The sequence below is a fragment of the Hemibagrus wyckioides genome, linkage group LG17 (genome assembly GCF_019097595.1).
Source record: "Hemibagrus wyckioides isolate EC202008001 linkage group LG17, SWU_Hwy_1.0, whole genome shotgun sequence".
Lineage (NCBI taxonomy): Eukaryota > Metazoa > Chordata > Actinopteri > Siluriformes > Bagridae > Hemibagrus > Hemibagrus wyckioides.
This window is the reverse complement of record NC_080726.1, coordinates 15,252,767-15,485,372: the sequence shown is the minus strand read 5'-3', so window position 1 is coordinate 15,485,372 and position 232,606 is coordinate 15,252,767. Positions and strand designations below refer to the sequence as shown.

Below are 232,606 nucleotides of genomic sequence, written 5' to 3'. Positions count from 1 at the left end.
GATACCAGATCCCCAGGAGAACAAACTCTCCTTATCAAAAGAATGGCACAGAGGAGGGGTGTGAGGGAGTAAGGAGGCACAGTGCCAGTGGACACGCAGACCCCAGAATGAAGCCAGGCACACAGCCTGAAACAACTTCACATTCCAACCCTCTGTTTACTGTAAACACTGATGGGCTGAGGGCTGAGGGACATAGGAGGTAATTTATAACTGCACAGTGCCAGCCTGGACAGTCAGAACCCCCAGCTGACATTACATTACAGCTCTGTGTGCGAACACTACGCATATGACACTCACAGGAAGCATGCATGCTGAGCAGGAAGAGAGAATCCGTCAGTGTCAGAAGAAAGAAAACCTCATTTCAACAATAAGGAGTGAAAGACAGAATGAAGACTCTTCAGTTCCTAGCTTGAGACTCTGTGTAACTGTTATAAGATTTCCATCCTGCAGTGACGTGGAGTTTTCATGTTAAGCTCAGGCTGTAAAATGTCTCGCAAGATGAGTTGGAGAAGCCAGGCCGGGAGGTCTCGACCTGCGTAATGGTGCACTTATCCATGCAGGCTTGTTATTGTATCTAAAGCTGCAGGGCTTTTTTTCCCACCCTTACCTTGCTTCTTATCAGATGCGGTATGGAGGCAAGGAGGAACTGATCCCAGCTGCCTGTGTGGAACTAAATGAACTCAGAGAGGCCCCTCTGAAGAGCGTCATCACATAGACCTAGCAGGACCTCACAGGTTTGGACTAGAAAGAGCATGCTTATCAGATCAGATCACTTAGCAGTGATAACTCACTCAGGTATTGCTACATTATGGAATACTGAAAGACAAATAAGGAGGAAGTGACCGCAAAAAAAAATAAAAATAAAACATGACATAACATTTCCTTGAGTAATGTAATGTCACAGGATTGAGCAACATGAAGACGGTTTGGTTTGTTAGTCCAGAGTCAAGTTACTGAACTCTACACCCCACATGGCTCTTACAGACTCATAATAAATCCCTAATATAAATGTTCTTGGATTGGATTTCCATATGATGAAGCAAAAACCTGGCTGTATTTCTATTACATGTACTGGAACAGCACAGCATCTTTCTAATAGCTGGACATGTCAGTAAATTCAATAAAATTATGACTATTATTACTAAGCAGTTAAAAATAGTTCCAGGGATTGACAAATCATGTGCTTGACCAGTCTCTTTTTTGTGGCTGCCCATTAACCTAATTAACTGGACTAAATATAGTAGCTTACATAATGCAATAAAGTATGGTGAGCTATTCGGCTTGTTAAGTGCATTAATGCAGACACAAACAAGTACATAAATTCCTGCGTAGCGGATTACTCAGCCTTATCATTATCCTTTTCTAAGAAGATGTCTGAGGGAGCACACAGTGTGCTGGTGTCTATGTTTTTTTTTTTCTTGCATATTTAACCACAAGCTGACTGCACTAGCTGACTCTAACAGAAAAGCTATATGAGAGCGTAATGCTGCACTTTTTTTCGTCTCTGTTTCCACACACTTGTCTGTTCTTGATTCAGAAAAGGCAGTATCTGTTCATTCTAATTAATCTAACTGAAAGCAGATACTAAATGTGTGGTGTAGAAGGCAGTGGGATTCAGAAAGAGCAATGCATGCTGATTTGTTTAATACAAACTTCATCCCAAAAGCAAATTTTCCTTATTCGGCTTGTTGAACAAAATAGTGCTGATGTCCTATTGAACCCACTTGTATTCTGGGCGAGTATGACTAAAAATAAGAATAGCCCAGACATGCAGTCTTCTTGTCCTATGCACTTTTTAAACACTGGATGCTACAGCTAGGAAGCCAGCTAGGAAGTCCTCATGGGAAAAAATCTAAACTGGTTGATTATTGGTATAATAATACTTTATACATTAAAGATTTAGTACAGGTCACTAGACTGGTTTTTGTAGGATACCTAGAGTTAGCTAGCATCTAACAGAATGGTAACACTAGCTGATGTAATGCACCCAATAAAAAATGTATTTCTGTATGTCTAAAATTTCACTGTGTTTTATTTTTAAACACTTTTAGCCATATTATGTTTCATCCATCCATCCGTCCATTTGTGTACTGCTTATCCTACACAGATATGCAGGGATCATGGGGTCTATCCCGGGGGACTCAGGGCACAAGGCAGGCGGCACCATGGACCAGGGTGCCAACCCATCATGGGGCGCAATCACACACACACACACACACACACACACACATACACACATACACATATTCACACACTATAGACAATTAAGAGATGCCAATAATCCTGCAACACACATCTATGGATTGTGGAGGAAACCAGAAGCACACACAGGACATGCAAACTCTGCACACAGGGTGGAGGAGGGAATCAAATCCCCCAACCCTGAAGTTACCCACTAAGCTGCTGTGCCCCCAGTATTGTATTTTCTCATTTGTAAACATGTACATTTAAAGGGGTTTATATATCATAGATCAAGATATGTTTTTGGCATGTTGCCCCTCCCTGACTGTGTTAGTCAATTAAAGTGTTTTTTAAAGTGTGTTAGTCAATTAAAGTGTTTTTTTTTTTTTTACTGAAATTACTCATGGTTCCCTTATTAATAATAAATACATGGAGTATTTTTGGAAATACTGCAACTGTTAGCACAAACACTTCCATCCTTTATAGACTGTAATTTAACTTTTGGTGTAATCGAGCCCTTTACACCATCTGTAAGAGATCAAGTGAAGCATGGTGTGTATGGTAGTAGTAAACATTAATGAGGGCAGTTGAAAGTCCACATATTGCGTCACAGCACTTTTACACATATACATAGAAAACCAGACAGTAAACCACTCTCCATACTCTACAGCTACACTATATACACACACTGATAATAGCCTCTACACACTCTCAAAGAGACATACAAACATACATTTTTTGAGTACTCCCTTGTTTACACTGAGAAAAATATTTATCACACCATTTGCCTGAGAGATGATGCTCTTTTTCTTGTGGTACATAGAGGGGCAAAGTAAAGGAATGTGGTTAAAGATGTAAGCCCTGGTGGCTTTCATCCAGAAGAGTCGACGACAACCCGCTGATCCTTTTAAAACACTACTCTGCTTATTTCCCTGCATGCTGATCGTTGCCGCTTTCCTGCATAGCAATTACATCAGCGTTTCCATGGAAACCTTGACATCCAAACACGTCCATAAGAATAACAACCGGTTGATGATGTCATTGTCACCTCAAAGTCGTAACGTAATGAGATACATATGGTGCCAAGAGACAGAGAGGTGAGAGAGGGAGTAAGAGGAGGGTTTAGAGAGACGGACGAGACTACGATAAAAGTGATTTGGACACGTTTTTTAAATATTCCTGGCAGAATGAGTGATGTGTGACCACAGGCAGCCTTTGACAGGCAGAGGCAGGAGGTGATTTATGAGGCAGGAGAGGCTCTGCTCATGCAGCAGGTCTGAAATGCAGGGGGTTGTGTAAAAAAAATCTTACATACACACTACATGCACACAGTCAGCATTAGTCATTACACACTTGACTAGTGAAAGACAGACACACCAGTGAACACATCTTATATATCGCATTAATCAGCTGGCTGATCTTTCTGAAAGTCCCTCACTGGGGTTGCACACAGGGGTCCGCTAGAAGAGGTGACCTTTTTGCTGAAATAAGATAGAGAGAGAAGAGAAGAGGGGAATGAGGGAGAATGGGGGAAAGAGACAGAGATCAGAGGAATGCATACTCTCAGCCTAGATGACCTCTTGAGAGGACTGGCTCCAAATAATTACAGTCCTTCTCTTCTGCTTCCAATTGGGGGTATAAGCAGACACTGCGCTGTCCTTCTACACACACTGGGCTCCTAGTTTACTCTAATGAACCCAAACACACACAGTCACACATAGAAATTGAAGTAACCCCTGTTTATTTCCACCATATAAGATTTTGCGATTTTGTTTGTATATCTGTACATGTTTAGTATTCATATCTGTTTATGTATTTACATTAAAAGGTCTGGCCTAAACTGGAATAAGTTTTTTTATTACATGAACCCTACCACTAAATCCAGAGGTTGAAATGCCAACACTGTATCTGACAGTTCATCACAACTCAAAACCGGTTTTCAGCTAGAGTTTTTTATTTTTTTGGGCAAGATCATGATATGTCCTCTCACATTTAATTGGGCCTATTTCCCCAAAATATAAACAAATTAGTAGCCTAATTTAAACCTTTTTACCCAAAGGCAAAAAATGGAATTTGTTGTTTTTTTGGTGGTGCCTGTGTATTGAATTTCTTCATCATGTCACATGGTGCTTAATGCCTTATATGAAAGTAGACACTCAGTGCTTTTTGTACTGTCTTTTATAAGTATTTCTGTTTTTAATTAGCCTACGAGGGGGAAATATATTCATAGTAAAGTTCCAAAAAAACAAAAGCATTTAGTTAGTTAATTTCTTCAAAGTAAATAGTAATATCAAACCTATTTCTGCTCTTTTAAATGCCCCAAGGATGTGTTCATAAGCATCTAAATTTAATTTAATATAAATAAAAAAAGGTGTTATCTTCAACCACTAAAATCCTCTGTAAAATTATCCCAACAGAGATAAAAACTTCTCACACTGAAAGCCAACAGTGCCCTGAATAAATTTCTATCAGACTTGTGGCAACAAAATAATTCATTTGTTTATCCATTCCGGTCCATTTCCATTCGGTTTGGACAGAAACCCTGGTGTATTGTACAATTTTTTCATTCATTCATTCATTCATTCATTCATTCATTCATTCATCCTCAGTCATTTATTTAAACTGGATAGAGTTGTGGTGGGTCTGGAGAATGTCTGGGAACACTGGGCACATGTCAGGGTATCATGTGCTCGCACATTCACACACTCATTTGCACCTAGGGGCAGTTAAATTAACCTAGCCAAGCCACTTTTTTAGGGATGTTTTTGGGAGATCTGAGGAAATTGATGAGATACAGTGAGAAAATCCAACTGCCCCACTGTGCCACCCCACCAGATTGTTAATTAATTAATTAATAGTTTAAAAAGCTCAAACTTTTATCAAAGGTTTGCATCGTCCTTTCTCAATGTCATAAATATTCATCAATAAGCTGCATGATCACCATTACCCTTTAACGGCATATTTGTGTGTTCTCAAATTATAGTTCCTTCGAGTTGCAGTAGTCTACTACAACAATGTCATACACAGCCTTTATCAGATCAGATTGATTGCGCCATGCTAAAACATCTTTTCTGTTGATTCTGCTTTATGTAACATCTTGGAGTAAGTTTTCATTTTGTCCATAAATTTTAAAATAAGTCCTTTTTTAAGTGTTCTCCCAGACACACAAAGGTACAGATTTTTGGACTCAATTGTGCACAAGCAGCATGTTGAAAGAGTGTATGACTGTGTAGAAACTATTATCTAAATTACAAGGAAGACAACACCTAACTGGCACGGGAAATTGTACTAATGTTCATTCAGACTGCATACAGGAAAGCGAGGGAACTGTATCATCACATAAGGAAAAGCAAGCATGCATACACCAGGCACCAGATCTGCCTCTTTCACAGCGTTTCAAACAGAAGCTTGAGTATTCAGCCTTTTCCTGAGAAGCAGGAACCATCAGTCATTTGGTAGTTTAGACTAATAGCGATATGTCGATGATGACACGTTCTCAGGGAAGCAGTGTGTGTGCACTGATGTCATAGTTGCAACTTAAGCCAAAAGATGTCTCTATCATATCCTTCAGTCGTTCCCACAATCTGACTGTCATGTTCTGAAACCCGACTAAATCCCTCCAGCACTGAAAGTCTCGCTCAGCATGACATCATCCTCTCCCTTAAGCTTGTGGTGGATGAGATTGACCAGCCTCAGGCAGAAACACACATACTCACACACACACACACACGTTCTATAAACCATCAGGGCTATTAACACAAACAGTGAAACCTCAGTAATGACTACAGTATGACTTCTTGCATGACTGACCTGAAATTTGTCAGGTTTGTCAACAAGTGTTTTTGGCATATAGGCATATGTGACATCTAAACCCCTTTAATTCTTGGCAGCAAACGTCAGATTATACACCGCAAGAGAGAGCCTGTTAGACATCTAGTAATGATGAGGATATTAGACATGTTTGCAAAGTTTGCAGCCAGGTACCGACTTCATAAAATACCAAACTGGTGCTTTTGCATGATTCACTTTCTCCAAGTAGTTTCAGCAGGTGAAAATGTTCACTTTCTCACCAAGCTTAATAAAACCTTCACAGCCAAAACAAAGGCTTGTGTAAGAGAGCTGCCTGCTGTAAAAGTTTCATGTGGTGTGTGATATTTACTAGCATGAGGCCTGGTTTGGGAAACACAGGGATTTCTGCAGGTGAATTAAACTAGCTGTGTTTGTAAGAACACACACACACACACACACACACACAAAACAAAACAAAACACAATGCAGTGCAGTTAAATGCTTTTTATGACTATCTGGTGACATAAAAACAGAATTTATATAAACCAGAATTCACTTCCAAACATCCAAGTGTTCTCACCGCCATGGCCTGGGTTCAATTCCTGGGCAGGGAACCAACCGAGCCACAGGGGTTAACTCTCAGTGCTGGTCCCAAGCCTGGATAAAATGGGAGGGTTGCATCAGGAAGGGCATCCAGTGTAAAACCTGTGCCAAAATCAAAACATGCGGATCGGATGATCTGCTGTGGCGACTCAAAACAACAACAAGCGTACAAGTAGAAACACAAAAATATAGATATATATATAAGAAAGAAAAGCTATATGGCAGAATAATAGATTGACTATATTTGGAATAAATTGCAGATATGTACCTTTGTGTGTGTGAAAGTTCAGAATTTGTTTTTGTGCTCCTATACTGCAGTTCACTGAGTACATTTTAGGAGCGACAAATTACCACGCTTCTTCCTCCAGTTAACACATGTACACTTGTACATCATCACGTCCGACAGTGCACCTGTAGCAGAAGCGTTAGAGGTACGTGCGATGAGTAATTGTAAACTGTAGCCTGTCACTGTACACACACACCGTTACTGACGGCTGTGCATGTGCTCACCTGTTGAAGGGAACAGTGCCAGGTGTTGTTGAGCACTCTGACACCTGTAGTTGAGTGAGAGTGCTCTCTTGGGCACCTCTCAAATGAGCTCATCCACACCAGCTCTCAGATTCGTCTCTGTTTGGAAAAACAACATTACTGCCAAAATTCTTTGAAAGAATTATATGCTAACAATGAGAAATGAAGTGAGCACTTTTGATGCACCTCAGTCATCCAGTCACCTGAGGTAAAAGTCACTTTTGGCATTTAACCATGAACAGGTTGTCTGTTTGATTAAGCACCGTTCACTCTAACATCAGTTATGAAATTACTGCAGATTAAGTCAACTGGTTGTGTTATTATGGCTAAAAAATATTTTTTATTAGGTTATTTAACATTTTAACACCGATCTGTCCGGAGTTCAAGCTGAACTGATTAGAGATTTCACTGCAGCGTGTAACAACTTGATGGAATTGAGAGAAAAGCACACTTACCTACAGGAACAAGAATTTGGAGAATTTTTAGGCAGATTTGCTGTGGTTACTGATGTATTTGTTAAATCCTCTAGAGAATTACTGAAATAAAAATATTTCTAGATATTTGTTTTTCCAGACATATGAACATGCAGTGAATCCAAAAGTCTGAGACCACAAGTAAAATGCTTTTGTTTGGAATTACTTTGGAAGGTTTTCACTATACATGATATTTTCTGTAACAACTTTGGAAAAGCAGAATGCCCATTTTGCTTTAAAGAGAATGTGCAGCTCACACAGAAACCTGATCATTGACCATAGAAATGGTCAATATTACAAATTAGTTAAGATTTCATAAGTGGCCTAACAACAAATTGTGGCACATGCACCTTTTTTTTTACTGATGTGTGTGTGAGGCATAATGTAGAACCAGATGTAGAATTTAGTAGTTAGTATTCCTCTAAAAAATGCATATTGACCATTATGTAGTTTAGCAACAGATGCATGGCAGGAAAAACAGGACAACATCAGTCTCAGCCCAACTGTGATTTCATTCTAGGGTCTTTCCACCTGAGTATTCTTTTTGTGCTGTGAGATACAACACCATCTGCCCAGCTTGTACGCCAGGTATGATATCATTCCTGAAACAGCTACACGCTTGTTTAAACCTAGTTAATGTAATTCATTTATTCATGTATGAACACGGGCCCATCCAGATTTTTGTTTTTATTCTGATGTGCCAGCAACATTAGAGGCTGGGGTGATTTTTTTTGCATCAAATAAGAAGGAATTCCTTTAGCATGGATGCTAGGTAAGTACATTTGTGTATTTGCAAATTCTATGATAAGAAAAATCAACTTAACTAAGTAACTTTTAACCATGTTACTCATGTTTGGAAGTGTCAGTAAATAAACCTCCTAAAAGTGAGTTGCCTGAGATAATGTAATCATTTTGAAACGGTTCAATACATGTTTACTTCACTTAATTAGTGTTGGAAAATGATTTTAATAAATATACAGAGATACAAAAGTACAGATTTTATGTTAAAATATTGTGCAATACTATATATTATATTACCTACTGTATACTATCAATGCACTTACTGTATAAGAGCAGCAGTGTAGGATATCTGATATTTTCCTTGTTAATCTTTATGTTTTAATAAAATCATGTTTTCTCTCATATTCATAACCAGAAAACATTACAGTGTAAAGGTAATGACACTTTAAACACCTTGATTTGACAAAGACTATGGCATCCTGTTCTTCTCAACTAAATTATTAGCTATTTTAGCATGCTTCAATTCACGTATAAATATTTCCAAATAGCTAGTGGACAGAACTGACTGATTTTATTTACAAATGGAATCAAGGCAACTGAAATATTGAAATGTTTGTAATATATAATGTTTTAAAGCAATTATAAGGCAAAAAAAAAAAAACACATACCCAACACCAAATATCTGTTGCTCATGTTTCATGTTGTTGCTAATGCTTTCACTAAGCTGCTAACTCATTTTACCTGGTTGAGATGCTAACTAACTGAACCACTTAGGCTAGCTTGACATGATTTACTACTGATGGGGGCTACTTTAGGATATTTTGATGTAACTGAAACTCCAGTTGTAGCAATAGTTGGCATTAGAATAGGCACGTTAAATCTGATTACCCCAGGGTTAGGGTTAGTCTGCCATCTTCTTTACCACATGCTATACAAACTTGTATTTGCAAACAAAATGTCATCTGCATACTCTAATGCACTACCACCCCCCACAATTACCCAACATTAGTCCCTCCATTTCACCCTTTTGGCTCGATCACTGCATGTGGATGGCTGGGCTGTGGTCAGGAAGGCCTGGTGGGTGTCTGTCACTATTAATGATAAGAACAGAGGAAAAGACAGTCAGGCTGAGAGCCTGCTGGAGATTATCAATATGGGGGGAAGAGAAGAGCTATGGACAAAGTGTTGGTCGAAAGTTTCCTTCTGCCCAGCTATGTTGTCACTCTAAAAGAACATGCTAACAGTTTTAATCTACCACATTTGTAGAGTATTTCCAGTACTGATAGATTTTCCAAATTAATGCAGTGTTCATGTTTAATCAAACCAAATCTGTGGCTTTTTCCTTTGTTACTTTTTTATGTTAGTAACCCTCAGGTCTCAGTTGCTTACTGATCCAAAGGCTGCAGTTAGTCATCCATTATAAGCAATTATAATCAAGTAAACAAGTTTTCTATTTTTTTTCTCAGTACAGGGAATTATGCCTAAATTAGTGTCTTTGGTAAGACACATGCACACACTGGAGATATGGTACATAGAGATTATGCTGAAAAAGTGACAACACATTCCTTTAATGTATGGCTAAGTTTATTGACTACAACTTTATCAGCAAAGCAGGAAACTACCTTAGGTCATTATGGTTTAGACAAATATAGCAAAAGGGAAACAGCTCAGGACCCAGCAGGGAGACATTGTGTCTTAGCCAATTACCTCTGTGTCCACACCCTACACTCCCTCTGTAATGATTAGCAGTAGGTCTGAGATCCAGGGCTGGGCCGCTCTCACCCCAGGCCATAGAACAGGAGGATCAATGGACACAGTGCACCACTGTGAAAAGAATGCATCCTGAGTGTATATAAACCAGTAGAGCATGTGAGATTTATGGACATAGGAGCAGAAGTAATGAGCAACTGGCCCTGCCTCTGGGCCTCTAAACTGTGATTCTGTACTCAGTTCTGTGGATACTCATTTACACCACTCCTTATTGTGAGCAAAAAGGAAGAGTGAAGGACTTGGTGATGTCATTGTTCAAGGACAGTATCATTCTCGCTTCAAAACAAAAATGTCAGAGGATAAGAACAAGCTTTTCGATTTTAGAGAGAAAGATTAGAACTGTGTACGAAACCCAGACCGAAATAAATAAAGAATCAAATGTCAACAACAGCTTGAAATAGAATCCGAGAAAGAGTGTAAAAAGGTGAAAAGGCAAAAAGTCATCGAAAACCTAATGCAGAGTGTGAGTGAGAGAAAGAAAGAAGTGCTGGCCCCTCAGAGGCCTGATAAAACGTAGTGTGCATGACTTCACTTCCCAGCAGTGAGGCCTGAGGGCGTACGGGGGAGACAGAAGGCCTGCACAGTTTTCCATCCCAGTTCACTGTTTTACCGGCTGGGAATTTTTTCATGTGACCCTTCTTGAGGAATACAACAAAAGGAGGGGCCTGATCTTGACCTTTGACTCCTCAGCTGGTTCTCTCTCTCGTCCTCTCTTGCTCTCACTCTCAAAAATAGCTAAAGTCTACTATTTTTTCAGCAAGTCATATGGTTCATATTACCTGTCTAAACTCAGGATTCCTGGTAAGCATGAGTCATGTTGTCTACTCATCTTTTAAGAGGTCAGACATTGATCCCCCTTATGGATAAATCTCAGTTGGAGGGATCTGTTGAATTAGAGTTGTGAAAGAGGGTGGGTTCATTTCAGAGTTCCTAATTTGCAGTCTAATCTTTCATCAGGTCAATAACAGCTGAGTGTAAGATTGCTGTACTTAAATTACACTGCAGAGCAACAGGGACCTCTGTGGAAGTCTGAGCAATCAACCATTCACCTTTCATTGCTATGTGTCTAGAGTTTTTAAACATTTGAGAGAAAATAAAAAATCTGGAACCATTTTTGGCAGGCTTCATACCCCTGACTCATGCATGAACGTAGACATATCCATGTCTTTCACTTGCCATTATTTTTTACTTAACTTTTTTTTTATTTCAACAAGTTTTTTTGTGTTACTGCTACATCTCACATCTGTGCTGGATTTGAATAGAAATGCCATTGATGCAATGTGTATATATACAATATGATTATTGCATACAAACTGAACCTGCTAAAACTGAATATTTCCTGAAACCCTTAACAGACATTTAGATCTTTAATGCATCACCTGAGGAGAATTTGTTTCATTCATTTATTCTTCTGCACTCGCTTTTTCCTGTTTAAGGTCGTAGTGAATCCAAAGCCTACGATGGGAACACTAGACATTCTGGTGGGAATACTGGATGAGGTGCTGGTCATTCACACCTAGCAGTGATTTAGCATAAGCAATCCAACTATTGGCATGTTTTGGGAGGTGGAAGAAAGATCCAGAGGAAACCATGAGAACACTGGGAGAACATGTGAAACTCCACCCAGACAGAAACCTGAGCTCAGAACCAAACTGGAGACCCTGGAGCTGTGATGATGTGAATGTTCCCAATATACTTATTTGAATATAACATGTTTATATATGATTGTCTTTTTAATGTATAATAAAGCAGCGACCCCTACCTAAAATTCAGAAATCTGGATTTTGCATTCTCTTTTTTAAGTAATAAGCTATATATAGATATAAATTATGCACTAATAGCACTTACTGACATACTGTAAATGTCATATGAATCAGATTTCATCACATGAATTCCACATTCAATGTGTTAACATAATACACTGTCTGTGAGAACATACTGGTTTCTTGCACCTATTTATACATTTTATTACCAGAGTAGTTCAGTGGGTTTAGCCCTAATGGTTCTTCTCTTCTTTGCCCTTCTTAAGTGGAACATTAATAAAACTGTGCCCAGAGGTCTGGCTGCCTTCAGCCATATTTAGAAGTACATCCCATCCCGAAAGTGTGTCCTCAGAGTTCCTCAAAGATACTGAGAAGACACACTGTGTATCTGTGAGCTATTTCATGGGCCAAAAACAACCTTCCCATGGTAACAGCTGGTCTCTGCAGTGGCTGACCACAATAACAGAGTGAAAAGACAGTGAGGGGATTGGGGGTGGAGTGTTTGTGTGTGTGTGTGTGTGTGTGTGTGTCAGTGCTGTGAAAAACCATTGATGGATTACACAAAGAAACAGACCTTGAGGTTTTTCCATGCTCAGGACATTAGACTCGAGAGTGCAAGATGAGCACATGGACTCACTGCAATGCTCAAACAAGAGAGGCAATTTCATCTTAGACCCAAGCAGGTATTAACATTGGGACAAGATGACTGCAAGGAGTAAACACAAGTAGACACACAATCACAAAAGCATATGATGTGTTAAGGGCAGAGCAGTGAAGGAGAGGTAATGAGGTTAGTGAGGTCAAATTAGGTCTAAACCATTGCAAATGTTTATGGGATACAATGGCTTGTGATTATATAAATGGCTCACTTACTACAAATGGTGAACAAATGCTTTCAGCAAAGTATTAGGTCATCTGGTAAAGGCAAAGAAAACATAATTATTGTGCACGCCCAACCACAAGCCCAACTATTTGTGCCTGGATCCGACCAGCATCTCCGATCTCTCCGCCATAATGAAATGTGATCTAATACCTTAAGCATACGCTCATTTCCACAGTCAATATCCAATGCTAAATTTCCTGCTGGGTCCAAGAAAAGCTTTAGCTACCCATTACGATACACTAATTCAGTCATTAGTGATTTTCCCAGAACTTACCACATGTCAGTGGGCTTACAGGTGCATGTGCTGGCAGTGCGCCCTAGACTGCCCGGCTTTGGAAACAAAACAATCTCTCCCTGGCCACACGTTGACTTTTATTACAGACTCCCTTCTGCTCCCAGTGTGAGCCAGGCCTGTTTGTTTTTCCTCCCCATCTGTAATTAAGTCAGAGCCACATGCTCTCTCACTGAGAAAGAGATGAGCTGAAGACCACAGACTCTTTAGTGCAGCCGGCTTCAGGAACACACTAACACCACTCAAGGGGGTTGATTTAAGCGGAGCTGGCCTTTCCAGGGTCTTAACTCCAAACAAAACAGTCTATTATGGACTTGTTCTAAAAATGTCAATTGACTAAATGGAAACTGACGGACGCAATGGCAGGATGAGAGCCTCGCTGATGTAATGCAAACTTTTCAGTTTTCCATCCTTAAGCTGTATTTGAGCTGTTCCCAGAGGAGCCCTTTCCACTTTAGCCATTTCAGCGTTGTGGTGTGTGGCCAGTTGCTGACCCTTCGCTGTTCCAACTGCTGACCCCCCAGGCATGTTTGTTTCCACAGATCTTTTCGTCTGAGGCGTTCATCTGCAGTTCATTGTACGTTTTCATTCCACGACTGGCTATTCACTTTCAGTAACCAATGTTAAAGTGCAATGGTAAGAATCCAGTACATACTAGAGAGTATGACTATCAGTATTAGCAGGAAACAACTGATGTCAGTGAAGATAAGTGATTGATAGTTTAGTGAACTGATATCAGATATGTTGGAGAAGGGAAATGTGCCGAGAGGCACTGAGGAACAGCTGTCATTCCTAACTGAAGTGTTTATAGTGTGGTAGCTAACAGGGTATCAGGGGCGCAACACGACTACTTCATATGCAGAGGTGAGGATTTAGCCAAGCATATGCCAGGATACCTCAAAGGTCTTCAAGCTGGCCATTGGAGTCAAGTTACAGCCAAAATGAAGAAAGAAGAGCAACATGTCCTAATCATCTCAAACATTTTCATTTCATTTAAAAGCTCTGGATCTTACTAACATGAAAAATCATAAGTCATTCAAATAGCACTTTATTCCACTCTGATATTTAAAGATTCTCTCTAACAATTTTGTGATTTTAAAATATTGAGCCTCAATAAAATCAAAGCAGATAAATCTATTCAACATGAAATGAACTCATGAGTAGACAATACAGTATCTTTCACGTATAATTATTGTTATTTTTATTATTAATGAACCATGGTGAAAACAATGGAAGTTCCAACAGCAGTTTCATTTGAGAAACAATAGGTGAATTTACTTAAAAACATCATCCTGGCAACAGTCTTTCAATTAGCTTCAGTGGACTTTGTTATTCCTCACATGTGGCTCCATTAGTGATTGTAAATACTCTCATAAACCATGAGATCAGACAACTTTACAACAACTTCTTAGCTTTTCCAGAGATGTAGCAGGTTCCACAGGGGAGGTGGAAGGAGAGGGAGGAGGAAGAGGTAGAGAGAGGGATATGGTGTTGTCTGTCTCCATGGAGTGGAGCTATAACTTCTTTGGCATGGGCCCTCAGAACCTCTGCACACAGGAGACACTATGTAAACATACAATGTAAACAGACACATGGCAAACATCTGCTCTTATGCCTCCACACACACACACACACACACTGGTTTTACTATTTGTGTGGTCGGCCCAGGAAAATCCTCATACACTGTTTTTTTCATTTAAGTAGTCAGTTTATGACAGTAAATAATTCCTATTTTCATGACAGTAATTTAAACTGATTTAGTACCTTAGAAACTTAGTGTAGATAATAGCTTTATGTTTTCAAATGTATTTTTGTAAGCACCAGGCACGTATCCTCATGTGTAGTCTCATAGAAATTATCACTCTTATGTATCCTTGTCATTACAGGGACATTTAGTACTCATATAATTAATAATGCAGCTAATACACTTGAACGTAACTCTAACCTTAACCCCAATAACCAGGAAGAAGTCTTTCTATAAGAAGAACCTTTATATAATAATATACATAATATTTTTATATAAAAATACAGCTCTGGAAAAAATAAGAGAGCACTGCAAAATAATTAGTTTTATTATGTTTTTTTTTCTTACAGGTACATGTATTTTTTGTGAACTGCTGACAATATTTCTCCTAAATTCAAAATATAACTATTGTTATTTAGAGTGTATGTTTAAAGGAAATGACATCACATCAAAATAACCCAAGATCATGCAGTATTTGCAGAGCTTTAATAACTTAAATAAAACAAAATGCAAATAATTTATAAACAAATTGTGTTAATGCTTTGGCTAAATAACATTAAGAAATCAGTATTTGGTGGAATAACCCCGATTTGCATGTGTTTTGGCTCCATGATCTCAACCAGTTTCTCACATTGCTGTTGGGGAACTTTATACCACTCTTTTTGCAAAAAAGCAAACAGCTCAGCTTTGCTTGATGGTTTGTGACCATCCATCTTCCTCTTGATGACATATATACACACACACACAACATTAAGAAAGTTTTACTCACCTTGCGTCTTTCTGCTGTGAAAGACAAAAAAAAATACATCACATTTTTCACATCACATTTCTTTCTACTACAATACCTACTGCAATAAACATTTCTAATTCACTTATCTCATTCTATTTGATCAGTACAATGAACAATTATTTTTTTTCTTATAATAAGACTTTTTGAATCACCAGAGACAGTAAGACATTCAGAGTATACAACTCTAAATTTCAGAAATAGTCTAGAATAGGAGTCCTCAAAAATATCTCAGTAGTTAATGGATCCCCATTAGCACAGATTTATTTCACTGTTAAAAAAATTAAGCACGGGATGAAGATAAACCAAACTTAAGCAGCTTACGCAGTAAGAGATGTATGAGATCCACATGCTTGAGGCCCTATCCAGGTATCAGTGAGAAGTCTTCAGTTTTCTTATAGTCTTTTATGAGGGTTTTATTTGGGCTTATATGCATTAGTTTATGTAAGTATATGCATGCATTTAGTGTGTACATATGCATACTTATAAATATATTCATATATAATCCAATGTAGCCTCTTTATCATTTTTTTCTCTACTATTTTTTGCCTTAACTTATGTTTGTCAGTATAATTGTTATATAAATAATCAACAGATGTAGTGATTTTGGATCATTTATATCTTGAATGTTCTGTATGTGTTACAGGTCCTACCATTTTAAAATAATAGATATTTTTTAGAGACACTACTGGCCGCTACAGCACATGTAATGATTCTGACACAGATAAAGACTTTTAATTTAATTTAATTTAATTTTATTGCATTTGTTTTTAAAATTTATTTACTTTTTTTAAAAAATTTAATTTAATTTAATTTAATTTAATTTAATTTAATTTAATTTAATTTAATTTAATTTAATTTAATTTAATTTAATTTAATTTTGTTTTGTTTCAGCCCTCAAAATGAAAGCATTTTAGATGTGCTCTTTACACTACATTTTTGGACATTACACAAATGATTTAAATCTGTACAAATAATATTTATTGGGAGCTAGTGCTACTGCTTTTTCCTCCCATTATAAAGTATAATTAGAATCCATTTGACATTATATACAGCCACCCGAGGATAGATCGGATAAGCGGTACAGACAATGAAATGAAAATGATATACAGCCATAATATCTGTGATAGTGGTGCATTGTGATTTCCACCACTATGCCAAAATCATGTAGACACACATTCAAACCATATTTATATACTAATATAAACAACAACAAGAACAACAACAAACTGATTAATGTAATATGATTTCAGAAAAAAAAATTCTTACCCTTAACAAACTGGGGCACCAGCCATATGAGAATTCCTATCATGACAATTATGAATCCAAACACTGCAAGGTACCATAGTGTAGAGTCTGGCTCTAAACAGTGAGAAAAAGGAAAAATACACAAAGATAAACAGTATATCCAAATGTGATATTTAAACGTTTTACAACTTTTCTGCCATCTAGTGGTAAACATTTGGTAGTGGCAGTAGAATTTTAGGGGGTTTCCAATAGGGCAAGGTCCAATTTGTTTACCAATTTTGGTGAGTGTAACTGAGTCTACCTGTGACAATGAGCGTGAAGCTCTTGCGGATCGGTGTGCGCAGAGACTGATGTTGCACCCGGCATGTGTACTTGTACCCAGAATCCTCAAGGTCAGGACTGAGCAGGAAGAAGGCTGTGAGCGAGTATGTGCCATCCTGACTGTGGCGGTGGCTGGAGTACAGAACGTTCTTCATAACCTCAGGCAGGAGGCCTGATCCCACCGACTCTCGCAGCCAGTCAATGGTCACATCGAGGGGGTAGTAGCCCTGAGCATCACACACCACCTTCTGATCCTGACCCAGGGTTAAAGACAAGGTTGTGCCGACGTTCACTGTTACACGTGGTGATTCTGTTGGGACGTAACAGACAGCAACAATAACAGACAATTACAATAACAATTTATATAATGGTCATGTTTTAAATTGTGTAGCAACCTACAAAAATCTTGCATGGTGAAATTTTCTACTATGTAAATCCAGAGATTTTTTTCTTCTGACTGATTATACCACACCGAATGTTTATAAGTCTTAAACTGGCTCCTAACATAACATGATCTTTATAGAAAGATTACAAGACAAGGTTATAAAGTAAATAAAATCAGTATATGTTGTTACACTGTAAGGACAAAAGTATTTGTACACATGACAATCACCCCATAAGTGCCTATTCCTAAACCATAGCATTTACATGGAGCTGATCTTTATAACAGCCTCCACTCTTCTGAGAAAGCTTTCCACTAGATTTTGGAGTATGACTCTGAGAAATCTGTATTCATCAAGATGCAAGAGCATTGGGTGCAGTCAGTGTTCCAGTTCTAGGAGGTCTAGGGTGAAGTCGGTGTTCCAGATCATCCCAAATATGTTTACTGGGGTTGAAGGTGGAGCTCAAGACACCCAAGTGCTTCCACAGTGACCTTGGTAAACCATGCCATGGGGTCATGCCATTGTCATACCCTTAATTCTAGTAAAGCAAATTCTTCATGCTACAGCATACAAAGACATTCTAGACAATTGTGTTATTCCAATTTTGTGGAAACAGCTTGAGGAAGGCACACATATGGGCGTGATGGTCATAGTGTATGTCAAAGGCTGTTTTGCAAATTTGGCTAAAATCAGCATTTGATCTCATATAATTTGGTTCATAAGCCTTAGGTCACTAGTACAAAGCCTTCTGCTGATCTATAATTGCCCCCTTCCAGATTTATAACAATTACTTCAACACTCTATTATTCTATTGCTTTGAAAAACCATGTTTGAGCTTCTCACCTTGAATGTTGAGGGAAATGTCACTGTTGAAGTGGAGTGGTGGGATGAACACAGAGCAGGTGTATGTGCCCTCGCTAGTCTGCTTTGTGAGTGGGATTTTCAGAGAGGCATCTCCTGTTGCAAGAGTTTTCACAGACACTCCGCTGCCTTCATGCTTGCCTGTGCGGCTCGTGTAGCTGAAGAGTTTGTGGCGCTCGCCATGCCGTTGCAGCACCCAGTCCACGGTCACACTTGCCTGCTTGTGGTCCACAGCGAACTGACAGTGCAGGGTCTGCTCCTTCATGAGGCCCACATGAATGACAGGTGTGCGTGTCAGGACAATCATCGTAGCTGTTTAAAAAGGGAAGAGGGAATTGCTATCAGGACGTAACAGAGAAAGATCATATCCTGAAAAAGCCGTGCTAATCATAAATACCTGAAGTGGTCAGAAGCTCTCTGTCTCCAATTTCAATCTTCTGAATGCCTTCCTGTGCAGGTGTGTGTCTGAGAAAGGTGGTGAGGTGAAACAAGCTCTGACGATGGCGGAGATTACATATGAACCAGACATCATGTTCCTGTGCACCAAAACCTGGCCAGCGCATTACAGTCCCTTTAGTGTTATATCTCTGGATCTCACATTCCAGCGAGTCCGCACCACCTTCCATATAATGCCTCATATCCACCTTTGATGCTGCATAAACATATAGAAAATACACGTTCAGATAAGTTTGGGTAGATCATACAGGATATTCCATCTTTGATCCAGTAAAATGGTTTTTCGCTAATTATATACTCACTTGTGACAAGGAAGGTGATAGCATTGGAGTTTACAGCACTGTCTCCTGAATTCCCAAACTGCAGTCCTGCACCTCGATGGTGGTACTTGATTTCTTTAACCCCCTCATCATTTATTTTTTCCGTCTCATCCAGAAACTGACACAGCAACCACTGGACATCATTGAATGCCTGAGCACCATATACACCTGCTTACAAACAAAATGTCACAAAATGTCACTGTAGGTTCCAGGTGGAGATCAAAGTTTACTTGGGTTTAGCATAGCTGAAACCAGAACAACACATGAGATGCTCTGATCCAGTCGTCTAGCCATCACAATTTGTCCTTTGTCAAATTCGTTAAAATTCTTACGCTTGCCCATTTTTCCTCCTTCTAACACATCAACTTTGAGGACAAAATGTTCACTTGCTGCCTCTAATATATCCCACCCACTAACAGGTGCCATGATGAGGAGATAATCAGTGTTATTCACTTCACCTCTCACTGCTCATCATGTTATGCCTGATCGGTGTAAATGACAATAGCAGTCTTGTTAATAAATCGTCTAAAACAGAATGTCAGCAGTATCATGTCTAGCTCACAGCCAAAGTATAATCTCAAACATAGAGCTGAAATGTTAAGCCCCGCCCACTCACACAAATCAGTATTACTGTTAAACTAGTTTTTCCTCAGTTAAAACTAGAAATTCAGTTTCTAGATAATCTGCATACACGGCATTTTACACGAGCATTTCTATCACAATTTAGAAGAGTATTACAGAGGAACTTCTCAAAATGTTAATTATAGCATTAACAAAATAATACAATGGCATTGTCGGGATGAAATGATAAATCAGTAACATTCCAACAAGTTGTGCCTTCAATGCTTTCTCGGAAAAGAGTGATCACAAGGAAATTAATATTATCATTTCATTTTAATCGCCTTGAATCAGAAGTAACTCATGAGCTAGACTTGAATTGAGTATTTCCTGGTTAGGGGTATGTACATTAACACGTAATCATATTAATACATCATATTAACTATAAAGACAAAAAAAAATAAGACCAGACATTAAAGCAGCTCACCTGAAAACACCAGAACAAGAAAAAATCCACTAAAAGCAGTAATCATTATAGACCCAGTTTCAAAGACGTGCATCCAGAGCTCCAACAAACCGCCATGCAAATAAACCGCTTTCACTTTCGCTTCCAAATAAATGCAAGTAACACCTGATCCTATCCCAAGTCACGCGCTGCGCACCACATGTCTCCTTCTGGCTTAATCAGGACCTGAGCAACATCCAGATTTATTTCTATTTATGACTTTCCCAAAAAACTCACTGGAGCACACTGCTTTCTAAAACACAAGGAAGCAAATCGGCTACGAATTAGCCAGGACTATATAGAAACTCCATAAACGCACAGGGGCGCTATTTACACAGAGCCATACGGATATGTCGCATTCAGTCGGTCTTCTCTTCATGTCGTTGATGCGGAAGTGTGTACATAAGCGTCTGCTTTTGAGTGTTCAGTCCGCATGTAGCGGTATATAACACATTGTATCACAGATCCATCTCATCAACACAAAGTCAGTATCGCAGTGTTTTATTTACAGATAATCTGCAAGGAATAAACACGCGGACTTCTTGGTCTGATTTTGTTTACATAGTTCCAAGCAGAGCAATTATGGACCAAGGTAATACACTATTAAACTCTATTAATATCTCTATCTGTATTCATGCACATTCTGTTCACTTTTAATCTGTGATTTCTTTTATGTGTACTTATGATGCTGCACAATTAATCGTATTTTTAGGTTTATGCTTGATCCGCAATTTGTATAATAAGCATGATAGATCCGTGTGTGACTAAGTTCGTTTATTAATTCATTCATTCATTCATTCATTCATTCATACATACATACACTATAATGGCAAAGGTTTTGGGACACGTCTCCAAATCATAAACCTTAGTTCCAGTGAAAGGATCTCTTAATGCTTCAGCATACCAAGCTATTTTGGACAATTTCATGCTCCCAACTTTGTAGCAGCAGTTTGAGGATGACCCCTTCCTGTTCTAACATGACCATAAAGACATGGATGAGTGAGTTTGGTGTGGAGGAACATGACTGGCCTGCACCTCAACCTGATAAGAACACCTTTGGGATGAATTAGAGCGGAGACTGCGAGCCAAGTTAAAACTGGGACGTCTGCCTTTCCATGCACATGAATGTATTATGGAGTTAGCCCACACTTTGCAGCTATAATAGCTTCAAATCTTCTGGGAAGGCTTTCCACAAGGTTTAGGAGTGTGTTTATGGGAATTTTTGACCATTTCTCTAGAAGTGCATTTGTGAGGTCAGGCATTGATGTTGGATGTGAAGGCCAGGCTCGCAGTCTCCGCTCTAATTCATCCCAAAAATGTTCAGGTTGAGGTCGGGGGACTCTGAAGTTCCTCCACACCAAACTCACTCATCCATGTCTTTATGGACCTTGCTTTGTGCACTGGTGAACAGTGATGTTGGAACAGGAAGGGGTCATCCCCAAACTGTTCCCACAAAATTGGGAGCATGAAATTGTCCAAAATGTCTTGGTATGCTGAAGCATTAAGAGTTCCTTTCACTGGCCTGACAGCTGAATTCAGTGATTTGGAGGGGTGTCCTAAAACCTTTGGCAATATAGTGTACATACATGCATGCATACATACATACATACATGCATACATGCATAGTTAGCTAGTTTGGTAGTAATTACATAAACATTTTATGCTGTTCAGAATCAGTAGATATATAGTCTTTCCTTGTTTATATACACAAAGTAAAAGATAACCATTTATTTTCTAATTTTACTGAATAATTAGAATAAATAATTCATTATAATCATTATATATCATCATTATTATAATCATTATATTTTGTAAATTAAAAAAAAAGTTATAAAATTGCTGCTGTAAAGCATAAAATGACCTTCATACAAAAAACCATGTATGCTAAAAAGTGATGGCAGAAACCATTTTAACAGCTACGTTATAATGTTGTCTGTTTTGCCTTCAGAGTCCTGGCTGTCCTGTGAGAAGTCTGCTGTCTTGCAGGGTGGATTTCTACTGGCAAATCAGTTATGCCAGCCAGAGCCTCTGTCTGCTTTGAGAAAAGAGGACTGGAAGCACATTGGACGCTCGATTGTTCAGGCAGTCACTGAAGTATGTGGACAGTTGTGTGTAACCAAACAAGAGAGGCTTCACTGGAGAAAGAGGATTCTGTGTATTCTATGGAGTAAAATTTTGGAGAATGAGAAAGGGGAGGATCTTGATATCAGTTGGAGGGAAAATCCATTATTTGCCTTTCAGAATAGCCTTCCTAATATTAACCATACATTAATGTTTGAACTGATCAAATCCATGGGCTTCTTCAGGATCTATGTTGAGTTGCTCCAGTGCTTTGAATCAGTTCAGCAGTGCACAGAGCTGGAGAAATTAGTCAAACATGTTACAAGGGACACTACAGAAGCTGATGTGATATTTTTGCTGGAAGTGTGGTGGGAGCTGTTGAAAGGAAGGAACGAAACCGAGGACAACCTTGACCAAATCTTTACTGCCCGGTTTGTCCATTTCACACAGACTCTTCCTGACTGCTCACCCCAAGCTTCAAAACGATTTAAACCAGACCCAGATGTGGAGGTGTCCAACACAAGCATGATGTCCATCTTATTCCAAGGACTGAAGGACATAAAGGATGCAGTAACATCATCTGAGATATGTTATTTTGCTCTCTCCAACTGCCTAGACATGCTGTACACCTACTATCTGTTGAACGATGCAACAGTCCTACCAGCTGAAGTCAAACTCCAAAACATTTCCCGCTCAGTGAGCATGCAAAAGAGAAATAATCCTTCAGAAGATGTTGATCTTATTCAGGCCATACGTGAGTCTCACAGAGATCTTGCAGCTATACTCACTCCTGCTCAGAGCAAGCCATATGGAATTACATTAAACCAAGCCACAGAGACAATACTTGAAGTAATGCGTGTATGGGAAAACAATCGGTTATTGAAGATGCCCACTAATGACCCGAGTGCTTTAGCAATCCGTCTCAAGGAGAGCCTGGGCAGAGTTCTTAAGTCTTTGGAAGTCCATTCTGGGAACCTGGGGGAAAATGGACAGACTGTAAATAGTTTGAAAAGAACTTTGGAAGATTTGCTTGCATCCACATCTTTTAATGTACCTGAAAGTCCATCAAATGAAATAGCAAGTGTTGCCATAACGATCATTGACAGCAGTCTGAAGGGTTTTGAGGAGCTCCCTAAACTTTTTGCCTCCAAACTGAGCCAGATTTTCAGTGACACAGAGTGGTTAAACTGCATTGAGAGAAACAAAAGTGCATTTCAGAAAAAAGACCTTGTCATGGCCTTAGTCTCTTGTCTCATCTCCAAATGCCAAAGCAATGCTGATGTAAAACACTGCAAAAAGCTTAAGGATATTATTGTGGAAATATTTTCCCAGCTGCCTTTACCAGATAAGAATTCAAATCTTTCTGAAATTCTTACTTTATCAAAGAAAGGTTTGCATGGCTGCCTTCCCAATGCTGTAACAGTAGGCTATGATGAGGAGCTCAATCTGGCATTTAATTGCATTATTCAGGGTGAAGCAAAAAGCAGCTTGAGTTCAGCTGTTAATGCTGTGGCTCGTGTGGCCTTCCAGAACCCTGAGGCCACCATGCACCGATGCTGCCACATGGCTGTGGTGAACCTTGGTGCTCATACCCTCCTTGCTCAGATTCTCCAGCAGCTTTCTGGATTTATGAGCACATCAATGGACACGATTGGGACAAGAAACAAAGAACACAACTTGTTATGCAGATGTCTGCAAGATACTATGTGGAACAAACTTTCTTCACCACAAGAGGAAGAACAGTTTCTTTGTTTCCTGTCAATGTTAATGGCGTCCAAAATTACTGGTCAAACGGGAGAAGAACTAAGCTTCCTCCTGCCAGTGGATATTGTACATGCTTTTGTCTTGCCTTACCTTTCCTTTGTAAGTCCCCAACCCTGCAGACTTGAAGTGTGCCTTCGACTTTTCCAGTCAGCATTGGCCTGTATATCCACAGATGATGACACTCACTGGATAATGAACTGCTCCCCATTTGCTCTCCTATACTGTCTTGCTCAGCTTTTGAATAATGGCAGTAAGTGCTGGGAGCAACAATTAGAAAGTGATATTGTTTTATCTCTTGAATCCAAAGAGCTGTTGATCTCCATTTTGACCACAATGGGCAAGGCAGTTGGCAAGGAAGTGGCTCTAGCTCCTAGTACTTGGTCCAGAGCACTTTCTTGGCTTTATTCGAAAGTGGAAGAACTTGACTGGACTGTCCGCATTCACCTAAAACAAGTGTGGGGAGAGCATTTCAAATATGAAGTGCCAAGCTCCCTTCTGGCTGTATCTGAGCTTTCTGAGCAGGAGTGGTCTGGATTGGTATTGCCTCATTATGGGCAAGGCACTGGCCTTTTGGCCTGGATTGAATGTTGTTGTCTCTCAGATCACATTCAGGAAATAATGCTGGACTCTCTGTGTCTAAACTTGCTCAACCCAGAGGAAGTAAACATGTTCAGTAAAGGTCTGTTGGTTGCAGTGTCTCAGGTTCTCCCCTGGTGCACAGTTAGCGAATGGCAGCGACTATTAAAAGTCTTGAATGAACTCCTCCAGTCAGATAAGCTTCATGTACCATACTCCCTGGAATATGTGGACTTTCTTCCATTGCTTGATCTTCGTTCTTTTGCTCATGACCTGCAGGTGTCTGTGTTCCTGCTGCGTATGTTTCAGCTGCTTTGTGGCTCCAGCTGTGAAGGATGGTTACCTCCTCAAGGCTGGGCACATGTAGGCCTGCTATGTGCTTCTGCCATGAGGGGCATCATAGACTCTGTGAAGAACAAAGTGCCACTCCAATCCACGACCACTTCCCCTAAAAGCCCCGTAATGACTAGTGGAAATCTCAGTCAAGAGGTCCTGTTTGTGCTGACTCAGTTGTTCTGCCATGTGCTCCACATGCAGGTGATGATTCCTGGACAGCCGGAGCCTTTGTTTCTGTGTGCACTGGACATTCTGTCTCACTATGAAGCTGTACTGTCTGCATACCCCAAAAGTTGCACTACCCTACAGGTATCAAATACACGCCACTTCCTGACTACTATTTCAGACAATCTACAGTGTACAGACATGAGAGCTGTCCTGCATCAGAAGATTGCTCAGCTGTGAGAATAAAATGGCAACTTAATGTTATTGATTGATTTACAAATAAATCTCTTTAGACTCTTTCATTTGTTCTCACAATAAAATACTATTAGCACAGAATTCCCTTGTTTCTTGTGCCATGACTTGGGAGATGATATAAACAAATCTTTAAAACATTTTAGATAAATCCTGAATGTTGTGTGAAATTTTGTCACCATATTCGCTAGACATAGTATTTGACAGCAGCACCCTTAACAGTCAGAACCCATAACAATCACACTATTGTACAAAAGTACAAATGACAATTGACATGAAAATGCCAGAGGATATTGTAACTTTATTTTATTGTAAAATGATATTCTGGTGAATTTTAACCTTGTCTAAGATTAAAAGGCTCTATCTGAAATGAACTGATAAATTTCCAAGGCTCAGTGGTTAAGACATTGGCATACTGGAATCCCAGGAATTCCATGCTGCCACTGCAGGGCCCTTAATCAAGGCCCTTAACGTCCAACTACTCAGTTGCATAAAAGAGATAAAAGTAAGTTGCTCTGGATAAAGGTGTCTGCCAAAAGCTGTAAATGGATACACACAAGTTACACAATAAAACTATGAAATTGATTTCTAGTTTTCTAAACAATAAAGAGTCTCGTTTTCAATAAAAGCTACATCTTCTGCCCTGATTTGCTATACTCGAGCAATAATATTCATTTATGGGTCCTGGAAAGGAATGTGCCTCTCCTAAATGACTTTTTAAGTCATTTGGGACACTTATTTTATTGAATTTAGTCCCTAAAAATACTAAGTTAGCAAAGACACACGGGTAGTGCTGGGTGGTCACATGGTTGTTCTTGTGGACACTGTAGGTGAAAAACATAATTCATTCCAAATACAAGGACTTCTACTTGTATATTTAACAGTTTAGAATGAAGACCATTTGAAATGATGTAACTTAAAACTTGACTCACAGTCACCTTTGCACACTGAAAGGGTAAAATGAATAAATAGGACAATTTAAAATGTTATGCATCTTATGTGCCATCAGTACACAAATTTGTCAAAGCTTAATTAACTTTATTAGTTTCTAAGTTGTCAATGCAGACAGTTATTTTTCCTTCCTGTATAATGTCTTCATAGTCATTGAGTTCTAGCTATAAATACAATACAATAATTACTTGCACATCTTATGGTATGAGTTCGTTAGTCTAATGGATGCCACTGAAGGGTGTGACGTTTAACAACTTGTTCGATGCCCCACCCTGTCACTTACAAAACAAATGAAAAAGAATGTAATTCAAAATATACTTAACTTTATAATTAAAGTCACACTTGGCAAATACAACCTCTGTCATGCAACTGTAGACATGGAGCTGATCTGCTGCCTTATAAGCCTGGGAATTTCATTGGCAGATGTTCATTGTCATGTGGGTTTATTATTAGAAGTATGAGAGTTTAAGCATGCACCATGATCACATTCATGTTTTTTTTAATAAGCATGTCAAATGTGCTGATGGATTTTACTCCATACAAAACGTTTAGATCATTCCTGAATTATGATAGTCTGACCAAGTAGATTCAGCTCTTGTATATAGTACTCTACACAGAATTTACGAAAGTCTCCAAACCATTATATAGCTATCTATTTGAAAATATCGTCCGGAGATTATTTCATGCCAGGCCACACAACTTCTCGCTCACTTCCCAGAGCTTCTTAGCCACTGCATCATCCTTAGCCTTGGCCTGAACTTCCTTTAATCCACAGTTGGAGAAATATCGACCACTCAGGCCTTCAATGCCCTCTTGGAGTGCACAGTATAGAGTAGTCTGGGCACCTGACTCCACATCTTTGAAGAACAGGGCTCCTATAAATTTCAACAACTTCTTCACCCCTGGCTGAACATTGCGAGCCAACTCTGAATTGATAGAACCTGCAGAGCATAAGGTAGGACAGATTTAATTCAAGGAAATTATTAAAAATAACTACATAAAATAGCAGGAGATTTGTAAATACTGTCAGATTCCTTATCACTAGACTATAATAAAAAGAGGAATGCTGACCTGGGTGGAGGCTGTAGCACGTGACCTGAGTTCCCTGAAGTCTCTTTGCAAGTTCATGTGTAAACAGCACATTGCATAGCTTACTGTTGCTATATATCCTGAAGACATTCATTAAAGAGTTGCCTTTTCCAAATTCCTTGTGAGCACTAAGGAGGTTAAAGTCAAGGTTTCCAAACTCATGACACATTGACGATACAGTAACAATCCTGCTTGGCCCACACTCTTTGAGTCTGTCCAGTAAGAGATTGGTCAGGAGGAAGTGACCAATATGATTGACTCCAAACATCAACCCAAGACCATCCTCTGTGGTGCCCTGCATATAAACTCCTACAAAAAAACCCAGATATGAGCATTAAGAAAATAGGCTGTGGAGGAAATAATTAAGGCATGTATTCAAACCCCAGCTGATATTCACATGATGTCAAAATTTGGCTGCTAGAGTCCTTACTCATACAAAGATCAAATACAAGCTTCTAAGGCCTCACCGCATCCTATCCTATACCACTTTTTTTTTACCACCAGTATTTCAGGTCCAATAATTACTGATCTGCTGGTGGTGCATAAGATCAGAGACAGGCAAACCTTTTACTACCATGGCACCTAAATTTTGTAATACCACCCAGCAAGAGCTTCATGACTGTTCTGATTTCTCCCAAGAGCTATTTCAAACCTTTAATTATAACGTGACCTTTTATAAACATGGCTGCTGTATGGTGTGGTACAAAACTCAACCAAACCTGCATTGTTGATAAGAATGTCCAGTCTTTTCTCCGTTTTGAGGAAAGTTTCAGCAAAAGAGCGAACAGACTTCTGATTTGCCAGATCCAGCTGCATAAACACCACATTATTGCTTCGGCTCTCCTGAAAAGAAATTTTTATAATGCAATAACTTTAGGGGGAGTACTATGGTCAAACAAATGAAACGTCCAGTTTAAACGTTTAGTCGTTGAAACCCTGACATACACATCCTACCTAACTGCAACATGATGTTACACATCTTAACATTGCACCACAGTGCATTTAGACATAAATAGAGGAGTAAACGTAGATTTTCTCACTCTTTTGACGATAGCCACAGCTACTTCAGCACGTACAACATTGCGACAGGCCAAAATAACACGAGCTCCTCTCCGGGCCAAATCTACAGCTGTTTCTCTTCCAATCCCTGTGTTACTGCCTGCAGAGCCAACAATCCAGGTGATGATGTTATAGAAATACATTTATATAGGTCATGTTAAGTGAAGAGGACAAGACATTGATCTCAGAAGGTTACACAGGAATCCAATACAAATAACAAGACAGAATATATAAAAAATGAAAGGGTAAGGAAGAAAAAGAACATAAAAAGCAAAGCTGTGCAAATACACAGATAAATAATAAATCAATGCAGATATAAATACAATGCATATGCACCTATTTACAGTATTGCTATTAGTGCATGAGTAATAATTTTATCTTTAATCTATAAAAAGTAGTTTAAGCAGTATACTGTACTGTATTGTTGCTCACTTCCTCTTTCTACTCTCATCTAATTCATGTTTAAAGCGCAGTTTCCAATTCAATTTCTTAGTCCACACAGTTTCAGGATCTCCCTGCTTCACAACAACTTATATAAAAATAAATAAAGAGCGATAGAAAGGTTACTATTATCATGCAAAAGTTGTGCTTTCTACACGACCATTCAGCAATGGATGATCAGAGCTGTTTCTAATCATCACGTGCACGCACGCGAACCTAGATGGTGTCCAGTATCACAGAAGAATAAAATCACTCTTCTTAAAATATTACTGGATTTTATTTACCCCTCCGTGAAATACCCCAAACGTGAAAATAGCCTGAACCCTTTCCTTATTTCCGGTACACACAGCAAAACATCAACACAGGTATCAGCGGTCATCAGGATAGTTATGTCCTCGAGACCAAACAAAGTGAGATTTAAGGCAAACCAGGAAGCACAGCACCGACACACACACACACTTACCGGTAATCACGACTGTTTTGCCGTGAAGCTCTTTCTTGCTCTTACATCTCTTTCCTGAAACAAATTTCCGAAGTAAAATAAAAATGCCTGCGAGAACTCCGACCAGCAGCAAAAGCTCCGACATGACTACTATGATTCACACTCTTCCGGTCTGAGGTCAGCTTTAAACCACAACAAAACTGGACCAACGAGTTGAGCTGCTATAGACAACTGAAATGTGTGGCTTGATCAGGCATCCAGACCGACAGCTTTTATTCAGAGTTTAGAGAGAGACAAAATCTCTCTCTCTCGCTCTGTCTCTCTCTCTCTCTCTCTCTCGCTCTGTCTCTCTCTCTCTCTTTTAATTGAATAAGCTCCAGTTTATGGTTGTTTCACAAATGAGTGGGGTCAGTTGTGAGCTTGGTCACTTTTCTGAGTAAAATATTCCCAGTTATGACATACAGTAGGTACAGCTGTGTGTTAACTATTCATAATAATCAAATTTGTTAACACTGATAGTATGAAAATTCCACAATAATTACAATGTACCTTAATACACAGATCAGGCATAACATTATGAGCAGTGAGAGGTGACGTGAATAACACTGATGATTATTAACACTGAATACCCCCTGTTAGTGGGCGGTTTATATTAGAGGCAGCAAGTGAACAATTTGACCTCAAAGTTGATGTGTTAGAAGCAGGAAAAATAAGGATTTGAGCGAGTTTGACGAAGGGCCAAATTGTGATGGCTAGACGACTGGATCAGAGCATCTCCAAAACTGCAGCTCTTGTGGTGTGTCTGCAGTGGGCAGTATCTATCACAAGTGGGCCAAGGAAGGAACAGTGGAGAACCGGCGGCAGGGTCATGGGCGATCAAGGATCACTTGGGGAGCGAACGCTGGCCCGTGTAAGCCGATCCATCAGACTTGCTACTGTTGCTCAAACTGCTGAAGAAGTTAATGCTGGTTCTTATAGAAAGATGTCAGAATACACAGTGCAGGACAGATCAGGGCTGTTTTGGCAGCAAAAGGGGGGCCAACACAATATTAGGCAGGTAGTCATAATGTTATGCCTGATTGGTATAGAATACCATATCCCTTTTTGTACTTTAAATACATTTAGTATATATAGATTATTTCATTTATTTTTCATTTATCTTTATTTTTCTTGTAATCTGAAGCAGTGTCTGGCAAAAGAATTTCCTTCAGGATTAATAAAGTTCTAACTTATATACACTCATTGTCCACTTTTATTAGGAACACATCAGATGCAGATACATGTCGAGAGATTCAAGTTATGTCCACATCAAACATCAGAATGAAGTAAAAGTGTGATCTCTGTGGCTTTGTAATTGTGGCATGGATGCCGGTTTGACTATAGACTTCCTGGCAGCTCAGATGTTTGATCTGAACATTAACTGAAGCTCTTGACCCATATCTGCATGATTTCATGCATAATGCTGCTGCCACATGATTGACTCTTGAATAACTGCATAAATGAGCAGGTGTTCCTATTAAAGTTTATAAACATTTGTAATATCTCAATTCATTTAAATTGTGGAGTTTTTGAAAGTTATTTTATCATGTACTGATATGTACAGTAGTTGTTCCAGTGTTTGCAGCAGATCAAGCATTTCTAAAATATATTCAAGTGGGTACATAAATGCTGGGAAGAGCATATCTCACAGATTTGTCAAACACAAATATAATAACTGATATACTATTCATTTTTTGAAAGTGTAGTCTCCTATCTTTCTCCTCTGCTTTCTAGAAATCAGATTAGCCGTCTCTATTCCTTTATGTTTCCAGTGTATGTAATAAACTGCCTTCCCTTTTATAAAACACTAGTATCCAGACAGCAACAGCATAGTTGTCAGCATAAGCAAGTCTCTTTTAGGTTTATTTTGTTTCCTATTGCATTATGTTCTGGTCATAATACATGAGTCTGGAATGATTATATTCGGCATTAAAAATATTTCTATATAATATGAGGAAGTAATGTAAGTTGTAATTAAAATAGCCAGTATAATCAGCCTGTAGTATCATAATATTTGTTTTATTGTATTCTTTTCCTTCTACTCACCCAATAAAGACATAGGAGATGATGTAAACCCAACCCACACAAAGTTATTTGTTTTTTATTACATGTACTGTAGATATTTTTAAACTTCAGCTGGGTTTATACCGCAGGCAAATGACTAATACAGTAGTTATATATGAGTATGTATAAGCTGAAAGCGTTGCCCCACCAGTATGAGATGCAGGATTTATTTGTGACATATACATTAGAACACAGTGCATTTTTTCTTTACATATCCCAGTTTAGGATGTCAGCCATGATGCAGGAGCCCTGGAGCAGAGAGAGTTAAGAACATTGGCAGCTTGGTGGTGCTGGGGCTTGAACCCTGACTTTCTGATCAACAACTCAGTTTTTATAAATAAACCAAATGCAAGCTCCAAGACTTGGCAGAGATGTAGGCTTATATCTTTCTGAATATAGCCAACATTGCAAAGCGTTTTAAAACAGAAGGCATTGATATAGTAAGCTTGTTTTCTGCTCCTCAGCTTTTCTGAATAAAATTATATGCAGAATGCAGATCAGGTTTTGTGAACCTGCACATGTGCTTCACCTATTCTCATGCTGAAGGTACTTGTGCGAGATAATGGTACTTCTGTCACAGAATTAAGGTCCTGTAATCATTGCAGGACTGTAGTTCCCTGTCCTTTTGTTTCAAAACATATCCATCCGTCCGTCCGTCCGTCCAGCAGCAAGATCCAGCATTCTCATTAGAAAGCTAACTCAGAAAATGTTAGCCAAGAGTTAACTCTCAGTGTCGGTCCCAAGCCTGGATAAAATGGGAGGGTTGCGTCAAGAAGGGCATCTGGCATAAAACCTGTGCCAAAATCGAAACATGTGAACCAAATGATCCACTGTGGCGACCCCAAACAGGGAGCATCTGAAAGAAGAACTCAGTAATAATATTAATATTTGGCATGAAGAAGTATTACATTGGAATTGCAGTTATAATGATCTAATTTTGCACATTTGTACATTTGACATGTACACTATGTCTGTTTTGTTTATTTAAAAGGGCTTATTAGAAAAGAAAAAGCTGCTGTTTTGTGTAGGTCATGCTGATGGCTATGTATTTGTAAGGTAATGAGTTTGAGCATCTTTAGTATAGTTATTTTAGATGGCAAGCTTAAGTGAAATCCTTTATAGAAAAATGTAAAAATCACCTTTCATAAAGATTCCTGGGATCCATGTTGGCTAATAGTCAAAGTCTCAGAAGAGGTAAAGTATCAGATGGCATTGTGCCACTTGTACATAAAATACATTCTGCATCTATTATAGTATATACACTATGGTGGAAACAGTGTTGGTTAAAATACCTTTTAGGTGAACAATTATTATTTTTTGAAGAATAGAGCAAATCATTGTGAAAGTTAAAATGTGATAAATTGTGATACTGTCAACTGAAGCAGATACCATGAAAATGAGGATAATTATATGAAGGACAGCTCCTTGTTACTCCATGCATGAATGTTTTTGAATATCTTATGTAATTTGTTTATTGGTGATTAATATTTGGTGTCATTTTACCACCTGAAAAAATCCAAATCAGAATTGATGATGGTATTTAGTGAACTAAGAATGTATTCAAAGGCAACAAACTTGTCCTCTCAGTGACTTTCAAATGCATTAGAAACACAAGAGGACACCGATATATAAAACATGCACAAATTTATTTGACAAAAGTATGTGTGTGTGTGTAAAGTGTGTGTGTGTGTGTGTGTGTGTGTGTGAGAGACAGACATACAATAATCAATGTGATCGTTTATTTTTTTCCCCCAAAATAACATTTGTGTACCATAATCAGATTGACTGATCTATTGTCACATTCATAAATGGAAAACTGCGAAACTCTCTGCGATTATGAAGACGACTAGTACACTTAAATGAATCATAGTAACAAATAAATTAAAAACTCATTATAGAGAGACATCAACTGATTGATGACAGTAGGTGCATGTCGAAGTCTAGGCTGCAATCTATACAGAAATGCAACTTGTGTATGCAGCAGTCTTTGTGGCAGTCTGAAATTTGAGAAAAATGCCAAAAAGACACAAGTATGTAATATCTAATTTAATATCTAATTTATCTAAGTGTTTTTATTTTTAAAAAAAATGAGAAGATGGGTAATTGTTCTGTCCTTATATCATGGTTTAATATTAATAGAATAGAATGGAATGGTCAGCTAAAGTAAAACAGACGTAGTTCAGCACATTTAAATGCAAAGTGTTTCGTTCCACGACTGTACGTGTGGAGTATCTCCCATGCTGTACCCATGTGGCCTATGTTTGTGCCTTTTCTTCTCATTTCATGTGACTAAATCATTGAAAGAAACCTGCCTAAGCTGCAGCCTAGACTTTGGGATGCAGCTAGTCTTTCATTTTGGTAGATTTATCTCCAGCTCTTTGCTCCACAACTGGATAAAACCTGTAAAAGCACTGCTGCTAGACCACTGATATTGAATCTCTACAAAAATAAGATCATATTCTCCACACTCTCTGCAGTACATGTGGAAATTCTTTGACAAACAGGATATTTACACCTGACCAGAAGAGGAAAGGTGGGGACGAGAAGGGCGAGATGAGGATAAGAGGAGGTCAGAAAGCAGGCGAAAGGTGCTGGGGAACCTCCACAAGGCAAAGAAAGGCTTAAGGTCCTCAGTGTGGACATAAGCAGTATGTCTAAATGGAGACTTCATACTCTCTTGTGTCCTGTAGAGCATAAAAAATACACATTTCAATTCAGAGCAGGACAAATAAAATGGATATTTTGTAAAAAATATTCAGGTTCTCAAATTGGGGGTTCAGGAACTTTCTGGGGTTCTGGGAACCATAGACAGAAGGGTTTTTTTTCATATAGCGGTGAAAATAACAGCCCACTATTATCAAACATTATATATATATATACAGTATCTTACACTGAGTTCAACTGATCATTTGAATAAAATCAATTTAATCCAAAGCCCTTTAAAATGTAGGCCTATAAATATTCACCTTAGGAGTTCAAAATAAATAGGCTCCAATACAAAATAAGGTAAATTATTATTGTAGTATGTATAACATAAACTAATATGCCTAATATTTGTTTAGTTGGATTATGTTTCATAAATCTGTACTGGATGTAATTCTACAGTTTTAAAGGGCTCCCAGCAAGGACTGCAATATATATATTTTTTTGAGAACCCTGCATAGGGAAAATGTCGCTGTAAGTGTAATTACAGTATGGAGTTGAAAAAGAAAGTACAAAACAAATTCAAAGCAGATGGAAACGCAAACACAAGAGTGAGATGGAAAAAACAAAACACCCATCACACCTATGGTTCCGACCTGCTTTGCTCCAAACAGTGCTATTCCACCGATCAACTCTCCTTACAGGCTTTCTCATTACAACAGTATCCTATAGGGAAGAAGCGCTGGTGTCTGGGCGCAATGATCACTCTCTGTTCAAACATGAAACCATCAAAAGAAAGGCAATGCAGAGGTCATGAAAAGCTGATGAAATATTTCAAATAATGCAGTGAAAGAGAAACTATGGTGTTGGAAAAATGTCAGTGTATCAACGTCTGGACGGAAATAACAAAAAACATAAAAGGTGTGAAACAAATCCCTGGCTGTGTTCGCGATAAGTTCATGCTAGGTGAGTGCACAGCTGAAACCATCAGGGCGTTTCTACGTTAGATCTGATGTTTTGTTTGCGCAAACACCTCCTAGTCCGAACCAAGTAGAGGACAGCTCAGAAATAAAAATAGTACACACATGAGGGAGCTCATCTCCAAAGGCAGTGTTTCCATTCACACCCGATGGAGGTGCTAATGAGTCTGTCTCTGCTTCTTACTGACCCACTTAACGTGAACACGCAAACACACACAAACTGACTGGACCCCTGGGCTACAGATGGGCTACAGATTTCACAGCACTACATCGAAGTGCATCATGTGGCCCTAAATCACAGTAGTGATGTGTCAGAAAACAAACATTACAAACAGATGGTGTGAATTGAAGCCAGTCTGTGACACAAGCAGCTCATAAGAAATAGTTAATGGGACTGACTACGTGCTGTCAGATGTGCTCACCTCACTGTTCTTCTGGGGCACATAGAAAGGGAGAGAGGAGAGACAGAGATTTAGAGTGTTAGAGCTTTAGAAATAGAAAGTGCCAGGAGGACTGTGAGAGGGGAACGAGGACAATAGGGTGATGATTACAGGGTGAACAAATTACCTTCAGAATAATGCCTTTGCTAAAACACACATCAGTGGAATGTATTTTAAATGAATGTCATAATGTTTTAAACATGAAGCTTGACAGGGTTGCATGACACATTTCTAAAGGTGCGGATTTTCATTTCAAATCCCAACGCTCCTAAAGCTAATTAGATTTGGCACATGAGCCTGCAATAAGGTAACACAGATGGTGTTTACAAATCATAATTTTAAGATCATAATTTCATTCCAGATGTACAATCATAGTCATGAACAGCTGATTGCAACTTTGTCATGGAAACTAAACAACCACAGGAACTACACATTAGTGAAGGAGGGTTGGATTGAGAATTGTCGGGTACTGAAAAATGAAAGAGACCACTGAGCTGATGTGATGTGTGTACTTACTGCTGTCTCGTAGATGGGGTTTTCAAAGGCTGTCTCGCCTCTGATCTGGTCATACTGTGGCGATGCAGACATGGGCAATCGAAACGTCTTCCCTTGCACCCTGGAAACAGAGCGACAGCAAAGACTATATCTAACATTCATCTACAGGAAAGTGAAATGATGAGAGAACAGCTTTCTATCCAAGCTTACCTCGAAATATAGAAGTATATGGACACGACGATTAACATAATTATAGCTACAGGGATGAAGATGGCAAAAACCACATTGGCTCCTTCCATGCTGAAGTCTGTTCTGGCAACTAGACAGAAATATTAACTGTTAGTGTAGTAATAAAGTGCACTATGTATGTAGCAGTGTAAGTTTTCAATGTTTATCAAACCAAACCTTTATCAAATAAATCCTTATCTAAAGTTGATGTTATGCTCTTTGTGATATGATGGTACTTTTGACACCAGAGATTATTTGAGTGAGACCTCTGTTCAAAATATGAATAAGGCAGTATACAATGCTCACACTGATAGCTGCACTACATAAGACCAGGGCCTTACACTGAGTCTTACATTGATACATGCAGATAAGATGCGATGCTCCATTAGTGATGGAGAAACATGCATGCTTGGTAGCTGGTGCAACCTGAAACAGTATATACACTACTCACAAAAAGTTAAGGATATTTGGCTTTTGGGTGAAATTTACAGAAAATGTAAAAAGTTCACGCTACAGTGATATCATATCATGAAAGTAGGGCATTTAAGTAGAAGCATGCAATGGTGATTTCCTCATCTCAAACAATTCATTAAAACAAAAGCCAACAACAGTGGTGGGTATACCACAACAAAAAATGTCAGTGTCTCAATAATTTGTCATGTGCCCTTGACCACCAATTACAGCTTGACAACGACGTCTCATGCTGTTCATGAGTCGACTTATTATCTGCTGAGGCATGGCATTCCACTCTTCTTGAAGGGCGGCCCTCAGGTCATTGGGGTTCTGGGGTGCAGGGTTACGAGCCTCTACATTGCCAGTATGGCATCTGAGTGGACTTCAGGTTGAACAAAAAAGTGGACACTGGTCTGGAGAAAGCCAAACATACACATTCTCTTTCTCTCCTTTTTGGCTGAGTTCCACGCAGAAGTTGAAAGCGGTTGACCTTTCTGCCACCGAACTCATTGTGAGCTCAGTCATAGTGAAATTGGATTAAAAAAAATGTGTTTGAAAGCACTGTGGCAAATTTTCCCTGAACAGTTTAAAACTGGCCTAAGGCAGAAAAAAGTTACAGTTCTTACCATCAAGCCTGCGCTCATTTACATACTCCAGTACTGCTGCTAAAAGCAAAGGAGGGAATTTATTTTAGCATTGGAATAGGCAAAATAACAAAAAATAAACAAACACTTATTGAACTACTAAGGGTTCAAACTGTAAGACTTTCCATCAGTGTAAGAACAGTGGCATCTGCTTTATGATGAGCTGACCTTTGCACACCGGAGGCGGTTGACTCCACTTTGATGGGTGACTGGGGACACAGCGAATATTCGCCTCTCCAATGAGCTTGTATCCAGTCCGGCAGGAGAAGTGCAATACCTCTCCGGGTTGGTAGAACTGCTTCTCTGATATCTGGACACCAAATGCTGGGATTCCAGGGTTCCTACAGGCTTCATATGTATCAGCTAAAGAACAGAAAATGAATACACACACACACAACCTGAGTGTTTACCAACTGGTCTATCAACTTTACATTCATTTTTTATTTAATTAATGGATTTTCTAAATATTTCATTTTTATAGCTTACACTGGAATATTTATACAGCTGCTGATTGTAGTCAGCTAAACAATGGCAAATTATTGAATTGTTGATTAATCACAAGAGGAAAGTTAAATGATTGCTAATGATTTTGATTAGCTCATCACACAGTGTGTGTATGTATGTATGTGTGTGTGTGTGTGTGTGTGTGTGTGTGTGTGCGCGTGCGTGTGTGTGGACATTAAGAAAATCAAGATTGCCAAAAGGGGGTGCTGTCTTGCAACACATGACTTTAACTCACACAAAACACTCAAGAATGCCTTAAAGGAGAAACCAGGACATCTTTTGCAGATGTCTTGCCAATTAGCAAACAAGCTACGTGCAGTGTCATCAAGACGTAAATCTAGGTTGGGATATGAGGTAGGTGGTACGATTTTCTTTTATTGTAATGAAATTTCAGTCTGCATTTTAAAATGGATGCTTCATACATCTCTATTCTCTCCTTGTTTTTGAAAAAAAAAGAAAAGAAGGAACTGTTCAGCACTGGATATTCCCAGCATCCCCAGGGCAATATCACATGCATATCTCAGACTGTCTTACATATAGGAAGCTCCTGCCATGTTCACAGAGCATCTGACACACATTATGCAAGAAAGTAGCAGTCTGTGGAAGCCTATAGCTTTGCCATGGTGCTGGATGTCAGAGACTGTATGCATTATTATATGTGCTCCCCATAATAGCATATTTACATAAGCCACAAAAAAAACATGTATTTTTTCTATGAATGTACTTTGTGATGCAATAACTGCGACATCATCAGAAAGCGTCAAAGGATACCATTGAGCTGCTTTGATGTCTTTAAGGCAATCTTTTGCTTCCTGATCTGCCTCACATCAGAATACCATTTGTTTTGCATTATAAAGCATTTAACAGTTTAAGACGCCTAACTAATAGAGGTCAGCAGGGCATTAATAACCACAAAGCCTCACCACTAAATATTGCTATCATGCCTGACCACCATAGGCTTCAGACTACCTCTAGAGACTTTTTTTACGGGAATCCCTCTAAAGCAGTTCATTGTTTTTTATACATTTATTCTAGGGTTGCCAGGTTTCTCTCAAAAACTCAAAAAACACCATAACCCAAAAATCCAGACAATGGAAAGGCCAACATATCTTTCTTTTCACAGGCTTTAAGTAGGGAAAATACAAGGTGCACACACATTTTTGATGTACGGAAAGTATCCACTCCATTATCCCTCTTCACCTTTCCCAATATTTGCAATTGCTTACAGTCTTACAATAGAAATGGTTCTGTACAGCACAGACATTCTATCTACATTTCTACTTTGTTTATGGAAATGTATTCAATTCAGGTAGGCTAGATCTATTAGATAGATTAGATTTAATAATTAATATGGCAGCTGTGGAGTATTTTAAGGTTTTCTAATTTGGCAAGAAAAGCTTGACCCATTGCTCCTCCTTGACTGAAGGAGTGTTCAGTGAGTAAGTATGAGGCAGTATATAATAATTCCTTCCCAAATGTGTGTGTGTGTGTTTCCTTCCTTTTCTGCCATTTGTTGCAGTTCCTATTTTTGATCATTACAGCCAATAAACTCTATGATGCCTTTCCCTACAATTGTGCATCATCTACAGAGATGAATGAATTACTGCAAATCAATGAAACACTGTTAAATACTCAAAGGAGGTCATTAGCATTTAATTGGAATTTAAAATGGATAGACATTTGTTGAATAGCAGGGGTCTGTCTACGAATAGGCCGCTGCTGGTACTAATAATCACCACAGCCTCCTAACTATTACAGTCCATCCAACCACTTTACATGTAATTCATTTTAGTAGCTCTTGTCATAGGCTGCTGTACTTTGTGTCATAAACAACAAGAGTCCAATCTGTTCCCCCATCCCTCATGTGGATATGCAGTAACAGAAACGTAATCAAACAGCCACTAATGAGAATGTCACAGAGCAGTTCTGGAATATCAATCTCCTAATGAAACAACTGGACAAGCTTATTACAGCTAATGAATCATGCTTAGTTCTGAGGAATGAAAATGATACTCACGGATGCATCTGGGTGGTTTCTCACTCCACTTGGGTCCTGTGGAATCGCGCTTGTAACAGGAAAGGAGACTGTTTCCAGACAGAGAGTAGCCCTTGTTGCAGATGTACTGCACTGTGGAGCCTACAATCAGTCGAGGACCTGACATCACCCTGTGGCTGTGCTCTACCATACCAGGGTCTGGGCATGACAGCACTGTGGAAACACACAATTAAAATACAGAATGGTTTGCTGCCTTTTTCTTCATTCATATGTTCATCTTCAGTAAGTGATTTTTCAAGGTCAGGGTCACGGTGGATCCGGAGCCTCTGCCGAGAACAATGGGCACAAGACAGGAACACACATTGAATTGAAACGAATCTATTACACACACGCACACACCATTTTTTAAAAGGTCACCATTTAGAGTAGCCAGTCCACTTATCAGCACATATCTGGAAGTGAAGAAAAGGTATCTGGAGTATCTAAAGGAAACCCGTGTAAAAATTAAACAACATTTAAAATAACAAATTGTGTAACATCTGCTATAACTATCGCTATAAAACATTGCTCTGTTGCACAATCCCTTCTACATCACCAAAATAATCACACATTGTGTATTACACTCTGTTGAGTACATTAGATTGATTATAATTTCCTTGTTGGTTTGTTATAATGTTTTTTTCCTGTTTCTACCGTGAGCCTTTAAAGGTTTACTGCACTTTTAGTGATAGTAGAATACTGAGTAAATTTAGACACTTGGACAGTGTATGACCTTATCATCTAGTTTATTCAGCTACACAGTGGCTGCCATACTGTTTCTGAACCAGCCAACACTGTAGCACAGGCAGGACACATTTGTGGACCCTGTCTGTCCCCTGTGCTCACCATGAGTCTCTATGTGCAAATGTTTTATACAATAAAACCTGATGATGTTTTATATAAATTGTCGCCAATTAGATTCCCTCAAATGCCCTGCAAGACTCAGGTTTACCAATAGATGGCATTAAAGTATCATTACTCTGGTTAAAAAAACAAAAACAAAATCCTTTTATCAGGACAAATTATGAAAAACTTTTATAATTAGAGAGCAAATTTGGGAAACCTTAAAACTACATTGTATTAAAAAAGCCGACAGAGGTTTACATTTATTCAAACCATAATCCATCCATCCATCCATCCATTCATATTTTGTAACCACTTTATCCTTGACATGTTTGGTTGTGGATCCAGAGCATATCCCAGATATGAGTGTGACAGGGACACACCCTGATTGAAGCTGCAGCCCATATTGCAGGAGACTATCCACACACATTTACACACTCATTCACACCGTAGGACAATTTAGTGTAGCTGTGTTGGTTGTGAGGTGGGAGGAAACCAAAGATCCCAGAGGTAATCCTTGTGGAGATGAGGAAAAATTCTAAATTAGAAATCAGACACATGCCCAAGCTTGAACACATAACTGCGGGAGTTACGAAGGAGTAATACCTGCAGCACCACAAAACATTTCAACTGTAATAGTTTTTATTATTACTGTGATTTATTGAATGTTTATGTATTTTCGTCTCCAAACCACACCGTGATCAGTCACAGAACACAAGTTCAGTAAACTGATAATGGTTTTAAATTTAAAGTTACTTTTATCAGTCCAGAGCTCTGAAAAATTGCCATCCTGTTTACTCTGGCTACTCTTTTCAGATTATTCCACAAGGTGCTTCTATAAGGACAAGCCAAAATTACTGTATATAGCAAGAACATGCACACCTGGATTTGTTCCCACCCAGGCAGCCAGCCAGAGACACACCTTGATCTGCCTTTGTATTGGGGAAGGACAGTCATCACAAGTAACAGAAGGAGAGCCTGTGTCCTCTAGTCTAGAACACAAAATAATAATAAACCCACACACTAGCCCAGCTGCAGCACACAAACCAATTTCTTTTCCTGGCAGGACAGCATCAGGTGACAGGATGCTGAGAGCTCTGCATCTCTCCCACTCCTGCTGCTGCTTCTTTTGTGCTTCCAGAGCAGGACAGAAAACAGCGGGTGCATGTGGAGAGAATAGGACAAAAGCCCGAGCTGCTATCGCTGTCTGCATGTTGACTCATTCTGCAAGTCCACAAATGATGCAACATGGAATAGGGCAGAAGTTCGATCTTGATGTCAGTGCACCAATGACATCTGCTACAACAAAAGGCGAGATGTGCAGCTGTCCTGAATGCATCATTCTTTGATAACAAAACGGGGCCTAAAGGGGACCCCTGAGGATTACCAGAGCACAGGCAATGCTTGCAAAATCCTGATGTGTTTGGCCAAGGGATGACAAATTAAAACCAGACAGTGAAAATCCAAGTCATTATCCATCAGTCTCTTCCTCCCTCTACTGTAAAGTTCAATGCGGCAAACTGAATCTAAAGGTGACATTTAGTTGCTGTCCAGAGCATCAGTCTTGATTAGTGGCCTTTCTGTAATGGTTCAAGAGCAGTACAAAAAAGAATTGTAGGCACAAAAGGTTTTGATCTTATTCAGAGACAGAAACTGCAATGTCTGAATATCTTTATTTATCTGTTTAGTGCTCCAGATATTTGTGTCTGTATTTGGATTTAAACCCAAAGCTGGTGTGGCTTAAACTGTACGTTTAAAAGAAAAGCATATGCATGAGACTGTTTTTTTATTTAATTCCAATTGTGTAAATACAGTGGAATCTACGGTGGCCAAGAAGTGCAAAACAAAATAACAAATCGGAAAACAAAATAACACATAAAAGAAATAAGGTTAGATACACAATTTCACTTGCAAACTATACCTAGGTCCATGTACTTTTTGGTATTTGAATCCGCAAACAAAATAACAAATCAGAAAACAAAATAACAAATCAGAAAACAAAATAACAAATTTGAAAACACAATAACAAATCTGTGACAAAATTTAGACAAAATAGAAAAGGTAGGAAGGTCCGTGTACTTTTTGGTATTTGAAGTTTCTTTTTATAAACAGAAACAAAAAAAAACGAAAATGAAATAGTTGTTTAATTGTGATGAAAATGTCAGACATATTTTTAAAATCAGACTTGATTTTCATGTGAATTAATTTGTAATTAATTATTTATTTTTTTAATTAAAAAAAGTCACTATTCCTTCAATGCCTTCAAGGTCATGTGACCCTGTGACCCCAAACTAATACCAAAATAATCTACTTGGAAACCCCCACAAGGTACACCTGTTGTTATCCCAAAATATGTCTTCACTGTTTTTTATTAAAAATTTATTTATTTATTTACTAATTTATTTACTAATTTATTTATTTAATTAATTAATTAATTAATTTTATTTATTTTATTTATTTATTTATTATTTATTTGAAGAAAAAGTCTTAATGAAATTAAAATTAAAATGTAAATCAACAAAGACATTTCTTGGGATACAAAGAGGTGTAGCTTGAGGGGGTTTCCAATTAGATTATTTTGGTATTAGTTTTGGTGTCACAGGGTCATATGACCTAGAAGCTACTGAAGAAATAGCAACTTAATGAAATTAATATTAAAATAAAAATAGGTGAAGACATATCTTGGGATACAAACAGGTGTACCTTGTGGGGGTTTCAAAGTAGATTATTTTGGTACCGGTTTTAGACAAAGAAAATGCAGCTGTTTTTCCGTTCCTACGCTATAGAACTTTCTTTATTTAAAGTATAAATGAGAAAAGAAAATGAAGTCTAATTTTAAAAAGGTGTCTGACATTCACATGATTAAAAAATGATTTCATTTTCGTTTTTTTGTTTCTGTTTATAAAAAAAAAACTTCAAATACCAAAAAGTACACGGACCTACCTACCTTTTCCATTTTGTCTAAATTGTCATGTTTTCGGATGTGTTATTTTGCTTTCCAAATTATTTTGTTTGCGGATTTGTTATTTTGCTTTCCAATTTGTTATTTTGTTTTCCAATTTGTTATTTTGCTTTCCAAATTGTTATTTTGTTTGCGGATTTGTTATTTTGCTTTCCAAATTGTTATTTTGTTTGCGGATTTATTATTTTGTTTTCCAATTTGTTATTTTGCTTTCCAAATTGTTATTTTGTTTGCGGATTTGTTATTTTGCTTTCCAAATTGTTATTTTGTTTGCGGATTTATTATTTTGTTTTCCAATTTGTTATTTTGCTTTCCAAATTGTTATTTTGTTTGCGGATTTGTTATTTTGCTTTCCAAATTGTTATTTTGTTTGCGGATTTGTTATTTTGCTTTCCAAATTGTTATTTTGTTTGCGGATTTGTTATTTTGCTTTCCAAATTGTTATTTTGTTTGCGGATTTGTTATTTTGCTTTCCAAATTGTTATTTTGTTTGCGGATTTGTTATTTTGCTTTCCAAATTGTTATTTTGTTTGCGGATTTGTTATTTTGTTTTCCAATTTGTTATTTTGTTTGCAGATTTGTTATTTTGTTTTCTGATTTGTTATTTTGTTTTCCAATTTGTTATTTTGTTTTCCAATTTGTTATTTTGCTTTCCAAATTGTTATTTTGTTTGCGGATTTGTTATTTTGTTTTCCAATTTGTTATTTTGTTTGCAGATTTGTTATTTTGTTTTCTGATTTGTTATTTTGTTTTCTGATTTGTTATTTTGCTTTCCAAATTATTTTGTTTGTGGATTTGTTATTTTGTTTTCCAATTTGTTATTTTGTTTGCAGATTTGTTATTTTGTTTTCTGATTTGTTATTTTGTTTTCGGATTTGTTATTTTGTTTGCGGATTTGTTATTTTGTTTTCGGATTTGTTATTTTGTTTGCAGATTTGTTATTTTGTTTTCTGATTTGTTATTTTGCTTTCCAAATTATTTTGTTTGCGGATTTGTTATTTTGTTTTCCAATTTGTTATTTTGTTTGCAGATTTGTTATTTTGCTTTCCAAATTGTTATTTTGTTTGCGGATTTGTTATTTTGTTTTCCAATTTGTTATTTTGTTTGCAGATTTGTTATTTTGTTTTCTGATTTGTTATTTTGTTTTCTGATTTGTTATTTTGCTTTCCAAATTATTTTGTTTGCGGATTTGTTATTTTGTTTTCCAATTTGTTATTTTGTTTGCAGATTTGTTATTTTGTTTTCTGATTTGTTATTTTGTTTGCGGATTTGTTATTTTGTTTTCGGATTTGTTATTTTGTTTGCGGATTTGTTATTTTGTTTTCTGATTTGTTATTTTGTTTTCGGATTTGTTATTTTGTTTTCGGATTTGTTATTTTGTTTGCGGATTTGTTATTTTGTTTTCTGATTTGTTATTTTGTTTTCGGATTTGTTATTTTGTTTGCGGATTTGTTATTTTGTTTTCTGATTTGTTATTTTGTTTTGCACTTCTCGGCCACTACAGGAATCATTACAAATCTTTACCTTAAGAACTGAAATTTTGCAAGCAATTTGCATTGGCATAGGAAGCATTTTCAGCATCCTTTTTATGTATGTGTGCATGATGTACCTCTCTCACAGGTAGGCAGGTCTCCACTCCATGTCAAGTCCCACTGGCACATGAGCATTTCGGTGCCCACCACTTCGAAGCCTGGGTAACACTGATAGTTTACTACTGTACCATGCACCAGCTCAGGGTGAGAAGTCGTCTTCCAGCCATTAGTGATCTCAGGAAGCTCTGGACACGTGTCGTTACGAGGAACCTCTGCAAAGAGAGAGAGAGTGAGTGAGAGAGATTATACAGCCCTCACTCATCCGGCATCAGACTGGCTTAACTGTTTGAAAGGGGACTGAGAGACAGCTGCCAGGTGATTTGCTAGTGCCCACTTTGATCATGGTGAATCTGGTGAGGGCATGTGGCTAATGAGTACAAACGTGTCATAATTGTTTGCATCGCTGCCAGGCCAAATGGCCAAATCCCATACACCTGCAAGAGCTGGCAAACGTTAACGCGTAGGGTGTGATGGGACTGCAAAACTCTTCATTCTAGTCCTCCTCCTTCTGTATGCTGCAACCCACTCACTCCCTTTTTGCATGGAATTCATTATATCTTATCAGATCTCATTTTATATTTTGGCACCAGCGAAAGCTGATGGAATGGTAGCCCATTCTCCATCCCAGGAGGAAAAGCGCTAGACTTAAAAGATTCTTTCTTCCTGTCTCTTTCCCTAGTCCACATGGGTCTTACCCAATGTGCTGCAATAATAAATTAGTAAGCCTGAGTGGAGGAATGAGATGTGTTTCGACTAAAGCCCTAATCAACAAAGAGTTTTTTTGTTTTCTCTTTTATTGTCACATCCAACTGTATTTCAAAAAGCTCAATGACATGGATGCAGTGCTCTTTACTTCTAATTAGTGTTGTAACAGATACACAAGAATAAATAAAAAATTTTTTTTAACAGGTTATACAGTCAAGTCCATAACATTTGGCACTTCCGAGGGAACTGTCAAAATGAGTGTATAAAATAAACCTTGTGATTAATGTTTTTCTACTCAAACTGGAAAAAACTACTTGCAGTACCTTTCCTTGAACAAAAATCAATCTCATGAGAACGAGATAATGACCCCAACACACAGGTCTGAATCAATACAGAAATGGATGCAAGACATAAAATCAATGTGTTGCAATGGTCAACTCATATCTAGATTTGACCCACGCTAAACACATGCGATGTGTGGAGAAAAGAGCAGCAGACAGGTGAAAAATATAACAACATAATTCACCTTAAAATGCGATGCATAGAAGTGGGTCAACGATCCACTGCAGCCAGAAAGCGGCTCATAGCAGTGAAGTCTTCCCCGAATATTAATTGCATTTTTAATCATATTAATATTAATACTTTCGAAAACAGCATTTTACATGAGAAGATGCACTTCTTAGGACAATGCACATCTACAGATGTACAGTATATTCTGTAGTGCTATAAAATAAAATGATATAATGCTCAAAAAGTCATGAAATTCACGTTCAAGTGTGCTTGTAGCTCTGGAGTTTATTGTATGTCATTAGAACAAACATTTTAACTGACATAGCGTAACAACACATTTCCGTGCTCTCTTACCGAAAAAGTGCACCACAAAACCATTGTTGTAGCCGTAAACATTAGTGGCGGGATCAGACTGAAACTGGATGGTGACGTCAGCTGTAGATGTGTAGAGCTTGAAACGTGGTCGTGAGCCACTGTACTGACCCAGTGCCTTAGCAGTCAGGTCGTCTCCATCATAGAATGTCAGCAGGTCATTCGTTCCCATGTGGAGGCTGCAGGCAACAAAACACATATTTAGTGAATCTCGGAGGTTTACCCCAGCTTTTTTGCAGCATTCAGGAGCTGTTTGTTTCCATCACCACCTCTGAGACACAAAAGCTTATACCTTTATACCATTGCTCACTGTTTTTATAAGTTCTAATAGAAGGTAAACTATATACAGTTGAGGCCATATTCTTGCAGAATCTGTTAAGTGTTAATCATTTTTTCCAAAAAAATTGAGAGGGATCATAAAAATTGCATTTAGTTTTTTATTTAGTACTGATGGGAATGAGCTATTTCACATAACAAATGTTATGTGTAAATAATATAATAGTAGTAGAAGTAGCAGTGGCAGCAGCAGTAATAGTAGTAGTAGAAGAAGTAGCAGTAGTAGTAGTAATAGTAATAGTAGTAGGTGGAGTAGAAGTAGGAGTAGAAACAATTTGACAATTTGACAAAGAGGAGGAGAAGGAGAAATAATAGTAGCAGTAGTAGTATTAGTAGTAGAAGCAGTAATAGTAGTAGGAAGAGGAGAAGGAGGAGGAATAGTAGCAGTAGTAGTAGTAATAGAAGTAGTAATAATAGTAGTAGGAGGAGGAGGAGGAGGAGAAGGCCGAGCAGGAGGAGGAGGAATAGTACCAGTAGTGGCAGTAATAATAGTAGAAGCAGTAGTAGGAGGAGGAGGAATACTAGCAGTAGCAGGAGAAGGAGGAGACGAAGGAATAGTAGCAGTAGTAGTAATACTAGCCGTAGTAGGAGGAGTAATAGTAGCAGCAGTAGTAGTAGTAGGAGGAGGAGGAGGAATAGTAGCAGCAGAAGTAGTGGAGGAGGATGAGGAGAAGGAATAGCAGTAGTAGTAGTGGTAGTAATACTAGCAGTAGTAGGAGGAGGAGGAGGAGGAATACTAGCAGTAGCAGGAGGAGGAGAAGGAATAGTAGCAGTAGTAGTAGTAATACTAGCCATAGTAGTAGTAGTAGGAGGAGGAGGAGTAATAGTAGCAGCAGTAGTAGTAGGAGGAGTAGGATGAGGAGGAATAGTAGCAGTAGTAGTAGTAGGAGTTGTGGTAGTAATACTAGCAGTAGTAGTAGGAGGAGGAGGAATAGTAGCAGTAGTAGCAGTAATAGTAGTAGTAGTAGGAGGTGGAGGAGGAGTATGAGGAGTTGTATACACATTTAAGTATTATGAATTTTTTTTAAACATAGTAATACCAGTATTTAACCCTAACTCTTTGCCTTTTTCAGCACCTGTACTGCTTGCTATCTTTGGCACTGAAACAGGGAACAGGACAGAGAGCTAATGAATTGACGGCAGGAGAGAGAACTCTTAGTTATACCCTTATGTACCAGCTCTGTCCTCCCTAATCTTTAGAAATAGCTGGAAAATCAATTTCTTCCAGCACACCAGACACTGTTAGACCGTACTGTAACTCAGTTGTAGCAATCTCATGGGGAGAAGCAGCATGACAAAAGAGTGATTTCACCTGTCACTTCCCTGTGTTGCTTTAGTAAGACTTCAGCAGCTACGGAGACAGGCTGAGTTCAATTACCTCAGCAATTATTCATGCTGTAGCATCTGAAGGTACTGTATTCGACACTACAATTTCAAACACCTTATCTAATATCCAACACCGGCTCCCTGTCAATTCTTCTTAGAAGCTCAGAATGGAGAAGGCCAAATTGAGTGAAGCAGGATGAATAGTCCGGGGAACATATGACCTTCTGAACAATCTGAAATTCAATCGAAAATGCTGAAGCCTTAACAAGAGTGATCTCTCTCTTTTGGGTTCGACAGATATAAAAAACAGATATGGACAGCCTTGATAAATTAAATCCTTACATCTACTAGCCCTTTAGGGAAGTACATAAAAATCTTCAATAATGTAATGTTCACCATGTATTCTTTTTAGTTTTGATTTGCGTTGTGTATATACCGAAAGATATCACATCGGCGACTCTGGCAGGCCAGCAAATAGTATGCAGTCCAACAGTGAAGTGACACATGCACTCAGGCTTGTTCCTAATTAATCACAAGTGGCCGGTGATGGAACTCATTACACAGGAGAGAGAAATAATTAATCATCTTTGGTCTACCGTGGCGGCAAACAAAAAAGCAGTGTTGCAGAATGGAGACAGGATGTTCGACGTGTGCAAAAGTCGAATGCAGACACACGTCTGCACATGCACTTATGCGCTCACACACACACACACACACTCTATTCACACAAGTTTTTTCGATGCGCTTGCATTGTTGCATTCTGCACCATCTTGCTTTTTTCTGCTGTAACACTGTGTCTCATTTTGCGGTACAGCCCCTCACCTGCTCTCATGACTAGAAAGCGAAAAAAAATTCCTGTCTCGGCTTATATTGGATTTGTTGAGATAAAGTGAAACAAGGGTTTTGCGTAGCTGCGTGTTGTATCTGCCGAGAAAATCGATCATGTTTTCTATTTGCTAGGAGTAATTTCATTTTGTTTAATCAAAAAACAGGCTCAGCTTGACTTGGCCCACAGCACAGCTGCCACCTCACGCCTTCAGAATACATTAAACTTGCATGCAGGCTTTTTTTTTTTTTTTTTAAAGAAACCTTAAAGCTAGACAACATGGCCTGATATTTTCAGCCTACATGCCTCGAAAATGCCAATTCAGCTTACTGTTTCCACCTCTCAAACACAACAACAATATAAATGTGTTAGAGTTTGAATAATACTTGCAAAGACTGGTTGTATTTAATTTGTTTGCCAGAGGCAGGAACCTGATTCAGCATGAGTTGAAGAGCTTTGGGTAAAAGCAATGATGAGAGATAGGTCATCTGTCACAGACACTAAGCTGAACCATTCTTTTACACCACATCCTGTGTTTCATTCAGACTAAGCTACTCAGATGATTGCTTTGTTCAAAATAAAGAAACTTATGATACAGAGTAGATTTAAAAACCTTATCTGAGAAGCAAAAACAGCGAGTTTCATAATACTTATACATTATCCTGTAGACCATGCACAGGCCATGTGCATATAACGTATAGGATGTGAGGATACAGGGATATTAGTTTAGTGGCGCTTAAAGTCAGTCACAGTCAGTCCACTTGTAATAATGAAAGCACATACCATTACAGGTAACCTCTGGACCATGTGTTTAATCTAGACTTAATTCTACACTAGCAAGATTGGATGAGATGAGGGGGGAAAAAGCAAGCATGATTAAATGTCAGTGAATGTGCTGGACAGCATTGGCACTACTAAATGTTAGACAAACAGAAGATGCTGAACTTTAATTTGAACTGTCAACATTATCAGAAAGTCTTAAATGGATAAATAAAGGACAGAAATTGCTTTCGTTCTTTTCAATTAGGAAAGTAAATATTAGCCAAAAGCTGAAAAGCTGGCGGTCTGAGATTTAGCACAAACCCCCACAGCCTTAACACACAATACATGATATCGGAGCCAGAGTGAGGAAGGGAGAGGGACAGAGAGAGAGAGAGAGAGAGAGAACAGACAGAAGAAAATGTGTGATGGAGGCTCATCCTTATCCTGGTCCTGATTTATGATAACATATTTCATCTGCTCAAACAGTAGATGACAAGCCAACAAATAAAAGTGAATCCTCTTTTATACAAAATCTAAATCCAGATCAGTTCATATCATGTACACAACGCCTCCAGCAGGGGGCTCTCTCAGCCACCGGAGCTACCCGAGAGCACGATGTCTGTAATCCTCTCCACTACGGCAAGCTTGTCCAGCTTTGTGTCTGTGCCAGGGCAGTAGTGCCAGCTGTCACTTGTGTTGCCCACCTACCCACTACACAGTCTGCCCCAATCTCACAGCTCAGGAAACCACTTCAGAGCTTCAGGGCCCTTCTCAGCTAATGATTTAATCAGACCTTGGTACACCTCAGTGTCCTTGTGTAAGAGCGAGTGCAGGATGGGTTGATGAATTATTACAGGGGAGAGGGAGCTTGCTCATTCTTAAAGATCTGTAATGAGCCTCTGGCAGGAGCTGGAGCTCCAGAACATGAAGGGAAGCTGGACTACAGCAGGGGCAAGCTGGCAAAAGGCTAGGAGAGTTCACCTCAGAAGTGGATTTGTTATGTTGTTATGAATCTTCCCTGATACATCATTAGTGCATATTTTGCTCTTCTCAGCTAAACAGTTGTTCTGGATGTCCTCCTTGCTCATTTTGTTTCCATTTATACTTGTCATGTGGTGTGACAGTAGAAGCAGTTTGACTAATTGAGTTTTCTGAGGTGGGGAGGAAAGAGAGTGCCACCATGAAGTCTTGCTCCTCCCACTTTTTTGTCCAAACCTGTCACAAAAACATGGAGTAGCACATCGTCTGTGAAGAGAAATACATAAAAAGGCCGACTTGGCTGGCTGTTGAAAAGGCGTGAGTTAAAACAGGAGGCACTGCATTGACTGCATAAATAGACAGGCCATATTTTTATCATCAGCTCTAGCAACAGATGGAGAAGCCCTGAGTGTTCAAGCTATCGTCCGTCCCACATTCTCCACCCCCAACCACCAAATGAACGGGAAATTAATTATGCTGGCAGCTTCTCCTGCAAAACATCCAGGATGTCATTTATTACACAGCTAAACAATGTAAGTGGTGCAAAAAAAAAAACAAAAAAAACAACACACAAGCAGGAGGAAACATGCAAATGAATGAATCTTAATTAAGGCATACTAAATTACTGAATGCATGAATAATCTATCAGAGGCTGACACAGCAGGGTTTTGTGTTGTGTAGCCTCACCTGACTGAGCAATCACACTCGACATTCGCTCTCCTGCTCCACATAATTGATTCCGTATTCGTTTAAAAAAAAAAAAACACCCAATTTAATAATTGGCTTTCTGTGGAGTCTATTATTAACCTTTGTCTGCTGCCGCCTGTTGATATGCAAACTATTTCCTCGATCACCATATTTTTTTCCTTGTAAGTGATAAGAACACAAGCTATGACATCTGATGCTTATGTAGAATTTGCAAGGAAAACCATTTGGACATATTTCCTAGTGCTGAGACGGTTTACTTGAAATATACTTAATGAGGAGTGCTGTTGAGGAGACATGGCAAAAATATATCACAGTGATTGAAGACATTTTCATTGTACACAGTTTGTATCATGATACATAATTCTGCTGGGATTTTGCTAACAAAGTGCCAGCAACAACAACAACAACCACAAGAAGAAGTATCACTGTAGCCTCAGAAATTTTAGAGAAAAAGAGGAAAAATGGAACAAACAGAAGTTAAGATTTTAATTTCTAGTGACATTTTTAGTATTTTTTTCTAAAAGTATATAAAAGTAGAAGTATATCATAATGTATATAATATATCACAGCAATGATGTCAAATTATATATACAGCCTTCACTGGATGTTAGTAAACCAGTAGACCATTCACTACATTTAAACCTTGGAACAATTTAGACTAACAAGCTGCTCATGAACTTCTCAGTCTGGGATTTTTGAGAATTTGTACCATTGATCCTTTTGAGGGAATGGTCATATTCCAGGAGAAAGATTTTCTCAGGATCTGATGGTGTAAGGACAACACTAAATATTTACAATAAGTAAGTAAAGTTCAACCGCTGTTAAACCTCCATTATAGTGTTCTTCATTTATTTTTTCTCAGAGGGCAACAGGTTGAAATATTTGTCTATATTTACTCCAAATCTGACCTGAGAGAAGATATTTCAACTCTGTGCAAGCAAACTTGCAAACAAACTACTCTCAATCAGGCATATCTTTATAACCTGCCTAACTGCAGTTAATGAACTGAGTATTTTATTTTTTATTTTTGAGCTAGCACTTTATGAGCAGTAATAAATATTTGTATTTGATACACTTTTAATAAGGTCTCGCATCAGTGAGAAATGAAACTAGGCAGCAGTGTTATGCAGAAGTAGGATAAAAAAAATCTCAAAGAGTCTGTTCAAGGTCTTAAAATTAGCCCCCTTGACACCTCCATCTTTGAGCTTGCCAAAGGCTGTATTGTACTCATTTCACTTTGTAAGTAAAGTCAGTGAGCTGGGACTGAACTGGTCAGTTGGGATCAGATGAAGCTATGCAATAGCAGTGCAATCTGAGAAGCACACTGTCTCAGTTACAGGAACAAAAGACCCTGCCATCAAATGTCTAAAAAAAACTGAAGTGAAAATATGTGAAGGCATCTGATATGATCCACACTATATCTGTTCATGCTTCAGTCTGGAAAAAGAATAAAGCAGATGTTACATGATTATTAGACCACATTATATCACACTGTTGAATTCTTGAATCTGATTGGTTAGAAGGTGTTGATTCATTTCCTTTAACAGCAGATCTAACAATTGCTCTACCATTGTACAGCTAAGAGACAAAAAAACCATATGGTGAGTCATAAACAGTTTGTAATTGTTATGTTTTCTGCAAGTGAAAGGCTTCAGGATAAAAGGCTTTAGATTTTGTGTATTCTTTGTAACATGATAAGATGCATTATGTTCAAAACTAAGTTTTGTAGTTGCATATAATGTAATGTAAGTGATAACAGGAATTAACATGTCTCACAGAAACACCCCAAAACAATGGATAAAGGGTGGGATGTAATTCTTTAATAAATTTAAAAAATGTTAAAAATAAATAAATTAAAAAAAAGTTGGAAATTGCTTTGGTATAAAAGGAATAAAACCCTACAAGATGTGTGTTATAGGAATATAAACACATTCTGAATGATAACCCAGATCTGCCGTTACTTCTGTCAGCTTGTGACAGCAAGGAATTAGTGTCTATAATGAACTCAGAAACTACACTGACCTAATAGTTCCTCATGAGCCCTTGGTTGCTGTTGTAGAAAGGACGTTATTTACATTTACTGTACATTATTTATTATCCAGTGTCACCCAAATGAAGATGGGTTCCCTTCTGAGCCTGGTTCCTCTCAAGGTTTCTTCCTCAGGGAGTTTTTCCTTGTCACCGCCGCCACAGGCTTGCTCATTAGGGATAAAATGATAAAAGTTTTTTCCTTTCTCTGTTTCTATACCTCTGTAAAGCTGCTTTGAGACAATGTCCATTGTTAAAAGCGCTATACAATAAAAAATGAATAGAATTAAAAAAAATAACCCTCCCCTTTACATCATGCTGCATCATACCAACCTGCTGTTAATTATTTTCCTATAACAACAATATCGTTTTATGTCATGCATACAGTCTGGGGATGATTATGACTCATGATCTATATAACTCTAAAACTGCGCTCGAGCCATAGTGCTTCCCAGCCTTTAAAGGACAAGTAGAATTATTCTGGAAAAGTAAACGAGTCCCTGCAGGGACACAGATAGAAAGCCTCAGGTAAAAGATCTATAATACTGATCCAGTGTCTGAAATGAAGAAATCAGAAAGCAAGAACGAAAGCCGAAGCAGCGTTAGTAATGCCTTCTGGGCAGAGAAGGGAAAGCTGTTAAAAGGGCTCCTGCAGAGACAATCACTAAGTGAACTTGTCCTAAAAGTTCATTGATTAGCACAGACTGAATATCTGTGAGCAACAAAGAAGGAGCTCTCACACATGATACGAGCCTCAGACTGCAAAATGTTCAACGCTCTGCAGCACAAAATTATACCACTACTATACTCTTAGAAAAAAGGGGTTCCTTACAAGGCTCTCACTATAGTTAACTATAATTCTAGATTACTAAAGATATTCTACTCTAAACTACTCTTCTCTGAAAGGCAACTTCTCTGTCGTAGGCTCGCAGAATAAAATAAACAATCACACAGTTGCCTTTTAACTGTTCTTAGCCATTAATTGATTAATTGGCTATAAATAATACACTCTGATTCAACATGATTATGTTTTTTTTTCCACAGTGGAGTTTCACATCACAGTTTTGACTGACAGACTCAGAACAGACGAGCTACGTGTTGAACTGTTATAAGGCGGAGCATAAACGTCTTGCTTCCTATTTCCTACAGATGCAGCGATGGTTCATGCTTAAAAAACTGGAGTCACTGAACTATAGGCAGTTTTTATATAATAATCTGTTTGGCTGTGTTTTGACTGCTCAGTTCTATCTGCTGAAATACATGAGCGGTCTGCTAGTTAATGACCCCTGCTCTCGAGAGACAAAGCAAAGAAATATTTTGTTGTTCTAGACGAATGTTTTTTTTCCTGTAAAACGCATAGGATTTACAACAGCTTTTACTGAACACATTATCAACAAGCTGGACTCTGAATGTTCCACATTGTTTACCTTATTATTTGCAATATTAGGTTTGCACTGCTTTTAAATGAACTATTAAGCCCTCATTTAGAATGAAAATGTTTTTTAAAAGTAAAACAACACCAAGAACAGACTGTACAATGGATATGGCTCACCAGGACCATACATTATAAACCAAACCATACAAGTAATTTACCGTGGCTGCTTTCTTGGTGGTTTTCACAATGGCAGATTAGTCTGAAACAGGGTTTGGTTTGGATGAAAACTTGGCCATGAAAAATCTGTGATATGGACCATGAAGCGCACAATGGTACCAAATCCGAGACTAAATACAGGACCTGGTATGAGTGTAACGTCCAGATGCCCCCGCCCTGTGCGGGGCTTGAACCTGGACCTCCATGGTGCTGTGTGCACCGGCACGCCATGGAGATAGACCCATACGCAGGATTCAACTGAAGTGCTGCGTTATTAACATAAACACGAGACAGGGGAAGACTAACTTAAACACTGAACATGGCACTAATAACATGAAACAATAGCCGACAAAGACAGGTACAAAAGGATCCCTATTTATAGGGCACAACATTAGGGCTAATGGAGAACAGGTGATACGGCGGGAACGAGAACAATAGGATAGGCGTGGCACAAGATACACACAATAAAGCAGGCTCCATAGAGTCACCTGCCAGCCCCCTCTCCAGGCCTGGCAAGTAACTGTCCAGCAGTTCCTGACAGTGAGTTTAGTTTCACTGGAACTGTGCCTCGATTCCTGTGAAAGTGAACGCAACTAGTACTCAAGTCCGAACTTTTATAGGAAGTAGGAAGTAAAGTATCCTAAATGATAACATCATTAGTCTCCACAACACGTGTAGCATGAGTGACAGAGGAATGCTGTAGGAGACAGAAGAGGTGAGACGCCTTACTGCGTGTAATAGCAAGAAAATTAACAACAACAAAAAAGAAAATGGTGCATCATGTTGTGTTCTCCATGCATGTTTGTGTTGAGGTAAAGTAAACACAAATGCACCAGGGATCAATAGAAATAAAGTCTGAAACCAGACCAACTCTGTGATGTATTACTATATTATCCATATCTATTAAATATGCTATGCAATAAATCCTCACTCTGTTTTAAGATCTTATATATAAACATCTGATAATTTAAGACTGAAGCTTTGAAATCCGAAAACACAGGAAGCATAAACTAAAATAGCAACATTATAATGCAACATTTTAACACTGTTATTCAAAATGTTAGTGACTTCATACACCTCCAGCTAATCTAGGGTGAGTCACGGTCCAGGGATCAGGGGAAAGCTAAATCTTATAGGAACTACAAGCCTCCTGGCATTTTTACTGTTCTGCTACACACGCACACACACACACACACACACACACACACAAATCTTAACCTTAAATTATTTACGGCTGTTGCCCTGCATAAAAAAATACACTGTATAATGTACATACTGTATATAAATCAGTTATCTGAATCACACTAAATGTTAAAGGAGTCATATGTAGTAAAATGAAAATGAAGATCTGTTGAATCGTGTATGAATTGTGACTGAGGCTGGGGTCAGTGCTAATTTCAGAGCTGGATAAATGTTAACAGAATGTAGAAATTAGACAGATCTATTACATGCCAACATTCTAATATTATAACTCAGCTTTTAAGGTATGCTTGAAATGACATGAAGAGTACAAGACAAAATGATAAATGACAGCTTTAGTGTGAAAACCACAGCACGTTGCTATAATAATACCTTGAAGGCAAATGCAGAGAGAATGAGGATGAGGAGGAGTTTCTTTCCGCAGGCCATACAGATCTTCAACCAGGACAATACTGCACTCGCCTACTCAACCCCACACTACCTCCTTTTTTCTTTACACACAATAGTCACACTGTTCTACCAGCGATCTGCATTCATATATACATTATTAGATTTTTCCACATACATTTCTTCTCTTTCCCCATGTGTATAGTAAATTTTATCTTTATTGTCATTTTATTGAAATTCTACTCCTAGTATATTGTTATTCTTTATTTTATTCTTTTTTATATACTTTTTTTTAGGATAAAGGATTTCACTACATGTTGTACTGTATGAGTTTCCTTTCCAGGTATAAACCAGCCAACTCTGGGTCAAAAAAGAAACTTCAGCAGTAAGAATGAAATGATTTATTTACGCACACTTGGATGTCCAGCATGATCCGCTTGTCCTCCTCCACATGGATACCCCAGATGCAGTCCTGGCCTTTATCATACGCTTCAGGCCAGTTTGGAGACAGCACCACTCCAGCTGAATCAGTGATCTCCCCACTACACACCGCTGAAATAACACACACACACACACTTTAATTACTCACACATACACCCACATACTGCAAAAGGACATATATCTTCAAAAAAACCCACAAAGAAAATGAAATGTAAAAAAAACCCACATTTTAACGGCTGTTACTGCAAAGGTTAAGGCATTTAAAATTCATCCCGCAATGTCAAGGGTGAGTCTGGGTCCAGGAGCTGGGGGATTAATGTGAGGTGCATCCAGAAGATACTTCCAATAAATTCACCCTTAAACAGACTCAGAAACAGCATGACCTCCAGGTTTTTTTCTTCTTCTATCTTGCCCGCCGTTGGCGTAAAACCGTGCAGAAGCATAATATTTTGAAACAGTAAAGTGGTTGTCTTGACCTGCTGCTGCAGCCTTTTGTGATTAAATCCCTTAAACCCAATTTCCATTGTGAGCTTTGAGCAATGCAACCAAGCATGGGGATCAGATAAGATTGCAGCATTGTGTGTTTGGGCTTTCTGTTTACAATATTTTTTTTTGCCAAATCTCTAACTCTCTATCTCTAGACTCTGGCATTCATGGATAAATTCTGCTGCATTAGAATCAAGTCTGTAGCCAAGTGCACTGGAGGCTTGAACCAGGTGAAATGCACTGAAATAGGTTTCACATTTACAGTGCTGAAAGGATCTGTTCCACTCATTACTGTACGTAACCAGCTTACTTATTGAGTCCAGAACCAATTGCTTATTATTGTGAGCACCATAGCGTCAAATCTAAAGGTGTATGAGAGACACCGACACACACACACACATACTACACAGACCTCGGCAGGCAGGCTCAGTCTCGTTCCACTGTGGGTTTTTGGGGTCCATGCACTCGATGATAACTGAGCCTTGCTCCAGCGTGTATCCGGAATTGCAGCTGAACTCTACCACTGCACCCACGGCATAGGTGTTGTCACTGCTGGTGAAGTTGCCGTACTTGACGAAAGGCTCATAACAATGGCCTGGTGCGAAAGCTGCAAACACATAGCAAGAGAAAACACTTCAGTGCTGACAAATAAATACGGAACATTCTGACATAAAAATTTCCACAATAGAGCGCTTTCAAACTTATTAACTGAATCCAAATCTATATTTTTACATTCAAACAGTACCACATTAAAGTAAAAAATGTTAGCTCTAGCATGTGTAGAACTGAAACCACACTTTTCATTCATTAGACAAAAATAAAGCAACAGACAACTCCAATCCAAATATCCAGAACACACACACTTCTGCAGCAATACAGCTCTGTCCTTCAGCTCAGTTTGCTTTACTTCCTGCATTTGCCTCAGTTTAGGGTGGAATAAATTTGTCAACATAATCAGACCATGCTAAATTTCACTTTTGCATCAAGACCATCTGAGCGAGGTGGTGACGGTTCCAAGTGATCAGTTGTTTTGATCTAAAATTGAGTTCTCGTCTGCCTACAAGAAAGCACAGCAATGGGGATATGCACCGGCTTTCGATTCGAATGGACTAAATCCTGCATATGTTAAAGCACTTTAAGTTTCAGAGCCTGTTCCAAGGTCTTCAATTGCCCTTAGAAAGCAGACTACTAATCACTCTTACCACCAGTTGCTTCTGACAAGCAATATAGCTGTGCCTCATAAATAAAGCGATATTAACAAGCTCACATGAGCCCGCTTGATTTGTTACCGGTGTATTTTCTCATACAGGAATGTGGAGCAGGAAATTAAATGAGCAATTTTTAGAATCCAGACTAGCCTTGATATGCCTCCTGGTAGTGTCTCATTCACTGGCATGCTGGAATAGATCATTCCTCACGCTGTGGGCCTGGCAGGATGTTTTGAATTCAGCTCGACTCGACTCTATAGCACACACAGGTGATTCTGCAAATTACAGCACCATGGTTCAATCTCCGCAGCCTCCACTCTGTCCACATGCATTATTCAGCCTCTGACATCAACAACACGAATGGAATGGATTCATTTTCATCAACTGCTGATAGTTCCTTCCATATTACCAAACTATCAGACTGCCATCATTTAAACTTTCTGTACAGGTCGCTGATATTGGACATGGAAATATGTAGATTGGTTGCTTCCTCTAAACATTACTTGTTGAAATTCTCCCTTAACCACAAATATGCTGGCTGTCCAAATTTTGGTTGGTTGTATTAATCTGTACATTAATTCGCACACAACTCTCACACAACAAAAAATGGAATTTGAGCCTGTTTTGTGGTATCCATGTTCAGCATTGAATTTCTTTTGTCTTGACACACTCCACAGTGTTAGCTAATAGCTTATATGAAAGTAGACACTCTATATTTCTATTTTTTACCTAGCCTACTAGGGGCAATATTTTCACAGAAAAAGTTTAATACAAGCAAACAAACAAAAAATAAATGGTTTGTTTTCTTTCACATAAATGTTTCTGTCTTCAAAATAAATGTTGATATCAAACCCATTTATGCCCCAAGTGCTTAAATATAAGCATCTAAAATTTGTAGGCATTAACTTCAACCACTGTAATTTTGTGTAAGATTATCCCAACAAAGGTAAAAATATCTCACACTGAAAAACAACAGTGTCCAGATTAATATCAGACTTGTGTCGATAAAATAATTCATTTGTTTATACTGATTAAAAATGTCTGATAAGTCGATTGCCATGGTGCTGGTAAAAAGGGTTGACTCTCAGATTTGGGAAATCATACTGAGGGTGCTAAATGACTATTTGCATTGACACCTCCCTGTAATTTGCACCTTTAGGTAGAAATGCCCCAAATTGCACATTCATTTATGGCAGATATGCAAAACAGACAATTTTGTTCAGCTGATGGACCTCCACATTCCTCCACAGATGCTGTTAGTAAACCAGTTTGCAGTTTATTTCACACGTCATCATGTTTGTGCATTCTAAACATATGCATATGCATATTTAACTCACTCAGAGCATTGTGTAATAAAATCTTACATGGATTTGTCCAAAAGTTGTGTAAATAAATGTAACTGTAAGGCATAAAACTAATCTAAATCAGTTACTGGAAATGGATGCTAAATGTCTTACTGATACGTCAATCGTGTTACATGAGAAAGTAAAACATGTCTAGAAGGACCGCTATTTGTGGCCGGCTGATTTTATTTATTCAGTATTTTTATGACTTGGCATTGTTAAAGGTCGCTGCCGAAGTGCATCAGCCAACCGGTGAGAGTGTAATATGATTGTGTTGTGGAAAACAAGATTAAGCTGTTCTGATTGGATGATTGAATGATTCAGGTACTACGATGTGCAGCGTGATAAAAGCAGCTGTACAAATTCAATGAATAAAATGGCTGTAAACACCACTTTCAGCCAAAATCTGGCTATAATGACCATGAGATTTTGCATTTGGCTGCTTTATTTGATTTGCATCTCATTTTCGCTAATGTAGACAGCGTTTCAATAAAAAAAAAAAAAAAAACATTTGCTGTCTTTAAGGACAGACGAGAGAGAACTGGATCTAGTGCAGTGCCAAGAAGATGCTTTTGGAGTGTTAACGCTTGGCCAGTTTCTTAAAGAAAGAATAAAATTACAGGAAAGGATGAAAGATTGAAGTAGCTTGTTCTACAGAACCGTGTCTTCAGGGTCGTCAAGCTAAAGTGCCTAAAGAGACCCTCAAGAGAATGCAGCCAGCTGAAATAAAGCACCGAACAGCAATCAGCTGACTTTTTCAGCCGGGGCAATTACTGCTTCTATTCTAGAAGCTCAAAAGTTTCAAAAAAGTCTGGCCCTACTGAGCACAGTCCTGTATTGTTCAGTCTGAATAGGCTGGCAGTAGCACAGACATCATGATGAGCCTTTGTTATCCAGGAACAAGGTCATATCCTTACCTTCATATCTGATTGCGGCTCCTGTGTTGGTGCCTGAACCGTCGGTGGTGAACTCAATAAAAAGGTATCTAGAAGTGCTGACGATGCCCTCGTTGGGTAAATATTCCACTTCATAAGAATCATAGAGTGTCGTGGAGTCAATGTTGTTCCCGTTTTTGATGAGTAACCTGCAGACAGAGCACACAGCTGATAGAGCGCTTTCTCTGAAACCAAATCGAACAGCAAGGCAGTCTATTCTGCATCATTCTGAGTTTGTCTTGTGGCTGCTGTCTACTTATCATCCTGACTAACTGAGCAGGTGACCTTATTAAAAGTTTATTTATTTAATAGAAAAGATTGAAGAATAAAATTTAATCCACTTAGAGAATCCTCAGACCAGCCTTCAACTGCTGCTACTGCATTACATCAGTGAATTTGATAATATTTTATTATTTACAAACACACACACACACACACACCTCCTCACAGATCCTTGTCCTATAAAGGAGGAGCTAGTGTTCTGAAAAGGCTTGTTCTACTGCCAGTGGTAGAAGATGTAAGGGATAAATTGTATGTTACGTTAGAGCCTAAGTTCATAAAAAAAAAAAGGGTAAGAGCTGAATCTTGAGTGGGCGAGATGATTCACTAACCTGTCATCATCCTCGGCAAGCGCCACCTTCTCAAAGTGAACATGTAGCCGCTGTCCTTCTGGAGCTTCCAGCACCCAGTGGCATGTCAGATTGTTGCTGTAGTTACTGGGGAAACCAGGAGACACGATGCGGCCGAGTGTGGCGTTCTTTATCAGTCCACCGCAGGCTGCTGTTGAAGGGTTTCGAAAGTTACATACTTGATTAATCAAAAATTGTATGGCTGCCTCGAGGGAAACCCTTTAATTTAACAATTCTGACATTCTCTAATATTTCGAAAAGATTTCCTGAGTGATACAAACAGTTAAAGTTGTAGCATTTTAATTTCAGGTTACTTCTAAAAAGAAAAAGGCTGAAAACTGCATTAAAAAAATCCAATCCAATTTCAGTGAAATACACTTTAAAGGCTCAAAGATGTGGCTCCAGATCCACCATGACCCTGCTCTGAATAAAGAGATTACTGAAGAATGAATGAATAAATAAATGAACTTGACTATGTCTATCCTTATACCCGGCTTTATTCATAGCTCACAGTCATTTTTGCAGCCTCTTTATCTACCTAAAGCACCCTTTGCAGAAAGCCAGGACAATTGTAGAACAGTTTTTAATTAAAAATGTTGAAGTATTTTAGGTGGCTCAATTTTGGTAAACCACATGTTTTTTTACTGTTTTCTACGACTCGTGGGTTCAACGTGTTACCCAGACCGCCACATGACTAGCTTACTAACATCAAAACACACCTTTAAACAGCCTGTTCACTGACATACCATGAAGAAATGAAACAAAATTGCAAGACCTGACAGACCAGTGATAGCTCTTTGTAGAAGCAGTAATGATGGTTGGAGAGGGTGTGTGTCACAGCCAATCAGATGAATGTTAGCCAGGCAGGCAGAGCTTGATTAAAGCAGAACTTGAGCATCGCTCCCTGGATGCTTGCTGATCAGTAATCAAGCCAGCTGTGCCACGGTAACATTCAGCACCACCACAGCATTCACCTTAAATGCCACATTCGAGCTCCTTCCCTTTGATCAATAGTGGAAATGAGAAACTTCAGAGCTGTAGCTGCATCTGAGCTGTTCATACAGTCGATGTTGCACCTCCAAACAACTAAATGAGATCCAGCATCAAAACAGGACGCCTTTAGGTAAACCGACCGGTTTAGAATCGAAGAGAGACGAAAAGAAAACTTTCTGTAGCTTTGGAGTTTTCTTTCAAAGACAGATTCTTTATACAGCCTTGTTATTCAGGCGGTTGCCTCGAAGCAAGACAGAGTTGTTAATATTCACCCCTTGCAGGCGCAAGTGGTTAATACAATTACAACCAAAATCAATGATCAAACTCTAATTAACATTAGAGGACAAGGTAGTGAAAGCAAAAGGAGCTGCTCTTCAATCAAGTAAATTACACCTGTGTGGGCAAAATATTTACACTCAGGGCTGAGTGCTGCTGGATGTTAGGGAAAGCACTGAGGGCATTGTATCCGCATGAGCTGAGGTCTTGTGGGTGTTTTGCGGAGAGCCACAAATGGAGACTATAATTGCTACTGAGCACTCACAAGATTGCTCCACAGTGGTGGAAATAAGCATGCACAACAAGACAGCTGTTGAATTGACTGACAGTCCATCTCAGTTAAAAGAAAGGGCTGTTTGAGAAGATAAGGATGTTTATGGTGAAGTGACTATTATATGGTACAGCTTTAGGTTACAAGGCAGATATTTTCAAGGCAGAAATAAATCAGGACCTTGGTATTACAAGGTTTTATCCTAAACTTGAATTTTGGATGAGCACAACATAGGTGGACTTGACCAGTCAGGATCCACATCCTGTTTACACTCTGAATGAGTAGATCAAACTTAGAATGATGGGTTGAAGCGATAGATATTCTACATTTGCTTCATGAAAGATAATTACAGACAAATATTGTACTAACGTTCAGTGTGGTTTTACAATGTATATAAACATTCTGGCACAGCTGCTAGCTAGATGTAATATTCTTACTAAATGGAAACTTCCAATGTAACCAGTGACTTAGCCGAATGTCTCATTCATCCATTTTCTGTCCTACAGAGTCACAGAGAACTTGAAGACTATCTCAGAGGAATTGGATCACAAAGTAGACAAGGTGTCAGCTCATCACAGGCCACAATCACACACACTGCGGACAATTTAGAGATGCAAATCAGCCTAGAGGGAAATCAGCCTGCATGTAGGGTGGAGGCTAGACTTGAACCCTCATCCCCAGACATGCGAGGCAAACTTGATAGCCCCTAAACTACTACAAGCTATGCTTAATAAATGGAACTCTCCAGTGTAACCAGTGACTTGCTTCCTGAGACACATGAAGCTAGCCACCACATCTTTTCATCACAAGCAGCATGCCACATTAGGAGGAAATCTACCCTTTTCCACATACATGAGCTCCCGGACACACATGATTGGCCCTTGCGTATGCACATTGCCACTCTTTGCTCGCTGGCACAGATGGCTGTGACAGCATCTGGGTTTGAGCTTGTGATCTCAGAAAGGTATAGTGAACGCTTTTCTGTTGTGGCAATCGTGAGCCCTATTGATAACAAATTTAAGTGTAAAGTGACCTTGCTGTTTCTCACTCACCGAGACACCTGGGTTCTTTTCCATTCCAGTGTGGAGTTGTAGCATTGAGGCATGTGAGGGTTGAGGGGCCCTGAAGCTGGTAGCCAGTAAAGCAGTAGAAATAAGCTTCTCCACCTGCGTGCAGACTGCTGACCGTTACATCACCGTAGGCTGGCCGCTCAGGGAAATTACAGCTCAGGACAAACGCTGCAGAGAGAACACAGCCAGATCCTTTTAACATTTTAAAGGACTTTGTGCATTTTCTGTAAACACGTCAATCATTAAAATCTTGTTATGGTCTTGCTAAGTCAAAAATCTTTCCAAAATGAAAATTGACCCTGGAAGTCTAATTTAAGTATACAGAACCATGAAGTCAAAGAAAAAACACAGAATGCTGTTTGAAATAATTTCATATTTCTTTGGTACTTTTCTGCAATACATTGTTGTGAAATAAGTCAGTATATTGAGTGGCATGTAAATAACATATCACACATATCTACAAGATGGACTCATTTCTAGCAGAAATGCTTTATGGGACTTTATAATTCCAAGGTTTTAGAATATGAACTATGATGTAGGCTGAAAGTCAAAACTCAATAGCTGAATTGTCCACCACACTCGACCTTGCTCTTTGTTTCCCAGTCAGACACTCATCTCTTTTGTGCATCCTATTTCTCTGTCCTCCAGCCTAGCAAAATGATCCTCCTCTCTCTCTCTCTCTCTCTCTCTCTCTCTCTCTCTCTCTCTCTCTCTCTCTCTCTCCATGAACAAGTGTACCCAGGAAGATAAATACACCCAAATGTTAAGCAATATGTCTCTTCACAGACTAGACATGCTGGGATGCAAGCAGGCAACCCATTAGGCTCCGACGATGATGGATTAGACATGCACTGTCCATAATGGAATAAATGGAGCAATAAAAATAGTGAACACATTCACACTGAACACATAGGTCACAGTACACACACCTAAAACTCTCTGCAATGATGCTAATGGAAAATTGAACAGAGATGAGTGTTTTCTAGTGTGGTTATGGCCATTTTAGATTTTACAAAAGATACTAGGGAAATATATTTCATGAAGTTTTTACATGCAAAGTTGGGAAGTTTGTCTAACTCGCTCCTCACTCACTTACAGCTTAGAATGCCCCCCCCTCTCTCTCCATTAAAAAGTCTCCAGGTACACTAGCACACTAAAATGAAAGACTTAAATGGCAGCAGTAGCTCTGACTGGAGCTACATATGAAAGCAGGTCAAAATTATTAGTTATTCTTAGGCTCACAGAGGGAGCTTTTATGAGTAAGCGCCCAACTTTTTCTTTTTTTTTTCTCCGTCTCAGCCCACATCCCAGTGGACACTGAATTCAGGCTACTCTGGCAGTGACCATTTAACTAACAACTGATTCACATACTTGAATTGTCTGCCTCCTTTCTTTTTACATGGATCTTTCTAGAAATTTCTACTCTGAACATAATTTATTGCTACTGGCTTTATTGTTAGCTGGGAAAATTTGCAGCGGAGATCGGCTATCGATTTTGCTGTTGTGAGATTCACCTAAGCCTTGGGCTGGAAGATATTTAGAGGCTAAAATAGGTCAATAAATCCGACCTTTGACCTGGCTCTGTCATTATCAACCATTTTCCTGGTCTCCAGCTGTAGCTTCTTATACATTAAGTAGGAAGAGATACAGATGCAGTGACTTTTACACTGTGTATTGCAGTCAGTCCTCAGGGATGATCGCAGACTTGCCTCCATCTGTCAGTGCACCCAACACCACACTTTAATTACATTTCAGGATGGTGAGTAAGAGGTAAAAGTGTTGAGTGGTGTTACAGTGCCAGCTCTGTAGCAATGTTATCTTCTCATAGAGGAAATGTATCTTACAAGGAAAGCTGCAGTGACATACTCTATCTCACAAATGTGCCCTGTCTCCGTTTGCTATTCATTGTATGCTTGAGATTGCTCTATAAGAATATCGAACACATGTATTTATATGCTATAACACATAACACCTTATGAAGCCAAAGGTCTGAATAAATCCTACATCATGTATAAGTATAAAAAGTACTTACAGCTATGTGCATAAAACTTTACAAAGCACGAGTACAGCATGTAACCTTGTGATGTAAGGTTCAGAATATTAATTCATTCATTCTTTTCTGTTTACTTAATTTATTCATTTAGCAGATGCTTGTATCCAAAGCAACTTACAAACAAAAAGTACAGTCAAAGTAAGCAGAGGACAATACAAGTCATGCTATCATACAGGATTTTTAATTGAGTGATACAGGGGCAAAGTGCACAGGGTAGAGGTGTAAGTGAATTTTTCTTGTCTTTTTTTTAAATAGTGGAGACAAGTTAGGGGTTAGTTAAATGTTCCCAGAAGAGGTGGGGCTTTAACCCTTTTTTGTTGGTAGTGATAGATTTTGCTGTGATTTTGCTGAGGTTGGAAATTCCTTGTGTTGGTGGGGTGGGGAAGAGTCCGGATCCCCATCCCTCTAGCGTTCCTCAAAAATGTCCCTGTCAAATACTACTGAATGTTATTGTTGACTCAAGTCTTGTTGAAGACTGATGAGCCTCCTAAGAAAGTCTTGGTTTGATAAATCACTGCAATTCTTTTCCTCTACCGAGCTGTTACAGAAGGCTCTGGAGGGGTGGTGTTCTTCAACATCTAAGAAAAAGTCTAACACTGAATACCAGAGACCAAGAACAAAAAACAAGCAAAACACCATGTGGATGTTGTGTAGAAAACAATTCATATCCCAAAGATAGGCTCATCATATTTCAAACCGACTATTTGAGAATAATTTGAGAAAATACACAGCCTTCTTATATAGTCTCTTTCTCTCATATGCTCTTAAAGAGCCTCGCTAGCACTGCTGGGGCATGTGGTGAGGGGGCTGTTCTCCTGCTGGCTAACTAATCGAAGTGCCGAGAGGGGGAGTGCTCTTCTTGCAGAGTCAATGAGGCATTCTAGCACCACCCCAGCCATCCATCCAATTTCTGCTTTATTACTGGCGTATCAGCACAGCGGGGCTGCGTTGTTATAGCATTATCATCTTGCTGCTTCCGTTTCAATTAGACTAATACCGAGGGGCCACTGGAGGCTGACTTTACGAGCTCCGTCTTAAATCATACACGATGCCTCGCAAGAGGGTGGCCTTGCAGCTTTATTGACCATAAAGACCAATTGTTGTGGTGCAGAGATTAGCTGGCAACCAGTTGGACTGCAACAGATGCAATGCTAATGTCCCACATTAGATTCTCTGAAGCAGAGGCTATATGCAGGATAGAAAGAACATGTGATCATGGCCAATTGTGGGTTATAGCTAATGGCCTGCAGGGAGATGGCTGTGTTTCCACGTGTATAATATAGACTTAACAGCAATATTCAACACATAGTACATACAAGTTAGGAGCTTGACTACCTCTTGGGCTTGACAAGTCTCAGCCCAAAACAACAAATAAATTTTCTACAGCTTCTGACACTATGCATTTCGAGCGTAAACACAGAAATTGCCTGGAGAGTACAGAAAGTTCCCGGTCTGCTGGGAAATCGAGGTGAATTCTAAGTCAATTCTGAATGGTAGTGTTGTATGATGTACAACAGAGTAAGTAAGGCTGATCAGGACACTTGAGGTATTCAAATTAAAATAATATTTGTCACGTACACAACCATACACATTACTGTGTGAAATGGCAATTTCTTGCTATATCCACCCATGATATTGGATGCTATTTTATATGCAGATGATTGTATGTTATCAGACCCATTCAGGGCAGATGTGTGTTCATGGACGAAGAATTCATTAGAAGTACACAGGATGAGGAGGTCAGTAACCAGACAATAATCAGGCAAGACTGATAGTAGCCCAAGCTCAGGACTGGATTGTGAAGTGACAGCAGGAAGCATTGCTGCCTCACAGCTCCTGTTCCACAGGTTCCATAGCCCATTGTTCAAGCTATGGTCTGTCCAAACTCCCTCCAGGTTCCCAGGTTTCTTCCTAACTAACTAAAAATATATCAATAGGTTTTTTATACCCATTTGCCCCTAGGTACGACTGAGAGGGCAGATATGTGTGTTCATGGTGCCCAGTGATGGTCTGTCTTATTTCCACTATTCCTGAGATAGACTAATTACTAATGAGTGAATGACAAGATTTTAGAATATTATTCATTTTAAGTGAAAATTCACTATTTTGAGTGAGCAATTAATGAAATTATGCCAGTTGTTTAGATAAATGAATTTCAGAAAGACATGCCCATGGTCTGAAAGATTATCTGATAAAGCTCAAATATCAAAGTAATTATAGTGCTTAATTTTATCTATATAAAGTTTGGTCATTGTGATAAGTGCTGCCTCTTATTAAGATGCTCTTAAGATGAAAATGTCTTCTCCAGTCACCTCTGTGCAAGATGGAAAAAAAAAAACACACAAGACATTACAGGAATGAATTAATTGATTTAATGCTTGTGTGTTTACTGTTGCACAGAAATGTCATTTCCCAGTTTTTCTGTGTATTTACAGATTACATTTATATTTAACCATGACATATTGTGAGACAACAAACTGTCAGACATGCTGGACTGGAATTCTGTTGCTCAGTTGAGCTGATACAGAATAATCAACTTACATTCAAGGACACAATCATACGATAATGTATTAGTATTGGCAAATTCTGCCACCTCATTCAAACCCTCTGTAGTGTCTAAGTCCATAGTTATGTCTGACGTCTGAATATCAATGTCTGCATTTTTGGTATTAATTTTGGTGTGGTGGTAGCTCAAGTGATTAAGGCTCTGGGTTGTTGCTTGAAAGATTTGGGTTTAAACTGCCCCAAGATGCAACCATTGGGCCCCTGAGCAAGGCCCCTCAACCCCCCTACTCCATAAGAGCTGCATCATGGCTGAGTCTGCGCTCTGACCCCAACCCTCCAAGGATGGGATATGCAAAGAAAAAATTTCACTGTGCTATAATGGATATGTGTCAAATAAAGGCTTAACTTAACTTCTCATTATACATACTTAACTCTGTATAGTTGAAATAAATACCGCGCATATTTTCGGCTTAATTTTTTTCTTTAAATCACAGGATATTTAGTTGTCTTACACTACATTAGTTGTTATTAAAATAACTAATCTGTTTCATCAGAATTTCATTACATTTCATTTCTATAAAAGAAAAGTAAAATGTAATCCTTTGCAAGCCCTAATGCTGCACACTGCATGTTTGCCATTATGCTGTGCAGGCTCACTGAAGTGCACTGTCCACTTGCTATCTGTAGATTTGGCCCTGCTGGATTTCTGATAAGCAGAAGTCATCACTGCTGGCTCATTCTGACAAGATGTCTGCAGCAAGTGGAACCATTCCCCTGTTAAATGTCTTGGTTTCTGGTGACTTGGACATGTTCATGCTCCAAAAAATTTGAAGGCCTCTGATAAGCAGGCACTTTTCCCGATTCCGAGTCAGTTTCTGATTTGTGTATGTGTGTGTGTGTGTGTGTGTCAGAGGACAGGATGTGCTATGATGACAGGTTTATATCTATGGGCATCTTCTCTGAGGAGGTATAGCGTGCCATCCCACTAACAGAGATGAATGGTCTATTAAGACTCCTGTATATTACATGACCTGATTAAATATACATCCTCATTTGGGTGAGCTATCAATTATGGAGCGTGAGGGGATTCACTAATGCCGCTTCAGCTCAGGAGATCTCATTGAGGCTGATTGAGTGTGATGGGTTTCGTCTGAGAGGACAATGATGAGTGGGAAATCTCTCTCAACTCAAGACAGCCTTTCATGCCACCTCACATTAACCTCAGTCACTGAGAATTGTGCTACGTGGGAGACTGCCCAGAGCCATGGTACAGAACACAGGCTGAGAGACACTACAGTGCATTAGGAGGCGTATTATCAAGGTGAGCTCCTAGGATTTCTGAGATCATTTTTGCATTTTGACTTTTTATATCTATAAATGTTAATACTCTTCATTAACAAAATTATTTAGTTAGTTAATATGGAAGAATTTCCAACAGGAGTTTTAAGGTATATTTGGAATTATTAACATTAATTAACTACAGAATTATTCTGTTCATTTCTGTCATATTAGAAGAAACACATAGTTATCACTATTATGATTAACTAGATGATGATCCAACATGACACATTTCAAATTAAATGCAAGTAAAATTATGAAGCGTAAGGAAATGTAGAAGATAACCTTATTTCTGTCTCATTTGGACTGGATTAGTTTTACAATTTAGTGGGTAGTAATGTAAATGTTACTGCTCTATCTCTGGGATTGTACTCCTGTGTGAATCTGTCCCATGCAAAGACAACATTGTCTTATACCTACTATAAAATTACCTGTTGAAACCCAAGCAATATAAAAACTGTCCAAAATGACATGTTGGTAAAAATGTGCTTATATCCTCTGAGAAAAGAGGCTGTGCACTTTATCTTCTGTGTAAAGACACTCCAGGAAGTGCTGTTTTTCTCGCCTCTCCTCCTAACACCAAGCTGAAAGCGAGAATTGGTTGAGTTTAAATTACAGAAGGATTGATTATAGCTGTTACAGGCTGATACAGGGTGTGCAATTATAGAAAATTGATCAGTTTCGAGTTGGTGTAATGGTGATGTGTAGTAAACAGATGTTACTACACAACTACCGTAGCAATTTGCCAACAACTGCATATTTTTTACTGATTAAAGAATGTAATCATTTTTATCAATATATATTTAAGGTTAATGCTGTGGAACATGCTTCTGTTATAACCTATGATTTAACAGATAAACACCTACCTCACTAGCTTTTTCTCTTTTTTTTCTTGAGGCAATAAGAAAGAAAATGCAGGGCAGTCAAACACCTAAGGAAACAGCTTTACCTCTGCCTGCAACACAGCACTCTTTGTGTCAATAAACATAAAAAGGTTCCTGATAGAAAGCACTTTAATATAAACTGGCTGCCATTATTGTCAGAGAAATCAACACCTTCTGACCAATTTGTGATTGATGATTCAAGAGTGTGTGACCACAACCACAAGCCCTGCAACAAGTGGTGGGAATAAAGGTCAAAACAAACACTTTGCAATAATACGAGGTGTAAAGAAACAAGATAATTCAATTTCTTACAACCATGTGTACATTCTGAGGACACTGCGGTCTCTAGGATTTGCATAGTGATTGGTTTTCCTGTATGAATTAATATTTTGTTTGTCCAGATGGCTTCTAGAAACGATTTAAAAGACATAGAGAAATGTCTGGACATCTTTCTCTAGCCATATGAACTAGTACATTAGGTTCTATTGAAAAAGTGCAATCATAAACATCTCAATCACAAACAATCAGAAACATTGGATGGACATTTCCTAGCACTTATATGTAGCTTCCGAATCCATTTACAGCACTGAAGGACACATCCACTGTACTGCAGACTGTGAAACAGAGTGGCAAAAATCCAAACGCTTATAAAATACCATACCATTGAAAAGGGTTTGACTTGAAGAAACAGAGAAATTCCACACTGTCAGATTTCAGTGTTTACTTCTGAAAAGATAAATATGCACTAGAGGTGTAATGATACAACATATATATGTAGCTCACTGTATCATTCAATACAAGGCTTTGGATCTTTGGTGTTTGGAACAAATCAAAGTAGCTATTCGTCATAAAATACAACCTATATTACATGAGATGCTTATTCAACTCTATTCATGTAAAAAAAAAAAAAAGGTCTGGTGTATGGCAGCACTTTTGCCTTTGCTTTTAAGGTACACTTGAAGGACACTGTGTCACATTTAAGCAACCTTCACATTCACATCTGAATGGATCATGTAATCATTCATTATTAACACAGTGCTTGTGCTGGTCATTTGGAACAGTTCTAACATACAGAATATTAGCATAACATGATGCTATAATGCAAAACATGCTTCTATGATTTAACAGATAAGCACCTCCCTTACTAGCTATTTTTCTCTCTTCTTTCTTGAGGCAATAAGAAAAAAAAAATATGCAGGGCAGTCAAACACCTAAAGAAACAGCTTTAACGTCAATTTCATTACAGAAAGCACCAAAATATAAACCTGCTGCTTACTGTCAGAGAAATCAACACCTTCTGACCAGCTGTAATTGATGATTCAAGACTGTGTGACCACAACAACAAGCCCTGCAACAAGTGGTGAGAATAAAACAGAATTCATAACCTATGATGGAGGTCAGTTAGAAATCGTACATCAACTCTAACTTGTTCCCATGGAAATTACACCAACCCACACCTTTTCCATTCGCAAGTGTCAAAACACGAGGACAATAAAAAAATCCTTCGCTTCATTAAACATGCTGCTTGCTGTCACTTTTTTCTTTTCATGGGATTGCTGAACTATAATTCAAGTCATCTAAACGTTTCGCTCCAGCACACCTCCATAAATCAGTGACAGCAAATATAATTTCATCAAAGCAAATAAGCTGGCAGCGGTGTGCCACTGTTAACCATCGTTCAGCTCTGTTTTTCATACAGTCCTGCTAATGATCTGAGGGTGAAGAGAGGGGTCAATAAATGACAAAACAATAGAGTGCCACAGCATGGCCTAGCATCCCTGCAGAACAAGAACCATTAACAAGACACAGGAAAAAATAACAACATGAGCAGTTCAACTCGCCTCAGCTCTGAATAACACAAAATGACTCAAATGGACAGGTGGATGTGTGGGCTTTCTTTTTCTGCCAATGTGATGTCTAAACTGAGGCAGTTAGAGATGAGGTGTTCTTGGACTGCAGATAGCTTGTTGCTGTCTCTCTGATGCTGAAAAGCAAAGTCCAGTCCATGTGATAACACAGCCCCTTCCCTGACCACTTACTACAGACCCTATAATTTACAGCTCCAAATGAGTTGCTAGGTCCTATTTATACTTCTGCGTCTCAGTATGTCTGCAGCCACATCCTGGAGTCGTGTGTGGATGCTTTTCAGAGTTGTCCTTCTTTCAAATAATGGCATTGCATGCTCTAGGGAGCAGTGTGACATGTAACAAAATCACAATGTACAGAAAAGAGGTAGTAGCTTAACTGTAGTAGGGGGAATGGAAATAAAGGACTGGAAGTGAACAAGCAATGTTTTTTTGAGAATAATTTGTGGCAACATTGCTCTTACACACATATGTCTTTCACTGGCTGTTTTTCCTTTAACAAAAAAGGGGAATGCTTACATTTTTAATTGTGTTCAGAAATAAAAGAACATCGGCACAAACTGATATGAGCTCTACTTAATAATTAGCATTGCTCTAAGTGTCTGTTTGTTATTTTTTTCCAATTGAGTAGAGCATGAATTGTCCTATTGCTGTCTTTTGGCTCGCATATTTGTGTTAATGTTCAGCTAAAGGAACATGACACAATGCAAAAATAGTTTGTGCCAGAAGCAAATTCCATTTTTTGGGGGGGAGATTACATTGTCCTTCCTCATTCAAGTTAACTGTTTTGTTTTTCACCAGACAAAATTGTTCACATTCGTGATGAACTCCTCTTGACTTACAATCTGTCTGATTCTTGCATTCATTAAAACACAGTAGAGCTCAGTGTTTAAAAGACTAATATCATCATTAGGAAATATTACTGGCGAGTAGAAACAGGAATAACTGCTGGAATAGTAAAGAATAAACATATATGGTTCCGGTTTTAAAGGCATACAGCTCACAGATACCTCACCCAGGTACCTCTAGATCCACTTACCCATAATCCCTTTCTTTGCATTGCAACATGTATACACAAATATTTCAGCACTCAAGTCATTATTGGATATTGTCTATACAGAAGCCAATAGATTTTTAAAACTCCTTGCTATTAATTTTTCTGAACTGGTGTCAAACACCACCTTCTCCTCATTACCACAGCCACCCTGACAGATTGTCTCTTTGTACTGGATAAGCAGGTGGTCGTCTCTGTCACTTGTTCACTGTAAATGCTCCCGATCTCTCCCGCAAATCCCACCAGTTTAATTATGGCCGCTTTAATTATGTTCATGCGGCTCCACATTTATTAGAAACCGATGTGCTCAGAAATTAACGGAGGAAAAAAAAATCAACACTGCACACTCTGTCAAAGGAAGGAAATTATGAAAATGGTAATGACCTATTAATAATCCATTTGCATTAATAGCTTAGATACATAGTGCACAGTACCTTGTAATAGGATTCCAACAAGTCTGTGTTTGGTAAAAAGGCCATTTATTCATCTTATACTAGCGATTAGTCTTATTTAATTGAAACCAAACAGGCTTCTCTAAGAATGAATACACTGTAAATCTTGTGTGTAGATTTACATAAAAAGACAAAGTATAGTGGGATATCTTACATTTAAGGCCGTAAATATCTGCAATGTGTTTTTTTGCCCTTTATTTTGGTGACTATTTTAGGCGAACACAAAACTTCTTTAAGTTTAAGTCTATATGCTAGTAAAAAACTTTGATTAGCTAAGGCACTGAAATTTGGTCTTTTAGGTCATATAATAGTTGAGGTGTTTCAGTTGTTAAGGCTTCGTGATGATGAGAAGGTGATGAGTTCAAATCCAGCCAAGCTGCCATAGTTGAGTCCTTGAGCAAGACCCTTGACCCTTCATCTGCTCAGTTGTAGCCTGTATCAGATTGCTTTGGATAAGAGCTTTTTTTTTACTTTTGGATATTTTAATAGTGCATGTTTTAGTTTATATTATAATTATATCTAAAAAGTATTTACAGTAAATGCACTTAGCCCCCAGCAGGTTACTGTTAAGGTTATAGATCTGTGTAGGTTATAGATTTACAGTGTATTACTGAAACTAAGAGTGATTAGAGTGAGTATCACTACTTAAAGTACAGAAATTATTTGTAAATATAATACTATAACACATTTGACAGTAAACTTTACAGTGTAGGTTGTTTAGACTTATTTAGATTAATGTCACAAACAGCCAAATCTCCCAGAATCTGTAATAACATCCGTTTCTAACTACAACCTCTCCAGTTCACCACAAATCTCCCTTATTTCACCAGGTACACACTTCACCTCTCAGTATAAAGGAACTTTAATTCTCTCAGTTCATGGCTTGTTTATGACACTTTGTCTCTCATTAGTAATCCTTGGTATTTTTGTATTCTGGTTTTATTGCATGTGCATGATTTTCCCCCTTACCCTTTGGTATTTGCGCTCTGGTTTACCACGGTTTCCTAGTCATTTACTCTCTGCTTGTTATAGGTTTTTTTAACCTTTATTTTCCTTCACCAGCCCCTTTGTCTCATGCAAATTTAGCTAATAAAACATGTTGTTTATATTAACCTGCAGTAATTTCCTCTAGTCTCGTCAAAACATGACAATTAACGTCTGTGCTTCTGTGTTATAGTAAAACATGTGCTTTTAAACGACTGCTACAAATGACCATGAGGTGAGTATGAGGTTGTAGCCTCGATCTTGTGGTCTCGGAGACATATATTAAAACTGAAGACTGATCTTGGGCTTTTTTCCCCAAGATCGTGGGGGTTGTAGTAGGTTGTGTAAGGAAAGGATTCAGTTGTTGAAAACAAAACTGTATGTCTGGTTTTGGATATAAGTCAGAGACTGTGTTTCCTGGATAGTGGAAGGACTTTGAGATAGCTTCAGATATCCTGGCAGTGTCCCAGTGTGCCCCTCTTACTTCACTTAAACTCCAAACAACGTTCCTCCTGACTCATTACTGTCTCTCCACCTTGCCTTACATTAGCACAGTAGAGTAATGTATCTGTACATCACAGTGATAGGAATTTTACCCTCGGTATTATAGGCAATACTACTCACTATACTGGGATGTGGATCCATTAAAAAAATTCTGCCATTTTGTGCAACATAAACAACTGAGAGGGTTATTGCATTCAGTAATGGTGCACAGTGATGTTCCGAATTCAATGGAATATTTTGAGCTGTAGATCAATTCTCATGGAAGAGCTGCAGAGAGGCAATTACTGAGAAAGCACAGTGAACTTTTGAACAGTACCATATGTTCCTGGAGATAGGATTCACACGCCGAACCCAATGTCAAACATTGTTCACAATTGGTCACAAAGGAATCTGCAATGCAGGGACTATTTTACTCTGAAAAAAATATCCATCAGTCTCAAAAGTCTCTGTGTATGTGACAAGGTTGTGTTTCTACAGGACTCCCTCATGAAGCATTTTATGCCTCTTCAACCCTAGCACAGAATCATATGACCTCATCATTAAACACATCTGCTAACATACACCCTGGGCCACAACCACTCATTAACGTAATTATAGTGGTTCTGCATCATTACTGTCACTCATGCTTCTGATGGAGCAGTCTGCTGCTGTCAGTAGGAAACAATAATGGACATAACCTTGGCAACCCTTTGGACTGCAGTGAAAATGGGTAGTTTATATGAAGTTACAGTTAAACACTTGTTTGCTAAGAAATACAATACTAATCATACTGATGTAGCTCAAGCTACGGTTTTAAAATTGTATTTCAAGCAATGCTTTCGGAAACATTCTTTATCTTGAAGTTTGTCTGAGAATCATGATTTTTTTTTTTTTAAATATTTTTATATAAAGGCAAATTAAATGAAGCAAACTATTCCAAGATCTGGGAGACCACTTCCAGAATCAGATGCCAGTCTCCCAGGGATATGCCCTTTCTCAACAACAGGCAGGTGCTGCAGCATTGGCAAGTGAGAGGGTAGGCCCTTCTGGAGAGTTCTCATGCAAGGTGGAAATTTCTATTTGACCTTGTGGTGTCTGGAGATTTATATATTCAACCAATTGTTGCAAAATAGACCGGCATGTGCTGGTTTCTCAGGACCAGTAAGAAGAGTTTGAGTGCGGCTCCAGAGTGGCATTTGAAACAGAAAAGCATTTGTTCAATCGCCCATAGATTATGAATTCCTATCTCGATGATGCCACAGCCGTGTGTGGCCATGAGCCCAAGAATTGGCTAAAACCCAAAGTTGGCTGTGGCGGCATTCTCTCTCTCCCTTATCAATTACAACAATCACTGTGAGCTGATGCAATAGGACAGGGGTAGATAGGACTACGTTACACCACCCCCATGACTGTCTGAGCACCAGTTTGAAATCTGCTGGCCTCAAAGATTCCGCCCTCCCTGGTTGATGTGATGGGGAGAGATGCCTGATGGGTGGGAAAAGGGAGAAAAAGAGAGTGTGAGTGTTAGATAGAGAATTCTAGCTGATTTGTTCTGCTCTCTGCTCAACCCCGAGTGATTGATTTGTGGCAGGTGGCAGGTGACTATCTTTCTCATCCCTTTCTGCAGAAAAGCCTTGTGCCTTCAGCAAGTAACAGCTCAGGCTCCTCTCACTGAGACAAGGACATGTCATGCATGTTTATGATTAGCAGGCAGTTTAGTTTTAGGTGCAGTTTAGGCTCCAACACCTGGTTGAGATCTGGTTCAAATCTGCCAGGCACATGTGTTAATATCAGCAGCAATGCAGCATAGTCAGCACAGGAGGCATCTGAACCGGAGATTTATAGCAAGTGTTCATCCTCAGCTTCTAGGGAGCCTAAAGATTGTCTGCATGAATACAAATCCTGCAGCATGGCTCGTTAGTCACTCAAGCTGTGCATACTGGAAACAAGCTAACTCTGTCTCTATCCAGTCTCATTTATATGAAATTTATGCATAATTGATGTTTGTGTGATCAATATAAATCAATATATCTGTTTCTGTTATAATGGCTAAATTTACTACTACTTGTTAATTACTACGAACTAGCGTATATTTAGGTTTCGACCTGATGTGCCAAAAATTCTTTATTTGTCAGATTTTATGTTAACATTTATATAAAGAAAAAAATTTGACCCGATAAAGGCACACGATATAGCCTTTAAACTAGCAAAATGCTTACATGATTAAAAAAAGCAGCATGTTCAGCACTTAAGAAATGCCTCGACTAAAGGAATACATTTTGCAAATGAACTCATGGTTTAGTATCATGGGAATTACTTTCTCTCACATTTTGAAAGAATTAAATATCCTTAAAATGAAGCAGTTTTCTGATGCCTAAAAATGATTTCAACATTATTATCCTCCACAGCCACCCCCTCCTGTAATTCCCTAGAGGCCAATTAGAATCGCTTTGTATGTCGTTCCTCTACAGGCCACAAATTGTTCCTGCTTTTTGAAGAAAGGGTTAAGAGTTTCATTTGTGCATGAATCGATCGAAAATCTCAGCCAACAGAGTTGTGGAGGAGCATCTTCAAAATATCCTGGCCTCTTTTTGTGTGAATTGCAGGAAGTGATGTGTCCAAGACAATAAAAAATGTGTACAAGGCAGCACTGGATGTTGGAAAGTATTTGTTGCTTTTATGTCAAACGGAAGCATTCAGAATTCGAGGCATGCTTGTAGTTTTTGTGTTCAGGCTGGATTCATACTGCGTTCATGCTATATTCCTGAAAGCTGTTTGGTGAATTAGAGGCAGGAGAGCTACCTCTTTTTGTTGTACAGTCTCAAAGGAAACAGGTGGAGACTAAGAGCTTTACTCCACTGTTTTATATGAGCTCTCCTCACTGCACTCTGTGTCAGGGGAGAGTAATAAATAACTAAGGGGAGGACCTTGGAGATTTATGGCTGGACTGTCATCACTGTGAATGACAGGCATTGGACCCTGAAGAACCAGGACTGTGGTTTGGAAAGCAAAGCCAGGAATTTAATCTAATCTGAGCTCCAGGTACAATGGACATAGAACAGTCTGTACACCCTGTTTCCACCATCATTGTGAAATTACAACGTATAAACATTGATTGAAATAGGAAAAATGAGTTGCATAGTTGCATAATTTTGTACACCCACAAACTAAAATTATTTCTGAAGCACATTTTGATTTTATTACACCACCCAGTCTTTTTGGGTAAGAGTCTATCAGCATGGCACATCTTTTCTTGCAAAGACATTCTAGATGCATTAAATTGTAAGAGTATCTCACATGCACAGCCTGCTTCAGGTCACAGATTCGTTAGCTGGATTCAGGTCTGGATTGTGGCATCCTAAACACTGATCTTCTTTTGGTTAAAACCATTCCTTTGTTGATTTATATGTATGCTCTGGGTCATTGTGTTGCTGAACGTTGAAATGCCTTTTCATCTTCAACGTACTAGCAGACACCTGAAGGTTTCCCTCTAAAATTGACTGGCTTTTGTATCTATTCATGATCCCCTCCATCTTGATAAAAGCCCCAGTTCTGACTGAAGAAAAGCAGCCTTAAAGCATGATGCTGCCACCATCATGCTGCACTGTGGGAGAGGTATTCTTTTGCTGAAGGGCTTTTTTTTTAAAAAAAAAAACCAAACATCCTTTTGGAATTATAACATTATTATACCTGTTGCATTTTTTTTGTCTTATCCTTTTATAAATTTTGCAGGAATGTTGTGATCTTGAATCAATGTGGTGCACCATTTTCTCTATCTTCTGCCTGTACTGTACATCTAATCTGATCAATACCTTTCAGCAAGTAAGATATCATACATGCTTTGTGAGTTGTTTATGGACCATGACCTCAGCAGTTGGATGAAACCAAGAAGAAAACAGAAAGAATTTATGATAACAATTTATGATAAGCTGTATGATAATTACTTTTGAAACATGAGATTGAATGTGATTGGTTCATTCTGAAAACAGGCACATTCTTAATTATAAAGTTATTATATCCTTTTATTTTTCCTGTTTTTCCCTAATATGCTTGATTGTTTTTCACATTGTTCTGATTTTTAAAAAGAGAGATCTGTCTTGGTTTCCTTTTTAACATAAAAAACCCTGCCATTTTAACACTGGTGGTGTGACGTTCAGTATCCACTGTAGCTTATAATGTTCATAAACTACTTCACAGTCCAGAGACAGACTTGCAGAAACCTACTGCAGGTGCAGCTCACAGGAACACCTTCAATCTAATGGCTGCCAGGCTAAAATAATAAGTCCAAGTACTAATCATCATTACATCACTGGAAAGTGAATGAAAGACTCTTATTCTTTTCTCCAAACATTTAACTGATCTCTTTCCTAAAATGGCTAATCTAAAGGGAGCTCCAGATAGGTGTCGATAGTGTGCTAAGAATCTATTTGCATGCAATTACTGCACTTTATGAATGAACAACTTATAGAAAATGTTTTTTCATCACAGCAAATACACCATCAATCTGTGTGGGATTTAATTATAGAGGTAGTAGGCAGTGCTGCCTGTATGGAATACATGTGAGAGAGGTGTACACCAGCTCTACAAACCTCCGAGACATGCTCCAAGAGACAATATGCCTCTGAGGATTGCCAAAAAATATTAAGCTATTAAAAGCTGACACAGAAAAATGCTTTGCATTTTGTAAAGCCAGGTGTCCTTGTTGAGCAAGTTAAGTAGCCTTTATTTGTCACATCAATTACTGCACAGTGAATTTCTTTCTTTATATAGCCCATCCTTGGAGAGTTAGGGACAGAACCATGAAACAGGGCCCTTGAGGTGGGGGTTGGGGGTTGTGTTCGGGGGACTTGGCAACTTGGTAGTGCTGAGGCTTAAACCCTGATCTTCCAATAAACAACCGAGAGTCTTTACCACTTGAGCTACCATTGCCGCAAGTACATGACATACACAATAAATGATATATGAACACAACAGGCAGATACATGTGTCTGTCTCTGTATTGTGACTTTTAGCTTTAATAATTAACATTTGTAGCACAGTGTTCAGATTTGGTCATTACTTACATCGAGATCAGTGGACTGGAACTAAATATATTCTAAATAGCTTTAGATAAAGACCAGAAACGCTACATAAATAATGATGGATTAGAGAGAGAGAGAGAGAGAGAGAGAGAATGAGAGAGAGAGAGATCACTGACTTTCAGACCATACAATCATAAAATGAAATGAGTGAGGATGGGGTGGTTTAGCTTCATTATTGGCTCTTTTAGTGTTATGAGGCAGATGATCGGTAAAATTAATGTTGCAGAAATGATCCAGCCTGAGTGTGAGCTAAACTTGCCAAGGAGATGAAATGCATCCTGCCCATCATAACTCTTTAACAACTCTAAATGTTGACACTCTGCTAAATATCAGAGCAGCTTCCATATTCTTTCATTCTGATTGCCCTCCACAGACATCATGTATTTATATAGAGAGGCCTATTCAAGACACCTCCTGCTTTAATTCTGAGCTCTGATTACTGTGACTGTGTGATGATGACATGGTGACATGTTCTTGCGCCTGCATGGGTTTCCTTAAGGTTCCATCGGCAGACAAAAAACATGCCAGTAGGTAGATTGGTTATAAGTTTCCCCTAGGATCAAATGTGTGTGTGTGTGTGTGTGTGTGTCACATTCAGTCATATTCAGTGTTTTTCAGCGTTTGCGGGTTAAGCTCTGGGTCCAGGTTAAAGAGGTTACTGAAAATCATTGAATCAAATCAAAGCAATATCTGTTCCAGGGCTGAATAAGTAAGTCAAGGAGAAAAAGAGGCCAACATCTGAATCTGATCTAATCCTAAAAATAACGGACTGAGAAGATCAAACACAATTTGAAACCATTTAGAAATGCTCTCGAGTTCAATAGATATCTCTCACCACTATAGCTGATGCAGCTTATTTCAGCTGATTTGCTGTTGCCCATTTTCTTGAACGCATAAAGTTCTTTATCAGTGTGTGCTGCTCGTCAGAAAGATTACACCCAACTGAAGCAGCCGGGGTCGTTTCTGATAACTCAAAGTCATGGCTCCAGAATTAGGGATCAGGATTCATTAGGCTGCAGATCTCCCTGACAATGTGCTTGTGCAGAAGGAAATTAATTATCCAGGTGGTTAGAAGAAGTGTATCGACATGTAATCAAATCTGTCTCCTCCTTCATGCTTATCTAATAAAAAACGTTCACACATTATCCTACTGAACAAGGTGACCTTAAAGGAAGACAATTGAATTTCTGCCCATCTGTCTTATACATGCTTGAAATCATTATCAGAGAGACAGAGAAAAAAAAATGATCCAAAAAAAATCTAGTTTTATATAATTAAGTAGCAAGTTCTCGATGGCTTTATCTGGACAAATCTGGAAGTTAAAGCTTTATAAACCTATGCTACATGCATCTGGTGGGGAAAATTTGATCGTTTAATGAAACGCTTTCATTTCCTCTCTACTGGATTAGTACAAATCCACATGCTATTTGTCACAGAGATACTGTAAGAGTGGTATAAAGTAAAAGACAATATTTCAACAAGTAAAACCAGAAAGGGTTTTGTTGTGTCCATGTTCAACATTGACTTTCCTTGTCATGTCACGCTCCACAGTGTTTAATGGCTCATGTGAAAGAAGAATTTAGGAATTTAAGAATTTGTAGTTTATCAGTATTTCAGTTTTAATTCAGCCTACTAGAGGCAATGTAATTACAGAAAAGTACTTCATATTTATTATCTACTGCCAGTTTGCACATGTGTACTGTGATGTAAATACTAATGTAAATATGGGTACACAACTGTGTGTGTGTGCATGTTGTATCTTGTAACTGACTAAGCTGTTATAACACAAAAATTTCCCTCATAGGATCAGTAAAGTATATCTATCTATCTAAAAGTAAAAAAAAAAAGGTTTCTGCTCTCTGAGATGTTGCCTTCTAAAAATTGAAAGGCATCAGCATCAATCACTAAAATTCTATGTATCTTTCAGACTTGAGACAACAAAATAATTCATTTGTTTACACGGATAAGTCGATTTCCATTTGATTTGGAATGAAATTCCAGTGTAGTGGTAAAAAGGCTTAAGCTTGAGAATCTCTTTACTGTTTTCTGTCACATTTAGCACTGATTTGCATTACCTTATACAGCAGAGCAGCTATAAACTTTTATTCTATTAATAGTGTGGCATAAAATACTTTGTAAAAACCTTTGAGAACCCGCCCAAACTGTAGCTTCTTCCACTGTTTGTTAGTTCACATCGGAAAACGTTACATTTATATTCATTGGTCGTTTTCAGTGCTTCAGTTTCTATATATAGATTCAGCTCAAATTAAGAGATTTATTCAGTGATGCCGTGAAATGCATGTATCTGTATGACGTAAGAAGAGGAAACTGTCACTGTTGCCCTGACTACACTAGAGACCGATATTTTCACAGCTCTCATCACCATGTACGGATGCAAAATATATTATGTTCCATCATCAGCATGAAGCCTTGAATACCTAATATTTTGCTTGGAAAATCTTAAAAAAATATTACATTTGGGTATTTTTATCTGCAGGTGCAAAAGTACATGCAGATTCTTTTGCATTAGTGGGATGTACTTGTGCTTGAAAATAATGTAAGAAAACATTTGTACACACAAAAAGCAGATATTAAATTCCTCTCTCTGCTATTTGACAAAAATAAAAATCAATTATAATGATTAGGTTTTACAAAATTACAAATGACAAAAGTATCAGAGTTAAAAATGGCTCATAATAGATATTTACTGTACATTTCCACTTCTAATGCACCACAAAGATATCATACTGCATGCACAGTCTATCATATCTGGTACATTGTCTCATTGCAGGTTTTAGCTTCAGCTTACTCTCCCCTATAAGAGTCAGACATCGAGGATAGCTATAATATAGAACTCATTTTAATTAATGTTTCCTTATACATTGTCGCACATCACATCATTTAGATAATGGTTCTTCCGTCTGCTGCATGCTCGGTTTATTATATTGTATAAATGAACCTCTTTATTTGGGATCTCAGTAAATCAGGGTGTAAATGTTTTGCTGTATGATTGAAGCATCTACACAAACCTCAGATGTTTCTGGTGACTGTTTTTCTGAGTGCTTAGACTAATGCTAATTATAGTGAGATTTATCCATGTTACCTCAGCAGTATTTTTTGGTATATTGCACTCATTGTGTGAAACAATATAATTCCAAATTCTGTGGTCCAGGTCAGTATCTACAATTCATTGACATGTATTAGACAGATTCCTTCTTAAATCACAAAGAATCAGTGTTTGAGCGACTCAGCTCCTACCAAACAAAACGATTTCGAGTTCAGTTCTGAGCACTTTTAACACTAGACATTATCCCGAAGAAGCTTTATGTAGGTAGATATACTAGAACAGGGAAATCACAGAAACCTAAAGTTAAGACCTTTTGCTCTTCTACACAACATGCATGGCAAACATTTGTGTTTAACTCCTACACTTCATTTAGGTCAACGTGTTAAAACCACTGCTTTATATGTACATTATATAGAGAGGAAAACACAGGGGATTTAAGTTCAATAGTCAAAGCTGATGTGGGTGGAAAGAGAGAGAAAAAGCAGTGAGAATGATAAGCTTAGACATATAAAATGTCTTCTAAATCTTCTATTTGATCACTGGCTTTTTCTATATATATGTTTAAATGGCATAAAGCACAGAATGATAGATAAGGGTCACAGCAGCTCTTTGACCATAAAACATTTTCTCAGTATTTATAGTAATAAAGAAAGTAATTCGGTGGAATAAATTCATCAGCAGGTTGCAGTGGAATCGGGGCCAATCCAAGAAACACACAGTGCGGGGTGCGAGTGCATCCTTTACGGGACACCGGTTAATTTCATGGCATGGTTTTGGGAGGAACACACAGTATTGAACCAATAGCTGTAAAATATTACTCATAAGAAGCCCAGGAAGGCCATGCCTTATTTCTTTTTTTCTTCTGATCTCAAGGTAAAAGTTATCTGTGTTATCTGTCAAAATCCATTACTAGGCATACCTACTATCTTATGTTTGTCAGTGAGTTCAGAAACTTCAGAATGTTAGTAAGTGACTCATAAATGTGCAACTATAACCCCAGTGAACATTATAGTGATCCCGAACAGGCGCTCAGTTTCACTGCCAGTCAATTTGAGCCGTTAGGTCGTCTCTACGGTTAGACAGATAGGCAGATCGATAGATAGATAGATGTACTTTATTGATCCCAAAGGAGAAATTATAGTCAAACACCACACAGTCAACTGAGCTCAAGCTTAAACCCTTAGGGGGTTTCAGCCACAGGGCCGTGAGGCTATTACTCTACTGCTTTACCAGCTAATTTCTGTTAAAGCGTGTGCTAAATTATAGCATGTGCTGTAAGTCCAATAATGTAGAGAAAATTTATCTTAAGAACACAAGGAAGAAAAATAAAAGACCATTCCAGACTACTGTAAATTTGTTCCACCATGGCATGAAATATGAAAAGCCAATTTCAATTCTCATCAAAGCTCTGGAAGCATAATATGTTTTAAATGCCTGTTTAGCTTTCATTTAATGTTGGCTGATTTAAATTCAATTTGTTTTCAGGCAGATTTTTATTGCTAATAAAAAGCTAATAATTCAAGCAACCTCATTATTGCTGAATAATCCAATTTGCCTGCAGGGCTGATTTTTGAGCATTTTTGAGAAAACTGAAAATAATTTCTATTTAATAATGAAGTGTTGATAAAGCTGGTTTTCTTACAGGGAAATCCCTATTCATTCATCCATTCATTCATTCACTGATCATCAATACATGTCATTTTTATCAGTGCACAATGTTTTCTATTATATCTGTTAATTTGAAAAATTTATTTGTAAAACATACAAAAAATGTATGAGCAAATTAACAGATAATGCATAAGCAAGTATTGCAATAGTAAACACACCACATGAAGCCATATTGTGTTTAACATCTTCATAGGAAAAAAAACAGCAGGAAGAAACCTACAGAGTGTGGAAATGTTCCTGCCCAGAGCAGATTCTGAGAAACAACCACCAAACCCACTTATACTGGATAAACTAATCCCAGACACAATTCCCACAGACCCTAATGCAATCCACAAACTGTCTATACAATGTACTGCATAATATAAAAAAAACATCATTTCAGCTTTCACTTTATTTTTCACTGTACTCCCTGTAAACTTTTGCTTTGTTGCCTGAAAGTCTTATCAGAGCATCTAGTCGACTCATATGAGGAGACAGGTTCATCTCACAGAGCTATACCACAAGCAGAGAAAGAAATAAAATCTGTACTGCTCTGATCAACTTCACCGCTGGATAACTTGTTGCCATCAGAGAGCCACTTCACAAGTCTCAGAGTTAACACCAGAAGAAATAGAGACTGCTAGGTACAGAATATTGAATCTGATTGTAGATTCCAGGTCCTAGATCAAGCAGAGGGTTTGAACGTGTGTATTTATTCTTTTTATTTTATTTTTTCATCATTATGTCATTTGCTGGTGTGAATGAATCTGTGTGTATGGTGGCCTGCAATGGATGGGTTCCCATCCAGGGTTTGTTCTCACATCATTCCCAGGTTTTCTGATATGGCCTCTGGATCCAGTGTGATCCTGACCAGGCTCAGAGCTACTGTAAGTGAGCGAGTGCTTAAAATAATTAAGCTGTTCAATCAGAATGAGGGTGGTGATGATTTGTTGATCAGAAGCTCAGGGTTCAAGCCCCGGCACTGCCAAGCTGCCCCTGTTGGGCGTTTGAGCAAGGCCCCACCCTCCCTACTGCATCATGGCTGTCCCTGCGCTCTGACCCCACCCTCCAAGGATGGGTATATGCCAGAAAAGAATTTATGAATGTATATGTAACAAATAAAGTCTACTTAACAGAAGTTTATGCTAGGAGGTTATGTAAATAAGGAATATTGAAAAAGAAATGAATAGAACAGTGTCAGAGATTTTTAGAGGCGACAGACACAAGCACAGGCTTTTATAGTGCAGTGTATGAACATGTAAGTACACAAAACCGCAAAACATACAGACTAATGGATAAAATTATTCTGAGCAAAGTAACAAACCCACACAACATCTACAGAAGCATGACATGAGGCACACTTTAACAAGAACTTAAGTAGGACCTGATTGGTGGAAACACAGAACAGGTGTGAGTGCTCAGTTAGACATGTAACAAGGTGGTGTGACATGCAGGGGCTGATGGGTAATGTAGTCCCAATTGCAGCATAACCAAGACAAACAGCTCACAGAGCACTGCAGGTGAGAAAGTAGTGCACTAAGGGGATTCTGGGAGGCAGTGATCTACAATTTTTTTTCTAGTGCATATATAGATTTTATGTGGCATTCCACCTTGTCGGCATGTGTCATTAATTTATAATCACAAATATAGCAACAGAGGGCAAACACGAAAAATTCACCCAACCAAAAAATCAAAAAGTTTCCATTAAATTATACATGTTTCCGGCCCAAACATAGCATTCGGTCAAAGAAAGAAGGAAGAAAAAAACGGATTTAGGAAATAAATCAGACCTTATGTGTGAGAGACGTCAAAGCTATTAGCCGCCTAATTGCTATAGCAACTAATGAATTAATGCACTGATGGGTACTTAAAGCTCATGATGATGCTCAATACTCAAATAATTCTAGATAGACATCAGTATTGAAGCACATTTTAATTTGCTGAATCTCTCTACACTGGTTTAAGTGCTCCCAGTGAAGTAAGGAGAATCTTTATTTCACATAACATTTGAGCTGGCAGTAAACTCTGGAGCATTGTTGTTCATTATTATTTGTCGAACAATCAGTCAGGTCCTAAAATCACTTCTCTCTCCTTCTGAACCCAGTCCATCAATCCTGCCTTGTTTGTATTTAACCTTTAATGATACCCGATAGGAGGGGTGATGGCGCACTTTTATTGTCATGTGAATTATTGAGTGGCCTTAATCTTTAATGTGCTTGCCTCCTGATGCAGGCTGCTATTTAGAGGAGCTCTCATCTGTCAGATCATGCAGGTTTCTGCCAAACATGCAGGTGTGGAGGACAGATGGGGCGTCCAGTGGAGTGCCAGGTGCGAGACTATGGATGGACCTGCGAAGCATCATTAACGCTATATAGCAGGGGGCCAAACAATGCCCTCATCATCCTTCCTATATAGTCTGTGTAAATATAACACTGAGGCTGGAGTTTCCATTCTCATACAGATATATAATCTTTCAGCAGCAGCGCCCAGTTTCTAAAGAAAATGACAAGTAGTCATTCCAGCTACATCTCTAAATTTCAAACAAACATCAGATGATTGTTCTGTGAACTTACTGTTCATGAGACCCTCTTTTATAGCGGCTTGTTGCTTAGGGTTTTTTTTCAGCACAGTATGATGGGAAATGTAATTACTGCTGCAATATTAGTTATTCTCACCTGTGCAGCTCTACCCAGCATGCTTGTTGGAGCATATGAGAAGGACGGGTGGTAATTGGATGTTTGGTATCAAATCATTATAGACGGAGCACGGCAAAGCCTTTGGATGATTGCTGTGAGCTTAATAAAAGCATGAAAACCTTCCCTGTTAAGCTGGGCAGGATACACTCTCTGGGAAATACACACAGTTGATTACAATCCCCCTACCCTCCTCCCCAAACACACACACACACACACAAACATACACACACACACACACACATACACACACAGAAGGAGAGGGGGAAAAAGACACAGAGACAGAAAATGAGGAAAATGGTTCTCTTATCCAACAGCCATGTTAGCAGCCTGTGAAATTGTATTACCCCACTGCTAACCTGCCACAGTTCATTAGTTCACAGAAACAAAAGGGATTTGTCTGTGCACAAAGTAATTTTCTTTTTTTCAGCACCTCTGCAAAATGAGAAACAAAACTTGGCAATGTAGCGAGAGCTCAATAACCTTTTTCCTGATCTGTCACATATCTCTGTTAAAGGACTATTAGCAGGGAATATCATCTGAGCCCTACTCCAGTGTAATTATATGGCAGCCTATTGACAGCAGTTGTCATTTTCAGGCTAACATAAGCATATTATACTGACAAGTGATAACAAGAAGTATTTTCCCCCTCGTTGCACAGAGAGCCTCTCGTAATGGAAAGTAATGATTGAGAGCCCCTTTCTCCCAGACACGTAATCGCGCTCACCAATCTAATCAGCAAGCGTACACTCATAAGCAGGTTTTGTCTCAAGCTCTGGCTGGGCACAGTGCCAGTCTCTCTCTCTCTCTCTCTCTCTCTCTCACACACACACACACACACACACATACACACACACATATATATATATACAAGGCACTTACCTTGGTAGAGTAAGAGGAAGGAGCTGTGGCAGGGTCTCCGGCTGTGGAAGTGGACGGAGATCTGGTTGCTGTAGCTGCGCACCACCAAGCCCTTCATCAGGATGGACTCATTAGCCAGCACTGACGGCTCACGGCCTCCCAGATCCTCAAACCTCACGGAGTCCCCTTCAGCCAAACTCACATTCATCACCTAAATGAGAGGAAGATAAAGAGAGGGTGTGAATATGACACACTTCAGCATAACCAATCTGATCTGTTGTAGCTGTTTAGACTGTAATTAGATGTGGAAATTCTGGAGAAAAAAATCAGCATCTTTTTCTCACATTCACAACAACATTTAGATTTTTTTATAGTCCTTTCTCCACACTTATCCTGTCACTGGTTTGTTATGTGAATGTGTTCACCTGGTTTGTGTTGCTCCTTGATTAGTTTATCTATGTACAAACTATTATGTTATTGTTGAAAAGTCTTATCTTTAAATCATTATACTCAATTTGAGTTTTTTCAGTTGTGTGGCATTGTACTATTATTAACAAGACCATTGTCTTGTTTTCATTCTTTATGTCTGTTTTCTGACACCTGTTCTGTACTCTTCTGGACAATTCCTGAATAGTCTGCAATAAATAACACTATGCTCTAGTGAGACTATGCTTATCTATGTCATTTAGTCATTATGTTAGTTACTTAGTATACATATGTTACTTATAGTGTCTAGAGAATGTAAATTCATGAATCATGAACACATTTTTCTTGTTTTTTTTTTGGATCAGCATCATGAATTCCAAAAAATGTCCATTATTGTTGTGCACAAACTTTTCTACAGTGTGTAAATACACTATGTTGCCAAAAGTATTCGCTCACCTGCCTTGACTCGCATATGAACTTAAGTGACATCCCATTCTTAATCCATAGGGTTCAATATGACGTCGGTCCACCCTTTGCAGCTATAACAGCTTCAACTCTTCTGGGAAGGCTGTCCACAAGGTTTAGGAGTGTGTTTATGGGAATTTTTGACCATTCTTCCAGAAGCGCATTTGTGAGGTCACACACTGATGTTGGACGAGAAGGCCTGGCTCTCAGTCTCCGCTCTAATTCATCCCAAAGGTGTTCTGTCGGGTTGAGGTCAGGACTCTGTGCAGGCCAATCAAGTTCATCCACACCAGACTCTGTCATCCATGTCTTTATGGACCTTGCTTTGTGCACTGGTGCACAGTCATGTTGGAAGAGGAAGGGGCCAGCTCCAAACTGTTCCCACAATGTTGGGAGCATGGAATTGTCCAAAATGTCTTGGTATGCTGAAGCATTCAGAGTTCCTTTCACTGGAACTAAGGGGCCAAGCCCAGCTCCTGAAAAACAACCCCACACCATAATCCCCCCTCCACCAAACTTTACACTTGGCACAATGCAGTCAGACAAGTACCGTTCTCCTGGCAACCGCCAAACCCAGACTCGTCCATCAGATTGCCAGATGGAGAAGCGCGATTCGTCACTCCAGAGAACGCGTCTCCACTGCTCTAGAGTCCAGTGGCGGCGTGCTTTACACCACTGCATCCGATGCTTTGCATTGCACTTGGTGATGTATGGCTTGGATGCAGCTGCTCGGCCATGGAAACCCATTCCATGAAGCTCTCTGCGCGTTGTTCTTGAGCTAATCTGAAGGCCACATGAAGTTTGGAGGTCTGTAGCGATTGACTGCAGAAAGTTGGCGACCTCTTCGCACTATGCGCCTCAGCATCCGCTGACCCCGCTCCGTCAGTTTACGTGGCCTACCACTTCGTGGCTGAGTTGCTGTCGTTCCCAAACACTTCCACGTTCTTATAATACAGCTGACAGTTGACTGTGGAATATTTAGGAGCGAGGAAATTTCACGACTGGATTTGTTGCACAGGTGGCATCCTATCACAGTTCCACGCTGGAATTCACTGAGCTCCTGAGAGCGACCCATTCTTTCACAAATGTTTGTAAAAACAGTCTGCACGCCTAGGTGCTTGATTTTATACACCTGTGGCCATGGAAGTGATTGGAACACCTGATTCTGATTATTTGGATGGGTGAGCGAATACTTTTGGCAATATAGTGTACTTCAAGATTCCATTGACAGCTCAATATCACAATCATTTCTTGTATGCACTGACAAAGCCGCAATATTTTTGTTTACCGTTGCTGTTTTTGATGCTGGGGAAAAAATATTTTTTACCTCAAACACCACTGGTCATACTGCAACCCCAGCTGGAGCAAAGAAGTGCATTCGGCGTTGTTATATATTTGTCGTTGAACATGTTACTCTGAGTAACACTAGCAATGTCTGCAGTCACTAAAAATAATCTGCTCTCAGTACCTCAGTATCTCTTCTGTATTTTTCTAGCCTCTAAAATCTACAGGCTACATTAAGCTCCGTTTTGGTGTCTGCTGTTAATTGAAGCCATTACTTTTATGAATATGCAAATATGCCATGATCAGAAGTCTCCCATTGGCTGAAAGCATAAAAAACCTGTTAATGTGACATTTTTATGTGACATTTTAAAGATCCCAAAGACCTTTTATAAATTAGCGGTGGCTAGCTTTGCATGAAAATTTCCCTGCCTTTTCTCCTGCAGTGTCTCTCCATCTGTCCTCCATTCCACAGTACTGTTAAACACCTCTTTTTTTCTCTTTTATAATATGCATGTATAAATTTGGGGTTTAACATCTGTGCCATAGGGGTCCTAAAACTGGGGTTCTATGCATGGTTTTTGAAAACAGTCACAAGTTCAGGAAACTTCGCCATGATTTCTGACACACCACAACCATATTGTGGCTACAACGAGCCGGATTGTGTACTTTAGCACACAGCAAACCCATAAGATTGCTCTCCCACACATCATTATAGCAGACAACCCAGACAACGCCTTCAGCAGATTCAATGCCATGGACTGAGACAGAGTGTCAGTGGCATGTTTGTTGCATTCCTGTTGCATCTTTATCCACTGTTGGGCCACATCTCTGCCAAACCTGCCCATTAATTACCCAGGAATACCGAGCGACTGACAATCACCTGTCTGCCACAGCCAGCATGCGCATCCTCGCACGTCTTCTCCTTCACACAGTAAACAACCTTGTGAGTCAGTGTCCCAGCTGGGGAAGTTTTGTGTTGTGCAGCACAAAAAATGTGTATCATTGAGGTTAAGTCTTCCAAACAAACCTGGCCTGATGAATTCAGCTGTGTGAGTGAAACATAGCAGAGTTTATATACGCTGACCAAGAAGGCCTCACATGGCCTCTACTCTCCAAACGTAATGAGAATCAGATTCAGCTAAATGGAAATGACCCAGAGTGCGAGTCAAACCTCATTCGAATACCGGGACAAGTTAATGAAGCCTGACACATACGAGCACATGCATCACGCTCAGGTTAGAGATGTGTAATTAATTCTGATAGGAATACACCTCTGCTGCGCCTTTGTTACAGAGACGACATCAGACTGTTCATCTTTAGCATTAAAGTCAGAAAGATTACATGCTAAACTGGCACTGAGTAAAATTCATAAATGTATATGTTACAGGTTAATTAAACACTGCAATCTGAGGTTTATTATGGTTAATAAAAGCAAAACATAGCACGATGTCAGCTCCGTTAACATCAACAGGTACTCAAGAATTTATTCACACTTAATAAAGTCTTAGTGTGGTCTATAAAACATGTGCATTACAAAGTAATCACATTACACTAAAAGCCTTGGCATAATGAAATATATCCAAAATACCGCATGCACTAATCCAATTTGAGTTGACATTTGGCCCAACTGCCTTCCCCACATGGATAATCCATTGTATAAACCCGACTTGTCAGACAGACGCAGATGCTGGCATGCAAACATGTGGTTATAAAGGCATGCCAGGTCAGGGCTGATGAAAACGTCCATTTCCTTTAGTGCCAAACACAGCTAACAGGATTAGAAGGAGGGAAATCTAATCTCGAATCAATTATTCCTGCTCGTACGGTCTGTCCACAGGGAATCAGCCAGCATGACGTGAAACAGGGGAATGGAGAGTTATTGATGTGCCGTATTGCTTATATTCAGGGACTTTTCAGATTTGTCATGCTTACTTTATAATTAAACTTATATATAAATAAGTAACAAAAAACATTTTAGTTTCTAAACTGTTCTATATATATATAGAACCATTTAGAAGGGTTTATTGAAAAGAAGTGTTAGATGGTTATTCAATTCTATTCTATTTGTATAGCTTTTTACAATGGACATTGTCTCAAAGCAGCTTTACAGAACATAAGAAATATAGTACAAAAAGTGCAAAATTAATGTTAGACAAAAAGTTCAAGATTAATCTTAGACTTATATTTAAATTTAAATGTATCTGTATTAATCCCTAGACCTAGACGGTTAATATATTATTATTATTATTATTATTATTATTATTATTATTATTATTATTATTATTATTATATTAGAGAAGAAAATACAAACACAGTATAAATTTATTTCAACAAAAATAACATTGTGTTATGAAAAAATTGTATATGTACTATTTAAAAAATGTATGTAATAAACTAGGGTTAGTTTTCATAAATATGTCATTTATAAACATCTCTTTTTCTTCTTCTTTTTTTTTTTTACACATTTACTGATTTTTACATTTACATTTCTGGCATTTGGCAGATTTGTCCTCAACGCCTTACATTTTTATCTTATTTTATAAAACTGAGCATTTGAGAGTAAAGGGCCTTGCTCAAGGGCCCAGCAGTGGCAGCTTGGTGGACCTGGGACTTAAAATCACCACCTTCCTATCAGTAGTCCAACACCTTCACCACTAAGCTACCACATCCTCAGGCAACTTCACCCTACACTTTGAATTATAGAAATATTTTAATATAAAAAGGTTCTTTGTTCCCCAATAATTTTTATTTATTTATTTTGGTACATGTACTTCTGCTCCCATTTTTTCTACTTCACTCTGTTAAGGGTTCACACAGTGGATATTTGTTGCTCATATTTCTGTAATGAGCGATACTTAAAAAAATGCTCTCAACCATATTCTTAACCATATATACCATGGGTTGTTAGCAAACCAACTTGTATCCAACAAAAATTGCCCTGCAAATGTTACAACTAAATAAACATTTTAGAGAAAAATAACCAAATAATAATAAGAAATGTATTTTGATATTCATATATGTTTGCGGCTTATCCAGTGCAGATTGTGCTAAAATATATATTCATGACTACAGTTCAGAAGATGTTCAGAAAAATGGTGTTAAGAAAGCATGGAAAAAAAAAGAAAAAAAAGGAAAAAAAGAAACTTGCTGGAAGATGCAGCAATGTGTTCAAAAATAAATAGACTGTTCAATTTCATAACAGCGACTGGTGGCTGGGATGATGGAGGTGAGCAGCAGTGAGAAAGCAGGCGCTCTGTGACATAACCAAGCCAAAGCTAGCTTTCTGAAATGGGAAGTGCAACCTGACAAAATCTAATTCGGGGTCCTGTATTAAAGCCATTTAGCAGCAGAAAAATCGATTAGTATGGCGCTGAGAAAGAAAGAAATGCAAACCATGCAGCCATAATATTTTTACATAATAGGTATAAGTACTTACTGTCCACTTTATTAGAAACATCTATTCCCCTGATCATTTATGCAAGGATCACCACAGTACTTAGAGACTACATAGATTTTTTTTTTGTTTGTCCTGCACACTAGCAGGGTCCGCTGTTTTTGTAGAGGATCAATCGACCCGCGCGATTTGGCACAGGTTTTACGCCGGATGCCCTTCCTGTCACAACCCTCCCATTTTGATCCAGGCTTGGGACTGGCACTGAGAGTCAACTCTTCAGCGGCTGGGGTGGCACCCTGCCTGGGAATCAAACCCGGGCCGCGGCAATGAGAGCGCGGGATCCTGCCGCTGGACCACCAGGAGGCCAGAGTCTACATGGAATGATGCAAAAAAATATATATCCAGTGAGTGAAAGACCTACAGATGGGAAAACTTTGACTTTGACTTTGACCCTTGATTTGAGAGATCAGAAAAAAATGATACAAGCCCAAACTAACACCATTAACCACTCATTACAAAGGTGGTGATCAGAAAAGCATATCAGAGCACACAACATGATAAACCTGGGGCAGATGGGTTACAACAGTAGACAACTGCAGAAAGTTGAGAGGTTTCACTCCAAGAACAAGAATCAGAGGATGTAGCAGGCACATGCTCACTAAAACAGGACAGCTGAAGATTAAAAAAGACCAGATGACTTCCAGTTTCAGTGAATCTGTGCATCTGCATTATACAGTGTGGTTACTAATAACAATCATTATATTTTATAATATATGATTATTTCAATCATTATAGCTTAAAAAGATATTTATAGTTACCATTAAATGTTATAATGGGTCACAGGGAAGAAGAAGAAGAAGAAGAAGAAGAAGAAAACGGTAGAGTCAAATCTGTTTAAGGTTTAAATGACATTCATAACTATTGCCACAGAGTCATCAAGCAAAACTGTGACACTCTTGTGTCTTTCTTCTCTAAGCCTAAATTGGCAGCTTTGGAACAGCAGGCATGACTATAGAGTCATAAATTAAAGCGTAAAAGAAATAAAGTGGATTGCGTGCTAGTTTCTGAGCAGTGTGATCTGAGAGAATAATCAACAGGAGGTCTTGCGGTTGCACCGTGGCTCACATGGAGCTCTCTGATCGAGCAAATGTTTCAGAAAGCATTTGTGCAAGTTGTGTTAATGTACAGCAAATGTTCAGTTTGGCTATGTCTGTATCTGTTCGCTCATCAGATGATTCTTATATAAAACACAGGCTCAAGGATATATGGTTAAATTTGAAAGGCAGTCATCATGAATATACAACCAGAGGATACTGTAAGGCTCACCTCTCTTTATCAAACACACACACACACATGCTGCTGAATATATCAGTGCGCTGACTGCAGGAGGATGGTTAATTAATCTGGAGATGCATGCTGTGTCACATTAACATTAACACATTAGCAGAAAGCCCTGGAGCAAAGAGCGATGAGACTACAAAAAGAGCTTTGTGATCCTGACTTCCTCCCACTGGAGAGTTGACACTTACCCACTCCTTCCCCTATCACCTCATGATAAATAAACTACAGTTGTTCAACACAAGATAATAAACCAACATGGGAAATCTACAGGGACAGACATCCGGAGACAAGAGGAGAGAGCAACAGAAATAGAGAAGAAAGGCAGAGAGCAGTGGAGAGAGACAGAGAGAGAAAGTAGGAAAAAATAATAGCAGAAGCAACATGGGAACAAAATTGGTCAAAGATGTCAAGCAGAAGTCTTTCCAGCAGGAAGGACACTAAATAGGACTGACATGCCAAAGATAACGAGCTTATCTGGGACAGGACAAAACACCCAAACACTGGGATCATACACCTAAAGAACACTCAGGTGTACAATCCCAACCACAAGAAGACTTTGAATAAAAACAGGGCAAATAGCTATATCAAACACACAGATGAACAACTTGTAGAGCAAATTAGATCAACGAAAACTAACAGATTTTGATTTAAATGTCAATAAACTGTCAGTATGCATGTACATCTATATAAACAATCAATCTACAGGACACACCTGAGCAACCAGAAACACCTTTCAGTCACATGTTCCAATAGTTTTGATCACTTGGAAAAATGCATGGGTTCAAGCAAAACGTGAACAAAAAAGTTCTACATAAATATAAATATCAGGAAATGAAAACTATAATTCTGATCTGTCCTCTCATGGTCCTTTTTTGGATCGCAAACCCAAATGACTTCAGTGTATAGCCAAAATCAAAGAATTAGAGGGTTACATATCCCTATGTTACATATTCAAAAGTATGTGGACACAAGAACATCACACTTATATCAGCTTGTTGAAAAACGTAAGTTGTGGCCTCATTTATATTTATCTGGTTTTGTCCCCACTTTGCAGCTGTAACAGTCTCATCTCCTCTCGGAAAGCTTCCTATGAGATTTTGGAGTGTGTCTTTGGGAAATTGTGCAATTTAGTTAAAAGAGAGGTTGTGAAGTCAGGCAATGTTGTTGGATGAAAAGGATGGAAAGGTCTGGGTCACAACCAATATTCCAATTAATCCTAAAGGTGTTCAGAGGGGTTCTAAAGGCGTGAGATCAGGGTCCTGTGCAATCCACTGACGTTCCTCTACACCAAAGTAATCAAACCATGTCTTTGTGCTCATGCTGTTGTCACAAATGTTGAAGCACACTACTTTCTAAACTGTTTTTTATTTGCAGAAGTGTTAACGATACCTTTCACTAGAACTAAATGATCTAAACCAACCCCTGAAAAAACGTCCAGACCGTAAGCCCTTCTCCACCACACGTCACTTTTGCCACTCTGTATGCTGGTAGATAGTGTTCTGGCATTCTCCAAACCCAGTCTTTCCCATTAGCCTGCCAGATAGTGTGTTTCACTTCAGTGAGAGTCATCCCTCCAGAGGACACGTTTCTCCTGCTCCAGGGTCCAGTGGCAGCACGCTTCACACTACTCCAGCTGATGCCTGGCATTGCACATAGTGATCTACAGCTTGTGTGTATCTGCTCGGCCATGAAAACTGTGAAACTCCCAGCACACAGCTCTTGTGGTGATCCTGCTTCCAGAGGCAGATTGGAACTCTTTAGTGAGTGATGCAACAGAGGATCAGCAAATTTTACGCGCTATTTGCTTCAGCACATGGTGGCCTCGCTCTGTGAGTTTGTGTGATCTACTACGTCATGGTTAACACTTCCATTTCACTTTCAGTTGACCAGGGCAGAAATAACAGGGCAGAAATTTAAAGAATCAACTTGTAGCAAAGGTGGCATCCTATGAGTGTGGCATGTTTTAATTCACTCAGCTCTTCAGCTCTACCAATCATTCTACTGCCAATGTTTGTTTATGGAGATTGCAATGCTATGTGCTTGATTTTATATTCCTGCTAGCAGTGGATATAACTAAAGGACTGGTTTCAGTAAATGAATTGTCTTTATAAAGAATACTTAAATAAAACATTTATTTACTATGTGTAACCACTCCCACAGTTTTGTTGTCGTCGTTCTTTCGACTGCTCCCTGTCTGTGGGTCGCCACAGTGGATCATTTGGTCAGCATGTTTCGATGCCCTTCCTGATGCAACCCTCCCATTTAACCCAGGTTTGGGACCAGCACTGAGAGTTAACTCTTCAGTGGCTGGTTTTGCACCCTGCCCGGGAATCGAACCCGGGCCATGGCAACGAGAGAATAATTGCTAAATACTTAATTCAGTGCATGTAATCTAGGTCCCTAAATTATAATCAAATTATGAATTAATCACCTGCTTCTGGACCTTATACACGTCTGTGTAACTCTCCTTCCTGGACTTTCTGCACTTCTGGCCATCTTTTCTTTTTTTCTTTTTAAATTAAACTATATTGAAAACATTTCAGGATATATTATTATTAATTTTCAGAAGGATGTACAGGCATTGTTTACAAATTTCACTTACATACAGATTAGATCAGCAGTGTATTATTACATCAGAGTACGCATACAAACATCTTTTAATATTAGTGGAACATTTAAAATGAATTTTAACTCTCATAAGACACACGCAAAAAATATTCCATAATACATTATTTTTTAAATTTCCCATGAGCCCAAGGGTCCTGCTTTTGTGTTCTATATTTTATCATTCACAGTACAAACAATTAGCCAGTATAAATTTTGCATGTTTTGTGATACACCACTGATAATCCCATACATAAATGCCTTCCATGTAATATTTACGTTTAATCTCATTGCCTTAACTTTACTCCAAATCTCTACAGATCTTTCATACTCTATTAAACAGTGTTCAGCTGTTTTGTCGTGATTACAGTTATGCAGAAAATAATTGAGAATGCATTTCTGACACATTTTTTTTTACTTTCCTCACTGGTTAGTTGTTTGTACTGCAGAGCTCCACCATAATAATAGCTAATTATATCATCAGAAATGTGTTTGTTGGAAGAGTTGTCCCAGTCTATATCCAGTTTTTAGTATTTGAAGATCACTGTAAATAAGCTTGTAGTAAGGTTCATGTTTTCTTGCTCTTCCTTTTTCCCCATGTCTCTTTGTCTGTCCAAATTGCTTTTCTTGCCTCCGCCTGTGCAACATTTTTGCAATAGGCAATTTTTAGCTTGACTCCAATTTCAATTGCTCCTAAGCCACCATTTTCTTTTGTTTTATAGAAATGTTTGTCATCTGAATGGCGCACAGTAGCAAGAAAGAGCAACTTGGGCAAATATTGTATTTTAATTATTTGGAATTATTTGGTCCTTTATATTTCTCTAGTTTACAGCTGCTTCAACCCCACAAACCCCCCCCCATTTTCCCCTTAACTTCTATTGACTACTAGACTAATTCTGACTTCTTATTATTATAGTTGCATCATCTGCGTAGGCTATGACTTTTACTGTTGTTTGTGTGGATGTTTGATCTCCTTGTACTCTTGGGTCTTGTTTTATTTTATTCAGAAGTGGGCTAATTGCTTATATATTAAGTGCAGCACTCAGTATACTATTAGGATTTTCCTGTACAATAAACAATTTAAACAGAGCGGCCTAATTCAAAGGCTGTTATTTTACACTTTGGGCAAGAATTGTTTGTACTATTAACTGTGTATCTGACCCATGCATGCTCCCTGACCTGACCTCCACTCTGTCTCCCAAGTTCTGTATTAAAGACCTCTATGACATGGGACCTTCAAGGTTTCTTTCTGGAAAAAAATGGAAGAAATCAGCAGGCAATTAGTTAAACCACCACACTGCTCACACAAACTACGTCTTATGATCAGAGGCTTGTTTTAGAGGTTTGATTCCAGTTTTCAGTATTATAAGATTATTATAAGAACTTTCCTTCTTAGTTAAAAAAACATCTCTGAATAACTGTAAACTAGATAAAATATGAAAGAGTTATGTATCGCTGCTATAGTGATGGCAGCTTAGTACAACTTATCCACACTGGATCAAGGACTTTATTGATCAGTTATTTCAGTAGGTCACAGATTCCTGTAGAAAGAACACACACCATGAGATGACTGATTTGAAATAGTGGCCACTGTTGGTTTTCTGTGTGTTTTCTGTTGGATTAACCATGTGTTTAAGAGGCTTATTATGGTTTACCTTTAAAGGTGCTGTGTGGAAGACTGACTCTCAGTAGTACTTATATGAAATGCATAGTAAGTTCTCAGTGAGCTCTTGGGAAATCTTATGTAAATCTTAGTCCTGTTGTGGAAGCTGATCTCTTCCTCTCTTCCTTTATGGCATAAGAATATAAAACCCAAGAGCTCTCCATGGAAGAGCTCAATCTTTCTCTCTCTTTTCTTCTTCCTCTGCTCCCCGCTGCGATTGGCTCATCTGCTCCCTTGGCCACACTCCACTCAAGAAACAGAGGACGAGAGAAGGAGAGGAAGGAAGGAAATCTCCTCTAATTAGTGTGTTTTGTTTGTGGACGGGGGTGGGTTGAAGGGGGGGGGCAGGTGGGTGAAAGTGGGCAGAACTGCGCTCACACTCCTAATTATAGCCTGTGATTAAGAGACAGAGGAAATGATGCACTGCTAACACCTGTTCGACAGTGCACATCTGGATCATAGTCAGCGGAGATGGAGATGGATTTAGTGTGCAAGTGCATGAGTGGGTGAGAGAGAGAGAGAGAGAGAGAGAGAGAGTATGTGTTCATGGGGTTGTGTGTGGGTTGGGGGGGTCGTTAAAGAATACAAACCGCCCTAACCAGCATAATGCAGTGTTTCAGCTGAAAAGTTTTTCAATCACAAACATTTAATGCCATAAAGATGAATACTTGAAGTACTGAAATATATTCCCAGAGGCACTAAGCAATTAGCCTTAATTAATAACTCATTTGTAATTAAATAAAAGTAAGTTGACTCATGTTTATTAGTACTTTTTGTACTTCACATTGCAAAGACCCAGCCAACATTGCAAGGTGGGGCCCATGTGAGCACCATACGGACTTTAGCAATATTTAGCCATTCAGGTAATGCAATGTTTTACCTGATGCATTGCATTACCTGAATGGCTAAATATTGCTAAACTTTTCCAGCAGTGAAATGATTCAGATTTGAATAATTGATGAATAGGATACAGCGTGGGACTTGTAAGTGGACACACAACAAGACAACATGATAATTAATGATATTTTCCCACCTAGCTAAAGCTTAAATGTCTGTGTTGTTCTGAGATCTGCTTTCATATAAATTCCTTCCAAAGATTGACTTGTCCAATACTTTACTCATTTATGGTCACTGACAGTGACTTTATTATATACTGCTTTTAACTCAATATTACTTCAACTTCAGTTGGGCCAGTACAAATGCAGAACAAATCTACTGGAAATCTTTAACTTGTCCTGTGTCCTAATTGTATCCTTAAAAGGAAACAGCGGTGTCTTCAAAACCCACCAACAAAAAAGTCATGAATATTAACACAGATCAGCCATAACATTATGAGCACTAAGAGGTGAAGTGAATAACACTGATTATCTCCTCATCATGGCACCTGTTAGTGGGTGGGATATATTATGCAGCAAGTGAACATTTTGTCCTCAAAGTTGATGTGTTAGAAGCAGGAAAAATGGGCAAGAGTAAGGATTTGAGCGAGTTTGACAAAGGGCCAAATTGTGATGGCTAGACGACTGGATCAGAGCATCTCCAAAACTGCAGCTCTTGTGGGGTGTTCCCGGTCTGCAGTGGTCAGTATCTATCAAAAGTGGTCCAAGGAAGGAACAGTGGTGAACCGGCGACAAGGTGATGGGCGGCAAAGGCTCATTTATGCACATGAAAAGCGAAAGCTGGCCCGTGTGATCCAATCCAACAGGCGAGCTACTGTTCCGCAAATTGCTGAAGAAGTGATGGGTCAGGGCTGTTTTGGCAGCAAAAGGTAGACCAACACAATATTAGGCTGATGGTCATAATGTTATGCCTGACTGGTGTATGTATACTTTTAATATGGTCTGTTAGAATACAAATGCACAATTGACCATACAAATTAAAACAGAATGTCATCATACACTATGGTAAGTGTGTTAAGTGCTAACTGAAAGGTAATTACAATAATATGTATAAGTATGTGCTGCTCAAGCCCTTCTCTTTACAACTGGCTTGGATACAGAACTGTCCTTTGCATTAGAATTGTTTTATTCTATCCTTAAAAAGAAAGAAGCTATAACAAATTACATATACAGACAGACTGACACACACAGTGGGGTCCAAAAATCTGAGATGATATTTATTTTCATTTTAAAGTATTTAAAACAAAAAAAACTTCGATGTTTAATATTAAAATATGATTAATATCTTAAATATTTATATATTCAGGATTCTGCACTATTTCTAGGACCCTATTTAAATGTAAGTAAAGGTGTGATATTGATCATGTTATCATGCATTGAACAGATCTTCATCCTGAGAACTATCGTTGAACAAAGCTTGGAGTATCAACAGCGGCTCTCTATTAACTTCATCGATTTCACCCAAGCCTTTGACAGCGTACATCGGGATTTGCTTTGGAACATTGTGAGGTCTTATGGCATCCCTGAACGGTTCGTTGAGGTCTTCCGAACCCTATATCTTCGATCCAGCTGCTGCGTCCGAACAGAAGATGGCAATACCGATTTTTTCGCTATTGAGACCAGCGTAAGGCAGGGGTGCATCCTCTCCCCCTTCCTCTTTCTACTTGGCATCGATTTTGTAATGCGGATTGCCGTGGATAAAGATGGGTTTGGAATCCCGTGGAGTCCACCAAAATGTCTGACAGACCTTGACTTTGCTGATGACATCGCCCTCCTAGCCAACATCAGGAAGAATATAAAGGAAATGACGAAAAGTCTAGAGCAAGAAGCGGCCAAGGTTGGTCTTCGGATTAGCGGGAACAAAACCAAGATCATGAGAATTGGATGTGCGGCACTGGATGACCCAGTAACAGTGGCTCAAGAGCGGCTGGAGGAGGTTGACAGATTCACCTACCTGGGCAGTGTCATAGCAAGCGATGATGATGCTGAACATGATGCGGTATGCCGGATTGCAAAAGCCGGAGCAGTCTGGCACTTTACTGAGGAACGGTGTTTCTTGGGGCTACATGACACCTACATAAACATTTCATGATAAGTAAAAAGGAATCACGTAAACATGTGTAACTGTTTAATTGTCAGAGAGTGTCAGACAATATCGATGTCAAACTGACAAAAAAACCTGAGCCAAGTGTCAGATTTATATTAATATATGTTTGTTATGACTATGTTTGTTGTTTTGTTTAGTTCTTTCAGTTCAGTGTCACTTTGTTTTGTCTGCTATGTCACAAAATGGTGATGGCATGACACATGAGCTTGAGACGTGTGTATCCTGAAGTTAGCAGTTGCTGGAAACGTCTAAACCTGTGCATAACACTGTCAATGCGACAGTACATTATTATACCTAAAATATTATAATTCATTTGTTATTTTTATTTGTTGTAGAAATGTCATATATGGCACGTTTGTTAGTTTGTGTGTTGTTATATTGCTTCAGTATTAATTCTGTTGTACTATGCGCTGGGAAAGGCAGAGAGCAGGTTGCACATAGAGCCTCAATGCTGGTTAGTCTTTATTATTCATGAGTATGATGTATTTAGAGAGAAAATATTTTTCATGCAGTTCGGCTGCTTAATATGGTTTTGTGAAAAACAACCGCCAATCATTTTCTTGCTTTTGTTGTAATGTGTCTGTATCTACGTGTGTTAACACTGTGAAGTCAAAATTACATGAACGTTACTTAAAACATAAAGTTAATAACCAGCAGATTAAACCCACCCAGAAACAAGGAAAGTGTCAAAAGTTGTGTTACACAAAATAAAGAGGATAAGAGGATAAGTGCAAATGAAAAGATCTGTGCCATCTGCCAAGACAATGCCATAGCCAGCTGACTGACATCCAACCTACAACCTGCAGACAGAGCCTGATATCCTTTATCTCCTTCACTTCTGTCCTTCACACACGTCACTGCAAGGAGAAAAAAAAAAGGAAACCTGTACTGCATTCACCAAACTCTTCTGCTATTGTGCTCCAAATTACATGACAAGTTCTGCACTTGTCATTTGCATGGCTTTTCCTACAAAAGAGCTGCATGGCCTGGAGCCAGCCATGTGATAAAGAGAAGTGGCGAGATTAACTCTGCTCTCGGGCAGAGAGATTGAACAACATGTCACCTAGTACAAAGCCGCCCTCATTATTCCTTCTTCTATTTCAGCACCTGAATAATCCACAGCGAGTAGGTGTGGTGAATACTGATGCTCCCTACAAGGTCACACCAGCCCTGGGCAGAGACATACAGAGAGGGCTGGAGAACACAAAAGAAACAGTTCTATTTAGTGTTTAAGAAGACTGCAGAAAAACAAACCTCCCATTGAAATATTGAGAAAACACACGCGAGATGGAATCCTTGAGTGCCTACCGAATGCACCTAGTTTGACAATGCACCAAACCGGCTTCACAGTAGATTGAACATCCAGATGTTCCAGTGTGTGTCTCCTTGTATACTTAACACATACTTGTACTTGTGTCCCACACCTCATCAGCATACAAATACATTATTGCAAACCTCTGCGTGGGGTAAAATAAAGGCCTGGGGAGAGAGTGGTAGCAGCTTCCCCACTGTTAGGGCATTCTCACACTTTTCATGCTGACGCTTATCTCATTTTAACATTCACCTCACCCCAGTCTCTTTTTTCATTACCACCAAAATCCCCAACACCCTGCTGCAGAAATTGGTTCAAGGCAACATGTCTGAAAAATGCTCAGAAAATTGAAAACAAGGGCTAGACTATGATAAGAAGAGTATAGATTCTCTGTAGTGTGTAAATAATTGGGTCTGCCATGCACTTGGAATAATGATTTAAAGGGAAAAAGTTTGTGTGTTCAAAGTTCAACAGGAAGCACTATAGATTAAGACTGAGAGGCTGGTTAATTAGAGATGATGACACCTACACATATCCATCTGACAGTCACTTAATCCAACATAAACACTCATAAAACAGGCATCAGCTGTTTAATTTCAGGCCAGGATGACATTAAGTGATGCAGATGTTTAATTAGCATAAGGTTCTGCTCTACTTCCTTTCGTTCTAGACTGCTACATATCAGGGAATTTTAATAGGTTGCGAGGTCAAGGTCACAAGCTGACAACTTTGCTATTAGTATTTAGCAAGAAAACAAGTAAATGGGGAAACTCATGGAGAAAGAAGACCTGCACTCATTCATAGACCAAATCACTGGAACTTAATGGCCTAAACCTGCAGCATGACAATGCCCATGTGCACAAAGCAACGTCAGGGAAGATATGAAAAAGACTCCACAGAGCTCTGACCTCAACCCCAATGAAAGCTTTGTTATAAACTGAAACACTGGCTGCACTCCAGACATTGTCGCCTCACATCAGTGCCATGGCCTGACTAATGCTCCTGTGACTAAATATACACAAATCCCCATATTCATGCTCGAAATCTGGTGGAAAGCCTTCTCAGAAGAGTGGAGCTTATTATAACAGCAACACCTTCTATTGACTTTTTAGCTCAGTATTTTGGCAGGTTGCATAAAAGTAATGATGTTCAACACAAAACTTTCTCTACTTTTGTCTCAGAGAAATTTTGGTGTCATGGCATTGTGAAACATTTTAATTATTCCACAAAACTCTGTAAGCTGTTGGAACATTACTGTTTAATTAGTTTTTTTCTGAGAAAGATATTTAGCAAGTGCTTGTTTTGGAAGTGTTTACAGTTTTTCAAATGTTTCTAATTTAAGCCTTATTAATCTATCACCATCATAATCACCACCATTAAGTGGCTATGAAATATCAGATGTACATGAAAACAGTATCATAAAAGGTGTAAAAGAGCTATAAGAGACATATGTCTATACATTTGCTATACTTCATAATTAATGAAAGCTGTCATTATGACACTGGATGATTACTGGAATAAGCGTTGATGAATGGATTTTTGTCAGTTGTAATAAAGGGCTTATGTAGGCATCATGTAGCACAGGTAATATCACTCTCAAGTACAGCTTGCATATCAAATTCTAGTCAAATATAAAGTGTCTGTTACATTAACATTAAATATTAATCATTAAATGCAGAAAGAAATCTTAAGGAGTAGACATTGAAACATAGTTAGTTTACATGATATAGAGAGAAATTAAGCCATTCAATTCTATTTTACTGACATCTAGGACACTCCTTGGAGTCTTGATAATGAAATACATATTACTTGATAATGAATAATTTTATTTTTCCTTTCATTCTCATTTATTCACCATCCCTCTCTGTTAAAAAAAACATTTATGGACTAAATTCTCTCTTTATTATAATGATTCCTATGCCCACTTTTGTTTCCTAACGAATTCATGAATGCATTGTGAACAATACTGCCTGGATATGACCAGAGAGCAGAGGCTGAACTCTTAGCAGAAGATGACCTCTGGAGTTAGAGGCCAGAAGAAAGGGGCCAGAGGTCCCACTGTAGAATCCAATCAAAGGCAGCCAAGAGAGCTGCAGAGAGCTGATAGCTGGCCAATTCACCTCCCTCTCCCAATGGAAAATAACACACACACACACAAACACGCACACACACACCTATAGCTGAAAGCCTTCTAAAGTGCAGCACTGCACTCTCCACATCTAAAAGCCTTGCCTCAGCCACACTACAAAACTTGAAATCCCTTTACAAAAACGTGCAACAAAAAAAGGGCTGGGGAGAAGATCCTGAGAGGGCATAATGGGCTTCTCTCTCTCCGCTTCCTCTGGTGAGACGTGACCCAGACTGAGGGAAGCTCTACCCACTTGTACAGAAAGCTTTGCCAGGGCACTGAAGTACAAGAGGAGCTGGCATGGAGCAAAGCCAGGCCTCCCAAATGCATTCTGGGTTATAGAGATTAGAGTCATTCAATAAAACCAATCCAGATTAGATTTTGAGCTGATAAAACACATAGTTTCTGCCCTCAGTCGAAATAAATCTACAATCAAAGAGCAAGTAAGAGTCACTATTGCCTGTTAGCACTTTATTGGGTGAGGAAAGACTCATTATACCATATTTCACGCCAAATACTCTGTGCACACACAATAAATCGTGAAGCTTTTTTTTTGTTAATAATAATCGATGTATTGTTTAACATTGTTTAACACAAAAAATAAAACAAATCAGATTTTATAAAAGTCTTTAATTGTAACTTGCTTTAAAGTATATCCCCAAATAGCCATAATGGGTCCTTTAATAACATTTACTAAACAGACTAAATATGGTGAGATTTCTAGCAGACTGCTGCTTCCGTACCTCACAGCCTACAAACGCTGAGATTCATTAAATGATAAAATGAGCCTCAAACGAGTAATTTCACTTTGCTGCTCTATATATGGAGTAAGCAATTTTCAAAATGACTACTAAACCTACCTCATTTATTTTTAAGGAACCTCTTATAAGCATCCTCCTGAAAACACAGCCATATAACTGTGGCAGTCGAAGAAAAAACTATATACTATATATTATACTGACAACCACAGGTTTTCCTGAACTGACATGGTTATCAAGCACATATAACGGTACAGCAATAGAAGGTCCGGTTAGTGAATATTGCATTTAAATATTATACAAGTATTTAAAGATTCCATTCTAACTCGCTTCTAACTTGGACAACATCCAATATTCATTCAATGTTTAATATTAATATGACTTATTGAATTAAATGCACAACATTATTTATATATTATGGCTTGATATGGCATAATACTAAATTTCTAACACCAATCATCAATTATCTTTAAACTCTTATTTCCTTAAAAGCTGTAATTTATTTATTTATTTTTTTAAATTAAAATACAGGAAAATAAAACAGCCAAAAATATGACACTGTAGCTTTTTATTCACTTAAACTCTTTTACACTCTTTCTTTTAAAATAACAAATACTATTAATATAAGGTTTAGATATTTATTTTAAAAAAAGCAATCCAAAATAAGTCAAGTCTTTATATTTAAACATTTTTTTTTACCAATATCAGATCCACCATTTTTACAGGTACAGTGTAGGACATTTGGTTAAACTGAGAAACAAAAGTTCACCTACTGCCTTAAATAATGTGAGTAAACTCAACTCAAAGATAAGCTTTGTTTCGACTCGCAAGTAGTAAAGACAGTGGATTACTACTAAGTTTTCATTTTTTGGAAATTTTTGGAGTTCAATCTCCAAAGCCTGTCATGACAACTGCAGTTAAAGAGAAGAGATATGTTCACATAACTTCATCACGTTTTACAGCGTATCAACCCAAATACCAATCCTGAGTATCTGATTAGGGCCATTTCTAGTCATAAAATATTTTCAGAATAATTAATAACCCTGATATCATCACTATATTATCTCTGCTAAAGTGATTTATCATGGTTTAATATGACCCTAAGCTCAGTCAGTAAGTAAGGTGTCATACAGTGTCAAGGGAAATAAAGTCTCCGGGTAAGAAAGTGACAGTGACTTAACAAATATAATAAAAACAAAATACGTAAATAAATGTAGACCATCTGAGTTAGGCAGATAAACTGTCCTGTGTTTAAAATAATGTGTATAAATGGCCGGAAATGTTGATTACAGACTGAATTGATTACACACATGTCAATTTTGCATTGGCACAGTGCTATCCAAAATCTGATCGTAGCCTAACATCTATTCAATGTGCATCATTTTAATGTAATATGTTTATGGTTTCTTTAAAATCATAAAAATACATTATTATGTGTTAATATGTCTTTATGGTACATGTGGTTATTATGACCTGTGCCCCTGGAGTCTCCTCAATGATTTAGATCAGCAGTGAGCACAAAAGAGGTTTATAATATATAACTTGCCCTTGAGGACTAAGAGATGCATATAACCCTAATGTTAATGCTAGAACGCTGTCTCATAAATAAAAAGACTTTAGTGAGTGGAACAGTAGCCTTTGCTGTCACAATACATTGTTCACACCATCACACAGGAGCTGTGGGGCTGCAAAGATCCTGTGACAAGAGGAACAATTAAAATGAGATCTAAAGCTTACACTGCCCCAGATTAGGAGCTTCCACAAAGACAGCTTCCAAATATTTAAATGCCCCCTTCAGTAAGAGTTTTACCTGTTAATTTACTAAGGTAAAACATTTAGATATAATCAGGTCGAATATTTTACTTGGTCAAACAATTATATAGCAAATTACAAAATACTTTGGGCCATAATGTGTATTTAATGGTGTTAAAGACAGAGCGCCAGGGCAAAGAGTAGCTGATAAAATGCAGTAACCACTTCTGCAGAAATTAAATGGGATCATAGGGGTTGAAATGATTGACTGGGAAATCAGGAGGCATCAGCAGTCTGACCGTAGCTGTGCTCATTCACTTAACAACAGAAGTAGCTACTCCAAATTATACTTAACTGAAAAGTAAAACATGAGTAAATGTAAATGTACTTAAGTGTAAGTCTTTAAGAGTGAAAAGTAAATCATTTGAATTGACCAGGCATGATTCAACATTGTCTTTCAAACTAAAAGCTAGAGCTGGGGCAGTGTTCATAGGGTACCAAACCATACTATTTTGCATGAGCTCAGGATTTCTTTTCTTAATTACTTTACCTTTAGTGTATGAAGAGCCACTGGGATTTGTAGGCAAACTGCATACAAGTGATTGGCACTGGAATTTATTTTAAATACAATAAATTTTAAATTGGAATTGATAGCTGGGGAAAAAAGAGAGAATAACAAGCACATGGAAATTCTAAAAAAACAGAAAAAAGATTATAGAAATTGAGTAAGGGTACAATCATTAATTTTCAATACTAAAAGCAAACTATAATCTCTAAAAATGACAGCTAACTGTAGTAAAGGAATAAAATTACTAGCACTTTTCACCTAATATTGAAGGACCTGTAAGCTCTAGCATTAAGGACACCGGACTTGTGCAGCACCAGTTCATGAAGACTACTGAATATATAAACACACAAACACTGCAAAGACACAACAATAGGACTGCTTTCACCTGCTTAGTAGGCTAAGTAGAGAAATTTGACAGTAAGTAAAGCACTGCTGACCATTTAACCTCTATGCTAATTATCTGTCATGCCAGAGTCTGATATGAAGGCGTGAAAAATGATCAATTAAGCTTCAAAAAGAAAAAGATTGTCCTTCTGACTGACAGTACTTACTGCACATATAGAGCCGAACATCTCCACATTAACCTGCGTGTTAAAGGTTTGCCTTTGTAGCTTTAAAAAGGCTTCAATAGGGACCTGGCCACTAATATAACCCCATTTCATGACTCTCATACTGTGCTCATATTCAAATGAGTTTAGCCTAAATCCTTCCCAGCTTGTTATAGTTCATACTGCTTTGGGTCTTGAAATCTCTAAAAGATTAAGCTCCTCTCCTAAACTCGCACTAAATGTACCAGTCTGGAAGGGATGACATTAGAAGGGAATTAGAAGTGCTGTGCATTTACTCATTAGAGCTCTTTTAAAACTGTGGTTCCTTTGCAGTCTCCATTATAGTATCAGAACAGAGGGCAGCAGTAACTGAAAAGCCGTGACAGGCAATTAATAAAGCCTTGTTTTTCCTTTTTTTTTAATCTCTAGGATTATGCATGAGTTCTGAGGAAAAATGAAAATCCAGAGGATTTGGTTATCCATCGGCAGTTCTGAACAATATGGTAAATAAAAAACTCAATGTGGGGTAAAATAGATCAACACTGCACTAAAGTCCAGGCAGTGTTTGCATCAAATTATTAAAGATGACTAATGACATGAACCAGATTATGTAAATGGAACCCATTAAAACAAAAGAAGTAAAGACCTGAAAGTTGCTGCTGAGTCACAGAATTTAATGCTCTCCTCTGAGATTGTTCCTGAATTCTATACTCAGAGAACCAATGAGCTATATCCCCAAAGCAGTCATTATTCACAAATACAAGGTTGTAAATCTTATGTGAAACATCAGACTATAAGTCTGGGGCCTCAACCTGATACCTGCACCTCACATGTGCTTTATTGTACCTGTCAGCAGGAACCTCCTCCAAATAATGATATCCAAGGCACCTCCTCTACCAAAGACTTTGAAGAACATTGCTCCCCACCAACCACCAACAGCTTCAGAGAATTCATTAAGACCTCCAGAGCTACAGACCCTACCAAGCTAGTAAGTGAACTTGTGCTGGTCAAGCAAGATTCCCAGAAACTGCATCATAATCTGTAATATCTACTTAGTGTCTGACCATCTGTAGTGTCTATTCTCCTCCCAGTGTGGCCCACAGACCCTGATCACCATTGCATAAAGGCTCATTTCCACTTTCTCTTTTATCAATTTCAAGACTTTCCCCACTGTCACATTTTAGCCAACTTTTACTCATAGGCCATGCTCCACAAGTCCAGTCACAAGGCCTGTTCAAGGTTGTGGTATTTAGTTAAATGTGCTTACTAACACATTCTCCTCTGATATATTACATAGTTTTAGCTGTTTATTGACAAGAAGCTAAATTCAGTGAGAATCACAGCCATGCAGACATTATTGCTCTGGGCAATCAAATTCAGGTAGTTTGCTAGGTGTGGAACTGGCTCCTACTGAAGAATTGTTAATCATAGTTGCAAGTATGTCCCTTGGGTCTGTTGGAATTAAGAAACTCTCAGAAGTGGAGATGCAAGACAGTTCTCATTAATGTGGTCCCTCTGCATCAGTTCCCCATCAAAGAGAAATAGTCACCAATGACGCCCCAGTCACTGACTGGGAGAAGTTTTCTGCCACAAACACACAACAGATTTGACTCAGTGTGAGAGTAAAAAATATCAACCAGCTGAAACTAAGACTGGTCTATCAGGCCCTCAAATTCTAACCAGTTCTAAGACACTACCACCTGCTGGTCCGTTCAGTCAATGTTGTGACAGACAAATGAATCAATCATAAGAGCAGCATGATGCTGTACTCCAGCTTTTCACAAATCATCAAAATATCACCGTGGCCCATAGCCATACTGACTCCTATTGTCAACTGCCACTGGATGTGGAGGCGGCATATGTTATCCAAGTGATATTTACCACCCCTGGCAGTTAGGAGGGGTAAAATAGAATGCTAGTTGTACCTAAGTGGTATTTTGTAGTATTTGGGGCAGGTTTAGCAGTTGTAACTTTCATTATAATTATTTTGTATAAAATCCAATTAAATCACTGGCACTCTTTATAATTCCTACAAAATGATTGCAGATGAAGAAGAATTTATATCCCATAAATCAGTGAGCTCAGTTTTCACATCAAATATTTTTGTATAAATCAGAATGTAAGCAAAAACCCCACCATCTTACAGGTGACCTCCATCTACAAGAGTAGAGAAGTTTACCCGCCTGTTTACCTCCATGTCATAAACTTTCCCTTGATTGCATTACATGCTATCTGCTGTGATCGAGGCTGGAGTTGTAACTATATTTAATTGAACTGTATGGCAGACCACCCTATCCAGAGCAGTTGAGAATATTGACCATCAATCAATACTTATGTGTCACTCACAGCTTCAGAAAACAACATATAGATCTTTTTTACTCTAGCACTCTAGAGTTTTTTAAGTACTTGTGGTCTGCAATCATCTACCTCTTAATTCTTCTTTTAATTTTGTTTTCGTTCGCAGACATTAACAGGAGACTGAAATGATTTTGAATTTAATGAATAAGGTGAGAGAGAAAACATAATACATTTGAAAGCATCCAAAATGAATAATACAACAAGAGCACAGGCAAGATTTGACTTTTCATTTGTTACCAGCATTACAATACTGTAAACTTTAGAATAGAAAGATTCACAAAGTGTTAATCGCTGTGCTCACTTTAAATGAACAGCCCAGGGAAGCAGTAGGATATTTTTCATATTAAAAAAAACATTAAATTGAAAATTATTTCAGTAATAATTTTATATAATTTTATATTTAATCTATTTTTTTAATTGCATTTTATTTTACTTTTTAAATTCCATCTTTATTTTGACTCTATTTTTATAACACAGGCATTCATAAAAAGCATTTCACTGCATGTCGTACTGAGTCTCAGACAAATAAAATTTGAATCTGAATTAAGCCTGATTAAACATTATTACTCCCTACCAAAGAGATGAGCTGAATGAAAAATATTTGACCTTCACCTTGAGTGCGGTTACTCATGAAGCATCGATTCACAGAGAAGCTCAGTTCAAATACATTTTAGCATTTAGAGTTTCTGATGATGAAAACGTGTTGGAGGAAAAAAGGCCTTCAGTACTGGATTATTTATAGGAACAAATCACCTTCTATCTTCTGAGTCCTGAATGACAGATATAGTTTAAATCCACTTAAACTTTCTTCACAATCCACAGCAGATCACCAGCTCTTCCAAACTCCTCAGAACGGAGCCTACACAGCCTTCAGAAAGGCGGCCAGATCAGAGGAATGCTTAACTGGGTCTTTAAGACACTGACGTGACCAAATAGATAAATGAGGTCCTGAGCAGCTTCGAGAATGCAAAGCGCTATCCAAGACTGTCTGAATGAAACATCATTTTTGTCTATCAGCAAGAGAAAGTTGGAAAGTGGCTGCTTTAATTTAGTTAAGAGTCACTTGAGAGACAGTTTAACAGGATGCCATTAAAAATGCCATAAACAAACAAAAGGCAAGGACAGATAATCCATAAGTAATTAATTAAGGGAGAGCCCTGAAGCTTCCTTACATATCAGTCACTCAGAATAATTGCAGGAAAGGAGGAGAGGAGGAGAGAAGTATTTATATATTGTCTCAGGTTACCGAGTCTGTAAATGGGAAATGGGAGCGAGCGCGAGAAAGAGAGACAGAGGGAGATGTAAAGGACAGAAAGTGTCTTGTGTCATTGATAGTAATTCCTTATTCAGCAGTTCCTTATATCATTTACATTAGGCAGCCTATATGGAGGGTCAGCAGGGAAATGGCTGTTGTATATTTTATGAAGCTAGCAAGAAGGAAACTCAAAGGAGAAGAGGAGATTCCAGTGAGAGAAATCTCACAAATGTACTCATATGTATGAAATCTAAGAGTCACAACCAGCATCCACAGACATGTGATTTTGCTTGTTGTTTAATGGGAGGCGATAATGAACATGGTGCTATGACCAGCATACAGCATTGTGGCTTCTGTACCGTTTAAAGTGCTTTCACTTATACACTGTTTAGTCAATTGAGTGAATCCTGGTGAGAACACAGCGATCACACTCGGGCGCACACTAGACTTCAGCCCCGAGAGTGATCTTGGTCTGCATGTAAGCGAACTCTCCCATGGTTCAATAGCAGAGAGAAAGCAATTCAATTATAAATCAACCAAACTGCAGGAAGTGGAGCAAATATTCGGTGTATCTTGAGTTGCAGGCTACTTTTTTTTCTAGCTGCTATACGAGACTTACAAAGTGCAAAGTGAGCCAAAATCTTCTAAAGAAAATTTCTGGACCAAAGAACAACAAAAACATAATAATAATGCAGACTATGGTCCATATAGTACATAAAGATTTAAACGAGATATTTACATTATCATTTAATGCTATCTTAAGCACTCCATGTTCTCTGCACTGTGATAATTTACAAGCTGTCTACACACTTATCAAAGGATTGTTTACCTTTTACCAATTTTTTAGGAGTTGATTTTCAGCCACAGGCTCTCCTACACGCCCATCGACCCATTTTGTTTTTGGATTGTTAAATTACTCAAAACCAAATAGCAAAGGAATCAATTTCACACAGATTTGAAGTCCGCAAGTGGGCTAATAGGTGTGAAAATACCCTAAAGCTGAGACTACAACTCCGTGATCCTTAAAAGGATATTTTCAATCCAATATGATGAACTGAAAAGATTATTGGTGAGACTGTTTAAAAGTTTGTACACCTTTTAGATTAAAAGAAAAACAGCACACAGTAATTACTGAGGTCCAGACACTTAATGAGATTTAAACTGGTATGATTTTGTTAGTTTGGTCAATGAAGGAGTCTGTTAGGGTCTGTATGGGGTCTGAGAGGTTAATCCTAATCTAGAAGTGATTGTGCATTGTGTATTGTGTCACTAATTAGAGTAGCCATTATAGCAGCCATGAAGACATTATAAAGAACTCAAACCTGAATCTCCACTCCGTAACCCATGTAGACAGACACAGTGTAGGTGCAGTCAAAGGTGGAATAGTCACAGCTGCCCTGTGGTGGTGTCTCTATATAGCCCCCTGGTGCCGTGAAATTGATGCTGCACGGAGCTATAGAGGCAAGACAGAAAAAAATAGAAGATCACATCAGAAACTGACACTCTTTCTCTTCCATCCACCTCCCTACAATCTCACTATCATCTTCCTATCTTGATTATATTTCCTGGGCTTCTCATTTCCTGCAGATCCAACAAAGGCTGTTTTTCTCTTTTGCTCCGTGTGTGTGTGTGTGTGTGTGTGTGTGTGGTGGCTCAGGTGCAGTAGCTGGGTAGAGCATTTTCTAGTCACCTTTAGGTCTTTCCACTTCGGTGCCCCTTTTATCTCCTTTTGAGTCAAGAGCTGCAGCTTGTAAGCGAGATTCCTGCTGGAGCCATGGGTGTATGACCGAGGCTCATGGTGCCCTGACACCATCTGACTCAATATACCTGGGCAAAAGCTTGAGCACTACTTGGCATCAAATCAATGCACACAAAGCCCAATGTTTCTATAGTCCTCTCTCAAGTTCACATGTTTAGCTTCCATATAAAGGAGAAATTTCATGTGCAGGCTTAGAGGAGAGTTGGCACAAATATGGACATAAATCTGCACAGTTGTGTTCACTAATTGTTAGCATTTACACTTTACAGTTCTTTCTTTTTGCAAAATTATATAAAAAAAATGGGTGTGACCTACAGTACAATTTTAATCTCTATTATAAACTCGGAGTTGACTTACTTACACAGAGTCTATTATATACTACATACTTCTATACTTACTGCATATACAAATGACAAAAATCAGAGTCTGAATAATAAATTCAGAGATGTCTAAAACTGTAAACAGTCAGAAAACCTGGCAGCATCCAGACCGGAAAGACACACACACATTTATTTTCAACTGATGCAGAGGATATAAAGATGATATAATACATTATATATAAGAATTATGGTAAACCTGCACTAACCATAAACTACACCATAGTAATCAGAGTTACTGTAATATAATAAAACATTTAAATTGGAAATATTAAAACAAAATACAGGAAGGGATTCATGTACAGTGCATCATCAAAATCATTAAATGGTTGATCACACTTCTCTGCATGTGCATAATGAACATCCAGTGATGTATTTTGTAATGACTTAATATTTTACAATTATAATTTAACTCATACCAGAAACTTTCCCAGAGAGCTCATAGAAGCTTCTATCTGATATTCGGAGGTTAAACAGTTTTACCTGATGACTGGCTGCTTTGATAGACAGTTAAACACACAGTATCATGTGCCACATACTAAAAGAGGTAGGTAGTATTCTGCATTCAGCCGTTGGCATGGTGACAGAGAGAAAAGAAAATATGTCTCTCTTATCTTTGCTTTATTTGCACTGATGTTATACAACTTTTACGTCAAGGACATGTGCTAGAGTGGCATGTTAATAACATTTTGCTGTGGCATCGTAGTGCAGTGGTGTTACCTGGAGTCTGTATTGTGGTAATAATAGTGGTGGTGAAAATAGTAGTTGTGGTCGTTTCATCATCCTGATCCCCAGATACAGACAATGTCACTGCGCTTGCTTCACTGTTAGGATGCTTGTGTCTCTCTCTAGTCTTTGATATTTCCTCTTCTTCTCTCATCACCAGAGTCGTAACACCCTCAGACTGTTGAGTGGTTGCTGCATGGGGATGTCCTGCCTGTTCTCCAGGAGCTGTGTTGCAGGGAGGTGGAGCAGAAGTTGGCACGATACTGGTGGTCAGTGATTCTGTGGATAGTTCCGCGAAGCTCTGGCTCTGGGTTTCTCCAGCAGCTTCACTCCGCTTCAGGCTCTCAGCAGTGAGCTTGGCATTGTGTGCAGAGAAAGTCCCCGTAGCCACATCGGAGAACGGCGCTGCATCCTCATGTGGAACCGGTTGAGCCAAGAGAGCCTTGAAGAGATGATGGTCCATCTCTCTGCTGTCTTTGAACATTTCCTGGCTCTGATAGCGTGGATCAGATTGAGAAATAGTTTTGAATTGAAAGTGGTGGTTAAGGTCGGTGAAAGGCGGAGCTGTAGTGACCAATGGACGTTCTCTGCCTGTATCTGGTGTACCGTGGAACGCACCATTTTTGTCATCTGAGTCTAGAGACTGTCCTCTTTGAGTGACTGCCATCTTCCCATCCATGAATAAACCTGAATGAGAGAAAATCAGGTGAAAGTATAGTTAATAAATTTGGTCAAAGTTTGCATCAACTCACAAACCACACACTGTAAGTTCTGTAACATAAGTCCTTAGACTTTTTGCAGTTACACACACCTTTAAAGTCAAATAAATTGACATGGACACTATCCATAGAGATACTATTAATTGGAGCCATAGAGTTTTTATTCCTATAGTTGGCACTAACAGAACACATTAAGTGCAAATTTTATAGCCCTATATATTGTTTTTATTTGGATTAAACCTATTCAGTCAAACAGGCAAATGATTATATGCTCCTTACTACTATATGTCCATAAAAATATAATATTTTTGATAATGGTGGGATGTGATTTTCCCAACTGTAATTAAATAATAAAAAAGCACAGTCCCACTTGCTCTCTTTCACAGACCCCATGATGTGACCCATTTTCCTTAGCACACACCTAGGTGTGAGCATCTCGCTTTTTAAACTGAGAGCTAAATACAGGAGTCTGCTGATCATGATTGGTTGGAAGTCAGTGGTTGTTTCTGGAGCACCGCAGAGGCTGTATTTTATTGACAGCTACAAGAAAAAGAGGAGGACATCAAAAAACACTGCAAAATGTGTTCTGACTTTAAAATGACAAATTATTTTTAAGCCACAGTTATGCCTTTTTACCCACTTTGTTCAAACAACTAGCTTCCTGTGGGGAATACTGCATACTGTATGCGTGCTGCTTTCTCTCAGCGAGCAAAAACGTGCCACAAAAGGAAATGTAACTCACAGTGTCCTTGAAGCCTGTAATGGAAGCAAGTATACAAAAGCTGGGTTGCAGATGAAGACTTAAGCAAAGGAAATCTCTTTGTAATTTCTCATGTACACACACTGTCCTCTCCCATAGTCAGTTAATATTAGTAGATATTCATCACATGGTGAGTTGATCCGCAAAAGTGGTGGGCAAAATGAATCACCCGCACCGTCACCTAGTGAGACGTAATAATGCGCCCTTCAGGAGGCTGCATTGTGCTAGGCAAAGTGCTGATTCCTCATGATGCGTCATTTCCACCCTAACAGCGCTTTCTCTCTCATCATCTCACTAAAACCTGTCTGCAGAGAAAAAGCTGCAGAGTTCACTGTTTCAGCAACAAGTTCTAGACAGCGACTCTTTCAGCAAGCACTGCAAATTGCCAAGTCCTGTGTAGAGAAATCTGAGACATATGGCCAGAAAAAAAAACATCTCTCAAAGCAAAAGGAACTGACAGACTACATTTCCTGTCTTCATGCTATGAAGATTTGAGAAGAGTATCATTTCCACAAGACGTAATGTGTGTTTTATGAGAGACTGACTCCAATGCGCGGATAAAATCAAATCAGTATCCGGCGTGTCAGTCATATCCAAGCAAAATGACACATGACGGCTGTCGCAAACAGGAAGCGGCCCTTAATCCCTGCTACCTATCTGAAAACTAAATGTAAAATTTTATCAAAAAATATGCACACACACACACACACAAGGGTACACACAACAGTTATAGGGCTTTTCACACCTGAAATAGTTAACCCTGGGACATTTGGGGGCGGTGGCGGCTCAGGGGCAATGGTGGCTCAAATGGTTAAGGCTCTAGGTTGTGAATTGGAAGATAGGGGTTCATGCCCCAGCACTGCTAAGCTGCCACTGTTGGGTCCCTAAGCAAGGCCCTTAACCCTCACTGTTTCAGGGGCACTGTATCATACAGTAGCTGACCCCAACTTCCTCAGCTCAGACATACATAGAAAATAAGTCTGCTGTAATGTATGTGTGACAATAATAAAATGCCCTTTTTTTATTTTATCCTCAAACACTGAAACTACTGTTTACACAGCATGCTGGGTTTCTGTGACCATTTAAGTGTGCATTATGGTGCTAATCCCCACTCTGCTTCAGAGCAGAGTTTCATAATCCCAGCAAAAATGGTGCTAAACCACTGCTTCTAAGTGTGAAGCGTTCCTCTATTAGGGTTTAAAAGCCGGATTTGGGACGACGATAAGCAGAATGTGAAAAGCCTTTACAGTAACTACTGTATATTATCAATAATACAACTGATTAAACATTTTAAACTTTTACTCTTCCATGGGGAAAACATTTTACATTTACTTTTTAATACCTGAGTAACGTTTTTAATTTTCATTTTATTCTTGGCTGAATGCATCAACTTTTTTTTAAGTAAGATTGTTTAACAGATTATTTATACTTCCGCTTACTTCTCAAGTCTTTTTTCCATCCCTGGTCATTTTCTCAAACGGAAATGAAACCATTTCAGCAGTCACTCTGCTCTCTGTGGTGCGAAACACTCAATAGTCGTTTATGTGCTTATCTGGAGAGCCCGGTGCTTAATTGCTCTGTTAATGACTAAGGAAAGCTAGCTTTCTGACACAGTAAGAGAAGTAGCACATGCAAAGAATTAGTTCCTAGACTGCGAGGATAATTAGCTGAATATAGAGACCAAAATAATGAATATAAGCAGATAGAAGTGTGCAGCACAGCTGACTCCCACCCTGCAAATGAAATGAGAATGATATCATCTATTATATCACAGTGTGGTAGAAAAATAGTGTGGATTCATTAAAAAACGTTGTGCTGCATCCTCAAATCACAGCTTTACATTAATGTGGAACGTCTAATACCTCATCTTTCTACACTAACAGCTCATTCCCAGGGATTTATATAGTGAACTCTCTACAAAAGCTAATAAATAAGGTGTTAAGAAAATGTTTTGCTATAGTGTTATAATGAAAAACGTTAATATGGTGGAGCTTTCTGTAATGACGTGTTTATTCAGTCTTTCTGAAAATGAGACGACGGTGTCCGTAATTTGTCATGGTCACTAAGTTTTCTGTACATTTCCATTTCTCTGTTAGATGACAAGCCGGAAGAAGAGAAGCTTGGGAGGGAAAGTTGTATATAGCTGTTACAAAGTAAGTAATAACAGGAAGTCTCAGGGATCGTCCACACTTGGTTGCCGAGTCGAAAAGCATTTTTGGGATATATTTAATCTGTTTCAATGCAGGTTAAAGGATTGACATGTTGCATGAATTAAATTCAACTCCTTTGTGCTTGTACTGAACCATATCACTGAAATATTTTGCCCATAATCTACTAGGGATAAAACAGTGCTAGATGAGGAGACAGTGAATAGCATCAGAACAAGATCTTAAAACTGTATATAGTTCATTTACAAAGAGTTCAAAAATACAGGATTACCATGCCCATTAAAGAATTTTGGAAGATGATTTAATTTATGAAAACGGATTGTGTTAATGATTATTAACTTACCGTGACTTTCAAGGTATTTGTGATAGTTTTGATTGGTCAGTGGGCTGGTTTTGTTATGCAGATCTGGCAACCCTGGTTCCACAACATTAAAGGAATTTGCAAAAGGTTAAAATTCATCAAGTGTCATTCACCAGTAAATTAAAAAATCTGTGGCAAATTAAAGAGTTACTTTGGGCTGCACCACAAACCACTCGGTCACTGATATATTTCTTTAAAGAGGATACTGCATAATACTTTAGTTCTTAGTTATTCTCTGTTATAAGAGTAATATGTATTTATTTTTTAAATTTATTTTATGCATGTTATTTTATCTATTATTATTATTATTAATAATAATAATAATAATAATAATAATAATAATAATAATATTTTACTTCATTGAGAAGATTAAAGGTGCTGATTTTTCTCTAAATCAAGGTTATCTTGCTCTTATTTGAATGGTATATGCTGTGAATCGTAAATCAACACCTGTGCCCTCTTTAACGCTCTTTACAGGCTTCAGCCATAAAGAGTTCAAAACCTGCAGGCAAAATAAAACATCAGCTCCAGCATGAAAATGTAAGGGACAGATCGAGGAGCTTTGGGGTCTGATTTGCACCATTAGATCAGCTTCAGTATAAACAGACTGGCTCCATGGTGCGTTCAAAGATCTCTTAGTTCTTTACTCTCCGCTGACCGCATTTGACTTTTAAATGGCTGGGAACTACATTTGAATCTTTTTCCATGGACCAGGGAACAGACTTTGTTTTTTTCTCACTATTGCCTATTTTAATGTATTCTTCAGTTCACTTTTAAGTGATGCTCTTTAGAAACAGGTTTTGAATGGATGCCAAAATGCAGCTAAGGAACAAAACATCTGTCACAACACTAACAGCGTTGTGTAAAAAGAGTTTTGTGACCAGTAAGGTTGCTTTTTCTTCTTTTTGTTTTCCTTTTCTTTTTCTTTTTTTTTTGCTAACTCTTCAGGACAGAGGATTTTGTGTTTTCTGATTTCTCTGTAACATGACATACCATCTCTTGTCCTATTAACTTATAAAAGGAGACATTAAAAAAAAAGCTGGCGAGGGAACTTTCATGTCTGCCTGCATCCTGCATTCTCATCCCATCATTCATTATTTTCCTACAACAGCACATACTGTCACGGTTTAATCCTCACGTGGGATACACTTTCATCCAAAGCAACTTTCAAGTGAGGCAGAATACAACTCCGGTGTTTGGATTAAAGGAGCTAACAGTCATAAGAACTGCTGCACATCCTGGCCAGTAAAAAAAAAAGAATTTGAATAAAAGCAGGAAGAAGAGAGAAAGAGAATAAACAGCAAGGGTCGGGGTAAGTGCTAGAACTTATACAGTGCAGAAGCTAACATCTTCATAAAAGAAACTTCAATATAGTCGGATCAGATTTATCTAGTATTTCTTCTTATAAGATGACAACTAACCAAATATATAATGATCAAACCTATTTCTAGACAGGTTTCCTTTACTTGTTTCAAGCTTTACTATTTCTTATTCTATTGGCAGATAATGGTTCTAGAAATAAATACTTTATACGAACAGCATTATCTGCCAATAGAACACAAATATTGTGAGCCTGGAATTAGTAGAAATATCTAGAAATTGTTATATTTTGTTATATTTGGTTTGTTGTAATCATCAAGAGATATAGGAAGAGAAAAACACAGATGTGATTACATCTAAAAGATTTATATTAAAGATACTTTAGATATTTTCTCAAGTACAGTGGTGATTTACATACCAGTCACAAATGCAAACAAAAATATTTTATAATAAATGATCACAAAAATCAAGAAAAGGGTTAGGCTTAAATGTTGAAGTGGAATTACATCACTGCAGCTTACAAAGAGTGCAATTTAGCATGAAGCATAGGGGATGTAGTAGCTTGATGGTTAAGGCTTGACTCAAATTGAAAGCGATAATCAAATTGACAACTGATGGGAAGGCTGTGAGTTTGAATCTCAGGTCCACCAAGCTGCCACTACTAGGCCCCTGAGCAAGGCCCTTAACCCACAATTGCTCATTTGTATAAAATAAGAAAAATTTCGCTCTGGATAAGGGTGTCTGCTAAATGGCAGAAATGAAATATATAGCTAGAAACTGCGGTGCATGCATGTAACACACTAATCAGTTTGAATTTTCCAAGCCAAGACAGATACTGCTGTGACTCCAAGGATGATATGCAGATTATAGTGCGAAATTCAGATGTCTCTGACATGAAGAAGTGAGCTACACATCATGGAGGTCTCTGCATTTGAAGCTTTCTACTCATAATGCCTTATGCACTGCTCGCATTGATTAGTGTATTTCTGTAATGACAACTCGCTTCTTTTCTCTACTTCAAAATGACGCTTGATCACTTCTGTGTGGGGAAGAAGAGAGAGAGAGAGAGAGTGAGAGAGAGAGAGAGAACAATAGAGAGAGAGAGAGAGAGAGAGAGAGAGAGAGAGTTAGCTAAGCCACAACACACACACACTGAGGATTATAAGAAGTGAATGACTGGAGGCAAAGTGCTGCTCTTCTCATTGTGTACAGCATAAATAATACACCAGGGAGACTAACATGTCGACGTTTTCAAAGGTGCTCAGTGAGCTCTTCTTCCCAACCAGGTCCAGAAACATACCTCAAGAAAATAACACACTGTTGACTCAAGCCAATCAAAAAAAAAAGACAGGGGGAAAAAACAAAAACAAAAAACCAAAAGGTGTTAAGAGCTCATTCTTTTGTATTAAAAAGGACGAATGAAACCTGATCTTCTCTTCGTCTGCATGAACTGTTTTTATATAACTACATTTACATTTCTGGCTTTTGCCCTTATCCAGAGTGACTTACATTTCTAACTGAGCAATTGAGGGTTAAGGGCCTTGCTCAGGGGCCCAGCAGTGGCAGATTGGTGGACCTGGGATTAGTATTCACAACCATTCCAATTAATAGCCCAACACCTTAACCACTAAGCTCACTAACTTAACTTACTTAATATTTTTTAAACTTAATATTTTTCTAAAAAAAAAGCAACCGAACCCTCATTTGAGCTTCTCTGAGGTATTTCAAGTGAAGGATGACCTAAAGGGTAGATGGTAATCTAAAGAGCATCTGATAACAACCCCTCACTTCTGCATTAGTCTGATTACAGGGCCTCTGTCCTTTATTCTGTTATATCTAAGTCACCTTCCCACCTTTCAGACGTTCAATCTGTTCACTCCGTTTACTCCGTCACTCTCTCTCTGTGTTAGACGGCAGTAAGCGCGAATAGAAAGGCCAAGGTAAAGAGCAAAGCATCTGAAAAAGATCTATGATGTTTATCAAGGTTTTTTTTTTCAAAAGCAAACTGAAATTCTAGTTAAAAACTGCATTTATTCTGCACAAATCATTTCCATTCTGAATAAAGCACAAGCAATAACATTTTCAAAAGTTATTTTGAAGAAGATGTATTTGGTTGAACTTGAAAGTGTGAAAGTGAAGCTTTCAGGGCAGGAGAGTGAAGATCGTGTTCAATTTTCCATACTGTCCAGCTCTATTGCCTCAGGAGCCATAAACACTGCACTGGACTACAGTAAGGGATACGTGGTGCTAAAAATGTGGTGAAAACTTTTCTCTTTGGACCATGCAACAGCCTTCAAAAGTTATTTTAAGACACCCATTATCCTAGAACCAATATCACACCATGCTGAGAAGCCCAGCTGAAGAGACACGGGTCTTGAATCAAAGACAGTAACCGAAACTGCATTGAAACATCAGCAGCAGTTAAAGGTTTTGACAAAAAAAAAGAAGCTCATAACCCGAATCAATAGCCTTCACACACATCTAGTTATAGAACATGGCAGAAGAGTGACAGGGCTACTTGCTACCGAAAATGTATTCTTTTCACTCCATGAAGTTGATTTATGTGCTGTGGCAGTTAAATGCTTCTGAACTTTTTTCTTCTTTTTTCATATATCGGGGTTGATATATTTTGAATATATCTTGGCACGCTCTGTCCTGGGCTGACTGTGTGATAAGATTTGTTTATAATGTGATCTCTCCTGATCTTTTGTTTTGACCTAGAAATTCTTTCTGTTCTCTACACTCCATAACGTTTTCTTCTTCTGGAATTTTGATCATCCTTTTTTGTAATAAACTCACCAAAACCGCCACGTCTGTTTCTGCTGACGTCTTTTGTTTATCAATAGACAACACTGAATATTACTCCTTACTTACATCAGTGAATTTCAAAGAGTTTGCTATTCAATCACTGTCTCTGCGTGGTTCTTCCCTGATATCAGCTCGGAGGTAGCAGCAGGAGCAGCGAGACTTCTTCTCCGAGTGAACCCCGAAAATTCTAACAAGAAGTGGATGCAAGTGCTGGTAGAGCAGGCTTTAACGAAGAAAGTGGCAAAACACAAGGCAAAGTCAAAACCAGAAAACAGGCAAAGATCAGAAGATCAGCGAACAGATCATACGAGATGAGGACGAGACACTGAAACCATGAGATAGAGCATAGTACAGTCAGTCACAACATTACACACAAGGGTTTAAATACATGGACAAATCAAAGGGGAAAAGAAAGCAGGTGAGAATAATAAGGACACAATCGAAGAATAACCAATAACAATGTCATGGACTGCTGCACAGGTCTCTGCCAGAACACCAGAGGGCAGTGTGGCAGGGTTTCATTTACATTATGTTTCCCATGTGCTTCTGTTTATGTTTTTTGTGTTTGCACATGTGCTTGCCCTGCCCGATCCTTCCTCCTTTTCCCCGCCTCTGCACACCTCTTCCTTATGTCTCACTAATTACCTTCCCTATATATACCTGCAGTCTCATGCTTGTGTTTTGCTGAGTCCTTGTCTTTTGTTACCTGGTTTTGTCTCCTGGTTTCTGCTGTTTGTTTTGTGTTTGTTATTTTGGAGTTAGTTGCCTAGTTTTCCCTAGTGTTTCCATGTGTCTATAGTTTTGTTAGTTTATTTAAGAAATTTCCTGTTCCTCATTTTATCCCTGCATTTGGGTCTGGATTCTGTTCCTAAGGAGGCACCCACTCTCCTGATAAACAAGAGGGGAATTGGGAGATAAGACTTGAATTAAAACAAAGACACATGTATTAAAAAAATAAACATAAAGCAGAACACAACTGTAAGCGAATTAATGAAAATTAGGGCACGCAATCATAGCTGGCTTGGATGAGTGATGAGAGGGAATGTATGAAGCTGCTAATAACACCAGACAATGAGCAAAATCCAAACAGTCCTGCATTCACATAATGTTTGGCATGGAGCGCTTGTTTCAGACACATTTTTGGACTTGATCCCGTCACATTTACTGTGCATTCGCCTATGTTTTTCAAATTGTCTTCAGATAGAATCCTGCCAAGGTTCTGCCTTTAAACTGAGAGGCAGAAGGACACACAGAGGGACACAGAGTGGACGGTGCAGCCAAGCATACTAGTATACAACCTTGTGAAAAGTTTCCTTACAGCAAGAAAGCAAGGGTAATGGTGCGTGTGTGTGTGTGTGTGTGTGTGTGTGTGTGCAGGCCATGGATAAAATGAATGAACAGAAGCTGAAGGGCAAGCAGGTGTACATGGGTCGAGCACAGACTAAAGGAGAGAGACCAGACTCTATCACAAGTTTGAGCATGTAAACACACACACACAGGGGTCCAAAAAAGACAAAGGACAACTCATGTTAGCTAGAAAACATAACATTTTTCGTCAAATAGGTAATTTAACATATTTATTCTCTCTCTCTCTCTCTCTCTCTCTCTCTGTCTGCCTGTCTCTCTCTCTCTCTCTCTCTCTCTCTCTCTGGAAAACAGAGTTCAGCATTCCCAATGTGATGATGGGAGCCCATAACAGAGATTAGGTGTGAGAGAGAGAGCAGGATACATTTCATCTCAAATTGATTTCCACTGATTCATGTCCTTTTCACTCAGAGCTCTCCCACTCCCACTCCACATGCACAAGGCCTTATAATGAATCTGTATGGAGGGCAGAGTGCTGCTCACGTGCTTCTGGCAGGCCGCAGAAACCAGGAGCGGGATTAATCATTCTCACAGCAACAGCTTCTCACCCATGCATGCTGTGTTAAATTAAACATTAATAAGAGTCCAATAAGAAAGCAACTGCAGCGGCTGAGAAAGATTATCAGATGCGTTATCAGATCTTTACAATGTCCTGGATATAATGACCGTTCATATGGCCATGATTAAAACAAGGAGTCCACTATTCATATTCCCTTTAATGGATGACAGCTTGCAGAATTTACAGCTAATACTAATGGATAGGCATACAGTACATAGTACATACGTCTGTGTATCGTGGCATACTATCAAAAGATTTAAACATTTTCTACCACTATGGCATCCCACAGATAACACACCTGTTGTGAAACCTCAGCAGTTGTATGCTCAAGAATCATAAATAAAATGTTTTGCAATTTTCTACAAAGTCTGTCTACATGTTAGAGGTGTGGACAAATCACCAGAAACCCAAAACAAGTAGATATTGTGTGGGATATTATCCCCCACCGACAAGTGGTTCAAAAAATGTACTCCTTAATTAGTTTTAAGTTTTCAGGGTGTGAGAAGCACAGTGGCTTGGTGGTTAGCACATTTATCTCACATCTCCATGTTTGGGAGCTCAGTTCCCACCACTGCCACTTGCATGTTTTCCCCATGACTCAATGGCTTCCTATAGGTTCTCCAGTTTCCTCCTCCAGTTCTAAACACGTGTTGTCTTTTGTGTTTGTTATTGTGCCCAATCTGGCATCCTGTCCAGGGTTTACCCTGCCATGTAACCCCAAATCACCTAGAATAGGCTCCAGGTTCTCTGACACCCAGTAAGTTAAGCTGTTTAGAGAATGCAATGTAATTTTTTCATGAAATATGTATAGTAGGTTTTAACCTTAATGTGCTTCACAGTGGTGTGATGTACCTTAGTGCTTTAACTATAACGTATGGTATATTTTGGGAATCCCTACAAGTGCTTCACAACACATCATCTGAGGCGCAATCTGTCTGTCAGTAAAAAGATTTTTTTAGGCAAAATAATGTGTGCACAGATGACAGACAATCTGTTGAAAATCAGGAACATGCAGATATGCTACATGGCTAAATGTATGTAGACATCTGACCAACACACCCATCTGTGAGCCTTCCCTAAACTGTTGCTGCAAAGTTGTAAGCACAAGCAATTCTATAGGATGTTTTTATGCTGTAACATTTACAATTTCCTTTCACTGAAACCAAATGTGGTCCTGCATGATGATGATGGTGCACAAAGCAAGCGCCATGAAGACATGAAGTGTAAGAACTCGAGTGTCCTGCACAGAGCACTGACTCTAACTCAACCCCACTCAACACCTTTGGGAGGAACTGAAACACTGAATTACCCCAGGCCTCTTTGCCTCACATCGGTTCCTGATCTCACTAATTCTCCTGCGGCTGAACGAACACATATCTCTACAGACATGCTCCACAAATCTAGTGGCAAGCCTTCCCAGAAGAGTGGAGGTTATAGTGTATGTGAAAATACTTGTGCAAAGTCATGACTCTTAAGGAAAAATAAGGCTGTTAGTGAAATCTCATAGCCAAAGTACTGGATTACTTCTGGATCTGTCGAAGGTGTAAACACATTAGAAGCGGATAATATACTTATCAACTAACTAGCTGACTAACTAGCCAAAGTTAGATTTTGATTCCCTGAACTAGTCCTTTAGGGCTACCAAAACATGGGACTGGGCGAGCAATCATGCCTGGTGTGTGAGTTTATGAATTTATGATATTCCCTCCCCTGTATATACCATAACATTTATTGCAGTGTAGTTACAAAGTAATATAAAAAAAGTTGCAAGATAAATGCAAAACACCCATCAATGCCAGAATGAATCATCTCTCAGTGTGGCACAGAGCCAGCGTCTCCTGCAGCACGGCTCCCACATATCCAACACTTTTCATTCTCCTCAATGGAGACACATTTAATTCAAAGGCCTTTTGAAGCTTCTAGCTTGGACAGAAAGCCTTGTCTTTCATCCTTATTCTGTCAAAACAAGAGCAGTCAAAAAAAAAAACCACATTTGATATTCTTCACAATTTATCAAACATAACATTTATCTTCAAAACCATATGAGCAGAACAACATGTTCAAATGGAATGTGGAGAGAAAAAGAAAATGGCAGCTATATTAAAAGGCTTCAGACAGTTACATTGGGATGGGGGCAAAATGCTAAGACAGAGAAGTTAATAACCCAGAATTTTGTCCGTGTTTTTCGCATGGTAGAGTGAAACTTGGATTGCCAGACTTGTGTAGTGGGGGAAATTGGTGTTAGAGGACAGAGTGTATATACCTATGAACCTAAGCTCTCAGCAATTGTAAGACATTTCAGAATGTGCTGTTGTGAAACACAGTAAAGCCTTGTGTTTCTCTGAGAGGACTAAAAGCAACTGTGATTGAGCTACCACTTGAAATTGTGACTACTCCTGAATATCCAGCCAATCGAATCCCAGCCAAAGGAGACAGTAATCTTCTTTCTGAAAATATGGCTGCATAAATTTCAGTAAGCACTTCAGGCCACAAACCCCGTGCAGCACTAGACTAAGGGGTATGTTAAGTTCTAAATAAAGCTGCAATAATCCAAACGTTTACTGTCTAATTATTACAAATAATGCAGAAATATGACTGCATGATTAGTACTTCTAGTAATTGTTATAATATGCCTGAAAAATGAAAATTAAAAAAAAATGAAAATAAAATATATCTCAGAACAGCTTTCAACAATATGAAAAAGGAAACCTGATGAAATAACTGTACCTCAAATCTAGCAAGAAAGGTAACTATGTAACTATGGGAGCAAAGCTAAGAAAAGTGTAGAGTATTGGTATGTTTTTGGACACAATTTAGTTCCTCCAGATTTTCGCAATTTTGTGATCGTAGAAATTAACGCAAAATCAAGAAAACTCGGAGGAGGAGCTTGCAGTTTTTAAAATATGCACAGATTTCCTGCAGATTTGGGCCAAGACGTGTCATGTGACATCATCACAACAGCCTTGAGTCAAAGCCGTCTCCGATTCATGCGTGTCAAACATGAGTACAGCTATGAAGCTGCAAACTGCATCGCAAAAGTTTTAAAAACCAAGAATTCTCGGCCACAACAATCACAAAAAAAACGTTGCAAAATCCTGGAGAGACTGACAACTCTGGCACAAAATCCCAGTCAACCCCATGAATATGCCATCTGCGCCTGCATTATACTGTCTCCAGTGTGATTTATGGGATTTTTGAAATGTCACCCCAGCAGCAGCATTGAGGCTGAGGGACATGTTTCTACTCTGTAAAAGTGCAGGTCCCAGAAGGGCTTTGCAGCCGAGTTCTTGCTACTTTCTGCCTTCTCACACACCTCTGTGTAAAGGTCAATCTCACATCTCCATAATGACCAGCGGCAAGGAACAGCCCGATCAATGCAAGGACACCTGCTATCACTGGCAGCTTATTGATCAGCACCCAGCAATGCACTGAGGCACCTCTCACCTGCTCAGCCAGAGAGAGAGAGAGAGAGAGAGAAATATACTGGAACACACTATTGATCTCAGCCCAACAATGTGCAAAAGCACTCAGCAGCCCCCAGACATCTAGCCTACTCTGTGTTTAGCGGGAATATTATACACTTAGTCCCCCAGACCAGTCAGTGATGGTCATAACTACAGTAATGACCAGACATGAATGAGAAAAAAACGGATGCAAGAGAAATCCAAAATAATAAGGCACAATGTGTCTGTAAGTAAAAGTAAAAGAGGATAAGAAACCTAAATAAAAAATGAAGGTATCACCTGGACATGTTTCACAGGTGAAGTGGAATAAGCCATGGGAAGAGGGAGCATGTCTCACATAAAAACCTGATTTTCTTCAGTGAATCAAATAACCACAGAGGTGTGACAAAGCAGGATTTACTGCTGATGATCAAACCTTTTTGTCCATTCCATGGAACAACCTGCAACTGTATTCAAGCCATTGCAAATTACGCCAGATTAAGACATCCATAAAAAAGTTCAAAACAGTTGGAAGCAGGAGCTAGGGTGGAAATAAGGGGTGGCTTGGGGTTATTTCCAGTGCAGAACAGATAGTCTGTTCAAACTGAATTTTGGGAAACAAGCACTATTTAGTCATGATGTAATAATATTGGTTTATTCCCGGCAATTCATTCTGTTGATTAATGAGCTATTTTTCAGTTTCACACAGATATGAAACAGGGCTTGATATGAGAGGAATGTGAGGCTAGGACATATGAATTATATTCTAATTTAATCAATATTTAAGAATTCAAAGAATTTATCAAACCATGACAAAGCTTTTAGGCTCACCAGTGCCTGACCTCACAAATGCACTTCTAGAGGAATGGTCAAAATTTCCTATAAACACACTCCTAAACTTTGTGGAAAACCTTCCCAGAAGAGTTGAAGCTGTTATAGCTGCAAAGGGTGGGCTAACTCCATATTACATTCATGTGCATGTAAAGGCAGATGTCCCAGTTTTGACCTGGCTCACAGTCTCCGCTCTAATTCATCCCAAAGATGTTCTATCGGGTTGAGGTCAGGACTTTGTACAGGCCAGTAGAGTTCCTCCAAACCAAACTCACTCATCCATGTATTTATGAACCTTGCTTTGTGCACCGGTGTGCAGTCATGTTGGAACAGGAAGGGGTCATCCCCAAGCAGTTCCCACAAAGTTGGGAGCATGAAATTGTCCAAAATGTCTTGGTTCCTTTCACTGGAACTAAGGGGCCAAGCCCAACCCCTAAAAAGACACACCTGTATTCAATAATTTGGAGGTGTGTCCCAAAATAATTGGCAATATAGTGTATATGTATATCAGCCTCAACATTATGACATTATGAGCAGAAGTGAACTGATTATCTCCTCATCATGGCATCTGTTAGTGGGTGGGATATATTAAGCAGCCAGTATACATTTTGTCCTCAAAGTTGTGTGAAGTCCTATAAGTCCTTTAAGTCCTGTAAGTTGCAAGGTGGACTTAAAGGACCTGCTTCTAAAATCTTGGAGCCAGATACCACAGCACACCTTCAGGGATCCAGTAGAGTCAATGCTTTTCTGTCAGGGCTGTTTTGGGAGCAACTAACACAGTATTAGGCAGGTGGTCATAATGTTATCCCTGATCAGTGTGTGAGTGTGTGTGTCTATATATACACACACATGATTATTTTATATATATATATATATATATATATATATATATATATATATATATATATATATATATATATATATATATATATATATATATATATATATATATAAAATAATATATATATATATTGTAAGTTGATGTCGGTGGAGTATTCTGTATGCCATTATACAGGCAATACAGATACAGCCACCTGTTAATAAACTGCAGGGCTCTGCACAGAAGAAATTCACTCTGAAAGGGAAGTTTATCCTGTTTACCACAAGCCAGTTAAAAGCTGATGAGCTTTAAAACACGAAGACATTTTCTTTTCTTCACAAAGCACAGGCGGGAAAATCCAATCACACACATGCTTTGTTTTTCTCTCCACAAGGCAGTTTCGTGCCAATTTCTTAAACAACCTTTCCTAAAATACTGTTTTCTTTTGCTATGCTTTTCTTTTGGTGAATGCAGAAAACAATCACCCTTAAGCAACAGATTAGTGAGGCTGGCTCTTTGTGAGGCTGTACAGAGCTGCAGCAATTAAGGCTCTTCTCCCACTTAATGAGCTTTAATCCAGACATGCTTTCATTTTATTTCATCTCTGTACGCCTGAGCCAGCAACATGCAGAAAAAGCTCTCAGTGCTCTTTCGCCGCTCTCGCTCTCTAGCCTCTAATCTGGACCGACTGTCTCCCCACAGCAATTATGTTATATCGGCTATAATACAAATGACCATACACACTATACAACACAGCCTTTCAGCAACAAAATGTTTCTGTCTGTAGCTACTGCTTGCTATTTCCTCAAGAAGGCCTTGCAGAGTTTGTACATCCTGTGACAGTTTAAGAAATGTATGCTGCCACAGAACAACACTTTGTGCAAAGTGTAGAGAAAATGGCCGACCCTTTAGTCTCGAGCTGTTATCTCCTCCAGAATTTCCCTTCACAGTACTAGTCCTTCACAGCTTCTTAAACGATTTCCCACATTCCTCCAATTTTTTTACTGCAATAACTATCCCAGATATTTTATATGTATAAAATGTTGCCTATACACTTGCTTCCATGCCCATTGTAATTATCCAATTATTATTATGCAACAGGTAGCACCTCACAGCTCCAGGGTCTCAGGTTCTAGGCTGAGCTTGGGTTACTGTCTGTGCTGATTTTCTTTGTGTGTTCTGCCTGCATCTACATGAGTTTCCTCCAGATTTCTCCAACATCTAAAAAACATGCCGGTGGGTGGATTGTTAAATCGCCCCTAGCTGTGAATAAGTGTGTTACAGTGTGTCCACTGTGACCCTGAGGTTCTCGTGGTTAAAACACTTACTGAATATTAATCAATGAATGTACTGTATTGTTTCAATGTACTTACAGCATATAGTTTGCATTGTGTTGGATTACACTTGTATTGTTATATTGTATTGTGCTGAAATACAGTGTTGGTTGTAATCTATGTGACATAATAGCAGAAGAATTTCCTTGTACATTGCATGCTTGGCAAATAAAAAAATTTGTGCAGCAGTATTAATGTTTGGTGAGGAAGTCTGGGGTTTTGTGTCAACAGTTTGGAAAAGAACCTATGGGTGTTTTGGCTATATATTACACACATACTCAACACACATATGCATAAGTGTATATACCAAATATAGCCTCTACATTATTACTATTAAATTCTGATAAATATAAAACTAGGTGTCAGAATTTATTACAACATTCCACCTATTAAACACTAGAGGCTTTTAACATTCTCTGAAATGAAGGTCTATCATTTTACCAATAATGATACATACAGCATAAATAATATTGCATAAATAATATTTATTATGTTATATGGACTGAGTAATTTATAGAACTGAGAGAACAATGAAACCATTATTGGAAACTACATCTGTTAGCAAATGAAATGTTAGCCAAAGCCATAGGACGTGAGCCAAAGAATTATGTTCATTTTAATATACTCTATATGCTGTTTTATACAGAAAAGAAAATCTCTCGCTCTACCTGCAGGTGTAAGTAATTATGATTAGGCATCAACAGTATAAACATCTAGAAATTTCTACACAGCAGGTTTGCAGCGAACACCGTCGGCATATCAATGGAATGCAGAAGCACTTTGCTATGGAAAGCAGCCTAATCAGCCTCTTCAGGCAACACACAAGAGGAGCTGTTGAATGACATTAGGGTTCAATTTCCAACAATCATTATCTTATTACTCTGAGGAGGCAAACAGCAAAACAAGATCTAATTTCCTTTCCATGCAGGGAACGAAACAATGCAAGCTGATACAATGAGTCTCCCTCTGTAGTGTAAGTTTCTAATGTGTATTGATTAAACTGGTTCTGCAGCGAACGATAACTCGGCCTGAGCTTTTTCCCTGATGTAATAACAGTCACTGACAAGGACACGCTAATGCAAGAAAAGTCATGTATAGTTGGATAGCAATCTGGGATGTCACTGTAGCTGAATTCTGGACACCAGTCAAAAATGACGATAAACTGGGTTTTGACAAAATAAAAAAATGTTCTGCCAATTATACTCTGACATCAATTTTAGTGGACTATATTTTGCCAAAATAATATGGAAATGTTTTTATTTAGACTGATCGATTTAATATATAACCAGATCCCTGGCATCATCATCATCATCATCAAAACAGAAGAGCATTTGCAAACTCAGCACAGATGACAGTGGACTGAGTTTAAAATGTTTAAATGAATGTTTAAATAATCAAAACATTCACAAAAAGAAATCTTGCCAACAGAAAAGAACTGTCTGAATTAATCAGCAATGATTTCTCCATTGATGTTAGCATGAACATGAGTCGAGAGGCCACAAGGTTCAGGTTTAAACATTGAGGATTTTTTAGGTCAGGTGATGAGAGAGACTCTATTGTGAATGATACTAATAATCAGTGACTCAAATCCCATTGCAAATGTATAATTCTTTTAATTTGGCCAGTAAGGTTGCATTTCTATATATATGGTATGTTACAATTGTAAGGAAGACAGGTCAGTTTTTAGTGGAATTGCTTAAATCTTTAAGGCTTAAGGCGTTAAAATGTTGAAACCTGTAGTTTTACAGAAATATATAGTAGAAAATGTTAAAAGAAAGGGTTTTCGCAAAAAAAAAAATAGATAGATAAATAAATAAATTAATAAAATAAAATAAAATAAAATAAAATAAAATAAAATAAAATAAAATAAAATAAAATAAAATAAAATAAAATAAATAAGACTTTTATTACTTGACCAATCAAATAATAAAGTGAGAAAAATTAGCATACCAGTTGGACTGTATTTGAGCCAATACAAGCTTTAAATCCTATGCATTAAATCTGATATATTTACAATGTATAGATGACATCTCATTGCTATACAGTAACAGGTTTGTTATGGTTACAGTGTACACTCACGTAAGGCTTTTATTATTTTTTCATATAAGCATACAGGCAGAGAGTTTCACCTTTATCCATTACCACCTTTCTGCCTTCTCCTCCGAGGTAGCAGGCTGTGTGTTGGTTTGTGTGTGGAACTGCTTACCATGTTACTATATGGCACCTGCTATCATGTTGTCTGTCTCAGAGTGCACATTTTGCTCTCTAAGAGCTCCAGAAGGACAGTTTTCTCCTTCTGTTCAGGTTGACTAGATCCTGCTCTTAAAGACAATTGCACATAACTGCGTCCCTGTCGGCACCAGTGCGTTTAATATGACCTTTTGTTAATGCGATAAAACTGGCTCCTGGTGCACATTAGCATAATGCTAGTCCCCAATGATCTCAAAATAATCCTGGCATGCCAAATGACTATTTCTTGGAATTGCTCATGAAACAGGGATATTATATTTAATAGATATTCATTGTCAGTCATTTTCATATGGTGTGGCAAAGGCAGTTCATGGCATCTTCCAAACAATCCTGAAGCATCAGCAACCCAACAAACCCAAGCTGTAGCTATAGTTCATTTGATCCTGGCAGTTTGCACTGATTATTTGTAAAGACTTCCTCTCTAATTCAGTTCATCCAAAAAAATAGTTTTTAATCAATCTGAATGGATGTGTTGTTTCATCCTCCTCAGCCAATTTCCATCACCAGACCAGAAACAAAGAGATTGAGAAAAGTCTGAAATAGAAACATAGCAGGCGTTTCCTTTCTCGTGCCACACTTTCACATATGCTTCATTTAATCGCTGCGTAAAAGTTAATGAGTTTATTCAGAGCGGGTTGGCAAAACAGCATTTATGCTTTTAATCAGGATTAACAGTGGCATGGGTTCCTGCACTGATGCTTTATTAATCGCCCTCTTCTATGCTTCATTACCCCCAACTCTGGCTGTACTCTTTTTCCCCACCCCAAAGCGCAGATACATATAGGACAGCTGAAAGGAAGACATGGTGCTGCACTTAGATGCCTATTAAATGTGGAAAAATCTCTCTGGGATGCAAGACTGAGATGATTTGGGTGAACATGTGTCTTATTTCAGGGCTTTGAAACAATCTGTGAAATGCTACTCAGGGTACAAACAATAATAATTGCAGTACAAGAAACCATATCTAAAAAACAAACGAAAACAAAAAAACAAGAAAAAAAAATAACCTTTTCTGGCCTGGCAAACAGGAAATACAGAAAACATTAAGACATGAGTCACACACTGTAAACCTATTTTCTCTAACAATCAAATGCCTTTCTTTGTAATTCAACAGTTTTGCTATTTAGACACTTTAATAACAAGGGTTTGTTTCATTGTTCACAAAATCAAACATTTTAGAACTGGTCATTATGGATAGTTAGATTATTGGATAGTTTCCACATTCACAGCTCCATTTCTTCAGGGACTCTATGGCAGAGCTGCCTCTGTGCTGCTATGAAATTTTGTGGGATAATGAAAGCTTTATATTCGGGTGTTTTCATGAGGGCTGTACACATTTAAACGTATGTCTTTGAATTATTTAGAGTACTGTCAAAAAGTTCAAATTGACCTCAAATTGTATTATACTAACACACCGATCAGGCATAACATTATGAGCACTGACAGTGACAATGATTATCTCCTCATCATGGCACCTGTTAGTGGGTGGGATATATTATGCAGCAAATGAACATTTATCCTCAAAGTTGATGTGTTAGAAGCAGGAAAAATGGGCGAGGATTTGTGTGAGTTTGACAAGGGCCAAATTGTGATGGCTAGACCACTGGATCAGAGCATCTCAAAACTGCAGCTCTTATGGGGTGTTCCCGGTCTGCAGTGGTCAGTATCTATCAAAAGTGGTCCAAGGAAGGAACAGTGGTGAACCGGCGACAGGGTCATGGTTGGCCAAGGCTCGTTGATGCATGTGTGGGGCGAAGGCTGGCCCGTGTGATCCGATCCAACAGACGAGCTACTGTTGCTGAAGAAGTTAATGCTGGTTCTGATAGAAAGGTGTCAGAATACACAGTGCATGATGGGTCAGGGCTGTTTAGGCAGCAAAAGGGGGACCAACACAATATTAGGCAGGTGGTTGCCTGGTTGGTGTAAAAGTGGCACAATAGTTTTAGGAAAAATTCAGCAAGCTTTAAAAATGCAGTATTTACTACAACAGATCACATTCTGACTGGTAATAAATTGTTAAAGTTGCACTGTGCACTGCTTTTTAAACCATGATGGTCATTTCATGAAATTCCCATTCAGTCACTTAGCCCCAGGTAAATATTCTTGAATTGAGTGCTCTTACATCAACAGTGTTCTAATCATTTATTAGGAACTGACTGACAAGTGCCTTTTATCTATGTCAATGAGGATCAGTGGCAAGATGAAATACAGAGCAGAGTTTTTCGGAAAAGCATTTGCCCGGGTCATCAACATATTCACTTTTATTTTTTTTTTTGAAATCCTGATTTGTGAAAAGCACATGACATAAACATGTCAGGTATACATTACTTAACCACCACTGGGTACCAATGCTGGTCATGAAACACTCCTGCCTTTTTTTTATTTTATTGTTTATTCTGCTCTAACATTCAAAGACTCATGAAGGGCCTCTAAATTAGGATCTATAAACCAGGGAAAAACAACCAAATACACAGGGCAGGGATAATTCAACATCAGGGGTTCGTTCATTTATCTTTCAGTAAATGTTTTATCCTGGTCAAGGTTGTGGAGGATCTGGAGCTGATCCCAGAAACACTTGGCACAAGGAAGGAATGGAGTGGACACTGTGTATGGACACACACACACACACACCTAGGAAGGATTTCATTAGTAGCGAGTAGCACTGGAACATCTGGAGGATACCCACACAGACAGGGAGAACATACACAGCTACACAAACTGTAACTACAGGTCATGATCAAACCCCAGACCCCGAAGAAGTCCGACACTAACGCTACCTTCTGCACCTCTAGCACCTTTTATTACAGTAATTAAAGTAATTATGTATCATGCATTATTTATGACAGATAACTTAATATTCCAAAATGCTTAAAACCATGCACTTAGCAAATAATCGCACAGGCTTGCCTTGTTCACTTCCTTCGTATTTCTAATGTTTGTATTCTGTAAACATACCAAGTCTTGAATTATGGGTTCACACACTTGACATGCTTTCAGGCATTTCTGCAAAAATAAATTACTGGAGCTTTGCCTTGAGAGTTTCATGATGGCAGTTTATCACACAAGTGAAGTAGGTCAATATTTATGCTGCAGATTGGCCATCATTTAGGTTTACAGAAGTACTCCACATCTCCATAAAATATTCACACTTACATACTGATTAATCACAAAAGAAAAAAACGACAAAAAGACAAGCCTTTTATTGACCCCAAAACCTGAAGTAGTCAATTTTCATGTTGCAAAATCAAGGCAGTATAACTGATGACATGAATAAATTGTAGACAACTAAATATGAAAATGAATTTGATGCAACCATCAGTAAATGATGCATTCTGGATAATTAAAATGAGTATAGCTCTATAGTGTAGAGTTCTGTGCACCATGGCCTCTGGAATCATGTAGCTTTGAAGCAGAAAGGAAGCTGATAACTGTGTCATATAAATCTTTTACGGCTATGTAATCTGCATGGTAGCAGAAATAACACTCTATACAAGTGGGTGGAAAACTAGGCATTAATGGGCTGCTTCAAGTAATGCTGGAATTGCCTTCACGCTGGATGCCAGAGAGATGTCAAGTTGTCACACTGAGGCAGACATGAGCGGTGCAGTCTCTGGATAAACAAATCAGTCTAGGGAAGATAAAAACCGTAAACAAACGTACACCCGGGCTCCTTTGCAGATTTTTTTTTGTGACGTCTTTTCAAATACTTGACAGCGGCAGCCAACAAAACTGTACAGATCTATACAGATTCTATAGGGAATAGAAACAAACATTCCCATATGCATACTAATAAAAAAAAGCTGCTGAACACAGACCTGAATCACGCTCTACGCTTTATTATGTGCGTAATGTAAAGATGAGCTCTTTTTTTTAGGACTTCGGAGATACTGATGGTGTTTTCCATTGATGTTTAAAAACTAAACATTGATATACCTTATAAAATTTCTAAACTGATTCAGAGGTGGGAGTAGAGGTGCAATATTTGACTTTTAATGCCTTTTAATTATATTTATATCAACTCATTTACATTTCTGGCATTTGGCAGACACCATTACATTTACACCAGACACCGACATCCATTTTATCTCATTTTTTATAAATCTGAGCTAATCTTGGGGGTTAAGGGCCTTGCTCAAGGACCCAGCAGTGGCAGCTTGGTGGACCTGGGGTTCAAACTCAGAGCCTTCTAATCAGTACAAGGGACACAGGGACAAGTTAGAGCACCCAGCCCACCTAACAGCATGTATTTGGAGGTAGGTAAAAGATGGAGGACACAGGGAGAATATGCAAACTCCATAGAGAGAGTAGCCGAAGCTCAGAAATGAACTGGAGATAAACTGCACCACCATGCTGCCAATAACTGTAACTTTATTCACCATAAAAGTTACCCAGAACCTTAGAAATAAATCCAAGGTCTTGCCACAAATGGCTTAGCAGTCACTTAGATCCAGGATGAAAACCAAACCAGCCCTCACATTTTAATATAAGAAAACTTTTTAACCACAATGTCACAAATTTCTTTTTCTGTCTATCATCTGCTCAAGCCTAATGTACAAAATAACATTACACTGTGCTCTCCTCTAAAATCTAAATAAATGTAAAACTAGATTGCAGTGTGGCAATGAGAAATGTGATTATATCATTGCATTCACCATCACTACAGTAAAATTCAAAGACTATTTCTTTTATTCCTTGATGTTCACCTTCACAATATTCTACATGCATCATAACAAGCAGTGGTGCAGCTGAAAGCTCATGCTGCCTCAGTCACACACACCAGAGCCGAACAGATGTCTCACCGTTCGAGCTAGAACTGTCTCTGTTGGTCTGTGCCAAACAAATCAGATGCTGATGTGACTCACTGGATGCATTCTGGTCATGATTGGACTGTATGCGTGATTAACCGCGTTAAAGAATCAAACTCAATACAGAACTCAAATCTCAGCAAAAGGATGAAAGCTTATATTGGTCAGACAGCTCAACATAAAAAGTCGCCTCTCAATATAAAACACTTGACTCAAAGAACCGAGATATTTGCAAAGGTCACATCACTACTTTATTTTGGGTTAAAGTCTGTTTTCAGGGATCCAACAACTGCTATCTTTCCTCCTCCTACACACAGAACAATGTTTCTTTCAGGGCAGGTTAGTACATTGATTTATATTTTCATGATATCAAAAGATGTCTGCTTAAATTGTTATCTCTGACTCACTGGATACAGATCTGTTCTGTCTATTCTTCAAAAAATTCACTCTTTATTTCAGACATTTAACTGATCAAATGCAAATGATGCAACCATGGAAGCAGCAGAACATAACCAGTATTGCCTCTGTGAGTGAGGCACTAACTGAGCAGGATTTTGCTCCTCTCCGCTATGCACCATTGGATACACTACGATAATCAGAACCAATCACACAACACTCTCCACCATGGTGAAATTAAACAGAATCCTTAAATGCGGTGATGAACTTAGAACAGGAACTTAGTACGTTGCTAAAAACCAGTAGTGTCCGTCTTCAGCTATTCTGTTGTTTCAGCCTGTCTATAAACCAATCCATCATTCTTCAACACAGGGACACTCTGGAATGACAAAGTCCCTTCATCTACAGTACATGTTCTTGTAAAGTGGCAGCACTAGCTGGTTATGGCATGACCACTGGGATTTTTTTTTTTTTACTGGATGACCAAAGAGAAAGACAGACAAACAAAGAGCGTACTCAAGAGGCAGCAAGTCAGACGTACACTCTGGGGCACAGAACAAGCTCCTAGGAACTGATTTCTGGCCTGCAAACCGGATCCTGAAATCTTACAGTATTAATAAAGGAAAAAAATATAGCAGGAGGATGTAGACATGGGATCCATCAATGTCTGAATTTTTCACGCAAGATTAAGCAGACACAGGTCCTTGGAGTTCCAATCCCAGTCCACTGAAAAGATCGATGCATGACTTGCTGAGAGCAAATAAACAATCATGCTGTCACCAAACACTTCTATAGCTTCTGATGCAAAACTGGCTCTAATTGTAGGAATTACAATTGTGTGAAAATGTGCACATCAGAATTCAGCCCTTAGGTGGAAATACAGACTTACTACTAAGTCATACCACAGCTACCGACTGGGGAGGGTCAAGTCAAAATATCTGTGCACTTATTGTAAGTTTTAAATAAGATTTAAATTATCCAGAACTGGTGTTGTAGAAATTCTTGTCTTAATAAACAGGAACAAAACTTTTTTATTTATTTCAGCTTAACTATGCACTTCCACACATCTTCCACACTCGCAACCATGTATTGCAATCGATGCAGAGCTAATAAAGACATCACGTTTTTAATTGTCATGAAATTAGTCTTAACACAACCCACTTTATCTGGCTACCATGTTATTCTGTGAGTAGCTTTTATGTGTTAAGTTGTGCCCTTTAAACTGAATATAAATGAATCTTGAATACAAATAAACTTGCCTTGCATTGCCTTGCATGAATATTGCCTTCAGTAAAATATATGTACATTGAATGCCATTTCTTACACTTGCTCATTGTTTACCTTCAAACAGATTTCTAAGAGAATAACAGCCTCTACTTCCACAAACATCTACAATCCATACATACAATTATGTTCTGAATATCTTCACTATGCTTCTGTGACTCACAGGTTGTGGAAAGCAAAAGTGCTATTAACACCTATAAAAGGAAATAAATTTCCGAGATGTTAATGGAGGAAAAAACAATCTCATCCGTTTTGTACATGCTGTTCCTACTCCTCACTGTTCTGTTGTATGACAGAATGAGGGCCAATCATTTTCACGGAAGAAGGAAAATGAGAAAGGGGAGAGCGTCCACCCTGCCTCTCTTCCTCTCGTCCGTTTCCCACATATTCGGCATCTTCTCTCTAGCACACCTCTAAGATAGTATCTTTCTGCACTGAAAGCAATTTCTCCTTGCCATTAGGAAATAGAGCAGAGTCTACTGGAGAGAAGGAAGCCATCAGGAACACGTCTGTCCTGTGCTGGATGTGGACATGTCCATGCTGCTGTGACATCAGTCTTAGAGTTGGTCCACGGAAACACAACAGAGATGTAATGAAAAACTGCAACTTTCCCAAAACTGGAACAATCCTGAGCATCACTGCAGTTTCACATTTAACTTCAATTATAACCATTAAAGTTAAAGGCTTTCAAAAGGAGTTCTCGGGGTAGAAAGTCAAGCATTTTAATCTAACTGAAGCCATAAAGTAAATGAATTCTTAGGCATTAATAGATAATTACTCACATGGGATTACTGGGAAAAGCCTTATCTCAAAGCTGTAATGTCATTATTAACTATGGCTGTGATTATTTAAATAGTAGCCCTGCTTTAATGTTGTTGGGGTTTTTTTGTTAGTGGTGTGTGTTCATTCGAAGCTGACGTTTGATGTTCTTCATTTCTTATATATCAAAAAAACAAATCTTGCATCAGAATTAAAAAATTTTCACAAACTTTGTACATTGGTTTTTACATATTTCCAAGCATATGCATTACAGCAGGGCAGCACGGTGGCTTAGTGGTTAGTTTCCTCACAGCTAGATGGTCCTGGGTTCGAACAGGCAAGGGCCTTTCTGTGTGGAGTTTGCATGTTCTCCCCGTGGGTTACTCTGGGTACTCCAGTTTCCTCCCACAGTCCAAAAACATGTACATTAGGTTGATTGGTAATTCTAAATTGCCCATATGAGTGAATGTGAGTGTGTGTGGTTGTCTGTCTATGTGTGTGGCCCTGTAATGGACTGGTGACCTGTGCACCCCAGGGTCTACCCCTGCCTTTCACCCAATGTGTGCTGGGATAGACTCCAGCAGATTAGGAATAAAGTGGGTATAGAAAATGAACGGATGGATGCATTACAGCACAGTGAAATTTTGTCCTGGCTTGTTAGGAAGCTGGGTTCAGAGCACAGGGTCAGAAATGACCTGGCAACCTTGGAGCAGAGAGGGTTAAGTCTTGCTAACACAGAATAACAGATCATCTTCGAATTCCTCAGTCAATCATATTCTGATCATAAGTTTATTTTATAATGATTTTGTAGGCTGGTTGCAGTAAATGATAAATCGTGAAAGCTACATTTTATTTCTGACAGATTTTGTACTATACTTATGGAGATCAAATGGACTGGCCTTGTCGGGAGGGACTGCACTTTTCTCAGACTGCATGGATTGCAATTATCAAATGAATTAAATTGATATAAAACTCTGTGTACCATGCCGGGAACAAGAATCTGAGACTTCCTGTTCGCCCATCATCATATAAAAAAACCCCCCACAAAGAATCCCAGAAATCAATACACAACAGGGTATAAAGAAATATCAATGTTCTCAGTTGTGAGGTGTGAGTCTGCACCTTGCCCAGCCTTGCCCAACTGCTCTATTTTCTTCATGAAGGTATAGCCAATACAGCAGTGTTCTGCATGGCTGCCTGGCTTCAGCAAACTGACAGCCCCAAAAATGAGAGTTTACTGCTTCAGGGTGAGGCAGGTTGAGCCCAGAGAAAGGTCTTTCTAGTTCAATAGGTCGAGATTGTCTTAAAAGAAGCTGAGGGAATAAAAAAAAAAACAAGTCGGGTATACAAGATGTAAACAAGAAAGCAAGTGGTGTAATTAAATAGGACAATGCAACAGTGGTGCAAAATATGTCCCAGTGTAAATCATCTTCATAGTCAACAATGCCGGAATGGAAAAACAAAACACATTCTGAGCATGGAACTGACCTGACTCAAAGTCTTTGCAGCAGTATAGCTGACAGATCGCTACGGTGGGCAATTAGAGGCAGAATGAAGGTGAATTAGAAACAGCATGACACATAACTACGAATCAATGACGGCTACCCACATCCGAGCCGTGCCATGATCCAACATCATGTGCCCCGTCCTGGCCTGAGTAGAGACACAAAACACTGACACAGCTATCGTGTTATTGTTAAAGGGGGCTGGTGTGGAATCTCTATGTGTGGCAACATGGACGTTTTATTAGTTCACTGTGCTGCTACGGAGTCTCCAGTGAGGTCAGTTTCATTGCTTTCAGTCTTCAAAACTCAATAATCAAAATTCTCATTTAAAAAAAAAAAGAAAAGCTCCAGCTCACATTGTGATTTTCATTTTCAACAACATTGACTATGGAGATAATCCGCACAGGCATAAACATGCAGTTTTTTTTGTTTTTTTTTTACTATTGATTAAACATTGTGCATTAGGATTCAGGAATGAAAACAAATAGGAAATGATAGACAGAAGTAGTATATTAAGATTTTAATTGTTTTACCAGCATCTTTTTTGGGAGGTGAGACTAAAACCTTCAGAGGAAACAAACATGGAAACATGGAAACAAATAAAACATGCAAAACCCCACACAAAAAGTTCAGGATCGAATTTAGAAAGTTCAAGATCGAATTCCAGATCGAACCAGAGACCCTGGAGCTGTGAGGCAGAAATGCTACCATGCAGACCATAAAGATCATATCCTTAGAAAATGATTACTGCAGTGCTTTGTGCATGACCCTGCCTGGCTCTTAGTCATCTGTGTGGGCAAAGTACTTTATATCTACAGAACACAACACTCATCTCTACAGAACACCATTAACCAGTGCTTAGAAAAATAAAACGCTTGTAAAAAATCAGACTATATGTGTCATCTAATAAAACTGGACAGTGTTGTTTGAAGATTATTGGTGCAAAGATTTCATAACTGAGTCACTGGCTGTCTTCAAGTATAGACTAAACATCTAACTCTTCAACCAAACACCAGATGCCTGAATTAGCAAAATCTTTTAAAACCTTACCATGTATTTTATTTTTATACAGTATTAACCTTCACAACTGTCTGATGTTACCCTTAGCCCCTGACCTAGTGAACAAGCATGATGGTGTGGTTTTTTTTTTTAGAAACTCTAAAGCATTTTTCTAAGCCAGTCTAGATAGAGGCATTTGTTACAGGCTGTAAATGTAAATGTTCGACAGCAGTAGCCCCATTGTCTGGGCAGCGGTAGGTAAAGGAAGTCACTGCACTGACAGGAAGCCATCGATGTGACGATCAGTGAGCACAGACATAAGTGCTGTCCTGTGGCAGGCAGTGCTGGCTTATCTGACACACCGACACAGAGGACGAGTGACACCTGCATAGAGACAAGCCCTGCTCCCCAAGAACACTGAGATAACCAAGACATGTTTGGGTCTGATTCAATCACTGATTCCCACCCAAATGGCATTTTGAAGCAGGAAAAAAAATCACAACCCAAACAGGTTGCAGCAAATGTCAGAGATGTGAAGGTGACAAAACTGCAGCTGCAGAATAAGTCTCTGTATTGTACTGGAAGGAAGGATGGAAGACAGTGTCATGTCATGTACACAGAAAAACAAGATGTGGTACAACAATGTAAGACGCATGTAAAAGAGTCGAGATTTACAGGGTCAGACATTGGATATTATTTACATTTACATTTACGGCATTTGGCAGATGCCCTTATTCACAACGACATTTATCTCATTTATACAACTGAGGTATTGAGGGTTAAGGTTCTTGTTCAGAGGCTCAGCAGTGAATATTATTATTATTATTATTATTATTATTATTATTACTATTACCACAACATTGTTGAAATCTCAGACCTGATTGGTCAGAAGGTATAGATTAATTTTCTAATATAGCAGCTGTGACAGTAATTCAAATCACAGTGCGCTCGTTCTCATCTCTTATTGATTTACTGTGACTTTTAAGGCAGACTTTCCTTTTTTTCTTTTCCGTTTACTTATCCTTCAACATTTATATTTACAGGAAGAGTCCTGGGTTTTTGTAACATTTTGTAACAGAGAGTAACATGCAATAGGAGGTTTTTAGTCTTGTTGACTAAACTTGAAGACCGAGAGGCTGGTAAGGAATCAGGTGTTAGATAGGCAAGATATATATAGTGGGGTCCAAAAGTCTGAAACCACTAGTGAACATGCTTCTCTTTGGCATCCTTTTTCAATTTAACACACAGGTTTTCATTATAAATGGTTTTATCTGCAATCAGTGAAAAATACAAGCTTAAATTGTTGTTTTGGCTGCTCTCTGTTTGGGGTCACTACAGCAGATCATTTGGTCTGCATGTTTTGATTTGGCACAGGTTTTACGCCGGATGCCCTTCCTGACGCAACCCTTACATTTAATCCGGGCTTGGGACCGGCACTGAGAGTTAACTCTTCAGTGGCTGGGTTAGCGCCCTGCCCAGGACTCGAACTCAGGCTGCAGGAACAAGAACATGGGATCCTGCCTCTGGACCACCAGTAGGCCTAGAAAATACAATCTAAAATATTTACATGAATTTGGTAGTTGGTATGCTCCGTTTTTACTTTCATGGAAGTGTGCACATGAGCTGAAACGGATTCTACATGTTTGTGTAAAATCTGATGATCTATGTTAGATCAGATCCATCTAACAAATCCCTCTGGACAATATCAAAACATTAATATTGCATATTAATGGGGAGCTAGAAATAGTGCAACATCTTCAATAGGCAAGACGTTGTACATTTTCTTTTTATTTAAATATTCCCAAAATTCTAATAAATTTGCTCATTTAAAAAAATCTTATTGTGATTTTCAATGTGATTTCAGGCTTTTGGACCTCACTGTATATTTATTATATATTATTATTATTTATTAACTTCATGGTATTCACTTGAATTAGCACTGATTATTTAATATTTATTGCATGTTACATTGTTAATTAATTTATTTATTTTTCACATAATATCAAAAAATATTTTTTCCTTTTTATACTGTACTAATCTCCTACTACTGAACTAGCATGAGTGTTTTTGTGATATAAACTACAAAGCACACTACAGATATATAGGGTTTATAAGTTGCCCTGTGTAAGGGCACATAAATCTAAAAGTAACTCTGCTTCACTCCCTCATTATTTCTGAATATTATCCTATAACAGCAGCAATATACACCACTTCTTCCCAAACATTCTGTAGACAACTGGAGGAACAGTGAAGGTAAAATAGAAAGATTACAGCAATAAGCCTTAATAAATAAAAAGCGTCCCGAAGCTGAAATGTGTCACTCAACTATTCCTTGTGCTGTCCTCAGACTACTGAAGACGCCCATGTATTATACAGGAGTTTTTTTCTCTCCATATGTTACAAGAAACCTGGCAGAATGTTCCAGAGTGTCATGAGATTCCCCAGCAGCAAATAAACATGAACATTGAAAACAGAGTTTCTTCAGTTGCAATCTGCCGTAGGTTCAAAACATTCAATATTAACCTTAAATTAAACAAACGGCAAATTTCCTCCATAACCACTTTGGCAGATCACCATTTGCGTTTTCTTTATTCTGGGACGCTGTTAATTCGATGCAAATGAAACTCCAGGGACAATTTCTTGAATAAGTGAGTTGCCAAAGTAATGAGTGAAGTGACATTTACTAAACTGCCTCTCTTGGAAGGAATCCAAAGGCCAATCTAAGGTGATGAAATGGCTGCAGCATACAAAGTGATGAAGCCCAATTACTGTAGTTACTCTTGTTTAACAGCTAACGTCCAAATTAACAACAATGTTTTTGTTTTGATGCTGAAAATAAAAATGCAGATCTACAGTAGAGTGACTGATTTGGACATACACTTTTAGATCGAATGCTGAATAAAGAAATCAAATGACAGTTCAATTAAACTGACTCAGGAGACTGCTGGAAATCAATTCAAACAAACAGGTAAAATAATATAGCCACAGGATGACAGTAACACAGTTCATGCTGAGTATTATTTGTTTGTTTTAGCTCAAAAATGGGCAAAAATATCATTTTTGCCTGTTTTGAGGTGTCCAGGTTCATCACTGAATGTCTTTGTCATGTCACACGCCACAGTGGTGGTTAATGACTCATATGAATGTAGACACTGTAGTAGAATTTGCAGTGTTTCATAAGTACTGTGGTTTTTCTCTAGCCTACTAGGGGCAATCATTTCATAGAAAAGTTCCAAAAAACCAAGACATTAGTATCTAGTGATACCCATTTCTGCTCTCCGAGGTGCTTCAAGTGCTTGTTCTTAAGCTTTGAAGGGGTTATCTTCAACCACTAAACTTCTATGTAAGGTTATCCCAACAGTGTCCTGACTAATTTTATATCAGACTTGCGGTGATACAATAATTCGTTTATACTGACAGAAAATGTCTGATAAGTTGATTCCCATTCCGCCGGCAGAAAAGAACGCCAGTGCACTGATAAAAAAGATTTAAAGACATCTAAGTCGTTTTGCATACTGCAGTATGACAGAGTAGAGATCACTCCATAGCATTTTTTTTCCCATTATCAATATCCAGTTATTGCCTTGAATATATTTTAGAAAACCAGGCTCTCTCTTTTTAACCACAAATTTATATGCCATCTAAATCCACTAGCACAGATCCATATCCCAGTGGCTAAGTAATAGTGGGAATTAAGTGATGAAGTTAAATGATGCTGATGGAAACCAGCAGCCTGCAGATTACCGGAGCACAAACTGGTTCTTTGCTACAGACAGTGAAGCAGGCCAGGTCCATTTCTCAGGAAAGATTACACATCAGCTTCTGTTTGTCTCTGTGCCCTCAGCCTTGGCCTCAATTAAAAGTGACGGAGGGGAAACTGGAAGGTATTGGTCCAAACATACATGAGTGGAATTGAGGAAGGGAAAGAGGACGATGAGGTAAGGAGGAAGACAGCAGGGTGTTCGGATCTGCAGCCCCGACAGTAAGCAATGTGTGGTTTACTTTTCTGAAGCGGTGGGGAGCTGAAATCACTTCTTCACAAAATAATAAACGTGATCCTCAGCCCCGTGCCACCACCGTGACTTCCCTCTGCTGCTTCCTGATAGAAATGTCAAGATGTCCGAGCCGGAGGGGGGGGGTTATTCCACAAGCATCAGACCGTAGTCCTCACCTCCACACTTCATTACTGCCTCCGCACTTAACTGTTGCACTGCTGTGGGCACATTTACAAAGGGTACACACAAATCCAAAGGACACACACAAATCCACAACGGGAACACAAAACAGTCAACACCGACTCCAGCCTTTCGAAAGATTTCGAGAACAATGAAATGTATCCCAAAGTTAAAGCATGAAAAGCAAAGAGAGAGACTTTTATGTTAAATTTGGAAGACTGTCAATATATATATATATATATATATATATATATATATATATATATATATATATATATATATATATATATATATATATATATATACACTATATTGCCAAAAGTATTCGCTCACCCATCCAAATAATCAGAATCAGGTGTTCCAATCACTTCCATGGCCACAGATGTATAAAATCAAGCACCTAGGCATGCAGACTGTTTTTACAAACATTTGTGAAAGAATGGGTCGCTCTCAGGAGCTCAGTGAATTCCAGCGTGGAACTGTGATAGGATGCCACCTGTGCAACAAATCCAGTCGTGAAATTTCCTCGCTCCTAAATATTCCACAGTCAACTGTCAGCTGTATTATAAGAACGTGGAAGTGTTTGGGAATGACAGCAACGCAGCCATGAAGTGGTAGGCCACGTAAACTGACGGAGCGGGGTCAGCGGATGCTGAGGCGCATAGTGCGAAGAGGTCGCCAACTTTCTGCAGAGTCAATCGCTACAGACCTCCAAACTTCATGTGGCCTTCAGATTAGCTCAAGAACAGTGCGCAGAGAGCTTCATGGAATGGGTTTCCATGGCCGAGCAGCTGCATCCAAGTCATACATCACCAAGTGCAATGCAAAGCGTCGGATGCAGTGGTGTAAAGCACACCGCCACTGGACTCTAGAGCAGTGGAGACGCGTTCTCTGGAGTGACGAATCGCGCTTCTCCATCTGGCAATCTGATGGACGAGTCTGGGTTTGGCGGTTGCCAGGAGAACGGTACTTGTCTGACTGCACTGTGCCAAGTGTAAAGTTTGGTGGAGGGGGGATTATGGTGTGGGGTTGTTTTTCAGGAGCTGGGCTTGGCCCCTTAGTTCCAGTGAAAGGAACTCTGAATGCTTCAGCATACCAAGACATTTTGGACAATTCCATGCTCCCAACTTTGTGGGAACAGTTTGGAGCTGGCCCCTTCCTCTTCCAATATGACTGTGCACCAGTGCACAAAGCAAGGTCCATAAAGACATGGATGACAGAGTCTGGTGTGGATGAACTTGACTGGCCTGCACAGAGTCCTGACCTCAACCCAGTAGAACACCTTTGGGATGAATTAGAGCGGAGACTGAGAGCCAGGCCTTCTCGTCCAACATCAGTGTGTGACCTCACAAATGCGCTTCTGGAAGAATGGTCAAAAATTCCCATAAACACACTCCTAAACCTTGTGGACAGCCTTCCCAGAAGAGTTGAAGCTGTTATAGCTGCAAAGGGTGGACCGACGTCATATTGAACCCTATGGATTAGGAATGGGATGTCACTTAAGTTCATATGCGAGTCAAGGCAGGTGAGCGAATACTTTTGGCAATATAGTGTATATATATATATATATATATATATATATATATATATATATATATATATCATTTCATTTCTTTCTTTATACTTTTGAATACATTTGTGTATATAGATTATTTCATTTTTATATTTTTTTTCTTGTTATCTGTCTCTTTCAAAATAATTTCCTTCAGGATTAATAAAGTTCTATCTTATCTTATCTTATCTTATCTTATCGCTTGCATTTAATTTTACATCTTCTTTGTTTGTAAATTCATATTATACACTTTGACTTTATTCAAGTGTTCTTCTGGCCATAACTGATAGTCCATAAATTATATATGTGTATATTATACTGCAATAGTGTAGTGGTTAAGTTATAAAGCTATAGAAACCTGTCCTAAATGTTGACCCATCATGTCCATCATAATCCATCTCGATCTAACCCTGACATTTCAGTTTCAGTTCATTATTTGCTCGCTGGAGCTACAGCAGGAAATCAACAACTTATTTTTTTACTTCTGTTCAGATCCTAGATCCTAAAAAAACAGAAGCAATCTCTCTATTATGTCACTTTGATTACATCTGATTCATAATTGCATGCACCACATACTTCAGCAGTGCAGAGGAAATGGAAAATGAGCTATTAAACCTAGCTTTTTTTTTCTCTCGCTGTTCAAAGTGACACTGGCACAAGCTGCACCTTTCATCAAAGTCATATTAGCAAAAAATTTTCATCAGACATAGAAAGGCTCTGTCAAGGACAGAAAAAGAGAGAATCAGGAAATTCTTTGTGTCATCACCCAAGGCAGAAAATTCTTCCAATCCACTGATGTGTGCAGTATTCAAGTGCAAATATGGAAGACAGATTTCTTTCTATGTGACAAATTCATGTGCGGTCTGTGGGTGGGAGCAGCGGTCAGAGACGCACTAATTTACAGTTATTCATTTCAGGAGCAGTGGAGTTTCAGGGCCATGTGGTGAATCTTTGAGTAGTTTTGTGACATACAGCATATAATAATGAATGTACTGTGTGCAGTATATGTCGTACACACACTTACAGCCACTATAATAAGAACACCAGTAGCCAGGTAGCTTAGTGGTTAAGGTGTTGGACTACTGCAGGAGGTTGTGAGTTGAAATCCCAGGACCACCAAGCTGCCACTGTTGGGTCCCACAGAGAAATGCTGAACAACACAGACAAATTGCTAACATTCCTATTAATTCATCAAACATTTAAAAATCAACATTTCTAGATTCACTTATACAAAGTGACCAAGATGCCCTTTATAAATTGGATTGGAATTTACAAGTATATTGGATTTTCAAGCCGTAACTAATCAATATTTTTAGTCACAAAACATTTTGCATTATATTGGTTAAGTATTAAGACTGCTTGGTTTGGTTTTCATTGCGCCCAATGTGTCTACATACTGAAGCTGCTGATGTGTCCATGTGCTCAGTGATGTGTGTGATCAAGCATACAGCATGTGTGAAAATTTGTATAATTTGTAATTTGTATTTGCACATATAGTCTATAAATTATATAAAGGCACATCACAATCACAGATCTTTACTGAGGATCTCACTGACACACAGATACAGTAGACATACCTTTAAGTAGTGCACTGAACTCTACTGAACACCGGCTTAGTGTTTAACAGCTCAAAGAAAGTGAGACCAAGGATCGCACCAATTATTCACCTTTTAATCACACATTTCATATCTTCATTATCTTATCTTGAGTTAAAGTAGACCATGTGTGAATTTGTCACCATCACTACCTTTATAGTGGAAACAGATTGGTAGAAAATTCAGCAAGCTTCACTCAGCATCATTCATCACTAAAACAAAAATAACAGCCTTTAATGCTTTTGCTGCAAACTCTTTTCCAAAATGAATAAGGAATGGAATCAATTATTCGAAAAAATGCCTCTCAGCTACAGAGATCCCAACATAAAAATTACCGAAACATTTCTAGATTCACTCGTGCCTATTCCTTGGTTTGATTTATGTTTAAAATGAGCATATGCAAGAACATGTTGTGATCCTGTTCCTGTATTACTTATACAACGTTATAAATTTTAAATAATCATACATTTTAAAATGTATATCCTAAGTGTATATATTTCTGTAAAGCTACTATGTGACATACAGCTCAGGAGCTTTTAGAGAATCACAGTGAAATGCTGAAGTACACAGACAGCATATATTCAGGCTAACTAAAGTTCTCAACTGTTCTCTCAAGAACACACATATATTTCAACCCCACTTCGATGACAGTCATAACACCTCTCCTCAGCCTGCAATGAAGGCAAGACAGTTTGAAAGGTTAGATAAAGATGAGGTGCCAGATGAGAGCGGTGTAGGTGTGATAAGAATCCCATCACGCAGGAAGATCAAACATGAACCTGAGAAAGTGCACACACCGTCAGTTTGAAGTAAATAAAAAGCAGGTGAACCGATAAGACGATTGATTTGGCAGATACACAGTGACCAAGATGCCCTTGACTGATGGGATGGGAATTTACAAGTATATTGGATTTTTAAGCCATATGTAATTAACATTTTTAGTCACAAAACATTATGTATTATAATGATTAAGTATTAAGACTGCTTTGTTTGGTTTTCAGTGTGTCTGCTTAGTGGTTTAAGCCAGAAATATACCCAGAGCTGATCAGCTTATTGCGTCATTCCTCTGCGTTTACTGAGCACAGAAACTAGGCCATAATGACCTCCAGCTGTGTGGTCAGAAAGTGCTCCGGACGCAACAATTTAGATCTCTGTGTCAAATAAGGACGTAGATTATTCACCCAGAGATATCATTAAAAAGCTTTCAATACACAAGTCTGTTCAGTGACTGAGGTGACATTTCCCTAAGTCATGCTTTTAAATTTCATCTTCAAGTATTTCTTTTCTTTTCTTATGCATAGATAGATAGATAGATAGATAGATAGATAGATAGATAGATAGATAGATAGATAGATAGATAGATAGATAGATAGATAGATAGATAGAGATATATATTTATTTATTTTTTTGCAGCATACTAATCCTGACTATTAGAATATTACCTTAAAAGCAATTTAACAAGGAAAACTACCTCATTCCCTCTATTTCAGGTTATATTCAGATACAATATATGAACTACGACTTGCATTTATAAGAAAGTATTTTTTTAGCATTTTGGAGGAAAACTTAAGTGCTGCACAAAATATAAAATCACATTATACGTTGATTGACATTTCAAAAGTAATGCCAGCTTCGGTATTGTTAGTTTTAACCTACACCACATGTTAGCAAAGTGAATACTGCTGTAGCTTAGATACCTAAAAGAGAGAACTCAATATTATTAATGAATTCAAATGAATCATTTCAATATAATTATTCATGGCACGATGATTACAGTGGCATGTTCACTTTTTAAAATTTAGACAAAAAAATGTATTTCATACTGTATGTCCATACATATATACATACATAAAAAGCATAATTGAAATATTATGTAGAGTAGCTCATTATCCGAAACAAGAACCTACTTCTTCTGTTTCTGAAGCTTTTTGCAGACAGAAAATGAGATACATTTTACATTCAGGTAATATTATGACCAGGATTTTAAGCATCTGCTGTTATGTGAGCTTCATTGTTAAACACTGTTACTATTGACAACAATGTAAAACGTAGTTTTACAGGCTTCCACTGTGTCTACATACTGAAGCTGCTGGTGTGTCTGTGTGCTCAGTGACATGCGTATGATAAAGCATATAGCATGGTGCAAATATAGTGTATAAAGTATATTAAGGCTCATCACTATCACAGATCTTCACTAAGGATCTCACTGACACACAGATACAGTAGACACACCTGAAGTAGTGCACTGAACTCTATGGAACACCAGCTTAGTGTTAAACAGCTCAAAGAAAGTGAGAGTCAACTGAGGATCACACCTTTTAATCACACACTTTATTTATTTATTATTTTAATCAATAAATCTCGAGTTAAAGTAGAGATTTATTTTACTGAAGCAGAGCATGTGTGAATTTGTCACTATCACTACCTTTATAGTGGGAATGCTAGAAAATTCAGAAAGCTTCCCTCAGCATCACTCATCACTAAGACAGAAATAACAGCCTTTAATGCTGTTCCTTTAATGCCTTTAAAACTCTTCTCCAAAATGAATAGGGAATGGAATCAATTATTCGATAAATGCCTCTCAGCTACAGAGATCCCAAGTCTACAACATAAAAAATTACAGAATAATGCATAACCTTCATTATGTTTGCTAATACATATTTAGTTTTAATATATATAGCAGAGTTCAGACAGTGGGAAATGAAAGGCTTAACAAATTAACAAAAAGAAAACTAATGATTAAGAACCCAGTTCTATCTTATTTCTCAGTTAATGCATATTCAACGCAACTAATTACGTCAGAAATTAAATATGAACAGCAATAAAGGCCATTCAAGCAGATAATTCAGTTTTACTTATGCATTATATTCAAACCAGACATCCAGGTTTACACTCATAACATTCCAGAGAGCGTATGAGCGTTTGATGTGGGATTTCTGATGAAACTGTATGTCAAATATTAATGTACAAAGTATAAACAGCCAGTAATACAAGCCCTACAGATAATCCTCCTCAATTTGTTTCCTCTAAGATTATTGTAAGATTATCCAACAAAGGATTTCCCAGCCTTCGCCTTTTTTTCCCCTTCGATGATTTAATATCTTCTTTCAAATAAATAGGTTCCTCCTCCTCGCCTTGAAGCAATTATCTTTCATATTAACCCTGAACCCAGTAAAGGATTAGATGCAGCTGTGTGGGTCTAGAGGCAAGCAGCTGTTGCAGGGAGCAAAATTAATTAACATGTACCGACTCGGCTGTTCCAACTCCGTTCTGATCCACGGAGCCTTTACATCAACACTGCAAGTCATTACAGACTTGGACGGAATGCTATTAAAATTCAGCAATCAAGAATGATTTGCTTCATTTCTGACACTCTTCTCTACTGCATTTATTGGACAGTTAATAAATAACGATTTGTTCAGAACTCAGAGATGCAAATCCGTCTACCCATTTTCAGTAGCGCCTATCCTAAACAGGGTCACAGGGAACCTGGAGTCTATCCCAGGGAACTCAGGGCAAAGGGTGGGGGACCCTGTACCCCCTGGATGGATAACAATCGGACACACACTCATTCACACACTGCGGACTGAGAAAGGAAACCGGGAGACTGCAACTGCAAATGAGTTTGGTCAACACACTTTATTGTGTAAGGCACAGGTAGAGATTTTCTTTGACATGGGGTCATGGTGTTACAGCAACTTGGTGTATGTAAAACATACACAATGTTTATTAGGTGTATTTAATTTTGCATGGTGATACATTGGGTAGTGTCACAGCACCAGTGTACCCAGTCCAATCCTGAGTTTGGGTTACTGTCACATGTTCTCCCAGTGTTAACTCAGGTTTCCTCTGTGTTCTTCTGGTTTCCTCCCAGCTCCCAAAAGGTTCAGAACCTGTACAAAACTGTGGACACTTGACGACTCTAAATTACCTATAGATGTGAACGTGTGTGTGTATGGTGCCTGATTGATGGTGTCAGGTCTCAGACACACAGTGTTCTGGGGATAGGATCCGAAACCACTGCAACCCTGACCAGGATAAAGTGGATACTTATGCAGTAATGTATATGGCTGTGTCTTGATATCACAAGATAAATTAATATCAACTTAATATATCTGATTTTATCCTCCATTGTGAACCACTTCCACCACCACCACCCCTAATCCCACCCACCTAACAATCCCCCGACCCCCACCAGCACCTTAATGTAGTCCCTGATGAAGAAAAAGAGGCATTTAAGTCAAGCATAACTGTGTGCCTTGTCTTTGTCATTACATCCAGTATCAGATCCCTGTGGAAGGCCGTCTGAAATGGTGAGTGAAAGGGACAGTCACCCAGGGCTTAATTATGGCAAGAGATTGCATGTTAAATGGATGTTGTGACAAAATTGTGCAATCAGCTAGAAAAATGCAGAAGAGCTTCAGATTATTTTTAGTCATTATAGATCGAGCACTAATGTTACTCAGAGTGCGCTTTGCCACACCACAAATAACAAGTGCTCCTTTTGCTGGAGCTGGAGAGGCTATGACATGCAGCGAGGGAGGCGTGTATATCTTAAATGAAAGGGAAAATATTTTTCTGGGCATTAGACATAAGCAACTATAAACAAAAACCTGACAAATCTATCAAAACAGTTATAAAAAATGATAATCTTATGGACCATAAAGAAGAAACAGATAGTAGAAAGAAACAACAATATCAGTAATGCCTGCCTGGCTGCTCTGATATATTTGAAGTATTTTTAATATTTGCTCATTTTTGGACTTACACACTATTATATCCTATTGAAAAGGTAGGGGATAAATGTCCTGTCTGGGGTGCACCATTTAATATGCAGTGACACTAGTATATTTCTATCACATTATGTTATTAAAATGTATTGCAGTTATAAAATAGATGCACACTTATCAGGCCTGGATTTATAGCTTATTTGTATGTACACGGCATACCCAAACTAAACACTTGTTAAAAAAAAATAAATATATATATATATATATATATATATATATATATTTATAAACACTCCAAAACCACTCCAAACCACTTAAGATGCTCATGGTGGAACATCAGCCTTTATACAGTCATGGGATGGGGAAAAGTAGCAATGCATTAAAAGAATAAGAGCAATAAACATCTATTCCAAATGATGGTGAAACACCTGTTTTCTGTATTTTGGCTCTTTTATTAGGGGGGCACTTCATATTGTTGGTTTGTTAACAGAAGTTAGTAAGGACCTGCTATTTAGACCCTTAACACTAAAGCATAGAATTAAAAAAGGGTGCACTTTATGTATCCCTCATGACTCTACAAGCTTTCCTAGCACTGTGTAGCTCTGGACCCATTCAAATTTCTCCTAATTCCTCAAAGCCAGATCAGTACACAGCGGTCAATTTCCATTTATTGAGCATCAGTGACATGGGCTGTGTCTTGAGACTGCTCACCTGTCTCTAGAGGAAGTCACTGACCTGCTTACCCCAAATGTGAAGAAGATTATTGTACTGAAGCAGATGTCAGGGTAAAGACGAATAAAAGCATCTGAGCTGCATGTAGCAGGTACCAGTGTGCTGGATTACAGGATCAGAGAGAAACCTGCCGTAAATAAAGGAATAAACTGCCCCAAGCTGTCCATAACCCAGTCTGATTTGCTTCAGATTAGTTTGACTTTGTGCTTCGATTTACTGGCAACTGTATGGTTCTGGATTACTTTCTAAACAGGAAAAATGCTCAATAGTTGACAAGAAAACAATATAGTATTTTATACACAAAGCTTTTAAGGGTGCAACAGGGAATGATGCTGCATTATTTCTACAATATTATTAATTGTGTTTCAAACAGCAGAGACAAGGACACATAAGATTGCCAATACAGCTGGGAAATCAAGCTTCTCGGTTTTAGAAGTCCTTATTTATAGTTTTTATGATGTTATCCTTGGAATGTGATTTATTTGACAAATAATCAATTTACTAAAACCTCAACAGCACCTCCTGGAAAGAAATCAAGCCGCAGTCTGAGCAGCATAAAGCCTCCTTGAAAAACCCTCATCATCTGCCAAACAATCATGACCTGCAAATAAGACAACAGTACGGCATGCTGGGGGAGCAGATAGTGTAGCTGCCTCACTGCTGCAGATCTTAAGATTACTATCTATGTCTCTGGGTTCTATGGTTTCCTCTCTAAAACACAGTGTTACATGGTTTGGCTACTGCTGTTTTTCCCATTCATTTGTAAATTCCCAGCTTACAAGATTCCTGACTTGCAACCAGTGCTCCCTAGATTTCCAACTCCCACCCAGAGCTCCTGAGATTCCCAACTTCCACCCAGTGCTCTCGAGATCCCCAACTCCCTCCTAGTGCTCCCTAGGTTCCCATCATCCACCTAGTGCTCCCGAGATTCCCAACTTCCAGCCAGCGCTCTCGAGATTCCCAACTCCCAACCAGGGCTCCTGAGATTTTTGAGTCCCACCCAGTGCTCCCAAGATTCCCAACTTCCACCTAGGGCTCCCTAGATTCCCAACTTCCACCCAGTTCAGTGTCATGATTACCTTATAATGAAAGTCACTGTTTTTCTGTTTTGTTTTCTCACAGCTGTCACCCATAATCATTTCTAAAAACATTATTTGTTCATTATTTCTTTAATGGATCCCACTACAGCAGACAGCCAGTGGAGGTCGAGATTGTTTTCCCTGCAAGTGAAGAACATAAACCAAGTCTATATATTGTAGCAAGCCACAAAAAGATCTTTTCTGTCACATGATGAGTCTGAGTTAAACAAGCTAGTCAACAATAGTCAGACTGACGAAAGATACAACTACAAAAATGCTGTTATGAATCTGTCAGATATAATGAGTTCAGATTTCTCTCAGTGAAATTGTTCCGTTTACATGGTTAGAAGCAGTGTCTAAAACAAAACAGCAGAAAGAATTTGTAAAGATGTATGAACAGTTTTATCCAGTAGAGTCTGTGAGAAGGCTCAGTGATGCTGACCATGATAATATAGAAAGTCACCCTGTGATCGATGACTGCATGCTAATCTTCCTATCAGATAATAAGTGCAACTGAAGAACACAGCCATTATCTCTCTTTCCTGGCTTGCTTTATATTAAAACATTCATTCAGTCATAAATTCATTCATGCATTCATTTATTTTCCTGCCTAAAACTAAACACTGAGCTGACAATCGCACCCACAATAGACACATTACCACTGCGCTATTCTATCATGTCTGCTTTAAGGGACTAAATTCAGTACTACAGTTATAGTTTTCATCAATGTAAACATTAGATTTCACAATGTATTCGGTTTATTTAATGCTATGTGAATTGAACAGGCTTAATCTACATCATTTAATCAAGAAATTATAAACTTCAGTTTAGTTATAAGCAATGAAATCACATTTTGTTGAGAAATGTAATGTAATTGTATTATAATCTATACATAATAGAGAAGGGCAAGGGGAAGCTCAGTGGTTAAGGCATTGGTTTACAGATTGAAAGGTTGTGAGAACCATCAAGCTGCCACTGCTGGGCCCATGAGCAAGGCCCTTAACCCCTAACTGGCCAGGTATGTAAATAAGATAAATGGAAGCTGGCTCGGATAAGGGCGTCTGCTAAATGTAATTACTTTTTTTTTTTATCGTACCCTGAATGTGATTAAATAATAATAATGTTTTAAATGATTTGCTCTTCAATTTATTTTCTTTTTCTATTTTTTTTTTTCACTTTTTTTATGGCAAAACAGCTTTGAAGGGCAGAACACAGCTCAAGCCTCAGCCTAACTTCTTCAGCAACTTAAAATGCAGGGACACAGATTCATCAGTGTGCTGACTTTAATTATCCATGTCCCATTTCCCCAAAGAGCCTCTGACCTTGTCTTGTCCAATCTCTTCCACACACACACACACACACACTCCTTTTACGCATTGTCTTGTTTCTTTCTTTGTTTTTGTTTTTTTTTTTGGTCTGGCGTCTGTCCCAAGCTGTTCATCTCTGGGCATCACCGAATATTTATGGCACACACAACTCACATGCATCATTTCAAAAAGACACACAGTTGAGTGACAAGCCTGGCAATACCAGTAAGAACCACACACTGGGTTGGTTCTGCATCTCACATGGTTTATATTGAACAAACAACAATCTCATTAATAAAAGGGTACAGATATTGTGTGTAAAAATATTTCACTGCTATTAGATATACTCCTAGATAAGTTAAAATAAAATTCTCCTTTACTTCATTTCAACAAATATATATATATATATTTTATTTTGCACCATTTAAATAGCTACTTTACAGTATGTTTGATAAATTTCCCCAGCCACTGTCATCTATTATTATTGCTAAATAAACCCTGCCGGCCCATTGTAATTTCAAAAAGAACATCGTATTTATTATGTCTCGGCTGCCCAATCACTGATTTCATTTCCGCAAAGCTTTGCGAAGATGACTGTAACAAGTTCGGCTCTCTGCCTGGAAAACACAGCAGACCCTGAGTAAGCTACAAATTAGAGCTTTATTCTTTTTGGCTCATGCTTAGCGAAACGATCAGAGAAAGCAAACGTGCTGCACACAGACAAACAGAAAGAGGGATTTTATTTTACTCTATCAGAGAAAACACCAAGTAGATGAACTTACTAATTCAATTGATCTATAAACTACATTGGATTACTTTGTTAGTGTTTCCTATTTCTTGTGTTGATAGTTAGGTGTTTTCTCCCAATAGGCATGGTTTAGTGTGGCCATTTCTGTCAAATTACATGATAAAATAAAATGAACTGATTTGCCTTGCACAGAGAGGATGTATCGAATCATCTTGACATGAAATAGACGAGTGGACTGTTTACTCAAATGTGAATTGTTTAAATATTTTATGGTGTAAAGCTCCTCTGAGAAAGTACATGCTCATGTTAGCTGGCTGATTCATTCCCAACAGCATGCCTGCTGGAGACTTTCTTCAGCGATGTTGGATATCAGGTCTGACTGTCTGCCACCTCGCTAACGGACACAACACTTTGTAATAGCTGGCAGGCTCGAATGTGAATGCCTCACAGTTCCTTTCTCACATACACTAACACATTCACTCCAGTGCAAGGTCAGAGAAGACACACATACAAACACACACACACACACATACAAACACACACACTATGCAGTGAGCATCAGGCTATCCTGTCAACATATTAACATTACACTACATTGCTTGCATTTTGTGAGGAATTATATAATGTGGTTCATTAAGATTTTGATATACTGTATTCATCTGGTGAAAAAATAAATTTTTTCCCAGTAAGTTAAAATTCAGCATAAATTTCTAATATATCCATTTCTAAGTAATCCAACGCTATTGTGGAGTATATGAGGTCACAGTCGAGCGCCGGGTTGTGAACGGAGGACGGAGCCAGGAGAAGTGAGTTGTAAGGATCTACACTTGTGCTGGATTGTTCTAACGTGTTCTTTGTTTCATTGAGCAGCAACAAGGGTAAAGTGGGGAGAGACAAGCACCACAAAACAGAGAGAGAGAGAGAGAGAGAGAGAGATGATGTGCACAGAGCCATGTGTGTGTGTGTGTGTGTGTGTGTGCAGGGTGAAATAAATCCGTTGAAAAGCAATCGAAGTAGTAACAGCCAATAAAAAGCTCTTCCCATCTTCTCAAGCCTGCCTCCTGTCTCCTCAAAGTTCCTCTGAACCCAGTAGAAGTGTGACAACTACAAAGGTTTTATCTGCCTTAATGAACAGACATGTTGATAATAGCCATAAGATACTTAATCATAAGTTCGATACTGACCTGTTGGTTCTAACAGTATTAACAGCACCGTAAAACACTTTCAAATGTCTCGCTTCAATTATGTGGTGAATCATGTCTCATTTTTAGGGTGCTTGACACTCTTTCTTAAACCTTTAATCAATATGAAGTAATAATAATCTTTGTATGAAAACAGCTGAACGGCTTACTGACCTGCAGAATCATGTCACAGCAGATAAAAGTCACTTCTTATGAAGGCTGATCACTGCAATTAGTTTCATAAGAGCAGGTTCACCAAATACACTGGCTTTCTGAACTCTGGGATGTTTTTTTTAAGACAAGGAGGACATTTTTAAAAAGGTTCACTTGCAAATCAGTACTCTCTATAAAACCTGTATCTAAAGAGGGGAGAAATTCATCATCTCTCTCTCTCTTTCTCTCTCTCTCTCTCTCTTGCTGTTCTAGCCTCTCTGGTTTTCAGCAGCTAATCTAAGTTGCTGCAGGATTTACGTTCAAAACTGACGTAGACACAAAACTATCAGCATGAGAGGAAACAGACAAGGAAAGCAGGAGGGATGCGCTGAGCTGCTGTATGATTCACTTAAGCCTCAGATGCACGCTGTTTAAAGCTCCCACTGCTGTCTTTATTTCAGCACATTAACAGAACCTGCAATCCCCTTCCCCCAGCTCGCCTCTTATCTTCATTACTGTATGAACTGAGCAGTCAGCCTTCTGTAAAACAGCTGGTGGTGAATTCACACTGTATCTAGCGGTGAAGAGTGTTTCCAACGCAGCTACTGACAGGACGTTTGTATCACATCCTACCTTCCTTCGTCTTTAATTGGTTCACATTTTCGAAGCACGGAAAGGTTCGGGTCAAGAACTAGAGAATTTAATTTCCTTTTACTGTAATGAGATCTGTAGCATATTACAGAGGAACATTACAGTGGAAAATACTGAGGTGAAAAAATTCAGGGTATTACTCTGACACCCAGGTGACATATTTCTTACCCTCTTGCATGAATCCCATTGTAACAACTGTAGCTTTTTGCAATACTTACAATCTTCTATGACCATGCATGCTAAGCAGGCCAAAAGTAATAAGCGCATATTAATAATTGAGACATTTAGAGTAGAAAGTAGAGAGACGCTGATGCCACTTAAACAAAAAGATACGTTTATTGATACCCGTTGATAACGAAGCAATTTACTTAATATTAAGAAATTGATAATGCCAAAAAAGATGATTGCTTTAAATCGCCATGGCAACAGAGAAGCATTCATCATATTATTAAGAGTTTGACTAACAAATACCATTGGAGCAAAAACTGACTGTGCTCTTTGGGTAAAAATTTGTCAGTCACAGAGGCGATAACCAATCATGGGTGTTGGTGAGCTCATGTATGCATAAGAAGGCAGATAGAATTTAGAAGAAAAAATGCATGTTTATATGTATATTTAGGCTAATAGGCTTTATAACATTAGCTAGCTTCATTAGTTAAGTTTGAGCAGGGCTACAGTGGAGAAAAGCAGGTTTTGTTTCACTTCCAGAAAGCACTTCTACACAGCTATACTGTATGTATATGAATGTTTCACTGCATTGGAATCCCTCGGTGTTGACGACAGATAGTGGCTGATTATCAGGGACTACATACTGGGTAAGGGCTGTTATTTTCACTCACTATGTTTTGACTATAGATGGTTGTTTCTCATTTATCAAACCTAGGCTGTAGCACTAGTTGATGCTTGCAATTATACCTTGTGTTGACTTTTATGTTTTAAAGATGTTTTATCAGGTTGCTTGTATTACAAAGCACTGTCTGTTTTGCTTGAATTAAACCATAAAACACGTCATATCCTATTGTGCCATTTGTTTATTAGCATGTCATCATGCACTAGGCTTACATCACCTAGTACCTGGCTTTGAATTTTGCTATTTGAGTATGTTTATTAACATGAATAAATGAGCAAGACCTGCTTCCAGCACTGATGCATCCCTACTAGAACCACTGGGAGGATTGGAAGTGTTTTGCTGGTCAAATAAAGAAATAATAGCTAATTAGTAAGTTTTAAGTTTAAGCTTTGTCTGAGACTTATCAGATTTAATGTGTTTTTATGCTTATCCTCCTGGAGCTGATCTCTTCCACCATCCTTGTGCTCAGACTTGAATGATAATGACCAGCCTGAGGTAAGACACTCATTGCATGCCAAGTCGTGTGCCAGAAGACACACCACAAGCACAACCTGCTGCACATACACACACACACACACACACACATTTACTCAGTGTGGGAACTTCAAAAAGTTCAGTTTACCTGCTTATTATCAGAGGACGCGGTCCAAGAAAGAGCTGTTCAGCAAAAATCAGTTGTTGAGGGCAGTGGAAAGAAAACATTACATTTACAATCAGATACAAACAGATTTCTCATGCTCAGCAAGGGGTCAGTATGGCCATTTTTCAAACATAACATCTTCATCAGGCTCATCAAAACAACATAATTTTCACATGCCTACAAGTAATAGCACAACCAATATGCAACAGGCCTGAGACATGATTGGAATCTTCTCCTCTCTGCGCTTCACTGAACAGTGACTTGTTGAACATTTCTGCCTGGTTATGCTAATTATGGCATGACTTCAGACTGTGTGCCAGTGGAGTGTCATTTCATATTATGCAGAGCGCTGCAGGGCTCCTCTCCCACTGCGCTCGGTGTGTTAGGCTTGCATGCCTGAAAAGGACCAGTGCTCTCTCTCAGTCTTAAACTCTCAGCGTCAGAGTTCTTAAGCCATTGCATTTCTACTAGAGGTGAATTGGACACATCTGCAATCATGATGAACTTGATCCAGGACACTCTCCTTGCTGTAGTTACATGGCTTGTATTCCGACACTGAACATTTTGTCTCCGCTGGGATTACAGAAAGGATCTCCATCTTTTTTTCAGCAGCTTAATCCTGCTGACATTTCACTGAGCCGCTCCTCGAGCCATTGTCGGGTGCCTTGGCCCTGTTTCACAAAATTATTTATCATCAAGTCCTGGCCTGAGCCTGTGCAGGGTTGTGGTTGGGGACTCTCATTCATCTACCACTTGCTCTTTTAATGCCCTTCCACTTCGTTTTGCAAAGGTGGCCTCTGTCATTATTCAGAGTTAGTGCCACCTGGGAGACAGATCAAAAATGTGGCTGCTCAGAGAGGTGCTGCAAATTGTGGCTGACTTCTCAATCAGCTCTGCTGGCTGAGGGTGTAAAATACTGTCTAATCTCAGTCTAATAGCATTTGCCCGTGTGTGTGTGTGTGTGTGGTATGCACCATGGCCACAGTATTCATTTGTTGTCATCTCTTCATTTTTGCCTAAATGGTTTTAATTTCTGCAAAGGCACCAGAGATTGCTTCTCTTAGCTTAGTTTCCCTGAGCTTTAAGGTCAATTAAAGGACCTGGAGCAGAATTCATCAGGCCTATCTAGCTCAGTTCCCTGTTAAGTAAAGCCGTCCAGATCACTCGGCCAGGCAATGATTTTCCTTAATTAAACAACCTCACGAGTTTTCTGCTGCTCTCTGGAGAGCCTTGGCTCAGCCGGCTCAAACAGAGGCATACGGCACAGACATAAGAGAGCTATTAAGACTTAGCTCTACTTATATCCCTGAACAGTCACATCCAAGCACTGCCTTAATCTGTCCGCAAAAGCTCCTGCAGCAAAAGCGATTACAAATTAGAAATGCGGGGTCAAAATGGTCTGTGTGTGTGTGTGTGTGAGACCAATAGTGAATTGTAATACTGTGTGGTGTAATTATGAGGAATAGGTCTTACAAATAAAACTGCATGCAATGTCACTAATTCACCGGTCAGTATGGGTCAGTGTATTTGTATGCACGAAGTGCTGTCTCAAATGGTTAAGGTTCAGGATTGTTGATTAGAAGGTTGAGAGTTTGAACCCAGCACCATCAAGCTGCCACAGTTGGGCCCTGAGTGTGGAAATGTGTCGAGGCTCTTAACCCTCTCTGCTCTAGGGGTGATAATTTCATGTCTGATTCAAACTTTCTAAGCTGCAAATATGCAAAGAAAAGAATTTCACTGTTGTTGTAATGTATATGTGGCAAATAAAATCTTTTTCGAAAATGTCAGTGTCACATTGTGAGGTGCTGTTCAGATGATCATAATCCAGTCTACACATAACAATTCAGGAATGTTTGCTGTGATTTATTCAGCACTTTACCCACCATAATGTATCCTCCTGAAACAAATCGCCTCTAAACAGCACCAAAAGTTGACTTTTAGGGCATTTTAGGCCCAAACACAACCCAGTCCAGCAGTCAGACCACACAATAGCTGTATTTGCGCACAGCCTAATGATCTGTTAATAACCCTGACTGATGACTCAGTCAGAATTTGAAGATAATTAAAATGGAAAAAATTGTACCTCAGTACCGAATAGAATAAACCGACTAAGGCATTAATCTAAATCTGAACGAGATAATCCTTTTAATAAGCCATTAAACAGCAGAATAATAAACCTGTTTCAGAATGTGTGTGTGCTTTACATTGCTGTGACTCTAATGATCCTATGAAGAAACAAATGATTTCAAATGTTTTCTACAGTTAAAAGCAATGGTGAGGTTGGAATGGAGGTTGAAAGTAGAGACATCGTGTGGCATTAATTCCCTAATATGCAGGAAGTTAATTCACAGCAGTAAACTGGGCAGGAAAACACTGAATGCTGAGCCAGCTTAATCGCATACATAAATTCTCTTTTGTTCAATAAAGAGATTTAGAGAATGGGGTTTTTTTTTTCAAATACTTGTTCAAATATACAAGCATAGTGATTCAACACTCTTAACATGCTGTACAGTGACGGGATGCGTGTGCTTCTTGTTGTTATGGAAACAAGAAGAATCGGCACTAAACAGTGCTTCAGACATACACATGACCCAAATGTAAACAGAAATCATTGTATATGTAATCTATATATAAACTGAGATCAGACTACATGCATACTGTATGTAAACAGAGATCAGATCATATGCATCCTGTATATGAACAAAGATTAGATTATATGTATCCTGTAGGTAAACAGAGATCAGATTATATGTAACCTTCATGTAGAGATCAGTCAGTTGTATTGTAAATCAGACTGATGGAAATCTTTTTATGCAAACGTCCGAATTCAGATAACAGATACGGTAGCAATAAGTACACTAATAGTAAATCAAATAAAATCAAACCATTATTGCATTATAAGTGTTATGTCATTGAGTTAAGTTCATGATATAATAATGTGCAGCCATGCATACAGATATGACAGCGCTGTCAAATTCATGTTTTATAGGTTGAAGTATTATAATCCGATTCATCAGCATGTGGTATTTCTCAAACAGCTGTGTGTCCACTGCCAGAGGCAGTCTCAGTGGGACAGTATGCTGAGATATCTGGGCACATCTATTTTTTTGGAGCACTCAAGGGATTGCCTCTTCCTCGGGGGCCACGGAAAGCTTTCTGTCAGGAGACAGGCAGTGAGAGCAAGAGAAACAAGAACATGTATAAACAAAGAGACTGAGCAAGACAGCTCCTCTATTCTGCTTCTTTTGCAGCCCACAAACACATCTGATTGGTCATCAGTCTTCCATGAATCACACCTTAGGAATCAATTTAAAAATGATGATAAAATGCTGCTGGAACAAATGACTGGGTACATTTAAATGAATGTTTGTCATGCTATATCAATGTAGGTAAAATCTAACAGTCTAAATCAAGTTTGATATAAACAGATCAGTTTTATAAATCTGAAGAGTCCAAACCAATAGCATACCACAAATCTGTGAGACTAATCAGGCCTAAAAATGTGGAGCGAATCGTGGAACGTGTGCCAGTAAGAAATGATCAAGTGCTGCAGTTTTAACACCATCATGTGAGACACTGTGGTGAAATGAACATTTGATTATTAACTCCGTTTTTCATGACACCTTATTTTGACTTCATGTAGTGTCACAGGATCTCACTCACAAAAACTCCACAGTGTTGAACATGCCAGGAAATCTAGCGCAACTCCAGATAAGCTTGTGATGGATGATTGATGGCCAAATTTAAAAAAAAAAAACATTGTGCCTTTTGAGAAAATAATAAAATAGATTATAATTTGTGTGTGTGTGTGTCTGTCTAGTGTGTGTGTGTGTGTGTGTGTTAGGATCCACATTCTGTCTGCTGTTCAGCACTCAGCAAAGTGCTTCATGGTTGTCATCACTGCCCACGTCTCGTCCCCTTGTAAACATGCTGTGCGACGCTATATTAAGCAGTAGGCGGACACGAATGCACTATTTTTGCTGTAAAGGCCAAAAAACAGTGTCACTGATTCAAACACACACACACAAACACATACACACACACATCTGTACTTCAACTACTATCCATTATGAGGGGATGAACATTCCCATTACAAAGCCTTGCTCTGCATCTGCTATGTAATTAACATGAAATATTTCTTGTTCTGAAAGCGACAACAATGGAAAATGTTCACAATACCGTGTTCGGAGACAGAGCCAAGAGCGAACTGCAATGTAATCTCTCTTTTAATTAATTGAATTATCAACACTGTTTTATCTTCCTCTTTCATTTCCTCAGTGCTTTTCCCATTATAGATAAAGCATTAGATAAACACCCCAGCTGTCTTGTTGGCTAAAGCCGGGGCCTGACGTCCATCAGCAGCAACCTATTAAACACCCTCCTTGATCAAAGGAGACTTCAGTATTGTAGAATGATGCTTTTGGTGCAGTCCTATTCTATAAATGGATACTGAATAGAGACTGCATAAAGGCACAAAATAAAAAAGAAATGTAGTTAAAACTGGATCAGTAAGAAGTGATGCTGTGAGATAATGCTATAATATCCTTCCCTAATTCAATACACACACACACACACACACACACTTGCCTGCTCTGTCTCCTTGTTAGAAATGGAAGCAACCTATTTTAGTTAGACCAGAAATACTTTATGTAATCATCTGTTTTAACCCATCAGCAGATTTATACTGCTGTGTATCTTAAATAGGCTGCTCATACATATGTATGCTATTTGTGTGAATGCCAATGAATTTTCACCCACTGCACTAAAACAGCATCTCCCCAGCTCCAAACTCAGTACCAGAGCTGAAGACAGAAGCATCACAGAGAGCCAAGTGATGAAACGAATCTGAAATTTCTAATTTCGAGCAAGCATTGAGATTTTTTTTTCCAATTCCAGGCTTCAGCAGCACTGCCTCAGAGAGCGTCATTGCACACAGACATGCGCATGCCTCCCTTTCCTGCTCTTTGTGTAGACAACAAATCTGACACTGAAGAACTCAAACAGTCGCATGATGCAAAAAGATGAACTCCACTTATCCTGCCACACTGCCACCTCCTGCACTAATTGAACCTCTCTTCACTCTATCGCCAAACTGCACTTTGGTAACGTTTTTGTCAAATAAAATGAATTGATGTTTTTAGGTGTGTGAAGATCTTTAGTGGTAATGATACAGCTGTACAGTAACATACACTATTAAACCTGTCAGAGCCTGAAAGGTTCTGCAGAGAGGAACGGTAAAAGATCCCGATATTATTAGGTAACAGACAACTTTTCAGACAGAAAACTTAATGAAGCCTGCTGGGTTTTGAGAAGCAAGTGCGACAGTCAACGTCTCCAGAAGAACTGCAGCAGATTCTTCAAGATGCTCAGGAAAACTTGGCTAATTTCCTTCTAGAAGTGAACCTGAGACTAGTATTTATTTTTGCACAAGAGGTTATTGTCTATGTTTATTTATGGAGAAAGAGAGAGAGAGAGAGAGAGAGAGAGAGAGAGAGAGAGAGAAAGAGGGGAAAAATGAAAAAGGGCATCTTCTGAGAGCATAAACATAACATTGATCTCTTACATCAGTATGCTGCTCTGTCCCAGATCCTTTATCCTCCTGTACATAACAAGCACAAACTTTACATGCTCCATTCGTAATAGATTCAGTCTATTACCAAACATTATGACCATGTAGTAATCACAATAATCACAACAAATACTGTTCATTTATTCAGAATGGTTCATAACCCCAAAATAGGGGTTTATCAAGTCTACATTTAACTACTATTACCTGTTTCTCAGTAGGCTTAACTGGGAGGTCTGTGCCAAATGCTGCAGTACTTGGCAGGATATTGATGGGCCAAGAGTACTAGCAGGGTAAAAATCGTTCACTTTGGCTCCTTTAGGGCATGTAAGGCAGTGGCTGTTTTCTGAAGTGACAATCTCACTCCACACCTTTGGGACTGCCATGGATCTGTCAGCTGTCGTCAGTATCCAAGCTCATCGATTCCCTCTCGCCAGCGCATAAATTACAGGACTCCTATAAGTGCTTCCCTGCTCAGTGGTGGATCATATAAAACCACGAGGGTGTGAGCAAATAGCAATTCTGAGTAAATAGTCTTTATTAACATCTATATGTACATGATGTTTTCCATCAACACAGAACCCAACTTCTAAATAGAGCTCACTGTATGAACTTATTGGTCTGTTACCACAAATTTTGAAGCAATCAATTGTGTAGAATGTCTTTCTAAGCTGTAACTTTATATTTCCCTTCACAGGAACGAAGAGGCCCAAACATCTTCCAGCATGAAGATGTCCCTATGCACAAGCGATCTTCCTGAAAACCTCTGCCAAGGTTGGAGTGGGAGAACTCAAGTGGATTTAACAGAACTCTGACCTCAACCCTGCTGAACACCTTTGGGATGAACTGGAACACCAAATGCACCCCAGACCTCCTCACCAACATCAGTGGCTGAAAGGGAAAATCCAACAGCCATACCACAAAATGTAGCGTTTCTAGCCAGATGAAGGTTAGTATAACAGCAAATGGGGACTACATCTCGAATGTGGTGTTCAAAAAGCACATATGAGTATTATGGTTTGGTGTCCACAAACGTTTGGCAATATAGTGCATTTACAATACTAGGATATTGTACTTTTATCACAGAATCTTGCAGCTAACGTAACACTGCTGTAACTATACTGTAATAACACAATAATATACACAGCATCATTAACTTTAATGTAAAATATTCACTAAAAAACAATTCCTTTAAGTGGCAGTAGAATGCCAGCTGGTTAATACTCCAATTTCTTATTTCTTTCATTATTAAGGAAAAACTTTGCCTAGCTAGGCACTTAATGTGTTCTATCAAGCCTGATATTTTTATTAAATTACCCATATAGCGTACTTCTTGTTTTGTTCCTGTGGTGTTCAGGAGTGTGACCCATTCACTCTGTTTTTCACTCTAATGTTTTTCTAACTATTAATTTTTCATTTATATTGCGTAAATGGATATCTTGATACTGTCCATTTACAGTGCAAGCTAGGAAGAATGTGACAGGCATGGGCAAACATTATACTATATATTACTATTATTACTATTATTATTCTTCTATATTGTTGTATACATTGTGTTAGTATATGTTTTATAGGATGAATAGCCCCCTGCCACCACCACCCTCCCCCAGTACACATTTCTCCCACTGGATCTAATGGATAGTTCAATCCCTTCAGCATGGAGTGGGATCTTCGGGCAGAGATCAATAGCCTGAGTTTACTTTGAAAGTCACTGAGCCAGGGCAACCTCAGCCTCTGACACTGAGCACTCCAACATCAACTTACTCAGCCTCAAGCCTCAAACGCAACATTTTAAGATAATGTGCTGGTGGTTTTACAAACATGATGGTAAAGTAATAGTGAAAAGGATTTTGATCCCCTCTATGTAGTTGTTAAATAAATGTTTTGTTCTCTCAATTATGCCTAATGCTCAAAGTGGACAAAACGGCTTAATGCACAAAATAACCCCACTGAACGAAATGAAATATAAAATAATCTCTAATAATGGCAGAATATAGAAAAAAAGGTTTCATTTCAGGGCAAATACAGACACAGAGAAAGTGCTACACATGATAAGAGAAGAGAGGAGACAGGCTGCATTTCTGGACAAATGACACTGTAATGTGAAATTGATGGGGCTGTTTGTCCCTTGATTTGGGTGGGCCGTACACCCACGGAGTGCTCCACCTTGGCAAAAACATGGGGCCAATGTGGCGTGAAATGCAGGCTAATTGCTGTTTGGATGCTTGTGTGTAAAAACAGCAATTATTCCGCTCTGTCCTCCCTTCACCACCGTGCTGAGGGTTAATTGGGCTGTCTGCCAGATGACAATAAATGTAGCATGAAATACAAAGATAACTTGGCCCTTTGTATGCACGTAGATGCAGCCATTGCATAGTAGCATGTCTTTTATCAAAAAAAAAAAAAATAGAGTCTATGCTGTTGGGACCAAACGCTGTGGAGAGGAAATATTATTTTTACTGTAGTCAACTCAACAATCTGTGTAATGCTCTTTACTTTGTAATACCATACATTATGTACTGCGTGCTGGGGGTTGCACAGAGTAGTCGAATAACACATTCACCAGTTACTTCTGTAGGGATGTCGACTAGCCAGTGTGGTGGAAACAACGTGAGGCATGTGGTAAAGAGACTGTAAAGACAGCAGCTAAATGTACTTTGTTCATTGAAATATATTTCATACTAAATGAATTCAATTCGTGTCAACTGCACAACTTACACTTGGAAAACTTTTATTTTCTTTTGTTTAATGGACTGTTAACTCTTTGATTTCACTTCAAATGAAGTAAAAAGGTGTGAAGTTGTAACGGCCACCTAATGTTTTGCTCTTTTTAATGTAGTATTGTGCCTTTAAGACGACCACTCCCAACAGGTGTGTGTGGTGTGGGCGTGCATGCGTGGGAGAAAGCTGCGGGAGAGAAGTGTGCGCGTGTGTGTGGAGATGGTTGCTCTGCTGCTGAGTTCTTTTCATTTGTTTTATATTTGTAACGTTGCCGGAGTGGTGTACTTATTATCTTGCATGTGCCTACTTTACATGTATGTGAGAGGTACTAACAGAGACATAAAGACACCTGAGCTGGACCTGAAAGCTGTCTAGAGTTCTTCTTTTTCTTCCCCAGTTCGTTTTGACCGGGTAAGACTCTCTGGCAGACGTCACAAATTGGCGCCTGAACGGCTTGAATCACCGACCATCTTTGGTTTTTAGTTCTGTGGACATTCGCTTTTCGCGCGCATTTTTTTAGTATTTTTGTGCTGCTTCTCAGCCACCGGACCACGCTGACTAGCTTGCTAGTTATGGAGACCATGCGGTCAGCACGAGTGTGATATTTCAGGTACTGTGGTTAAATTTCCTGAGCAAACTCTTAATACTTTTTTGCTGGATTGACTGATTTTGAAGTACGGCCTATGTTGGATGGTTTTGCCTATGCCACTTTTTTTCTTAATGGATCACCGAACTGTGCTGCGCTGCATCTAGTCTTTTTCCCTCTTTTTTTGTTATTTGAACATTTGTGGAGCGAGCAACAACAATATATTTTTTTAATTTGATTTTTGCTTGGATAGTGCACACCTGTTCATATCTTCACATGTGGACTGCATGCTACTTGCAGTGTTACTGGGGGAGTAGATTTTCAGTCTGTTTCGGGAGTGTCATCTTTTTCTAAATGCCCTGATATACGGCAAGTTGTTGGTTTTTGTTGTTGACTATATACTGAATGGCTGAAGAAAGTAAAGTATTATAGGGATTTGTACCAATTTTCTAAGCATATTTGCATATATAGCTTCAAGCATATATTGTTGTTTGTTTCTTGTGATTGTACATACTTGATTGTGATTGTGCTACATTGATTGTGGTTGTGTTTTTTTTTTACAAAATGGCTACTCATCCTGACTTTCAGTCTGACATGACGGACTGGCCCGAAGTTGATGACTCTTTTCCACTCCACGGGGGGTCACAACATTCTGTTAAAGATTTAAATGCTCAGGTCCAGTCGTTACGTGCAGAGGTGGCGGTGCTGCAGAGGTGCCTTCGTGACTCAATTGACCTACAAAAAGGCATGCTGGACCGCTTGGAGCAGCAAGAGTGTTCTGCACCCGTTAATCCGCGCCCAGCTCCCTTGGCTAGCTCAACACCTTATGGTGGGACTCGGGCCCCATTAACTACTTCATGGTCAGTCCCAGTCAGTGCAGCTTATACTAATGCACCCACATTTACACAACCACCTGCTATTGACATGAATACCACAACGAACGCATTTAGCACTATGCTTTACCAGTCATGCCTCGAGCCACCCGTGTTCGCGGCAGATGGCTCCTTTAACCCTGAAGAGTGGCTTCAGTCAGTTAATGTGTACAGAACAGCACTGGATGTCACAGACGCACAGATTCTCATTGAGCTCCCACACTTCCTGTCTAAAGAGCCCTGGTTTACCCTCCTTAGCGCTCATGTGACTACTTGGGCTCAGTTCTGGGAGTTTTTTTAGAACAGTTTTTCTGCCTTCTGATAATCAAGAGCGTATCCTGAGGGGTATTTTAGACTGCATTCAAAAGCCTGATGAGCCATTACCTACCTTTGTTACTCACATGCTGGGTGAGTTTCGTAAGCTGAAGTATCCTCTGCCCCAACAAGAGCAAACTGATTTAATATGTAAGCATGCGCTTGAGAAGTATAGGGTCGCTCTTTATGACACACCCATACCATCAGTCATGGACATTCTTCTGCGGGCTCACAAGCTTCATGCAGTCCTCAGTCCAAGTGTCGTGTGTTCACCTCAGTTTCAGCCTAGCAGGTCGCCCTCAAGTAATGTTCACTGCTTTAAATGCTCCTTGCCGGGTTTCACTGCTCGTACTTGTCCAAACTGTAGTCAGAGAGCAAATCCACGCCTTCATCTAACGGAGCCCCAGAGTGCGCCAGATAGTGTTAGTTAGGGACCTGAGGCGGAAAGTACAGATAACACAGATGGTGTTTTTGTAGATAGAAGAGTGTTCTCTGGCGCCACCCAGCAGGGAAACTTCAGAGGAGGCAGGACGTTCAGGCGGGGCAATCCTCCCTCCAGAAGATAACTGAGCCCCGGTTTCCCGATACTTTCTTGAGTGACCAGCCTACCTTATGTCATGTAGAGGATGTTGTTTCTACATCCTATTGGAATACTCCATTCAGAGTTAAAGTTAATCTTTATGGCAAATCTTTTGATGCCACTCTTGATACTGGTGCTTCTCTTTCTGCAATTCGGGCAGAAATTGTCCAGACTATTCATGGGGGGAACACATTTGAAACCTTGGTCCATGCCTCCTATTCAGCTCGCAGATGGCACTTCCTGTTGCCCAGTGGGTGTAATATGGTTGTCTTTGGGCTTCATAGGTCAGCACTTCTATCACCGCTTCACTGTTTTTCAAGACCTTTCTTCTCCTGTCATTCTGGGAATGGACTTTATGTTAAGGTCTTCGGTCACAGTCCATGTTCCTTCCAGGACGGTGGTGCTTGGGGATGACCCGGCGCCCGCTGAAGAGTTTGAGGGTGTTGATCTAACATCTAGTCATGATTTGATGTGCTTGGGGGTCAGTTCTTCTACCATTTCCGCGAAAGTTGACGAAGCTTCACTGAATGGTGACCAGAAAAACAAGTTAGCGGAACTGCTTGAGACCTTTAGCGGTTTGTTTGATGGGCATTTAGGACACACCTCACTTGTAGAGCACGAAATCAACACGGGTGAAGCAAGGCCAGTCCACCTTGCCCCTTATCGTACTTCACCTGCCAAAAAGGAAGTTATTGAGTCCCAAATCAAGGACATGTTAAGGGAGGGGATTATTGAGCCCTCCTCTGGTCCATGGGCTGCCCCAGTTGTAATTGTCCCTAAGCAGTCAGGGGAGCCAAGGTTCTGTGTGGATTATCGTGCACTAAATAAGCTAACGGTCAAAGACTCCTATCCTCTCCTGAGAATTGACAAATCTCTTGATTTTCTTGCTAGAGGTGCCTTTGTTTCCACTACTGACCTGGCCAGCGCCTACTGGCAGGTTGCAGTAGTAGAGAACTCGAGACAGAAAACTGCTTTCATCTCCCACTGTGGGTTGTTTCAGTTCCGGGTTTTACCTTTTGGGTTATGCAACGCGCCGGCTACTTTCCAAAGGCTCATGAACACTGTCCTGCCACTGGCCTCATTTACAAGTCTTGTGCCGTCTACTTGGATGATATTGTGGTGGCGTCACCTACTTTTGAACAGCACCTTGTTGATCTGGGAGAAGTTCTCATGAGACTGGACTCTGCAGGGTTGTCTGTTAAGCTTGACAAGTGCCAGTTCTGCAGAAGTGAACTCACATTCCTTGGTTACAACGTCACTGCGAATGGCATCCTACCAAATGAGGACAAAGTAAGGGCTGTAACCCATTTTAGGACCCCCACTAATGTCAAGCAAGTCAGACAGTTCCTTGGACTGACCAGCTATTACAGACATTTTATCCATGATTATGGCTGCCATGCGGAGCCTCTTTTTGCTCTTACCCGATCAGATGTTCCCTTGTGTGGTTGAGTGCATGTCAGGCTGCCATACGTTTTCTCAAAGATAAGCTCACTTCAGCTCCTGTTTTGAGTTTTCCTGATTTCTCACTTCCATTCTTTATCAATACTGACGCATGCAATGTTGGCCTTGGTGCTGCCCTAATGCAGAGAGAGAGCAATGGCAGAGATGTTGTGGTGGCCTATGCGAGCCGTGCTCTTCATAAAGCTGAGAGGCCATATTCTATTCCAGAAAAGGAGTGTTTGGCAGTCATCTGGGCCCTTGAACACTTCAGGCCACATATCGAGGGCCTTCATGTGACCATCTTTTCTGATCACAGCAGTTTGCGATGGTTAATGTCTCGCCCCAGTCTCTCTGGCTGGCTGGCTAGGTGGTCTCTCCGATTACAGGACTTTGACTTTGACATTGTCCATAAGCCTGGGATAAATAATAGGGTGCCAGACGCTCTTTCTTGTAACCCTGTTCATTCCTGCGAAGCAGCCCTGGAAGTCCTCCCTGAGTATGCAGTTATTGGGGGCCTTGACCTGCGAACCTTGCCCCCTGTTGTTTTTTCAGATCGGGAACACCTCAGGCAAATGCAGCTCAATGATCCAGTTATTTGACCACTTCTGCAGAATTACCTTCCAGACATCGTTATCGACATTGTATTTTCTCTTCATGATTAAGACTATGAGTAGCTTCAGCACTACAGCGTCGCAATTTCAGACAAGCTGCCAACTCATCCACATGCAAAAGTACATTTTAAGAATTGGTCAAACAGTGTAATAGGATTTGTGATTTATTTACTTTTGTTGTTGACAGTGAAGGCTAAGCTGAAAAGCTGATTAATTGAAGTGCATTGTTTTTTGCTGTAAACTATTTTTTGGAATTACTGGTCAACTAGTAAAAAGCAGCAGCTGTGTAATCTTATCCACCTGTGGTATAGAGCAGAGCACAGCCACTGGTATATGATGGAAATCATGTGAAAAGGTTTTGATCTTTCATGGACAGGCCAACAATGCTGTACCTGTACTCTACACACAGACTTGTTAGTCAGTCAGATACCGATTTCTACGCCTACATCAGTATTTTTCGTCTCACACCTGGTCGATAGTTACAAAAAATCCATGCCAAAAATACTGCAGTGCCCGTGACAGACTTTCACATGCAGTGTGATGAATTCCACATTGTGTCAGCACCCCGCTGACTCCCAGGTCTCCTCCATGTCCAATTTGTAGATATTTCCACTCTCGCTTTGACAAAATACCTGCACACTGCTTTGCATATGGAGTGCTCTGGGGACAGGTATTTATAGGCTAGTGGCAGGTGATATATTAACCATTGTTTCATATTCAAAATTCCATCTCAGCACTTTTTATTGCATAGTGAGGCTCCTGCTGCTTTAAGTCAACAAAAGAACGGCACTGCATCTTCAGCACTTACGGTAAACACTGTATTTTCACTCAACGCACAGCTACAGTATGTGCAAATGCATATATTGAATGTCCTCAGGAACGATCCTTGACTGAAAACATTGATACAAAAGCAAAGTGCTATAGTTTGGGATGAAAGGAAAAAATTGTAGCTCACAGATTAGCTAGAATGGGCAACTTATGCAATACATTATACATCATAGTGCATTATCATACAAATAACGTGTACATTTTCATACATTTTAATGTGTTGGGGAATGTGCTGTCTGCCTAATTTTAATATTCAAATATTCAAAGTTGAATAAACAGATATTTGGAAAGAAGAGCTGGAGGGAAAATGCCAGATGCAATGCAATTTGCAAGCCACACAAGTGCATTGATATAATGAAAGGCGCGACTTTTTGTTTTCTTATTTTTCACTGATTCATGTGGTTTAGGGCATAAAAATGACCCAAGATCTAATTTCAGGATTTCAACAATGGTGCTTTAAATTGTTAATTGGGGATTAGAATAGCTGTACACATCCCTAGCTCTACCTGCGTTTTTGCAAAGCAATATTAATTGTCCACGTTCACTAATAGCCATGTGACGTATGTGTAATTCAGCATGGAGTGTCATAGTGGCTCAGTGAGGTGGATCTCACAGTTCCAAGATCCCAGCACAAACCTGAGCTACTGTCTGTATGGACTTATTGTCATTTCATGGGTTTCCATCAGGTTCTCTGGTTTCTTTCCACTTCCCAAAAACAAGCTAATAGGTAAACTGGCTGCTCTAAATTGCCACTAAGTGTAAATGAGAATGAGAATGCGAGAGTGTGTTTTCGTATGATATACAAAGTATTGGCATCTCAACCAGAACATGTTTCCACTTAGCAGAGACTCACATCTCTGAAGATGATGAGGAATTCCTGATACCTCCGTAGCTGTTGATGAACAGAATTTAATCACAGCATGTTGCAATTTCAGCTCTGTTTAAATTAACAGTTCCAGGAAATTGATAGCTTAATGGAGTTTCCTGGGCCCCAGGTTTCCCCATACTCATCAGCCACCAGCTCCACTTTTCTCGTTTGGATGGAATTTACAGCCGCTTGAATCCGACTTAAAGGTCAACCGCTGACACTCGTTCAGAAATTGAAGCAGTGCTATTACAAGAAGAAGCACTACCATCTCATCATAGTGAGCTAAGAGGTTCGAGTTTCAGCTCTCAAAGGCACTATAACATACATCAGAACAAAAATACGATTAAACAGAACATATTATTTGCACAGTCTGGTAATGTTTTATTCCTTTTTCCAGTGGGACTGCTGTCTGGAAACAGAGAACTGAGATCTATTAAACAGCAGAATACCCAAGATGATGCCTGATTAAGCCTATAAAAAACTAACCCTTCTATACCACACTGTTTCCTTGTGGTATTTCTGCTTTAATTCATTTGAAAGCCGTTTATATAAATAGTTCCTGGGAATCAGATTAAATTCTGATGATGCCTTTTTACTTACTTACTACTATTTTTTAAAAAGAATATGAAAAATGTTTTTCTACAGAAATATTACGCATTGTGGGCACTTTGGAGAATAAATTAAAAATACTGGTCCACAGGGTAGCTTTTTTAAATAAGAGTCCTTCTTTAATAAGAACAGCCTCTGGTAGTCTTCTTTACTGCTTTGTTTTATCTGTCTTTTTGTAAAACTCCTTAGACCAATTGATTTAAATGCTTCAGTTGTAGCTAAGATCTGTTTGTTTTACTGTACTGTATAACAGTTGGACAAGATAATGATTATTTGCTGTACAATTTATGCAGCGCATAAGTACTCACATTTCTTACTAGTTCTTTAATGTTTAAGACTTTAATATAATTGAAGTAAGAAATAACAGTAAAAATCGTTCTCTTCTAAAGCCGTTCATTAGCATGGACACGGACTGTGCGTAGCATTACCTTTCAGAACGGACCATTAACACAGAACATGTGTCATCCATCACATCTACAGCATACTGCTTGCATCAGGAGATGCACAGTGTTTTTTTTATTTAAATAAACAAATACATAAAAACAAATGAGTTATTATATACGACATGGAAGGGTACGGTATGGTGGGCAAGAAGAGCAAAACAAATCCAAAAAAACAAGGACAAATCAGACAAATCAGAAAAGGTAGGAATAGTTTGCGGATAGAATTCTTACCGCTGATTGGACGAGACATCTGTCACTCAAGAGATACAGGAGTACAGCAGGCTGCAGCCTTAGAAAGTTGATTGGTGTTTCTGTATATGTATGCAGCTCTGCTCTTATAATGCTCCTGACATCATTTAATCTTGAATAGTTTGGTGTGGGAAACATTCCTGCGTTCTTTAGCTGTGTTTTTAGACATCGTAAACTAATCTTTATGCCATGACATGCTATCAATATATCTAAAATCACTGCATCCTCAAAGTAGCATTGAATGAATTCCATTTTCTTATAAATATAAATATATGTTTGTTATTTTCTTAGATTCAAAGTACGACAAAAAAAAGGTTTAAAGTGAATGCAGAACTCCACACATGTACGAGAAATAAAGACAGATACACAATTTTCTACTTCTTGTGTATCTTCAGTGACAGATGGGTCATCCAATCAGCAGTAAGAATTGCTTTCGCAAATTATACCTACCTTTTCCTCTTTGTCTGAATCGTTGTTATGTTTTCAGATCTGTTATTATGTTTTGCACTTCTCGGCCAGGGGATGCAAATAACTGGACACAGAAATGAAATCTCATAGTTACTAATATTCTATTCATACAAAAACACATCTAAAAGTGAAAGCAGAGAAATAACAGTCGCAGACTGAGCACATCAATTGTTCTCTACCGAATGTGAAAAGCTATATTCAGAGCTGTCACAGAAACATTCATTCTATTACACTTTCCACTGGCAAATCTGTGATAGCAGACATAAGAGATAGCACAGGAAGAGTTTGTTTCTGAACCATGTCAAACGCCAGATTCTCATCTGATGTGTTTATCAATGGAATCGAAAGCTCGTGGGTCATGAAATACAATTATCCACTTTATTAGGAACACCTTTACACATACTCCTTCATGTAATTATCCGATCAGCCTATTATGTGGCAGCAACGCAAATGCTGATCAGGTAATTTTTGCAGTATATATCAGAATAGCAGAAATAATGTGATCTCAGTAGCTGGGATTGTGGCACGGTTGTTGATGCCAGACAGGCTGGTTTGAGTATTTCAAAAACTGATGATCTCCTGGGATTTTCATGCCCAACAGTTTACATGGAATGATATGAAAAACTAACACAAAAAGCATCCAGTGAGCAGGAGTGCAGTGGGCAGAACCACCTCACTGATGAGACAGATCAGAGGAGAACAGTCAGACTGGTTAGAGAAATAAACAGTCTTTACAATCACAGTGATACGAAAAGCATCTCTGAACACATAACATGTCCAACATTGAGGTGGATGAGCTATAGCAGCATAAAACCTCATCAGGTTGCGTTCAAGAACTCATCAAAACTGAAAAAAGACAATGTTTTGTTTTATCTTTCTATTTAACAAGCAAGAGAAATAGAGTGTTCCTAATAAAATGGCCAGTGAGTGAATATGGCACTATATTTATATAGTGTAATATAAACATCCTGAGGTTTAAAAAATATTGTTCTGATACCTCTGTTACATATTCAGTCAGAATTACTTGCTTCAGACAGGGATTTCGATCGATTAATTTAAAGTGATCTTTTTATTTATTTTTTTATTCAATATGAATGTTTTAATATTTATTGACAATTAAATTGGGATTGAGATTAATGTAGTCTGTCTAATTGTTATTGATTATTGCTTAATTACACATCATTGTGCATTATCCTACAACAAATGTGTACATATTATACACATTTTATGTTTTATCACATTTCACAATAACATTATTACATCTAAATTCATTGCTAAAATTCCTTGTGATATTTTTGAACCTTGGAATTATGTTCATTGTTCATGATAGATATATCACATTTTGTCAAAATTACTCCTGTGCCTACAAACAAAATGTTAGCAATATATTTCAATAAATTTATGTCCAGCAAGCCTGTGCTAAAAACAAATAAAGCAATGATAGAACTTGCATAATAAATTAAAAGAATAATGAAGTTGAATAATAAATACTTGTCTAGGGGGCTTAAGTAAAAAAAAAAGGTAATTAGTTTCTAAACATGTATATAATATGTTTTGAATTATTCATAAGACTGGTGTGAGTGATGAATAATAGCATAAAGACTACAGCCATACAAATAAAAAACTAATCTTTGTCTCACAGTCATTATCCCTCAGCACCTGAACTCAGCACACCTATATGCACTCCATCAGAAACAGGGTCAAACCCACAGCAGAATTAAGGCTTAGACTGTAAATGTGCATGGACTAGCAGTAATGGTGTGCTGTGAGAGGGGTCAGCAGGGGGAAGTGGCGTGTGAGAGGTGTGTGGGGGTTAGCTGGACTTTAGGGGCTTAAAAGCAGCAAGGCCAGGGCAAAGGACAGACCTTCGCTAATACCAGCCCTAAATTGTCTCCTGTTCCAGAAGCTCACTCATCAATGCTAGAGAGTAAGGGGTGATGAGGTCAAGAGGAGGAGGAATGGAGGAGTTAAGCTGAGTAGGAGAAAAACAAGTTGGGGTGGGGGGTGGATTGAGAGAGAGTCAGTGTCAGATATGGCTGTGTATGGACACGAATGCTAAAACCATTTTGCCAGAATTTCACATCAAGCTACATGCTGGAGGACCGAGTCTGGATTGAACGGCATCACCGGCAGTATGCTTAAACGAATATGTATATGTAAATGTGCATTTGCTTTTCTTAATAGTTCACAAAAGGGAAATGATTAGTTCCTCACAGGTCAAAATGACCAAAAACAGAATCTCTGGAATATGTTCATGATATTTGGCAAGAACATGAAAAGAAAATCATCATTTCTGACTCAAATATAACCAGGTAAAAGTCTGTGATTTGAAATGTTTATGTCGTTTTGTGTCAGTTGTAATGAGTAGCTTATGCACGTGCCATGTAGCCCTATAAATACTGCCCTCCGGAAAAGATGTTTTCTGTAAGAGGTTCGTTTCAAACATTGTTAAACAGAAAAACAGCCAGTGTGATAGACAGGATCGGCACTGGATCTAAAGGCTTAAATCCTTGCGAGTACAGAAAGAGGAAGTGAAGCTCTTAGACATCTTTTTATTTACTCCAACTGTCAAGACCACGGCCCTGAGTCATACTGAGGAGATTTGTACTTCCCGAGCGTGGAGAGAGCTCCTGGAGATAGAGAGATAGAGACAGCCTCCTACACAAACACACATAGTCAGGACTGTGCAGGTAGCTCACACTTCCTGCCCTTCTTAAAGATCCCTTCTAAACACATACGTTTAACTAAAACATTTTCTTCCTTTGTTTCTATGGAGCTTTTTTTTTCTCCAACGGTAACACCGAAGCATCTCTCACACACGCTTTCACACAGAGATGCCGTGTGTCAGTATTATTTTGAATGGACTAGTAAGAATTTGAGATGTGAGATGCGTAGGAGGCTGTTAATTATGTGTGAATGAGTGAAGTAGCCTCCTCAATATCTCTGAAATATGCCGAGAAAAAAATACAGATGTCCGACATGCTGTATAATAGGAAACAGGAAAATATCCTCCGTGAAGGAGGACATAGTGTTACCTTCTTTACAATTATTCTCAGTGATGGTCAGCTGCTGCTGTTCCAGTTAGTAATGAAACGTAATGAAGAGTGCAGATATAGGAAAATACCAGACTGAAGTTAATTATTTTCACAGCACATGCCAAAGACTTAGAAGACAGCCATTTGCCAACAATCCCAGTTTATTGTAAACGTTTATTGTAAACGTTTTTAATTAGACATATGCAGAGATTATGCAGAGCTCTGCCATACAAGAGCTGTTACTGTAGAAACTCTAACATATTAGAAGAAGCACATTAATATGAATATTTTTATGTTTTAATGCTATTCATAGAAGAACAATAATAATAATAATTATTATTATTAATACACCTTCTTTTAAATAAGCTGTTATAATAGTAATGCTAATGCATTAGAACAAGCACATTCATATTATTATTATTGTTATTATTGTTAATGTTATTATTATTATTATTAGTATTATTATCATTGTACTATTTGAATTATAGCCAGCACTACTGTCGGAGCCGGACTATCAGACACCTAACTAACCGACAGCATCTGACCAATCAGATTCAGAATTTAGCCGCAATTAAACATTTAAAACGATGCATCGTGCAGACTTGCAGCAAAAACTCCAAAAGGCTGCCAAAGAAAAATATTCAAACCTTAAATATTTTTTTCACTTTCTCTTGACTTTCCTTTAAGGGTCTTAAGAGTCTCTCTCTCTCTCTCTCTCTCTTTATTTTGTATGAATCCTTGTGGCCTTTCACTAATTGATTAAAACCTGCCCACTCAAGGAAGGCCAGCCGACAATTTCCTGTCTGCAGAAATCCAAGAGCAAACCTCATTACAGCCATTCACCAATTTCATCATCACAATTTCCCATCAACCTATACAGCCTGAATGATGACATAAAATATACTGTGCAATCATATAATTGAGTAGAATGCTAGAAATATGTGTCACACCTCAAATTGAAGGTTCAGCTTATTTAAAGGGGTATATTATAGTATAGTATTAGTATAGTGCAGCATGAATTGGTGCCATGCACAATAATTGCTACGGTGCAAGCTGAACCTTTTGTCTGGTTTGATTTTTCTCTGCTCTTACAGAATAAGGCTTCAAAAGAAGCAGCATTTTGTCACAGATGAGCCTTTTTTTTTTTTTTTACATTATCTAAGGCTCTATTCAGTGCTGCAGGTTTTGGAATGATGGCCGTGCGCTTCAAAGGCCCAGGGTCACCTCATTTCCCTACACTCATTCTCTTCCACTCAAAGCACTGGCAAAAAAAAAAAAAAACCCACTCACAAATGATGTCCTTTTTTCTATCAAGGGATCCTTTCAGCAATACTGTAAGTGACAGTGAATGCTTTGTCTCATCTTCCCAGGGTTACAAGGACATGGCTCATAAGGGGACCCACTATACAGGTGAGTACAAAGGGGAATTACTTAGTGGCAGCTACATAATTTATTTAAGCGTTCCCCGTGCTAGTGCTCAGCTAGAGAACTCTGAAGAACTCAGAGATGGTCAGAGAGAAACAAAACCATAAGAAAGGTATGAAACATTTAATGAAAAGCAGTGAGTCAGTCCTGCAAGGGCAGACAGAGATGTACAGTACATCGGCAAGCATACTCTCGATTTTTTTTTTTTCTTTTAACACAAAGGCTCTTTCCTTTCTTTTGCTCCAACACACATGAAAATATAGCGCATCCTTAATATTAAGGCATGTCTTTTACACATTCGCTTATAAAGAGTTAGGAGGTTTTTCCACCGCAAATCATGTTTTTTATCTGAACGGTGAAGTCAGATCTTCACCGAGCCCTCTGCATCGTTGTGTGTGTGTGTGTTTGTTTTGTGGCTAAAGGCTTAGTTAATTAGCTAACTACATCCAATTAATCCTGAAATCCAGCAGAGAGTAGACAACACTGCACTGCTCTATTCCCCTTCTGCTGCACACCTGCTGGACCTGAGGGCTTTATCCAGGCTCAAAACCAAATACAATTTATTGATAACTGGACTATAATAATGGAAGGATAAACATAATTTTATCAGTACCGATGAATTTTGACAGCAGCCATCCAACAGACACCATTATTAAGAGCAACTTACATTTTACTCATTGACACACCAGAGCAGCTGAAGGTTAAAGGCCTTGCTCAAGAGCTCAACAATGGCAGATTGGTGGTCACTGGATTTCATGTGCAAAAGTGTAAGATATTTTTTTTAAACAAGAAATTATTAAGGAATGAACTGTGTAGTCAATGTAATGAACTGTAGCTAGAATTGAATTTTTATGTAGTAATACAAACAGCGAAATATAACCGTGTTATTTTATTGATTATCAGCTCTCTTGGAAAACCAATCACATCAACTCAAATCAACTGTCCAGAAGTATCTGTATTTAAAGAGTGTCACTTGAATATCACTGATAAATTGATTTAGGCCCAATATATCATACATAAGCAGCTTTAAACAGCGTTACTGTTAAGGTGATTTGATCATTTATTTACACAAATAGTAAGAAAACTGTTGCAACAGCAGCAGAAATGGATGTGATGATGTAGATTTTGGGGCAATTTAATTAACATACCTCTAATTTTTTTTACATTCATTCATCAAATTGTAGATTTACATACACACACAAACACACACACACACACACTCATTATTCATTGAGGGAAAAAATCACACGTTTCCATTTACAAATTTTATGTTTGTATATGGATTCGGACAGTTTCTGGTTAGTTGATGGTTGAGGGGTCACAAGAATACATTCTCGGTACAAGGTCAAGTGACCACAGCACATTAAATTACACCAAAGGTCTTGACCGCTATAGAACAATGACCAGGTCTTCAAAAAAAAGTCCCCAATCTTCAAGGATCGTCTTCTGAGCTTTCCACTTGAGGGAGTATGAGCCATACAGCAGCACTCACTCCTGTCTGCAGATGCTTAACTGACTGAGCGGATTGTGTGCTGCACTGCAGTAGATTGGACTTGGCCAGGGTCACAGTGCAGAAATGGCTGCCGTTTGACGACAGACACATTGTTTAATGGAGGTTTCTCTATGGCCGGCTGGGAGGGACGAGGGGAAGGTGCTGGTCAATTTCCCCACAGGCTGAACTGCTGAGCTCCTACGCTTCCTCTGACTGCTCAGCACTGAGACTCTAAAACTGTCAGCCTACAACTCTGATCACACACCACGTAAACACCCCTAAAAACACTACATAGAACAACCTCAAAATGAATCCTATTCCTTCACAATGCAATGTCTAACTGTAAGAGGATTCTGAAATAAAGATAAACTAAAGCATGAATGGCTCTCTCACATCGTGAATCAAGAAGCAGGATTCTCATCATGCATGAAATATCCTGCTCACATCATTAATGTTAATATGACAGCAAGGAAGCAATCTCATTCAAAGCCATAATGTGGAAGAGAGACGGAAAGGGCGGCGGTGTGATGTATGGCTTCCCACAAAACTGAAATTATGTGACAGTGACGTACAAAAGGAATACAGCACCTGCCTTATTAGCACGCTTGAAACATTTTGTCCATGCACAGTGAGTCACAATGGGTTTGTCTGGTGTAATATTCACTGTAGCTCTATACTCACTCTGGTTATATACAGTAGCAATACACCTACTGTTTTCTATTTTTATCATAAATATAGTGGACAGTCCTATTTGTGAAAAAGTGTCACTGTTACTCTGAATTTTATATATATTGCGCAATTAACCCATACACACTGGAGGGGGGAAAAAAACAGAATCTGTACTAAAATTAAAGCATAAAATTAGTTATTTCGATTAGCTTTGACCTATTTTATGTCCTTGTTAACCCTATGCACCAAAAACGGGAGTATTTAAACAAAATTGCAGATTAACACTCCAGAATAAGAGTAGTGAAGCACTCATTATGTGTGTGCAGTAATGTGAGTCACTGTCAGCATGTACAGGATGCCGATGTGAGGTTTTGCCATCTACGCTACAGGAACATGAGTGGAACATGAATAGCGTAATGACTCTCTGTCACATGGTTATCATTTCCACCAGAAATAAATACAGCACTTCAGATGCTGAATCTACTGAATCTATTTTTTTCAAGAGGGACAGATTAATGATAGACAAAATAAAGTCAATCAATGCATAAAGACACACTGAAAATATATCAAATCCTGCCCATCTCACACACACACACACACACACACACACACTTGACTTTCCTTTTGCACTTTTATTTTTTCAATAAATCTTTTTTTATTTGTTTTTCAAGTTAACTTAAGTATACATTAATGCATTCATTCACTTCAATGTACAAATTTTTCCCCCATTACCCCACCCCTTAAAAACCCTCCCTGCTCACTTATGGTGCCATGTCTGTCTTCAAGTTCATGTTAGATAATCATTCTTATCGTCTTAACATATCTGGTCTATACAAAAAACAAAGAAAATGAGCAAGTATTCATGGAGGTAGAAGTTCAGTCAAATCCATTAATTCTACATAAGAAAACAAACACACACACAGTTTGATACATTGCCCTAACACACTGTATTGAGTACACTGCTCCCAGAAAACCGCCTTAGCACTTTACATCTGTGACTGGCTGTCAGACTGATACATTGCAGCCAGAACTGATCAATACAATTACACTGACAAATATGGAACACACACACACACATACACACACACACACACGCACACAGGTGACCTCTGACAACTCACTGCTGGACCACTTCTAATATCAACAAGGGTAGAGGTCAAGCACAGTCCTGGATTTCATTATGTATTGATCTCTTTATGTTTAAAAAGGGGTGAAGTAGGATAAATCAGTCTATTACAGAAAATTGGAAGAACACGGCTGATTTTATTAGTCCTTTTAAATATATTGAGTATCAGAGTTTTTTCACACTCAGTTTTACACAGAGGAAACCTCTAAAGCACAGGAAGAACATACACACACAAACTACACACACACACAAGGAGGTGGAAATCAAGTCCCCAACCCCAGAGGTATGAAAGAAACCTGCTAACCGATGATCCACTGTGTCGGCCCTATTTACAAATATAATGCAACATTTTTACTGTACCAAATATTCCATACACAAATAAGGAAAACAACTAGGGCATGAAAAGAGATTGAACATGAAAAATGCAGGGTAGTAAATAAGGAAAACAGGAATAGTGACTCCAGTATAAATACTATACATCAGTGTGTGACTGTAGGCAGTGTAGTCATGGTTCAACATTCAAGCCATAGGTTGCTGCTCAGAGAGTCAGGCGTTCAAGTCCAGCACCACCAAGCTGCCACTGTTGGACCCTTGAGCAAGGCTCTTAACCCTCTCTGCTGTATGATGGCTGACCCTACACTCTGACCCTAGCTTCCTAACAAGCTGGGAATGAAAAAAAAATTCACTGTGGATCAGGACAGTGAAATGTCTTTAATGTTTTTAACATGTTTCTTTATAGAGTCAATCAGTCTATTGAGAACTTGAGGATTTGAGAGGAATTGAGCATGATGTACAGTACGGGCTGATTTTGGATTTGTTGCAAGCTTTCACTGTGGCCTTTTCTATAGTTTGATTTAGTTTATTATACTATTTTTACTTAGCTAACTGACTTAAATTTTACATCCAACCTCCAAATCACTTTAGAATTTTGGTTTTGAATAGTTCCGAGTGTGACCGCTTCTTCTTTTCTGATATATCCATTTGGTTGGAGTCTCGTCGCTTGGTGGTGCACACTGCTGCTGGGGATGGCTCCACATGAATACCCTGTGACCCTCTGATCTGCTGTTTCGGGGGTCAGCTTTGCACTAAGGTCTTCATCAATGAACATTTAAAGACTTCGGCAGGAAGGAATTAGTGTTAAGTCTATAATGAACTTAGGAACTACGATGACCTATTAGTTCCTCGGCTCTTGGTTGCGCAATTCCACTTGAATTGTAACTGTTGAAGGAAGGACATTATCAACAGTTACATTATTTACTGTCCGGTGTCACACAAATGAAGATGGACTCCCTTCTGTGCCTGGTTCTGTCAAGGTTTCTTCCTCATATTATCTAAGCGAGTTTTTCCTTGCCACCATCGCCTCAGGCTTGTTCATTAGGCATAAATGTTACGAATAAATATTCATTTAATTTTAAACTTTGTAATTTTCATTTCTGGAAAACTGCTTTGAGACAATGTCCAATGTTTAAAAGCATTATACAAATAAATTCAATTGAAATGAAATTGAATCGAATATAATTCATTTTGAAACAAGTACAAAAATGTTTGCAAATTAGGCTACAGAAATACAAAGCACTGTTGGAAAAAGAAAACGACTGAAAGGGTATTTTTGAAGATTGTTCATGAAAGTTTCACATAGAGCGGCTATTTACTGTTCAAATACATGAAAAAGTGAGCCTGATAGTAACTAGTACTCGTTAGCATTCTGTGTAATGACTCATAAAAATAGGAACCCCACAGAAATGATATTCTAGTGGGTAATCAATAAAAATCGAATTGGATTGTGTGAAAACATAATGTACTTCAATCTCTAATTGAAATCCCATGTTCAATAGCAATAACGCATCAATACATGTCTATTGTCAATTGTTTGGAGACTAAACATCAGATGCAGCAAAAGAAAAGAACCCCTTCTTACAGAATAATAAGTACTGGCACCACATAGCTATAATGCATTTGGATTATGCGACCGGATTTCAAACACAAGGTAGAAAGCTTGGTGTGCAGCTGCTCCCTGTAGGTGGACAGTATCTGGCAAACCTTCAAACTTCAAGTCATTACACGAGTGATCAAAGTGCTGAGCAGCTGGCCTCCAATACAATGAGAAGTGAACAGCGTGGGTTGACAAACCTAATCAATGTGACTGCTTCACTCTGCTTCATTAAAAGCCTATAAGGAGCAGAACAGGGTGTATTGCACACTCTTAAGAGAGCTTTTTTCTGTGAAACAAAAAGCATCCTCAAACTAAAAAGAGTGCACGTGTATGTGCATATGCACATTCTTCCCATAGTGCATCCTGGTGCCATCACTTCCCCAGGTAAATGACACACACACACACACACAGAAATGATTCATCAGAGCCAGCCATTTTATTCCAGTGCTCCATGGTCCATTGTGATGCTCACATGCCCATTGTAGGTGCTTTCAGACAGTGGGCAGGGGTCAGCATGGGCACTCTGACCGGTCTGGAGCAACGCAACAAGCTGCAATGCACTCTGTGCACTCTGACACCTTTCTATCATAGCCTGCATGAACTTTCTCAGCAATTAGTGCTACAGTGGCTCTTCTGTGGGATCAGACCACACGCACGAGCATCAATGAGTCTACAGTGTCTCTGACCCTGTCACTGGAAAGTCTTCAGGACAAAGGACTTTGTAATTTCCAGTTTCTCAATAACATGACCTAGCTGCATTTTTTCGCCTCTTCTCTTCTCTTCTCTTTTTTGTATTGCACATCTGCAGAGGGGAAGTGGTTAAGGTTCTTGATGTTGATTGTTGGGGATCAGGGTTCAAGCCCCACTGTTAGGCAATTGAGCAAAGCCCTTAACCGTCCCTGCTCCAGGGGTGCTGTATCATAGCTGCCCCTATGCTCTCACCCCAATTTCCTCACCTAGGATATGTGAAGAAAAGAATTCCACTGTGCTTTAATGTATGTGTGGCGATAATAAAGGCTTCTAGAGTACCTGAGCCTGATATTACTATTAATGGCTGATTTTTATTAATAATAATTGCTATGTGTATGAGGTATAAAGCACTTCAGCACATGCTGTTATTGGACAGTGTTCACCTTCAGGGTCATAATGGAATGGAATATACAGAATTGGTAATGTAACTGATCATTTGCTCCATGAACTGTTTTCATTTCAGAAGAGTGCACTTTTGTTTCAGTGAGTGAGGCAGCCGAGGGAGGCTAGAGAAACAGCTCTGCTGCAGGTGGTCGTACAGTGCAAGCTCATTTTAAGCACCACATCTGCTCTGTCATAGACCTCTGCCTGTTAATGTGTCCTTACTAAGAGGCAATTAACACCATTGAGTCAACTTCAACTGGAGAAAAGCGTTGCTATTCTGAATGAAATCTTCTGCTGTTTACTGCGCAAAGAGAAAGCTCAAATAAAGCTTCCTGTAAAAAAAAAATTTTCCCCTTGAGGACATATAATTGGCTGGAGAAGTACTATAGCTGGTATTAAAAAAAATAACCATATTCCACAAATCAGAACATTTTAGCTGTTCAACACTGTAGCTTTCTTTGGGCAAACAGCTACGGCCTTCCGGAGAGAGTTTACTTCTTCGGCGTTCCCACCTTGTCGTTGATCTATGTTTGAAGAAAGGTAATGGTTTTATTGTGATTAATGCTGAAACCTTATAGCCACATTTGTCTTATTTTACCGTCTCCGAGTTCTCTGGTCCATCTATTTGCTGCTGAGCGCTGCATGCCATCCCCCCTGACAACTGTGTAAAGGTAAATAACGAGCAGGTCGACTCTTGCCGAAGGTACCTCATGCCAGCACCCCGGATCTGCATTATTCATCTTTATTACAGTGCTATCTGTGGCGCATAGGGAACTGACAACACCCGCCTCGCTCTCACACGCTCGGTTCATTAGCAACAGCTCTGGCAAACCCACAGCTCACCTTTAAGCAAATCGTTTACAGATCCAATGTCACTGTGGGCCTCATAAAGGCAGCTTTCATCTGCATGAAGATGTGAGGCTTAGAGTGCCCCTAATAATATGCATTGCATCTTTTAAAAGTATGAAGATTTTACTCCGCAGCTCTTCTGCATACTGAATATGCTTATCCTCCGGCTGGAATATCAAACCCAAATAAATGGCATGGGAATTCCATATGCAGCAAAACATAAAGAATGTTTTCATGAAAGTAATATGTGCTTAGATGAATATCTTTGACAGCTTTGTGTGCAGGGTCTGAGAGCCCAAGAGAATTCATATGTGAGAGAGGGCTGAATAATTTTAATAGCTCAAAATGCCTGACATTTTTCCCCCTAGAGTAGTGTTTCCCAAAACCCTCGTCCTGTATTACAGCCGCCCCCCATATTCTCTTCTGTTTGTCTCACTCTTACACATCTGATTGAAGTAATTATCTAATTAATAAGTCATTTATAGGTCAGTGTGGATATGTTAGCGCAAGGAAAACACTTATATATGTGCAGGCAGTGGGTACTCCAGCACCAGGGTTGTTAATTACAGTCCTGGATTTATATGTTGCTAGTTCTGTGGCTTGAAAACTCAAAGGCCCAACTAGATTTTAATATCATTAAATGCATTAATAATTTAGTTTAAACAGTTATTTTATTAACAATATAAAATGAGGCCAATTCCAAAACAATGAGAAAATCTAACATATTGTTATATAATATTTTTATGCTTCAATGCCACCAGTATTCTGGCTAAATATATCCGGTGTTATCGCTGAAGAAAATGCATTGGTCATCTCAAACAATGAGGATCTGGTTCTGTAAACCAAACATGTTCCTGGGGTGATTACCCACAGCGTCTCTTAGTGCTGAGCCGTATCGGGCTTCTGCTTGAGATGAAGCAGCTTCTAGATGGAAGCTGGCATTCCAAACAGCAAGAAGAAAGAATGGGCTGTCTGATGCTTAATCACTGCAGAAAACCCAGGACTCTGAATACCCCGCACACACCAGGCCCAATTAGCCAGGTGTATACAGCCTGCCAGTCCAGAAGAGGCAAGGGGCAGCTGATGCGCAGCACTAATGTTTGCTCTGCTCTGGCTGACCGATCAATACAGAGGCATGCCTAGCAGATGTGCAAGGTCTGCTGCAAGGGATTCAGGATCAGGCTGAGAAAGTGATAGCAATGTCTCAGAGATCATTAAAAGCAGCACAATGCCACTGTCTGGAATTTACATAGTGGTTTACAGTTTAATAGTAAAAGCTTCTTCTACTTCATTTTCCCTTCCTCGCCACAAGCTCTGTTGAGGCCATGTGTGGAGAGCTCATTGGTGTCAGAATGATTGGTCACGAGTGAGGGGAGGGTGAAGTGGAGGCACTCGGTGCATTATGAATCCAAGATATCATACCCAGTGAAGCGAGGCATAGGGCCCTTCCATCCTTTCATTCTTTATGGCTGACAGTAAGACCTGAACTCCACACAAAAGGCCTGCAGGATTTATGAGCAGTATGGATTACTGGCCCAAGCCAAATGGAGATAGCCAGAGGAATCGTGTGGTGGGGAGCAGCTGCTATCGAGGGAGATTGCCTCATTGATTTGTGATAAATACCTCCAACCACACTCTTTTCTATTTCTATCACTGCCACCTCTTCTCCATACAAGTGGAATGAAAGCTTGTATTTTAAAGCGTTGTGAGTCAGAGTGCTAACAGGACACCAATAATGCCATCCTCCAAGGACGAGCATGCTGACGTGGACCTTGGCACAAAGAGCAAATCTGGCTGTAATCAGCACCACCATGGTTATGAGAACAGACATCAATACTCAGGCCCAGCTGCATTGAGACAACCATGTGACCATCTGTCAGTTCAATATGACTATAACTACGTGGCATAATCAGAAACGCCAAATAAAGTGTGCTGCTTGTCAGAGCACAGACACTCCGGATGTTTACTGCTTCGCAAATACCACTGAATGAGTAAGGAGAATATATACATACTGACGGTTAAATTCTGTCACGAGCACGGACACAACAGGAGGGAAATAACATAGTGATTGACAGCCACCAAAGTAAAAAACATCCACGAATGCACAATTGGATCCGGTTATAGTTACTGTAGAATGTGGGGGAGTGTAGCCATGAGCTCTCTGGCACCCTGGCAGCACCTACAGTACAGCTGTAGAGTGACGCTTTCATCTTAGGGGTGTTACAATAACACTCATTTCCAAATGAGCCAGTTGGAAAAGAGGCTGTTCAAAACAATTAGTAGGGTATACAGGCTCTGAATAGTACTTGATTAGCCTGCTGAAATACAGCAGACATGCAAAAGACATGCATTTTCAATCACTGAAAATTATAAGGTAAAAAACTTGTGATCACAGAATTATATTAGAAAAGATTGCTTTACCATAACTAAACTTAACTGCCATTTTATCAGGTACACCTTCTTTATACCTACTCACTGACCCACCAACATTATAGTACAGTCTCTTTTCACCAATGATCCTTGATGTGACACTCATGTGGGTGGCGATGTTTTTGGACACATATGAACATACTTGCATCATTTTTCGTCCCTCTGACTATCCTTTCTGTCTGAATATCTGACTGCAGAGCACACAGCCTCTCAGCTGGCACTGTGCTTAGCATTAGATCGTAATTATAAATCTCAAAAAGCATCTCTATAGTAGTGTTCCTAATAAATGGCCCAATGAATGCTGCTTCAAATAAATCAGCAAATCCCTGTATTTTCCCATAGTGTTGACTGCATGACCTCAAAAGCAAACTGCTTTTGCTCTGCAGCAGACAGTCGGACAGAAAGGATAGTCAGAGGGACAAATGGAGCGAGTGTGTCGTCTTTCACATGGCCTCTCTTGTGAAAGTATTATTTGGATATAGAGTCCTGATTTAATTACAAGCCCAAGGTGAATATAAACTTAATGTCTGAGGCAAAGGCATTCTATATAAAAATATCTTCATGCACAACATACAATTAGTGCTGATAACAAACTATAGATTAATTGACATTATAAAGGAATCTCATTAGACTTGTAATACTAGTTATTCATTGCCCTGTAAAGCTCAATCAAACACACCCTTTATCAAATTGAAATTATATATAAAACAGGATGGTGTGCGCTGTGTGCTTATTTACCCGAAATTCAGTCCTCATACCACAGCAGTTTGCCAATAATATTTTTCTTTTTTTTTTAATAATTATCACACCATATTTTTATCCCTTTCTAGCTGCATTTAATACTGAGTAATATGTGGGAACTCACTTATATTATAACAGCAATAAACATTTATTTATAAAACATAAACCTCTATGTAGATGTGTCCAAAAACATTCATTTACAGCTTTCCCTCTGACACAGAGCTGAAACTGGCTGACTCATTTCAAAAATGCTGAAATAAAATCCTCAGCAAAAACTTCAACACACCAGTGATTGCACAGGCTATTTTTTTTTTTTTAATCCATTTATGTGAAGGGTTCACCATATAAGAACCTGTGTATGATGTTACTATAGAAATGAATCAACAGATTCCAGAGTTCAACAGCACAGTGCTATAAACTGTACTGTAGAATGTTATACTGTGCTATACGTGTGATTTAGGGGACTGAGGTTGCTGACTTATAGAGGGTGAAGAGGGAGCACATAAAGCAACCCTGCACCCTGACCCATGATTTCTACCACATTTCATAATAATCCTCGTTTTACAGTGTGTGTGTGTTTGTGTTTGTGTGTGTGTGTGTGTGTGGAGAGCCACGTGAGACTATAACATCCTAAATAATTGGAAGAAAATACAGACTATGGCATAACCAGGTCAAGTGCAGATATGCAGGCTAGACGGGAAAAAGTAGAGAGGAGCTTTTACAACGCACAGTATAATTAGATCCTGCGCATCATCAAGGTTTTATCAACCCACAGCCAATATCTATTTAAAACACAACACATTGTTCAAACAGGGAAAAAAATGTGTCTAGCTCACCTTTCCCCTGTGGCTCTGTGCACGTTTTTTTTCTCCTTAATGTAGTCTCCTGATGTCTGGCAGAGTACTTGATCATTGAGACATCTTCAGAGATTATCCACAAGGGAACTCTCAATAGATTTAAATGCATTTAAGACCTTATCACCCACAGTATCCAGGCAAAACTGGAGAAGGACATCGAGCATAGTACCACGGGGCTGAAAGTCCCCTTTAATGAAAATGAGTTATTAACATCAATAATCCAAAATAGGTACAAGTTTTAGCCTAATTATTTATTAATTGCTATTTTTAGAGATACAAAGTGTTTGCAGTAAACTGAAGGCAAGATTATTTTTTTAATGGTTTTACCCTATTTATCTATGAAAGAAGGTGTGGTTACACCTGTATTACATATATGTAATGATACAGGAGAGTGGGGATGTCAGATGTGGTCAGAGTGGGAGGTCATGAAGCACAGAGGCTCACTTATTAATCTCAGCTTTAATCAAGGGTTCAAACTCACAGGCTCTTAGCATACTGTAATGTCCACTGTGTTAAGGTATATTGTAGGGTTGAAAGGGTCAGCTGCTTCACACATTGCGTCTGGCATGACCTCTTTTGCCAAAGGAGACAAGGGCATAGATAAATTGGCGGTGGAATGAAAGAACTGACAAGCAGGGCAGCCGAGAGGGCTGATAGAGGCTGATGTGACCAGGGCACCACCTGGTGCTGGGGCTAATAGCTTAACCTCCGCAGGGCTGCTCTCAATAGGAACGGTCAGCATCAGAGGCAGGATCTGACCAACACCAGAGGGAAGCGATGTGTCAACCTCTTCTGACACTCCCATAATCACAGCAAAACCCTGGGGAGAGCTTGACTGGAACTGCTGTAGAGTTGCTCACTTCCAGGAAGAGACTAGAGCCCACGACAGTCAGGTACTCAGTGTACAGTACATACTCTATGCTTAAACCTGTGCCACTTCTGGCATCGTATGTACACCAGATCCTAGAAAATCACCCTATTGACCTTTCCCTGTTGTTTTAGAATTATGATGTTATCCCCAGTGTCATCCATTTGTGTTAGGTGGGACCTGCTTTTAGCTGCCTCTCACTGTAAGGTAAGGATTGATGGTGCATTAGTTGGAGTGCTTTTCAAGGTAAGAGGGAGGTAGAGTGCCTGAAGCCGCTGTGCACCACAATGAAGGTGACGGATCAGTGTACAATATTATAAATGGGCTATCCGGCTACTTTTTTTTTTCTTCACTTCACACATACACCAGTGTCACAACTGATCTGTTAAAGCGGCCTTAAAGGTCATAGGTTTCAGTCTGCTCTGGGCAAGTTTACTTAGAGGAACAGCCGAAGCAAGCAAACTATATCCTTTAACAAACTGAAAACCTCACCAAAGAAATTTCATTTGTGATAAATGTTTATATCTTTTCCTTTTAAACATAATTGCATGCAATGTTTTGCCCAGTATGAATGATTTTTGATGCAGGAGGAAGTGCCCTCAAAATATGCAGTAATCATTAGAGGATGTGTGTTCTTACAGGAGAAACATTTTTCTATGCCTGTTTTAGGGTTTTAAGCTTCGGTTTAAGTATAAATTATCACTGTTACATTTTCAATAAAACATCATTCAGAATGACAACTTCGAGGTTAAATAGTGGATACGTATGACTCCACAAATCTTGAGTACTAATATAATGAAATAATCTAAATAATCTATGCACAATTATGTATCCTAAATGGTACACACTGGCTCACTATAACATAATGTTATATGTTATTTTATATATATATATATATATATATATATATATATATATATATATATATATATATATATATATGTGTGTGTGTGTGTGTGTGTGTGTGTGTGTGCGTGTGATATAAAGTATAATTTGCAGCGTGCTTGTGTATATACAGGCTAATATTTACATCGGAAATATTTAGAATGATTCCTCATACATCTTTTAAATAATCATTTTTTGGATAAACTACTTAGATCAGAACAATCCATGAGGTGAAACTGTATAATATATAATTTAATTCAAGCCAATCTGAAATACTGAAGCTGCTAAAGCCTGTTGAATCTGTGTGACATCGCATCATTATTTCAACAAAAAAATGTTACAAAAGATGCTAGGAAAAACTTTTGTTGCCAGGACACAGCAGTACTCACAAGAACCTGTAATAAATACTACTTTTAGGCTATGAGGATAGAGCAAACATTATCAGGTTTAACTCACTATAATTAGGAAAGTCACATATATAGAGCTATGAACTAGAGCTATGTAGGCTTTTGTGTGTTTCTATGTGTTTGTGTGTGATATTCTTCTTCTCATGATCATGACGTGTGTGTGTGTGTGTGTGTGTCGGCATGTTAGTACCTACTCAGTACCTACTCAATCATCCTGGCATGTCATTGCAAATAAAGCACGCGCTAAAACATAGTGATCTTTTGTTTTCTCTCCATCATATTGAAACCATTCATCTGCTCCTCTGCTCCTGACAGGACAGATATCAGGTAACACCTGCGCTCCTGGATGATGTGATGTTTAATGTCTTACCTTTTCCCGGTGCGATCATCACTACCGTGATCAAGAGAAGCATCTTCGGTCTGTAAAACCCCTCCGCTCCCTTCATGCTTTGGTCTCCTTTTCCAGAGGACGGAGCGATGCGTCCTCGTGTTAAAACACTTTGCTCAAATAAACAGGCGCTGGTCTCTTCCCCTCAAACAAAACCCAAACACGCACACGCATGCACACCCGACCACGCGCACGCACACACACACACACACACACATACACACACACCCTCGCAGTGGGACCTCCGATCTCTCAAGCTGAGCTCTGAGCTGCTCGGATCTCTTAACTATAATAAAAGTAGAAGGAGCGGGGAATGATGAAATGTGTGCGCGCGCTAAGCCGCTTTGAGGCTGAGCGCCGCCGCCGTTTGGGCTCCTAGCGTTAGAAAGCGGAACGGCTTCAGCCGCGCGCCAACTTCGTACCGTACATAATCTAATAGTGCCCTCGTTTACGCGCCTCCAGTACTGCACCATACTGTACGCGCTCAGCTCTGAGGGGCTCCGTGTCCGTCACCGCATTCACAAATATATCCTATTTCATTATTTTTTTTACATTACCCAAAGCTACAGCCCAGAAAAAGTTTTAAATATTATTTACCACCTATGCTAATTGAGAGACAGCGAATGACCTGCAGTTTTAACGTAATATTTTTTTTTTTACAATTTTCTACAATTTTACGCGAGGCAATTTAAGTAGTGGAAACTGCGCATGCGCTGTTTTCGTTGCTTACTAGGCTACTTCAGGGGTTCTCACACTTTTGCAGCATGTGACCTCTTTATAAGGGACATCACGTCAATTCCATGGACAGATTTATTCAATGCTAGGCACTATGTGAATAGGGCAGTTTAAGTCCTAAACTTTCCATTGTCCTTAAGTACAGTAAACTGACTTGCATACACACATTCAGTACAAGTGAGCCATCAATTAGGTTCACTATCTATTATAAGAATTCAACAATACATGTAAAAATGACATCGGTGACCATATATTGAAGAAAATCATGCATACCTGGCTGTGCCTCACTGACCTCTGGGATCGACAGACAGCAGATAGATATCAGACAGATATTAATGTTAAAAGAGATCAAACTGTCCTTTAAAAGTGAAATGATACTAAAATTACATTTAGTCATCGCGAACCTTTACATGTTTGACTAATTTTCTTTACTGATTGTGAAAAAAAGGACAAATTTTCTTTCTGGTGCATCTGATATGAGAATCAAGAGCGCAATCAGGGGTGGAATGGCCTGATTAGCCATTTATATAGGACAAAGTTGTATTTGCAGAATATTTTATTAGCGAAATAAAGGACCCTATAAAAGACATTAGCTGGCTGCATAGTTCTTCTCTAGTTCCTAATACACTCAGAATACTTTTGGTCAAAATATCACACATGAAATCAATATGAGTTGAGTGTGATGCTCCCTGCAAGTATAGCATAGATGAAATAGATCTCTTCAAGGGTGTTTTTTGAGATTAGTGAGTTAAGGTGGCAGGGCTTATTTCAGGGGCGGCTATCAGTGTGTCAGCTGTGCCACAATTCTGCCATTGTCCTATTGCTAATGAATTTAGATTACAACTGATTAAATTAAATTGCAATCAAATGACCTACAGAGCACAATGTGAGGAGACACATCGCCTCAGTTTGAATGGGTATGACACGCCTGCTCTATTCAGCTCTGCCACCATCACACCGGTAGGACTAGTCTATTGAATCAGTTGAATCACAAATCAAATGAAATGTCATGTTTGGTACTTTTATGAGCTTTGGATCAGAAAAGATGCCTCACATAAAATTAGTCATGCAGTGATTGTCTCATACATAGTCAGTATTTGCACTCTGCATATAGCTTTGGGGTCTAACAGACCGATCCTCATGCACTATACATGAGACTAGATGGAAAGCTTTGAAGAAATAATGTAGAAACAGATATTTATGAATGCTTCACGCAAATCATAGTACAGATAAGCTAAATATATTAACTCTGCCACTGTCTTTTATGTGCACACACCCATTACCACTTGTTTGTGGAATTTAAATTAAACTATATGAGGAAATGACATAAAATTCAATTATGTTAAAAGAAGAAATACTATTCAATGGCAGACCTTTATATATATATATATATATATATATATATATATATATATATATATATATATATATATATATATATATATATATATATATATACACTATATTGCCCAAAGTATTCGCTCACCCATCCAAATAATCAGAATCAGGTGTTCCAATCACTTCCATGGCCACAGGTGTATAAAATCAAGCACCTAGACATGCAGACTGTTTTTACAAACATTTGTGAAAGAATGGGTCGCTCTCAGGAGCTCAGTGAATTCCAGCGTGGAACTGTGATAGGATGCCACCTGTGCAACAAATCCAGTCGTGAAATTTCCTCGCTCCTAAATATTCCACAGTCAACTGTCAGCTGTATTATAAGAACGTGGAAGTGTTTGGGAACGACAGCAACTCAGCCACGAAGTGGTAGGCCACGTAAACTGACGGAGCGGGGTCAGCGGATGCTGAGGCACATAGTGCGAAGAGGTCGCCAACTTTCTGCAGAGTCAATCGCTACAGACCTCCAAACTTCATGTGGCCTTCAGATTAGCTCAAGAACAGTGCGCAGAGAGCTTCATGGAATGGGTTTCCATGGCCGAGCAGCTGCCTCCAAGCCATACATCACCAAGTGCAATGCAAAGCGTCGGATGCAGTGGTGTAAAGCACGCCGCCACTGGACTCTAGAGCAGTGGAGACGCGTTCTCTGGAGTGACGAATCGCGCTTCTCCATCTGGCAATCTGATGGATGAGTCTGGGTTTGGCGGTTGCCAGGAGAACGGTACTTGTCTGACTGCATTGTGCCAAGTGTAAAGTTTGGTGGAGGGGGGATTATGGTGTGGGGTTGTTTTTCAGGAGCTGGGCTTGGCCCCTTAGTTCCAGTGAAAGGAACTCTGAATGCTTCAGCATGCCAAGACATTTTGGACAATTCCATGCTCCCAACTTTGTGGGAACAGTTTGGAGCTGGCCCCTTCCTCTTCCAACATGACTGTGCACCCGTGCACAAAGCAAGGTCCATATAGACATGGATGACAGAGTCTGGTGTGGATGAACTTGACTGGCCTGCACAGAGTCCTGACCTCAACCCGATAGAACACCTTTGGGATGAATTAGAGCGGAGACTGAGAGCCAGACCTTCTCGTCCAACATCAGTGTGTGACCTCACAAATGCGCTTCTGGAAGAATGGTCAAAAATTCCCATAAACACACTCCTAAACCTTGTGGACAGCCTTCCCAGAAGAGTTGAAGCTGTTATAGCTGCAAAGGGTGGACCGACGTCATATTGAACCCTATGGATTAGGAATGGGATGTCACTTAAGTTCATATGCGAGTCAAGGCAGGTGAGCGAATACTTTTGGCAATATAGTGTATATATATATATATATATATATATATATATATATATATAGAGAGAGAGAGAGAGAGAGAGAGAGATTCAGTGAGAGATATATTCAGTTATTAGTAACCCTACACCTATTCATTCCAGCTTTGGCTCAGCTCAATAAAGAGCACACACATTTTTGGGTATTTGTGTGTGTGTGTGTGTGTGTGTGTGTGTGAATGTACATGTTTGCAGGTTAAGAAAATGACTTACTCTGCTGTAGGGCAGACTGAACTCTCTGCTCATAGAGGTGGTATTACCGAATGTGCCTCCGGGACAGCATCAGCTCACTGGGATAAGTAGGCTACACTGGTATCAAAATCCAGATTTACTCAGACCCAGAAAAAGACAAGGTAGATCAGAAAACTGAACTGCAGTAATTGAGCCTGATCTTAAAATGTGAAATATTTTTTTGTCTGTAAATCAAATCAAAACATAAATCTGTCATTAAGAGATGTGAAGGTTATAAGGGAATCAGTCTATGGGTACAGGAGCAATTAAATGGTGTGAATGAAAGGCATTTAAATGGCACACTACAGATAGTAATGGTTCTTCTTAACGGTGTAAAACTGAGGGATGACACTAGGATACCGTATTTAAACTCAACCAATAATTCTGATTAAAGCATAAAACCACCACATGAGTTGAAGGCCATTAGGTAAGATTGATATTTCAGCTTGTGAACTGATATATTTATATTTTTAAATTAGCTCACTGAATAACAACCTATATTTCAAGCACAGGTTACGCTATTGATCCTGCAGCTGCTCTTCTCTGTCGTTTAGATTAGAGCACCTTAAATAGTCTAGTTTATGACTTGATATTTATGAAAGGAAGGTTGTGTTCTAACCTAATGAATTGTCACTGTTACCCATGATTACTTTCAATATCTCTTAAGAAAACAGCAATTTCCTTATGTACTCCATATTTGTTTAAAGCACTAACCATCCAAGAAGCATCTTAGTTCTAGTGGTAGCTGCAATGCACACAAAATAAAAATCAAGATTATATTATACCACTGATAAAGCCTTCCACCGCCCTTAGTATGTTGCACAGTATGCTGTTAGAAAAGCCTGTCATAAAATAGCATAGATTCCTTCACACTTTCATCACCTAGCGAGAGGGAGTGAGTAATGCACTCACCAATCAGCAGTAATGAAATCTGTATTTCAGATCTTGCCACTACACTTTTGTGCATTACATCAAATAGCCAAGGTACTACCTCTCTCTCAGCAATATTAAATATATTCTCAACTCTCATCAGGTCTAGGCATATTCAATCAAGTCTCATCAAGGCGAGGCAGCAGGTCTTGTTCGGCTAGACATGCACTCTGTGATCGAGTGCTCTTTAAACGAATTCAAAGTGCAAGTAATCTAAGATGAAAGAAATTAAAGACACAGGTTTCCCCACTCTCATTTTCTCTCCCTATCACCTTATTTCAAAATGAGCAGAGTGCTCTTTCAGGGCTTGACCATACAGTTTCAATACTGCCCTGCTTGCTTGTCTTAATAAGAGCCAGAAGCTTTGCTGAGCTGCTTAAAGGCCCTCAACCCAGAATGCATGACTTCTCTGCACCCAGAGTAGATCACCACCACTGCACAGTCAGGTGCTTCTGCCTGCCAGGTCAATTGGTAAAGCAATGAAATGGACTAGCAAGCAAACGCTGTTGCAATATACTGTAAATTAGGTCATGTTCTACAGAGCATAACAGTATATATTATGGGTCAGACAGATTCCTCTTGGTCATGGCAAGTAGAGCTGATTACTGCAGCTTTTCATAAATTGGTTATATAATCGCTACCCCCTAAACCCCCCCCCATAACAGTGGTCAGTCAGAGATTGAACTGAATTCTGTACAAAGAACAGAATGTGGTACATTGTGTATTGTATATTGTGTAGCATTTATTGAATCTCACAGCTGCTGATGCTGAATTCAATCATGTTAAACAGAACATGTTACATCCCCTCCTGAAAAAATATGTATGAACAAAATGCAAAGACAAAATGCAGTTTAACCCAAATGTCCCTCCCTGTCAATGCCCTCCGTTACTCTACTAAAAATAAGATAAGACAAGATGAGATGATACTTCAATGTACACAAGAGAAATAAATACAAATGGAATATAAATTAAATATGCTACTCATACACAATGTATAAAAATGTGCTTGAGATTTATGATATTGCACATTAGTATGATATTAACATACATATAGTAAATATTGTGAATTTGTATAGTGCACATAATAAATAATACAGTGATACAGTCAGTGTTCATTGTGTGAGTTCTGCTCCCTGAAAGGGAAAGAGTTATAGAGTTTGATGGCCACTGATAGGAAAAATCTCCTGAGGTGTTCTGTGGTTGTCCTTGGTGGTCTCAGTCTACGGCTGAACATGTTCTGTTGGCACCTAAAAAGCACCACCCCTATTACTTAACAGCTCATTTCTGTATCCTATCCACAAGACATTCCATTACACCCAATTCTGCAGTATCTGGCCCAGTGTGAAATGTCTGACTTGTTTCCCCCTCATCTCTCTATTCTGCTAATTCTGCACATTGACCAGACGTGACCACAGCCTCAACAGCCTGTTCTCCCACCACAGTTAGAGATTTGCAAAACCGTCTCTCCAGGTGCTCGGCTATAGATAAATGCAAGGGCAAGCAGAAATCATTTAACTCAGGAACAACAGAAAGCTGTGCACTGTGGCGACATCTGTCCCAAAGAATAATTGTATCATGGCATTTCTCTGGGTTTTTTTTTTCTGGGCTTATGCAAGGAGGGAAAAGTGGTGAAACAGAAATAATGGAGGAAATCACTGAACTTGCCATTTTTTTGCATAAAACCCATTTGTTTCACACAAACACTGTAATTTCTAACTTGCTTTGCCAAGCAGAAATGTACAAATCATGAAAGCGTAAAATCTCAGGTATTCCCAAAAGCAGCCCTGTTTGCCTGAATCCAAATGTCCTTTGCTGTTTGCTGTGTAGAATGTCAAGCTCTTGAAAAATGACATTAGAACGTGCACCCAGTGTGGGCCAAGCAGCTGTTAATGGCTCTGAATGCTTTATCAGTCTTCAGATTTTCAAAGCATATGGGCCTCATCTATAAAATAACGTGCAGAATTTAATTAGAAAACATAAAGAAAGGGAAAGCTGTCGGGAATGCAGTGGAGTCCACAAGTCTGAGAGCACTGGTGAAAATGCTTTTATTTTGTTATTTACTCTATTTACATGATTAACAAAGTTTCTTATTCTCTGCTATCTTGTTTTCGCTTGTAATGACAATGTGATGTGATGCCCGTATGATCTTATGATCCATTTTAGATCAAATCCACTGACATGTTGCCTGAATACATGCTAAAACATGCTAAGAGATTAGACATGAGGAAAATCTGGCCTTTTGTAAAAGCAGGTAACATGTTCAATATCAAATAAGCTTACATTTAAATAAGACTAGAACTAGTGCAGATTCTTGAATATTAAACATTCAAGATGTTGAACATTTAATTTCTTTGAAAAAAAGAAAAAGAAAAACATGCAATGTGGTCTCAGACTTTGGACTCTCGTGTATATACACAAATTTATTCTGTCTTGTACTCAGCTTAAATGTCTTATATAGTTTAGGAATGTGGTATTGATTTCCCGATACTCCCCATGAATAGCCTGTTTTGATTCAGTGTTACACTTATTTACTGCCACTTAAAATGATCAAGCTAATGTCATTGCCAGCACTGAATGGATGCGTGTACAACATTCTGATTCGATATTACGATATTCCGTATTAACCTGAGATAGAGCGCAAATAAATTTCGTCACAGATCTGTAAACTGGATAAATATCTGGTTATTATGTTAACTGGTCATGTATCAATTTTAGACAAATTTTATGTGCAGGAGGAAACGGCACTATTGCTTCTTAGATCTATATAAATCTCAAAACTAAAAATTAAAACAACAAACTCAGCCAGGTTCTCATTAACATTCTGAGCAAATACAAAACATGCCATATTCCACACTGGAGTCATCGCAGCGTATTAGAGGGCAGCTCTGAAAGCCATTAGAAACGGAAATACAGAAATAATAACTCAAATATTTTTCCACATTCCACATTCCACAAACTTGTTGAGATGTTTCAATCACTAGGGAGACATCTTGGGCAAGAGAAGATACTATTAAGATTTTCACAGCATACTTTTTCTGATGCTTCGCTTAGAAGATGGTAATATTGAATGTTTTTTTTTTTCTTCAGACATATTGCACTGGATATGACCAAAACATATAACTGCAAATAAAAAGAGCCTGCTCAGACTTCATTATGGAAAAGTCTTCTTCAAGAAAGGATTTTTTAAACCATCACTCTATTTCTTTGTATTTCCTCTTCAAAATAATTCAAACCTTCAGAGCATCATGAGCAGACAGGGCTGCATAATCTCTGTGCAATATGAAAAATTGAAATGTGAAAGTCTTTTTGTATTTCCTTTTCTTTTCCTTACTGATAATATTAAACCACTTTTTTAGATTCGGAGACTGCTTAGAATTGGGATATTTCGTTTGCTTTCTGCTATATCACATTCCTTAAGAAATATGTACAATATGCTCATATTCATGGTATATATATATATATTATATATATATATATATATATATATATATATATATATATATATACACTATATTGCCAAAAGTATTCGCTCACCCATCCAAATAATCAGAATCAGGTGTTCCAATCACTTCCATGGCCACAGGTGTATAAAATCAAGCACCTAGGCATGCAGACTGTTTTTACAAACATTTGTGAAAGAATGGGTCGCTCTCAGGAGCTCAGTGAATTCCAGCGTGGAACTGTGATAGGATGCCACCTGTGCAACAAATCCAGTCGTGAAATTTCCTCGCTCCTAAATATTCCACAGTCAACTGTCAGCTGTATTATAAGAACGTGGAAGTGTTTGGGAACGACAGCAACTCAGCCACGAAGTGGTAGGCCACGTAAACTGCCAGAGCGGGGTCAGCGGATGCTGAGGCGCATAGTGCGAAGAGGTCGCCAACTTTCTGCAGAGTCAGTCGCTACAGACCTCCAAATTTCATGTGGCCTTCAGATTAGCTCAAGAACAGTGCGCAGAGAGCTTCATGGAATGGGTTTCCATGGCCGAGCAGCTGCATCCAAGCCATACATCACCAAGTGCAATGCAAAGCGTCGGATGCAGTGGTGTAAAGCACGCCGCCACTGGACTCTAGAGCAGTGGAGATGCGTTCTCTGGAGTGACAAATCGCGCTTCTCCATCTGGCAATCTGATGGACGAGTCTGGGTTTGGCGGTTGCCAGGAGAACGGTACTTGTCTGACTGCATTGTGCCAAGTGTAAAGTTTGATGGAGGGGAGATTATGGTGTGGGGTTGTTTTTCAGGAGCTGGGCTTGGCCCCTTAGTTCCAGTGAAAGGAACTCTGAATGCTTCAGCATACCAAGACATTTTGGACAATTCCATGCTCCCAACTTTGTGGGAACAGTTTGGAGCTGGCCCCTTCCTCTTCCAACATGACTGTGCACCAGTGACCAAAGCAAGGTCCATAAAGACATGGATGACAGAGTCTGGTGTGGATGAACTTGACTGGCCTGCACAGAGTCCTGACCTCAACCCGATAGAACACCTTTGGGATGAATTAGAGCGGAGACTGAGAGCCAGGCCTTCTCGTCCAACATCAGTGTGTGACCTCACAAATGCGCTTCTGGAAGAATGGTCAAAAATTCCCATAAACACACTCCTAAACCTTGTGGACAGCCTTCCCAGAAGAGTTGAAGCTGTTATAGCTGCAAAGGGTGGACCGATGTCATATTGAACCCTATGGATTAGGAATGGGATGTCACTTAAGTTCATATGCGAGTCAAGGCAGGTGAGCGAATACTTTTGGCAATATAGTGTATATATATATATATATATATATATGTATATATATATATATATATATATATATATATATATATATATATTTATAGAAATATGCCATTGAAACGGAAATTACCACCGTGAAGAGACAAATAGGAGACTAACAGCTGGTGAGGACAATTACTTAAGGCTGTGAGAGAACAGCAGAGAAATTTCTAGACAGAGTTTGTTATACAATCTAAATCAACCGTTTCCCTTTTCTGCAATCCCACGCTGAAGAGCAGACACCTGTAAACAGCTACCGTTATGCACAGAGGTTAAGTTGTTCATCAGACAAAGTTGGACACCACCATCATGTACATTCAACATGGACATTTTGTATATTTACAAGGTTGAATTCCTATTTAAACATGAAAAGGAGCAAAGTGGTTAAAATAAATGCCAAGTAAATAACAAGCCACGATACTGAAGAAAGTGCACTGAAGACTGACGGCCTGCTGTTATTTTGAAGCATGACCTTTCCAATGGAAAGCTGTTCTGCTGCTTAGAATGCTTCAGCCATTTAAATCCCAACAATTAAAGACACTTGGGTGTCTAGGAGATGTAATTTATGCAGTTGTTTTGAGGGGAGGATTAGTACCACAAACTAAAATCCCTTCATTATAATAAAAAAAACATTGTTTCTATAAAAAAAAACACACACTAGTGAAAATACTGACTTGGGGATTCATTTGCACCTTGTAACTGATGATCCAGTTGCACTTGTCTATACAAAGATGTAGAATTCCTCAAGAAAATGAGCATTTCCACTGAGAGTAAAAGACAAAGGATTGTACAGTGAGGTTAGTAACATACCGATCTGCTTATCTATATGAGTCCCATCTTCAGTCTTCACCTAGTACTTGAGTATAAGCCCAGGATTGCTGTTATATTAGGATAAGGATATACTTGATCTTGCTAAATAAAAATGTTCAAATGTACAATGACTACACATGAATAAACTATTAATAAACCTCAGGTCTGTTACATCTGCTCTTTCAAAGCTAGCAAAAAAGAAAAAACAGAAGTTATTGACTTTGTGGCTTACTTGCACCATTTTTTTTATGTCCTAGAGAGTAGAAATGCTTAAAGTTTTTGCTTTCATGTCACCACAATTCCCTGATGAGAGTTCACATCATATACAGCAACATTAAGGGAGTGGTGTGACAGCACTTTTATCCCATTGCCTCGAAAATTGTTGCAGCATCATTTTCCTCTCACAAACGCTTATTGATGTCATTCCAACGCCGTGTTCATGAGAACGCCTGACACTGCAGTTTATACACGGCTTAACAGCGCAGCAGTGCTCCTTTAAAGAGATCTGCCATATATCACATCACCTTTGTGTGCAAGAAGGTTCAGTGTTTTAAATTAAAACACTTTCACAGGCTGATGTTGATGCTGAATCCCACACCCCCTTTTCATTTGCTATCTTCTGGGGTAGCACTGGGTGTTATCAGCATCTTTATGTTCAAGGGTGTAATTATAAAACAGCCAAATGGTTTAATCGATTATAAAGGCTGCTTGCAATTAAATACAGTCTCTAGTCACAAAATAATAAGCCACAACTGACCAACTAGCAGAAATCTCAGAGAGGCTGCCATATCTCTGAGAGGTCATAGGTCTGAAGAAAGCTGAAGAAATCCACCCTAGCGAAAAGATGTGGGAGATCGAGTCTAATTGGAATGTGGGTCCAACAGGATTTCTTGAGAGGCTTCATGTAGAGGCTGAAGCGTGTGAACTAGAGCTTTAACAGCAAGAAAAATAATGGCATCCTACAGGGATGATTGTACACCTGCAGACTATAGCTGAGAGATTTCCTAAAGAATCAAATGCTTGTGAAGTACAAGGGAAAATGTGTCAGAAAAAAGGTTTAGGAAATAAAGGGTGAATACAAAATAGATAGATTCAAATAATTAAGTCTTGTTATAAATTAATATCCAAAGGACACGGCATTTAATCACAGAGTTCAATTATTCTGCGAAACCATATATGTTTAATGTCGTTTATCATATCTGCTAGAAGATGATGATGATAAAAGATATGTGTTTTGTTGTTTTTGTTTTTGTAGAAGTGTGCCAATAGGGAGGATCACACTTTATCTGTCCATGACAGGCCTGGACAGCAGGGAGCATGACCAGCTGACCCGATCTACACCATCCTATCAGTGGGAGCCATCTGTTTAGCCAAATGGCCCGAAACTCCACAGCACACACAGAGAAGCCTGGTCTTAGCCTTTTTAAAGATGCCTGCCAGACACAGCCATCTCTCTTTTTGTTACAATCCCCTCTTCTCTTCCTTTATCCTCTGGAAATCCCTTCATCAATGTTCCAATATAAACCAAAGAAAAGCAGGGGGAAAAACATCAGAAATTGTCTAAACAGCGACAACAGTCTTCGTAATGGCTAGTATCATAATCTGTAAAGCATAGAGGAGCTTTACTTGTAAAACAGCACAGAACCTAGAATGTTCTAGGGCTTAAGATGATATTTCTATCAAACCAAAAACAATTCATGGCATGGAAATTAATCAGGCAAGAACGGCCATTTCTCTCACATGCAGTTTCACAGCAAATGTGAAATTATGATCCAGCTAACTAATATGCAGTTCTCATCCATAGATCTGGAATATTTTTTGACAGGTGAATAGACCTCTAGCATTTCTGCTCTATGATGACATATGTTGCTATTAGCAGAGCCTCAGGTTTAATGAGTTTCTGCTGGTAAATTCCTGGCTAAATGCCCTAATGAATAATGAGTGACATGCTCAAAATCACATACTGTAGATTATATACTGCATCACCATTTGAAACATAATATAAATATATAATGTCTGAGCGAATAATGAAGACAAATTGGTCATCATTACACGTTTCTCAATACTGGTTTATTTTTACTCTATTCAGGCATACTGTGCTAGTGTACATATGGTACTTACGGCTGGCAGCCTGGCAACATGATTTGACATACGGCTGACGGTCTGCTGGGAAAACCTGTCAAAAGTTTTCACCAAAATTGTATTTTATTGCCAATAATATAATTTGTGAGAATAATGTGTGAATATAGTGTGTAATTAAAAAAAATAAATAAAAGGAAATACACACTCACGAGACATTTTAGTAGGAACAGCTACTGCTATGCAATGCATAAAACACGGGTCAGTAGCCTTGAGTAATGTTCACATCAATTGTCAGAATGAGGAAAATGATTTGTGAGCTCAGTGATTTGTGTTCTTGTCACAGTGCATTCATGTACGTAAGCAATAAGTAAGTAGCCACAGCTTTAGAAATGAGTAAGGTGAGAAAAATGGTTACACAATTCTCCTATTTCTGTCATCGTTGTGCTTTAAAAAAGGAAGAAAGCTCGTGAAGATGTAATTTATTTTTTATTTTTAATAAAATTTCTCCTTAATCCATGTCCAAAGCACTCATTTATCAACGTACACATGAATCTGTGCATAAATTGTGGACGATTTTTTTTAATGTGACGCTTAAACGTTTGTGCATAGCAATATTTGTGCATATATTTGCACACAGCTTGACTGAGAATGCACAAAGGACATTCTAAATTATTCTGCATGAATTTCTCTCAGCGTAACCCAGTTATACAGCAAGTCCCCTTTAAGCAGTGCTGAGTAGGTGTGTCTCACAGTGTGCCAGCAGTGGTTATATAATGAAATGTGAGAACTTTGGTCTGCACTGAGAGTACACTGTAGCACATTTTAAACAGCACTGCTTTTTCAACATGGTGTACGAGTATATTGTTATAGGAGCGGGGATTCAGGGCTCGTTTACCGCCTACCACCTTGCCAAAAATAACAAGAAAACTCTTCTGCTGGAGCAAGTTGGTGATATATGTTTTAAAACAATGTGTAACTTTGTGTAAGCAGTCGTGCTGTTGAGCTGTTGAGCTGTTGTCATGCTGTAGATGTTTGCATTTATTTTTCAGTGTTATGGAATTAGTCTGTTAAGTAGTGAGCAGAAATCTAGTTAAAAATGTAAAATGTAAAATTGAGGATGCTTGTGTGTGTTTCTCCTCAGTTTGTCCTGCCACACTCCCGTGGAAGTTCTCATGGCCAGACACGCCTCATCCGGAAATCTTATGAAGATGATTTCTATATAAACATGTTGGAGGACACCTATGAGCTGTGGGCCCAGCTGGAAAAGGAAGCAGGAGTGAAGCTTTTCAGGTGTGTGTGTGTGTGTGTGTGTGTGTGTGTGGGTGCCAGTTTACTTTTACAATTTATCTAATCATATAATTAATTAATAAGCACACAGGACATCACCTTGTCTATTCAAAAAGGCGTTGAATCATACACAGGAATGGTCCTTGAGTTTTAAAACATTTAAAGTATTGAAGAGTTACTGTATTAGTCACACTGTCCTTATGACCAAATCCTTACACTTGCCCAATTTCCTGCTTCTAACACATCAACTTTGAGGACAAAATGTTGACTTGCTGCCTAATATATCCCACCCACTAACAGGTGCCATGATGATAATCAGTGTTATTCACTTCACCTCTCACTGCTCATAATGTTATGGCTGATCGGTGTATATATCTATATTTTCCATGTACTCTTTGCATTAATGGCAAGACGGTGATACAGTAGAATGCACAGTATCCCTGGTTTGAGCGACATTTCATGTGTAGGGTTACTCCGGTTTCCTCCAAACTCTCAAATTCATATCAGGCGGTGGCTCGGCTACTCTACTTTGCTGCAAAGTGTGAATAAGTGGGTGAATGTGCATGTGTATGTGTATATGTGTGTATAGATGCATGGTGTCCTTTAATGCACCTAGTGTGACCAGAGGTTACAAGATGAATGAATGAAAAAAATTGTGTAAAATTCTCTTCTACCCCATTATTATTGTAATAGTTTAATAGTTGTAATAGTAATAGGACTTGTTTGGTTGAAAATTTGTTCTTAACCCAGTGCTGAAATGTTAAAATCCCAGCAGCTCCCACTAAAATACCTTGTTAGTGTCACTGATGTGCTGAGAAGGATCCACCAGCCTAATCATACCGGTGCCCCTGAGCATCTGTGAACTAATGTACATGCTAGGTGTGATGTAGACAAGAAATATTGGAAATGTGGACAAATCCTTTCTGAAACTGTTTTGTTATAGTTGTCTGTTCAACATACAGACTGGCCATGCGTGCAGCATAATCACAGGTGAAGGAGAGAATCTCTCAAGCGTGTAAAGGCCGTAGCGTGTGGGCAGCCTTCACATGCCAGTCATCCGTTAAAGAGACACGAGAGGTGTTGATGCATGCAGGCTCTAAACACAGCCAGCCTGTCACAATTCTCTTCCCACATGCAGTTATAAAACCCTTCTGTCCTAATCTCTTCCCACGTACATGCAGTCATAAAACTCTGATCAAGGAATTACACCTTTAAACTTAAACCGATGCGTTACGGTAGTAGGCAGATGTACAGTAGGAGGGCTGCAAACTAATATTCATCATTTTTTGGTCCTTTCAGCTTTGTCTTTGTCATCTCTTCTGAAACTTCCTGACATACACAGACACAAAGTTAATTTTAGATTCCAGTTGGCCAGCCTTGGCATTGCAGCTGTCTTGGATGTGTTAATGGTGATTAATTTACAAGCCTAACTGGAACAGTTAACTATACACTGCCATATGTTGTAGGCGTACTGGCGTGCTGCTGATGGGTCCAGAGAATGGAAAGGACTTACAGCTCATTAAGAGTGTAATGCAGAGGAACAAGATTCCCATTGTGGTGCTAGAGAGAGACGAGTTCAGCCAACACATCCCCAGTGTGAACCTAACTAGCGGAGATGGTGCGATGCTGGAAAGCACTGGTGGAGTATTGTACGCAGACCGTGCGCTCCGAGCAGCCCAGGTCAGCTACATCCAAACCTCTTACACCACTGTGACTACAGATATGTTTTTATTTATTTATTTTTTAATTACTTATTAAATCTAGCACAATATTGGAAACAAGGAAGTTGTAGTTTCCCAGTTCCGACCTAATTTCATCAATTTCTGTAGAACAAATCTGTTTATATTTAACATATTCATCGCACTTGAGGGTTAAAAAAATGTTGCTCAAAGTTTAGCTGAGTTAAAGAGAGAGTTTAAGTATGCCTTGTCATTATAGCCTGTTCCTCTAAAATGTAGGGAAAAAAAGATAAAGAGCACTTGTCATTCCATTTCATTAGAGTATGACAGATCAGCGCAATGCTTCACAAGGAACAAAGCTTTGAGGAGAAAAGTTCTTCTAAGTGCACCATCAAGCACAAAGCAATTAGTCACTTTTATTTCAATAGCCGGACAGCTATTTTCTCCTCTGTGCATTTATTTTAAAAGATTAATCTTCTTTATAGGGTGCAGATAAGGCACCAGACACCATTCTTAACCTTGAAGAAAATGACATACATTTGCCATCATATTTTAAACTGATTTCCTTTTATTCCCCCCCCCCTTTTTTTTAAATGATCTGAGGTGTATTTTTATGGCTGCCAGCTCCCAGCATGGAACTGGACCACATGTTTAAGCATGCACTATAGTCTTGAAGAGGAGACAGCCATCATTAGTCAGTGTAGCTTGTTCTGGCTTTTCCTGCTATAGGACTCCAACCTTGCACTTTGGAGAAAAGAAAATGTTCTCCAGGTAGCAGGCTGGTCTGGCCTACAGCAGATCATCAGAGTGCACTGCATGGCTCCCTGTCTAAAAGCAGTTCTTGCTTCTCGCTCATTAGTTGGTCTGCTCTTTCTAGTCCATCTAGCTGTCTCTTTATCATTCTGCGCTGCTCTTTGATCACAGAACACCTGACAAGAAATACAGCTTGTCCACATAAAGATTCTCTGCTGATAGAAAAGCTTTACACATGTAAATGGAAATGAATTGTAGCGCTACTAGAATGATTGACTATAGTCATAAAAACAAATAAAATTGACCATATACAAGGAATAAAATATACACAGGGAACTTTTGACCTTACGACTGATGCTAGTTGTATTTTAACACCATATTTTAATAAACACTAAAAGTTGTATACTAAAAGTCTTCAGTTGTTTCCTACAAAACAAATTTGGGTTTTGAAATTTGAACTATATGGACGTGATCGCTGCAAAACATTCATTTCATTTATTTCTGTGTTGATTTGAATGCAAATTTTGGGTCATTATTATCCTGAATCCTCTGCTTCTATCTAAACAATCTGGTATCCTTGCTGAAAGAAAAAGAATTCATGATCATGTCAACCAGCACAACAGTCACCACCAGCTAGAAAATCGCTTCATCAACAATCTAGTCTCCTTTTTTAAATAGTGAATACTGGTGCTATTCATTGTATCATTTATGCAAAATTAAATATTTGCATGATTTAACTACAATTCTGAATGTAGTTTCAGTGGGGTTTGGTGAACTTCAGCAACTGCCTCTTTGGCACTCTATGAAGGGCTTATTTTGCACAGCAGCTCTCTACAAAGATGGGGTCTAATATGGAAATTTGTAACTTGACAACATACAGGAATCAGCAAAACTATGCATTTCTGAAACCTGAAATGTTATGTCTGTTTTTGTTTTGTTTTGTTTTTAGAATTAATTGCACTTCTTGTTCTGAAGGGTGCCAATAATTATGGTGGAGATTGTACAATATATGTTAATTCCAAGGTTTGTCTGTTACTGGTTTCTTCATTTTGAGAAATTTTTTTCTCCTCCTTTTTCCAGGCGGTGTTCCAGTCACATGGTGGCATGATAAAAGATGGAGAGAAAGTGATTAATATTGAGCCTGGAGATTTAATCACTGTGACGACAGACTCTGGCACATACCAAGCAAAGAATCTGGTGATCACTGCTGGTCCATGGGCCAAAACTCTTCTGTCCCACACTGGACTACAGCTTCCACTGAAGGTATTGACTGAACCAGAGCTGGACTTTACCAGCTTCTCACTGAACAACAGGCAGACAACACTTTACATTCACTCACCTGCTCCATCTTTATCTGCCTTTAAAAATTCATACAGCAACAATCCTGTCCTGCAGTGAATGCTAGACTCTAGGTCACAATGCATTATCTGAAGGAAAATCATTTCCACCATAGTGCAGCAGTGAGGTCAGAGGCTGAGAATTACACACAAGCCTTTGGAGCGTGACTGGCATCACCTCAGGTCAGCCTGAAAAGTCAGCCACTGCTCAGAATAAACAAGCCAGGGTATTTCTCTTTCCCTGTCCTACCCATGAGTCAGCAAGTCTCACACTCAAACAATCCTCAATATGTCACACACCAACACAGAGACGATGGGGATGCATTCAGTGTTGGTTAGGCTTGGAATTGGTCTCTGAATTGGACTTGCATTATTGAGTAAGGCAAGGACCTGAGAGGCTGCACCCAAGTAAGTGATGTCTGAATTCGTTCTGGGTTTTATGATCTCAGAATGAGGAAGCAGCATGGACAGTTCATTAAAGTGAGAATTTTCTAAATACTTATTACTTTTCTCAGGATGTGATTTATATCCGTGTACATTCATTTAATTAAATCTTACTCCTGATGCTGCAGTAATAAGAGAACAGAACTCTTGGTAATTGCTCTTGGATCAGAAACCGCAGCACCAACATCCCTTTCTTTCTCTGTGTGCCTCGGCAGGTTGTAAGGATAAATGTGTGCTACTGGAAGGAGAAGGTTCCAGGCTCCTACAGTATCAATAATCGCTTTCCCTGCTTCATGCAGTTTCAGCCAAAGGAGGCTGAGCATGATATCTACGGCCTCCCTTCCAACGAATATCCAGGACTGATGAAGGTGAGTGAAAGGATCTGGGAATTTTTGTCCAGCTGATCAAAAAGCCTGTGTGGCCCCCAAAATGCATCTCAGGTGGTGTATTATATACCAAATCAAACATTTTGCACCATATAGAAATGAAAAATTACTCACTAAAAAGCATCAAAGGAAGGAACTAATCAAGAGTCGTTTCTTTAAATTACTAAATGAGATGATGACTTGTTGGTTGCTTCTCTTGAATTCTAAATGAAATACTTTCATTTTACTTCTTGTTTGGGAAACACTTATTTTCAGTACATTAATTTAAAGTACAAACTACTTAAACTGCTGTGCCATTCACTGCAGTGAGAGGAGCATGGAGGAAAGGCACAGAGTCAGGGATCCAGTGAAAATAATGCTCTTGTATTTAAAGAAAGCACAAAAGATCAGCAAAAATAGAGAAAACATCAATCAGATCAAGGTGCAGAGGGCTTTGGTCAGTGCTGGAGGAGTGCAGGTGAAGCAGCTGGGTAGCCAGACCCAGGCAGACCCCAGGAGCATGGCTTGGGCTCAGCAGGTTGAGGAGCATCGAAATCCTCATGACTCTGGAACACAGCTAGAGAGAAAGCATGGAATATTAGGAACCACCTGGAACTCAGTTCTTACCTCCCTCTACTGCTGAGCCTGGCTCCTTCCAAGAATCTTCTCCTGGAGGGTGAAGAGTTAGGGAGCGCTCCTGATTGGTCAGTCAGGTTCTGGTGGGCTCTCAGCTGCCCCGCCTTGCAGCCACACTCAGATGCTCTGGCCTTGGGGCTGAAGTGCCATTGTTTCTTCAGCATTGCTAATTTAGAGGGGTGAGGAGTGATTTCGCGTGGCTTACTTGTGGTGATATGTGCACCACTATCTCACCGCTTATATTATATAAGTTACATATTTCGACAAACTTATCCCAAATTTTGATTGAAAGTCTACCTGTAGTACTCAGTTTAAAGCTGCAGTCACACTCGAAATGTGTAGGTTATGTTTTCAACAAGTCACGTCCTTCATTTTAAAAGGAAAAGTAAAAAAAAATGAATGTCTGCACACAGGACACTAAAATTATAACTTCCTTAATTTTGCAACAGGAGAGACACCTGGTCAGCGGTCAAGAACAGACAAAATAGATGTTACTGATTGACGATGAATATTTGCGCACCAAAGTTCACCAAAGTTAAACTTTACTAACTTTATATCAACGTTAACTTTATCAGAGAATAGGATGACCCCAGTACAGTGTAATATCTGTTGCTTAAAACTCATTTGATCTTCATCTTCAGTAACTGCTTTGGAATTCCTGTCTTACTATGGAGGTATACTTTTGATCAGGCCGTGCTGACCCATACTGCACAGTATGACATGTACAGAATCACTGCACAGGATCAACTTTACTTTAAATTTTATTCTATCAACGGTTTGGATGACCACAGTACTGTGTAATCTGTTAAATAAAACTTATTCATTCATCTTCAGTAACCACTTTATCCTGGTCAGGGTCACAGTGAATATCCTTCGAACGATGGGCATGAGGTGGGAATAAACTCTAGATGGGATAACAGTCAACTTCAGGGCTTCATACACACATTCATACACTCATTCATACATAGGAGCAATTTAATATTGCCACTTAACCTGCTGCCATGTTTTTTGGAGGTGGGAGGAAACCAGAATAACAAGTTCAAACAGAAATTTGAGCTCAAGATCTAACCAGGCACCCTGGAGCAGTGTGGCTGCAATGGTGCCTGCTACAAGACACTTTAAACTCAAAAACTCAAATGCATTAAATTAGGAGCCAATATTCGCAATATTCCATATAAATTTGATCTTCAAGTCAAGTCAAGAGTCAAGAAGGTTTTATTGTCATTTTAACCATATATAGCTGACGCGGTACACAGTGAAACGTTTCTCCAGGATCATGGTGCTATATAAAAAAACAACATAGAGCTATAAAACTACACAGAGCTTAGGGCTGAAAGTAAATTGTCCTAGCCACATAAAGTGCAACATGTGCAACCTAGCGCAAACAGACAATACAAAACAAAACCAAACAGTGCAGGACAGATACTCAAAAAATACAAAATAGTGCCATTCTTTATAATATGTTATACAGTACAATGTGCAAAATAGTAGAGCTGTAAACTAAGAGGGTTCTTGTCAACATATACACTTCTGTATAGTTGGTAGCAGTTTAAAGTGTGTGCACAAACAGCAACAGCAGCAATTATGCAAATGTGCAAAAAACAGCAGGAAAACAGTTCTAATATGGGTGGAGTTATAGACATGTATGTGCTTGAGTTTCACTTTGGTTAGTGGGATTTGACATGAAGAGTAAGCTTTGATATATCCACTGAGAGCTTCACTGAGAAGCATTTCGTAGACTGATCTACAAATCCACAGCGCTGCTCTCTATTCATTGAAGCATGCTTGATTAAAAAGCAATAGTTTCCTCTCTCTCCTCTGACCCATCTACGCCCGGTCATGGACCATGTTTGCAGCATTTAATGGCCTCACTGGGACTTCTCCAGCTCATCATGCTCGACACGGCTGAGGAGGAGAAAACAGATGGTTGAGGTGGGAGTCATGTTAGACTTCTATCTGCTCCAGCCACCACAGCCTGGTTTCGTCTGCCGCTCTTGTCTTGCTCCTCTGAGTAAACTACAAATGATGTGGCGCTGTACTGCTGGACTCTGCTTCCTAATAGGAACAGTTGGAGGTCTTTCGCTTGTTATAAAACCTATGTGTCATGTGTATCACACTCAGATTTGCTACCACATGGGCAGTGAAACGGAGCCTGATGAGAGAGACAGACAGACAGATAGACGGGACGTGGAGGCTTTGTCCAGTTACATCAGCCGCTGTTTCCCCGGCCTTGTGTCTGTGCCTGCAGTTGTGGAGAGCTGTATGTACACGGTGAGTTAGTGCTCTCTACATCCATGCATCTCTACATAATCCAACAAACTTGATGTGTTATGTAAAACTGTAAAAGCAGAATAAAGTCAAGTCAATAAGCTTTTATTGTCAATTCAACTGTATGCAACTAGTGCAGTAAACAGGAAAATAAAACAATGTTCCTTTAGGACCACGGTGCTACATAAAACACAGAACTACAGAGCAAAGTACACTACATACTACATTTACTACATAAAGTGCATGAGGGCAAATAGAGAAACAAGGCACAGAACAATGATACACAAGAGACAGTGCAGTAAAATGCTGTGGATATAAACAAAGTCATATTCAGCTTTATTTTCAAAACTGTATTTTGCATTAATCATTTTTGGTGTTAAAACCTAGAGCTCATAAAGAAGCAGATCTATTTCTATTCTAATTTTAGTTATTATTACTTAATATTATTAAAGCTAATACAGTAGAAGCTATACACTATTAAAAACTAATCTTTTAAATTAAAGATGCTGCACATGACCAAACTGTGCAGAGCCTGTTGTGTATGTGTGTATAGAAGAGGCTTTAAACGACACCGAGGGCTGGATTCATGAAGCAGGATTTATTGGTTATATTTCAGCTTGGTTTATTTTACGCTGGATTTCCTGTCTTACTACGCTGGTTTACTTTTTATCAGGCTGTGCTGACTTATAGTGCACAGTCAACGTGTTTAGGATCAGAGAGTATAAACAGTCAGATGTCAGAAAAATCACACATTTTCCCCCTGATGTACGCTACCGAGCTCACTCCATGTAAACAGTTTTACCATTCTTTAAAAATGGATTTAAGAGCATAACTTGTGTAAAGGTCACTTGTAGGTTGTAGAAATCGTATGGATTTCGCTGAATATTTATGTCAGCGAAGGAGAATTTCCACAGAGGGAAATATCTGTGCTGCCTTTCAGAGCATGATATTGCAAATAACACTCGTCATTAAGCTCTCACTTTTCTGCCATCTAAAGGCGTTTTTCTGTGTGGCATAAAGATATACTGTTGGTCATACAGACAACCTCAGCGAACAAACAGCTTGCTGAACCCATTACAAGGTGGCTGATTTGCAACAGAAATGGACTAGAAAACATATAAGCTTAATTTATCAGTGATAAATTAACAGATGTTTATCAGAGTGGAGTGATGATAGTGCTATAGATTGCACGTACATTCCAGCCATCAATCTTTGACCATTCAGCGAATGCCACCTATTTATAATCTCAACATAATCGGTAAGAAATGTTACAGTGATTCAGTGAACATGCTCAAGTCAGATTCTTTATCATGTCTGCAAGCATTATGCTTCACAATATAACTACCTGATGTTCCTTATTACACACTAATGAGGCAGATCATATCAGTCTTGACCACCCAGAGATAACACAGATGCAGAGATAACAACTAACATTAATGCCCAATATTTTCAAGGTAAAACGTCCCAATAAAAGGAACCTGTACCATTAAAAAAAAAAAGTTTATAACATTTCTCTTTACTGGAAATAGACAAAAACAATAAAATACATGACATGATTTAGAGGGAGATAAATATGTACCTTTATAAATATGTAACATTTCTAGTCCCCCAATTAAAGTCTTTTTTTTTCTCCGTGTTCTCGTGGGTGTATATGACTGTTCTTCCTAGAAAAGATATAAAGAAAGTCCTTTGGCAGTTCCAAAAAAAACCTCTCTGTTCCTCTACATTATTATCTTCTCCCAGCAGCCAAATACAGCAGTGCATTAATTATATGAAAGCTTGTGTTTCTTGCTTTTGATACACCTCTCTGCTTGGGCTCCATAACTGTTTGTGCCGGTTTCAAAAAGAACATCCTCAACTGTATATGAGGAATACACTCAGCCCTATGGACTTTTAATGTAAGAGACATATAGAGGACACTACACTGATAAACTACAACTCATTATTACACACAGCCCTCTGCTGAAGTATACCCTGGAGCCGGCTTTTTTTTTTTCCCGGTTTGGTTCAAGCCGTCTCTGTTTTATGGTTATCAATATAAGACACAATAATAAAAGCAGCAAATTTAAATGGCTAGTCTTGCAACTAAAGAACAATTATAAATATACAGTATAGCTGGTAGTTGAGCAAATGAATCCAGACTGTAAATGATACCAAATGAATCTAAAAAGTATGAAATGATATATAAAAACTATGAAAGTATATTTACCAATTTTCACTAAAAGCTGTATGTCCAAAATTGGCTTGTTATCATTTGGTTGCTTTTTATGCCAAGATTTTTGAGCTTTATTTTCTTGATATTTATGTTTAAAGTTGTCAGATTTCTTGTTTTGGCACAGAAAAGTCTCACTCAATTGGCTGCACTGGGACTTGTTAAAAAGTGGGAGTTTTTAACAAACACTGTGAGAGTTCTCTATGACTGGATTTGTTTGGATTTGTTAAGCAAGAACTTAGTTAAAAAGCCAGCTATGTTTCATGTTATGCTTCAAGAGACACTACTCCAAGACCTGGATTTTAATGAAATATGAATATAAAGAGTTTGCAGTTTTAATAAAAAATAAAAAACTGCACTAGATTACTAAAACAGTAACAAAAACAGATTATATAACCAATAATAGGAACCTGAGGGAACTGAACTGCATGATAGGTTTAAAAATTAGTTTCAGGGTAAGTTTGTGGACCACAGAAAACGCATATACAAAATACATCAACAGTGACTTCCCATGGGAATCCTTCCTCCTTTTCATGGCACTCAGGTTGTTCTCATTGTTTAACATTTACATATGCCATAAATTTAGAGGAACTCATATTTTAACAATTTTTGAAAATTTGTTTTAACTCTTTCCTCCATTCTGATCCCTTTGCTTCGAGTGTTACTCATTAAAAGCAGTCAGTGAAGTATGTAGTGAAGATTTCTCTGTGAAGCGTGTTATTATATCATTCTCTCTGTTTGCCTGATCTCCTTAGATGACACCTGACAAACATTTTGTCCTGGACCGCCACCCAAGCTACAGCAACATTGTGATTGGAGCTGGGTTCTCAGGTCAGGAGTAATAAATCATCCATCTCTTTCTCCCATATCTGTGTGCCACACACACACACACACACACACACAAACACACATTTGCTATCACAAAATGCTGGCTTAGTTTTTAATGAGAGGCTGCGCTGGGGCAGCAGTGAAGGACAGTGAATGGATCCCCCAGTGCACATGCCTTTTATCCTCTAATTAAAGATGCTCGTGGCTCGCTGGGCCACCGCATGCTTCCATAGCTGCCTCTCTGGGACCAAAGGGCTCTCCTGGCATTCAATCCATCTGCTCCTATTGTCTCATCCTTTAACTAATTACGAGGCTAATTAATTTCCGCTCAGACCATGGACTGAAAGGACTCTGCTAGTACAGTTTCATGTTAAAGGCCTGAGGAAAGACGTGCCATAAAGCTTCTACTGGGGTATATTGGGGAAAGCTATTCACTGTGTGCTGTATTGTCCTCGGATACAGGAGCCATTGGATTGAGGTGTGATCGAAAGCATTGTGCTTCTCAAGCACACACCCCATTAATGATTTATGGCATTTATTCTTCGGCCTCGATTCAACATTAGGCCTATGATTGGAACTGAGAAATCCCTGTTATTAACCTTCCACTCCTCTCTTTGTCTCTATTGTGTACTGTAATAACTGCATTTGCCCTATCTGCTTCTTTTAAACACTGCTCTGTGTGTGTATGTGCCTGTATGTGTGTGTGTGTGTGTCGCTAGCTGAAAATCTCAAAGCGTGCAATGATTTGACTCCAATTCTAAGGCATTTTTGGGGGGAACAACCTTCTATTGTCCACTATGTGCTTACCATAAAAGCTGCTATGCCAGAGCCAGGGCTTCACAGTTGCCATGGCAACCCTGTCAAATTAGCATCACACATCACACAGGTCTGTCTGTCAGAAACTCGGCCACTCAGCCGTCAGATCTTCAAAAAGCCTCACTCTGAAAGCACTACATTTTGAATTTCCTTACATATTGTAGCTCTAATTTATTTGTCAGTGTCTGACAGTTTATGTGCAGGGGAGACATTCTCCGTTCTTTAACACAGTGTATGGTCAAAAATCCATGCAGGATGCTTACATGTGTACTTAATTTTTTTCTAAAGCTACTATATACGTACATAAAAGTCTATATATACTCTTCTACTGAGTTCTGTGTGTCACCTGTGCAAAAATCTGATCTGTATCTCCACAGGCCACGGTTTCAAGTTTGGTCCAGTCGTTGGGAAGGTGCTGTGTGAGCTGAGCATGGGCCTGAATCCTTCCCATGACCTTTCACCTTTCAGCATCCAGCGCTTCCAAGGCTAATCCTAAATAAGCTCCATGACACCATTATCTATAGCAGAATATCTCTGAAGAAATTTCTAGTAACGCATGACACAGTGTCAAGAATGATGATTATACACATGATGTTTAATAGTGTGTTACTTTAGCTTGAGTGGACAATGTAGGCAAATCATTAATAGCCTAAAGTCCTTTGAATTAAAATGCTTGTATTAATAGATCATTTCTATGAATTATGTATTGCTAAATGCTCGGTCCAATTGATGTATGTGTGATCTCCCTGGTTCCTGTCTCAAAGCTTCCTCTGCTGTAATCCTCTAAACAGAAGACCACTATACTGTATACATTTACACAAACATCATGTGCTTCCACGAAATCATTTTCAAAGCTGATATGATCTTCCTGCTTCAGTGGGACCTGCTTCTACCACTTGTTTCAATTCGAGGGCGCCATTAGCTTTCTCTAATGAAACACACAATAGCAATGTTTTCATATTTCATTCAACTTAAAGCACATATTTGTTTTATGCATTATTTGCTCCTCTATGCCCAAGTGAGGGTCCCCACTGCATACAAAGCAAATTGTTTGTTTAAAAAAAAAAAAAGGCATCGGCCACAGAGCAATTTGCCTCAAAGGAAGCAGGCAGCATGTTGTTGTGCCGCCTGTAACTATTTCACCCTGTAAACATGTTAATCACTAATCAGGTGGCCCGTTACTATAGCCGTTCACCACCATCAGCAGGAATGAGGAAATTATACAGCGTGACAGCAGGGGAGCCGGAGCCCATTCATCCTTGGGGCTAAGAGCATATTGATTGTGTTAGATTATTAATGGCTGCATTAAATTGCCATCAAGCATGCGTGGGCTAATATTTACCTCAGCAGATGAGGGTTTGATGATGGTGTGAGTTTTTGAACAATGCATGAGCAGAAAGCGGGCGAGAGAGTGTAGGCTCAGAAGCAGCTCCAGGCTGCACTCCAAGCACGCAGGAACCTGGCTCCATGTCAGAGTCTTAATAAATAATCTTTAAAGCTCATGTGTTTAAGGCTACACCAGAAGTCAGGATTTCTGCTTCACACTTTACAGGTAAGCTTTTTTCTATTCAGAAAGCCTGTATTCGGGGGTGATTATGGGGATATTTTGTGTCTAATAGAAAAAAAGAGACTTGGATCAAGCTTGGTCGTGTGGTTTTATGAGGCTGAGAGTATAGCGCTGTTGATCTAGAGCAGGATAAAACAAAGGAGCAGAGGTGTGTTGTAGTGTTTAAGGGCTATAATAGGCTCATCAGGAGAAAGCTGAAAGAACAGAAAGGCAAGCGTTCGACTGAATCACCGAATTAGTGAATGCCATTAAAAGTCTTTATGTGCCTAGGAAAACTACACAGGTTTCTGCTTTAGCCAATGGAAATTCTAGAATAAATGTATGATGAATGGAAATAAATGAATGAAAAAAATTTGAATTTAGATTTTTAAATATGCAAGCAGATATTTTAATTAATGTTTTAATAATTTTATTACATTTTTGTAAATTAGACATTTTAATTTGTAATATTTTCTATTGTTTTAATTGACCCACTTTTTGTCTTTTTAAAATGACTTTCTCCATCTGCATGTGTTGTTGCACAGGAAAAATATACCATTAATTTCAACCACACGCAAAAATAATCAAACAGACATTAAACCCACTACTGCAGAGCTACAGTCTTGTCTTAGTCTTACTGTTGTCCTCTTTTTAAAATCAACTGAGAAATTTCCTGAGACCAAAACCCAACAGTATTCATGTTGGTAGTACTCTCAAGTCGGCTGTCTATGTGCACATGACGGTACTTGTAGATCCTCACCATTTCTACGGGCTCTTGATCAATAGTGCCAGTAGGCAGAAGGGGCTTGAGCCTGCGAAAATCCACCCTGCATCCCCCTGCTTACTTATGTTGAGCTGCACATGTGCACCACTCCACACAGTCCTTCACCAAATCCCATTATTCATTCTTCTGCCCACTCCTGATCCATAACACCACCACAGGCATGGCATGAGAGGACTACTGCAAATGGCATGACTCAGAATTGGACTGAAAAAACTGAAGTACGCTGAGTGAACAACCTGGAAGGGAGCCTTTGGGCATCCTGTGTTGCTATTGCCCTGAAGATCTGGAACGGCATTTCCCACTGTTTGATAAATGAGTAATATTTTTATTCTTCTGTTGTCTTGGAGAAGATATTAATGTATAATCCAGGGATTAATACAGTAGTATGTAATAAATACAGGGAGATTAATTGAATATTAATATTCTCCAGTACACACTGATTCACTTGGCATCTTTCCAACTTTGTTGAAATACAGAAAGGAACTCAATCTATAGTTTGCATAACTAAATACACAATAGGGTATGAGAAATGGAGTATAACCAAAGTGTTGGATTAACAAAAGCCTTCATGAGGTAAAGCACAGAATGTACTGTGTAATGAAGATGTACTTTTAAAACACTGCAGTCCAGCATAAAAATGCAGATCACTGTAAAAATATTCATGAGGCTATTCTAACTACAAGCAAACTCCATAAATCATATTACACCGCATTCGGATTCTTCCTTAACTCCTAGGATTATTTTTTCCTCTAATGTGCATGCAGAGGTATAACAGAAGGTGGCAGTGACTCTTTGAACTCTGCATCTGTATTGCTATCATTCCGCCAAATTTTTCTACCAGAGCCCATGCAGCCTCGAGGCACAGATGTTAGCAGCAGTCTTCCAAGCCCACTGACTCCTCCAGATCCTCAGCGCTGGCAGCAATAAGAGCTTTGAGTGAGGTCTGCTTTCTGTCCTGATGAACCCAGACATGCTGTAGAGCTCAGGAGAGGACAATGATATACAGGGGCATTTAGGGTGAGAGCAGGGTGATTTGGTTCAGCAGTGGGACTGGAACTCATCAACCAGAGCAGATCACAGTGACAGTTTCAGTGAAGGTCAGATTGCAAAGGTCATCTGTCAAAACCCAAGAGAAAATGCCATTATTTTCTAATACTGCTGAACTTGGTGATGTGAAATAAGCCTGTCTGTGGTATTGACAGGTTATAGATTAGAAAACGTTCTCGGTATCTGGGAAGGAATTTAAGGAGTAAAAGGTAAGATTAGAACTAAAACCAATCCAGTAAAGCTTGTTATATGTAGGAAAGCACTCAGATTGCTCACTTTAACAGAAGATAAGAAATATGCCATGTCCTAGCTCTAACACTTGGTCTGAACAGACGTGATAGTATAGAAGTCATAGGAAGTTCCCGAGCAGCATTTTGACCGCGGTATAAACCCCACTCCTCCCCTCATTTTGGAGTCCCCAGGAAAAAACTTCAGTATGCAGTAGCTGTAATGAGCTCAGTGGCACTGCGGCTGGGGGAACAAGGAACAACATCAAATGGTTTTTACGGTCTCTATATCAAATCCTCGCCGCAGTGCTTTCTTTCCATCTTTTGTTAGATCTCTGTCTCTTTATGTTTCCTGACGCTTTATGCTGGAAATGATCATTTGCCCCATGAATATTGCATTTCCCTTCTCAATCAGGATTTAGAGAAATCCTGAATATGTCACAGATTTGTAGTGCAAAGAAAGACAGGTACAGCATGAGGCGTAGTTCAGAAAATATGTAGCGACAGATTTAATTTACAGGCGAGAAATATTCAGGGACAAATATGGTGTAAAAAAATGTGCTTTCTCCCTCATGGAATGTGCAATCAGAAACACTAAGAATCTAAAAATGAAAATAAAATGGGAGACTGACTCAGGGAGAAGATTCCATTCATTCTATGCCGAGCTGCTTAGTTCCCGATTTGCATTCTTATTTCTGATACAATGAAAGAGCAGCAGGGGAATGTGGAGTTGGGAGTCAAACATCTCCCCAAATCCAGCCCAAAACTTCCATTTTGCTTCTTCAAGGGAAGTTAAGATAAGACACATAAAAAGCTAATTAAATACATGTCAAATAAAACGAATCAACAAATACTGAATTTAACAAAAACTATTACACGCTTATAGTTTTCACTGTGCTTCAGCCAGCTCCTCTTTAAATAATTAGCTTTTAATTAGGTTTAAAGCCATTCATTTTTTATTTGTATGTATATGCACTCACCGAGCACTTAGGAACACTTTGCTCTTCAAACACTACCAATTCTTCGTAGAATGGATTCCAGAAGATGTGAGATTTTGGTCCATGTTGACATGATTGCATCATAAAATTCTTGCTGACTATTGAGCTGCACATTTCATGCTGAAAATCTCCTGTTCTACCCCATCCTAAAGGTGTTCTACTGGATTCAGATCCAGTGACTGGGAAGTCCATTGAAGAACACTGAACTCAATGACATGAAACCAGTTTGAGACTTTTGCTTTGTGAAATGGTGAATTATCTTGCTGGAAGTAGCCATTAGAAGATGGTAAATTGTGGCCATGAAGGGTCCATGGATTCATGCTGCTGGCACCAAATTCTGACCCTACCATCTGTGTGCCTCAACAGAAATGGAGATTTATTAGACTAGACATTTCTTCAGTCTTCAATTGTCTAGTTTTGGTGAGTATGTGCCTGCTGCAGCCTCAGTTTTCTGTTCTTGGCTGACAGAAGTGGAACCTGACATGGTCTTCTGCCGTTGAGGTCCATCCACCATCCCATTTTGAGATGCTTTTCTGTTCACCACGATTTTACAGAGTAGTTCTCTGAGTTACTGTAGCCTTTCAGTGAACTCAAACCAGCCATTCTCTGAAGCACTCTCTCATCACCAAGACGTTCTATCCACAGAGCTGCTGCTCACTTTTTCTTTCTTGCACTATCCTAGTAAACTGTTATATGTGAAAATCCCTGAGGATCAGCAGATACCAGATACTCAAACCAGCTGACCTTCACCAATCAAGCCATGCTGGAAGTCAGTGAGATTTCACACTACTTGAAGTTGCTGGCCCGTATCTGCATGATTTCCTGCACTGCACTGCTGCCACATGACCATCTGATAATTGCACGAATGAGTAGGCGTTCCTAATAAAGCGTTCAGTGAGTGTATATATCCACTTCAAATTTACATGCATATCGAACAGATCGTTTCTGTTCTTCTAAATACAGACTTTTTTTTTTGGTCATATTATAAGTATAAAGTCAAAAGACATTGTGTGAGCAAAGTATCTGAACACTTATTTCCCCGCATTTTATTACTTTTGTTTTCATTTCAGTACATCTCTCTGATTAAATTAATGCCACTTAATGCCACTCTGAGCACAGTTTACAGAACAGAGGAAGTTTCTCCTTCTCAACGATTTTAATGTACCAAGAGAATTGTTTTATTTTATTTACTATAATTTTATTTTATTTACTATACTTCCTCATCGTGCCTGAAATTCAATCCTGGCTTCTGAGCTTATATAATTATATATTTTATACTTTGTTCTACAGCAGAAGTGTGTAACTTTTGGAAATTATAGGACTGAGAGACTATTCTGGGGCAGCACAGTGGTGTAGCTGGTAACACTGATGCCTCACAACTCCAGGGTTCAAGGTTTAATCCTGAGCTCAGGTTACTATCTTTGCAAAGTCTATGATTTTCCTCCTGTGTTCATGGAAACAGAGAACAAAATACACACACTGAAAGCAACCTGGAGTTTTGATCAAATCCTCCCCATTGGACTCAAGAGACTAAATCCAGGCGAACAGACAAACATAATTTGACTAATAGCTAAACCAACCTTCCAACAGCTATACATTCTACAATATTAAACTGATTGGATATTCTACTAGAAGCTAATTAGGCAACTTGTATCAAAAAGGCTAAACATCACATTGAAAATTCAATGCCAGTACCTGTGAATAGCCAGTATTCATACTGCAGGCCTTCACACTTCTCCCTTTTTGCACGCTAACTCACCAGATCATTATTTCTTTCTGTCTTTTGCTTGACAACCAGTGACGACACAGAATACAGGCTAACAAGGATGTTTAGGAATATCCTCCATGTTCAGCCTCCATCATTCAGGTTCCTAACACTGCCATTGAGACTAGCTGAAAATTTTTTCATGGTATATCATCTGATGTTGTTGAGTCCCAGAAACTCCACCAAGCCAGACCTGCCAGCTCTGACTCTGAATTATTATTACAGGTTTTCTGTGACTCACAGCAGTGCAACTACACTGTAATTCAGATCATTCTTCCTTATTCGATTGATACAATTATGCTAGCTGTTAAAGCTGCTCTTTAACCTGACTTACAAGATTACTTCAAAGTATAGATGTAATGATGAGCATTGTACGAACATGCATTAATATCAGAAAACAAACCAATGATTTTATGTTTTATACAGCTTAATCTCTAATTGTCTTTTCCACCTTTATATTGGTTTTCATCAGGGTCTCGGTAGAAAAGCACAGAAAAAAAAACAAAGCACAGCTAAAAGTTACCTTTAGAAAAGCCTGGGTTGTTTATCTCTCTGTAAAGGTCTAACCTGAATAAAAGACCTGCAGAAAGGCTCAGCAGTATTGAACATGAAATGTATGAAAGCCCAACACATCAAACAAAGCCCAGTCCCTAAAAGCTCCAAGCTATTGGTCTTTTTTTGGGCTTGCACAAACACACTTCACCTGGTTAGTGCTTTGAGAGATGAGAGCCCTGAAACTGGAACACAAAGGAGGTGCCCTAATGGGATATAAGTTGTTCTCTAAAAGCACAAGCAGAGAGAGCATATTGCATTATATCTGGTTTGTAACGAAGTTCCAAAGAGGAAAAATGTGAAAATGTGAACGATAAATGCTTGAGATTTGAATGATAACTTTTATCATTAGCATTTCCTATATACCAATTCACACATATGAACCATCGGACTTAAGATGCTGGCAAGCTTTAAGATGTCTTCTGTGTTTTTGCGTAATATTATGCTGATACAGGTCAAGAGCTTTAGAGCTTGATGTTTTGCCAATCTTCAGCTGCCGGTGTCAGTGAGCCTGTGTTCCCACTGTACTCACTGTAGCCTCAGATTCCTGGTCTTGGCTGAAAGGAGCCACCTCTTGCTGTTGTAGCCAAAACAGCACAAGACTTGTCCATGGTGCATTCTAAGCTTTTCTTTAAACCAAGGCTATAAAGAGTGGCTATTATGAGTTACTGTAGCCTTCATTGTTAGCTTAAATATATAAACATTCTCCTTTATTGTCTCTTCTATTGTTTGATGTATACCAGCTAAAGGTCTTGGCTGGTATCTGCATGATTTTACAGGTGTTGCATTGTTTTAGATGAATATTGACACAGCTGCGCAACTCTAGTAACTTTAAACACGCCTGATACCACATGTATGCCGTTTTATACATACACTATATAGCAAAAAGTTTTGCGATGTCTACAATTACATGCACATGAATGTATTATGGAGTTAGCCCACCCTTTGCAGCTATAACAGCTTCAACTCTTCTGGGAAGGCTTTCCACAAGGATTAGGAGTGTGTTTATGGGAATTTTTGACCATTCCACTAGAAGTGCATTTGTGAGGTCAGGCACTGATGTTGGACAAGAAGGCCTGGCTCACAGTCTCCACTCTAATTCATTCCAAATGTGTTCTATGGGGTGGAGGTCAGGACTCTGTGCAGGCCAGTCAAGTTCCTCCACACCAAACTCACTCCTTCAG

The 232,606-nt window shown here is 38.9% G+C and overlaps 5 protein-coding genes across 12 annotated transcripts; 2 read left to right on the top strand and 3 right to left on the bottom strand.

Annotated features, from left to right (window-relative positions):
• Positions 1 to 14,200: 14,200 nt before the first annotated feature.
• Positions 14,201 to 20,447, bottom strand: dhrs13b.2 (dehydrogenase/reductase (SDR family) member 13b.2). 2 transcript variants are annotated; one of them, XM_058413541.1, is made up of 8 exons: positions 20,189 to 20,447; positions 19,126 to 19,314; positions 18,765 to 19,019; positions 18,350 to 18,679; positions 17,104 to 17,433; positions 16,824 to 16,916; positions 15,537 to 15,550; positions 14,201 to 14,570 (listed from the first exon to the last, which is right to left on the bottom strand). In XM_058413541.1, exons 1-8 carry the CDS (start codon positions 20,259 to 20,261, stop codon positions 14,562 to 14,564), a joined length of 1,293 nt encoding a protein of 430 aa, XP_058269524.1. In that variant the 5' UTR covers positions 20,262 to 20,447; the 3' UTR covers positions 14,201 to 14,561. The 2 variants fall into 2 exon arrangements, with proteins under 2 accessions (XP_058269524.1, XP_058269525.1); XM_058413542.1 differs by having other exon boundaries at positions 19,126 to 19,311; positions 20,189 to 20,444.
• A 176-nt stretch (positions 20,448 to 20,623) lies between these two features.
• On the top strand, positions 20,624 to 25,495 carry gemin4 (gem (nuclear organelle) associated protein 4). The gene is made up of 2 exons (XM_058413540.1): positions 20,624 to 20,798; positions 22,155 to 25,495. The coding sequence occupies exons 1-2, from the start codon at positions 20,789 to 20,791 to the stop codon at positions 25,346 to 25,348; spliced, it is 3,204 nt and encodes a 1,067-aa protein (XP_058269523.1). The 5' UTR covers positions 20,624 to 20,788; the 3' UTR covers positions 25,349 to 25,495.
• Positions 25,496 to 25,771: 276 nt separating this feature from the next.
• Positions 25,772 to 29,668, bottom strand: dhrs13b.1 (dehydrogenase/reductase (SDR family) member 13b.1). Its single transcript, XM_058413543.1, has 5 exons — positions 29,364 to 29,668; positions 28,441 to 28,559; positions 28,120 to 28,243; positions 27,383 to 27,709; positions 25,772 to 27,252 (listed from the first exon to the last, which is right to left on the bottom strand). Exons 1-5 carry the CDS (start codon positions 29,485 to 29,487, stop codon positions 26,993 to 26,995), a joined length of 954 nt encoding a protein of 317 aa, XP_058269526.1. The 5' UTR covers positions 29,488 to 29,668; the 3' UTR covers positions 25,772 to 26,992.
• Positions 29,669 to 33,072: 3,404 nt separating this feature from the next.
• sez6b (seizure related 6 homolog b) lies at positions 33,073 to 199,988 on the bottom strand. 7 transcript variants are annotated; one of them, XM_058414427.1, is made up of 18 exons: positions 199,590 to 199,988; positions 117,328 to 118,020; positions 115,794 to 115,924; positions 89,634 to 89,823; positions 64,628 to 64,813; positions 62,018 to 62,183; positions 61,389 to 61,555; positions 58,333 to 58,527; positions 57,407 to 57,545; positions 46,834 to 47,030; positions 45,282 to 45,476; positions 39,850 to 40,041; positions 37,497 to 37,691; positions 37,311 to 37,349; positions 36,214 to 36,322; positions 36,025 to 36,124; positions 34,732 to 34,857; positions 33,073 to 34,129 (listed from the first exon to the last, which is right to left on the bottom strand). In XM_058414427.1, exons 1-17 carry the CDS (start codon positions 199,663 to 199,665, stop codon positions 34,777 to 34,779), a joined length of 3,051 nt encoding a protein of 1,016 aa, XP_058270410.1. In that variant the 5' UTR covers positions 199,666 to 199,988; the 3' UTR covers positions 33,073 to 34,129; positions 34,732 to 34,776. The 7 variants fall into 7 exon arrangements, with proteins under 7 accessions (XP_058270410.1, XP_058270407.1, XP_058270408.1 ...); XM_058414424.1 differs by having other exon boundaries at positions 62,018 to 62,186; positions 199,590 to 199,987; XM_058414425.1 differs by having other exon boundaries at positions 34,745 to 34,857; positions 62,018 to 62,186; positions 199,590 to 199,987.
• A 12,673-nt stretch (positions 199,989 to 212,661) lies between these two features.
• pipox (pipecolic acid oxidase) lies at positions 212,662 to 226,669 on the top strand. The gene is made up of 8 exons (XM_058413876.1): positions 212,662 to 212,822; positions 213,020 to 213,168; positions 214,632 to 214,845; positions 216,678 to 216,860; positions 217,594 to 217,746; positions 220,501 to 220,650; positions 223,615 to 223,690; positions 224,881 to 226,669. The coding sequence occupies exons 1-8, from the start codon at positions 212,724 to 212,726 to the stop codon at positions 224,991 to 224,993; spliced, it is 1,137 nt and encodes a 378-aa protein (XP_058269859.1). The 5' UTR covers positions 212,662 to 212,723; the 3' UTR covers positions 224,994 to 226,669.
• The last annotated feature ends 5,937 nt before the right edge of the window (positions 226,670 to 232,606 follow it).

Excerpts from the sequence above, each read along its gene's own strand:
- pipox (XM_058413876.1), top strand. The coding sequence starts at position 212,724 with ATGGTGTACGAGTATATTGTTATAGGAGCGGGGATTCAGGGCTCGTTT. Across the intron at positions 216,861-217,593 it reads GACTACAGCTTCCACTGAAG|GTTGTAAGGATAAATGTGTG; the intron begins GTATTGACTGAA and ends GTGCCTCGGCAG. Across the intron at positions 223,691-224,880 it reads GATTGGAGCTGGGTTCTCAG|GCCACGGTTTCAAGTTTGGT; the intron begins GTCAGGAGTAAT and ends GTATCTCCACAG.
- sez6b (XM_058414424.1), bottom strand. The coding sequence starts at position 199,665 with ATGAAGGGAGCGGAGGGGTTTTACAGACCGAAGATGCTTCTCTTGATC. Across the intron at positions 47,031-57,406 it reads ATCATGCTGGACATCCAAGT|CCTCCACATGGGAACGAATG; the intron begins GTGCGTAAATAA and ends TGTTGCCTGCAG. Across the intron at positions 37,350-37,496 it reads ACCGCCTCCGGTGTGCAAAG|CAGCAGTACTGGAGTATGTA; the intron begins GTCAGCTCATCA and ends CTTTGCTTTTAG.
- dhrs13b.2 (XM_058413541.1), bottom strand. The coding sequence starts at position 20,261 with ATGCACGTCTTTGAAACTGGGTCTATAATGATTACTGCTTTTAGTGGA. Across the intron at positions 17,434-18,349 it reads CATTTCCCTCAACATTCAAG|AATCACCACGTGTAACAGTG; the intron begins GTGAGAAGCTCA and ends ACGTCCCAACAG. Across the intron at positions 16,917-17,103 it reads CTTCACGCTCATTGTCACAG|AGCCAGACTCTACACTATGG; the intron begins GTAGACTCAGTT and ends CTCACTGTTTAG.
- dhrs13b.1 (XM_058413543.1), bottom strand. The coding sequence starts at position 29,487 with ATGTCGGAGCTTTTGCTGCTGGTCGGAGTTCTCGCAGGCATTTTTATT. Across the intron at positions 28,560-29,363 it reads CAAAACAGTCGTGATTACCG|GCAGTAACACAGGGATTGGA; the intron begins GTAAGTGTGTGT and ends TTGGCTCTGCAG. Across the intron at positions 27,710-28,119 it reads CATTCTTATCAACAATGCAG|GAGTTTATATGCAGGGCACC; the intron begins GTTTGGTTGAGT and ends GTTTTTTTGTAG.